This window comes from Dendrobates tinctorius, unplaced genomic scaffold (assembly GCF_039654945.1).
Source record: "Dendrobates tinctorius isolate UK_male_01 unplaced genomic scaffold, ASM3965494v1 ptg000165l, whole genome shotgun sequence".
Taxonomy (NCBI): Eukaryota; Metazoa; Chordata; class Amphibia; order Anura; family Dendrobatidae; genus Dendrobates; species Dendrobates tinctorius.
In genome coordinates this window covers 15,721,178-16,009,535 of record NW_027361832.1, presented here as the reverse complement: position 1 = coordinate 16,009,535, position 288,358 = coordinate 15,721,178, and the positions used below count along the sequence as shown (strand labels likewise).

The 288,358-nt window shown below is 45.9% G+C and overlaps 3 protein-coding genes across 7 annotated transcripts; 2 read left to right on the top strand and 1 right to left on the bottom strand.

Annotated features, from left to right (window-relative positions):
* The first annotated feature begins 37,436 nt into the window (after positions 1 to 37,436).
* On the top strand, positions 37,437 to 55,355 carry OSGIN2 (oxidative stress induced growth inhibitor family member 2). Of its 3 annotated transcripts, none has more exons than XM_073550526.1 (6): positions 37,437 to 37,589; positions 46,387 to 46,523; positions 48,327 to 48,463; positions 48,925 to 49,116; positions 50,442 to 50,533; positions 51,778 to 55,355. In XM_073550526.1, the coding sequence occupies exons 2-6, from the start codon at positions 46,457 to 46,459 to the stop codon at positions 52,814 to 52,816; spliced, it is 1,527 nt and encodes a 508-aa protein (XP_073406627.1). In that variant the 5' UTR covers positions 37,437 to 37,589; positions 46,387 to 46,456; the 3' UTR covers positions 52,817 to 55,355. The 3 variants fall into 3 exon arrangements, with proteins under 3 accessions (XP_073406627.1, XP_073406626.1, XP_073406628.1); XM_073550525.1 differs by having other exon boundaries at positions 37,437 to 37,593; XM_073550527.1 differs by lacking the exon at positions 37,437 to 37,589 and adding an exon at positions 38,002 to 38,253.
* Positions 55,356 to 72,763: 17,408 nt separating this feature from the next.
* On the bottom strand, positions 72,764 to 183,553 carry NBN (nibrin). Of its 2 annotated transcripts, XM_073550521.1 has the most exons (16): positions 183,425 to 183,553; positions 166,152 to 166,285; positions 144,794 to 144,942; positions 142,565 to 142,724; positions 131,356 to 131,459; positions 120,012 to 120,129; positions 118,599 to 118,789; positions 115,232 to 115,341; positions 113,107 to 113,245; positions 112,744 to 113,004; positions 108,995 to 109,430; positions 99,279 to 99,359; positions 95,518 to 95,676; positions 94,938 to 95,051; positions 94,297 to 94,346; positions 72,764 to 72,863 (listed from the first exon to the last, which is right to left on the bottom strand). In XM_073550521.1, the coding sequence occupies exons 1-16, from the start codon at positions 183,453 to 183,455 to the stop codon at positions 72,830 to 72,832; spliced, it is 2,271 nt and encodes a 756-aa protein (XP_073406622.1). In that variant the 5' UTR covers positions 183,456 to 183,553; the 3' UTR covers positions 72,764 to 72,829. The 2 variants fall into 2 exon arrangements, with proteins under 2 accessions (XP_073406622.1, XP_073406623.1); XM_073550522.1 differs by lacking the exon at positions 99,279 to 99,359.
* On the top strand, positions 98,986 to 287,541 carry DECR1 (2,4-dienoyl-CoA reductase 1). 2 transcript variants are annotated; one of them, XM_073550524.1, is made up of 10 exons: positions 98,986 to 99,018; positions 248,581 to 248,786; positions 250,585 to 250,642; positions 251,046 to 251,132; positions 260,818 to 260,965; positions 275,000 to 275,099; positions 277,282 to 277,354; positions 285,414 to 285,560; positions 285,699 to 285,761; positions 286,687 to 287,541. In XM_073550524.1, exons 1-10 carry the CDS (start codon positions 99,001 to 99,003, stop codon positions 286,744 to 286,746), a joined length of 960 nt encoding a protein of 319 aa, XP_073406625.1. In that variant the 5' UTR covers positions 98,986 to 99,000; the 3' UTR covers positions 286,747 to 287,541. The 2 variants fall into 2 exon arrangements, with proteins under 2 accessions (XP_073406625.1, XP_073406624.1); XM_073550523.1 differs by lacking the exon at positions 98,986 to 99,018 and adding an exon at positions 225,354 to 225,507.
* Positions 287,542 to 288,358: the final 817 nt, after the last annotated feature.

The window sequence follows — 288,358 nt, the reverse complement described above, 5'->3', positions numbered from 1 at the left end:
ACTACATCGCGGAGAGTTTAAGTAAAGGGCACATCCGGCCTTCATCCTCACCTGTAGCAGCGGGGTTTTTCTTCATTAAGAAAAAAGATGGGGGGTTATGCCCGTGTCTGGATTTCCGGGAGTTAAACCAGATTACGGTCCGTGATCCTTACCCGATGCCTCTGATCCCTGATTTGTTCAACCAGGTGGCTGGTGCGAAGTGGTTTTCCAAACTTGACCTCAGGGGGGCATATAACCTCATAAGGGTCCGTCAGGGGGATGAGTGGAAGACGGCATTTAATACCCCTGAGGGTCATTTTGAAAGCCTAGTTATGCCATTTGGGTTGACAACCGCGCCTGCTGTGTTCCAACATTTCATGAATGATGTATTCTCTCATGTGCTGGGGAAATTTGTGATTGTGTACCTGGATGATAGCCTCATTTATTCGAGCGACCAGGACACTCATTTAGAGCATGTCAGGCAGGTGTTACGGTTGCTCCGTGAGAATAAGCTCTATGCTAAGCTTGAAAAATGCGTATTTTTTGTTCAGGAGTTGCCTTTTTTTGGGATATATTGTGTCCGCCGCAGGGTTTAAAATGGACGCCGCGAAGGTGCAAGCGGTGCTGCGATGGGAACGGCCTGATAATCTAAAAGCGCTCCAGCGGTTCCTTGGGTTTGCCAACTATTATAGGAAGTTTATTAAGAATTTCTCTACTATAGCCAAACCGCTCACGGACATGATGAAAAAAGGTACCAATCTCGCTATCTGGTCTGAGGATGCGGTGCGTGCATTTGAGCTTCTGAAGAACCGTTTTGCTTCAGCCCCCATTATGGTGCAACCGGACGTATCTAAACCTTTTACGGTGGAGGTCGATGCGTCTGAGGTGGGAGTGGGGGCAGTACTGTCACAGGGCTCGTCCTTGAGCAATATGCGTCCATGCGCCTACTTCTCCAAGAAGCTGTCGCCTGCCGAACGGAATTACGACATTGGCAACAGGGAGTTGTTGGCCATCAAATTGGCTTTTGAGGAATGGCGACACTTCTTGGAGGGGGCAGCCCACCAGGTCACAGTCATCATCGACCATAAAAACCTGCTCTATCTGGAGTCGGCCAAGCGTCTGTCTCCCAGGCAGGCTCGCTGGGCATTGTTTTTTACACATTTTAACTTTCTGGTGACTTACCGTCCTGGGGCTAAAAACACCAAGGCGGATGCCTTGTCCAGGTGTTTTCCGGGGGGAGAACCTCGGGAAGATCCGGTACCCATCCTCCAGGAAGGTGTAGTGGTTTCGGCTCTCACGACTGAGGTAGAGGCAGAGATTGCCGAGGCCCAGGAGGAGGTACCACCAGGACTTCCCGCTAATAAGTCGTTCGTACCCCCTTCATCTTCGTCTTAAAGTGTTGGGGGAACACCACGACTCGGTCCTGGCCAGTCATCCAGGGGTTAGGGGCACCTTGGAACTGGTATCGCGCCGCTTCTGGTGGCCAAAAATCTGGCAGGACGTGGTTTCGTACGTGACAGCTTGCATCACGTGCGCCAGGGCCAAGTCGCCCAGAACCCGTCCTGCTGGCACTCTACAGCATCTGGGGATACCTAGTAGGCCATGGACAGAAATCTCCATGGACTTTATCATGGACTTGCCTACCTCGGCGGGGAACACGGTCATCCTGGTGGTGGTTGATCGATTTTCGAAGATGGCGCATTTTGTGTCATTGCCTTCCTTGCCCAACGCGAAGACGTTGGCTCAGGTCTTTGTGCAGGAGGTGGTCAGACTGCACGGAGTTCCGTCGGACATAGTGTCTGATAGGGGTACCCAGTTTGTGGCGAAGTTTTGGAAAGCTTTATGCTCACGATTGGGGATCAAGTTGTCTCATTCGTCAGCGTTTCATCCGCAGTCAAATGGTCAAACTGAGCGCATGAACCAAAATCTGGAGCAGTATTTGCGATGTTTTGTGTCTGACAACCAAGAGGAGTGGTCGACGTTCCTTCCCTTGGCCGAGTTCGCATTAAATAATCACCGCCAAGAATCATCGGGAGAGTCTCCGTTCTATTGTGTTTATGGGCACCATCCTCAATTTTGTACCTTGCGTCAGGGGGGCTCTGGGGGCGTCCCAGAGGAGGACCGGTTAGGAGTTCAACTATCATCGGTCTGGAGGAGTGTGAAACAGCGATTGCTGAGCATGAGTGCAAGGTACAAACGTGTGGCTGACACTAGACGCGTGCCAGGTCCGGACCTGTGTGTGGGTGATTGGGTGTGGTTAGCTACTAAAAACATAAAACTCAAAATTCCATCATTGAAATTGGGTCCAAGGTTTATTGGCCCTTTTAAGATTGCTGCCATCATTAACCCGGTTGCTTATGCGGTATACAGGATACACAACGTGTTTCACAGGTCTTTATTGAAAAAGGTGGTAGGCTCTGTGGACACGACGCCGATGCCACCTCCAGTCATGGTGGATGGCGATTTAGAGTTTGAAGTCTCCAAGGTGGTGGACTCTCGAGTACTGCACTGTTCTCTTCAGTATTTGGTACACTGGCGGGGGTATGGTCCGGAGGAGAGGTCTTGGGTACCAGCCTCGGACATACATGCGGATCGGCTGGTCAGTTCCTTTCACCGCTGTCATCCGGACAAGCCGGGTCCTATGAGTCTTGAGGGCCCTGGGGTCCCTCGTAGAAGACGGGGTACTGTCATGTCGGACGCTATTCACACCACAGCGTCCGGCAGGCAGCGGTAGTTCCATCTCCGTCCACTATAGCCTCAGTGGCGCCGGCTTGATTTTACTCAGGTTATCTGGGGTTAATCTAGCTGGAAATCAGGTGGGATGTTTGGTCACGCCCACGGTCTTTAAATAGTCGTGCTGGCCTGTGGGCGATGCCGATTATAGCTTGTGTTTTATGCCAAGTGGTTCCGGTCTGGAGAGGAGGTGTTGGAGAGAGAAATTCATATCTGGTGTCGTATGATCCGTTGTTACCTTTTCGCCTTCCTATATTTGTGCTTTGTTTTGCCCTGTTCACATTACAGTATTGTCCTGTGTGTTTGCGGCGCAGTGTGGTTTAAGTTCTCCCTGTCTGTCATTACTGTGTGGGCTTTGGTGGTTTGACAACTCACTGGGTGGAGGGTGGAGGGTTCAGCTTAGGGCTGAGCAGGAGATAAGGAAAGGCTGGAGGCTCAGGCATTTGCACCATTAGCAAAAACCCTGGGTTGAGGGTCAGACAGGGTTTTCCCTAGTTTGAGGGACTCCGCAGGGGCCCCAGGTATGTCAGCCTCCTTTGACCTAAGCCCCGCATAACAGTGCTTCTACCTGAAGTATTTGGGCCGGGGTGAGGCCAGAGAGTTCTGCTTGCATTTTTTCCAGGATGGTTCGGCCCTTCTCTTCAGCCTAGGACCCGGTGGTTTGAAGGGATCGGATGGTTACTGCCCATGGGTCCCCCGCCTGCACTTTTAACTGGAATGCCGGGGTCGGAAGCACCTCCTCTAGAGGTTTCATCAGTTTCGCCATTTCGGCTCACAGTTTTAGGACGACATTCTGATCTTCAAGGTTGGCGCAGCGCACCAGGACGGTCCCTTTCCTCACAGTGCCAAAGGTGCGGCCCACCAGGACTCCAGGGGGCAGGCGCTCCGAGAAGCACGGCTCCACCTGCATCTCCACTCCCTTCAGGGGCACAGGGGCCCGGATAGGCAGGATCACCACCGTCTGCCCAGGCAGCAGCACGAGCTGAGGGGCCGCCGGCGCGATCACTTTCCCCAGCACCTCACCCAACTGGCAGTCCTATTGAAAGACCTGCCCTTGGGGCGTGCGGGAGCCCCACTGGCTCAGGGTCTCTTGTGTAGGCTCACTGAGTAGACTGCCGAACTCCCGCAATATGTTCATACCCAGGGTAACAAGATGTCTTGTCTCCCTGGGTCAGGATCACCCCTCGGCGGCCAAGTTGCTTGCCGCACAGCGAAATTTGCATCCACGCTACTCCGACGACAGGGACTGGTAGCTGGTTAGCGGCTAATAACTTTATTACGGACCCCCACTGGGGCCACACTGCTTCGGGAAAGTGCTGCCGGAAATAAGTCTCTGGCATGGTCGTAAATTGCGACCCTGTATCTACTAGGCAGCGTACTGCACGTCCTTCCACCTCTGCCTATATCACTGGACACTTTGCAATCAGATCTTCGGGACTTCCATCACCCTGCGTCGTGGTTTCTGGCTCCGAGCGGCGTCCCACCCGCTCAGAGCCCTTTAGTTTAATGGCCGCAGGGATGGGTATCTCCCACGCCGTGGACACTCTTGGGCGAGTTGGCCCAGTTCGCCACATTCCAAGCATTCCCAAGGCCACGGGGACCTGGGTTTGCGAGGGCCCCGGGCCCGCACCAGGCCATCCACTTGTGGCCTTGGCCCTTCTCTTCACCTCGGCCAGTTTGCCCCTGATGCTTTTCAGCTACTGTTTCATTTCTTCCACCAATTGGGGCTCTACAATGGCGTTCAAAGAGACTTCAGTGCTCCGGACCTTTCCCACGGGGACTATCAGCCCCTGTTCTTGCTCCCGCGTGCGCGCCTGACTTCCTACCTCGGAGAAAGCCATACGCAGGTCTACCCGGACTTGCTCCCGTAATGCCTGTTTAGTCAGAGGGTCTAGGAGCCCAGTCACTAAAAGGTCGTGTAGGGATATGTTGATGTGTCCCACACCTACGCCATCCTTCCGCTCAATGGCTGTGTATAGTTCTTGAAGAATGTTTATGTATTGGGTGACCGTCTCCCCTTCCCTCTGCATACGACTGAACAAACGGGTTCTCAATTCCCCCACATTCGTCGGGTCCCCATGAGTCTCCTCCAATATCTATAAGACCCTAATAAAGGTGTTTCGCTGTCCTGGGGGGTCTCAACATTACGGAATCCTGGGCCTCCCCATCCAATGCCATAAGGGCTACCTCTGCTTCTAAGTCGGGGGTCATCGGATGCATTCTAAACAGCCCTCGCATGCGTTCCGTCCAGCTCAACAGCATAGTATTGGTGCGGGAGAACCTGGGCAGGTCACTCAGAATAACCCCCAAGGATAAACTGGATCGGGGGCCACCGATGCCCCCCGAGTCCACGGCCCCTCCTTGGTCCGCGGCATCTCCGCTCGCGCTCGGAGACTGCATCCTGCCGACTACGCCAAATTTAGTATTCGCAGGAACGCGGGATGCAGTGACGAGACAGGAGACGGGATGAACTTAAGATGTAACTTTTTATATATATTTGTCCCTATGGGGACTATCTTGAGTAACCAACAAGCTAACAGCAATTATACACGCAGGGATCAAAACAAGAATACACAGGTAACACGAACACGACTACCCGGTCGAGACCGGTAACTATAGGGCCACGGTGTGACCGACTACGGGTCCAGAAAACTATAAGTTATTAACTACAACGTGTCACTTATCCTCCTCTGACGTCCTGCAGAGTGGTGGTCGATGCTGCTTCGGCGTTTCAGCCGCTGGGCCCAGCCGACGAGGATTTGGGGCAGGCTTTGGGCGTTCCTACGCCAAGGCGGAGTGGTGGCATAACAGGCCCCTGTAGAGTTCCTCTGCGTTGCGCCTCCCAGCGGAGGCGGAATGGCATTGACCGGGGCCCGAGGCGTGTAGGCCGCAACCACAGGTTGGGGCTGGGCAGCGGTGGCCGCGGGTGGCGGTGAACAAGCCGCAGTCGCGGGCTGGGATCGCGCTGCGGTGGCCGCAGGTGACTGCAGGTAGGCCGCAGCCACGGTCTGGAGTTGAGCCACAGAGGCCGTGGGCAGCAGCGGGTAGGCCGCAGCCACGGTCTGGAGTGGAGCCGTGGAGGCTGCGGGTGGCAGTGAACAGGCCGCACTCGCGGGCTGGAGTCGAGCCACAGTGGCCGCGGGCGGCAGCGGGTAGGCCGCAGCCGCAGGCTGAAGTTGAGCAGCAGTGGCCACGGGCGGCAGTGGGTAGGCCACAGCCGCAGGCTGAAGTCGGGCTGTGGCGGCCGCGGGGAGCGCGGTCGGGCAGTCGGTGTCTCTGCTGTACGGCTCGGTGCAGTCTCTCTCCTCTCTGCGGTGAGTCTCTCTCCGGTCCCTCCAGTCGCTGCTCTCTTCTTCTAGCTCTCGCTCTGGCTCTCTGGCACCCTCTAGCCTTCCTGCTTCTTCTCTCCCGCTCTGTCAAGTGCCCCCTGCTGGCGTCCTCAGCTCCTTTTATACTTGCTCCACCCCATCCCTTCTAGAACCCTCTCTGGTCCGTCCTCCATTTATGTCCCCCGGAAACAGTCCCCCTAGGAACCTTGGTGATAGTCCCCTTGGTTCCAGTCCGGTTACACAGCGGAGACTCCCCCTCCTACACTGGCAACATGTTTTGGGCCCCCTTGAGACTTCGCACAGGCTCCACCAGCTCCGCCTCCAACCCTCGAACTTTCCACAGTCCCACTGGCCATTCTTGGAAAAGCTCCACTTCTGCACCACGTCTTCACCAATCTCACAGTTCCCATCGAATACAAAATCACATGGATAGACAGGAGCTTTTTTTTGGCCAAAAGCTTTTTTAAGCCGCCACCACAACAAGGTAGACTCTTTTAGCCAAGCCCTATCATACTCTAACCCAGACCTGGACAAAGTGCGACCCACGGGCCACATCTGGCCCTCAGGCTATCTCAGTCCGGCCCTCAGACCAAGACAGTCGGAGGGCTGGAAAACAGAGACCCATGGGGCGCACCCTGCCATCACTTGCTGTCTCCATCTGCGCTGACTTCACTGATGCAACGACGTCATTTCATCTCATCAGCTGTGTACTGCGGAGTCAGCGCAACAAGACAGAAGCAGAGCACTGTGGGATTGGGAGATGAGTATGTGGTGTTCTTGTTTTTTTTCATGTGTATAGGATGTTAAAGTGGGCGTGGGGAGGCTATGGGGGTGTCATGCTTCACATGGAGAGGCTATGGGGGTGTCATTCTGCATATGGAGAGGCTATGGAGGTGACATGCTGCATGTCACGTGCCCCGTCCTGAGTGACACGGCGAGCAGGCCGGTAACTGATACAACAGGACGCGGCACGTGTAATTGTCCTGTGTGACGCGGCCCGCAGGCCGGTAACTAATACAATAAGACAAGGGAAATAGGTTAAATCTGGGTAACAATAACAATGGTGGCCCTGCGATAGGGAAACGGGGAAGTGGAGACCTCCTGCACTCCCCTGAGTCAGTGTCTCTACACTCCTAACGTTCCCTAGGCCGGTTCCGCACCGGGCGCCAATCAGGAACCTCAAAACCCTGACTCGCCTGCACCTAAACCCTCACTAGGGAATTGGTCGGTGCGGAAACTAATCCCACGACTGCACTAACCACACATAAGGAAAAGTGACAAAACAGGGGAACACCACTTAGCTTTGCTCTGTTGCTTACGCTTCCAGCAACAGAGCCCACCACCTGCGTGAATCTTTTCCTCCACCATGTCCGACATCTGGGTGCACTGTCCAGAAACGGACCTTCTCAGCATCATAGTGCAGCCTTGGAGCAAACAGAGTCCACACCTGCGTGCAGCTGTCCAGAAACAGAGTCCCACAAATGAGTCCAGCTTTTCTGCCAAAAAGTCCAGCATGCTTCAGTCCAGCTCTCAGCAACAACGTCCAGCTCTACACCATAGCTGCAACTCCACCAATCCATGCACAAACTCCTTGCTGACACCATAGCTGCGACTCCACCACACCATGCCAGCACTCCTTGCAGACACCATAGTTGACACTCCAGGGATCTCACTGAGCTGCCCGTGACTCTCCTTTAGCTCCATCCTTCACCCAGGCTTGCTTGCAAATGAATACTTTATCACCAACAGTGATTAACACACCTGATACTCTCTTATAGAGCTATCACACCCGATACATAATTACGTGCACAAACTAAGGTAACCAAAGTGCCCTAATGGCCACCGGGGGGATAACTACCTTTGGAACACAGCCAAGGGAAAAAAAAAGGTTACTTTGTGCATCCAACCTGGATCGTGACACTGCACATGAGGAGGCTATGGGGGTATCATGTTGCACATGGGGAGGCTATGGGGGTGTCATTCTGCATATGGGGAGGCTATTGAGGTGACTTGCTGCACATTGGGAAGCTATGAGGGTGTCATGCTGCACAAGGGGAGGTTATGGGGGCCTCATGCAGTATATAGGGAGGCTGTGGGGACCTCATGTAGTTTATGGGAAGGCTGTGGGTGGCTAATGCAGTATATGAGGAGGCTGTGAAGAGCTTATGCTGTGCATGGGGAGGCCGTGTGGGGCTCATGCTGTATATATAGGGAGGCTGTGGGGCTCATACAGTATACATAGGGAGGATGTGTTTGTTTCATGCAGTATATATAGGGAGGCTGTGTGGGGCTCATGCGGTATATATAGGGAGGCTGTCTGGGGCTTATGCTGTATATAGGGAGGCTGTCTGGGGCTTATGCTGTATATAGGGAGGCTGTGTGGGGCTCATGCTGTATATATATGGAGTGTTATGAATGAGTCACCGGAGGAGGTGAAAACAAAAATGCAAGCTAAGTCCAGAAAACCAGAGAGGTTGGTAGCTATCGGATTGCAGACCTCTGATCCTATACACCACAACTAACAGTAGCCGTGGGGGGTTCCTACTGTGCCCTAGACCCCTCATGACAGCCGGAGAAATACATAAGCCTAAAGAATGAAAGGGGAAATCTAAACTGCCCCAGAGCAGACCCCAAAGCAATAGACAGCCCCCAACATGTATTGTCGGTGAAAAACAGATGAAAACACAAACACAGACAGAAAGACAGGCTGAGCAAACGATGGGGCCCAACTAACTAGATAGGACAGGACAGAAAAGATGCTGGTTGCAATCCGCAAAAAACCCTACCCAAAATGTCCCAACCGTCTGATAGGGAAAAAGGCCCTGAAGTCGCTATACTTCAAAATCACTATATCAGCACTCAGGTATATTCTGAAAACAGAGCAAAGAGATCAACTGATCAGAGACAAAAATGGAATTCAGCCAGTCCCAACCAGGACTGGCTGAACACAAACACTAAGGAAACCAGACAAAATCTCATGGAATAATAGCAGGGCAAAAACTTAGCTTTTAGTAGACAGGAACTAAGCTGGATGCAAGAGCTCAGAGCAGAAAGGATCACCAGCATCCCTGCAGGGCGTCGGCTGCCTTATATCCACTCAGAAATTCCAGATGTCCAATCACACTCCGCCTGTTCAGATGACAGGTTCTTCCCATCCCAATCAATTTCACTACCTCTCTTCACCAGCAGAGGGAGTTCATCAGACATCAAAGGTGAAGGGGAGAATGAACTCACAACAGTACCTCCCCCTTGAGGAGGGGTCACCGAACCCTCATCCTCGCCACCAGGGCGATCAGGATGGGCCCGATGAAAAGCACGAACCAATCTTTCAGCATGAATATCGGATGCAGGGACCAAAGAATTATCCTCCTGACCATAACCCTTCCATTTAACCAAATAATGGAGTCTCCGTCTAGCCAGACGAGAATCCAGTATCTTCTCAATCTCATATTCCACATTACCTTCAATCAATACAGGGTCAGGAGGTGCCACCACAGGAACTACTGGCTCAACAAACCTCTTTAACAGAGACTTATGAAACACATTATGGATCTTGAATGTAACAGTAAGAGCCAATCGAAAAGAGACCGGATTAAGAATCTCCAAAATCTTGTAAGGTCCAATAAATCTAGGTTTAAACTTTGGAGAAGCCACCTTCATAGAGATATTCTTTGATGACAACCAAACCATATCACCCACCTTAAACCGGGGACCAATGGTCCTATGCCGGTTGGAAAACCGCTGGGCCTTTTCCTGGGAGAGAGACAACTTATCCACCACTTGGTCCCAAATCTGGTGCATTCTCTCCACCACAGTGTCAACACCTGGGCAGGCAGAAGACTCCACCTGCCCTGAAGAGATTCGAGGATAAAACCCAAAGTTACAAAAAAAAGGTGACATCAAAGTGGCAGAACTAGCTCTATTATTTAAAGCAAATTCGGCCAAGGGCAAAAATGAAACCCAATCATCCTGATCAGCAGAAATAAAACATCTCAAATACGACTCCAAAGTCTGGTTTGTTCTCTCCGTCTGCCCATTGGTCTGAGGGTGAAACGCAGAGGAGAAGGACAACTGAATTCCCAGCTTGGAACAGAAAGTCCTCCAAAATCTAGAAACAAACTGAACTCCTCTGTCAGATACAATGTTCTCAGGAATCCCGTGCAAGCGAACCACCTGTTGCAAAAACAAGGGCACCAACTCTGAGGAAGATGGCAACTTAGGGAGTGGTACAAGATGGACCATCTTAGAGAATCTATCACAAATCACCCAAATAACAGTCATTCTCTGAGAGACAGGCATATCAGAGATAAAATCCATTGAAATATGGGTCCATGGCCTCCTGGGCACCGGCAAATGCATCAACAAATTATTAGAGCGAGAACAAGGTTTAGACCGGGAGCAAGTCCCACAGGACTGCACAAAATTCCTGACATCACGAGACAAGGCGGGCCACCAAAAAGACCGACTCACCAAATCTCTAGTACCAAAAATACCTGGATGACCAGCCAATGCGGAGCAATGAACCTCAGACATCACTCTCTTCCTCCACTGGTCAGGAACATACAATTTTCCAATGGGACAACGCTCAGGTTTGTCCTCCTGAAACTCTTCCAGAACAGGTCTCAAATCGGGCGAAATGGCAGAAAGAACTACCCCCTCACCTAAGATGGTAGCAGGCTTGGTCACAATAGGAGAATCAGCAAAGAAACTCCTACCTTGACATTCTATCTGGATGATATTTTGATCTCAGGACATCCTCCTGCCTTGACATTCTTAGTGCCCGGAAGAAAAGAGACCACAAAATCAAAACGTGTGAAAAACAAGGCCCACCTAGCCTGTCTAGGATTCAAGCGTTTGGCCGACTACAGGTAAATCAAATTCTTGTGGTCAGTAAGGACCACGACTTGATGTTTAGCTCCCTCCAACCAATGTCTCCACTCCTCAAACGCCCATCTCATGGCTAACAGTTCCCGATTCCCCACATCATAGTTACGTTCGGATGGGGAGAACTTTCGGGAAAAGAAAGCACAGGGATTCATTTTAGATGTTACAGGATCTTTTTGGGACAAAACAGCTCCTGCACCAATCTCAGAAGCGTCCACCTCTACCTGAAACGGGAGTGAGACATCAGGTTGCCGCAAAACCAGAGCAGAAGTGAACCTTCGCTTCAGCTCCTGAAAAGAAGAAACAGCCTCCGGAGACCAATTCAGCACATCAGCCCCCTTCTTAGTCAAATCAGTCAATGGTTTGGCAATACCAGAAAAATTAGCTATAAATTTACGATAAAAATTAGCAAAACCCAAAAACTTCTGGAGGGCCTTCAAAGAAGTGGGCTGAACCCAATCATAAATGGCCTGTACCTTGGCCGGGTCCATTTCAATAGTTGACGGAGACAAAATAAATCCCAAAAATGAAATCCTCTGTACACCAAAAAGACATTTTGATCCCTTGACATACAGGGAATTCTCCCTCAAAATCCGGAACACAGTCCGAATATGTTCCACATGAGAGTCCCAATCCTTGGAAAAGCTCAAAATATCATCCAGATAGATGATCAAAAATTTATCCACAAAGTCTCGGAAAATATCATTCATGAAGCCCTGGAAGACAGAAGGGGCATTAGTGAGCCCAAAAGGCATCACCAGGTACTCAAAATGTCCCTCCGGAGTATTAAACGCCATCTTCCATTCATCCCCCTGCTTAATGCGAATAAGATTATACGCCCCCCTGAGGTGAGGTCAAGCTTGGTAAACCAGCAAGCACCTTTAACTCTGGAGAATAGATCAGAAATCAGGGGTAATGGATACTGATATTTAACTGTAATTTTGTTGAGGGAACGATAGTCAATACAAGGCCTTAATGAACCATCTTTCTTGGCCACCAAAAAAAACCCAGCACCTAAGGGTGAAGAGGATGGTCTAATATGACCCTTCTCCAACGACTCCTTAATATAGGATCACATAGCCTCGTGCTCGGGTACAGATAAATTGAAAAGTCGACTCTTGGGAAATTTACACCCAGGGCTCAGCTCAATTGCACAGTCATAACTCCTATGCCAAATAGTCAGGAACAGCATGCGACTGGGGAGAGGTGGAGAAAATAGGAGCGTCACTAAGGGCACACCGACAACCCCAACTCACCACAGACACAGATTTCCAATCCAAAACTGGATTATGGATTTGCAACCAGGGTAACCCCAGAACGATGGTATCATGCAAATTATGCAACACCAAAAATCTGCAATTTTCTTGATGGTCTGGGGCGACCCGCATTACCACCTGGGTCCAAAACTGAGGTTTATTCTTCACCAAAGGAGTAGCATCAATACCCCTCAAAGGGATAGGCGTCCGCAGAGGTGTCATAGGAAACCCACAACGTTTAGCAAAATCCAAGTCCATCAGGTTCAGAGCTGCTCCCGAATCCACAAAAGCCTTAGCGGAAAATGTGGACAGGGAGCAGATCAGAGTAATTGCCAGAAGAAACTTAGGTTGAACACCACCCACAGCAAATGTGTGTGCAAAACTTTCTCTCGTTTAGGGCAGACAGAAATAATATGAGAGGCATCTCCACAGAAAAAACACAGCTTATTTACGCCTTCTGAACTCCTGACGTTGCGCCCTAGACAAAACTCTATCACATTGCATAGGTTCAGACATTTGTTCAACAGATGGCAACAACTCTTGTGCAGTTTTGCATTCACGCAAACGCTGATCAACCTGAAAGGCTAATGACATAGAATCGTCAAGACCAGAGGGAACAGGAAATCCCACCATAGTATCTTTTACGGTTTCTGACAAACCCTTCCGAAAGAGAGCTGCCAAGGCACCATCGTTCCAGGTAGTAAGGACCGCCCACTTTCGGAATTTTTGACAGTACAACTGCAGAATCCTGACCCTGGCTCAATGCCAACAGGGCCTTTTCAGCCTGATCAATAGCATTAGGTTCATCAAACACCAACCCCAAGGCCTGAAAAAATGCGTTCACATCAGTCAGAATAGGATCATCAGGTTTCAAAGAAAACGCCCAATCCTGGGGATCGCCACGCAGCAAAGAGATGACAATTTTAACCTGCTGCGCGGAGCTCCCCGATGAGTTAGGCTTCAAGGCAAAAAATAATTTACAATTATTCTTAAAATTCAGAAATTTAGACCAGTCCCCAAAAAACACATCAGGAGTAGGGATCTTTGGTTCAGCAGCATGTGAATGAGCAAGATAGGCGAAATTCCCCGCACTTCAGCAGTAAGCTGCTCCACACGATCAGACAATTGCTTAATCTCCATTGAGAAAAAATTCCCCCTACGGCCTCAGAGAAATAGAGGAAAAAATATACACCAAAAGAAAAATTCTGACACTTTTTTTTTTTCTTTACAATTCTCTCCTGCTATTGAGCACCCTAGAATCTGCGGTATGGCTGGTGATTCTGTTATGAATGAGTCACCGGAGGAGAAAACAAAAATACAAGCTAAGTCCAGAAAACCGGAGAGGTTGGTAGCTATCGGATTGCAGACCCCTGATCCTATACACCACAACTAACAGTAACTGTGGGGGGTTCCTACTGTGCCCTAGACCCCTCGTCACAGCCGGAGAACTACATAAGCCTAAAGAAGGAAAGGGGAAATCTAAACTGCCCCAGAGCAGACCCCCAAAGCAATAGACAGCCCCCAACATATTGTCGGTGAAAAACAGATGAAAACACAAACACAGACAGAAAGACAGGCTGAGCAAACGATGGGGCCCAACTAACTAGATAGGACAGGACAGAAAAGATGCTGGCTGCAATCCACAAAAAACCCTACCCAAAATGTCCCAACCGTCTGATAGGGAAAAAGGCCCTGAAGTCGCTAGACTTCAAAATCACTATATCAGCACTCAGGTATATTCTGAAAACAGAGCAAAGAGATCAACTGATCAGAGACAAAAATGGAATTCAGCCAGTCCCAAACAGGACTGGCTGAATACAAACACTAAGGAAACCAGACAAAATCTCATGGAATAATAGCAGGGCAAAAACTTAGCTTTTAGTAGACAGGAACTAAGCTGGATGCAAGAGCTCAGAGCAGAAAGGATCACCAGCGGTCCTGCAGGGCGTCGGCTGCCTTATATCCACTCAGAAATTCCAGATGTCCAATCACACTCCGCCTGTTCAGATGACAGGTTCTTCCCATCCCAATCAATTTCACTACCTCTCTTCACCAGCAGAGGGAGTTCATCAGACATCAAAGGTGAAGGGGAGAATGAACTCGCAACAGGGAGGTTGTATGGGTCTCATGCAGTATATATAGGGATGCGGCTGTGTGGGGCTCATGCTGTATGTAGGGAGGCTGTGTGGTCTTATGCAAAATATATAGGGAGGCTGTGTGGGTCTCATGCAGTATATATAGGGAGGGCTGTGTGGGTCTCATGCAAAATATATAGGGAGGCTCTGTGCGTCTCATGCAGTACATATTGGGAGGCTGTGTGGGGCTCATTCTGTATATAGGGAGGCTGTGTGGGGCTCATGCTATATATAGAGAGGCTGTGTGGGGCTCCTGCAGTAAATGGGGAGGCCGTGTGGGGCTCATACTGTATATATAGGGAGGCTGTGTGGAGCCCGTGCAGTATATATAGGAAGGATGTGTGGGGCTCATGCTGTATATAGGGAGGCTGTGTGGGGCTCATGCAGTTTATATTGGAAGGCTGTGTGGGGCTCATGCTGTATATAGGGAGGCTGTGTGTGGCTCATGTGGTGTATATATAGGGAGGCTGTCCGGGGCTCATGCAGTATATATAGGCAGGCTGTGTGGGTCTCATGCTGTATATGTAGGGAGGCTGTGTGGGGCTCATGCTGTATATAGTGAGGCTGTGTGGAGGCTCTTACAGTATGTAAGGGGGGCTCATACGATAAACAGAAGCTGTACTTGGGTTCAAACGATATATAGGGGGATGTCAGCATACTTTATTCTGATCAATATTAAATGATATAATTAATATTATAATTATCCATAATATAATAATTATATTTATATTAATATTGAGTAGAATTAATTTCAGTCTATTGGTTCGACCCTCCACAACAGTCACTAGCAATGGGTAGAGCATCCTCAAGAGCATCTGACGCTTTTTGCTCTATTCGCAGGGGATCTCTAGACACGCAGGGGCGTAACATGTTTTGGTGCACAACACGAGTAGGGGCATCGTCGTCCCCTTCGGACTGGACCTCGTAAACAGGTCCTTCAGAATTGACTCGTCAGGACTCGATGATCTAATTTGTCTCGAGGACGCTTCTCTCTAACTAGTATCCGGTCTCCAGCCTGTAGAGCTGTCCCCCCGTAGAGGAGTCGTCTCTGGATGTTCCAACTCTCGGAAACGGGTCTGCACCAGACGATGAAGAGTCTGTAGTTGATGACGATGTTCTCGGATCCAGGTTGACACCCCCGTCCATGGGTAGTCTTCCTCAGGGTCCAGCTCCAACTCTTGACCTGGCCGGCCGAAAAGTAGAGTATAGGGCATGTATCCGGTGGTGCTATGTACCCAATTATTATGCACCCATACGAGCTCTGTTACATAGTCTGTGTAGTGAAACCTCCACCAGGGGGAGCTGGTGAGGGAACAGAGGTTACACACTAAGAGTAGCAAACACTGAGCAATAGCACCGGTGTGACAGGTGACGAGAGAGAATGGTCAAACGAACCGAGTCAGAAACTAGCAGGCGCAGACGTACCAGAAGGAGCAGTAATACACGTAGTCAAAATACCAAGCCGAGGGTCACAAAGCCAAAACATGAGCACGGGGTCCAAAAACGTGAGGCGAAATACGTGGTCGGGGTACAAGCTGGGAAGTCAAATGCCAGAGAGGAAACGTAGGAGCAGAGACGATTACCAAGAGACGGGTTCAGAGATCAGTCCGGGTCATACTCGTGGATACTAGTCAGAGGCAGGAGGATCACCAAGGTACAAGGGTCAGAGGCTCTAAACTGGAAGCTTGAGCTATCACTAGCACTGGTCAGCAGGCTGTGAGAGACTGAAATAGCCCAGCTAGCTCCAGAACGAGGCTGAGGAGCTTAACCCCCGCATGACCAGTCCAGAGTGAAGACAGCAGAAAATAAACTCCGGACTGGACCATGACAGTCTGGCCAACGGGCCTTACGAATCTCTTCTAGGATTCTCAGCATTTGGATGAAGGGTCGATTGAACCGTTCACATGCTCCATTGTCCTGAGGATGATAAGGGGTTTTCTGAAATTTCTCAATTCCATACAAATGATGTAGTTCTTCCATAACTTGCCCTAAGAAGCAAGTGCACTGGTCTGAGTGAATTCTCTTTGGGCAGCCATACACTTGAATGAAATTTTTGCAGATGGCGTAAGGAACACCCGATTCTTACACTAGGGATGATCCAAACAATAAAAACAATAAAAGCAATTGTTACCATCCACCTTTCGTGTCTCCCCTTTTTCCTTAAAGATTGTAAGCTTGCGAGCAGTGCCCTCATTCCTCTTGGTATCTGTTTTGATCTATGTGTTTATTGCTATGCTGTGCTGTAATGTCTTTTGTCTGTAGAAGTCCCCTCTATAAAGTAAAGTGCTGTGGAATATGTTGGCGCTATAGAAATAAAATTATTATTATTATTATTAGCTGCAGACTCGGCAGTCTGGTCTCCAGTCGGGGTCACTACTGCGAATTTAGTAAAGTGGTCTACCATTACTAAACAATGTTCATATCCTTGATGGGCTAGGCCGATTGTTAGATAATCAATCATTAGTACGTGTAACGGAGCGGAGGTTACGATAGTTATGTGGTGGCCCTTTGCTCCGAAGGTTTGACCAGTTCACAGTTGCTATAGAGTCGACAGACTTCTTCCACCTTTCTTTTCAACAGTGGGTGATATACTAGTTTTTGCAGCCAGTGAAAGTTTTTTCCTGGACCAAAGTGCGCCTCTTTTTCATGCGCCTCTGTGGCCACTTGTAACAGATTTTCAGGAATCACCACTTGCCAGGTGACAGACAGGGCCCGTTGTAACTGTACTTTTCTATACAACAATCCTTCTTTTAGGTTGAGCCTCTCTCATTGCTGGAGAATCTGTTTCATTCCAGGGGACAGGTTTTCTCTCTCCAACTGGGTAAGCAGTTGTTTGAGGGTCACCTATTGCCGAAGTTGAGCGAGTTCTTCGTCTTCTTGCTGAATCCGTACCCACTCATCACGGTGCTGCTTCAACACTTCCCCCCGTGATTCGGAACTTTGGCACTTCATCAGACTCCAGCTCTTCATCCCGATTAGAGCCAGGTTGCCCACACTGGACTCTGGATAATGCATCTGCATGGGTGTTTTCAGCCCCCCGTTTGTAGGCTATTCTTTGCCGGTATTTGGCCATTCTAGCGACCCAGCGTTGTCCCAGGGCCCCTAAATTTGCGTTTTTTAATTGGGCCAGAGGGTTATTATCCGTGCACACCTGTACCTCAGATCCAGATAGGTACTCTGCAAACGTTTCTGTCATGGCCCAGACTAGTGCCAATAATTCTAGTTTGAACGAGCTGTAATTGTCTGGGTTCCATTCAGAATCATGCAGGGAGCGACTCGCATAGGCAATCACCCTTTCTTTCCCATCTTGGATCTGCAACAGCACGGCTCCAAGTCCATGTAAGCTTCCATTTGTATGAAGAATGAAGGGTTGGGAGAAATCGGCATAGGCCAGGACCGAGGCCTCTGTCAGAGCCATCTTCAAGGTTTGGAATGCTTTCTCCTGGCGCTCTCCCCACGGGAGCTTTTGATTTTTTATTCCTGCTGATAGTCCTTTCAACAGTTCTAGTAACAGATTCATAATGTGGGTTAAGTTTTTCATGAACAGTCGATAATATCCAGTTAGTCCTTAGAAGGCTCGAACATCTTTTACGGTTCTCTGGGTCAGCCAGTCTTCCACTGCTGCAATCTTTTTATGAGATGGATGTACACCTTCTGCAGAGACCACATGCCCCAGGTACTTAATCTGGGTGCGGAACAGGTGATATTTGGATGGTTTCACTCGAGCCCATGCTTCTGTAGCCGGCTGAGTACTTGCTCCAGACGCTATAAGTGTTCTTCGAAAGTGGGGGCAAATACAATTATGTCATCCAGGTAAATGAGAGTGGCTTCAAAGTTCAGATCCCCCAAGCACCTCTCCATGAGTTGTTGAAAAGTACCGGGAGCATTAGCCAATCCAAACAGCATTCTGTTGAACTCGTACAGACCCATAGGTAGTATAAAGGCCATCTTTGCGCGATCGTGTTCGGACACTTGCCAGTACCCACTAGCCAGATCTAAGGTGGATACCGGATATACTCGTGTATAAGCCGACCCCCCTAATTTTGCCACAAAAAAACTGGGAAAACGTATTGACTCGTGTATAAGCCGAGGGTGGAATCCATAGACTATGCCCCCATATGCTGCTCCATAGAATATGCCCCCATATGCTGCTCCATAGACTATGCCCCCATATGCTGCTCCATAGTTTATACCTCCCATATGCTGCTACATAGTTTATGCCCCCATATGCTGCTCCATAGACTATGCCCCCATATGCTGCTCCATAGACTATGCCCCCATATGCTGCTCCATAGACTATGCCCCCATATGCTGCTCCATAGTTTATGCCCCCATATGCTGCTCCATAGATTATGCCCCATATGCTGCTCCATAGATTATGCCCCCATATGCTTCTCCATAGTTTATGCCCCCATATGCAGCTCCACAGATTATGCCCCCATATGCTTCTCCATAGTTTATGCCCCCATATGCTGCCCCATAGAATATGCCCCATATGCTGCTCTATAGAATATGCCCCCCATATGCTGCAAAAAAAAAAAAATTGCCATACTCACCTCTCCTGGGTCCATCGCCGCTGTCTGCCGCTTCTTGTGTCAGTGACTGTTCAGCCAGCAGAGGGGTGGCGCGCACTAACCACGTCACCGCGCCCACTGCTGCCTAAACGTCACTGACACAGGATGCAGCAGAGACAGCGGTGAGCAGCGATGGACCGGGGGACAGGTGAATATCGCTATACTCACCCATCCTGCCGCGGTCTCTGCAGCCTCGATTCTCCGCTGTCTCCCTTCCTGTCTTCAGCGGTCACGTGGAACCGCTCATTATACGCATGAATATGCGCATATTCATGAGTGGTAATGAATGGTACCATGTGACCGCTGAAGACAGGAAGGGAGAGACAGTGGAGAAGCGAGGCTGCAGAGACCACGGCAGGACAGGTAAGTATGATCTCTGACACCCCCGCTCCCCCTCCCCACCGACCCCCAGGTATATGACCCGTGTATAACCCGAGAGGGGGACTTTCAGCCCAATTAAATGGGCTGAAAATCTCAGCTTATACACGAGTATATACGGTAAGTATCTGGCGTTTCCCAGAGCGGACAACGATTTTTCAATACAGGGTAGTGGGTATGAATCTCACACCGTACAGGCATTTAATTTGTGATAGTCCACACAGAACCGTGGGGTGCCATCCTTTTTCCGTACGCGGACGATGGGCGCAGCCCACGGGCTCAGACTTTCTCGGATAATACCATTCTGTAACATTTGGGTTAACATTAGAGTTGAGCGATACCATCCGATACTTCAAAGTATCGTATCGGATGGTATCGGCCGATCTTTAAAAAAAGTATCGGTATCGCCGATTCCGATACCGGAAGTCCCATTCAAGTCTATGGGACTTCCGGTATCGGAATAAGAAAAACCCTTTCCTGCCCTTGTACAGCCTCTCTGGGGTCTGTACGGGCCTTTCGGGGGGCTGTGCCGGCCTGCCAGGGGGTCTGTGCAGGCTCCGGTGGTCTGTGCCGGCCTGCCGGTGGTCTGTGCAGGCTCCGGGGGGCTGTGCCGGCCTGCCGGGGGGCTGTGCCGGCCTGCCGGGGGGCTGTGCCGGCCTGCCAGGGGGTCTGTGCAGGCTCCGGTGGTCTGTGCCGGCCTGCCGGTGGTCTGTGCAGGCTCCGGGGGGCTGTGCCGGCCTGCCGGGGGGCTGTGCCGGCCTGCCGGGGGGCTGTGCCGGCCTGCCGGTGGTCTGTGCAGGCTCCGGGGGTCTGTGCAGGCATCGTCCGATGGGACTACAAGTCCCATCGGGCGATGCCTGCTACCATGACAGTGATTGACACATTAGCCAATGATGGGACAGTAGTAGTCCCATCATCCGGCTAATGTGTTAAATGTAAAAAAAAAAAAAAAAAAATTACATGCTACATTCATACTACATACTACATACATGCTACATTCATACTACATACTACATACATACTACATATATACTACATGCATGCTACATATATACTACATGCATGCTACATACATACTACATATATACTACATGCATGCTACATACATACTACATATATACTACATGCATGCTACATACATACTACATGCTACATGCATGCTACATACATACTACATACATGCTACATATATACTACATACATACATATATACTACATGCATGCTACATATATACTACATGCATGCTACATACATACTACATATATACTACATGCATGCTACATACATACTACATGCTACATGCATGCTACATACATACTACATACATGCTACATATATACTACATACATACTACATATATACTACATGCATGCTACATATATACTACATGCATGCTACATACATACTACATATATACTACATGCATGCTACATACATACTACATGCTACATGCATGCTACATACATACTACATACATGCTACATATATACTACATACATACTACATATATACTACATACATACCACATACATACTACATGCATGCTACATATATACTACATGCATGCTACATACATACTACATATATACTACATGCATGCTACATACATACTACATGCTACATGCATGCTACATACATACTACATACATGCTACATATATACTACATACATACTACATATATACTACATGCATGCTACATATATACTACATATATACTACATGCATGCTACATATATACTACATACATACTACATATATACTACATACATGCTACATACATACTACATATATACTACATGCATGCTACATATATACTACATGCTACATACATACCACATACATACTACATACATGCTACATATATACTACATGCATGCTACATACATACTACATATATACTACATGCATGCTACATACATACTACATGCTACATGCATGCTACATACATACTACATACATACTACATGCTACATACATACCACATATATACTACATACATACAATACATTCATACAATACATACATAGACATACAGTACATATAACATAGAGTAACATACTTACCAATACTTGTCACATTGTTCCCCGAAGCCATTGTCGTCTACGGAATAAATATTAACATAACAAACCACAAAAATACTCACCCACGATCCGAAGCAGTCCACGAGTGTGTCCCACGACGATCTTGGGTAGAGAACTGCAGCATCAGCTGATGCTGCCGTTCTCTACGGGCTGCAGGAATCCAATGACGGAAGGTAGGTATCCTTCCGCACTGTATTCCTCCGCCACTTAAAAAAAAAAAAAGTCCCTAGTCTCACTTTATGCCATTGCTGTGTGGGAATTTCCCACACAGCAATGGCATAAAGTGAGACTAGGGACTTTTTTTTTTTTAAGTGGCGGAGGAATACAGTGCGGAAGGATACCTACCTTCCGTCATTGGATTCCTGCAGCCCGTAGAGAACGGCAGCATCATCTGATGCTGCAGTTCTCTACCCAAGATCGTCGTGGGACACACTCGTGGACTGCTTCGGATCGTGGGTGAGTATTTTTGTGGTTTGTTATGTTAATATTTATTCCGGAAAGACAATGGCTTCGGGGAACAATGTGACAAGTATTGGTAAGTATGTTACTCTATGTTATATGTACTGTATGTCTATGTATGTATTGTATGAATGTATTGTATGTATGTAGTATATATGTGGTATGTATGTAGCATGTAGTATGTATGTAGTATGTATGTAGCATGCATGTAGCATGTAGTATGTATGTAGCATGCATGCAGTATATATGTAGTATGTATGTAGCATGCATGTAGTATATATGTAGCATGTATGTAGTATGTATGTGGTATGTATGTAGCATGTAGTATATATGTAGCATGCATGTAGTATATATGTAGTATGTATGTAGTATGTATGTAGCATGTATGTAGTATATATGTAGTATGTATGTAGTATATATGTAGCATGCATGTAGTATATATGTAGTATGTATGTAGTATATATGTAGCATGCATGTAGTATATATGTAGTATGTATGTAGTATATATGTAGCATGTATGTAGTATGTATGTAGCATGCATGTAGCATGTAGTATGTATGTAGCATGCATGTAGTATATATGTAGTATGTATGTAGCATGCATGTAGTATATATGTAGCATGCATGTAGTATGTATGTGGTATGTATGTAGCATGTAGTATATATGTAGCATGCATGTAGTATGTATGTAGTATGTATGTAGTATGTATGTAGCATGCAGTATGTATGTAGTATGTATGTAGTATATATGTAGTATGTATGTAGCATGCATGTAGTATGTATGTAGCATGTATGTAGTATGTATGTAGTATATATGTAGTATGTATGTAGCATGTAGTATGTATGTAGTATTTTTTTTTTTTTTTTTTTTTTTTTAACATTTAACACATTAGCCGGATGATGGGACTACTACTGTCCCATCATTGGCTAATGTGTCAATCACTGTCATGGTAGCAGGCATCGCCCGATGGGACTTGTAGTCCCATCGGACGATGCTTGCACAGACCCCCGGACATCAGCACAGCCCCCCGGCAGGCCGGCACAGCCCCCCGGCAGGCCGGTACAGACCCCCACAGGGTGCACAGCCCCCCGGCAGGCCGGCACAGCCCCCCGGCAGGCCGGCAGAGACCCCGGGCAGTCCACACAGCCCCCCGGCAGGCCGGCACAGCCCCCCGGCAGGCCGGCAGAGACCCCCGGAAGGCCCGAAATGACGGCGCATCATGATGCGCACACACCGCGCATCATGATGACGTCAGGCCGTCAATCAACTGAACTTCCGATTCCGATGCCGAATTCCGATATTGAAAAAATATCGGAAGTCGGTATCGGAATTCCGATACAGCAAGTATCGGCCGATACCCGATACTTGCGGTATCGGAATGCTCAACACTAGTTAACATTCCTTTTACCTCCTGGTACATTTGCGGGGGAATCTCTCTGTAACGTTCTCTCACAGGTGCAGCGTTACCCATCGGAATCTCATGGATGATGGCAGTCGTACAACCGAAATCGAACTCGTGTCGAGTGAACACTTCCTGATAACGCTCCAACACGGTCTTGACTTGTTTCACCTGCTGCGGTGTGAACTCTGCCAACTCAGCCCGAGTTTGTACTAGGATGTGGTGTCCCCTTTTTTGTGATTGAGGTTCGAATACAGGTGTTGTCTCTACAGCTACAGTACAGGGGTTTTCCTTTTTGCCTTTAACTGGACGACCTGTGATGGTATAAGCTCCTCTGGCATGCCTATTATTTTCCCGATTTCACTTCTGGGGGGTAAGCGTCAGAGTGTCTTAACTTAGGTTCACACACTGAACGGGTATTTTACCTTCACACACGGTAGCTAATGTCCTGGCTATTAAGAGCCCTGATGGTAGATTCTCCACAGTCGCTGGTTCCAGTTGATCTTCAACCCCTTCTAACAGGGTACACACTCGGACAGGTAGTGACAGTGCATTTTGACCTGGAGGTAAGTCAAACTTGTTCGTGAGTGATATGATCACCTTCCGTAACACCTTTCCTTCACAGGAGACCTCTTGTGCCTGGGCTCATTTGCTGAAATACTTTCCTTTGTGGAGTATGTGGGCCCCACTGTTTCAGGACTGCGTTTGGAGATTCACTAATCAGTAGACTTCCGAAATCTCTGAGTACATTCATTCCAAGTGTAACGGTATGTCCCTGTATGGGGTCACCCACGGTCAACACCACTCCTTCACGGCCCAGGTCTTTGCCTGCATCCACGCCACCTGTGCAACTGGTATGGATAGTTGATTGGCGGCCGTCAACTTGATCACTGGACCCCACTCCGGCCTCACAACTTCTGGAAAGTGTCTTTTAAAATATGTCTTGGGCATTGTGGTTACTTGAGAGCCCGTATCTACAAGGCAGCATACGGCCCGTCCATCTATTTCTGCCCATACCAATGGACTCACTGACACTAAATAGGTGGGACTATCGGTATTCCTGTTCTGGCTCCAGGCGGCATCCCCCAGGCTCGGAGCCCTTTAGTTTAACAGGGGATGTTTTGGAGGCTGCCCACATTGCGGGTAGAACCCGGGGCATATGACCTAATTCTCCACAAAGATAGCACGTTAGGGGCTCTCTCCGACGAGACCCTCTTTCATCCCGACGTGGCACTGAGGGGGTTTTGTTACTGAGTGTACTTATCGAGCTTACTTTCTTTTTAGTCTCAATCAGATCGTCCCTCATCGATTGGATTTTCTTTTCTTAACTCTTCCACCCATCCTGGTTCAGCAGTTGCTTTCACGGCCGCCTCCCCGCTCCGGACCTTTGCCGCCGGGACTGTCACCCCTTGTTCCTGTTCGCACGCGCATGCCTCACTTCCCACCTCTGCAAAGGTCAAATGTGGATTCACGCGCAAGTGCTCTCGCAGGGCCTGCTTAACCCCTTACCTACAATTGACGTAATATTCCGTCCATGTGACCATGGACCTAATTACCATGGACGGAATATTACGTCATGCCCTTTAATGCGACACCGCGACTTAAGTCGCGGTGATCGCATTAAAATGCCGATGCCATCTTACCTCAGGATAGATGGCCTCGGCATCCCGGGCAGTCTCCGCCCTGGCCCGCCCCTCTCTGAGCTGTGATTGGCTGTTCAATTCAGAACAACCAATCACAGCAACTCTCTTTGTTTCAGCCAATCAGATTGGCTGAAACAACAGGAATCTAGGCTAGGATCGAGTACCGATGTACTCGATCCTAGGACCGGTGCCTGGCAACGCCAGGCACCGGAGAAAAGCCCCCAGATTGGCGCGATCGCCGCTCTAATCGATCGCGCCAATCGCAGCGCACAGCGGCGCAATATCGCCGCTGTGCCCTGCCGGTACCGGCCCGGATCGGTGCTGTAATAGCACCGATCCTAGGCCAGAGCCTAGGACAGGCCCAGTAGGGCCTGCAGGAAGTGGTTGCCGCTCTGTGCCCTGCTGATGACCTGGCCATGACCTGCCTAGGAATCGGAGCTGTGAGCTCCGATCCTAGGCAGTTACCATGGTCACCAGGCAGATCAGGGATTGGTGGGATCGATGTAATCATTCGATCCCACCAATGACAGGTCACAGCAGCGAAGTGACCGCTCTGTGACCTGCCCCCTGACCTGCCTCTGACCTGTCTAACCTGTCTGCAGGGGTCCTCACTCTAGCTGAGGATTCCTGCAGAGAGGTCGGACGCAGCAAGAGCTCCTGTGCTGGGTATTGTGGTGCCACAGCTTGTAGCATCACAATCCCTGCAGAAGAAAGAAGAAGAAGAAAGAAAACTACAACTGTAAGTGCTAATTGATCCCTGATCCCCTGCCCAATCTATCTTCACCCCCCCACCTATCTTCATTCCCCCGTCCCCCCTTTTACCCCCCTCACCCCCCTTTTACCCCCTCCACCCCCCCTTTTGGCCCGCCTCCGTGTGCAGCCGCCAAGCGTTGATCGGTGACGCAGTTCACCGATCAACACTTGTGCTCGCTTTTTTTTACTCCGCACACACATCCCGTTTTTCATTTTTTTCTCCCCCCCTTGTGCCACCTAACTACAACCCTAACTGACCCCTGCCCAATCTTTCTTCATCCACCCCAATCCCCCCATCCCCCTTCCCCCTATTTTTACCCCCCTCCACCCCACTTTTGCGCCACCTCCGTGCGCAGCCACCGAGCGTTGATCGGTGACGCAGTTCACCGATCAACACTCGTGCTCGCCTTTTTTCCTTCGCACACACATCCCGTTTTTCATTTTTTTTCTCCCCCCCTTGTGCCACCTAACAACAACCCTAACTGACCCCTGCCCAATCTCTCTTCATCCACCCCAATCCCCCCATCCCCCACCCCCCTCCACCCCACTTTTGCGCCACCTGCCTGCCGTTTTAAATTTTTTTCTCCCCTTTTTGTGCCACGTAACTACAACCCTAACTGTTGATCCCTGTCCGATCTCTATTCATCCACCCCAATCCCCCCAGCCCCCTCTTTTTACCCCCCTTTGTGCCATTTCCGTGTGCAAATTTAGCAGCCGCTGAATTTTGATAAGTGACGCAATTCACTTATAAAAGTTCGTGCCGGCTGTTTTCCATTTTTCTTTTTCACCTCCCCCCCCCCTTTGAGCCACCCCTGTGCACACATCCAGCAGCCACTGAATTTTGGTAAGTGACGCCGTTCACTTACCATATCTAGGTCCTGCTGTTTTAGACTTTTTTTTCCACATTTCCTTTTAGCTTTTTCTTACAGGATAGTGTGCACCAATCACTAGCCCCCCACCACATACACAGTTATAAATAAAGTACACCCAAGCACCATATTTACACAAAAAAATGTCCCGCCCATCACGTTCCTCCCAACAGCGCTATTCAATGGAGGAGGCATATTCTTACCTTGCCTCCGACACTGATAGCGAGGATGACGATCCGACTTTTCTTTATTTTTCGGATTCTTCATCCTCTTCTTCTTCCTCTTCCCCCTCCTCATCTTCCTCCTCGGGTCCTGCGGAACCGCCACGCAGACGCTCCAGGACAGAAGATGAGGCAGCGCCCACCATGCCCGCAGCTGATTCAGCAGACCCTGTGTGGACCTCGCCCCCCGAAAATTACGAGCCACTGATTCCTGATTTTGTGGCAGAATCAGGAATCAAGTTTGACACCACCGGCCTCACAGAAATTGACTTTTTCAAAGTCTTTTTCTCTGAGGATTTTGTTAACCACATGGTGGAGCAAACTAATTTGTACGCTCGGCAATTTTTGGAGCAAAACCCGCTTTCATCCTATACTAACTGGTCTCCTGTGGACGCAGTTGAAATGACGAAGTTTTGGGGCCTGGTCCTCCACATGGGTATCCTGAAGAAGCCTGAAATTTCGCAATATTGGAGTGTTGATATTTTATACAACACTCCAGTATTCCGAATGGTCATGGCCCGGGCGCGTTTTCAGGCCATCCTCAAGTTTCTGCATTATAACGATAATGCACAGTGTCTCGCACGAGATGACCCCAACTTTGACCGTCTGTTCAAAGTTCGGCCGGTCATCGAACACTTCAACAAAAAGTTTGCTGAAGTGTACGTGCTCCAAAGGAACATCTGCGTGGACGAGTCCTTGGTCCATTTTAAGGGCAGGCTCGGATTCCGTCAATACCTGCCCAGTAAGAGGGCCAGGTACGGAATCAAACTCTATAAGCTGTGTGAGAGTACCTCAGGGTACACCCACAGGTTTAGAGTGTACGAAGGAAAGGACACCAGGATTGAACCCCCTGAGTGTCCTCCTGACCTGGGAGTGAGTGGGAAAATTGTGTGGGATTTGGTGCACCCACTGCTGGATAAAGGTTATCACCTCTACACTGATAACTTTTATACCAGTGTCCCACTCTACAAAGCCCTCTTTGCGCGAGGTACCGCAGCTTGCGGTACTGTCCGCAAAAATCAGAGAGGCCTCCCGAAGACGCTACTTGGGCAGATGCTCCGAAAAGGTGAGAGCAGGGCCCAATGTAGCGACCACCTGCTGGTGGTCAAGTACAAGGACAAGAGGGATGTCTTTCTCTTGACCACCATACACGGTGATGGCAGCGCCCTCAGCACTGTACGGGGTACCTTGGCACAGGTCAGCAAACCTGAATGTGTGCTGGGGTACAATAAAAACATGGGGGGCGTTGATCGCTCCGATCAATACCTCCAACCGTACAATGCTTTGAGAAAGGCCAAGGCGTGGTACAAAAAGCTGGTCGTGCACATCGTCCAATTGGCAATGCTCAACGCATTCCTATTGTCACAATGTGCATGCCCCAGCGATACGTCGTACCTTCAGTTTCAGGAGGTAGTGGTTAAGGCCCTGATGTTTGGCACTCAGGAAGGAGCGGGCCCCAGAACTTCCGGAACTGAAGGTGCTCGTATTGTACCAGGTCAGCATTTCCCGGGGGAGGTCCCGCAAACTGGAAAAAGAGGTAAATCGCAAAAAAGGTGCCGAGTGTGTTACAAAAACGGAATACGCAAGGACACCATTTATCAATGCGACACCTGCCCCGAAAAACCTGGCCTGTGTATGAAGGATTGCTTCAAATTGTACCACACCTCAATGCACTACTAAATTTCGTTACCGGAAACATTAGATTAGTTGGGGCACATCTAGATAAGTTCCTTGGGGGTCTAGTTTCCAAATCAATGTCACTTGTGGGTTTTTTTTACTGTTTAGGCACATCAGGGGCTCTGCAAATGGAAAATGACGCCCACAGACCATTCCATCTAAGTCTGCATTTCAAAACGTCACTCCCTTCCGACCCTGCCGTGTGCCTAAACAGTTTTTTCCCACATATGGGGTACCAGCGTACTCAGGACAAATTGGACAACAACTTTTGGGGTCCAATTTCTCCTCTTACTCTTGGGAAAATTGAAAATTGGGGACTAAACGATCATTTTTGTGGGCACAAAATAGGATTTTTTATTTTCACGCCTGGGCAGTATAAACTTTAGTGAAACACTTGGGGGTTCAAAGTTCTCACCACATATCTAGATAAGTTCCTTAGGGGGTCTAGTTTCCAAAATGGGGTCACTTGTGGGGGGTTTCTACTGTTTAACCACATCAGGGGCTCTGCAAACGGAACATGACGCCCGCAGACCATTCCATCAAAGTCTGCATTCCAAAGCGTCACTTCTTCCCTTCTGAGCCCCGACGTGTGCCCAAACAGTAGTTTTCCCCCACATATGGGGCACCAGCGTACTCAGGACAAATTGGAAAACAACTTTTGGGGTCCAATTTCTCCTCTTACGCTTGGGAAAATTGAAAATTGGGGACTAAACGATCATTTTTGTGGGCACAAAATAGGATTTTTTATTTTCACGCCTGGGCAGTATAAACTTTAGTGAAACACTTGGGGGTTCAAAGTTCTCACCACATATCTAGATAAGTTCCTTAGGGGGTCTAGTTTCCAAAATGGGGTCACTTGTGGGGGGTTTCTACTGTTTAACCACATCAGGGGCTCTGCAAACGGAACATGACGCCCGCAGACCATTCCATCAAAATCTGCATTCCAAAGCGTCACTTCTTCCCTTCTGAGCCCCGACGTGTGCCCAAACAGTAGTTTTCCCCCACATATGGGGCACCAGCGTACTCAGGACAAATTGGAAAACAACTTTTGGGGTCCAATTTCTCCTCTTACGCTTGGGAAAATTGAAAATTGGGGACTAAACGATCATTTTTGTGGGCACAAAATAGGATTTTTTATTTTCACGCCTGGGCAATATAAACTTTAGTGAAACACTTGGGGGTTCAAAGTTCTCACCACATATCTAGATAAGTTCCTTAGGGGGTCTAGTTTCCAAAATGGGGTCACTTGTGGGGGGTTTCTACTGTTTAACCACATCAGGGGCTCTGCAAACGGAACATGACGCCCGCAGACCATTCCATCAAAGTCTGCATTCCAAAGCGTCACTTCTTCCCTTCTGAGCCCCGACGTGTGCCCAAACAGTAGTTTTCCCCCACATATGGGGCACCAGCGTACTCAGGACAAATTGGAAAACAACTTTTGGGGTCCAATTTCTCCTCTTACGCTTGGGAAAATTGAAAATTGGGGACTAAACGATCATTTTTGTGGGCACAAAATAGGATTTTTTATTTTCACGCCTGGGCAGTATAAACTTTAGTGAAACACTTGGGGGTTCAAAGTTCTCACCACATATCTAGATAAGTTCCTTAGGGGGTCTAGTTTCCAAAATGGGGTCACTTGTGGGGGGTTTCTACTGTTTAACCACATCAGGGGCTCTGCAAACGGAACATGACGCCCGCAGACCATTCCATCAAAGTCTGCATTCCAAAGCGTCACTTCTTCCCTTCTGAGCACCGACGTGTGCCCAAACAGTAGTTTTCCCCCACATATGGGGCACCAGCGTACTCAGGACAAATTGGAAAACAACTTTTGGGGTCCAATTTCTCCTGTTACGCTTGGGAAAATTAAAAATTGGGGACTAAACGATCATTTTTGTGGGCACAAAATAGGATTTATTATTTTCACGCCTGGGCAGTATAAACTTTAGTGAAACACTTGGGGGTTCAAAGTTCTCACCACATATCTAGTTAAGTTCCTTAGGGGGTCTAGTTTCCAAAATGGGGTCACTTGTGGGGGGTTTCCACTGTTTGAGCACATTGGGGGCTCGTCAAACGCAACATGGCGTCCAGTCTCAATTCCAGCCAATTTTAGGTTGAAAAAGTCAAGCGGCGCTGCTTCCCTTCCGAGCCCTGCCGTGCGCCCAATCAGTGGTCCCCCCCACATACAGAGTATCAGCGTACTCAGGACAAATTGGACAACAACTTTTGACGTCCAATTTCTCCTTCTACCTTTGGGAAAATAAAAAATTGGGGACTAAACGATCATGTTTGTGGAAAAAATATGATTTTTTATTTTCACGCCCGGGCGTTATAAACTCCTGTAAAGCCCTAGGGGGTTCAAGGTGCTCACCACACATCTAGATAAGTTCCTTAGGGGGTCTAGTTTCCAAAATGGGGTCACTTGTGGGGGGTTTCCACTGTTTGGGCACATTGGGGGCTCGTCAAACGCAACATGGCGTCCAATCTCAATTCCAGCCAATTTTAGGTTGAAAAAGTCAAGCGGCGCTGCTTCCCTTCCGAGCCCTGCCGTGCGCCCAAACAGTGGTCCCCCCCACATATAGAGTATCAGCGTACTCAGGACAAATTGGACAACAACTTTTGGGGTCCAATTTCTCCTGCTACCTTTGGGAAAATAAAAAATTGGGGACTAAACGATCATGTTTGTGGAAAAAATATGATTTTTTATTTTCACGCCCGGGCGTTATAAACTCCTGTGAAGCCCCAGGGGGTTCAAGGTGCTCACCACACATCTAGATAAGTTCCTTAGGGGGTCTAGTTTCCAAAATGGGGTCACTTGTGGGGGGTTTCCACTGTTTGGGCACATTAGGGGCTCGTCAAACGCAACATGGCGTCCAATCTCAATTCCAGCCAATTTTAGGTTGAAAAAGTCAAGCGGCGCTGCTTCCCTTCCGAGCCCTGCCGTGCGCCCAAACAGTGGTCCCCCCCACATATAGAGTATCAGCGTACTCAGGACAAATTGGACAACAACTTTTGGGGTCCAATTTCTCCTGCTACCTTTGGGAAAATAAAAAATTGGGGACTAAACGATCATGTTTGTGGAAAAAATATGATTTTTTATTTTCACGCCCGGGCGTTATAAACTCCTGTGAAGCCTCAGGGGGTTCAAGGTGCTCACCACACATCTAGATAAGTTCCTTAGGGGGTCTAGTTTCCAAAATGGGGTCACTTGTGGGGGGTTTCCACTGTTTGGGCACATTAGGGGCTCGTCAAACGCAACATGGCGTCCAATCTCAATTCCAGCCAATTTTAGGTTGAAAAAGTCAAGCGGCGCTGCTTCCCTTCCGAGCCCTGCCATGCGCCCAAACAGTGGTCCCCCCCACATATAGAGTATCAGCGTACTCAGGACAAATTGGACAACAACTTTTGGGGTCCAATTTCTCCTGCTACCTTTGGGAAAATAAAAAATTGGGGACTAAACGATCATGTTTGTGGAAAAAATATGATTTTCTATTTTCACGCCCGGGCGTTATAAACTCCTGTGAAGCCTCAGGGGGTTCAAGGTGCTCACCACACATCTAGATAAGTTCCTTAGGGGGTATAGTTTCCAAAATGGGGTCACTTGTGGGGGGTTTCCACTGTTTGGGCACATTAGGGGCTCGTCAAACGCAACATGGCGTCCAATCTCAATTCCAGCCAATTTTAGGTTGAAAAAGTCAAGCGGCGCTGCTTCCCTTCCGAGCCCTGCCGTGAGCCCAAACAGTGGTCCCCCCCACATATAGAGTATCAGCGTACTCAGGACAAATTGGACAACAACTTTTGGGGTCCAATTTCTCCTGCTACCTTTGGGAAAATAAAAAATTGGGGACTAAACGATCATGTTTGTGGAAAAAATATGATTTTTTATTTTCACGATCGGGCGTTATAAACTCCTGTGAAGCCCCAGGGGGTTCAAGGTGCTCACCACACATCTAGATAAGTTCCTTAGGGGGTCTAGTTTCCAAAATGGGGTCACTTGTGGGGGGTTTCCACTGTTTGGGCACATTGGGGGCTCGTCAAACGCAACATGGCGTCCAATCTCAATTCCAGCCAATTTTAGGTTGAAAAAGTCAAGCGGCGCTGCTTCCCTTCCGAGCCCTGCCGTGCGCCCAAACAGTGGTCCCCCCCACATATAGAGTATCAGCGTACTCAGGACAAATTGGACAACAACTTTTGGGGTCCAATTTCTCCTGCTACCTTTGGGAAAATAAAAAATTGGGGACTAAACTATCATGTTTGTGGAAAAAATATGATTTTTTATTTTCACGCCCGGGCGTTATAAACTCCTGTGAAGCCCCAGGGGGTTCAAGGTGCTCGCCACACATCTAGATAAGTTCCTTAGGGGGTCTAGTTTCCAAAATGGGGTCACTTGTGGGGGGTTTCCACTGTTTGGGCACATTGGGGGCTCGTCAAATGCAACATGGCGTCCAATCTCAATTCCAACCAATTTTAGGTTGAAAAAGTCAAACGGCGCTGCTTCTCTTCCGAGCCCTGCCGTGCGCCCAAACAGTGGTCCCCCCCCACATATAGGGTATCAGCGTACTCAGGACAAATTGGACAACAACTTTTGGGGTCCAATTTCTCCTGTTACCCTTGGGAAAATTAAAAAATTGTTGCTAACAGATCATTTTTGTGACTAAAAAGTTAAATGTTATTTTTTTTCTTCCATGTTGCTTCTGCTCCTGTGAAGCACTTGAATGGTAAATAATCTTCTAGAATGTAGTTTTGAGTAGCTTGAGGGGTTCAGTTTTTAGAATGGTGTCACTTTTGGGTATTTTCTGCCATATAGACCCCTCAAAGTGACTTCAAATGTGAGGTGGTCCCTAAAAAAAATGGTTTTGTAAATTTTGTTGTAAAAATGAGAAATCGCTGGTCAACTTTTAACCCTTATAACTTCCTAACAAAAAAAAATGTTGTTTCCAAATTTGTGCTGATGTAAAGTAGACATGTGGGAAATGTTATTTATTAACTATTTTCTGTCATGTGACTCTCTGGTTTAAGGTAATAAAAATTCAAACTTTGAAAATCGCAAAATATTCTAAATTTTCGCCATATTTCCGTTTTTTTCATAAATAAACACAAGTTATAGCGAAGAAATTTTATCACTAAAGTGAAGTACAATATGTCACGAGAAAACAATGTCAGAACCGCCTAGATCCGTTGAAGCGTTCCAGAGTTATGACCTCATAAAGGGACAGTGGTCAGAATTGTAAAAATTGGCCCGGTAGTTAACGTGCAAACCACCCTTGGTAGTGAAGGGGTTAAGCAACACGTCTCTCATCGCAGTCACTAATTGGTTGCGCAATACCACATCAGTCGGCCCTGCTCCAAAGCCGTTTTATCTGACTATGGCGGCATGGATTTCTTGCAACACATTCATATGTTGGCTCACTGTCTCCCCCTCTCTTTGACCCCGACGAAACAGCCGCATGCGTAATTCCCCTACGTCTGTGGGGTCCCCATAGGTCTCCTCTAGTATCTGCAGTACTTTGTCAAGGGTGTCTCATTCACGGGAAGGCCGCAACATAACTGAATCGCTTGCCTTCCCATCTAAGGCCATCACGACGACCTCTGCCTCCAAGGCTGGAACCATAAGGTGCATTCTCATCATCCCCTTTATACACTCAGTCGATCTCCATAACATGGTGTTATTCCCATTAAACTTTGGGAGGTTATTCAACATTGTCCCCAAAGAAATGCTAGATCTAGGACTCTCCCCAGACGCTTGGTCTGCCATGTCCATATGTGTGGACTGCATCCTGCCGACTACGCCAAGTGTGAGCAGGTAGCAGGATGCAGTAACGGACAAGAGGCAGACCCAAGGGTTAACAAGGGGTTTAATTAACAGGAAGTTACTCCTCGCAGGGAGATATTTAAATGAGGGGGAGAGTTTGTCCCTAATACAAAGAATACTTCCAAGGGGGTTTTAACTAATAGGGGAAGATAATATAAATTATACACTTATCCCTTTGGATGCCAGTCACAGATGTGCCCCTCACTTTAACTGGGCCCACTTGGAATGAGCCACAATGGGGATATGTTACAGTTCTATGGAAAATGGGGGAAGCTTTCCTGGCGTTGAGAATGTCCTCTTGTGGTCCTGACGGTGTCAATGTCCTCTATAATACTGGCGATGATGGTGTCTTCTTTCGATCCTGACGATGGCAATGATTGCCTGGGTTTCTAGCACTGGCCCCAACAGATGCAGGGAGGATAGACTTTCCTCAGCGGTGAGAATCCTTGTACTATCGGGGCCGGGGACACGGTCCCGACACATTTCAAGGTGGCCTGTTCCGTTTGCTGTGTTGTACTGTTGAGTACCGGTATCCCTTACACAGTCCTTGCATTCCCTGGTCAGTACCATCGGCTGGGGCAGTTGTGTCAGCGTCATCGGTCGAGTTTGCAGTCTCGTTAATGTCCTTGATGTCCCCCTCGCCTCACAGCTGAATTTACCTCACAGGACTGCGTTCCCGCCTCCTCCGTTTGAATTTCTGCGTGCGCAATTTCTGCCTGCTTAGCCACGCAGAGGGAACTTCCAGTTACTCTAAGCGCTCCCCCCTGTAACTTAGGTGACAGACCCGACGGTTTTGGACCCGTTACGGATGAGACAAGCCTGGCTTACTTCTTCTTACAGAAGGACTGTGTATTGGGGCTGTCCTACTGTGCACGGAGGAGTTTGGGGGTCATAATACTGTGTAGGGGTCACTGGGAACCTCATAATACATGTGGGGACCTTATATTATGTGGGAGGACAGTGTAGGAGGCCATCATACTGTGTGTGGGGTACTGTGGGGACATCACATTGTGTTGGTATCACTGGGTACCTCATAATGTGAGTAAATGTAATGACCAGGCCGAACGTTCCCTGCTATTCACCCCCCGCACGGTGTCCGCAGCCGAAGGCATTATGACACACACCGGTCTCGGGGATAACAGTTGCTTTTACTTCAGCAGGAACGGGAATTATAACTTGGAACACATAAGGAACAGTCTCTCATGCGTAGTCCACGGCAATTAGGGTATGTGCAGACGTAAGTGTATTTTTGCGTTTTTTCCAAATAAAACGCTTAAAAAATGCTTAAAAGAAGCATCCCATTTATTTTAATGAATTCCGCACTTTTTGTGCATATTGATGCTTTTTTTTCCGTGGAAAAAACGCATTGCGGTAAAAAACTCAGCATGCTCATTAATTTTATGGAAAATTTCGCATTTCTAGCTATTTTCTATGAGACTGGGGATGCTCCGGAAAAAAGGCATAAAAAACGCGCAGAAAACCCGCACGTTTTCTGGGAAGGAGTCCGGTTTTCAGTCAGGAATTTTCTGCATACGTGTGCACATAGCCTTACAGTTCACTCTTAGATGCCGAGATGTGATTGGGGTCTGGAGCTTTAAGAGCACTGGACAATGTCTTTTGGTATTTTACAGAAGAAGGTAGACGCAGCAATTAGAGATTACAGACCTGTACTCGGGTTAGCTCCACAGCGTGTCACAGCACGTGTACAAGTACTCATAGGTGTAGAAACTGTGGTGAATCCAGTCAGGAAAACTTTAGAATGATTTCTGTACAGGTTAGAGGGAACTCAGGCTTTTAGGCCTGCAGGAAATCTTGAGGTAAAAACCTCCTCCACGTGTGTTCTGTTCTCCCTGAAGGCATCCCTCAGACTAAAGAACATTCTAGACTTGCCTGGAAAACAGCTCCTCCTATTGACCATGTGACTAGGAGCTGGCCAATAGGAGACCGAATTCACATCTCAGATCCTTACAAAACAATAATTCAGTCATTGTACACTTTCACCATTAGATGGCGACAGAACACAGCAAACGAGAAATGCATTGCATCTAAAATGGAGGTGACTAGAAATGGAGAATTACAGCTCACAAATAATGTACAGGGCCAGTTAGAGAGTGACCAGTAGTGTACAGAAGCTACTCACAATTCAGTATTACTTAAAGGGATGGACACACTCTGGACTCGGTCACTACATAAAGAAATTTAGGGCCATCTTTAAAGGGGCTGTCCAGTCTAAATCAATAAGTCTGCGGTCGCTCTGTGTGACTGCAGACGTCTAAATCTCCCAGATCATGCACTGTGAGCTGCGGGGTAAGCATGTGTTATACATACTCCAGGACAGTGGACGCGGCCTGGCGCCATACACTTGCATAGAGTGAGGTCCCAGTCCATGTAGTGCGGCGGTGGTCCAGCGTCACAGTGCGTACACTGGGGGGACGCAGAAATCTACGGTCACACAGAGCGACTGCTGACTTACTGACTTGGACCGGACAACCCCTTTAATGTGTTGGGGGACACTGTGCGGGCATCATACTTTGGCGAGGGGTTGATCTGTAGGGTCATCATAGTGTGTGTGGAGGCTACTGTATAGGAATTCACTGGGGGCAATAATACTGTGTTTGGGGGTCACTTTTGTTGGCGCCATACTTTATGGGGGCCGTGGAATGATTATTTTAGTGAGTGGGAACACTTAGGCCTGTTTCACACTTCAGTTTTTGTCCATCAGTCAAGATCCGCCGTTTTGCAAAAAAAACGGATCCGCCATTTTTCTTGGCAGATCCGTTTTTTTTCCCCATTGAGTTGCATTACCGGCGGATCTTGACGGATGGCCATCCGTTGGATCCGTTTTTTTTGCGGATCCGCCAAAATTTTGACATCCGTCGGAGCATGTAACGTTTTTTCGGGCGGCAGGATCCGCACTTCACACTGCGCATGGCTGAAAGACTTCACTCAGCCTGAAATTTAACCCTAAAGTCTGTTCTGGCGGCTGGAAAAAAAATCAATCTCTCGCTCTCTCTCTCAGTTTAGCAACGGGTCCGCTTTCCGCCATTTTGGCGGATTTTAACTGACACAAAAAACTGAAGTGTGAAGCAGGCCTATGAAGCATCAATAGAAGCAAAAGTAATGTGATCCACAAAATTGGGGCAGCAGAGCGCGTTACATAAGCAGCCGCCAGCTACAGACTGTCACTATAACCCCGCCCCCGACATCTGTCACAATAGCCCCGCCCCCCGAGCGCCCATCTCCCCGCCCCCTGCTGACCACAGACAGGCATTACAGGCGGGCGCGCTGTGTGCTCTGCCTCCTCCTCCCGCAGATCGCTGCTTTAAATCCTCGGCGCTGTCACCGGGGCTGCAGCAGAGGAGGGAGCATGATCCAGTGACTGCACCGCGAGCGGCGTCTCCTCCGCGGGTGGGTGAGTGCGTGGGCAGCGGGCGGGAGGATGCGGCTGCAAGATTGCATCAGCGAGTGAGGGAGAGAGAGGGCGCCGTGCCCCCGGGGCTGATGAATGAGGCAGTGCGCACGTGTGGCGGCCGCAGCCTCTGATGCTCCGGTGCATTTGTGGCGGGGCCGCGATCACACTGTGCGGTTGTGGTGTAGGGGGTGCGGATCAGCCTTTATCATTAATACAGGGCTGTGACCTATAGGGGCTGTGCAGGTGCCTGGCCCCGGAGATGGATGGCTCTCCTCCGCCATCTGTGGTGCAAGTCCAGCTCCTCACTGGCCCCAATGTCATTCACTGTACAGGGATCCTGTCTCCAGCACCTGGATGTCCAGCACCTGGATGTCCAGCACCTGGATGTATAGCACCTGGATGTATAGCACCTGGATGTCCTGCACCTGGATGTCCTGCACCTGGATGTCCAGCACCTGGATGTATAGCACCTGGATGTCCAGCACCTGGATGTCCTGCACCTGGATGTCCAGCACCTGGATGTCCTGCACCTGGATGTCCAGCACCTGGATGTATAGCACCTGGATGTCCAGGTGCTGGTGCTGTATATGCCCCGGCCCCCTGCGAGGCACAGAAAATGGCTCTTGTGTTCCTAGAGGACCAGCGATGCTCACCGGACCTGTGAGTATGATAAATGCTATATTTTGGAGCTTACAGAGCGGATTGGGGCCAGACGTGCATCGTTCTAGACCGCTGTACATGCGGGCTTAAAGGTGCTGGCCCTACTTTATATGGGGCGAAGTGCCCTTTAAAGGGAACCTGTCAGGTCCTGGTTGTCCCCGACTGCTGCCGGGCAGATGACTTTGATAATGTGTCTTCATGTGACTAGTGACACGTCGGAGTTTTCAGGAGGACGTGATCGCCTGCAGCGTGACACCTGCCAGTGAAGCCGGCGGCTCTTCCTGCGCTAGTCTTCTCTCTGATCCCGCACCCCTGGGTGTGAGTGACAGCCTGCGTGCAATAGTCCTTATGGTAGGACCCATGTTCAGGCTGCTGTCAGATATATCAGATAAATGTTTGGCTGCAATACATAGAGGTCGGGGTCCGCAAAGAGTCGTATTTTGCTCATAGAGGAGGGTTATGACTAGGGGAAGTCTCGGGGATGAAGAGCGCCAGTCTTCCATCTGTAACTCAGGACGTCCGGTGTATGTTCTGTATACTCTGCATTTACTATTCATACCTGGTGGAAACTTCTTCTGGTCGCTCAGATGAATGGTAAATCCATGGAGTGGCGCTGACCTGTGAATCGCTTGTGTCCTGTGATGTTTGCATTGGTGGAGCAGTGACGTCTGTGGTTTGTGCCGGTGTGCGCCAAGGCAGCCGGTGAAGAATACGCTACCGTGCCAGTGTTCAGACGAGGGCAAAGCAAACGGCTCAGTATACATGGTGAGAACAGACTGCCGGCTCACCAGTAACGGGGTTACATCGGGGCCCAGGAACCTCGCCACTTTCCGGAAGCAATGAATAATTATCAAACGAATATTGCTCCTACTCATAGGAGCATCCAACATAACGCCAACTCTGCCAACACGTTCCTGATGGGCCAGGGGTACTTATTTATGGCACTGGATATTAATAAAGCTTATGAGCTGGACTGATTTGACAGGTTTCCATAATGCCTATAAACACTGTGTGCCACCGTATGGGTCTGAGGATATGAGAGTGCCTCGTGAACGGACTCTTATAGGATTGTCTAGACTTGCACTATACCAGAAGCCGGAGACTGGACAGAGAGGGCTAATGGGAAGAACCCTTTAAATATTTAGCAATTTATATTTAAAGAAGTTGTGCTCTACTTTAGTTTTGATGATCTATCATTAGGATAGGTCATCAATGTGTGATCATTCGGGGTCCGGCACCCCCACCGGTCAGCTGTTCTCGGTATGGTAGCCAGTCAGGGATGCACCCTTGTGGAGCTGCTCCATCTTCTGATGGTGGCCGAGCGGGGGTACTGCACGTCTGCATCCTTTTCAGATCAATGGGTGACGGGTGTGTAGTGGCTACCGCAGGGTAGGATCAGAAGACTGAGCAGCTCCACAAGGGAGCAAGGATAGTTCGTCAATGCTAAAGTAGTGGACAACCTCTTTACTGCTATATATAACAATTACATAATCTGGAAAATTGGTGAATCCTGCACCAGGAGTATAAATAGCAAATTTGCCTTCTGCTTAGGACCCTCATCTGGGCTAATTTCCCCCCATGGCATATCTACCCTGTAATGTTACTTTTCCCCTGCAGTGGGCAGACATCCGCTGACTGCCGTGCTCTCTTCATTATGAAATGTCTCTTCCAGGACTGAATGGTGCGGTCACCAGTTCATGGAAACATCTGAGCTGTAATATGTGACTCACGACACAATGACACATCTGCCGACTCCTCGTATCATGGCTACAGAAACAAGCTGCAAACCTAGACACGGTGGATGTGAGAGGATGGAGATCTCGATCCACATAATTTACTGATCTTGTAAAGACGAGGTTTTACTGGTATGATTAGTATCTACAGTGGTGCGGAAAGTATTCAGACCCCGTTACATTTTCACTCTTTGTTTCATTGCAGCCATTTAGTAAATTCAAACAAGTTCTGTTTTTTTTTTTTTTCTTATTAATGTACACTCTGCACCCCATCTTGACTGAAAAATTTTTTTTTTTAAATTTGTCAAATTTATTAAAAGAGAAACTGAAATATCACATGGTCATAAGTAGTCAGACCCTTTGCTCAGTACTGAGCACCCTTTGGAGCTAGTACAGCCATGAGTCTTCTTGGGAATGATGCAACAAGTTTTTCACACCTGGATTTGGGGATCCTCTGCCATCCTTCCTTGCAGATCCTCTCCAGTTCCGTCAGGTTGGATGGTGAACGTTGGTGGACAGCTATTTTCAGGTCTCTCCAGAGATGCTCAATTGGGTTTAGGACAGGACTCTGGCTGGGCCAGTCAAGAATGGTCAGAGTTGTTCTGAAGCCACTCCTCTGTTATTTTAGCTGTGTGCTTAGGGTCATTGTCTTGTTGGAAGGTGAATCTTCGTCCAAGTCTGTGGTCCAGAGCACTCTGGAAGAGGTTTTCATCCAGGATGTCTCTGCACTTGGCCGCATTTGTGTTTCCTTCAATGGAAACCAGTTGTCCTGTCCCTGCAGCTGAAAAACACTCCCATAGCTTGATGCTGCCACCACCATGTTTCACTGTTGGGATTGTATTGGGCAGGTGATGAGCAGTGCCTGGTTTTCTCCACACATACCACTTAGAATTATCACCAAAAAGTTCTATCTTCATCTCATCATACCAGAGAATCTTATTTCTCATAGTCTGGGAGTCCTTCATGTGTTTTTCAGCAAACTCTATGTGGGTTTTCATATGTCTGGCACTGAGGAGAGTCTTCCGTCGGGCCACTCTGCCATAAAGGCCCAACTGGTGGAGGGCTGCAGTGATAGTTGACTTTGTGGAACTTTCTCGCATCTGTGGAGCTCAGCCACAGTGATTTTGGGGTTCTTTACCCTTCACCAAGGCTCTTCTCCCACAATTGCTCAGTTTGACTGGACAGCCAGGTCTAGGAAGACACCTGGTGGTCCCAAACATCTTCCATTTAAGGATTATGGAGGCCACTGTACTCTTAGGAACCTTGAGTACTGCAGAAATTCTTTCGTAACCTTGGCCAGATCTGTGCCTTGCCACAATTCTGTCTCTGAGCTCCTTGGCCAGTTCCTTTGACCTCATGATTCTCATTTGGTCTGACATGCACTGTGAGCTGTGAGGTCTTATATAGACAGGTATGCGCCTTTACAAATCCAGTCCTATCAGTTTAATTAAACACAGCTGGACTCCAATAAAGGAGTAAAACCATCTCAAGGAGGATCACAAGGAATTGGACAGCATGTGACTTAAATATGAGTGTCTGAGCAAAGGGTCTGATTACTTATGACTATGTGATATTTCAGTTTTTCTTTTTAATAAATTTGCAAAAAATGTCTACATTTCTGTTTTTTCAATAAAGATGGGGTGCAGAGTGTACATTTATGAGAAAAAAATTAACTTTTTTGAACTTACCAAATGGCTGTAATGAAACAAAAAGTGAAAAATTTAAAGAGGTCGGAATACTTCCCGTACCCACTGTATGCCAAGTTCCAGGAAAAAAGACTAGGAGGGATGTGTAGGTTTTAAGAGCCTTTTGTCTCTGACTAGTTTACATGCAATTTTTGTGGCAGGTATGGTGTGTTTTTTTTTTTTTTTTTTTTTCAGTGAAAGTCTAAAAAACACAAAGCGGCTTTATTTAAAACTTGACATGCGATAAAGTGGGGGGAAAACTGCAGAGTCAATGCAATGAAAGAAACGCAAATTATTTAATTTTACCTAATGGGTACAGAAAGTCTGCAACATCAATACTCCCTAAATGCTCATTGTGGGAACGTGACAGTTTTGTGACTTGAGTGTCCCTCAAAAGATAACAAAGCATCGGATGTTGGAAATTGTCTGCTGATCCGAGGTAAAGCATTCCAGAGGGTAGGTGCAGCTTCAGATAACCTTTACAGATGAGTATAGGGAGCTAACCAGATGAAAGGTTTGATAACCATTATGAGAGCTGTAGGAATGAGCAGCATAGTGAAGTGTTGTAGACTATTTTGCGTTTTATGCCACAGACCTGTAACTTGAAAAGTCATTAGTAAGGACCGTATTGTATCTACCAGTTTACAGCATGGATCTAATCCTGGAAAGGTGCTAGTAAGCCATTTTAGGCACTTGGATGGATACCATTTTTCTTACACCTATGAGGATAGGCTTCTGTTCACACTAGCACCATAGCATCCATTTGTCACAGAAGCTGTGACCTTTTGATGGATCTGTTGTCTGATAGATCCGGACAGAGAGTGTGCAGAGATCGTCAGCTCTCCTGAACGTTTCCGATGGCTTCTGTTCAAGAGATGGTTAACTTCTTTCTTCCTTCTGACTCCCAGCTAGCCGCTCCATTGCCGGATTGTAAAGTCCTAGTGGGGCTGTTCCAAAATGAAAATTCTCTACTAATTAAAATAACAATGCGGGGATTTTGTAGGTCACATCTCGCAGAAGGCTTAGAGGGATTTGTGCAGCCGATGCAGTGCCCCCCTACACCTCCTCGCTGCCGAGGGGCGCTGCTGCAAAATCTCCTGGTTTGTACTTAAATGGGAAAATCTGGGTACTGTTCTTACACGGTTTATCTAGGACTTGTATGTTTAGCCCCCAACCTCTCCAAAAAAAATAAATAAATAAAAGCTATCTACCTTTGTGCTTCCTTCTTCAGCCAGTAATGGTGTAACACAGACTATATAGAAGCCAAAGAATGAAATATCTGTTACGTGGGTTGAGACACCGGTCCATCAAGTTCAGCCTTTCTGTATCGCTAGAATATTCATAACCCACAATATTATACAATGATGCAAAGAATTTTAGCAGAAGATACGAAAATTTAAGAAAAATATAACCCCCAATGTTGTCATTCTCTGTTACAATTTATTAACGAATTTGGTGCCAATCCTGTGTCCATGAACGGGCCGGCACATCTGCTCCTGTGACCGCACCTTGCATATAGTGGCCGGATGATTCCACCCTGTGCCGCGTCTTATCACTGACCGCCTCGCCATCCATTTCCTCTTGCTTGGTCTGGACAGTGACCCCGCAGCAGTCGTCTATGGAGAGATCTGCTGAGGTCTCTGTTGGCCGCCTTTTGCCTGCTGTCGGCACATCGCTGGGCACGTTACTGGGCCATTCTGGGACTACAGAAACTGTAAGTTTCTGGGTGTGGTCCTGCAGTGATCACTAGTGAAGAGGAATCCCGCTGTGACCACTAGCGCGGTGAGGTTGTCCTCTGGGGTTAGACCACTGGGGCAGTGAGGTCCTCTGGGGTTATTCCCATGGTGCTGATGAGGGGTCATGCCTCCAGTGTGTGCGTTGCTTGTCAGACATGTCATGCGCACCCATCCCCAGTGTCCCTTGATGCCCATCTTGTGGACTTCAGTCTTGATTACATCTGTCCAGTGGTGTTCTATACTCAGTCTAATCCTAGCGGCACATGCGTGCTCCCCTCCTCCCGCCCTGTGAAGAGGTAAAATTACAAATCCAGCTCTTCATGAATCGCCTTGGCCTGTTATTAGTTTTACTCCCCAAAGACAGATTTATTTTTATCCTTCATCTTCGCGCTTGTGCATTTGAGTTCTGTTCGAGAAAATATCTTGGCGCTCATCCAGATTCCAAGCTCTCCGCTGAGAGCAGAAACACAAAAACTTACTTTCATTTATTCCTTTACTCATGTGACAAGTCAGTCTTCAAGAGCAATGATGTCTTCATCCAACACTTTCTTCTCCGTATACTGCATTTCACCGGCTCTAGAGCAGGAGTGATAGAGTATACAGGGTGGGCCATTTATATGGATGCACCTAAATAAAATGGGAATGGTTGGTGTTATGAATTTGTCACCGAGGAGGAACCACAAAAAATTCCCAGAAAAACAGAGAGGTTGGTAACTATGCAGATTCCTGATCTTAACCACACAATTAACAGTAGCAGTGGAGCGTTCCTACGATGTTCCTAGACGCCTCGTCACTGCCGGAGGACTACATAAACCTAAAGCAAGAAAAGGGAAAACTAACTGCCCCAGAGCAGACCCCAAATTAATAGACAGCCCCCACACATGTATTGACGGTGAAGCAAGATGAAAACACAAACACAGGCAGGAAAATAGGCCGAGCAAACGATGGGGCCCGACTAACTAGAAAGGAAAGTCACTGTCTGCAATCTGCCAAAAAACCCTACCAAAATAATGTCCAACACGTCTGATAGCAAAATTAACCCTGAAGTCACTAGACTTCTCCCACTATATCAGCACTCTGAAATATTCTGAAACAGAGCAAAAAGAGGCCAATCTAATAAGGGACAAAAATGCAAATTGGCAAATACAGATAAATAGGAGTGGAAGTTCAGCATGGCCCCAGCAGGGGCAAGCTGACCACACAAGAAACTGAATTGACCAACAAGCGCAAGTGTGAACATTAGCAAAAAAACAAACTTAACTTGAGAAGACTGGAAGAGAGCTGAAGTCCAAGACCTGAGAAGCAGACTGAATCACCAGCACTAGGATAGGGTGTGGGCTGTCTTATATCCAGTCTGATACTCCACAGATCCAATCGTTATCCTCCTCATCAGGTGGCAGATCACTACCACTTAAACCAACCTCACTACCTCCTGTCACCACCAGAGGGAGAACGGAAGGAGAACTCTCAACTGGTGGAGCAGAAAATGAGCTCATAACAGGTTGTGATATCAACTTCCTGTTTGTGGCACATTAGTATATGGGAGGGGGAACTTTTCAAGATGGGTGGTGACCATGGCTGCCATTCTGAAGTCGGCCATTTTGGATCCAACTTTATTTTTTCCAATGGGAAGAGGGCCATGTGACACATCATACTTATTGAGAATTTCACAAGAAAAGAAATGGTGTGCTTGGTTTTAACGTAACGTTTTTCTATCATGAGTTATTTGCAAGTTTATGACCACTTATAAAATGTGTTCAAAGTGCTGCCCATTGTGTTGGATCGTCAATGCAACCCTCTTTTCCCACTCTTGACACACATGTATAAGTGTTTATACCCCCCCTCCCCCAAGACTTACATGTCTGCTGTTTTCATCACCTCTCCAAACGTGACATATGGTCATGCACATCTTTGAAATGTATATCCATGGACCCCCTTATATCATCTATCGGTTGCTGCAGTCCCAAGAAATTCCTCCCCCCCCCCCCCCCGAAAAAAAAAAAAAAAAAAGTTTCCCAGCCCCAATTTATTTAGCTTGAATGATTCTCATGGTCTACCGTATGTGAGGTCAGGCACCACACCAGGCAGGGAAGCCAGACAGTGAGCTATTAATCGAGGTAAAGAGGCTGGTGCTGGCCGGTGACACCTCCTTGGGATGCAAAAGATAGTTAAAGGGATATTCTTATCTCCAAGATCCTATCCTAATATGTAGTAGGTGTAGTAAAGCAAATACCTCCAATTAGAAATGTGGTATATTTCCTCGAATTCCATAAGTCTCTTTCATCATGTGCAGGCATTGCAGGACCTTAGGTATCCATGGTGATCCAGTGACAGTTAGCTAGTTGCTAGTGGTCATAACCATGGATACCTAAGGTCCTGCACATGAGGGAAGAGATATAGAGAATCAGAAATACTATACTATATTTCCAATTGTTGGCATTGCAATTATTATTAGATGGTAATACCCCTTTAAATGCTCTGTCATGCCAAGAGTACTTTAAAACCTAACTATCATATGAACAAAAATGCTAATTATTTGAAAAAGCAAAAACGGATGGAAGATATAAAGATGTCAGTGGATTTACATTTCCAAGTCTTGCGTGTCCATTCATGGGGGTTATCCTTCTGACAGATTCCCTGCATACATATATTACTATTTCCCTTTTTCTTTTTTTTTACCTTGTTTCCAAACTGTTAATGAGACAGTGTGTAGCACTCTGCTCCCTATACCTGGCACCCCTCCCTGTCCTGCCAATGACGTCTGCCATTGTCCTCCATAGAGGAGAGCTCCTTTTGTATCTGAGGAGTAAGAAGTGGAATTACATAGTCACTTGGGAACAGTATTAACCCCTCTGTCACCTGGACCACAGCTGAAAGCCTGGAGTTGGAGGGGTGGTGTAAAGTATAATTTTATAAAGTACCATATATGTGATTTTTTTTGTTGGTAAAATAACAATTTATTTATTTTTTCTTCTCCAGCATCGGCCCTGACCGCAGACCATTGCCTGGGTAGTTTGGAACTGCAGCAATAATATTACGCCCTGTAGTGATGCCTTTAGCTGAAGAAAACCCCCTCTCAAGAGACCCTCCGCTAATTCTTCCAGTGGTTGTCATAGGTAGGTGAATGTGCAATCAGAAGTTCTTCTCATCACAGTTTTGCATCCATATTACAGATATGAGATTTGGTAAGTGGAGCAGCCAAGTGGCAAATTCCCAATAATTGCTTCAGCTCCATTATAGCTTCATAGTTTTTAGGGTTGAAGGTAGATCCTATTCCATCAATTTCAAGCTATAACCTACATGTTGAGGTAGGCAAAAAAACCAATGAGGCAGATGCTAATAGGTCCATAATAGCTGAAAAATCTCTTCTTGACTCCAGATACGGCATTAGACTAAAAAGAAATTTTTTTTTTTTTTTTTGAGTTACTCAACCATTACACTATCATGTGGCCGAGAGTTCCATAGTCTCACTGCTCTTACAGTGAAGAATCTCCTTCTGTAATTCTGATTAAAGCATCTTTCCCGTAGAAGATGCTTCCTTGTCGCAGACCTAGGTGTAAAAAGGTCTACTATTTGGGCCTTGTAATAAGATCGCCCCTAAGCCTTAGTTTTGACTGACTAACTTCAAGTTGGATAACCTTTCTTGGTACTGCAGTCCACCCGTTGGCTTAATAACTTTGGTCGCTCTTATACACTGGAGCACAAACTTGTATACAATAATTAAAGTGTGGTTGCACTAGTGACTTGTAAAGAGGCAGAACTGTGTTTTCATGACCATCTATGCCTCTTTTAATGCATGCTTTGATTTTATTATCCTTGGCAGCAGCTGTTTGGCATTGGTCACTAAAGTTGAGTTTGCCATAGATCCCTCTATAACTTTGAATTATCCTCTGTGTTGTTTAGTATCTGTAAATATTGATATTCTATTATGATTGTCTACTACAAGGTATTTAACAAATATTAAACAGAAGATGGCCCAATACTGACCCCTGTGGTAACCCACTGATAATTTTAATCCATAGTGTGATTCTCTAATAAACTCCCTCTGTCTTTCATTACTGAGCCAGCTGTTAACCCACATTCACATTTTCCCTTGTTCCCATTGCTCATTTTACGTGGCATTGTATCAAAGTCCTAATAGAAAACGACCACGTGATTACTCTGGTCCAGTTTTGAACTTGTCTCCTCATTGAAGAATTTTAGATTAGTTTTATAAAACTAGATGCCTCATAACCCAACATTAACATGGGTTTATTTAAACTGAGACACACTCCAGGGTAGCATTTCTTTGAAAACACTTAAAGATTTTGCCCACTGGAGACGCTTCACTTACCAGCCTATAATTCCCAGACTCAGATTTTGTCATCTGCTTAAATATTGGCACCACGTTTGCCCTGCGCCAGTCAGACCCTATTATCATGGGGTCCTTGAATATTAGAAATAATGGTCTATCATTGTACTTAATTCCTACAGTACTCGGGGGATGTACACTATCTGGGCCTGGTGATTTCTCTACTTTAGTGTTTTTGAGTTGACACTGTACGTCTTTCTAGGTTAAGCAGGTGACATGTAATGGATAATTCGTGGTATCCCCGATCATGGGATTTTTCTTGTGTAAATGCTGTAGATTAAACTTGCCAAAATCTGTCTTCATACTAAAGTGATGCCAATGCTTCAACCATCCTGCAAATAGTCCAGGTTTCATAATACTGACTGTGTACTGTAGGTGCCAGCTTACCATCGCCCTTAGCTAGTAGTCTCCATCAGTGGGCCATGTTGCTGTGCCGTGTACATCATACATCCCCACCAGTCACATCGATCAGAGTTTGCTTGGACCTTCTGTCAGGAGCAGCTGGTGTGATGTAGAGTGGAAAAATCTATACAACCGGTACTAACATAACATGCATTTTCCATTGCAGGAAATGGACCATCTGGAATCTGCTTGTCTTACATGTTGTCTGGTTACAGACCATATCTCTCCCCTGAAGCTCTACATCCGAATCCTATACTGCACAGCAAGCTAGAAGAGGCCCGCCATCTCTCTATTCCTGAGCAGGTAGAACCACCTGTGACAGTCACACCTCGGGTCCAAAACTTATAGACTTGTATATTGAAATACTTTTTTTTTATTTTTTTTATTTAAAGGGCATCTGTCAGCACCAATTGACTCTTCAAACTAAGCATACATTTGATGCACCCTTGGTGTGGCCAACTGTTTAGTGCACCCTCTCATCTAATCTATCTTCATTTTTCTTTAACTCCTATAAGGTCAAGAAGGATGGTGGAGACAAATGCAAAATATGTAGGTGGGACGGTCCATTGAAAAGCTTGTGAGCGGCTGTGCTTGGTTTGAACAGTCGTTTTGTGGTGGCAGATGCCTTCTAATATTTGATCTACTTCAATGAAAATTGCCAAATTTGTGGTCTGTTTATATTTTCAGTAACCAAAATCAACCATGCTTTTTGGGGTCTTCATTACTTGCTGCTTATCACCTTATGTTTTTCTGTTCCCTTTCAGGATTTGGAATACTTGTCAGAAGGACTGGAGGGTCGCTCGTCTAACCCTGTGGCCGTGTTGTTTGACACACTCCTGCACCCAAATGCTGATTTTGGGTATGATTACCCATCTGTTCTGCAATGGAAATTGGAACAAGAGCACTATATTCCTCATATAGTGCTCGGGAAGGGGTCCCCAGGTGGAGCCTGGCATGTGAGTAGACGTTATTCCATGTATGGTTCCTGGAGAGTCTGTGATTTTACTATACCTGTTGAGGAGCTAGACATTTCCATATTATGATGCATTTGCTTCTTTACTCTTCACCACTCTCGCCATCTGTTTTTGCCACGTGGGTAGAGCTGCGCACCAAGAGTGGCCTTCTACAGCCCATCATATTCACTCTAATTCATGCCTACAAGTGATGTGAATGATGGAAGTATGTGCCCTCCTGTGGACTGATGTAGATTTAACTTCTGGTGCATGAAAATTAAGAGCTTTTCGCCTTTTTAAGCCAGAGAATGATGTATCAAATGTAGGCAAATGATCGTCAGTCTTAATTAGTTCCCTTGTCCAGGCGTTGGAAGCGGAGATCACATTACATACAGCTCTGGCAAAATAAGAGACCACCACATCAAAACCCTGTCATGGGCAGCCCATTCTCCAGACCTGAACCCCATTGAAAACCTCTGGAATGAAATCAAGAGGATGATGGATAGTCCCAAGTCATTAAAGAAGAACCGCTTACATTTTTGCACCAGAAGCAGTGTGAAAGACTGGTGGAAAGCATGCCAAGATGCATGAAAGCTGTGATTAAAAATCATGGTTATTCCTCAAAATATTGATTTCAGAACTCTTCCTGAGTTAAAACATTAGTATTTTTGTTTCTAAATTATTATGAACTTGTTTTTATTGCATTATTTGAGGTCTCTGAAAGCACTGTGTTTTTCTTTTATTTTGACCATTTCTCCTTTTCAGAAAAAAACCCCCAAAGTTTATTGCTTGGAAATTCTGAGACATGTTGTCAGAAGTTTGTAGAATATAAATAACAATTTACATTTTACTCAAAAATATACCTAGAAAGAGAAAAATCAGACAAACTGAACATTTGGAAGTGGTCACTTATTTTTTTGTCAGAGCAGTAGATGTTTCAGGCAAAACTACCCATCACCTGTCAACTAGATTAGAAGGGGACACCAAGAATTTTCCAGAAAATGGAGGACCTCGCCTACGAGGAGGGGACGAGCATGTGCTCTTCTGCTCAAGTCATTATTTATGGCCCTGATGGAAGAAGCGAAGCGCTCTGTCCACAAAGCATCTAGCCGTTATCACCTCTAAAGAGGATGGCTGGTAGATCCTTCAGCCTTGAATATCACTCTACTCTGAATCTGTCAGTAGGATTAACCCCTTTAAATATTAAGCCATAGGAAGCAAAGTCTTGTAATAGATCAGAGATTACAACAGAGTTTAAACTGTACAATGAAATACTTCCTTTACCAGACAGTCCACTCTTACTATTCTTGCGTATCTCATTCTTTTAGGATATGGAAGGGTCCATTTTGACTCTCAGCCTGGGTGATTGGATGGAGTTACCTGGCCTAAAGTTTAAAGACTGGGCCATGGGTAAGAGAAGGTGAGTACCAGCTCCCGTGTGATGTCATACGGGAGGGGATTTATATAATCTGGTTCAGGGGCCACATGAAGACCACAATGCTATTATGTTCAGTGGCAGCCACACCTGCTTGCCCCATACTTCATACTGTTCATGTGTCGTGCCCCAAAGCAAAAAGTATAGCTGTGGTAGAATGTAGATCTTCATCGTTATCTGATCATGGTGACTTCCTAGCCTTTGCCCATAACTCTCACAACGGAGAATAGAAAGTCTAATTTGGCCCTCTGTCGAGTGTGAAGGGTGTGTGAGGTCCCCCCCCCCCCAAACACTTTTTTTTTTTTTTTTTTTTTTATGTGAATCGGGTTAAAATTGAAGTTTGGGTAGCCCCAAATGACCCTCAAATCTATGACCTATCCCTATGTTAATTCACCAGAATGTGTGTGTGTGATCTCCTGTCAGTATCCTTGAAGTGGCCATACATTTAAGAGCACTCTCCCACTTGCTTGGTTTTCGTCTAACCCAGCCCTTATCTGGCTCTATGAAGCTAGAGCTGTCAATCAAAGATGAGGAGGGTGAAGATGGTGGGATGGTGCACTTAAAGAGAGCTAGTCATGTGGAAAAAGAACCTTGCTATTAACCTGTAGATAAGGGGTTAATAGTGTTCTGACCCTACCCTGTATTGGCACTCAGATCCCCGCTGCCACAAGGAAATTTAACTTTATTCCTACCGGCAGCATTTGTGTTTCGGTCACAGGGGTGGCACCGGTACGGTTTCAGTCACCGCTCTGTGTGTAGTAACCGCGCCCCCGGCCTTGACTGAAAGCCGGCCCTAATAGTGATCCTGCTCTCAGTCAGTGTTGGGGGCATGGTGTAAGTGCGGTCACCGGGCAGCTTCTGAATGCTATTAATCTGCAGGGTAATAGCATTTTTTTTTTTTTTTTTTTTTTTTTTTTTTCACGTGACAGATTCACTTTAAATGTTTGGCCACACCATGATGCACTGAGCGCCTGTCCTTTGTCATCACAGAATAGAGTCTGTCCCTTTAAGCAATTTACAGAGCCCATCAGCGCCACTCACTGTTTAGAGTCCGCTATTGGGTACTACACCTTAGTTCCTGATTGACAATGGTGTAATGGATAAGTACATGACCAATGCTGTTCCCTGCCCCACGATAATGAGGAATGGTTCCCATAGGTGATCATACTGCCATCTTTGTGATTATCTACTATATATTATGTTTTTTTTCTTTTTCTTCCCCCATGTAGAAATCTAAAGAGTGACCGGGCGACACCAGCAGAAGTGGCATCCTACTACAAACATTACGTAAAACTAATGGGAATTCAGAGAAATTTTATAGATCATACTTTTATCACTTCTGTGGCGAGGCCTTACTGGGAAGCAGACGGTTCTGTAAGCCACGATTCCGAAAATGTTCCATGTGAAGAAACTTGCATTAATAAAGAAAATGAAGACCTTCTCAAGAAGAACTGGGAAATTCATGGTTATCGGAAGGCTGCCGATGGTTCTCATCAACCTTTCTGTCTCTTTGCGGAAAGTCTTGTTCTTGCTACTGGAACATTTGATGCCCCTGCTCGTCTGGAAGTCCATGGAGAGAACCTTCCTTATGTTTCACATTCAATTGCTGAATTTGAAGATGCTGTAGGGAAAGGACGGCTGAGTGGAGCGGTGGACCCGGTCCTTGTTGTGGGAGCCGGACTGACAGCAGCTGATGCTGTTTTATGCGCCTACAACAATAAGATTCCAGTAATTCATGCTTTCCGAAGAAGACTCAACGATCCAAATCTGATTTTTAAACAATTGCCAAAAAAACTGTACCCAGAGTACCACAAGGTGTACAATATGATGTGTACACAAGTCTCTTCAGCTGCTTCCAACTTGTACCCCTCTTATACAAGTTATCCTGAGCACTTTGTACTTTCTTTCAAGCCAGACATGAAGTGTGTCCTTCAGAGTAGTGGACTGAAGAAGGTCGTCAAGATATCTATGGCTTTAGTCTTGATTGGATCTCATCCAAACCTCTTTTTCTTAAAAGAACAAGGTCGGAGTTTAGGACACAAACCCAATGAGCCGATCACATGTAAAGGCAACCCTGTGGAAATTGATCCATACACATATGAATCTTGTAAGGAACCAAATCTGTTTGCCCTGGGACCTCTAGTTGGGGACAACTTCATTAGGTTTCTGAAAGGTGGAGCACTTGCCATAACTCGATGTCTAGGAGTGAGACAGAAGAAAACGCGTCATCGAATGGTGGAAGGTGGTAGTGAAGATGGAGTGTCATGAAGTGCTACTTTGTCTTCTAGTGCATTCCCCTATCCCCCCACCCCCTCCTTTCATAATCTGCCACCTTGCAGATGCCATCAGTATGTGTTTTTGCACAGTGCAATGTATTTCATAATCTATGGTGAGACTGAAACAAAGTGCTGCTTTTGTAGAAGATCCAGTCTACCTTAGAGGACAAACCAGATTTTTATAATGTCCTCTGTCTCTTTAGCTTTCGTTCAGTCAGTTATACTTACATACATTTTTTTTTTTTTTGCCCATATTTTCATTTTTTTATGGCATGTCGTAAATTGTCAGCATTCAGTGTTATTGGGCTGTTTGTAGTTGGAAGTATGTGCTTCCTTCATATTCTATGAGATATAGTGTCCCAGACTGCTACCAGTTGGTTCATTGTAGAAAAATGCTGAGGACTCTCAATCCTGAATATTTTTGTAGAAAAATGGGAACCATTGTAACTCCAGATATAGTTTTAGCTTACTGACCAAGGATATGTTATGTATATTGATGTACAGGTCCACACTGCCAAATGGAGGGGTATTGAAGTGCCCTTATCAAAAAGATCCAACTCCACTTTATATAATGCTACTGATGTCAAGTACTGGGGCTGATGTGTCCAGATCTCTGTATAGAATACATACTGGCTAAAAGTCAGCTGGATCTGATGTGTAAGAGGGTCTTCCTGACTTGCCCCTTACTCATGTGGGGGGGGGGGGGGGGACGGAAGTTTTGGGCAGTAAGAATGAGAGAAGATGAGGTGGCCAGCAGTGGCATTCTCCTCCTGCTCCATTGAAAACACATGAATGCTTGGCTGGACTGTGTGCTCATGTGTTGGGGGTACGGGAATGATACCTGTTCGTTTGATGGAAAGCCATCTCAGGTAATGGAAAATTTATCAAAACTAAAGCCGGTCACAACTATAAAACGTTCATATACAATCTCAACCATGTCCCATAATAGATCAAATACCCTAGAAATAAAAGTTGTGACCCTCACATTCCTCAGAGCGGATAATAGTATTTTTTGTTTGAAAAAGTAAGATATAAAGAGGGTAAGTGTCTACAGTATATACTCACTACCTGTCCCTGTAAAAATAAACAAGGATCCCTTTAATTAAAACCTTGTTACTGTACTCTAGGTTTGAAGAATGCATAGGAAATGGGTGAGGGGTGTATTTAAAAGGGTTACCTGTCTCTGGCTCAAGAAAGCTAGAGCTGGCAAAGAAAATTGGGGAAACCAAGTAGGTGGGACGGTGCACAGGACTGGTTTTGTGCAACCTTAGTGAGGCCAGAGCGCCTGTCGTGGGTTGGAATAGTCAGTCTATGTTAACAGACCCCTTTACAAAGTTTGGCCATTATGCCTGTGATATGTGCCAGATCCATACCAGGGATAAATAAAATGGTAGCTTGCATTTGCTAAGCTAGGAAGTACCTCTCGGCCAGGTAAGTGCCCTATTATTGCCAATCCTGATGCATAAGTATGGTGGCCTGTGGCCGCGTATAAATATGTCTGTGTTACCCACCATGATGCTTCTAGCACTGGATAAGAGCTGTATGAGACAAGTTACTGTACAAGTAATGGCGGTACATAAGAGAAGTGATGACCTGCAAAGAGGTGTCGCATGCTGACTACAGACCTTCATCCCCCCCTCCCCCTATTGAGATAATCGACATTATCGGGTCCGACCTGCACTTATTTTTGGTAGAGAAAAATGCCCATTTAGTAATGGGGAAATCGGGAGGATGGCTGTTTGGCTAAACACTCCTAGTATGTGGGGCATTATGAGAACACATCGGGGAAGAGTCTGCTCCCAACCTCCTTTAGACAGTTACAGTGGTTGTGTAAGAGCCCTGGAAACAGCACTTTTTTATATATATATATTGGTCATAGCACTTTTTTATGTTGGTCATGTCTGGTATGACAGATGAACCCCCAAAATTGAAATGTCGCTTATCAGAGTGTCACTGTTGAGGCAGGACACGCCTGATTTCTAATCTCTGGCTATTCACTTTAAAACTGCTGGTGCCTGATGTCAGACTTGTATGTGACTTGTGTCTCTGAACAGATGGACTTTCTGCAGTGTTGAGGTTGCATGTTGTCCTTTTTGCCCCGTAGGGAACCATAGAGGTCGCAAGCGTCGGCCTGGCCTACATGAATGTTTTTCCTGCTGCGGTGTTCAGTAATCTGCCCCCCTATGTACTATGAGTACAGACCCCTGTAACAGTGTGTGGCCTTGCCGTACGATGGTTTACACGCACTCTCCGGTGACCCCGCAGCATATTAGCACTTATACATTCCTATCTGTTTGTATGCAATATTTTAGGATGTGTCATGTTCTGACAGATGACCCTTAGGAGGCCCAAAATGTATACAGTCTGCCGTTGTCATTATGGTTTCTCTGTGAAACATCCGTACACTAAGCACAATGCTGTGTAAGGTGAAATCTATTCAGATGCTGTCTGTAACAATTTGCTGTGCAAAATATGGTTGTTGAAATGCAACTTTATATTATGCAATATAAAAATCATATGATGAAAAACCAGCTCCTGTCTGCTTCCTCTAAGTGGTTGACCCTGTATACAGCGGGGGGGGGGGGGGGGATGAGCTGCCCTCCTACTAGAGGGGATCACTGAAAGCTGCCCCCATTACAGGCTCAGTCCTTTACAACATAGGGGATAAAATGAATTTCTGCAGTTGGGTTTCTTTAGCTTTCTCTAGTATATGTTCCATTGTCTATTGCTGTCTGCAGAATGAGTTAAAGACTCAGTGAGCTTGTCCTGACATTGTAACTGTCATGTACTGTATCTGACTGAGTTCTCATATACCATCACACAAAATTCAACTCTGTTTCTCCCTTCACCATGACCACACGAAAGACAGTATCCGGCCCTAGGAACAGGAAACCTACCAAAATAAAAAGGGGCAGCGCCTCTCCACTTCCCCCAGTGTGGTTTCCTGTTCCTGGAGGATACTTACAGTCTGGGAGAAGGTTACCTGGGGAGATTTCTCCTGGTAGGATGCAGACTGTTGGGGGCACTGATCTTCGGAGGATCGCTTCAACCGGAGCACATGGGGATGTTGGCGGGCCGCTTCCGCATTTGGAAGTCGGGGCTGAGAGGAGCGCAGCATGCTGAAAGTGAGAGTTGAACTTAAAAAAAATGGCGCTGAGTTGCTGATGGTGCATGTGCGAACCAGCTGCTTCTGGGTATGAGGTGAAGCCAGATGTGATGTTGGGGAAGCACCAGCATATGCATCCAGCTGCCACTTCCAGACTCGGAAGATGAGCCGTCGGATTACGTGGCAAAACCCAGGCAGCCATCGCTCCTACACCTGCTCACAAAAAAGGATTGGAGGTGTGGATCCCTGTGCAGGTATCTAAACTTACCTTGTGAAGATGAGCCAAAGCCTGCACCAGCCACGTTAGTTTCGGGGCCTAGGATGGAGTGAGTTTAATATAAAAAAAACACCTACTGATTGCTGTTATTACCTGGTTTAGGATAGGCCCAAGAAAGCAGTGACCAAGACCAAACATAAGGTGTGTGCCTTGTGCAGGGATGCATTGCCAAAATCCTACGCTCAAGAACTTTGTGGTTCAAATAAAGAAAAACGTGTAATGGAGGAATCCCCATTTCAGGAAATCAAAGATGAGGTTAAAAGTACGAAAAAAGGGAAATTCTGCACACCCGAGTCCCTTCCACCGTCTCAAGCTTACAACTTATACCAAGCCATTTCAGCAGCTGATCGGGACCCCTGTCCAGCAGCTGCATGTCCGCCCCTACCAATCAGTATATCTTTGGCATGTGGGAGTAATTCCATGCAAACATGGGGAGAACATAACATTACATCGACACAAATTAACTCCGTGAAAGAGGTGTTACAGAACCCCCCAATAGGAGATGCATGTATGATAGGTGTAATGTGAGATGTATGCCCTTAATGCAGCAACCAACCGGCTACGACCCCCTGGGTAGAGGTAAACGAAATATCCCATTTCTGACCTCCCCCCACCTTTGTAAATCCCACAGCTATTGTAATGTACGTCTGGCGTCTTAATTGGAGCCTGTTATCTACTGGCCTGACACACATTGATTGTCCTGCCCTCTGTATGTATGTATATATATATATATATATATATATATATTCTGAGACCGATGAGTAAAATGTCACACTGGAAATTCGTGGAGAAACAGTGATCTTTTATATGTTACAAAGCCTTTCGAGCCAGCGCCCTTCATTCAGAAGTGAGGAAAAGCAGAGCGGATCTCCTGAAACACGGGGTGGTAATGTAAAGAGGTATTACAGCACAGAAGACTCCGTTACAAGAGGAATCCTGGGAATTGATTGACTCAGAACCATTATTATCTGATGGGGAATTTGGCCAATCATGTTATCCGGTGGAAGAAACTGCTAAAATTTATCATGTCTACTATGGGAATAGAGACCCAGAAAGAGCATAGATCTTTACAAGATTCCATGTTCAGTAACCTGGAGGATGGCAAACATCTAGTATTTCCTGTCCATAAAAATTTACTTTCCTTAATGAAAGAAGAGTGGAAGAAACCGGTTAAACAGAAATATGAATGAGGGCAAATTGACTAATGGTTGGAAAAAAATCCCCGAAGATTGATGTAGCTATTGCCAGGGTTTCTAGGGCCCTTCCCTTTGAGAATTTAGGGTCTCTAAAACTTCTATTATATAGGAAGGCTGACATGTTTCTCAGGGGGACCTAGGAGGCGGCAGCGGGGTCATTTAAACCAAGTATTGCAGCCACAAGAACTCCCAGATTCCTGATTAAATGGCTTCAAGAGCTGGAGTCCCAGATAAGGAGTAAATGCCCTAGAGAACAACTTTTAGGAGCCCGTCCCACTATTCAGAAAGCAGCTGACTTTCTAGCAGATGCATCAATGTATCGTGATAGGTTTGCTGAGATGGTCGGTGGTCTCTCAAACTCAGCACGCAGGGTCGTCTGCCTTAAAAACTGGTCAGCTGACTTCCAGTAGAAAGTGAAACTGCGCCATTCCTTGCCAGGGGGACTATTTGTTTGGTACGGTTCCTGATGAGATATTAAAGAACGAGGCAGATGATAAAAAAGAAAATAAATAAATCCACCCTCCCCTTCAGAGATATAGAAAATCCTTTTGGGGTTCAGCAAACCGAGGTAGGGGGATAAGCCAGAGAGAGGATAGTTGAAGGTGTGAACAAACCTGGAGGAAAGACTGGGGTCAGACTAAGGGGTTCCTCTTTAAGAAAACCATCATCTACAAAGGGGGGACCCAAACATCAATGACGCCAGACTACCAGTGGAGGGGGAGACACAAAATATTTTGTCATCACTGGGCTCTACTGCCCCGATGGGTAGTGGATACTCTTTGCAGAGGCCTAAAACTAAATTTTTCTTATTTTCCCTGACTCTGGATGATAGAACAACTAAGTTACATTAGAAACAGGTCATACAATTAATAAACAAAAGGGTGTTGGAGTGAGAAAAAGAGAAGTTTTTACAACAACCTATTTTTAATAATAAAAAAAAAAATCAGCTTGTTCCTACAGAACCATAATAAATCTAAAAGCCCTAAAGTGTTACATAAATAGAAAAGTTCTAACTGGAAACCATGAGATCAACAGTGAAGCTTCTGTACCCTTTTGTTCATGGCAGAAATAGACTTAACAGATGCGTATTATCACACCCCGATCCACCCAGACCACCAGAAATATCTAATTTCAGTGCCTACCCTTCGGGGTGTCCCTACCACCCAGAATATTTACCAAGAAAGTGGTGGAGACAGGGCCGGACTGGGACAAAAAAGCAGCCCTGCCACACAAACCCCACCAGCCCACATACTATAACACTCCCCCCACACCCGATCAATGGATTTTGCTATACTTTGTCATGCCCTTCAACACTCCTCTTAAAGGAGTTATTTGAAGAGCCATGTGTGAATGCCGCCGCAGTGTGCATGATCGATCTCTTTAGAGCGCCGGTTCTCGGGATCATGGGGTCCCAGCGGTCAGACCGCAGCGACTACATAGGTCTCGGAATAGGGGATTACTTGGCATAATCCATTTAAATGGGTTTTCCAATATATACACCGCATTTTTCGGACTATAATACTCACCTAGGCTTTAGAGGAGGAAATTAGGGGGGAAAAAAATGAAGCAAAAAATGGTTAATTCTGTACTTAATATCCCCAATCCTGGTAAATATGGTCCTCTCATCCCCATCCTGATACACATGGCTGCTTATCCCTATCCTGGTAAATATGGTACCCTTATCCCCATCCTAATACACATGGCCCCTCATCCCTATCCTGGTATGCATGGCTCCAATTTTGAATTGTGACGTGGAGATATTTTCAAAAATATTAGCAATGAGACTGTACCACATTATCCCTTATCTCCCCTGACCAAGTTGGGTTTGTGGCGAGAAGCAAGGCGAAGGATGGGACACATAGAATGATTAATCTGATTAAAGTCGCTGAGCTCTGTGGTTCCCCAGTGCATTCTTGTCACTTGATGCTGAAAAAGCTTTTGATAGGGTGCATTGGGGTTACCTAAGGAGTGTACTAGGTAAACTTGGACTGGCAGGTCCCATCTTTTCGGCTGTGGTAGCAATGTACTCTAACCCCAGTGCAAGAGTGCTATCCTCGGGGTTCCTTTCAGATCCATTTCAAATATCTAATGGTACCCATCAGGGGTGTCCTCTATCCCTCATTATTTCTGTGTATTGAGCCACTGGCTGAAAGGGTTAGAACTTCCTGTGGCACCTCGGGTATTAAGGTAGGGTCGGTGGAACATAAAATTGGCCTATAAGCAGAGGATATTAAATCCTGTACAAATGTAGAATCATCTTTTCAAAATATTCTGTCTGCATTAGGGGAGTATGCCAAAGTATATTATTACAAACTTAACGCTGCTAAATCTTTGGTTCTCCCTATTTTAGTTTCCCCCAATGTGAGAGACCGCCTGAAGCATCAATACCCTTTCGAGTGGGTGGAAGATGGAATCCCATACTTGGGTATTATGCTCACCTCCTCAAGAAGTCTGCTAAACAATAATGTCCCCAAATTATTGAAGTCCATAAAAAAAGGACCAAGACAATCTTCAAACTGTATTTTCATCGTGGATAGCCAGAACAAATGCTTGTAAGATGATGTTACTTCCAAAAATTTTATATTGCTGTAGATGCCTCCTGATTCAGATCCCCTGAGGATGATCAACCAATTCATATGGGCTAATAAGAAGCCCAGAGAGGCCAGTAAAACAATGTACTATCCTTATGATTTGGGGGGGGGAATGGGAGTTTTGAATATTAGCATATCATAGAGCTACCATTCTAGGGGGGATCCGGAGTTGGTGGCTAGTCAACAACCCCAACAAGTTGTTTCAAATAGATTTCTTTGCTAAAAGGGGCTCAACCAGATTGGTATTGTACACAGACAATTAAGCATCGATCCTATATTCCATGCCTCCCGACAATGGAGCTTATCTTAAAATACTGAACACTGGCCCCAAAATTGATAAAAATTCCCCTTACGGATATCTCGCTAAGAGCCCTTGAATGTCACATTCCTTTTCTTAATCTTCAAAAATGGATAGAGACAGGAGTTAAAAATGTACAAGACTTAATGGACAAATAAACATAAAGGGGCTACTAAATCCACACCTCATAGTAGGGTTAGGATGGCCATAACCATAGCCTATTCTGCCTCTGACCATGATCACCCTCAGGGTATTAGAGCACACTCTACAAGGGCCATGGCTACCTCTTGGGCAGAAAGAGCTAATGCCTCAGTTGACCAACTCTGCAAGGCAGCAATCTGGTCTTCTCCTACCACCTTTAAACACTACAGGTTGGATCTAGGACTCTGATCTTTCTTTTTAGAGAAAGGTTCTTTCAGCGGTGGTAGCAACAGAAAAAATGATCCCTAAAACTTCACTTTTAATCAATATTTAAAATCTGGACAATCCCAGTTCATAGGGACTAGGGTAATATTTAAACAGACACCAGACAAAGAATAATAAATACTCCGGGCCACTAAACTCACCCTAATAGGCCCTAGCAGTCCCTGCCTAACCGCAGAGGTTGGCACCCTAATTGTAGACGATAGTGGCGCCTCCGCTCAACGGCGGTGACCCTAATACACCCTAAGAGACCCTAGTCCACAGCGAGGATACACAGAAAAACACAAACACACAAACACCCAAAAAAAACCCTGGTGGAGAGACTGTATAACGTCTCTAAGATATTTGACTTATCTCGTACTAGAATCATGGGCATATAAACCCACCCTGAATAATATCTCGTAGTAAAAAATACTAATATATAGCAGCTTTTGATGACTTATCTCGTAATAAAAAAGGCTTATGCTGCAAAAAATAACAGACCAGATATAGCCCCCAAAAAAAGAAAGAAAAAAACGTTTATACAGTAAAAAGTGCAGCCACAATAATGCACAATCCAAGCACTTCAGGTTAAATAACCACAAAAAATATCCACCAGATGGAAATTAGTGGCATGAAAATAATATACAAAACGCTTATTAAGTCATGACTAGTGGACATAATAGTCCTACAAGTAAACAATGACGGCAATAAAAAACACTCCCTGATTAACAGGTTGCCCTAATACAAAAACATTTTGCCATCCATCAAACAATAGGTCTGTCAGCGTTATGAGATTATTAATACTTATCAGCCATCAGAAGATATGAGGCCCAGCCCGACGCGTTTCCCCCTCCTAAATACTGAGGGTTCATCAGGGGCAAAGAAGAAAAGGGGATTCCATCACCCCGGCCGAAAGATCAGTGCAATGTGCGGCGTCTTTTCCGTGTCTCTGAGGCTCATATTTACCGCGTTCTAGTTGTGACATCACTTCTGGTGACGCGCCGTGATCACGTGTGGTATAAGCGATAATCTCATTGGAGGGGATTTAGAAGCATGGAACACCAGAAACGTCACTTCCGCAATGATTACACATAGTGGGGAAGAGTTTTAATGGACACCATCCTGCCTCCTATCCAACATACACCAGCAGCGTCACTTCCGGACTCATACCCCGGAACTTGCGCTTCCTATACATCGCGTCTTACATCACCAAAATTGTATCAAAGCATAAGGTGGATTCATGTAGCAGTTCATAATTTTAGATAATCGCTACAGAATATAATATAATCATATACCATTACGAGAAATATTAATAATGACTCAGTAAAGAAATTCCAGGACATCTCCAACAAATGTAATAAGGATATCAACTAGAAAGATATATAAGGATATCCCTTATGGGTAGAAGAATGGACTATAGCATTAGTCTTCATGACAAAGCCCTAAGGAGACACCTCTATGTATCCAGAAGAAAAAATAAAATAAATGACAAAATAGCACAATAGGCACAAAAAATAGCATACTAGATTTATCGAGTACCATCCTATAGGAAACTAGTAAAATTCAGCTGCTCATTTAAACCATTAGGGCTTTGTGATTCAAGCCAGAAAATCCAACGCGTCTCACGTTGTAGGATTTTCTTGTCCCAATCCCCCTGTCTTGCCACGGGTTGAACTCTCTCTAACACAGAAACCAATCTGCTTCTCGTCCCCACCATGAACCAGGTTAACATGGCGTGCTAATGGTGTATCTCTCATGTCTGATGTCCCCCAGATGTTCACCAATACGTATGCGGAGCTCACGTTTAGTTTTGCCCACATAGTCTCGGGGACAAGAACACTTGCATAAGTAGACAACCCCTGCAGTTTTGCAGTTCGCAAATGAATTCATCTTGTATATCCTTTTCTTGTAAGCACTAGTAAAGGTTTTCGAGGGTATAACATACTTGCAGAAACTACAATGTCCACATCTAAACGTTCCAACCTGCCTGTTTGTTAGCCATGTTCCCTCCTTCTTATGAGGTTCAAGATGACTCTTTACCAGTATGTCTCTGATAGATTTACCCCTTCTATAAGTCACTGAGGTCTAGAGGGAATTATCTCTCTAATATCCTGATCGGTCCTGAGAATAGCCCCAAAAAAATATTTTTTGGAGGTTTTTTTGCTTGACTAGCATGGCTGTTTTTTTGTCGGGTCCCATTGATACTAAAAGATGGCTAGATGATGCTAAAGAGTTATTCTCAGAATTAGAAACTGATTCCTTGTCTGCTACGGGTCCTTCTCTCAGGACACTGTTTTCTGATCTGCTTGAGGCATTTAAGGATAATATTAAATCCTGGTGGGAAGTACAATCACTAGAAAATTATATTAAACAAAAAATTGTTCCACGGGGGCTGAGGATTCATTTGACACCTGCTCCTAGATGTAGATCCCCAATATTGTTGAACAAGTGGGAGGAGGAATTAACTTCCTCATCCCTACGTTTAATGCAGGTTTTGCTGGATGAAGAGAAAGTCACTCTTGAAAAAACCTCTCTGAAGGTGAAAGAACTGACAGAGAATGTGCTGAAATTTAAAACTACTGACTTTGCTACAAAGGAGGAGAATCTTAAAATTGCGGTTGAGAAATATCAACTGTATATTAAAGAGAGGAAACATAGGAGGTTTATAAGGGATACAACAGAATTTAAAGAAAAGAGGGCATATCCTGCTCTTTCGGATATGAAAAATTGTCCTACAGATATATCATCCTCAGAGGTGGAGTCATCAGACGCTGAGGGAAATCTGGGATATCACAGTAGAAAAACTAACTACAGAAGTAGGGGACGCAGTCGTAGAGGTGGTGGTAGAAGATGGCAGGAAACAGACAGGTTCTATGGAAGAGCACAAATGAATATTACCTCGGGGCATATAAATCAGCCTTCCTCTACGGCTGGTAGGGAACGTACCAAGTAGGGATGAAGAGAGGGTATAACAACCAGATTATTAATCTGTCCTCTTATGTTCTTACAAATGTGGAGATTGATGTCCTGAGTAGAGGACTTTCCTTTGTACCAACTACTAAATTTGATCCATTTGAATGGATAAAAGACATTAATTTGTTTATACGGAAATTGAAATGGAAAAAATTTTTTGCTATGGGTGACAAGGCTAAGTGTCAGCAACTAGGTATAACATTGGATGAATTTCCTGATGTTCTTCTTCTAACCAATATGGTGGAGGAGGGACAACGGGAAATTGGGGCTGGACCATTTTCAGATCTGAAATTAAAGAGTAAAAGGACACCTCCGATAGGGGAGATTGGGTGTATTGACATCTTTTTGCAGCTAGTTTCTGATGAGATTCGGAATATCAATCCTAAAGCTGAACAGACTCAACCCAATCTCTCCTACTGTGAGAGAAAGGCCCTGGAAGGGTTGATGAACAACAAGCAGATCATATTGAAGCCTTCAGATAAGGGAGGCAATACAGTTATCCTGGAAAGGGATAAATACATTGAGATGTGTCTCTCTATTCTGTCCGATCAATCGACTTATGAGACTTTGAAAGTAGATCCAACAAAGGACTTTAGTTTTGGACTGTCTAAGATCCTGAGGAAAGCCCTTGAAACAAAGTTAGTTTCAAAAAATGAATTTGACTTTCTGTTGCCAAAATGGCCAGTCATTGCAACATTTTATGCATTACCAAAGATACATAAGGGTATTGACCCACTAAAAGGGAGACCAATTGTCTTTGGGATTAATGCCCTGTGTCAAAACTCCAGTGTCTATTTGGACAAATTGTTGAGACCATTTGTGTTGGCCCTTCCCTCCTACCTTAGAGACACTATGGATCTCTTAAATAAACTAGAGGGGATCATAGTTGACCCAGGTACTATCCTAGCATCAATTGATGTAGAAGCGCTGTACAGTAGTATTAGACATACTAAAGGCGGTCGACTATTTCCTTAAAGGTAGAGAGGTTCACTTGGGTGCACACAATAAATTTTTGTTACAGCTTCTGGAGTTTGTACTCTGCCATAATTATTTCTTGTTTAATGGCAGATACTTCCACCAGCTCAGGGGCACTGCGATGGTGAGCCCTTGTGCCCCCACGTATGCTAATTTGCTCCTGGGCTGGTGTGAGGACACTGTGGTGTTCAGGGACGAGGATGTCGTCTGGTCCCCTAACATTGTGTTTTGGGGACGTTACATTGACGACATTCTCGTCTTATGGGCAGGAGACCGGGAGTCCTTCAAGTCCTTTGTGGACTATTTGAACAAGAATGAGATGGGCTTGTTCTTTACACGAGATTGGGGGAGACAGCATCACTTTCTTGGATACTACAATATCCATTGAAAGGGATGGATCCTTGAAAACATCCCTGTATCGTAAACCCACATCAACAGTCTTTTAAGATGGGAGAGTCATCATCCTCCCCCCCTGAAACGTGGTATCCCCAGGGGGCAGTTTCTCAGACTTAGGAGGAACTGCTCCGACTGGGGTGATTTTGAGGAACAATCAGGTGATTTATGGGGTAGATTCAGGGATAGGGGTCACCCCATCAATACTATTCAGCCAGCCTATAATCTGGCAAGACGGACAAGGAGATCATCATTATTGGTCCCGAGAGCGAAGAAAAACCCTGACAGCCTAGTTAGGTTGATAGGCACGTTTGATGATCAGTCAGGGAGAGTAATGGAGATTTTGAAGAAACATTGGGCTATTCTCAGGACCGATCAGGATATTAGATAATTCCCTCTAGACCTTCAGTGACATATAGAAGGGGTAAATCTATCAGAGACATAGTGGTAAAGAGTCATCTTGAACCTCATAAGGAGGGAACATGGCTAACAAATAGGCAGGTTGGAACGTTTAGATGTGGACATTGTAGTTTCTGCAAGTATGTTATACCCTCGAAAACCTTTACTAGTGCTTACACGAAAAGGATATACAAGATGAATTCATTTGCGAACTGCAAAACTGCAGGGGTTGTCTACTTATGCAAGTGTTCTTGTCCCCGAGACTATGTGGGCAAAACTAAACGTGAGCTCCGCATACGTATTGGTGAACATCTGGGGGACATCGGACATGAGAGATACACCATTAGCACGCCATGTTAACCTGGTTCATGGTGGGGACGAGAAGCAGATTGGTTTCTGTGTTAGAGAGAGTTCAACCCGTGGCAAGACAGGGGGATTGGGACAAGAAAATCCTACAACGTGAGACGCGTTGGATTTTCTGGCTTGAATCACAAAGCCCTAATGGTTTAAATGAGCAGCTGAATTTTACTAGTTTCCTATAGGATGGTACTCGATAAATCTAGTATGCTATTTTTTGTGCCTATTGTGCTATTTTGTCATTTATTATTTTTTCTTCTGGATACATAGAGGTGTCTCCTTAGGGCTTTGTCATGAAGACTAATGCTATAGTCCGTTCTTCTACCCATAAGGCATATCTTTATATATCTTTCTAGTTGATATCCTTATTATTACATTTGTTGGAGATGTCCTGGAATTTCTTTACTGAGTCATTATTAATATTTCTCGTAATGGTATATGATTATATTATATTCTGTAGCGATTATCTAAAATTATGAACTGCTACATGAATCCACCTTATGCTTCGATATAATTTTGGTGATGTAAGACGCGCTGTATAGGAAGCGCAAGTTCCGGGGTATGAGTCCGGAAGTGATGCCGCTGGTGTATGTTGGATAGGAGGCAGGATGGTGTCCATTAAAACTCTTCCCCACTATGTGTGATTATTGCGGAAGTGACGTTTCTAGTGTTCCATGCTTCTAAATCCCATCCAATGAGATTATCGCTTATACCACACGTGATCACGGCGCGTCACCGGAAGTGATATCACAACTAGAACGCGGTAAATATGAGCCTCAGAGACACGGAAAAGACGCCGCACATTGCACTGATCTTTCGGCCGGGGTGATGGAATCCCCTTTTCTTCTTTGCCCCTGATGAACCCTCAGTATTTAGGAGGGGGAAACGCGTCGGGCTGGGCCTCATATCTTCTGATGGCTGATAAGTATTAATAATCTCATAACGCTGACAGACCTATTGTTTGATGGATGGCAAAATGTTTTTGTATTAGGGCAACATGTTAATCAGGGAGTGTTTTTTATTGCCGTCATTGTTTACATGTAGGACTATTATGTCCACTATTCATGACTTAATAAGCGTTTTGTATATTATTTTCATGCCACTAATTTCCATCTGGTGGATATTTTTTGTGGTTATTTAACCTGAAGTGCTTGGATTGTGCATTATTGTGGCTGCACTTTACTGTATAAACGTTTTTTTCTATTTCTTTTTTTTGGGGGCTATATCTGGTCTGTTATTTTTTGCAGCATAAGCCTTTTTTATTACGAGAAGTCATCAAAAGCTGCTATATATTAGTATTTTTTACTACGAGATATTATTCAGGGTGGGTTTATATGCCCATGATTCTAGTACGAGATAAGTCAAATATCTTAGAGACGTTATAGTCTCTCCACCAGGGTTTTTTTTTGGGTGTTTATTGTGCGTTTGTGTTTTTCTGTGTATCCTCGCTGTGGACTAGGGTCTCTTAGGGTGTATTAGGGTCACCGACGTTGAGCGGGGGCGCCAACCTCCGCGGTTAGGCAGGGACTGCTAGGGCCTATTAGGGTGAGTTTAGTGGCCCGGAGTATTTATTATTCTTTGTCTGGTGTCTGTTTAAATATTACCCTAGTCCCTATGAACTGGGATTGTCCAGATTTTAAATATTGATTAAAAGTGAAGTTTTAGGGATCATTTTTTCTGTTGCTACCTTGGTTTTCTTTTTGTCTTTGATCCTAAAAATATTTTTTGGAGGTTTTTTTTTTTCTTTCAGCGGTGGTCCCTCCCTAGGGATTTTGTCTATTTTAATCTCTCTGTGTGGTGCTGTCATGGAGAAGGGAAAAGATAATTACCTACCGGTAATTTGATTTTCTAGAGCCATGACAACACCGCGCTACTCCCTTATTTTTCTGGTGATAGAAAACTTTCCTCTTTGTTGCAAAAAAAAAAAAAAAGTTTGCATATAATAGTATATGGTAAAGGTTAAGGCTGTGTGCACACGCTGCGGATTTTGCTGCGGTTCCGCAGTGGTTTTGGCCGCTGCGGACCCGCAGCAGTTTTTGCTGCGGTGTACAGTACCATGATTCCCTATGGGAATCAAAAACCGCAATGCAGACGGTGCGGAATTTTCCGCGCGGATTATCTGCGGTTTTCAATCCGCAGAAAGAATTGACATGTCAATTCTTTCTGCGGATTCCCCTGCGGTTTGCCATCTCCTCCATTGAGATGAAAAACCGCAGGGCAAAACCGCAGAGCAATCCGCAGGTAAAACCGCAGGTATTTTGACCTGCGGTTTCACCTGCGGATTTTACAAAATCCGTGCGGATGAATCCGCACCTAATCCGCAGCGTGTGCACACACCCTAATAGTCACTTTGCATACATGCATGCATATACAGCTCTGACAAAAATTAAGAGACCACTGCAAAATTTTCAGTTTGTCTGATTTTTCTCTTTATAGGTATTTTTTTGAGTAAAATGTAAATTGCTTTTATTCTATAAACTACTGACAATATGTCATCGAATTTCCAAGCACTAAATTTTGTGCTTATTTTCAGAAAATGAGAAATGGTCAAAATAACAAAAAAATGCAGTGCTTGCAGACCTCAAATAATGCTAAGAAAACAAGTTCATAATCACTTAGAAACAACAATACTAATGTTTTATCTCAGGAAGAGTTCAGAAAGCAAGATTTTGTGGAATAACCATGATTTTTAGTCACAGCTTCAATACGTCTTGGCATGCTTTCCACAAGTATTTCACACTGCTTTTGGGTGACCTTATGCCACTCCTGGTACAAAAAATTAAGCAGTTCTTCTTTGTTTGATGACTTGTGAATATCCATCTTCCTCTTGATTACATTCCAGAGGGTTGAAATGGGGTTCAGGGCTGGAGATTGGGCTGGCCATGACAGGGTTTTAATGTGGTGGTCCTTCATCCACACATTGATTGACCTAGCTGTGTGGCCTGGCACATTGTCCTGCTGGAAAAACCAGTCCTCAGAGTTGGGGAACATTGCCTGAGCAGAAGGAATCAACTGTTTTTCCAGGATAACCTTGTATGCGGCTTGATTCATACGTTCTTCGCAAAGATTAACCTGCCCAATTCCAGCCTTGCTGAAGCATCCCTAAATCATTACAGATCCGCCATCAAATTTCACAGTGGTGCAAGACACTGTGGCTTGTACGCCTCTCCAGGTCTCCGTCTAACCATTAGACGACTAGGTGTAGGGCAAAGCTTAAAATTAGACTCATCAGATTACCTTACTCTAGCCTTCTATGGTACAATCCTTATGGTCTTTGGCAAACTTCAGCCTGGCTCTCCTTTGCTTCTCATTGATGAAAGTTTTTTTTCTACCTTTACATGACTTGAGCCCTGTCTCTAGGACCCTGTTACAAACGGTTCTTGCCGTGCACTTCACCCCAGCTGCCATTTGCCCTTCCTTTTGTAGGTCACTTAATGTCATCCTGCGGTTGCTGAGTGACATTCAAATACGATGACGGTCATCCCGGTCAGTGGAGAGTAGTTTTTGCCCTCTGCTGGTCTGTAGCCTTGTTGCCCCCAATGTCAGCTTCTTGACCTTGTTGTAATGGACTGCCATCTTAGTAATTTTAAGGATGGAGGCAACATGATGCTCACTGTATCCCTCTGCTAGTATAGCCAGAATTGAGCCCTTCTTTTCCTCACTCAAGACTTTTTTCTTTTCAACTCCTTTGGCATGGTTAAAAGTTATTTTTTAAATCCTATTACTTTTGGGATATTACTAGCACTTGTTTTGCCATCCAGCTTGTCCTATTGCAAGAGGATAGTGAATACCACAGCAGGGTTTTTTATACTTTCCTTTGTTAAATAAGATTTGGTTCAGGTGATCACCAAATCAGAAGCACATTAAGTAGAATGAGGTGTACTCTGGTTGGAATTCAACTGACACTGGAATGGAACGGCTGTCAGACATGTAGAGATGCTGATTTTTATAACTGTGCAGTGGTCTCTTAATTTTTGCCAGAGCTGTATATGCATGCATTTAAGTATGCAAAATTGCTCACAAAATGTATCCATTACGCAGGTTGTCTGGTCTCATGATATAAATCTGCATATTGTCAGGATTCTCTGGTGATGGCGATAAAACGGGGCAATCACATGACTACAAGTATGCAATTTGCATACTTCTAGCCACATTCTGACTAGACATGCATTCTCCATACAAGGGAATTGACAGAAGCAGAGCATGTTTAGTCGGCACATAACTATAGGTTTGTAAATCACATAGTTGCGGTCATGAGACTGCTCGTATCGGCAAAACTGGTGGATCCTGACAGTGTGCAAATCACATGTGGTGAGGACTCAGAATTCTGCAGTCACCACCTGACAGTCTGTGAAAATTGGACCATCACTGGGATAATATCCAAGTACTTTCCGATTCCTCCCCCCCCAGCTCCGCATACCCAAAGACTTAGATTGCCAATTTTGATGTCACACCCCATCCATTATTATAGGTACGATTGCCATCAGTGAAAAACATAAATAACATTTGTACGCTTAAAATAGGTTTGAATGAGCCCTAATCAGAAGAGCGAACAACACCTCTAATTGCCAGGCATTTGCTGATGTTACATCGATGATACCCCAACGTGATGATGAGGCTTGGCCAACTGCACAATAAGCAGTTTCCTAGACCTCAAAAGACAAGTAAGACATGCACTGCTGATTGGAATCTACTGCGAAATAAGGGGATGTACAACTAAAGATGCCTGTAAAGTCTTTGGGGAAGTTCTCACATGTGATATTTGATGCACTTTTCCATCCAGGAGATCTGTAGCATAACACAGTAATAGCTAAGAAGATGAAATTTCAACAAATTGGATTAGGGATATTTTTCTGAGCATAAATTGACCTGAAGTGTAGATTTTTAAATCTGTCACATGTCAATTCCCTGTGCGGATTTACAATGAAATGGGTAAAATCTCCACGCATCACACACAGATTTTGTTACTGATGAGCTGCAGTAAAATCCACACAAAATATGCAACGTGTGAACTCATCTTTTCAGTTTAAACTATTTTATATGCTAGAATAATACATTGGCAAGTGCATGGAAACAAGTGTGACATCAGAGGTACTCCAGTGGCAATGTAATATAGATTCCTAGAGCTCTCAACTATCTCCAAAGAAGACTATGGAAACAGTCCACAGTGAACTTCTCGCCATCAGTGGATGTCCCATGATCATGAATTTAGTACTTACCCTGTGTATAGGTTGTTTCCAAATCCAGAGACCAGGTCAGTAGTCTATGGCAGCCAGACCACAACACTGAACTTCCTACTATCTGATTAGTAAGCATCTTCACTTCACAGGGCAAACTAATCAGAAGAGCCACCCAGGATTCCCGCAGATAGAAGGATCCCAGTGCTCTGGTCTGGCTGCTGGGGACTAGTGATATGGCCACTGGACCAGGGTGCTGCAAACTGTTTTGCTTAAAGTGGTTGTCCTAAGGCAAAGTACATTTTAATCAATAGGTCTTGGAATAATAGCAAGTTCCACAATTGGATGGGTTATACAAATTGTTCCTGTGCCGAGATACTCTTATAAAGGTGCCCCTGCTATATACTGTGTCCAGCCATGCATAGTTGTTCCAGTTCATGGTCGGCACATACCACTGTTCCTGGCCAGGGAGGAGGGAACATAAGGAACTTGTGATAAGTGAGTATACAGACAAAACATCATGGTTTCTCAGTTGCTGTTTTCTTACACATTTCCCTACCTGTTTTATCACAGGGGTGAATGTTTCTGCTGCATTTCCAGTTCTCTGAGTTCATCATAAATCAAGCCTGCGACATTGGATCTCCAGAGGCCGCTGAGCATGGACGTGATTTACGATAAGCTCACATGACTGGCGAGGTTTCAGAAACACTACTGTGATAAAACAGACATGGAAATATGTTACAGCAGAAAGTAGCTGCTGTGATTCACTATTGTTTTGTCTGTGTTCTCACTTATCATAAGTGACTTTTACTATCTCCCCTGGACAGAAGCTATGGTATGTATCGACCATGAACTGGAGCAGCTCTGCATTGTGAGACACAACCACTACACAGTAGATAGCAGGGAAACATGAGATTATCTTAGCACAGGAACCCTTTTTTAATACACCGAATTGTGGAACTCAGTGTTATCCTAAGATATATTAATTCATATATACTTTGTGGGAAAACCTCTTTAACCTGAGCTGTGTGTAGAAAGTATAGGTACAATACTAGAGTTAAGTTTCAATAACAACAAAATCTACAGTATATGTCACTGATCGGTTTTGGAGCTTTGCAATGTAAACAGGTTGAATCCCAAATTGCCATCTGAATGGAACATGCTTGGTGTGTCACAAGCCGACAAATGACCACTGTTTGTTTCGACATAACTGATGAAGTCTGGACAGAAGGTAGGATTCAACTAGGATGTGCCAGAATTTGAGAAGTTTTCTTTAAGGGCAGCAAATTTAGAAAACAAATTCAACTTTAGCTATGTCATAAAAAAGCTACATGCCAAGTCTGCTTTGAACTCCGCGTGGGAGGAGGCACCAGAATCCTTCATTCATCACTCCCCAAAAGTTCTGGTTTTGCTATAGCTGGTGAAAACCAGAAGAAAATTTACCTGGATTTCAATTTCAGACCTTTATATATTCCAGGAGCCAACATGGTGTTTGTCATATCAAGTTTCCATTTCTTTTGCTCATTTATAGCGTTATAAATAGGTTATTTATAGGGTTATACTATATAAAATAACTAAAAACAAGATGCTTAGCACCATCGATGATCCTACTAATTTCACCCATTCTGGTTAATTCAGGGGTGACATCCACATTATGTAGTGCAACTGGGGACCACATGGACTGGTGTGCACTACACGTGTAAGGAAGCCTTATAGACGTATATTGGCTTGTCGCATTGAGCCATCATTTAAGTCTTCTATGAATGTAATGACACAATGATCACTTCACCAGTACAGATCGTTAACATTAGTTTTATTTGTTTTACACGGGACGTCTTCTTCTTCTTCTACAGTTTCCTTAACGTCTCTTTTTAACCATCCTAGGATTATACCTGTAAAATATAAACCAAAAAAAAAAAAAAGAGAAAAACAATTTTCAATATAATACAGAATAATAACCTACTGCTAATATAAGAACGTCAATAAAACACTTGGGCCTCCTCTCTCAGGGGAGTACAACATGCTGTTATCATCAATGAAGGGGCTCGTGACACCATTTTTTTGGGGAACTAGAGACTGAAATCCTTGTGTCAGTCTTACCAAACTTCATCTTCAGGGAAGTTGTGACACTGACTTTTAGTATGGTCCCTGCAATCAGTTGCTTCAGAGTGGTAAATTGCTCAATAAATCATAAAGGTTTTTCTTTTTTAGTTCAGTTTTATAAAATCAAAGATCTTCTTAATATTTATTTTTTTTAAATTAAGTTTTTTTTTCGTTTTCCGCTGTGAAGTTAATATTTCCTTTAAAGCTGCCAAGTGTGTGTTAAACATGCACACAAGCAACTTACCGTACCCACTTTATGCCTTCTTTGTCTCATTTTCTTGATCAGTATAACCATGTCCTCTTATTTGCCCCAGATTCCCTGCCACCTGTTCGGCGTTAGTCCATAATTTGGCTACGGATTGGGGGACGTGTGATGAGAAGCGTCATTCAATCTCCTCCATTGGGGTCTAAGGCCTCTTTCACACTTCCGTTTTTGACCATCAGTCAAAATCCGCCAGGTTTTGAAAAAAACGGATCCGCCATTTTTTTTGCGGATCGTTTTTTTTCCCCATTGAGTTGCATTACTGGCGGATCTTGACGGATGGCCATCCGTTGGATCCGTTTTTGTGAGGATCCGCCAAAAAATTTTCGTCCGCCGGCATGCCTGGACGGACCCTGCAACGTTTTTTTGTTGTTGTTGGATCCGTATTTTCCATTGCGCATGCCCAGAGAAAGGAAGTCAGGGAGAAAATTAACCCTGAAATCTTTTCTACCGGACAAAAAAAAAAATCTCTCTCTCTCTCCCCGCCCAGCGGTTCCTTTAAAATTCTTCATTCTGAGGAGCCGTCACAAAATGGATCCTGTAGCATCCGTTCACATCAGTTAGGATCGGATCCGCTTTTCCGCCTTTTTGCCGGATTTTAACTGACTCAAAAAACTGAAGTGTGAAAGAGGCCTAAGGCGTAATGTTTCTCGTTGTGAAGAGTGACAAGCCAAGCCCGACATGTCAGAGTGAGGAGACTTATACGCCATTCATGCTCCTCTGGGAAATCATATTTCGCCTCTTCCATTAAAAGAACTGCGCCCGTGCTAGATTCTCGCAGATGCAAGTCCAGATGACAAGTGCGATGTTTCAATGAAAGAGGCTGAGTGAGGTTGCTCATCACGTCCCCCCTCATCTCCTCAATAGTGGCCAAGGATGGTGGAAGTACTTTAGTTGTATTCCCTTTTTAAGGTTTGCGTCGGTTTTTATATACTGTATTAGTAAGTTGCTTGTGTGCATATTTAGCAATATATTAACCCCTTCACGACCAATGACGCCACATAGGCGTCATGAAACCTGGTTCAAATCTGACCAGTGACGCCTATGTGGCGTCATGACTTCAAAGCCCCCCTGCGGGTCGGGTGACCGGGGTCACTGAAAGGTCACCCGTCCCGCAGATACAGGGGGCTTTGTAATTCACCACAGGGGGCGTGCCTTCGCCCCCACGTGGCTACGATCGCTCTGATTGGCTGTTAAAAGTGAAACAGCCAATCAGAGCGATAGTAATATTTCATCAATGAAAATTGATGAAATATTACAATCCAGCCATGTCCGATGCTGCTGTAGCATCGGACATGGCTGGAGACACCGATTCCACCCCCCCACCGGCGATCGCCCCCCCCCCCGCAACTGAATGACAGCGGCGATCTGCCGCCGCTGTCATCATCTGCCCCCCTCCCATTCCCTCTGCTCCCCGCCAGCCTCCGATCCCCCCCTCACCCCCCCCGGTACCTCCGGTGTCCCCCCGTCCCTCCCGGTGTCCCTCGGGTCCGGATGATGGGCGCCGCCATCTTTGAAAATGGCGGGCGCATGCGCAGTGCGCCCGCCCGAATCTGCCGGCTGCAGATTCCATTCTTTCATTTTGATCACTCTCACAGTGATCAAAATGAAAGAAAAAGTAAATAAACCCCCCGATTATCACCCCCATAGGTAGGCAGAACTAATAAAATAAAGATAATATTTTTTTTTTTTTTTTTCCCCATTAGGGTTAGGGTTAGGGTTGAAAAGAGGGTTAGGGTTGAAAAGAGGGTTAGGGTTAGGGTTAAAAAGAGGGTTAGGGTTAGGGTTGAAAAGAGGGTTAGGGTTGAAAAGAGGGTTAGGGTTGGAAAGAGGGTCAGGGTTAGGATTGGAAAGAGGGTTAGGGTTGGAAAGAGGGTTAGGGTTGGAAAGAGGGTTAGGGTTGGAAAGAGGGTTAGGGTTGGAAAGAGGGTTAGGGTTGGAAAGAGGGTTAGGGTTGGAAAGAGGGTTAGGGTTGGAAAGAGGGTTAGGGTTGGAATTAGGGTTAGGGTTGGAATTAGGGTTAGGGTTGGAATTAGGGTTAGGGTTGGAATTAGGGTTCGGGGTCTGTTGGGGTTGGAATTAGGGTTAGGGATGTGTTGGGGTTAGGGCTGTGGTTAGGGGTGTGTTGGGGTTAGGGCTGGAGTTAGAATTGAGGGGTTTCCACTGTTTAGGCACATCAGGGGGTCACCAAACGCGACATGGTGCAACCATTGATTCCAGCCAATTTTGCGTTCAAAAAGTTAAACGGTGCTTCCTCCCTTCCAAGCCCCGACGTGTGCCCAAACAGTGGTTTACCCCAACATATGGGGTATCAGCGTACTCAGGAAAAATTGCACAACAACTTTGGGGGTCTAATTTCTCCTGGTACCCTTGGGAAAATAAAAAATTGGGGGCTAAAAAAATATTTTTGTGGAAAATTTTTTTTTTATAATTTTCACGTCTCTGCGTTATAAACTTCTGTGAAGCACTTGGGGGTCCAAAGTGCTCACCAGGCATCTAGATAAGTTACTTGGGAGGTCTAGTTTCCAAAATGGGGTCACTTGTGGGGGGTTTCTATTGTTTAGGCACATCAGGGGCTCTGCAAACGTAATGACGACCGCAGACCATTCCATCAAAGTCTGCATTTCAAAACGCCACTACTTCCATTCCGAGCCCTTACGTGTGTCCAAACAATAGTTCCCCCCCATATATGGGGCACCAGCGTACTCAGGACAAACTGTACAACAACTTTTGGGGTCCAATTTATCCTGCTACCCTTGTGAAAAAAAAAATTGCTGGCTAAAAATCATTTTTTTTGAGGAAAAAAAAATATTTTTTATTTTCACGTCTCTGCGTTCTAAACTTCTGTGAAGCACTTGGGGGTTCAAGGTGCTTACCACACATCTAGATAAGTTCCTTAGGGGGTCTAGTTTCCAAAATGGGGTCACTTGTGGGGGGGTTCCACAGATAAGGTACATCAGGGGTTCTGCAAATGTAACATGATGCCCGCAGACCATTCCATCAAAGTCAGCATTTCATAATGTCACTACTTCCCTTCCGAGCCCCGACGTGTACCCAAACAGTGGTCATCCCCCACATATGGGGTATCAGCGTACTCAGGACAAACTGGACAACAACTTTTGGGGTCCAATTTATCCTGCTACCCTTGTGAAAAAAAAAATTGCTAGCTAAAAATCATTTTTTTTGAGGAAAAAAAAATATTTTTTATTTTCACTGCTCTGCGTTATAAACTTCTGTGAAGCACTTGGGGGTTCAAGGTGCTCACCACACATCTAGATAAGTTCCTTGGGGGGTCTAGTTTCCAAAATGGGGTCACTTGTGGGGGGTTCCACAGTTTAGGTACATCAGGGGTTCTGCAAATGTAACATGATGCCCGCAGACCATTCCATCAAAGTCAGCATTTCATAATGTCACTACTTCCCTTCCGAGCCCCGACGTGTACCCAAACAGTGGTCCCCACCCACATATGAGGTATCAGCGTACTCAGAACAAACTGGACAACAACTTTTGGGGCCAATTTATCCTGCTACCCCTGTGAAAAAAAAATTGCTGGCTAAAAATCATTTTTTTTTTGTGGAAAAAAAAATATTTTTTATTTTCACGGCTCTGCGTTACAAACTTCTGTGAAGCGCTTGGGGGTTCAAGGTGCTCACCACACATCTAGATAAGTTCCTTGGGGGGTCTAGTCTCCAAAATTGGGTCACTTGTGGGGGGGTTCCACAGTTTAGGTACATCAGGGGCTCTGCAAATGTAACATGACACCCGCAGACCATTCCATCAAAGTCAGCATTTCAAAATGTCACTACTTCCCTTCCGAGCCCCGACGTGTGCCCAAACAGTGGTTCCCCCCCACATGTGGGGTACCAGCGTACTCAGGACAAACTGGACAACAAATTTTGGGGTCTAATTTATCCTGGTACCCTTGTGAAAATAAAAAATTGCGCACTAAAAAATAATTTTTTGAGGGAAAAAAAATTTTTTTTTATTTTCACGGCTCTGCGTCATAAACTTTTGTGAAGCACTTGAGGGTTCAAGGTGCTCACTACACATCTAGATAAGTTCCTTAGGGGGTCTAGTTTCCAAAATGGGGTCATTTGTGGGGGAGCTCCAATGTTTAGGCACACAGTGGCTCTCCAAACACAACATGGTGTCCGCTAACGATTGGAAGTAATTTGCATTTTAAAAAGTCAAATGGCGCTCCTTCCCTTCTGAGCCCTGCCGTGTGCCCAAACAGTGGTTCCCCCCCACATATGGGGTACCAGCGTACTCAGGACAAACTGGACAACAAGATTTGTGGTCCAATTTCTCCTGTTAGCCTTGTGAAAATTAAAAATAGTGTGCTAAAAATCATTTTTGAGGAAAAAAAATTATTTTTTATTTTCACTGCTCTGTGTTATAAACTTTTGTGAAGCACTTGGGGGTTCAAAGTGCTCTCTACACGTCTAGATAAGTTCCTTAGGGGGTCTAGTTTCCAAAATGGGGTCACTTGTGGGGGAGCTCCAATGTTTAGGTGCACAGGGGCTCTCCAAATGCGACATGGTGTCCGATAACGATTGGAGCTAATTTTCCATTCAAAAAGTCAAATGGTGCTCCTTGCCTTCCGGGCCATGCCGTGCACCCAAACAGTGGTTTATGACCACATATGAGGTATCTGTGCACTCAGGAGAAATTGCTCAACAAATTTTAGGATCCATTTTATCCTGTTGCCCATGTGAAAATGAAAAACTGAGGCTAAAAGAAAATTTTTGTGAAAAAAAAGTGTTTTGTTTTTTTTTACAGATCAATTTGTGAAGTACCTGGGGGTTCAAAGTGATCACTATGCATCTAGATAAGTTCCTTGGGGGGTCTAGTTTCCAAAATGGGGTCACTTGTGGAGGAGCTCCAATGTTTATGCACACAGGGGCTCTCCAAACACGACATGGCAACCGCTAAATATTCCAGCATATTTTCCATTCAAAAAGTCAAATGGCGCTCCTTCCCTTCTGAGCCGTGCCGTGCGCCCAAACAGTGGTTTATGACCACATATGAGGTATCGTTGTACTCCGGAGAAATTGCCCAACAAATTTTAGCATCCATTTTATCCTGTTTCCCATGTGAAAATGAAAAAATTGATGCTAAAAGAAAATTTTTGTTGGAAAAATTAAAATGTCCATTTTTTCTTTCCACATTGCTTTAGTTCCTGTGAAACACCTGAAGGGTTAATAATCTTCTTGAATGTAGTTTTGAGTAGCTTGAGGGGTGCAGTTTTTAGAATGGTGTAACTTTTGGGTATTTTCTGCCATATAGACCCCTCAAAGTGACTTCAAATGTGAGGTGGTCCCTAAAAAAATGGTTTTGTAAATTTTATTGTAAAAATGAGAAATCGCTGGTCAACTTTTAACCCTTATAACTTCCTAACAAAAAAATATTTTGTTTCCAAAATTGTGCTGATGTAAAGTAGACATATGGGAAATGTTATTTATTAACTATTTTGTGTCACATAACTCTCTGGTTTAACAGAATAAAAATTCAAAATTTGAAAATTGCAAAATTTTCTAAATTTTCACCAAATTTCTGATTTTTTGACAAATAAACGCAAAAATTATCAACCTAAATTTACCACTAACATGAAGCCCAATATGTCACGAAAAAACAAACAAACAATCTCAGAATCGCTAGGATCCATTGAAGCGTTCCTGAGTTATTACCTCATAAAGGGACACTGGTCAGAATTGCAAAAAATGGCCTGGTCATTAAGGTCAAAATAGGCTTGGTCATGAAGGGGTTAAATAGTGGCCAAAAGCCTGGTGGGAAAAAAAAAAATAGAGTGCCTGTAACGTATCTGAAGTGTATCCTGGTGGAATCCGATCAAAACTAGGCAGTGTCCAATCAGAGGGCTGCAAGGAAAAAAAAAACACTTCCAAAAAGCTTCAAAAACTTAAGGAAATTTTTTTTTTATTTTTTAAAAAAATCAAATTTTACAAGTCTTGAAAAACTGCATCTGCCCATAGCCTAATCACCCCGTATGTTGGGACTGCAAATAATGTAGAAGCTGAACTACTGTGGGGAGCAGCTTTTTTTTTTCATAGCTGTATGACGGATCCGATTCGATATGTGCAGTGGTCACTGTGCAGGGAGGGGGGAGGAGGTGAGCTGTAACCATTAGTGTGAATGGTGTCATCCTGTATATTGAGGGGCTGTGATTATCGTGCCTTTGGTGATAAATAGATGATTAATGAAAAGGGTTCTCCACAGAACAAAAAATGTGCAGTATAATAAAAAAGTCAGTCTTAGGATTATTGTTTTTTTTTTTTTTTTAAGTACATTTAAGATATAAATTTGTGTGAAACAAGTCATTTTCTGATTGTATATTTCATTCTAAATGATTTAGGACAGAAAATCACAATTTTTTTCATCAGTATTTTTCAATGGAAAAAATGTTCCATTTCTGTGTTGGCATGTAAGTTATTGATTAATTTATTTTGGAGAGGAATAAAATAAGCCAATTTCATAATATAGTGTTTTTGTCATTTCCTTAATTTCTATTTGTTAAAAAGCTTGGTTTATTTTTCTTTCATTAACCTTAATTTCACCATTGTTTTTTCTTGGGGGGAGGGAGGGGGGATCCTGCTATTGCTTGGTTAGTTATATAATGCTTTACACATGCTTTGGTGTTACAGGCACTCTATTAGGCCAGCAAACGTACAAATGGCAATGCTTAAAGTCTTTGTTTAGCCCCCGACTTCCATGATCTCCCATCGGTGCCCCATGATCATGTTGTCAAATACTAATGAGCCTCCTCCCTTTGTTAAATCCCTAGGAAGCCGCCTGAAAAATGGACCAGTCCAATCTTTTAACCGTGCTGCAGCTTTTGAAGCCTGAGGCCATGTGCACAAGTGGTCTTTTACACGCTAAGTTTTCCCAGGCAAAGCTGCTTCAGGGTCTCTTGCTCTATACTGTCAAGTATCGTGAGTTGGCAGCTTTCTAGCTATACAGTGGCTTATGAAAGTATTCACCCCCTTGGCATTTTTTGTGTTTTGCCAACTCGCACAACCTGGAATTTCCCTGGTTTGCATGTAAATTACATGCCTACTGGGAACATTTTGTTTACTATTTTTGTGAAGCAAAACAAATAGGACAAAATAACTGAAAACTTCAGTGTGCAATAACTATTCCCCCCCTAAAGTCATCACTTTGTAAAGACTCCTTTTGCAACAATTACAGCTGCAAGTCGATTTGGATAAGTCTTTATGAGCTTTCCACATCTTACCTCTAGGATTTTTATCTATTCCTGAAGGCAAAACTGCTCCAGCTCCTTCATGTTAGAGGATTTCCTCTGGAGAACAGCAATCTTCAAGTCTGACCATAGAGTCTCAATTGGATTAAGGTCTGGACTTTGACTAGGCCACTCCAAAACATTTACACATTTCCCCTTAAACCACTCGAGTGCTGGTTTAGCAGTATGCTTTGGGTCATTGTTTTGTTAGAAAGTGAACCTCTGTTCCAGTCTCAAATCACTGACAGACTGAAACCGGTTTTGCTCAAGAATATCCCTGTATTTCACATCATCTGTCTTCCCCTCAACTTGAACCATTTTCCCCCTCCCTGCTGCCGAAAAACATCCCCACAGCATAATGCTGTCACCACTATGTTTCACTATGGGGATGATGTTCCTGGGGTGATGGGCTGTGTTGGTCTGGGGCCAAACATGGGAGTTTACCTTGGTGGCCAAAAAGTTCAATTTTGGTCTCATCTGACCACAGCACCTTACTCCATACATCTGGGGAGTCTCACATGTCTTTGGAAAACTCAAAACAAGCCATACAATTTGTGTGTAATGAAAGGATTTTTTCTGCCGACTCTTCAATAAAACCCACCTCTATGGATTGTACGGCTTATTGTGGTCGTATGGACATATACTCCAGTCTCTGCCTGGGAACTCTGCAACTTCTTCAGGGTTACCTTTGGTTTCTGTGCTGCCTCTCTGAATAATGCCCTCCTTACCCGAGCTGAAAGTTTTTGGTGGGCGTCCCTCTCTTGACAGGTGTGTTGTGATGCCTTGTTCTTTCCATTTGATGATAATGGATTTGATGGGGCTCCGGGAGATCATCAGAGATTGGGATATTTTTTTTTTTGTAACACAACCCTGACTTGTATTTCTCAGCATCTTTGTCCCTGACTTGTTTGGAGATTTCTTTGGCCTTCATAGTGTTTGGTTAGTGTTGCCTCTTGCTTAATGGTCTTGCATCCTCCTTGGTCTTTCAGAAAAGGTAAAGTGTATATACTGACAGACCGTGTGACACTCAGATTACACCCAGGTGGACTTCCTGTCACTAAGCAGGTGACTTATGAAGGTAATTGTTTGCACCAGAAATATTTAGGGGTGTCAAAGGAAAAGGGGTGAATACATATGCACATGCCAATGTTTAGCTATTTCATTGCATACATTTAATTTTTGCCTATATTTTTCTCATGTCACCAACTCAAACTATTTAGTGCTGGTGCATCACAAACAAATTGAATTACAAAATTATTTAGATACAGGTTGTAATGTTACCAAATAGGTAAAAAGCCAAAGGGGGGATACATGTGAATACTTTCGCAAGCCACTGTAAGTCGCCTGAGGAGTTTTATTTTTTTTAACCGATTCAGTATTTCCGAACCATGAAGCAGTTAAAATAAGGGACACAAGACGGAACATGTGCTTTGAAAAATGATGAATGAACTCCTGGAGATCAACATCCAACACTGGGGGAGACACCATCACATGTTTCTCAACGCAGTGATTCTAGAGCAATGCCCCCATCCCTTATGGGAAACAAAAGCCGCGGAGACACCATCACATGTTTCTCAACGCAAGCAATGAGTAGCCAGGTCTTTCCCCGGGAAGGAACAACCACGGGAAGGGCAGTCTCCAGTGAAGGAAACCACCTATGCCAAAACATGGTATCCATCAGCAGACAGCTGTTTCAGGGTATTGCCCCTCATCAGTGTGGAGTAGGAAACTGGCTAGTAGGAGCAATGCCTAGTAAAAGACTGTGAAAAATGAGGATGAATGAACTCATGGAGATCAACATCCAACACTGCGGAGACACCATCACATGTTTCTCAACGCAGTGATTCTAGAGCAATGCCCCCATCCCAGCAAAAGAGCTGGCTAGTCATTGCTTACGTTGAGAAACGTGATGGTGTCTCCGCGGCTTGTGTTTTGCATGTTTTTGCATATTTCCCATAAGGGATGGGGGCATTGCTCTAGAATCACTGCGTTGAGAAACGTGATGGTGTCTCCGCAGTGTTGGATGTTGATCTCCATGAGTTCATTCATCCTCATTTTTCACAGTCTTTTACTAGGCATTGCTCCTACTGGCCAGTTTCCTACTCCACACTGATGAGGGGCAATACCCCGAAACAGCTGTCTGTGGGTGGATACCATGTTTTGGCAGTGGACACCATGTTTTGGCATAGGTGGTTTCCTTCATTGGTGACTGCCCTTCCCGTGGTTGTTCCTTCCCGGGGAAAGACCTGGCTAGTCATTGCTTGCGTTGAAAAACATGTGATGGTGTCTCTGCGGCTTGTGTTTTGCATGTTGGAACATGTGCTTGTGACACTGCTGTGCATGATGTTCATTTTATGGGACGTTTGATTTTTTCAGGCAGATTCCGGGCGGAATCCACCTGCAATAGATGCCTTGGGCATAAAGTCGGAGGCTGTTAAAAGAAGCTCAAAAACACTGAAGTCGTTCTGACATTATAGCACATATCTACGTTCTTTTTAGCATTTTTTAAGGGCTTTTACAAGTAGATTTTGGCGAGGACCGGCCTGAAAAAGAATGCCATGCGCAAATACAGTAAGATGTTAAATGGTTGAGAGCAAAGTCTTTTGAGCCCAAAAGGTGGCAAGGAGATAAATGTTACATACGATGACATGATAAAGAGGGGCTTTTTTTTACCAATTTTGCACTAGGGGCTTAGAGTCTCAAGTTTCACCCCTTAAGATAATGCAACGAGGTCCCCATCTGTTAGTTTTAGGCATTAGGTGCACAAATTTTTTTTTAAAGCACTGGCATCTATTTTGGGATGGAAAGGTCACCTCCTGACCCCCCCCTATCGTTATGACTATAGCGTATACCTGGGCAGGGAACAACCTTTAATGACAATCACCGGCTTTCTGCATAAAGACAACCAGGGAGAAATGTCACAGAGGGGCAGCGTCAGGATTTAGGGCTGCGTCACATACAATAAAGTGATTAAGCATTTTCCCATTTGCTAAGCTCTATTTGCTTAGGCCGGGACTTGCAGCAGCCAAATTGCATCAGCTCTTAAGTGGGAATATAATTGCAGCCGGCTATCGTTTCCAAGCAACTCCTGATTATCCTTCATACGCGACAGGAAGGAAAAAAAGCAAACAAACCACTGAAAATAACCTGCCGTGCAGCTCCGCGGCGGCTACGACAGGAGCCTAATGCAGGGTGCACAGCCGGGGAGCCACAATCAGGGCTTTATTGTCTCACCGCCGCTTCCTTACTTCTGGGATATAATTGCCTTTTGCTATGACGATGACACGCAACCCGGATTATGCTTCACAGATTATCTACTGCCAAAGCGCCATTCACCCTTAATGCCAGGATACAGTGTAGCCCGGTGCCCAGATGCCAGTCACACCAAAGAGCGCAATCCACTACGCGTCTGCCAGGGATTTCTCAACATTTTGCGCCTTGGAAAAAGTTTTGCGCCTTTGATGTGTAGAAATAAAACCTAATTACTAAATAATTAACATTAAACTCCAATATCTAATATAGTTTCTGACAGCACACACCTGATACATTGCAAAAACCTCACTTAGAAATTCATGGACACAAGCAGCTTTATGCAATTTTCTGTCTAAAATTAGCTGAGAAACTGATAATGGTAGCTAAAAGCATAACAAACACATAATTAAAGACACCATACCTCCTTGAATTATTCAGAGTCTATACATACCAACTAGGTCTACATTTTACACAACTTTCCATAGTCCTCAGAACTAAAGAGAACAGATATCTGGTTTTATGCCAGAAAAATAAAATCCGCGATGTGTCCCTCTAAATAGCAATCATTTTAACTTTCCTCGTGGTTCTGAGACTGTTTTTTTTTAATGAAACACTGTAAATTTATATTAATATAAAATTTAGCTCAATATATTTAGAATATGATTAACATTTCCTATATGATTACTTTGTGTTGCGATCATTTGATACACGTACATTCTATATCTGTGTGTGTATATATACATACACATTATATATAGACACATACACTTAGGTACTTAAACATACACTTTCCCATCTCCACTCTATCCCAAAGTCAGCAGCCAGAATCACACTTCTGTACACCGATGCCTCTACCTTGTTCCAGTCATTGCACTGCTTGCCCATCCACTAGAGTCCAATATGAACTTATCACTCTCACCCATGAAGCTCTCCGTAACTCTGCACCACCCTACATCTCCTCCCCCATCTCTGTCTGCTACCCTAGCCCTGCTCTCATACCTAAAACTAACATTCTCTATAAAATGAACCTCCCACTCCTGTCTCCAGAACTTCTCTTGTGCTGTACTGGTTTTCTGGAATGCACTACCCCAGACAATTCGGTTAATACTAAGTATACACAGTTTCAAACATACCCTAAAAAAACAGTTCTATAGATTGTCCTATCATATCACTTAGCTAACCGTCCCCTGTTCTCTCGCCGTGCACTCAGTAGCACTCTGTATCTGTACTGTATACTTACTGGCTGGTGACCGGATCATGCAGCAATAATTCAATGCCCCTATTTATCATACTGACTTCTGGACATTATACAACAAGCGCTGCATTCTTACCTTTTGTGTCTCCCCCATTTCCTCAAATTGTAAGCTTGCGAGCAGGACCCTCACCCGCTCTTGGTGAATGTGGAACTATGTGTCACTCTGCAATGTCTAATATTACCTGTACATGTAAAGTGCTGTGAAATATGTTGGCACTAAAATAAAAATGATTGTTATTCTCTTGAAATTCCAGTTACTTGGCTTTATTTTGCTGCAATATTCACACTTTCACCCTCCTAGTTTACAGCGCACTTCTCAAAATATCTTTCTTTCCTAGCTCGGGCAGGATAATGGCTCCATTGGGGCCTCCTCGAATATGATATCTAGTGATCTTTGCTTTATTGTACACATGTAATTGCAGGCTATGCTGTGCCCGCCTGGATAATGATGTGCTCTGAATCTCATTTTATAGGAATATCCCTGAAGTGGAGCAGGGGGTTAAACACCGATATCTCCCTTGGCCTATCTCCACATCATAACTTGGTCTGCCTGACACAACCCTATACATACCCTATTCTTGCCACCCTGCACCTGTCGATGCCCAGAGTATGCTCCCACCTCCACCATGCCTGTTTTACTTACTAACCTTCCTGCCTTCCCTGTCTTAGGAGACTGCATGACAGTATAAAAAGGCATATTAGAGTATGAAATATTAAAGCGGATCTATCACCGGATTTCACAATGGAAAACTGCACACATTATAAAATATCTTAGACCTGGTGAGGCTGGTGCCCTAACTTTGAAAATCCATGTCAGAATGACTGTATAATTCTTTTTGAAAGTTGAAACTCAGTCTCCGACCATCTAGCCTTTTAGACAGCTCCTCAGTGTCCCACCTCCCTGCTGATATCTCACACTGCTCAGGACAAACTGCAGTGGTCAGAGACTGAATACACTTATGAGCAATAATTTTATAACCGGACTTCAAAGTGATCACCTTAATATCAGGATAATACAGTCATTCTGAAATGATTTTTCAAAGTTATTACACTAATCTCATCAGGTCTGAGATACAGTAAATGATTAATGAAAACGGCATTGTAAAATCTACTGACAGATCCGCTTTAAAAAGGGTTTGTCCAGATTCGAGATGAAAGTCTGCCGTCAGTCTATGTGACGGCAGACTTCAAAATCCTTAAAGCATGCGCACTGCACACTGTCAGGATATTATGGTATGGCTGGTGAGAGCGAGCGGGCGGCCATGTGACTGTATTTAATTTGCATACATGAGCTCACGTGCCGACTAGGCGTGCGCGGCCTTGCTCAATTCACTTCCATTGAGCAAGGTCACACAGGTCTAGTCGGAAGGTAGCCAGAGATAAGGATCGCATTCGGAAGGTAGTCAGAGATAAGGATCGCATACCTGCGGTCACACGGACGCCCGCTGTCGACACTGGAGAATCCTGACAGCGGATGGTGTGCGCACTGTGAGCAATCAGAAGTCTGCAATCACATAGACTGACTACAGACTTTCATCCCAAACCTGGACAGCTCACCCCTTTAATACACTTTTTCACCTTAACCCCTTCACTACCAAGGGTGGTTTGCACGTTAACTCCCGGGCCAATTTTTACAATTCTGTCCACTGTCCCTTTATGAGGTAATAACTCTGGAACGCTTCCATGGATCCCGGTGATTCTGACATTGTTTTCTCGTGACATATTGTACTTCATGTTAGTGGTAAAATTTCATTCATATAAATTGCGCTTATTTGTGAAAAAAAACGGAAATTTGGCGAAAATTTTTAAAATTTCGCAGTTTTCCAACTTTGAATTTTTATGCCCTTAAATCACAGAGATACGGCACACAAAAAAACTTAATAAATAACATTTCCCACATGTTTACTTTACATCAGCACAATTTTGGAACCAAAATTTTTTTGTTAGTAAGCTATAAGGGTTAAAAATTGACCAGCGATTTCTCATTTTTGCAACACCATTTTATTTTTACGGACCACATCACATTTGAAGCCACTTTGAGGGGTCTATATGATAGAAAATACCCAAAAGTGACACCATTCTAAAAACTGCACCCCTTAAGGTGTTCAAAACCACATTCAAGAAGTTTATTACCCCTTCTGGTGCGTCACAGGAATTTTTTTCAATATTTAAAAAAAAAAAAAAAAAAAATGAACATTTAACTTTTTTTCACAAAAAAAATACTTCAGGTTCAATTTTTTTTATTTTACGAAGGGTAACAGGAGAAATTAGACTGGAAAAGTTATTGTGCAATTTGTCCTGAGTACGCTGATACCTGATATGTGGGGGGGAACCACTGTTTCGGCGCATGGCAGAGCTCAGAAGGGAAGGAGCGCCGTTTGACTTTTTCAATGCAAAATTGGCTGGAATTCAGATCGGACGCCATGTCACGTTTGGAGAGCCCCTGATGTACCTAAACAGTGGAAACCCCCCACAAGTGACCCCATTTTGGAGACTAGACCCCCCAAGGAACTTATCTAGATGTGTGGTGAGAACTTTGAACCCACAAGGGCTTCACAGAAGTTTATAACGTACAGCGGTACAATTAAAAAATCATATTTTTTCCACAAAAATGATCTTTTCACCCTCAATTTTTATTTTACCAAGGGTAACAGGACCCTAAAAGTTATTGTGCAATTTGTCCTAAGTACCCTGATACCCCACATGTGGGGGGTAAACCACTATTTGGGCGCATGGCAGAGCTCGGAAGGGAAGCCGCACCATATGACGTTTTTGGCTGGAATTGAGATCGGACACCATGTCGCGTTGGGAAAGCCCCTGATGTACCAAAACAGTGAAAACCCCCCAAAAATGACACCATTTTGGAAACTAGACCCCACAAGGAACTTATCTAGATGTGTGGTGAGCACTTTGAACCCCCAAGGGCTTCACAGAAGTTTATAATGCCCGGGCATGAAAATAAAAAAAATCGTATTTTTTCCACAAACATGATCTTTTACCCCAAAAGTTTGTGTCCAATTTGTCCTGAGTACGCTGATACCCCATATGTGGGAGAAAACTACTGTTCGGGTACACGTCGGGGCTCGGAAGGGAAGTAGTGACGTTTGGGAATGCAGGCTTTGATGGAATGGTCTGCGGGTGTCATGTTGCTTTTGGAGAGCCCCTGATGTACCTAAACAGTGGAAACCCCCCACAAGTGACCCCATTTTGGAAACTAGACCCCCTAAGGAACTTATCTAGATGTGTGGTGAGCACTTTGAACCCCCAAGTGCGTCACAGAAGTTTATAACGCCCGGGCGTGAAAATAAAAAAATCATTTTTTTTCCACAAGAATGATATTTTTGCCCCCAATTTTTTATTTTCCTAAGGGTAACAGGAGAAATTGGACCCCAAAAGTTGTTTTGCAATTTGTCCTGAGAACGCTGATACCCTATATGTGGGGGTAAAACACTGTTTGGGCGCATGGCAGAGCTTGGAAGGAAAGGAGCACCATTTGACTTTTTCAACGCAGAATTGGCTGGAATTGAGATCAGACGCCATGTTGCATTTGGAGAGCACCTGATGTGCCCAAACAGTGGAAACCCCCCAATTATAACTCCAACACTAACCCCAACACCCCCCTAACCCTAATCTCAGCCCTAACCCTAGCCCTAACCCTAGCGGGAAAATTTGAAATAAATACATTTTTTTTAATTTTATTATTTTCCCCTAACTAAGGGGGTGATAACGGGGGGTTTGATTTACTATTTATGGCGGTTTTTATGATTGGCAGCTGTCACACGCTAAAAGACGCTTTTTATTGTAAAAATAGTTTTTGCATCACCACATATTGAGAGCTATAATTTTTCCATATTTTGACCCACCGAGTCATGTGAGGTCTTATTCTTTGCGGGACGAGTTGACGTTTTTATTGGTACCATTTTCGGGCACGTGACATCTTTTGATCGCTTTTTATTCCGATTTTTGGGACGCAGAATGAACAAAAACCAGCGTTTCATGAATTTCCTTTGGGGGGTGCGTTTACACCGTTCCGCGTGCGGTAAAATTGATAAAGCGGTTTTATTCTTCGGGTCAGTACGGTTACAGCGATACCTCATTTAGGTCGTTTTTTTATGTTTTGTCGGTTTTATGCAATGAAAACTATTTTATATAAAAAATAATTATTTTTGCATCGCTTTATTCTGCGAGCTATAACTTTTTTATTTTTCGCTGATGATGCTGTGTGGCGGCTCGTTTTTTGCAGGACAAGATGACGTTTTCAGCGGTACCATGGATATTTATATGCGTCTTTTTGATCTCGCGTTATTTCACTTTTTGTTCGGCGGTATGATAATAAATCATTTTTTGTTTCGTATTTTTATTTTTTAAGGGGTTCACTAAAGGGGTTAACTAATGGGACAGTTTTATAGGGCGGGTCGTTACGGACGCGGCGATACCAAATATGTGTACTTTTATTGTTTTGTTTTTTTTATTTCCAACAAATGAATTAGGGAATTTTTTTTTTTTTTTTTTAATTTATTTAGCGATTTTTTAAAAATTATTTTTACACTTATTTTTTCAATTTTTAACTTTATTACATTATCCCAGGGGGGACATAACTGTCCTGTGACAGATCGCGGATCTGTCACATCACAGATCACTGTGACAGATCAGCGATCTGTCAGGCATAGACGCAGACTTCCTCATTCCTGCGCTTTGCAGGCAGTAAGGAAGTAAGTTCCCTGCAGGCCGCCGAAGGTCCCCGTTGCCATCTTGGATCCGGGGACCTGCAGGGAAAGAGACCCCTGCAGCAGCGCTGCACATTGCGCTGCTGTGGGGGGCTCAGGGAAGCACGGAGGGAGCCCCCTCCCTGCCGATGCTTCCCTTTAACCCCCGGTACACTGCGATCGTGTTTGATCGCGGTGTGCAAGGGGTTAATGTGTCGGGGGCAGTCCGTGACCGCCCCGACACATTGTGCCGGGTGTCAGCTGTGATAATCAGCTGACACCCGGCCGCGATCAGCGGCGCTCACCACATGGGCGCCGCTGATCGCTATGACGTAATATTCCGTCCATGGGACTTAGGGCCCAGGTCACATGGACGGAATATTACGTCCAATGTAGGAAAGGGGTTAAAGCAGAAAGTTACTGTCATTAACCCCTTCCTTTCTTTAGACCACAACGGTGTCTAAATGTGGTGTCATTTTCTAGTCTGGAAAACTTGGCTATGATGGGATAGGATCATGACCGGTATGTAAAGAGAGGAACTGTTTTCCATTAATAACTAAGACAGGAAATCACATCAGCGGGTGGCCGACTGTTCTCCCATCCCTTTCATTATACGATTATTAATCACAATGGCAGCTGCATAGCACACATGACAAGTAACCCTGCGAAAAGTATATTACAAACTTGGTATATACAAATTAGAGAAAAGTGATGTTACACACACAAAAACTAAAACAAAAGAACAAGGAAAAAAAACAAAAAAAAAACTATGTCTGGACAATACATGAAATAAGACACAGACTCAGGGCTCAGGCACACGGTAGATATTAGAGTAATGGTGTACAGCAGCAGGCAAACAGCCACATAAAGGAGAACGCAGAATTAAAGTGGGTTTCTGGTCCAACAGTCGTAGCTTATTTGATGTAAAAAAAAAAAAAAAAAAAAGTCCTGGAGTATCAGTGCTGGCGCCTCCAATTATCATAGCAATGGCGCTGGGTCATCCCGGTCTACTGGCTAAAATTAGCAGATTTTGTGTTACAATAAAGCGACATAATTCCCCAATCCCGCACCTGCCAGCAACTGTCTGCAGCAGCAGCAACAATGTGTCATCCCCGTACTAACTAAGCTAACCACGAGTCTTGCGGTCGTGTGTAAGGAGAGACGGGTCACCCCTGCAGCAATGTTAGAGGGGAGGCCATGGAGGGCGACTCAAAGAAGAAATACATTGTTTTATAGTTAACCATTCACAGCTGATTTGAGCAATTTTAGAGGGAATCCATCAGTAGCTTTTTGCCATGTAATCTGAGAGCATCATGATGTAGGGGAAGAGACCCTCATTCCAGTGATGTGTCACTTACTGGGCTACTTTTATTTTGTGTTTTTATCAGCAGGAGGTTATCCCTACAGGACTACTTGTCTTGTGCCATGTAGTCCTCCTGCTCTGTATAACGCCGCCCCCCATCACAGATTGGCCGCTTTCTGTGTACACTGTGCATAGGCAAAATGTTGCCAATCTGTGGGGTGGGCGGGTTATACACAGCTCAGCATTTAGAGAACTGGGAGATCTGCAGCATAAAAAAAAAAAAAAAAAAGTAATTTTATCACAATCAAGAAGCCCAGTCAGTGACACATCACCGTAATCAGGGTCTCTGCCCCTACATCATGCTGCCTCTCAGAAAACATAACAGGAATCTTTCGCAGATTTTTGCTAAGAGTGGAAAGGAGATTCACATTAATATCTAACAAATATCTCACATGTATAAATCCTAGACATAATTTCCACTTGGGTTTGGATTTTCGGTGAATTTCTTAGAGACAACAATCGGCATGGATTTTGCTGCGGTGTTGAAGGGGCATTTACAGCAGACTACACTCCTTGCAATGCAAATTCGCTGTGAAAATCCACATTCTAATCTGACAAGTTGTGAATGTAAAAACCACTGCACCCCTCAACTTTTGCTCCCAATTTTCACCAAAGCGTGTTGGGAGATCTTGTAAAATGTTATCTACCGTGCTTGAACTTTAATATGCAGTCGATTTTCAGTCTGAAATTCCACACCATAAAAGACTTGTGTAATCAGACCTTTACTACTGACAAATAACTTACTGTTGGGATCCTGCACACATTACAGCTGATCATTGGGGGTCCAAGAGGCGGCCCACCCTGTGACCAGTTCATCTTTGGGGGGGAGGTTGTATCAAAAATTTGTAATAATTGAACAACCCATTTAAAGGGGCTCTCAGGGCATATGATAATGATGAATTATTCTTAAAATAGGTCATCAATATCAGATTGTGGCGGGTCCAACACCCGGCATCTCCACCGACCAGCTGTTAATAGCTCCACTAGGTAGGTTTTAACCGTTAGTGTAGTTACTGTCTCAAATGGGTACACCTTGTCGTGGTGGGACAGCTTTATACTTTTTTGATCAAAATAGTGTTTACTAAGTACCCTATGTTATTTAATGCACTTGCTTTTTTACTTATTTATTTTTATTAGGGTATATGCATACATTGTTTTTTCCTTTGGTTTTGCTTGCTTTTATGGCCAATGTGAACATGCTTTTACATCATGCATGTCATTCAATTCTACTTCAGTTCAGTTTTTTTGTTTTTTTTTCAGCATTTTTGTATTCAGTACAAATAGGGTGTGGCCTCCATTCTACTGAGCTGTGTAGTTTATTTAGTCCCTCTGAAGCTGGCTGTCCGTTTGGGACCCAGAGACTCTGCCACTATTCACACTAGGTAGGTTTTAACCGTTAGTGTAGTTACTGTCTCAAATGGGTACACCTTGTCGTGGTGGGACAGCTTTATACTTTTTTGATCAAAATAGTGTTTACTAAGGACCCTATGTTATTTAATGCACTTGCTTTTTTACTTATTTATTTTTATTAGGGTATATGCATACATTGTTTTTTCCTTTGGTTTTGCTTGCTTTTATGGCCAATGTGAACATGCTTTTACATCATGCATGTCATTCAATTCTACTTCAGTTCAGTTTTTTGTTTTTTTTTTTTGTTTTTTCTTGAACTTTAATATGCAGTCGATTTTCAGTCTGAAATTCCACACCATAAAAGACTTGTGTAATCAGACCTTTACTACTGACAAATAACTTACTGTTGGGATCCTGCACACATTACAGCTGATCATTGGGGGTCCAAGAGGCGGCCCACCCTGTGACCAGTTCATCTTTGGGGGGGAGGTTGTATCAAAAATTTGTAATAATTGAACAACCCATTTAAAGGGGCTCTCAGGGCATATGATAATGATGAATTATTCTTAAAATAGGTCATCAATATCAGATTGTGGCGGGTCCAACACCCGGCATCTCCACCAACCAGCTGTTAATAGCTCCAGCTGGATGTAAACACTGCAAAGCTACATTAACTATGTAGTAGAATCGGCCGGGTATTGCAGATCAGCTACTACTGTCTTGTATGGAGCTGTTCTGCAGAACCCAGCAGCGGCCGCTACACAGTGAACAGAACTGTGCAGTGCGGCTCCATTCAATGTTTACATCCGCCCATCACTAGCGATGCAGGCAGCCGATTGGCTGGAGTACCAATCTGATATGGATGATCTATCCTATGGACAGGTCATTAATATCATATAATCAACAATCAAGAAAAAGTTATAGAAACTCGCCAAATGCTGAAAAACACATTGATACAGGGTGCGGTGCAAGGAGACTCCAGAAACGGCTTCTGGGTGGAAGGGATAGCAGCAAACAGGAAAATCCAACATCTGTAGAAAATGGGGTAAGTTAAAACATTACATTATTGGCAACCATTAAAAAACAAGGAAATAAATAAAAAAAAGAGTCATACAAGAAGCAGGTCTACGTGCTTCGAGCAAAGCCCCTCTTAGTCCTGAGATTCCTTAGTCTTCAGGAGTAAGGGCGGTTATGCTCAAAATGTGTAGATCCGAATCCTATCATTCTGTATGTTTCTTTTTTTATTATTTTTATTCCCTTGTTTTTTAATGGTCACCAATAAAGTAATGTTTTAACCTACTTATCTCACTTTCTGCGGATGCTGGATTTTCCTGTATGCATTAATATCATATGCTACGGAAATAATTCACACAAATGTATGTTGCTAGTGGATGTTCCCAGAACTGGAGATATGATAAAGTATAGATCTGACGGGCAGGGATTTATATGGATTATGTGTCAGTAAAATCAGTGAAGACGGCTACCATCAGTCACTGAGTGACCGCACATTGGAAAATCATTACAACACATGGAAAGGTGACGTACCTTCCTGACATGGATACGGTTCATGCTGCGCGGTCATTTTCCACTCGAAAAATAAAAAGGGTCAGCCAGAATCTGCTTAACGTTGGAATAAGTGTTATAGGACATGATGCATTAGGCTAGGGGGCTTAGTAACACCACCACATAGTCCCTGGTCCACCACTCTTGTGCCAGGAAATAACGGCGTCACTGGACGGGCAGGGGATTGCTACACGGACACACATTTACTGGACTTACCTGAAAAGGTCATCAGCGAGGGACTGTTCTCTGGCTTGTTGAGTTTGCTCCTATAAAGAAAAGTAATCTTTTGTTTTAAATGTAGATTGATAAGACCTGACATTAGGCTGCAGTCACTGCAATTCACGGGTCTCCGGGAAAAAAGGTCAGTGCTGTCACCTGTCCAGCGGCAGGCGCTGTGTTTCCAGCACATAACGGAGGATGGACGCTGCAGATTTTCTGTTTCTGGATATTATTGCTGTAAATTAGTAATGAGTGAACATGCTCCGATAAGGCACTATCCAAACATGCTCGGGCGCTAACCAAGTGTCTTCGGCGTGCTCCAATAATATGTTCGAGTCCCTGCGGCTGCATGTCTCGACAGCCGCAACATATGCAGGGATTACCTGTTTGTTCGGCAATCCCTGAATGTGTTGCGGGGACTCGAACATACTTTTCGAGCACGATGAACACACTCTTATCACCTGGGCGTGCTCAGATAACACCTTATCCAAGAACGTTCGCTAATCACTACCGTAGATCTCACTTTATAAGTTCATTTCTCTGTGTTGAGTAAAACAATAGATATATTTCACAGCTAGACAAAAGTGACTAACAGCTCAGCCTTCCGCTTTTTGCATTTCCCTTTTCAGGCTCCTTACCTCCATTTCCTGCCGTAACCACTGTTCTAATTCAGAATTCTTCTTCCTGTCGTGAGCGATTAAATCAGAGCCTCCGATGATGTGAGGGAAGCTGCCAGCCCCTGGATATGCTACCTGTAACATGGAGAGCAATGCTGCATGAGGGGTCTACACACAGTGTCCTGAATGGAAATATCACATATTATCCACCATTGTCATCGCTGTGTGTGCACTGCGGTCAACTCCTTGCCTGAGAAACGAGGAGCTGAACAAAGCTGGCAACAAGTATGGAATTCTCCTGTAGCGCCATCACAGGGGAAATGAAGTATTACACAATGTCCGTGGCAATCAATGGGCTGTCAGTGTAATGTACAGGACGGCCCGGTCCTCCGGAGACTGAGACGTGCTCTGTGGTCTCTTCGGAAGACACTAGTTGGTGACTTTGGAGCGCGACATCAAATCTCAGACAAATTTGTTGAAGTCGCACAAGAATTACTCTGTAAAGCCAGTGCACCATCAGGTTGTATTAGACTGCATTACCAACAAAAGATCCACACATCATGTCAGCTGTGAAGTATCAGGACAGACGTCATCACATTACCTTCCGGAATTTCTTAAAATTGGCCACATTTTCTTGATGAGCTTTATTCATGGTCTGACTGTTCCTTGATGATCGATTCACAACTAAAGATCGGAACTCTGACACCAGAAGTTTACTTGGAAGACCGTCATCGTTCTCTTGTTTTGTCCGGAAAGGTATCTAAAACAATAAGCATAGTCTAAAATGTAGTGGAACAGTACGCCATGTGTAAGGTCCAAGTGTGCAATCTACGAAGTTCTGATCACAAAGTCTCAATCAAGTATTTGCCCCCAGTTTTCCCCTCTGTCCGCTTCATCTCCAGTTTCACAGTATGGACCGTGATGTCTTTCCGGAGCGCAGGACTCCTGACCTGAACACAGACTCATAGGCTTATACGACACTGCTCATCACAGATCATGAGACCTCCAGCCGGTCCGTACATCACAGACTGTACTCGGACCATGAAACCTGGATGTGTAAACCTGGCCGGTCAGTTATTCCTGAGCTCTGCTTCAGGAATGGCGGTCACAACCTTCTGATGTTCTCTGTCGCTCAGGAGCACTGCGCTCCCTGCCTGCAGGTCTGCGCTGGCTTCTAATCTAATTAGCACAGGGGTCTGATTACAGGGATTTTCTTATTCCTTTCAGTTGGAATTTTTCTTTAAGTCTCCCGCAGTAAACCGCAAACTCACTTTTAGGTCTCATTCAGACGCAAGTGATTTTTCGCGTACACAAAAAAAAAAAAAACAAGCATGGTCCGAATTTCTTCAGTGTTTGGCTGCGCGTCAGCTTATACTATTAGTGATTTTTTATATATATATATATATATATATATATATATATATATATATATATATATATATATATATAGAAAAAAATATTAAATAATTGACAAAGCATCTCCTATCCTCTTCAATGTAAATCACAGACTGTACATACAGTGCCTTGTGAAAGTATTCAGCCCCCTGGAACTTTTCAACCTTTTCCCACATATCATGCTTCAAACATAAAGATACCAAATGTAAATTTTTGGTGATGAATCAACAATAAGCGGGACACAATTGTGAAGTTGAACAAAATATATTGGTTATTTTAAATTTTTGTGGAAAGTCAAAAACTGAAAAGTGTGGCGTGCAATATTATTCGGCCCCTTTACTTTCAGTGCAACAAACTCACTCCAGAAGTTCATTGTGGATCTCTGAATGATCCAATGTTGTCCTAAATGACTAAAGATGATAAATATAATCCACCTGTGTGTAATCAAGTCTCCGTATAAATGCACCTGCTCTGTGATAGTCTCAGGGCTCTGTTTGATGCACAGAGAGCATCATGAAGACCAAGGAACACAACAGACAGGTCCATGATACTGTTGTGGAGAAGTTTAAAGCTGGATTTGGATGCAAAATGATTTCCAAAACTTTAAACATCCCAAGGAGCACTGTGCAAACGATCATATTGAAATGGAAGGAGTATCATACCACTGCAAATCTACCAAGCCCCGGCCGTCCCTCTAAACTTTCATCTCAAACAAGGAGAAGACTGATCAGAGATGCAGCCAAGAGGCCCATGATCACTCTGGAAGAACTGCAGAGATCTACAGCTGAGGTGGGATAGTCTGTCCATAGGACAACAAACAGTCGTACACTGCAAAAATCTGGCCTTTATGGAAGCGTGGCAAGAAGAAAGCCATTTCTCAAAGATATCCATAAAAAGTGTTGCTTACAGTTTGCAACAAGCCACCTGGGAGACACAACAAACATGTGGAAGAAGGTGCTCTGGTCAGATGAAACCAAAATCGAACTTTTTGGCAACAATGCCAAATGTTATGTTTGGCGTAAAGGCAACACAGCTCATCACCCTGAACACACCATCCCCACTGTCAAACATGGTGGTGGCAGCATCATGGTTTGGGCCTGCTTTTCTTGAGCAGGGACAGGGAAGATGGTTAAAACTGATGGGGAGATTGATGGAGCAAAATACAGGACCATCCTTGAAGAAAGCTTGTGGGAGTCTGCAAAAGACCTGAGACTGGGACAGAGATTTGTCTTCCAACAAGACAATGATCCCAAACATAAAGCAAAATCTACAATGGAATGGTTCACAAATAAACATATCCAGGTGTTAGAATGGCCAAGTCAAAGTCCAGACCTGAATCCAATTGAGAATCTGTGGAAAGAGCTGAAAACTGCTGTTCACAAACGATCTCCATCAAACCTCACTCAGCTCAAGCTGTTTGCCATGAAGAATGGCCAAGAATTTCAGTCTCTTGATGTACAAAACTGATAGAGACATACCCCAAGCGACTTGCAGCTGTAATCGCAGCAAAAGGTGGCGCAACAAAGTATTAAGCTAAAGGGGCCGAATAATATTGCACGCCCCATTTTTCAGTTTTTGAATTTCAACAAAAATGTAAAATAACCAATAAATTTCATTCAACTTTACAATTGTGTCCCACTTGTTGTTGATTCTTTTCATGGACCCAAACACTTGTACGCATGATTTTCATTTGTGACGCCAATAAAAAATGGACACGTCTCCTGGATTTCTTCAACTGTAAAAATACATGGACACATGAATAGCCCCATAGACTATAATGGCTACTTGTTCTATCCTGGAAAATCACAGAAGTCGCACATGAAAACCGGACGTCTGATTGAGACCTTAGCTGCAAATCCAGTTTCTTTCTTCGCAGGTTTTTCTTAGCTATAGTGAGTGGACGCATCCGGTTACTTGTGCTGTCCCCACTGGTAGCGATTTGGCTGCCAAGGCTGTGAGCAATTTCATGTCTCCCGCAGCCTAATACATGGGGTATTAAAGTGGTTGTCCACTATTCAGACAGAACCTTCTCAATTGCCAAGATCCGCCTTATAAAATAACAACACTTTATAGCTATCTCCGATGCAGGCGCCATTCCAGCAATGTTGGCACCTGCTCTCCTGGGGCTCACACAACAGTGCTATACCACGTGAGCCCTCCAGGCAATCAGTGGCTGCTTCCGACTGCCTCCAAATGTCAGTTACATCCGAAGCAAGCGAGAGTAAAAGTGGCCACCGATTGGCCTATGTGGCATAACACCACCCGGAGAGCAAGTGCTGACATCACTGGAAAGGCGCCTACAACAGAGGTATAACACCCCAGGAGAGTAAGAGTCGATATCGCTGGAACGGCACCCACAACGGAGGTATAAAACCACCGGGAGAGGAAGTGCAGACATCGCTGGAATGGTGCCCACAAGGGAGGAACAACACCCCGTGAGAGCAAGTGACGACATCGCTGGAATGGCATCCACAACGGAGGTATAACACCCCAGGAAAGCAAGAGCCGACAACTCTGGAACGGCGTACACAACGGAGGTATAACACTCCAGGAGAGCAAGAGCCGACATCGCTTGAATAGTGTCCACAACAGAGGTACAACATCCCAGGAGAGCAAGTGCCGACATCGCTGGAACAGCGTACACAATGGAGGTATAACACACCGGGAGAGCAAGTGCAGACAACGTGAAATGGTGCCCACAACGGAGGTGAGTGATGTGTTCTTTTATAAGGGTGAACTTGGCAATTGAGAAGGGGTTGTCTGAGTAGTGAACAACCCCTTTAAGTGATGCAATTTGAGTTTTCTATTATCTAGAGAAACAGGCTCCGAGCAGCATAGTTATGGCAATGCTGGAATTGCTGCCATAAAGCACTAACCCTTTGCGACCCAGCCATCTGACAAATACTTGTCTGAGGTCCCCCTCCCTTTATTAAATATGTCCGGGACTGTAGAAGAGAAATGGATTACTTTTGTATCTTCATTCTGAGATACGGGTTCCTGTTTGATGTTCGGCTCAGTCTTTACTTTCTGGACGCCCAGCGCTGGCACCTAGAGGAAAAATAAGAAAAAGCTTCATACATCTGTGCGGTGGGACGGTGACTGAACTCCTGCAATCATTACGTGCCCTGCACACGAGAGCACATGTGTGGAATTTTCAATTAAGGGGAAGTAAAATCCACAAAACTAATTGAAAAGGATTAATCCTCTGATGCAATGATACAAATATGGCAGGAATGCAAAGCCGGGCACAAGCTGTATTCTCTATTCATGTGGAGCCTGTGAAAAATGGGCGCAGGGTGAAAATCACGCACTATTGGGGAGCCAAAAATGTGACAGAAATGAAATAACTGTAGGCCGATCTTGTGATAGATTTACCCTTCACTTGCCACAGATTCTTCTTGCCTGCGGTCATATTAATCTGCTGATCCAAATTAGTCTCAACCTTTCACCAACACACATATATGAGAGTGATAATGAGAAAACGACATAACGTTATTATATACATTCCATTTATAAAAGCAATGTGGCTCACATTGTGGCTCACTTAATACACTTGAGCGAGGCAGCACGCGACTAGTCAGAATGTGGCCGGAGAGTATGCATATCACATATTTGTGGTCACAGCTGCAGACTAGTAGTTTTAGACTAGACAACCCCTTTAACTTTGTCTATCTGTATTGCATTTTAAAGTACGGGCAGCGTCCTGGGTTCAAATCCCAAGGACAACATCTGCAAGGAGTTTGTATGTTCTCCCCATGTCTGCATGGGTTTCCTCCGGGTTCTCTGGTTTCCTCCCACACTCCGAAAGACATACTGATAGGGATTCTAGATTGTGAGCCCCAATGGGGACAGTGCAAATAATGTCTATAAAGCGCTGTGGAATTAATGGCGCTATATAAGTGAGAAAAATGAAGACATAAGCAAAACATATATACAATAACCTTGAATAGGTGGTATTCCCAGAAAAATCTCCAACAATAATTGACAAGAGTCAATCAAGCATACTAAATGAAATGTTCTCATCCATCTCTTGTAGGCTTTGGACATCCAGTTGTGATAAACCTTAGGATTTGGTCTTCAGGTGACAAGTGGGTAGGGAGAAGGCGTTCTCTCTTGAGTTAAACAAATCTAAAACAACTATCAATTATCCACCTTGATATGCAAGGAGATATCCAATCCCAACGTGTTGATTAATCAGGGGGATCAATGTATGGGGTAACCTATAGCCAGAGTGCCGGTGACAGACTCTTGAATTGATGTATGTTGCAGCTTATTGTGTGTAATTTAACTGATGTTTGCTAATATGTAGATTACCCATCGTATCAGTCCCTGTAGCTTGTTGACCTGCATACACTTAAGGACAAACTATGCAGATTGATTGAATACTCCAACTAGAGATAACCTCATCCCAACTTCCCCCTCACCTGCGGATGATGGACTGAAACACAGTTGTGAACTAAAAAGGGTATCTGCCTCTGTTACCAGAGAGACTCTTCTTGACAGTAGGCAAGGCACCATGGCTCCAACAAGAGGAAAACAGATTTGAAACTCTACAGGACAACAGCTTAAAGGACTACAGTCCCAGCTGGAGGAATACAGATGTGATTCACTGACCAGGGAAGACAGCGAAAGGGTGAGACTCTGTCATTTGCACTATCTTACGTACTTCCTGGGTCGGAACTACATGTTATTATCGATTGGTGGTTCAATAAAGTATTGCCACACTGTGTTACCCTCACTCTGTGTTGTCTTAGTATTCTGCCCAAGGGAAAGGAGTGAGGACTTTCAGCGGTATGAGTCCTGGTCCATGCGGTCTTTCTAAAGACAGGCAGGCCAGCGGATGAGAGCACCCACTGACCCTCATGTCTCCACACCACCCAGTCAGGGTTATTTTATATACGTTTGTCTATATGAATGGCCTTTTAAAAACATTAGCAAAAGTTAAGCATTAAACTTCTGACAATTTCCTTGTTTCTTTCCTGAGGATACGTAATAACTATATTACTTACAGGAATACCTCCTTCATAAATGTTCTACCTAGAGTAGCATTGCTCTGAGAACTCAAGTAAAGGGGTTAACTCAAGATCTTCTGTGGAAGCGCACAGCTCCCCGGCCTCTGCCTCAAGGACAGATTACATCAGTGGCATCGTTGCAGCGCAGGTCCAAACTGTGAGCTCTCTGATGCGGCAGAAGCAAACCAAACTCATATAGAAGTATGGGAGGAGTACTATGAAGTGAATGAAAGCCGTGAGTGCGCTCCAGCATCACAGCAGCCCTTACAAGCTCTAGTGGAAAGAGCTTGTAAACACTGCGCACGTTCAACCATCACTGGTAGGCTGCTGTGGTGGCCGACAGCCTAAGCACAGAGCATTGAAACAAATCACTCTGTTCTTGAGGATGTTTTAATAACAAGTATAGTGGTTTGTTTCTAGGAGCATTTTGCAATTTTTTAATGCATGTAAGAACTTACGCCTGAATTTAAGCACATTTTTTTTTACATGCATTCCAGCCTATAAAATCACCTCTGCACTAGATAGGCAATAAGTGTCAGATTGGTATGGGTCCCAATGCTGGCACACTCCCGGGTCCCAATGCTGAATCCAAAGGGAGTTTGTAGCTATATTCCTCGCTGCCGCTTTAGACAAATTCCAGGAGAATGCTGTATGATTGCAGTGGTTTTATTCTACGTGTTTCAGGGGTCTCATGCCCCCTTCATCAGGAAATACCACAAATACATACAGGTATCACAGACATAAATAGGTTTGAAAGGATGCTGGATTTCAAAAAAATGAGTGCCAACAAGTCAGATGGTGCAGTGTCAAAGTTCAATGACACCACATGATTAACAGTTAACCTAAGATATATTACAAAAGAATACGTATTTTAAAAGATTTTTTGATTAAATTTTCGTTTAATCGAAGGCTTAGGGGTGATCTTATTACAATGTATAAATATATGTGGGGACAATACAAAGACCTTTCTAATGATCTTTTTACTCTTAGACCTGTGACGGGGACAAGGGGGCATCCTCTACGTCTGGAGGAAAGAAGGTTTAAGCATACTCACAGACGCAGATTCTTTACTGTAAGAGCAGTGAGACTATGGAACTCTCTGCCATATGATGTTGTAATGAGTGATTCCCTACTAAAATTTAAGAAGGGACTGGATGCCTTTCTTGAAAAGTATAATATTACAGGGTATATACACTAGTCTCCTTAATATTGCGTTGATCCAGGGAGCTAGTCTGATTGCCGTATGTGGAGTCGGGAAGGAATTTTTTTCCCCAATGTGAAGCTTACTGTTGCCACATGGGGTTTTTTTTGCCTTCCTCTGGATCAACATGTTAGGGCAAGTTAGGATAGGATATGGGTTGAACTAGATGGACTTAAAGTCTCCCTTCAACCTTAATAACTATGTTACTATGTTTACAAAACAGATAATAAAGTCAAATTTGCAATTTAAACAAAAAAAAAAAAAAAAAAAAAGGGAAGGGGGGAGTTTATTCCTGTTTAGAGGTGGATACCTTACAAGTGGACTATCGTATGGAAACAGCAAACCGCTTTTTTTCATTGAAAGCATTGCAATCTTTATACAAAAAGGGGAAAAAAGTAAAAACATAATTTTAATTCTTTACCAATAAAAAATATATAATTTTAGTTAAATTCTAAAAAATTAAATATAAAGTTATTTTTTAGTATAGAGGAAATGGGTTTAAAAAATAATAAAGGATGCTAAAAGCAGCAACACACGAGAAGCTGCACAGCAGTCAGCGCTGCTCAGAATGAGAACGCAGACAGCATGGATTCATTACTTCACTGATACAAAGATCATGGGCAAATTTTAGATTTAACATGAAGCACATAAAAAAAGGGGGTTAATATCAGATGCAGCAACACACAGGACGCTGTGCAGGAGCCCACTACTGCTCAAAGTAAAAACGCAGGATAAAGCGGCAGAGTGAATGGGTGGCTTCATTGATAGATAAGATGGCAGGCAGTTTTTGTGTTCAACACGTGACACATAAGTCTTTTCACTGTGAAGGAGTGGCAGTAACATTCTTGCACTGTTCACTAATCTCTATGGCTAGGCAATATATGCATGGGAGCTGAGTTAAAGGAGAAATGAGATACTATCATCAGCCGGGTCATTCTTTCATGTCAGACTAGTAGAATTAGTAGCGCTTACCCGGGCTTAATTAAAGAAGAAAAAAAAAAAAAACTCTTCAAAAAATGCAACTAACAGAGATAATGTTTAAGACAGAGGTATGAAAGTGATTGCTCCCAAGGGCAAAAGGAGCTAAACCTGATAGGAGGCTATACAGGATTTTCATATATATAACACTCTTTTAGAGCTAACGCACAAGCAATATTTAAGTAAATACATAAATAATTTTTTTCATTAGACCAAGGAGGCACAGTATTGTAAAATTAATTATAAATATAAAATTGCAATTAGGTATTGCATTAAGTGCAAACAAATCTATAAAAAAATATATAAAAACCACAAGGCGGGGACTACATAACTAGGTTAACATTATCAACAAGGGAAACTGACACAAATAGTGCATATAAAATTTTAAATTTAAATAGAACAAAGAGAAATTATCGCAAAGAACTCAGAAGCCATCTATACACGAGGGTTTTTTTTTTTTTTTTTTTTGTTACAGAGCATGTGAATATGGGTGTGAACAAAAATTCCACTGTCTAGGTAAAAACCTCAGTTATTTCATTTAAACCCTGTGGTTTCAGACTCCCTAATTTGTAGATCCAATAGGCTTCCTTTCTATTTAATTTTGTTGATCTGTTCGGTGCACATTTAGGTATATGATCGATAGGGCTAATTTTTAATAATTTCGAATTCTTATCATGATCCCATTCTGAACAATATCCTTCCTAGGAATCCCGGGGTTACATTCCGTAGAGCCCCCACAATCAATAACCTCCAATAATAGTATCTCATTTCTCCTTTAACTCAGCTCCCATGCATATATTGCCTAGCCATAGAGATTAGTGAACAGTGCAAGAATGTTACTGCCACTCCTTCACAGTGAAAAGACTTATGTGTCACATGTTGAACACAAAAGCTGCCTGCGATCTTATCTATCAATGAAGCCACCCATTCACTCTGCCACTTTATCCTGCGTTTTTTCTTTGAGCAGTAGTGGGCTCCTGCACAGCGTCCTGTGTGTTGCTGCATCTGATATTAAACCCCTTTTTTTATGTGCTTCGTGTTAAATCTAAAATTTGCCCATGATCTTTGTATTAGTGAAGTAATGAATCCATGCTGTCTGCGTTCTCATTCTGAGCAGCGCTGACTGCTGTGCAGCTTCTCGTGTGTTGCTGCTTTTAGCATCCTTTATTATTTTTTAAACCCATTTCCTCTATACTAAAAAATAACTTTATATTTAATTTTTTAGAATTTAACTAAAATTATATATTTTTTATTGGTAAAGAATTAAAATTATGTTTTTACTTTTTTCCCCTTTTTGTATAAAGATTGCAATGCTTTCAATGAAAAAAAAGCGGTTTGCTGTTTCCATACGATAGTCCACTTGTAAGGTATCCACCTCTAAACAGGAATAAACTCCCCCCTTCCCTTTTTTTTTTTTGTTTAAATCGTAAATTTGACTTTATTATCTGTTTTGTAAACGAAAATTTAATCAAAAAATCTTTTAAAATACGTATTCTTTTGTAATATATCTTAGGTTAACTGTTAATCATGTGGTGTCATTGAACTTTGACACTGCATCATCTGACTTGCTGGCACTCATTTTTTTGAAATCCAGCATCCTTTCAAACCTATTTATGTCTGTGATACCTGTATGTATTTGTGGTATTTCCTGATGAAGGGGGCATGAGACCCCTGAAACGCGTAGAATAAAACCACTGCAATCATACAGCTTTCTCCTGGAATTTGTCTAAAGCGGCAGCGCGGAATATAGCTACAAACTCCCTTTGGATTCATGATTTCTTTGGTCGCTGAAGACCTGTGGATCTGCAGCAGCCGCTACCTACACGCTCTTATCTCATCCTAACCAGGTGAGCATATTTCATGATATACTGTCTTTTGTAACGTGGATAAGACCCTATTGCGCTTTTTTGTCTCCCCCTTTTTTTTTTTTTTGCAATGGGTCCCAATGCTGGCACACTCCCTGGGTGCAATGTAGCATCCAGGACTGACGAAAGCTCAGCATAAAAAAATGGAGGCCCACTATCGGCACATACCAGGCAAATGGCCTATGGCAGGCTTACACAAAACAGACCCATAAAGGGACTTCAGGCATCTGCTTTAGCCGGGAAGCATTGTATTAAATATACAAGGCCAAGAAATTATATGACGTGGCCCCAGGATGACGGACCCCCGCTGGCGGCAGCAAACACGTAGCTCAGCGCCAATCTGCTGATGTGGGAATAGCCGACCTCCTGCATTCTTGGCTCTCAGCAGCGGCCATCGCTCTGGTAATGGGCCGGGGACATTTTAAAAGCAGTTCTTTTCATTAGAGAACACATTTAATCATCTTCTTTTTGTGCGTGTGATGGATAAAATGTGACATTGTGACAAAGGCTGAGCACACAGTTAGCAGACAGGGCTCCGTGTGAACACGACGGCAGCGCCGCCTCCGATACCACAAAGATTCATTTAAATTAAAGGCACAAATTCATTTTCTATTAATATCAGTACAAAGAGCAGCAGAAAAATACACAATAGCTGGAAATTCACATAATCTCCTGAAACTGAGCAAAAGTGCAAATTATTCTCTGCCAAAATGTGTAAAGGACAGGTCACCTACGATGAAGAGCAAGAACAGAGCTTTCCATACAAGCCTGGAATAATGGAGCCGGCATTAGAGGTGGGGTCGGTGCCTTATACCAGAGCCAAGCATGAAAACTGAAAGAAATAAGGCACTTTTGCTTTTTCGTCTATTGCCATATGTCCCAGCCTTGAGCACTGAATAGCAATGTTGCCTTCTCAGATGGGAGAGTAGCTGTCGTCTGCTTCCCATCTTGTTGGGTGGGGGGGTAGTACTGAATGACTGGTTGCAATGCTGGCCGGAATAGTGCCCTCTTCCATGATGCTAGCAGAGGCAGCGTTACCTCTGCAGCAATGGAGGAGTGCAGAGCCTGGATGGATACAGTATTTCAGCCAGATTCAGAGCAGCACTTATACAAGCTTTACAACAAAGGACTTGTAAGCGTTGTCTTCCTTGTCTAGGAGACTGGCAACCTCCAATATACTGCAGAGGTGGGTGGTAGTGATGAGCGAATTTGGTCAGATAAGGCGTTATCTGAGCATGCTCGGGTGCTAACCCAGTGTCTTTGGCGTTCTCGAATAATATGGTGAAGTCCCTGTGTCTGCATGTCTCATGGCTGTTAGGGTACCGTTACACCTAGCGACTCACCAGCGATCCCGACCAGCGATATGACGCGGTCAGGATCGCTGGTGAATCGCTAGGTGGTCGCTAGTGAGCTGCCACACAGGCAGATCTCACCAGCGACATCGCTGGGGACGGGGATCGCTACTTACCTGTCAGACGAGGCGATCCTGCGTCCTCCCGCCCGGCTCCACGCCTCGCTCGTCGTCACAGCAGGAAGCGCCGCAGGAAGTGGCCGACGAGAAATGATCCAGCAGCTTCTCGCGCGATCAGCGATAACCAGCGGGGGAGCCGGTCGTAGGTAAGTATCACATGCAGCGATATCGCTAGTAATATCGCTGTAACGTCACAAAATCGGTGACTTTACAGCGATATTGCTAGCGATATCGCAGTGTGTAACGGGGACTTTAGACAGCTGCAACATGCAGGGATTTCCTGTTTTTAGACAATCCCTGCATGTGTTGTGTCTATCGAACAGCCGCGACACATGCAGACACAGGGACTCGAGCATGCCGAAGACACTTGTAACCACCCGAGCATGCGCCGATAACACCTTATCCGAGCACGTTCTATAACCCTAGTGGCTGCTAATCTTTGCAGTGAGGAGTAAGACAAGAAAAAACCCTTTGAAATTTTACCCACTTTCTATGACAAGACATTTAAGGTTAACACCATACTCCACTGATCCCGATTTTACATGGGACCTGGGAAATATTGCGCAGAAGCCCTACTGAACCCCCTCACATGCTACACTCCTAACATTAGAACAAATGGCACACTGATCATAAAGGGGTAGTCCAGTTAAAAAAGCTTCAATCATCATTGATACCCCAATCTCCAGACCGCCCTTGCTGTCCCAGGTTGGGCATCATCACTTGTAGCCAGGTAATTAGCACAGGAGAGCGGGTCAGTGCATCCGCAGGGCCCCATAGACTGAGATGGAACCTTTTTCTCCAAGACCTGATACAGATGGCCCGATTGCAGATTTCATGACCCGCAGTAGCAGAGTTATTGGCATCTATGAGTTGCAGTCAGCAGAAACGCAATTATGCCAGACCTTATAGCACATACAGTATGTGCCCGTATTATGCCCGTCTGCATGAGACACAATGTGTATAGTTAGCCTCAGTGTTCAATAAAATCCTTGTGCTCTGACCACCAACGCTATCAATCAGCCCCCTCAATGACATCTATATGCATGATTGGGAATGTGTCATCAGAACATGATTTAATGTTGAAATAAGGTTTTGTTTTAAAAATGTTTTTTTTCCTAAAAAAAATTATTTTTATTCACTTTTCCACATCATTACATTTATTTAAAACAAAAAAAATGGAAACTTGTAATTTATCACACTGGCGACTAAGCCCAATACCTGACTTTTCAGCAGTTTCATTACCATGCCAGAGAGGATAACAATGAAAGTTAAACCTCTAGATAGATCCAATTTATATTTATTTGCTCTACCAGTCACAATAAGTCAAAGCTCACCTCCTCCCCTTCCCTTCCCTGTGATCTTTGTGAAGCTTAGAGCAAGCTCAGATAACGTTTCATTGAAGTATATTGCTGCTTACGCACATGTGGCTCCTGAAAACAACTGGAAGCAGGAGTCTGCTTAGCGGTCAGTGTGAAAACTGACCATTTATTTTTTAAGGATTGTAATAGGTAATTTATTAAAACAAACACATTAAAAATGCACTTAAAGAGAGACTGTAGGGGGCGTAATGAGCACTGAAAAATCATTTTCTTTGCCAACTAAACCACTAAAAGCTATACTACAACCAGGATTTTTACAAGGGCTAAGTCACCTATGTATCGGTATAAGTGGTTCAGTTAGTGTTTTGTGGGCAACAGACTCACTTTAACATAATTATCTGATTTTATCATTAAAGAGGTGTTCCCATCTCATGTAATAAGAATAATATTAGCAAATACCTCCAATTAGAAATGTAGTAGAGTTCTTCTGATTCGCTAGGTCGCTTCCCTTGTGTGCAGGGCATTGCAATAGCTTAGGTATCCATGGTTACAACCACTCATATAATGACAGTTAGCTGGTTGCTAGTGGGCGCAACCATGGATACCCAAGCCACTCTAATGCCCTGCACATGAGGAAAGAGACATAGCGAATCAGAATAACTAGACTACATACATTGGATTATATTATGCAAATATTATTACAACTACAACATATTGGGATATGGTCTTGGAGATGGCAATACCCTTTTAAGTCACTTTCTGATGACACATTCTCATCTCAGAGGGACACAAACTAGTGTTATCCTGATAAGCAACTCGATCAATGGTGAAACTTACTGCGGCTCGTTCTCCTCTGTCCTGGGAGTTTATACTAAAACCTTCTCCAAAGTCCTCAGTGGTTGCCACCCGAGGCCTCTTCATCTGGCTGCCATTACTTTTAGTGTTCTTGCCATCCTCACAGTCTTCATTTTCTACATCAGACTCCTCCACCACATCCTCGGTCTCCTTCCTCTTCCTCATGAAGGAGTCCTTCGGTTGACTGGTCATGAAAGTGTCCATCTTATCCCGACCATACGAGTTGCCAAGTCTATCAGTGGAAGGCGCCGTCGGTTCTGTGTGTAGCTCAGTATCCGGAGCATTACTGCGGGCACCATGTGCATTTTTATGATTTGGAGGTACAATCTCCTTTGTCGATTGTGAAGACTGAGAAGTGACGTTCTCCGTTCTGCATAATTTGGTTGCGGACGTCTCACCATTTTCTTCTTCTCTTTCACTTTAAAATAACAAAAGGAATCTTATGAAAAAAAAACGAGCGGCTGCATCTAGAAATCTTTTATGTGCAAGTAAAAATCATGAAATGTCATTTTCCGACCCAATATTCCAGGATTGTGTAAATATTGGCATAAACTCTCCTTATGACTAATACATCACAGGTTCACAGCACGATCACAACGTGAGGACTGTGTAAACACGGCGTTAATTACAGGGTTATTCTAGGGTCGAGATATGTCTATTTCTTTTGTTTTCCAATACAGTAAGGGACATTTATCAACCCTGGCGTGACAGAAATGGTAAGAAGCGGCCAATGGCAAGCAATCAGGTTACAGATTTTGCTTTCCAAAAAGTCCTGAAAAATGAAAGGTTAAATCAGAATCAGTCAGTAGGATCAGCCGTCTGTATGAGCATGTAGGTCAAACAAAGTTGAATAAAACACTACATTAACATCAGAGATCCAATTTCTAAAGGTACTGTCACACTTAGCGATGTACCAGCGATCCCCACCAGCGATATGACGCGGTCAGGATCGCTGGTACATCGCTACGTGGTCGCTAGTGAGCTGCCACACAGGCAGATCTCACCAGCGACATCGCTGGGGACGGGGGTCGCTACATACCTGTCACACCAGGCGATCCTGCGTCCTCCCGCCCGGCTCCACGCGTCGCTCGTCGTCACAGCAGGAAGTGCCGCAGGAAGCTGACGACGAGAAACAGTCCAGGACGTTCTCGCGTGATCAGCGACGGACAGCGGGGGAGCGGGTCGGAGGTAAGTATCAGACACAGCGATATCGCTAGCAATATCGCTATAACGTCACAAGTTATAGCGATATTGCTAACGATATCGCAAAGGCTGGTTTCACATTAGCGCTTTTTAAGCGCACGCACGGCCGGGGGTAGCTCCGCCCCCGAGCCGGCTCTCTGCCCGGCGTGCCCGCCCCTTGCTTGTAGCGCCGCCTGCGATCGGCGCACCCTATCTTTAGCATAGGGTGCGCAGATCGTGCGAGGCCGTGCGCTAGTTGCGCTTTGACCTGCGCTGCGCACTTTTGACGGTGCGCCGTGCGCGCCAAAATCAAACTTTTCGGATTTTGGCGCGCACGGCGCACCGTCAAAAGTGCGCAGCGCAGGTCAAAGCGCAACTAGCGCACGGCCTGCGCACGATCTGCGCACCCTATGCTAAAGATAGGGTGCGCCGATCGCAGGCGCCGCTGTCCGCTAGGAGGCGGCGCTACAAGCAAGGGGCGGGCACGCCGGGCAGAGAGCCGGCTCGGGGGCGGAGCTACCCCCGGCCGTGCGTGCGCTTAAAAAGCGCTAATGTGAAACCAGCCTTAGTGTGACATGCCCTTTAGTCCAGAGAAATCCACATTTTTCTTAATATGTAAATGTAAATGAGCTGTTAAGATCTATGGGCCAGACATAGATCTCCCTGAGGATCTGCCTCCAGAGATTATTGTAAATGAAAGAGGGTGATACCAGTGTAAGACAGCTAATAAACTGTCAATCTGCTCTCCTGAGCTACATGTCTCACACTGGTAAAAAAAAAAAACAAAACAAAAAAAAAAACACTTTCATTTACATTAAAGGGGTTGTCCGGACTTTTCACATAATCACAGTACATATCTGGGCTGCAGAATTATGACAATAAGTAATTTACTTTCTGTCACTGGGAGGGGGGAAGCAGGTGAATAAGCCCCGTCCCTGGGAATTAAGTCCCAGGGCACATGGACGGGATAGTACGTCATATGGGATTAAGGGGTTAATGCTTTTTTTTTTATTGATAGGTCGGGCGATTCTGAACGCGGCGATACCTAATATGTGTATGTGTGATTTTTTTATTGTTCTATTTTGATTGGGGCAAAAGGGGGCTGATTTGAACTTTTAGGGTTTTTTATTTATTTATTTATTTTTTTAAACTTTTTTTTTTCCCACTTTTGGTATGCTTCAAAAGCCTCCATGGGAGGCTAGAAGCATGCACAACTCGATCGGCTCTGCTACATAGAGGCGATGGAGCATATCACCCATATGTAGCAGATTTACTGCATTGCTATGAGCACCAACCAATGGGCGGCGCTCACAGCAATGTGCCTGCAACAACCATAGAGGTCTCTATGAGACCTCTGGTTGTCCAGGCAACGCGTCGTCGACCCCCGATCACGTGACGGGGTCGGCGATACGCTCACTTCCGGCCCGGTGGCTGGAAGCGCTAGTTAAATGCCCGCTGTCAGCTTTGACAGCGGGATTTAACTAGTTAATAGGCGCGGGCGGATGGCGATTCCGCTCTCGCCTATTGCGGGCACATGTCAGGGCAGGGGATCCTTACGATGATGTACTATTCCGTCATCGGTAAGGAAGGGGTTAAGCAGCATATACAAGGCACAAGTAGACACTACATATCAAATTCCACAAGAATCCAATACAGATAAATGGATTATCATTGACTAGTGTTAGGGCCCGTCACACATAGCGATCTCGCTAGCGAGATCGCTGCTGAGTCACAAGTTTTGTGACACAACAGCGATCTCACCAGCGAGATCGCTGTGTGTGACAGCGATCAGAGACCGGCCCCCCTGCCGGTATCACTGATCGCTGTATGAAAGCCCAGGACTTTTCTTTGGTCGCTGGTCTCCCGCTGGCCAGCACGCATCGCTGCGTGTGACAGGCGGGAGACCAGCGATCAGCTGGTAACTAACGTACACATCGGGTATCTAAGGGACGCACGTCCCTTGGATACCCAATGTGTACGTTAGTTACCAGCTCCCTGCATCAGCGCACTGGTAACTAACGAACACAGCGACTCCGCGCGCTCGGCGTCGCTGTGCTTATCGCTGGTGAAGCTGTCTGTTTGACAGCTCACCAGCGATCACATAGCGACTTACCAGCGATCCTGACACGTTGATATCGTTGTCGGGATCGCTGGTGAGTCGTTATGTGTGACGGGGTCTTTACTCTGGTGTATAGTCCATTCAGTGGTCAATGTAACTAGTCCATTGTATATCCTGTATAGTTAATAAACCATGGTATGATCAGTATAGCTATACAGTAGTCTCCGTATCACAGATTAACAAGACCGAATGAAATATAACATACATAATAATATAATAAAGGTATAATTACCAGAACGAGGTGTGTTGCCAGTACGGAAGAAGGCTTGCGCGGCGAAACGCGCGTAGGGGTACCTGCCACCACACCACATTCTGGCAATAATACCTTGATTATATTATTATGTATGTTATATAAAGTCCTTCTAAAGAGCTGGATAGAAAAAGGGACAGGTTAGGTTTTATTTTTTTGTCTCAGTATTTTACTACCTACCGTTTCTTGGACACGGGCTGGAAATAATCCTGTATTTTGTTTGAGGACTCAATTTTCTGGGATACTCTGTGTCTGTCGGAGGCAGGTGTTCCAGCTTGTGATGCTGCTCGAGGCCTTTCTTGAAGTTGTTCCTGAAACAGAGCAATTCTGCAATCACTGCGATCGCTTTCCACATCCAGATTCTTCCTCGGGTCGGTTTTACTGCTCCTTCGATGACTCTTGGGCGTCTCTTTAACTTCACGATCCCCACTGATCTCCATCCTAAGTCGTGAGATGACAAATCATCACTTGTCTTGTCCTGTGCACTTTCTTGTACTCACAGATCTCCACCGTGTAATTATACCCATCTACACGATTACCCACCAGTTTTCTGTTTGGTCTTGTGGCTCCGTATTGGCCACGTAAGCTGTGGTGTTAAACGTGGCTGGCGGTAACACAGTCTCATCAACGGCCATACTGGAAGACTGTGTAGACACCATAATATTATGTCTGCCATTCTTTTCTGAAAGGACAAATGTAAGTAAGTGTTACTACCACTAGCCCTCAATGAAAGTGCATCATGACCCCTGCTATAAGGCTTTTCATCGCTTCTGTGGGCTCAGATACTAGTGCGAGGGATAACTAAGCAACGTAGGGCAACAAATAGTAAGGTTGCTCCAAAATATACAAATAAGGATTACTCTACAACAATGAAACTGCATTGCTGCCATAGGAAAAAGAAAAAAAAATGGAAAAAAGTGCTATATAATGTACACATGAAATATTTATCTGCAAAAATTGCTATGATAAAAGGAAGGTACTTCGCGCATAGATTGGCCAATATATGTGAGCCCAATTGGCGTCCTTCATAAATTGGGTCCCTGTGCCGATATGTCACCTCTCCTGGGCAAATGCCTGCAATTTATGGGGCAGGAATGGACCAGCTAATCTGCTTAAAATCACCTCTGGCTAATGGGTGTGGGAGTGCACATGTCCAAAAGGCTATGATTCAATAGAAAAAAAGGACCAGCACATCTAAACTAGTGTGAACAGGCGCTAACCTGGGCTTTTTTTTTTGCCTAGGAGAGGTGACATATCAGGACAGGGTTCCAATTTAGGAAGAACGTCTTGACATGCCAATTGAGCTCACATATATCGGCCAATATATACACAAAGTTCCTTCCTTTTTAAATAGCAATTTTTGCAGATAAATATTTCATGTGTACATTATATATCACTTTTTTACATTATTTCCTATGGCAGCAATGCAGCTTCAATGTTCTAGAATCTAGAGTAATCCTTTGTATATTATGATGCAACCTTACTATTTGTTGCTTATATACTTTTTTGGTTAGCATTTTTATGCACGATGTTTGGCACAAGTAATAATCATCTCCTACAAGTAATACTCAGCTCCCACAGCCCACTGGTGGCCAGACATGCCCAGTCACCCTAAAATCTACCATCATACACCCCAGCACAGATCCTGAAGAAAGCAGTTTCACCCCATAGAACAAAGGTGTAGGATTCCCGCTGTTTAAAATGACAGGCCTCTGTCCAGTGATAAGTTCCTGTTCGTGGGGGCTGCAGGTTAAGGGCACAGGTATGGTGAGGGGCTTACTGTTCATGCAACTCTATGGCTGTCCTCTACGGCTGTCTTTCCTGGAGGTAGGTCTGGCAGATGTGTCCAGCTTGTGGAACATCTACTGTTTGTAGGGGAGGAGAAGTAGTGCATTTTTTCTTAAAGGGGTTGTCCAGTTAAAACTAGTTATCACTTATCCATAAAGTAGGTGTCAACTTACTGACCCGTTGTGGTCTAAGAGCTGGGACCTGCACCAATCAGTAGAAGAGATTTTTTATTTTTTATTTTTTAAACTCCAGTTGTGCAATATCATCTCTTTACAAAGTGGAGTAGCAGGTCGGACGCCTGAACCCGGCTCCATTCATTCTCTATGGGGCTACAGGAAAGATCTGGGAGCAGCGCTCAGCAGCTCCATAGAGAATGAATAAAGCGGCGGTCAATCACCTGCACTGCCGCTCCATCCTAATGGGAATACAAGTCTCTTAGTCTGCAGATCAGTACGGGTCCCGGCAGTCAGTCACCCACTCATCAACAAGTTATCAAAGCTCCTAAGCTGTCCTGTTCATATCCAAAACTACACAGCACCGTATGGATGATGGTGCATCAGAGCAGGGGAGCAGAGTCGTCCTGACATGCTGTAAGGGGAAAGGACAGCGGAAGAGACCTATACAGAGAAGGAAGGGGAAGCACAGAGACCAGGGCGCATTTGCACTTACCCTTTTCACTGCCATATGAGGACGTAACTAAGGACGAGTGAAACATAACTTGGGATGCAACTTTTTTCCAATAAATAATTATATTTCCAAACACCAATATTTTACGGTGTTTTCCATTAATCCTTAGATAGTGGATCCCTGAACGTTGTACGATTTATAGGCCGGACAGGTTATCTACTTTTTGCAGAGAATACCTGGAGTGCTACCTTACCGGCCTCGTCTTTGTTCGCTGAGCCTTGCCGAGGATTGCAATATTTCTCTGTTGACATGTAGATCACGGCTAAACCAATTTCAGCTTCGGGAACAGTTCTCAGGCCCTTACTGACAAGCAAGATTCAGGATTAGTACACCTTGTAACACAATAGCGGTTATACACAGGGGTCGGATACATCAGATCAAGGAGTCTGGGGAATCGGGAGCAAAATCTGATCACAGTCAGTGTGATAAAAAGAAAAAAGGAGGAAAAAGGATACACATTGGGAAAGTACTGATTCTAATAGTAACATAAGACCCTGAACCAGGTGCGCAGGAAACTAATAGGCAGGTTGTATCAAATGCCATTTCCAATACTGTCTCTGGGCAGCATAAAGCGGTGTAACTACAGCCAAGACACAGAGGAAACAGGAGAGTGCAGCATCCTCCTCCCACAGTGATACTTACACTCAATTAAAAGGGGGTCTCCCCTTTGATAACCCCGATTTCTTAGAAGACAATCAGCTGATTGCAATGCATCTCCTTGCTGACAGTCCCAGTGATCGGATCTAAAGAGTTGAGAAACTGATCTCGAAGTCTTCAGTTTCCCTACAGCGCCACCACAATGGAAACTAAGCATTACAGCGTCTTCAAAGCAATGATTTGTCTATGTAATGTAGGATAGGATAGGTCCTCCAAAGTCAGAGACCCCCTAAGTAACTGCTCTTCATTTTGTTGGAGATGAGGCTCTTGAACCCTACACTCTCCTTTATTAACACAACTGTTTCCAAAAGTGTATGGGCCTCTCTGACCTTTCCCTGCACACTGCAGTACTTTGCTCTACCCTCAACAGGGCAAATCAGTACTCCTGCGCAGGAGCGCGGCACGAAGCAAGCAGGATGACGACATCGCACTAAGATGGGAGGCGCCGGACGCGGACTTGTGACACCCATCGAGCTGGACCGCCCCCGGGTGAGTATAATAAAACTTATTTTTCTTCTCTTTCAGGTCAGACCAGGGGCTTATCTACAGAATTATAGAATGCTGCAGATAAGCAAAAAAACGCAGTGGCCGCATATAGCGGCAAAACGAGGTGACAGGTTCCCATGTTCCCTTTAAAGGGGTCTGAATACTTTCCATACGCACTGTATATTTTTACAGTCGTGGTCAGAGTTGAGCGACTTTGGTTGGATCGGGTTTCATGAAACAAAATTTGAGTCAGATGAAACTGGTCCGACTAGGGAAAAAAAGTCGGAATTTCGTCCGAAACCCGACCCCAATGCAAGTCAATGGGGAATAAAAGTCGGCATTGAGTGGATGAATGAAAATGAAGTATTTTTCCCAGAAAATTACTTACACATACTTTGTTATGCATATCTTTATTTCCCTTATGTAAGTTTTTCTTTAAAGAAAGGCATGAGGGATGAAGTGTGAAAGGTGGGGAAGAGGATGGAAAAGCAGAACATACAAATGTAGCGCTTACATTGCTACCATGACAAAATGCGTAGATCATATTGTTAAAAAAATCAATTGAACAGGAAAATTACATTGAGTAAAATGACAAGAAACCCAATAACATTCTTAAAATAGTTAATGGTATTCCAAAATCAAATACTGAACTGGTGTTCCACAATTTTTTTTGAGTGTTTTGCAATAGTGTTATTCGCTAAGGCATGTGAATATTCATAAGATCTGTGGAGTGTAATTTTCTGGATAATGTCTGAAACTTTGGGTACATTTGGTTTCTTCCAAATGGATGCAATGGAATTCTTCCACACCAAAAATAGATTAATTAAAATTGGTTTGTGCAAAGGGTCATTGGCCTCCATATTAAATGACAAAAGGGCCATTTGAGGAGTGAGACTTTTTTCCTCAGAATTTTCTTATTTCGGGACATTTCCAGAAAATGAGCAAAATCTCACTGTCCTGCCCACAGTTCGTCCAACGTTGGGAAGAGGAGTTTGACAATGCTTTAGCTAATCTTATCGGAGAGAAATACCATTTGGTAAGCGATTTATAGTAGGACTCGTGAAGTGACATGCCTTAGGGTACCGTTACACTTCGTGATGTACCAGCGATCCCGACAACGATCTGGATCGCTGGTGCATCGCTAAGTGGTCGCTTGTGAGCCGCCACACAGGCATATCTCACCAGCGAGATCGCAGGGGTCGGGGGTCGCTACTTACCTGTCAGACGAGGCGATCCTGACGTCCTCCCGCCCGCGTCCACGCGTCGCTCGTCGGCGCCACAGGAAGCGCCCGAGAAACGGTCCAGAACGTTCTCGCGCGACCAGCGATGAGCAGCGGGGGAGAAGGTCGGAGGTAAGTGTCACACATAGCGATAACGCTAGCAATAACAAAATCGGTGACGTTATAGCGATATTGCTAGCGATATCGCTATGTGTAACGGGGGCTTTAGTTACAGGAGTAGGTAAGGTGCAAGAGTATGTCTGGATCCCAGAAACTCACACAGCTTTTATGCACACACACCGATTACAAGCAAACAGGTCACAGGTGAGGATGTTACCTTTAGTAGCCATTCAAACCCATTTGTGGCCACTTCTGTGCATGTTATCAGGCCAAAATCACCAGGGTATGTGAACTTATGTAAAACTATTCACTCGCACAACACCCTGGAATTAAAAGGTGCTTCAAAAATAAATAATAATATATGGTATATACACTTACAATATCCTCATGTGTATGGGACATGCCCCTTTACAGTGGCCATCTCTCCCCCACTCCAAGCTTTAGGAATATTTGCACCCTCAGCATCTACAGTGAATGTGACACCAGCTTTTTGTGGACATGGGGCCATTTCTGATTGCAACAGTGCGAACCTTATGGCATATATGCCAGGGAAGACCCAGTGCATCATTTTAATTTGTTTACCAGCCTCCATTCATCAAAAAGAGGCCAAAACAGTGTCCTCTTGGCCTCCAATGACTGATACAGTATACAGCACACTACAGTACATAGGCATCCAGTAGAAAAATGGACATGGGAGCTTATGGGTGATGGGATCCACTAAGCAGCATCAGTAAAATCTATATGTTGCAGGTTTACAGCCAGATTTCCTCCCAATGTACAGAGTCGCCACACACAGCAATGGTTATTCCTTATACAGTAAATAAGACAATTTACTTTTTGAATCAATATCTCAGACCTCTGCCTGCTGCTATTATACAGAAACCTCCCAATGTTTATAAGCTATTTGTGTGGTGTCAGTGTAGAATAGATATATCATTGAACACTGCCCAGGTTACACATGGAGGGTCTCTGAGTGAGGACGTGCTCCTTGCAGCGGTATTGGCCTCCTACCCCGAGAACTCATTATGAATGCACAATAAGTGTCAGTATTAATGGGTACAAAGCAGTAATGAATACCTGTGCAGTATTTCCACAATGGATGTGATCCAGGGGGGGAAATCCTGTGACTCCGATGACTGTGACTCCGAGAATCCCACATCTATCACACAAACATTGGGGTTTTCTAGGAAGGACGTGTCATCCACCTCTCCTGTCAGTAGCTCTGTCTTGCCCCCTCCTAAGTGAATTGCTGCACTTAGTTTCTTGTGCTGAAAAGGAAAAAAAATACAACTAAAAAACACTGCCATATTTAGCAGAAAAATGCAGGTGTAGAGGGCAGGCACTCAATTCTGACCGGAGGTGGGGAGAAACCGTAAGAGATCAGGACCCTTCCATGTCATCACCTGACCCATAAGGATACTGATCAGTTAAAAGGTCATGTGACTGATGGGACGGTGCAGCATCAGTGACATCCTGCCTGTCAGTCACCTAACCCTGCAGCCAATCAGTGACCTCAGAGGTAAACTAACTGAAAGGACGAGACTTCATGACTTCCAGTCCCGTCCTGAAAAGGCGATGCTGGCATTCCCTTTTCTGAACACTTAAAAATAGGTGGATAATTCCTTTGATACAGTGGTAGCAGAATAGTTTACTTGATCTTTGGCAGTCACTTGGTAAAACAGAAGTTGCTAAGAAATCAGGTAAAATTCAGAGTTTTGCAAGCTTGAGAACAGATGCCACTGCTCCATAGGCACAATATAGCCTGGTCTGAATGGTGGCTTGTATTGTGCTCTGGGACCACCCCGTCAACAGGCCCACGGGCCGCACCCCGCCAACGGGTCGCTGACCGCACCCCGCCAACAGGCCGTGGACCGCACCTCGCCAACAGGCCGCACCCCGGTATCAGGCCGCTGACCGCACCCCGCCAACAGGCCGCACCCCGGTAACAGGTCGCAGACCGCACCCGGTCAACAGGCCGCGGCCTGTATTCTGCTCCTGGACAGTGGCCTGTATTCTGCTAATGGACACATAGGGAAAGTGATTTCACAAATATCTGATCTCACAAACATTTCCCAGTTGTATGATTACTTCCCCATAGTTCTGAAAGAATATGTTCCATTAATAGAATAAGTATACTGGGGAAGCACTGTGCATACACCGCAGGATGGCAGGTGTAAGAGCCTTACAGCATTGTGGCTTCCGCCCCAGTAACAAGACATGTTAGGCCTCTTTCACACTTCAGTCTTTTGACGTCAGTACCAAACCGTCAAAGCGTGAAAAAACGGATCCGTTGCAGATTTGCAAAAAACTGATGCAGCGGATCCGAAACGGCGGATATCGACTGACGTAAAAAAAACCTGAAGTGTGAAAGAGACATTAGTCATCCTGTATAGTTTGCTAATGTTATTCAGATATTATCACACAGGAAACACTAATGTTTTGGGTCAGGAAATATAGAGGAAATGTCTCGGGTTTAGGTACAGTAGATACCTGCTTTGCTGTTACAAACACTACTGTCTTGTCTATGAAGACTGTTCTCCGCTTTTTGTTTTCTGAGAAATCCAATGACTCGGACTGCAAGGACGGTTCATCAATTATAGGGAAAAAACTGGAAAATGAAACATGTATGAAATAGCAGCAATTAAACTAAAGAAACAAGAAAACAATGTCCAGAATGTTAAGAAACTAGACATTAAGGTAGCCACAGGCGGCTTTATTTCTCTGACTTTAACCCCTTTGTGACTATATAACAAATGTATTGGAGTTGAGTGTTTTTGGAGCAAGCTCAGATCGTGAAAGCACCCCATACCCAGGCTGTGTTACACAGCCATCATCTGCTGTAACTGTAGAGACTGAAGCTGGATCCAATCGCGGCTTTTTCACCATTTAGATGCCAGTGTCAATCACTGACAATGGTATATATGTGGCTGGGTGCCGATGCGTGCATGTACCTTAGCAATGAAAAAAAAACATTATGTCGATATGAATAAGGTCACCTATTACTGAAAACAAACTGAAAAAAAACCTTACAAATAACTTTTAATGTAAATGTTTCCCTACCTGCCTGTGGAGGTTGGCACCCTAGGAATCCGACATGGTGTCCCCGATCAACGTTGGCTGTCCCCGATAACCCTGGTGTCCCCCTAAAGTAAACGTGTCCAGATTTGTCCGTTTCTGCCTGGACACAGATTTGGGAATAACGGAGCTGGAAATCACTGGGCCCTCTGACCTATTAAGGGCTCTTCAAGAATTAGTGCCCTGATGAATCCCAAAATTGAGAGGGGAAACGCGTCGGGACAAAGCGATAACGGCATCCATCTGATAGACAATCATTGAGAACTAGATAAGTGATCTCCTTGACTTATAGTTATCTAATTTGGGGAATTTGGTAAGGCTATTGTAAATATATGCATATTGAATCGCTGCATACTATTTATCTAATATCTGTTATGGATTTACTTGCTTAGAGTCCCAGGAGCACAGATCTAGCAATTTAGCTCTTTGTGTGTATAAGTGGACCGAGGGGATAATAGGGATCTAATCGACAAACATTAAGAGTCAAAGGATATCCTAAAATCATACAGTCATATGTAAAAGTTTGGGCACCCCTATTAATGTTAACCTTTTTTCTTTATAACAATTTTGGTTTTTGCAACAGGTATTTCAGTTTCATATATCTAATAACTGATGGACTCAGTTATATTTCTGGATTCAAATGAGGTTTATTGTACTAACAGAAAATGTGCAATCTGCATTTAAACAAAATTTGACCGATGCAAAAGTATGGGCACCCTTATCATTTTCTTGATTTGAACACTCCTAACTACTTTTTACTGACTTCCTGAAGCACTAAGTTGGTTTTGTAACCTCATTGAGCTTTGAACTTCATAGCCAGGTGTATCAAATCATGAGAAAAGGTATTTAAAGTGGCCACTTGCAAGTAGCTCTCCTATTTGATTCTCCTATGAAGAGTGGCATCATGGGCTCCTCAAAACAACTCTCAAATGATCTGAAAACAAAGATTATTCAACATAGCTTTTCAGGGGAAGGATACAAAAAGTTGTCTCAGAGATTTAACCTGTCAGTTTCCACTGTGAGGAACATAGTAAGGAAATGGAAGAACACAGGTACAGTTCTTGTTAAGCCAAGAAGTGGCAGGCCAAGAAAAATATCAGAAAGGCAGAGAAGAAGAATGGTGAGAACAGTCAAGGACAATCCACAGACCACCTCCAAAGACCTGCAGCATCATCTTGCAGCAGATGGTGTCACTGTGCATCGGTCAACAATACAGCGCACTTTGCACAAGGAGAAGCTGTATGGGAGAGTGATGCGAAAGAAGCCGTTTCTGCAAGCACGCCACAAACAGAGTCGCCTGAGGTATGCAAAAGCACATTTGGACAAGCCAGTTACATTTTGGAAGAAGGTCCTGTGGACTGATGAAACAAAGATTGAGTTGTTTGGTCATACAAAAAGGCGTTATGCATGCGCTGTATTGTTGACCGATGCACAGTGACACCATCTGCAGCATTCTTCTTCTCTGCCTTTCTGATATTTTTCTTGGCCTGCCACTTCTGGGCTTAACAAGAACTGTACCTGTGTTCTTCCATTTCCTTACTATGTTCCTCACAGTGGAAACTGACAGGATAAATCTCTGAGACAACTTTTTGTATCCTTCCCCTGAAAAGCTATGTTGAATAATCTTTGTTTTCAGATCATTTGAGAGTTGTTTTGAGGAGCCCATGATGCCACTCTTCATAGGAAAATCAAATAGGAGAACTACTTGCAAGTGGCCACCTTAAATACCTTTTCTCATGATTTGATACACCTGGCTATGAAGTTCAAAGCTCAATGAGGTTACAAAACCAATTTAGTGCTTCAGGAAGTCAGTAAAAAGTAGTTAGGAGTGTTCAAATCAAGAAAACGATAAGGGTGCCCATACTTTTGCACCGGTCAAATTTTGTTTAAATGCAGATTGCACATTTTCTGTTAGTACAATAAACCTCATTTGAATCCAGAAATATAACTGAGTCCATCAGTTATTAGATATATGAAACTGAAATAGCTGTTGCAAAAACCAAAATTGTTATAAAGAAAAAAGGTTAACATTAATAGGGGTGCCCAAACTTTTACATATGACTGTATATAGTGTTGGAAAGCCACTGAAAAAGTACTGGAGGGGAGATATGCATCACTGACGATGTTGGCTTCAGTGATATAAACCCAGAAAAATGATCCAGCATACTCATTCATGAGAGGGGTTAATCGGCCATGTTAAGGGCTAGATTTATTGAACAGCTGTAGAGTGGATGGGAAGCTGTTCACCATATCTCCACCCCAGAGTGTGGTTTAGGAGGTAAACAGTCAGCCTTCTGAGTCATTCGGTGTTGGGTGTACCTGAAGATGAGAGATCCAGAGCTGTGTGTGAAGATAGAGGAAAGTTGGTTCTTTTTTTTTTTTTTTTTTTTCTTTACCTAGGTTTGTTTGTTTCCTGAGCGGGCAATGTATTATTTATCCACAAAAATGTTCAAATATATTCACCAAGAATTCTAGGCGCACTAGTCTAGCAATCCAGTTTTTTGTGTGCATTTGTCATTGTAATTATGTGTCTATTTATTTAGTGGACACCACGCTATGTTGAATGCTTAGGGTGCCCACCTCCGCAGGCAGGTAGAGTAACAGTTCTATAGGGCCTACCTGGGACTGATAGTATGTGTATACTATGTTTTTTCCTCCTGATATACAGTTCATTTTTAATGGATTTCTTATAACTAATATAATGTAAATTACTAAAAAGCATATAAGTTATTTTTAAAAGTTTTTTTTTAGTTGGTTTTCAAAGTACCTTGGCAATGCCATAGCAGGGTGGTGATGGACTACCATGACAGCTGCCATCGCTGCAGTGTTTGGCCTCCAAAAAACGTCCACCCTGCGGCTTCATTTTCATTATATACTTTAATACTGCAGTATATATAATTGCAGGTTGGACTTCTCTCAAGACATTAAAAATGAAAAAAGTTTAAAAAAAAACAATCTAAAAATTTTAACTCACCCCCTTCTTTTAAGACTGAAATTAAATTAAAAAAACAGACTGCATCATCACATCGAAAATCTGTTCAATCAAAATAGAATGTATATCTAAACTAAACAATAAAAATAAATAAGAAAAGCCCATACTTGCATTTAAAGGGAGTCCGTCACCCCAAAGTTAATTTTTAATGGGCTTTACAGTGTTGTAAGGAACTTATCCTCAGAGCCCGATGTTGCCCGAGCACAGTAACTACTTGTGGGTCCTGCTCTCTTCCTTAACAGCTCCGCTCTCCACCTGCCATCACGCTCTCTCCATCCACAACCCCGCTCTCCACCCGCTGTCCCGCTCTCCACCCGCTGTCCCGCTCTCTTCCCTCTGTAGTCCCGCTCTCCATGCGCCGTCGCGCTCTAACCCTCCGCAGCCCCTCTATCCCTCTGCAGCCCCGCACTTTCCCTCTGCAATCCCTCTCTCCAGCCATCAGTGGGCGTGGCTTCATACATACACACAAACATACATAATATAAATAGATAGAGATATATATATATATATATATATGTAGATGTCAACCATACTAGATCTCAACTAACTCATATGAAACAGAGGAGTCCTTGGTGCACCTTTGGTGTGGCCAAGTGTTTGGTGCACTGTTAGGCTACTTTCACACATCCGGTGTGTGGGGTCCGGCGGCGTGCGGCGAAAAGCCGGATCCGGCCTGCAGCCGTGACACCGGATGTGTGTGCGGCGAGACGATACGGCTCGGACATTATTAAAGGAGCCGCAGGACAGAGGCAGCCAATGAGACAGCTGCTGAAAGGGAGGTGAGGGGAAGAGAGGATAGGAGAGGGGAGGGGAGGGGGGTGGAGAGAGAGACACATGGGGGGTTAACAGTGTCCAGGCAAGAGAATCTCTCTCTCTTGCTGGGCACTTGTGGGGTTAACCCCACAGAGAGATCTCTCTCTCTCACCCAGACACTGTGAGTGTTAACCCCACAAGTGCCCGGCGAGAGAGATCTCTCATAAGTGTCCGGGTGACAGAGAGAGATCTCTCTCTCGCCGGGCACTTGTGGGGTTAACATTCACAGAGTCCGGGCATGCGCTGTGGAAAAAGCCGGTCCGGCGCTGACAAAAAACGTTGCAGGGAACGTTTTTTGCAGATGCCGGACGGCTAATTTTTGCCGTGTCCGGCAACAACCGGACACGACGCATAACCATCCGGCACAATGCGTCGCCCATGAAAGCTTATGGGACAAAACCGGATCCGGTGCTGGATCCGGTTATTAAAAATTTCGCCGCATCGTGCCGGATGACAAAAACCGGATGTGTGAAAGAGGCCTTACGCCTCCTCATTTGCACATTTGTGCCCTTCCCCTGTTTCTGATGGACAGTGCTCACTTCCCAGTGCGATCGCTGTCTGAATGCTGCTAGCGTGTGTGTGGACCCTCGCTACGCCAATACATCTGGAAGTGCAATGATCAACATCAGAAGAAAGGAGACAAGGAGAACGTGACCGGCCACTGTGCATGCGCACATACGCCGGTAGCATGCATACACATCATTCTTGGAAAGCAAGCACTGTCAATCAGAAGCATATGAAAGCATCCAACGTGCAAAAGAGGATGAATAGCACCAGCTCTTGGCCACGCCAAGGGTGCACTGAAGCCCCCTCATTTGCATATGAATTAAAAGTTAATTTTTCAGGCATGTACTAGTAACAGGTACAGTGCTAATATGGTTATTATAGTGGCTAAATCCCCCACAACACCACAGAACCCATTTAAAATGCATTTTGGGACTGACGGACTCCCTTTAATGGTTGCTTATCCACACATCTGATTTTTTTGGATACACCACAATTCTTTAACATCGTGAACAGTATTTGATCCTGTGAAGTATAATAACTGATACTGTATAAAAACAAATGATGATATAGATGAGATTGTCTGTTTTTTCTGGATGAAAATCGGACTTTTACTTACACTTGTGTGACCTTAGCCTCGTGCTGGTTTCTTCTTGGACCACTTTTGAAAGCGACTACTTCACAATATAAAACTTTTATACTGCTTTTTCTACTACTTTTACACTAGCATCTACATTCCCAGCATTCCTCTGTATTCCAGGAAGCAGTGGTCACTTTTTAGGTCCACTCTTTTTATTACCGTATATACTTGTGAATAAGCCGAGATTTTCAGCCCATTTTTTGGGGCTGAAAGTCCCCCTCTCGGCTTATAAACGAGTCATATACCTGGGGGGATCGGCGGGAGCGGGGGTGTCAGAGATCACATTTACCCCCCGACGCGGTTTCTGCAGTCCCCCCGCTTCTCCACTGTCTCCAGCGGTCACGTGGTACCGCTCATTACACTCATGAATATGCGCATATTCATGAGTGTAATGAGCGGTAACATGTGACCGCTGAAGGCAGGAAGGGAGACCGTGGAGAAGCGGGGATGTAGAGACCGCGCCAGGAGGGGGTAAGTATATTCGATATTCATCTGTTCCCGTTCCCACGCTGCTCACCGCTGTCTGCTGTGTCCTGTGTCAGTGACGTTTAGCCAGAAGAGGGCGTGGTGACATGGTTAGTGCGCGCTGCGCCCTCTGCTGGCTGAACAGTCACTGACAAAGGAAGCAGCAGACAGCGGTGAGCAGCGATGGACCCCGGACAGGTGAATATCTCAGGTGCTGGGTCCTGAGCAGGAGATGAGAGTATGGCATTTTTTTTTTTTTTTTTGCAGCAGCATATTCCATGGATCAGCATATGGGGGCATATTCTATGGGGCAGCATATGGGGGCATAGTCTATGGGGCAGCATATGGGGGCATAGTCTATGGGGCAGAATATGGTGGCATATTCTATGGAGCAGCATATGGGGACATATTCTATGGGGCAGCATATGGGGGCATAGTCTATGGAGCAGCATATGGGGGCATATTCTATGGGGCAGCATATGGGGGCATAATCTATGGAGCAGCATATGGGGGCATAACCTTTATGAAGCATTATATGGGGCATATTATTCTATGGAGCATCTTATGTGGGCATTATTAACCTTTGTGCAGCATTATATGGGGTGTATTTTGTATGGAGCATCTGATGGGGCCCATCATGAACTGTGTGGAGCATTATATGGGGTTCCTGATTCAATATGTATATTCAAAAACATTTAACCTACTGATGTCTCAATTAATTTTACTTTTATTTGGTATCTATTTTTATTTTTGAAATTTACTGCAGTTTGATGTTGTAATGAGTGATTCACTACTAAAATTTAAGAAGGGACTGGATGCCTTTCTTGAAAAGTATAATATTACAGGGTATATACACTAGTCTCCTTAATATTGCGTTGATCCAGGGAGCTAGTCTGATTGCCGTATGTGGAGTCGGGAAGGAATTTTTTTCCCCAATGTGAAGCTTACTGTTGCCACATGGGTTTTTTTTGCCTTCCTCTGGATCAACATGTTAGGGCAAGTTAGGATAGGATATGGGTTGAACTAGATGGACTTAAAGTCTCCCTTCAACCTTAATAACTATGTTACTATGTTACTATGTGTCTGCAGTGTGATTCCTATAAGTGTGTTCTAGAAGTGTGAAGATTAATTTAAGAATTAAAACCAGAAGGATGTATACAGACTGTGCCCTGCTACCTGCCACCATCGCACTCTAACAAGCATCTCTATTCTTCCGACAGGTATGTTCATCCACCCAGCTCTCCTGCTGTCTGTCTATGAAGGGCACGCAGTGCATCACCCAGCTTTGCACATAGACTTGCCTCTGCACCTAGCATTCACATGGTATGCCTTTCAGCTAACCCCAGCTTACCCCAGTGGTATTTATGACCTTGTTTACTCTGGCTTGATTGTATGCATCTGGTCCACCCTTAATTCTCTGACCAAGATGAGCAGAGACCACTCCTCTCTGCTTCACACCTGACTGCACTTAGTTGTACATATATTGCAGAGCACAAGTCTGCATATAGACTTCAGTCTGCAGTGTGATTCCTATAAGTGTGTTCTAGAGGTGTGAAGATTAATTTAAGAATTAAAACCAGAAGTGAACCAGAAGGGAACTGAAGGTAATTGTACACAGTCACTGTAAACAATGTTTGTTTTCACTTTCACCCCTATAATCCTTCACTTTCTGCTAATTCCCCTAATCCCTACTCCTAGTAAGGAACTGTTTATCTCTTCTTCAATCCTCCCCATCCACCTCACCTCAGCCTCAAAACTGTTCCTTAACATACAATCCTCTGTCTCCAAACACAGACAGCCCCCTCATGCCCTCTCCTGCTCCCACCTGCTAACACTTTCTCTGTTCCTTCTCACTGCTGGTGATATCTCTCCAAATCCTGGTCCTCCTCACCACCTTCCCACAGTCATTTCTACCTCCCATCCACGCTCTATCACAACCTTCCGTAAACTCTCCAACCTTATACCCATTCACCCAGCCCCCGCTTCCCCAGTCCCACTAACAGGAGCTCTGTGGAACGCCCGCTCTGTCTGCAACAAGCTTTCCTACATCCATGATCTGTTTGTTACTACCAAGCTTTCCTTCCTCGCCATCACCGAAACCTGGCTCACCCCTTCTAACACAGCCTCTCCTGCTGCACTTTCGTATGGTGGCTTCCACCCTTCTCACACCCCCCGCCCCAGCAGCAAACATGGCGGAGGAGTTGGTTTTCTCCTGTCAAATACCTGCTCCTTCACCCCAATCCCACTGCCACCCTCTGTTACCCTCCCTTCCTTTGAGGTGCACTCTGTGCGCATCTACTCCCCCTCCAACCTGCTGTCATCTACCGCCCCCCAGGGCCAGCCACCACCTTCTTTGACCACGTCACCACCTGGTTACTTCATTTCCTTTCCGCGGACATCCCTACTATCATCATGGGCGACTTCAACATCCTCATTGACACTTCCCTCTCAGCTGCCACTAAACTTCTCTCACTTCCTCCTTCGGCCTCACTCAATGGTCTTCTACAGCCACCCACAAAGATGGCCACACACTGGACCTCATCTTCACCCGCCTCTGCTCCCTATCTAACCTCTCTAACTCACCTCTTCCTCTCTGACCACAACCTTTTCACATTCTCTTCCCTCTTCACTCCATGTCTACAATCCCCACCCCACAAACTTTCACACCCTTGCAGAAATCTTAAACACCTTGACCTACACTCATTCTCTGAATCCCTCCTCCCTCTTACAGATATAAGTTCCTTACACAATGCGGATGACGCTGCCGCTCTATATAACACCACAATAGCTGTAGCTTTGGAATCCGCTGCCCCACTTACACATACCAAAACTCGCAAAATCAACAGACAGCCCTGGCACACCAGCCTGACCAAAGAGCTGAGGCGAGCTTCCAGGGCTGCTGAGCACAGATGGAAAAGATCCCACTCCAACGAGCACTTCATCGCATTCAAACAGTCCCTCACTACTTTCAAGACCACACTCGCCACAGCTAAACAAACCTACTTCTCATCTCTCATATACTCCCTGTCTCACAACCCTAAACAGTTATTCAACACCTTCAATTCTCTCCTCCGCCCCCCAGCACCTCCTCCCTCCCCACTCATCTCAGCTGAAGACTTTGCCTCATTTTTCAAGCAGAAGATTGATAACATCAGAGACAGTTTTGGTCAACAACCCCCGGAGCCCTTCCTCCCAATTTCCCAGCCCTCCACCTTCAAAACCAACTTCTCCACCATTACAGAAGATCGACTCTCCACTCTACTCTCAAGATCACAGCTCACCACCTGTGCACCTGACCCGATCCCATCTCACTTCATCCCAAACCTCACCACAGTCTTCATCCCAACCCTAACCCATCTCTTCAACCTATCACTAACAACTGGTGTTTTCCCCTCAAGCTTTAAACATGCCTCCATCACACCTATCCTCAAAAAGCCCTCTCTTGACCCATCCTCTGTATCTAGCTATCGCCCTATATCACTTCTCCCCTACGCCTCCAAGCTCCTGGAACACCACGTCTACCTTGAACTGTCCTCCCATCTCTCTTCTTGCTCCCTCTTCGACCGCTTACAATCTGGCTTCTGGTCACACCACTCCACTGAAACTGCCCTTACTAAGGTCACCAATGACCTCTTAACCACCAAGAGCAAGCGACACTACTCTGTCCTCCTCCTCCTGGACCTGTCGGCTGCCTTTGACACAGTGGACCATTCCCTATTATTACTGACTCTCTCATCCCTCGGCATCACAGACTCGGCCCTATCCTGGATCTCATCATACCTAACAGACCGGACATTCAGCGTCTCCCACTCACACACCACCTCCTCACCTCGCCCCCTATCTGTCGGAGTCCAACAAGGTTCAGTCCTTGGGCCCCTGCTGTTCTCCATTTACACCTTTGGCCTGGGACAGCTCATAGAATCTCATGGCTTTCATTATCATCTCTATGCTGATGACACACAGATCTACATCTCTGGACCAGATATCACCTCCCTACTAACCAGAATCCCTCAATGTCTGTCCACTATTTCATCCTTCTTCTCCGCTAGATTTCGGAAACTCAACATGGACAAAACAGAATTCATCATCTTTCCCCCATCTCACGTGACCCCCCCTACGAACCTATCAATTACAGTAAATGACTGCCCACTCTCCCCAGTCCCACAAGCTCGCTGCCTCGGAGTAATCCTTGACACTGATCTCTCCTTCAAACCACATATCCAAGCCCTTTCCACTTCCTGCCGACTTCAACTCAAAAATATTTCATGAATCCGTTCATTCCTCACCCAAGAATCTGCAAAAACCTTGGTCCATGCCCTCATCATCTCTCGCCTTGACTACTGCAACCTCCTGCTCTGTGGCCTCCCCTCAAACACTCTCGCACCCCTCCAATCTATTCTTAACTCTGCTGCCCGACTAATCCACCTGTCCCCACGCTATTCCCCAGCTTCTCCCCTCTGTCAATCCCTTCACTGGCTCCCCATTGCCCAGAGACTCCATTACAAAACCCTAACCATGACATACAAAGCCATCCACAACCTGTCTCCTCCATACATCTGTGACCTCGTCTCCCGGTACTTTCCCGCACACAACCTCCAATCCTCTCAAGATCTCCTTCTCTACTCCCCTCTTATCTCCTCTTCCCACAATCGCATAAAAGATTTCTCTCGCGCATCACCCCTACTCTGGAACTCTCTACCACAACATATCAGACTCTCACTTACCATCGAAACCTTCAAAAAGAGCCTGAAGACCCACCTCTTCCGACAAGCATATAAACTGCAGTAACCACCGATCGACCAAACCGCTGCACGACCAGCTCTACCCTCGCCTACTGTATTATCACCCATCCCTTGTAGATTGTGAGCCCTCGCGGGCAGGGTCCTCTCTCCTCCTGTACCAGTTATGACTGGTATTGTTTAAGATTATTGTACTTGTTTTTATTATGTATACCCCTCCTTACATGTAAAGCGCCATGGAATAAATGGTGCTATAACAATAAATAATAATAAATTTACCAGTAGCTGCTGCATTTTCCACCCTAGGCTTATACGCTAGTCAATAAGTTTTCCCAGTTTTTTGTGGCAAAATTAGGGGGGGTCGGTTTATACACGGGTCGGCTTATACACGAGTATATACGGTAATTAACTTTCACCATCACCAATTCATGGCTCAGATGGTGCGGTATAATTTTCTATTGACAAAATATATTGAGGTCCAGATTCGGACCTTTACACCCTGTTAGGGGGCCACAGATACGAATAAAGTCATGATTCATACAGTAAAATATAAGTACAGACTAGAGGTAGACTACGGGGGGTCCCGGGTGCCCCTGACGTCAATACCTTGCAGGTGTCGGCAGCGGCGTCTTCTGCTTGATGGCTTTTATCAACTCTGTGAAGTATTCAGGCTTTATGATGGATCTGCCGCAGACCAATGCACATAATGTCTAAGACAAGAAGTGGAGAAAAAAGAAACAGGTGGGTAGATTATTGGCTTGAAAAGATGTTAGCTATAACATTTAACACAATTTTTAGATTAAAAATAGACCGTAAAATAATTAAACAAAAAAAAAAACCTGCAAAACTAAACTGTGCACATAACAGTCATGATCCAAAATTTGCAATATATTGCAACATAAAAGTCATTAAATTTCTCTCGAAATGACTGCAGAACAATCACCAGGACAGAACAACATCACCTTTGTACTAAGAAATCTGGCTTGGAAAGTTGCAGAACGTGTTTCAATCTCTCGCCATTTTCAGGATAATGGTCAGTGAGGAGAACTCGTTATACACAGAGTTTTGTACAGATCTAATCCTAATTTCAAACATCTGACGTTTTGTCACAGTGTATCACTTTAAGGGGACTTTCACACTGCATTTAGGCGCCTGTTCCGTAGCTCTGTCAGGGATAACGCCCGAACTGGACATGGCCATAGGCAATAATGCTGATGACAGAGCAGACGTGCGCTCTGCCCTGCATCATTTTCGGGCATCTACTGAAGCACAGCTACTTATAGCACAATTGATCGGACGATCGTAGCCTCAAGTCTCCTACGGGAACTATTAAATAAAGTAAAAAGTGAAGAAAAAAAAAAAGTTTTTAAAAGTATGAAAAAAATAAAGGTAATACAAAAGTTCAAATAACACTCTTTTGCCCCATTAAAAATTAAACCAAAAAAATAAATAAATAAAAGTACACATATTTGGTATTGTTGCATTCGTAAATGTCTGGTCTATCAAAACAAACTAAATCCGATCGGTACACTGCCTAACAATAAAAAAAAAAAACAAAAAAAAAAAAACACACCAGTATTGTTTTTTTGGGCCGCCGCAACAATGCAATAAAACACAATAAGGGGGAAGCAGAACATTGTATCTACTCCAAAATGGAATAAAAATATCAAATGAGGGTGCAAAAAATAAATCCTCACCTAGACGCACTTCCCGAAAAATTAAAACATTACGAGTCTTGTCAAATGGCTACATGAGCAAAATATTTTTTTCATAGAAATTTCTTTTAAAAAATTTTTTCCACCACTTAAATAAAAAAAATAACCTTTACATGTTTGGTATCTGCGTACTCGTACTGACCTGGGGAATCATATTATGAGGTCAGTTTTACCATATAGTGAACATGGTAAATAAAGAAAAAAAAAAAACTATCGTGGAATTGCATTTTTTTTTTTTTTTGGCATTTTCAACACACTTGAAAAAATTTTTTTCCCACTTTCCAGTGCATTACATGATAAAATGAATGATGTCAATAAAAAGTACAACTTGTCCTGCAGAAAACATAATAAATTATTTCTATAGCGCCAACATATTCCGCAGCACTTTACATTACAGAGGGGATTTGTACAGACAATAGACATTACAGCATAACAATAATCACATAGATCATAACAGATAAAAAGAGGAATGAGGGCCCTGCTCGCAAGCTTACAGTCTATGAGGATAGAGGTAGACACGAAAGGTGGGTGATAACAATTGCTCTGATTGTATGGACCAGCCATAATGTTAAGTGTGTAACAGTACAGACGCAGAGGGCTAATGGATGCATAAAGCATGTGGGAACATGATGCGGGGAACCTGGTTATGGTAAAACTTTTGGCTGTGCCACACAGGGATAGATTAGGTTAATGTGTTGAGGCGATAGGCCAGTCTGAAAAAATGCGTTTTCAGGTACGGCTATGGAGACAGAAAAATAAAAATAAAAAGTTATGGCTCTTGGGAGAAGAGGAGGAAAAAAATAAAAGAGCAAAAACGGCAAATGAAAAGGTCATGCTAACGAAAAGTCAAGTGTCCGGTGGGTGTTTATCATCTAGAGACGTCGTCCCCTCTGCTCCTGATTGATGTTTCTTGCTGTCTTCAGCACCATATGACGATACCTAGATCCAGCACATGCACATTGCAGAACGAAGTGACAAGTCCCTAATATAAGGCTGGACAGACTTCAATCCAGAACAGAGGGAGGTGCCGGAGGAAGGTTTACAGCCAGCAGTCCAGGACACTTCACTGGTTGGGTTATCGATATGGTGGAAAACGAGGGGGTATTTATCGGATGACGTGCTCTTCTAGTCACCAGACCGCTCCAGCGGTGTTGTGACTTTTGGAAGGTGTGGACGCCACATCCGGAACCAGTGCAGACCTCCATGCTGGATCCGCAGAGCTGTTGGAATGACACTTGCCCTCTGTTTATTATCTTTAATCAATCTATAACTTACAAAAAAAACTGTTGGACAATCTCTTTAATGGCAGCTGAACCTTAGGAGCTCCTAAGTCCATCCAGACTAGTTCTAGATTGCAGGAATGGGACTGTATAACACAAACCTTGCATTACTGTTCCATGTCATCATACGGCCTAAGGGAAGGCTTTCACCTTTTAAGTAAGATTTCTAAACTAAATGACAAAAGCCACATATATTCCAGCGATTACTTGTATTTGTGCTGCCCTCATTTACAGCGAGGCCAGAATATCAGAAGCAGATAAGAACCCATGGTCGATGGTGTGAAATCTTCTACATCAGGCCGGGAAGGGAAATGTCAGAGGAAATGCCTAATTTACAAACACAGGGACGTGGATCCGGTTAGGAAAAGAATATGTGGCTGCTGCATGAGACTTCTCTGTGTTTATATGAACAAACACTTCACTTTGGTTTAACCCCGACTATATTAAAGGGGTTATCTGGGACTTTAGTAATTTTTTTCTTCAGGTGCTAATAACCAAGTACCTGCCTGTTGTACTCAACCTCTGCTGGTTCCGTGTGATCACAGACTGCTCCTGCCAGCGATTTTCCTGCTTCCCGTGATGTCAACAATGCATGGTCAAGTCGCCATATTACAGAATATTTCATGTTGTCATCTGGGGGTCTCTACCGATGTCATGATCATTGACAGCCGGCTCCCCGCTGCCTAACTGCGGGGAGCTCACTGTGGATCAACGTGACATCGGCAGTGAAGCCCAGGTAAAAACATGAAATATGCTGTAATATGGCGACTTGACGGTGCATTATCGACATACAATTTGATTTGGGGAATTATAGTAGTAACTAAAGTCAACGGGAAGAAAATGGGAAAATGCTGATTGATTTAGGCACCAGCTTGAACCCAAAGACATTAATCTGTAAGTAAAGTCAATAATTTTTACATACATGGAAAACAATGTATCAAATTGCTGGAATGAGATGTACTGCCATATCAATGCGATGCAGATAGAATAGAAAAAGACATCAGTTCACCACTGAACATGAAGAAACGCTTGCAAATTGTCAGTATGGAGGTGACCAGATGATTCCTCAAGGCCGGTATCCTCAAGTGAGGCAATAGAACAACATGTGAAGGATTGTGATCCAGGACCAAAAGAATAGGTTAAAATTCAAAATTTATTCAAAACGTTCCATTAATGAGTCCATACGATAAAACGGGAATCCAATAATGGGTATACAATAGCATTTTGAAACCTAAAAAGCGTTTTAGCCTGCTATGTGAGCGGACGCACAGGAGTGAGCTCCTGCCGAAGCTTCCTAAATTATCCTGCACAGCCACTGCTAAAAATACTATTTTTAGCCGCTGATAGCAGCGGAAGAGCCCAGGCACCAGAGGACAGCACCTGGAGGGTGCAGAGTGAGAGAGATGACACGGAGGAGACAGCGGGACGCTGGCTCGGGAGAAGGAGGCAGCGTCCAAGATGGCGGGCAATTAAGGAATGTCAGAGGCGCATGGAGGCGGCTGCAAAGCTGAAGAAATTTGCACGGGAGGAAGGAGCGGGAGAGGCAGCCATGATCCCAGGAGCGGTATCTGATCCAGAAGATGAGGAGGAGGAGGACATACTCTCTGGAGGAGAGTCTGAGGTACAGAGTGGGGCAGGAGATGAGAAGATGGCAGCTGCAGCTAGGGGCCAGAAGGAGACAGAACATGGGGCTGAGCCGACCCTAAAAGACGTTTTCATTTTAGTCTCATGTAAGCAGACTTTAACCACCTTGACACAGCAACTGCAGGATGTACGGGGGGACATGGCAAACATAAATGCGGCCATGCAAAAAGCAGATAAAAGGATGGGTGCAGTGGAGGAGAGGGTGAGCACCGCAGAAGACCATGTACAGTCATGGCCAAAAGTTTTGAGAATGACACAAATATTATATTTTCACATGATCTGCTGCCCTCTGGTTTTTATGTGTGATTGCCAGATGTTTTTATCACATATAGAAATAGAATTGCAATCATATTATGAGTAACAAAAGGTTATATTGACCGTTAGAATGAGTTAATGCAGCAAGTCAATATTTGCAGTGTTGACCCTTCTTCTTCAGGACCTCAGCAATTCTCCCTGGCATGCTCTCAATCAACTTCTGGATCAAATCCTGACTGATAGCTGTCCATTCTTGCAAAATCAATGCTTTTATTTTGTCTGAATTTGAAGGTTTTTGTTTGTCCACCCGTCTCTTGATGATTGACCACAAGTTCTCAATGGGATTAAGATCTGAGGAGTTTCCAGGCCATGGTCCCAAAATCTCTATGTTTTGTTCCCTGAGCCATTTAGTTATCACCTTTTCTTTATGGCAAGGTGCTCCATCATGTTGAAAAAGGCATTGTTGATCGCCAAACTGCTCTTGGACGGTTGGGAGAAGTTGCTCTTGGAGGACATTCTGGTACCATTTTTTATTCATGGCTGTGTTTTTAGGCAAGACTGAGAGAGAGCCCATTCCCTTGGCTGAGAAGCAACCCCACACATGAATGGTTTCAGGATGCTTGACAGTTGGCATGAGACAAGACTGGTGGCAGCGCTCACCTGGTCTTCTCCGAATAAGCCGTTTTCCAGATGCCCCAAACAATCGAAAAGGGGATTCATCAGAGAAAATGACTTTACCCCAGTCCTCAGCAGTCCACTCCCTGTACCTCTTGCAGAATATCAGTCTGTCCATGATGTTTTTCCAGGAGAGAAGTGGCTTCTTTGCTGCCCTCCTTGAGACCAGGCCTTGCTCCAAGAGTCTCCGCCTCACAGTGCGTGCAGATGCACTCACACCTGCCTGCTGCCATTCCTGAGCAAGCTCTGCACTGCTGGTAGCCCGATCCCGCAGCTGAAACACTTTTAAGAGACGGTCCTAGCGCTTGCTGGTCTTTCTTGGGCGCCCTGGAGCCTTTTTGGCAACAAGGGAACCTCTCTCCTTGAAGTTCTTGATGATGCGATAGATTGTTGACTGAGGTGCAATCTTTCTAGCTGCGATACTCTTCCCTGTTAGGCCATTTTTGTGCAGTGCAATGATGACTGCACGTGTTTCTTTAGAGATAACCATGGTTAACAGAAGAGAAACAATGATGCCAAGCACCAGCCTCCTTTTAAAGTGTCCAGTGGTGTCATTCTTACTTAATCATGACAGATTGATCTCCAGCCCTGTCCTCATCAACACCCACACTTGTGTTAATGGAGCAATCACTGAAACGATGTTAGCTGGTCCTTTTAAGGCAGGGCTGCAATGATGTTGAAATGCGTTTTGGGGTATAAAGTTCATTTTCTAGGCAAATATTGACTTTGCAAGTAATTGCTGTTAAGCTGATCACTCTTTATAACATTCTGGAGTATATGCAAATTGCCATTAGTAAAAATGAAGCAGTAGACTTTGTAAAAATTAATATTTGTGTCATTCTCAAAACTTTTGGCCATGACTGTAGTTAAACTGCAAAAAGCGGAGAAAAAACTCTCACAAGTGTCAGAATTGGCTGCTAAAAATGAGGATCTTGAAAACAGATCCAGACGAAACAACCTCCGGATAGTGGGGATGCCGGAGAAAGCAGAGGGGAGAAATCCTACTGAGTTTATTGAAAACTGGCTGAGGGAGAAAATTGGGGACGCTACAGTGACAAAAATTTTTGCAGTTGAAAGAGCTCACAGGGTCATAGTGCTAAAGCTAATAGACATACATCCTCCTGCTCTCAATGCTATTTGCATGTGCAATATAGGATTAGCAGTGGACTGCCCTTGTAAGGGCAGGAGTCAGGAGTCATAGCATTTGGCCATGGCATTGTGTGCTAACTGTTAACTTATGCTGTATCCTTTACGTAGATTGTTGCTTGATTTGCTATATTAGCAGCATTCTTCCTATGTGATGCGTTTGGGTGTTTTCAATTATCCTCTGTGGATTACCCATTGAATCGGCATCGCTTTTAACTACTGTTTGGTGCCAAAAGAATGTAGATAAAATCTTCTTGGATCGAGCCGAAAGGAGAAAAAAAGCCAGCTGCTGGAATTCCCATCAGGACGGGGAGAGTGTGGGACACATGTTGTCGCTGGTGGCTTCGGCCTAGAGGGGTACCTCACACGCGCATTCTATGTACTCAAGGGATGGCACCAGGGTGTCGGAAAGTGTGGACATTTTGAATGTTTTCACTGAATTTTATACAGATCTGTACTCCTCTCGGACGGAAGCGTCGGTTGAGGACACTGTGGCATTTTTAGAAGGGATTAAACTTCCCAGACTGGAGAATGATAGGGAATGTTTGGAGGCTCCCATCACTGATGAGGAGCTGAGTAGGGCCCTGGGGTCAATGACGAAAGGAAAAGCACCTGGGACGGACGGGCTTCCAGTGGAGATTTTTAAAGGAATGGAAGAGGTGTTAATACCAAGACTTAGGGCTGTGTTGGAGGATGCTAAAAGTAAGGAGATCTTGCCTTTGTCTATGAGAGAAGCTATAATAGTTGTAATCCCAAAGGAAGATAAGGATCTTTAGATGCCAGAATCATACAGACCAATTTCACTGCTTACAACGGATGTGAAGCTCCTGGCAAAGGTTTGACGGTTAGGCTGTCGGGTGTTATTTCTAAGTTAATACACCCAGACCAGTCTGGATTTATGCCCGACAGGTCTACGACTGTCAACCTAAGGCTTTTATGAATAAGCAGTTGCAAGCTGACAACTCTGGCCAGTGGGTGGTTGCGTCGCTTGACGCTCATAAGGCATTTGACAGTGTGGAATGGAACTATTTATGGCAGGTCTTGCTTCGTTTGGGATTTGGCCCACAATTCATATATTGGGTTCAGTTATTATATACGCAGCCACTGGCTAGGATAAGAGTGAATGGAAAGTTATCACACACGGTAGAACTTCACAGAGTGATGAGGCAGGGGTGTCCGCTCTCCCCTCTTGTTTGCGCTGGCAGTGGAACCATTGGCCGCCAAAATTCGACAATCAAGGGAGGTTTCTGGGTTTAGGTATGGCCTGTTAGAGGAAAAAATGCACTTGTCGGTAGTGGGCCGGGTTAACTTAATTAAAATGATTCTGATGCCTAAAATATTGTATATCCTGCATAATGCACCTGTCTGGATATCTCTGGGGAAATTTAGACAAACGCCTTGTTCAGGGGCTTGGTGTGGGGGAAGCAACACCCTCGTATTAGGTTGGAGACCCTTCAGCGCCCTAAAGATGGTGGGGATCTGGCCTTGCCTAATCCTGAAATATACTTCCTTGCGGCCCAGTGCCAGCACTTGAGGGGGTGGGCGCTTGAGGCAACGTCTAGCGGGATACAACACATTTTGGAAAAACTGACAAATCGGTGTCCAGTGGTACAATGCTTGGAGGATGGCTCACTGGGGGTGTTTGGGAAACTATTCCCCACATTATCTCTGATACATAAACTATGGAGGAGGGTTAAACAAATTCAGGGGGTTACTGGCCTGGTTACTGGGTTCTCAACGATTTGGGATAACAATAACTTACCAGAATTCAGGTCCATGGGAGGACTGGGGGAATGGCAGGCTAAAGGGATTTGTTTTTCAGATTGTGGACCCACAGGGACTGAAATCCTTTTCTCAGCTACAATCAGAATTTGGGCTCAGAGACTCGGGTGGGTTCCATTATGCACGGATGAAGAACGCATTCATAGCTCAGAATAAGAGTGGCCATCTTGAAATCCAGGGGGATATTGTGTTGGAGTATGTATGTGGGAATGGGTCTACAAGTGGGGTTATATCCTCCCTGTATGGAGATCTGTTACATACTTTCCTATTGAAATTCCCAATTGGCGCCAGAGCTAAGTTGGGGGGGGGGGGGGAGTTGGGCCCCTTGGAGGATGAGAGCTGGGAATCCGCTCTGGAGTGGATAGCAAAATTGTCATTAAGTGAATCGTATAGACTGTCTCAGCTTTATATAATACACAGTGTACAAGTCCCCGGATGTCCTGTTCAAGGCTGGACTAAAACGCATGTCCTCGGTGCCGAAATGAAGGTGCAGGTATATTCCACATGATGTGGATGTGTCCGAGGCTGTACTCGGACAGTGGTCCTGAGTCGGGTGGAGGGAGCGTACAGATGTGTGATTCCAAAGGACCAGGTGGTATGCTTGTTGGGTGATGTGGAAGAGATAAGAGTGGATAATATTATTGAAGACAGCGATAGCCAGACTACGCTATATGGCTCGGAAAGTGATATAAGGAGACACTGGATATAAGGAGCGGAATTGTCCATTTGTTCCATAGTCGCCTGAAGACAATAATAAACGCAGTTCAGGTTTGTATATTCCTTTTTGTTTTGCATGGATCTGCATGTGTTGCCACACCAAACAGCAAGAATCTCCTGATTGAGGACGAGGAAAACAATTTTCCTCTTATGTCCAATTCGACTTGATAGATGGATCTCCCTTCACTCATGCGGTAGGAAGGGACTGACACTTCCCCTGAGCCGATCGCTATTCATGTCCACTCTGAAACACAGCAGAGTATAACAGAACTCACTGTCTTGCGGAGCCAATGGTAAATCTGCTTGATCTTCTATGTGGCGGTGTTGGTGCACTGCCGGCATCATTATGGAGCAGTATTACGCGCATTAGCTTAGAACTACAACATGTAGTGCATTCTCCATACAAACCTCTTGTGCTGCCATATAAGAGCCTTTCAATTGAAATCCAAGTATTAAGGATGCCGGAATTATCAGAAGACCATGGCATAGATTACACTGCGGTAACAAGAGGTTATTAAAGACGACATATTTCAGAATCCGTCCTCATTTTGTATGCAAAATGATGTGTTAGTGCATTAAAATACTTACTCACCATCTTACCTGGTTCCCATCGCCGGCCCTGCCCGCTTCTGGTTATATTACCTGAAAAAAGACTACCCGGCTCATACTGCAGTCTTCGTGTGAACTGGAAGTCACTTTCTCAATGTATAGTGGCATATAAAAATTTGGGCACTCATGGTCAAAATTACTGTTAAGCAAGCTGAAGAGGCCATGATCTGTAAAAGGGCTGAACATAAAGAAGACACAATTCCTTTGTATTTTAGGCAAAAAAAATATATTGTCATTTTATACATTTTTAAAATTACAAAAAGGAAAATGCAAAAGTTTGGGCACCCTGCCTGGTGAGGAACTAGTAGCACCCCCTTTTGAAAGTATCACAGCGTGTAAACGCTTTTTGTGTCCAGACCATTTTCACAGTGCTAGGCAGCAGTTTTTTGGCTCAAGATTAGAGGAGGCTGGGTTTTTATAAAGCTGAGAAATTTTCATCATTTCCTGGTCTTTCCTAATGATGACAGCGAACAAGCTAAAACCCTAACAGGCTAAGGCTGGTTTCACACTTGCGCAGGGCAGAGCTGCGGAGGGCTGCGTAGTTCCTCCGTTAAGCCCTGCCCACTGCCGCACCTCTTCCATTCAGCTCCGCCTATGTCTGCCTGCGTCCCTATCTTTAACATTGGGTACGCAGGACATGCGAATGCATGCGGATGCCTCCACATGCGTCGTTTTGACACTGCGCCGAATTGCATAGAACGTAGCATGTTGCATTTTGTTGTGGTCGGCGCAGCGCCAAAACGACGCATGCGGACGTAGGCGGAGCTGAATGAAGAGGTGTGGCAGTGGGCGGGTCTTAACGGAGGAACTACGCAGCCCTCCGCAGCTCTGCCCAACACAAGTGTGAAAGCAGCCTAATTAAGGTCTGAAACTTTGGTCAAAGTTATCTGAGCACACAAACCTCCAAGGGTGCCCAAACTTTTGCATCAACTCATTTTTCTTTTTGTAATTTTTAAAATGTAAAAAATGACAATATATTTATTTTTTTGCATAATATGCTAAGGAAATGCGTCATCTTTAACGTTAGGCCTTTTAGAGATCAATTTATCTTCAACTTGCTTAACTGTTCACAATAATAGTGATTTTCACCAGGGGTGCCACTGTACACCTATGGAGACTCATTCTGAAGCTCCCTACACTCACACTGATGGAAGCAGCACCAACTCGCATAGCAGCGAACAGGCAAAGCTGAAGTGCCGCCTCATGGGGCCCAAGCGGCTCTGGAAACTGGAAAAGACGGCGATTGCTAAGTATTTTAATGCACCATTAAATTGAAATTAGGAGAGATCATAAAATAAAAAAATTACAGAGACCTTTTTTAAAAAAAAAAAAATCAGCCAATATCTCCATTGGGATACAGCAAACGTCAGATCCAAGCCTCTCAATTCTTAACGTGTAGTCCCATCTTAGACATTCATTGCATGTGCATGGGATGCGTTAAATGCTTTTTTTTTTTTTTTTTTTAAGGTTTTTAGAAGACAAAGTCGCCCTCATGCACAATGACAAAAAAAAAAAAAATAGATGCATAATGGGCAGCAGGGTGGCTCAGTGGTTAGCACTGTTTCGTTGCAGCATTGGGGTCCTGGGTTCAAATTCCACCAAATACAAAATCCTTGAAGAGTTTGTATGTTCTCCGTGTGTTTGCCTCTGGGTTCTCCGGTTTCCTCCCACACTCCAAAAACTTACTGATCGAGGAAGTAGATTGTGAGTCCCAATGGGGACAGTGATGATGTCTCCAAAGTGCTGCAGAATTAATAGCGCTATATAAACAAATAAATGTTCTGCATTTGAGGAAGATTTATCAACCGTGAAAAATGATCGTGAAAAATGGAAGTAAACCTATTCCAGCCATCATCATGTGGCTTGGAAACTTATATACATATATGTTTTAGAAAGAAAACATTTTTGAGTCTATACTTTATTTTTTCTATTCATTTCCATTAAACTTCTGACTTATTTTTCGGCGTAAATCTCTCTACTGGATTAATTTACCTTGATAGTCACTTTCACAGATGTCATAACCAGATGTGTGCAGAGTGGAGTCCAGTTATTCACAATGTGGCCTCCTAACAACAGCACGTCCTGGGTTAGAGAACTCTTCTCTGCGCCATTTAGACATGAGGAACAAGCCACTAGGGGCTCATAGATCACCCTGGAGGAAAGCACAGGAGAACATCATACAAGCATAACCTATGTACCTCATGCCTAAAAAAGACTTACATCCCGTCAGGAAAAAGCTGAGAAACTTTTTCTACAGTTAGGTCCATATATATTTGGACAGACAACATTTTTCTAATTTTGGTCCTAGACATTACCACAATGTATTTTAAACAAAACAATTCAGATGCAGTTGAAGTTCAGACTTTCAGCTTTCATTTGAGGATATCCACATTAAAATTGGATGAAGGGTTTAGGAGTTTCAGCTCCTTAACATGTGCCACCCTGTTTTTAAAGGGACCAAAAGTAATTGGACAGATTAAATAATTGTAAATACAATGTTCATTTCTAGTACTTGGTTGAAAACCCTTTGTTGGCAATGACTGCCTGAAGTCTTGAACTCATGGACATCACCAGACGCTGTGTTTCCTCCTTTTTGATGCCCTGCCAGGCCTTCACTGCGGTGGTTTTCAGTTGCTGTTTGTTTGTGGGCCTTTCTGTCTGAAGTTTAGTCTTTAACAAGTGAAATGCATGCTCAATTGGGTTGAGATCAGGTGACTGACTTGGCCATTCAAGAATATTCCACTTCTTTGCTTTAATAAACTCCTGGGTTGCTTTGGCTTTATGTTTTGGGTCATTGTCCATCTGTAGTATGAAAAGATGACCAATCAGTTTGGCTGCATTTGGCTGGATCTGAGCACACAGTATGGCTGTGAATACCTCAGAATTCATTCGGCTGCTTCTGTCCTGTGCCACATCATCAATAAACATTAGTGACCCAGTGCCACTGGCAGCCATGCATGCCCAAGCCATCACACTGCCTCCGCCGTGTCTTACAGATGATGTGGTATGCTTTGGATCATGAGCTGTACCACGCCTTCGCCATACTTATCTCTTTCCATCATTCTGGTAGAGGTTGATCTTGGTTTCACCTGTCCAAAGAATGTTCTTCCAGAACTGTGCTGGCTTGTTTAGATGTTTTTTTTGCATAGTCCAGTCTAGTCTTCTGATGCTTATGAGTGTCTTGCACCGTGCAGTGAACCTTCTGTATTTACTTTCATGCAGTCTTCTCTTTATGGTAGATTTGGATATTGATACGCCTACCTCCTGGAGAGGGTTGTTCACTTGGTTGGCTGTTGTGAAGGGGTTTCTCTTCACCATGGAGATTATTCTGTGATCATCCACCACTGTTGTCTTCTGTGGGCGCCCAAGTCTTTTTGCATTGATGAGTTCACCAGTGCTTTCTTTCTTTCTCAGGATGTACCAACCTGTAGATTTTGCCACTCCTAATGTTGTAACATTATTTCTCGGATGGGTTTTTTCTGTTTTGCAGCTTAAGGATGGCTTGTTTCACCTGCATGGAGAGCTCCTTTGACCACATGTTTCCTTCACAGCAAAACCTTCCAAATGCAAGCACCACACCTCAAATCAACTCCAGGCCTTTTATCTGCTTAATTGAGAATGATATAACGAAGGGATTGCCCACACCTGTCCATCAAAGAGCCTTGGGGTCAATTGTCCAATTACTTTTGGTCCCTTTAAAAACAGGGTGGCACATGTTAAGGAGCTGAATCTCCTAAACCCTTCATCCAATTTCAATGTGGATACCCTGAAATGAAAGCTGAAAGTCTGAACTTCAACTGCATCTGAATTGTTTTGTTTAAAATTCATTGTGGTAATGTTTAGAACCAAAATTAGAAAAATGTTTTCTTTGTCCAAATATATATGGACCTAACTGTATACAAAACCTTGTGCCCTACATTATTCTGATGGGATCCTGTTCCATTTTTTTTTTTACTACATTGAGTGCCAAGTGAAACATACGTATTATAACTAGAAATGCTGGACACGTAAAAATACGGAAAATAGATATTTATTTTTTTTATAAAACACATAAATATTACCAGCTTCATGTAATTACACTGGTCTTATACATGGGACTATGCAAGTAGAATAACTAACCCTATAATACATTTATTCAGTTTGGACTCCTGAAATTTCATCTAATTACACCAAAAAGAAAAGAGAAAAAAAAAAAAGCCTCAGTAATAAAGATGCTCTTACCTGAAGGTGCTGTTATAGACACCAAATGTGATCTTGTCTCCAGATTTCAGGGGCCTGGAGCTGCCGATCTCCATCTTTTCTTCATTGATAAAAGTGCCATACTTCGAGGAGTCCTTAATTGTTAGAGTAGGGATTATGTCTGGTTGACCCTAAAAGAAAAGCACAAGACAGGATGATACCGCGTGACTATTCACCCCCTCGTCTGATGGGCCCTGCTGTCATTAATGTTCTACAATGAACACACAAAGTGCATTCATACTAAGCTCGCTGAGCAATTTTTTGCAGATTTCCTATCCACAAATTCAATGATGTTATCACATCCATCATTAATTACATCACAACTATTTTTCCCCATAGAAGAGTTTCAGCTTTTTCCTGCCACCTCTTGAACTGAGGTTCACATCATGTTACATTGCTATAATGATTGAATAAGATTAATGCCGCTGCTGACAATAAGTCCAGAACTGTTCACCATGCACTTAGATGAGCGAATGTGCTCAGATGAGGTGTTATCCAAGCATGCTTCGGTGCTAACTGAGTGTCCTCGGCGTGCTTGAAAAATATGTTCGAGTCCCCGGCTGCATGTCTCGCGGCTGTTCGACAGCCGCAACACATGGAGGGAAAGCCTGTTTTTTTAGGTTGAACAACCGCGAGACATGCAACTGCGGGGACTCGAACATATTTTTCGAGCTCGCCAAAGACACTTGGGTAAGCACCCGATAATGCTCGGAAAACACCCTAAGGGTATGTGCACACGTTGCAGAAAATTCCTGCACAAAAACCTGAATCCCTTCCCAGAAACCGCAGCTATTTTTCCGCGGCGGTTTTTGTGCGTTTTTTTGCGCGGTTTGGATGCGTTTTTTACCGCAGCGGTTTCTAAAAGCATGGGAGAAGCCTAAACCGCGGAAAAAAACGCAAAATTAATGTGCATGCTGCGGTTTTTACCGCGATGCGTTTTTTTTCGCGGTAAAAAACGCATCAATGTGCACAAAAAGTGCAAAATGCATAGAAATGACTGTGCACCTTATTTTTAGCGGTTTTATAGCAGTTTTATAGTGAAAACTGCGGTAAAAACCACTAAAAAAACGCTGTGTGTGAACACAGCCTAAACATTCATAACTACTCAGATCTACCGGATGTTTGAAAGTGTGGATGATGGTACAGGAGCGGCTACGGGGGTCTCATTCAATATTTGCTTTGCCCACTATGGTTTAATCCTTACTTGGCACGTTTACATTTTCTACTATAAGTGGTATTTTGGGCGAGATTGGGTATCAGGTTTGTTGTTCAGATTCTACGAAGTAATCCAGCAGAGTTTGTGTAAACGGATTCGCACGTTCCAGTCTATCGGCCACTGCAGTGGGACAGTCGCCTCTTACTAGATGGGAGAGAGTGGGACACCAAGAGCAAGAGGGACATAACCAAGGAAGGAAACTGGTGAAAACAGGAAACTGCTCACGTATTTGGGTAGTATTATCCCACAATGGAGGAATCAAGATGAATCCGCAACTGCGGCACCATGTTAACCATAATAACTAAGATCCTTCCTCCGGTGGCTCCACGTCTTTCATCTTAGCCAACATGTTAGAATCCTTCCCGACTCACTCCGGTTTACAGGATTATTTAAGAAGGTATTTTCTACTAAATTTCCACCCTTTACGTTTTATTGTTCCTTTTATTAATTTTGACTAAAAGAATTTGTTCCAATAATCATTCCAGTACTTAGACATCTCTCCTTTCATCAACCACAGAGACAATTATCTTTGTCCCTTGTTTTTCTTTTTACCCTCAAATATACTGTCTCTTTTTACACATTGATTACATTTTGTTTTTAAATCCACACTTCATCAATAAGGAAAGATATATATCTTTGTACCATGTTAGCCAGTGCATAGAAGAATATTCAGAATTGAGAGTCCTCAGTGGTTGATACCTTTTAATGGCTAACTGAAAAGATGGTGACACATTGCAAGCTTTCCAGACTACTCAGGTCTCTTCAACAGGTATATAGACTAATACAACATCTGAAGAATCACATATTTATGCACAAAACAGCACAGAAATAACGCAATAGATAAGACAAGTGACGTGAAGCAGAATTGTCATTATGGGAGAGGGATAAACATTAATATTGGAACAGTTCATAGATAAGGAGTCTGGATGTTTTATTGTCCTCAGAGAGACAGGTGGGTTTGGGAGTATAAATTTATGATTTCTGACGACCTTTGACACACTCAATGTAGGAATAAATGTGTTGCATGGATTTATGTCTTTTTACATCAATTAAGGAATTTGCTCTTCAGACCTTCTGGGGGCATCACAACACAGAACCGGACCCCAGCGGACAATAAAACTATCACACTCCTTATCTATGAACTGTTCCAATATTAATGTTTATCCCTCTCCCATAATGACAATTCTGCTTCACATCACTTGTCTTATCTATTGACAAGTATTTCTGTCTGCTTTAAGCATAAATATGTGATTCTTCAGATGTTGTATTAGTCTAGCCTGATGAAGAGACCTGAGTAGTCTCGAAATATTGCAATCTGTTACCATCTTTTCAGTTAGCCATTAAATGGTATCAACCACTGAGGACTCTCAATTCTAAACACTTTATCAATAGAAATACATTAATTCTTTATTACATATATTGTACATTATGGTTGTATGAAATGGTTAAAAGGATGTACTAATATTTTAGCCTTTTGTTTTTCATGCAACTTTCTTCTTGTAACTTTATTTAAATTGTACTGGCATTCAGTCACATGTGATGACGCGCCAGACCTGCTAATCAACAGCAGAGCCACAGATGCCGTCAGTTAAGAGGCGGTACGCCCGATCTCGTCTGGTAGCCACAGACCAATGTTATGCCCACTGGACTGGGATGTGCTAACCGATTTGCACTAACTCGACTACCGGAAAGCGCTAATTTTCTATATCTCAAGCTCCGCCATGCAGCATGTGCTCAGTTTGGGAATATACAGGCATCTACTAGGTTCTCAAAATTGGAGATGACCTTGGTGACCACAAGTGTACCCGACTCAGGCAAGACACATTACTACAGTCCTTTTCTACCAAACCACTTAATAAGTTAAATGGATGTTGAACATGCCTGACTTAACATAGTTTTGAAGGCTGAAGGAAGACCTTATGTCCATCTAGTTCAGCCTATTTTTAGTGCAGCTGCTCTGCATTGTTGATCCTGGGGAAGGCAAAAAACCCACAGAGTAGAAGCCAATTTTCTCCATAGGGAAAAAAATTCCTTCCCCTAAGCCGGGTCAACCATCTACCTATAATATTCTGTTATTCGAAACCTTCTATACTGTTACTCACAAGAAAAGCATCCATTCCTTTCTTAAATTCATTCAGTGAGCTGGCCATCAAAACTTCCTCAGGAAGAGAATTCCAGAGCCTCACTGCTCTTACCGTGAAGAACCCTCTTCTATGCTGGTGCAGAAATGGTCTTTCCTCCAAACGAAGAAAATGCCCCCTTGTTCTTGTCACAGTCCTTGGTACAAACAGTTCATTGGAGAGATCTCTGTATTGCCCTCTGATATACTTGTACATATATATTAGGTCTCCCCTAAGTCTTCTCTTTTCTAGAGTAAATAGACCTCATTTTGATAACCTTTCAGGGTATTGTAGTGAACCAACTCCATTTATCATTTTAGTAGCCCGCCTTTGAACCCTTTCAAGTTCAGTAATGTCTTTCTTGAGCACCGGAGTCCAAAATTGCACACAATACTCCAAGTGTGGTCTGACGAGTGATTTGAACAGAGGGAGAATTATGTTTTGATCTCGTGTCCCCAGACCTCTTCTAATGCATCCCATGACCCTATTTGCTTTGGTGGCAGCTGCCTGACACTGGGCACTCCAATTTAGCTTCTTACTGACTAAGATGCCTAAGTCTTTTTCCATGTCTGATTTAATAATAATCTTTATTATCTAACATTTATTAACATTATGATATTCCATAATGGTATCCCTTAGAAACCCTTCAAAAATTTTACCCACAACAGATGTTAAGCTTACCGGCCTATAGTTTCCAGGTTCCCTTTTACACCCCTGCAGCAGGTTGCGTTTGGCGCAGGTTGGCGCACCGTCAAAAGGACGCATGCGCCGCCAAACGCATACTGCGCACGGCCTGCGCCCCCCAGTGATAAAGATAGGGGACGCAGGATGCATGCAGCGTCATGCGCCGGTAGGCGGAGCTACCGGCGGAGGCGCGGCAGGGGGCGGGGCTTAGCGGCGGCCGTGCGCAGGCCGTCGCTGCGCTTAAAAGCGCTAATGTGAAACTAGCCTAAGGCGGATCTGCACTTCTTCCTGGGTTAGGCAGGTAATACTTAATGGGGAGTTTACATTATCACTCTGCATTTCCCCTGGCAAATCCTTTTCCTGTGTGAACACAGTTGAGAAAAAAGTAATTAAAACATTTGCTTTTCCCACATCGCTCTTATGATTTCACCCTCAGGGCCGACACCATCAATTTTAATCTTTTTACTGTTTATGTAATTAAAGAATAGTTTGGGGTTTGTTTTACTTTCCTTAGCAATGAGTCTCTCAGTTTCCACTTTTGCTAAGTGTATTTGTTTTTTTTTTACACATTTTATTTTTTTCTCTATAACTTATTAATGCTTCTTCATTGCCTTCTTGTTTTAGCTTCCTAAATGCCTTGTTCTTGTTATTTATTGCCCTTTTTACATCCTTATTTAGCCACATTGGTGTTCTCCTGTTCCTAGCCCTTTTATTTCTGTACGGTATGACTAGCTTGCAGTGGGTGTGTAAAACTGATTTAAATATTTCCCATTTATTTTCTGTGCTTCTATTTTTTAGGACATTGTCCCAATCAATTCGGCGAAGGTCCTCTCTAAGCTGATCAAACTTTGCTTTCCTGAATTCAGCGTTTTCGTAACCCCCTTCCAGGGCACCTTACTGAAGGACACGTGGAATTGTATGATATTGTGGTCACTGTTCCCTAGGTGCCCATCGACTCGTACTTCTGTTATTCTATCTGGCCTGTTGCTTAAAATTAAGTCCAGAAGGGCTGTCCCTCTAGTTGGGCCCTGCACAAGTGGTGACAGATAATTATCCTTGGTCACTGACAGAAATTGGTTTCCTTTCTGAGATACGCAGGTTTCAGTTTCCCAGTCTATGTCGGGGTAGTTGAAGTCCCCCATAATAATCACCTCGTTGTGATTTGCCGCTTTGTCTATTTGTTTCAATAATAGACAAATTGACAGAGGAGGATTGGCAGAAGGTTGGGGGCGATTACTACACTTCAGTTGTGAGCACCAGAGTTATTCTGATTCAGTCCAAATTCCTAGGTATTGTGTATTACATGCCTGAAAGTCTTACGAAAATAAGTGCGGGTCCATGTGATTTGTGTGTCAGATGTATGGCAGACAGTGGCATATTCTGTATGGTCAAGTTCTAAAATTACAGAAATACTTCTCTTTATGCCTGAACAATTAGATTTTCTTACGATCCGGTCTCCTCGGGTTTACTTGGTATAATGGTCGAGGTAATAACGGGACCCTACGAAAATATCTTTTTTAATTTTACACTTTTTTTCTACAAGTAACCAATCATTATGGCCTGGCAGTCGTCTGATACACAATTAGTTACTCACTGGGTGCAACTGGTCAATAACTATGTTCTGCCGTATAAGATCTTGTACACCAACACAAAATATGAAAACTAATTTGATAAAGTACGGTGGAGGTGGTTGGAAATGACAGATAAAGCTCTGTAAGTCCATGTAAGATCATATAGAAGGAGCAATTTGCTCCACAGTGATCCAGTAACCTCCCAAGTTCACGATGACAGTGGGTTTGGAGGGTCTGAATGGCGGTGTCGGTGTGCATGTTATCATTAGTTGTCTGCACTGAACTCATCATATGTTTTTGTATTGTACTCATGCACGTTCTTAGAAAAAAATGTTCCATATATTTATTCTGGTCCTTAAAAGGCAAACATCACGCCGATATTGTCTTATATCTAGGCATGTTACAGAGGGCTATAAAGGATAAGCAGGCATTACTGTGGTGGGATGAACCTCAGAACAGTTTGTGATGTATTATTATGTGTATCATTGTGTTATATGAAAAACGTATTAACAAAAAAACGAAAAAAAAAAAAAAAAAAAAGAGATCTAGACTGTATAGCTACGCGGACGACATTCCGTCTGCCACAGAGTCCTCCTCACTCCTGACATCTCCTATTTTTCTGCCACTTCTCCAGTAGTTATTTGCCGTGCTGTGGAGTCAGAGTTGAGGAGTTGGAGTCCATTTTAGTGGAGTCGGTATAAAATAGACAGACTCAGCGTCGGACTGGAACACATTGGGCCCACCAGAGAAAATCATTCTTGGGGCCCACTATGTAGCTGCATAGAGTTAAATACCAGACCACCAATTATGCGGTAAAACACGCTAATATCCGGGTATAATATAAGGTTGTACATGTCTTAATTATGTAGCAGGAGTTGGGGTAGCCCCCTCATAGCATATAAAGCAGCCCCCTAACATAGTATAATGCAGCCATCTCATAGAATATAATGCAGCCATCTCATAAAATATAATATTGCCCCCCTCATAGGGTATAATACTGCCCCCCTCATAGGGAATAATGCACCCCCTCATAGGGTATAATGCACCCCCTCATAGGGTATAATACTGCCCCCCTCATAGGGTATAATGCTGCCTCCTCAAAGGGTATAATGCTGCCTCCTCATAGGGAATAATGCTGCCCCCCTCATAGGGAATAATGCTGCCCCCCTCATAGGGAATAATGCTGCCCCCTCATAGGGAATAATGCTGCCCCCCTCATAGGGAATAATGCTGCCCCCCTCATAGGGTATAATGCTGCCCCCCTCATAGGGTATAATGCTGCCCCCCTCATAGGGTATAATGCTGCCTCCTCAAAGGGTATAATGCTGCCTCCTCATAGGGAATAATGCTGCCCCCCTCATAGGGAATAATGCTGCCCCCCTCATAGGGTATAATGCTGCCCCCCTCATAGGGTATAATGCTGCCCCCCTCATAGGGTATAATGCTGCCTCCTCATAGGGTATAATGCTGCCTCCTCATATTGTATAATGCTGCCTCCTCATAGGGTATAATGCTGCCCCCCTCATAGGGAATAATGCTGCCCCCCTCATAGGGAATAATGCTGCCCCCTCATAGGGTATAATGCTATATAGATATATAGATATAGAGTTAGATAGATATAGATAAAAAAGATAGATGTAGAAATAGATAGATATAGAGATAGATAGTAGATAATGGATAGAAAGTAGATAATGGATAGATATATATATAGAAAGATTCATAGAGATAGATAGAGATAGATAGAGATAGATATAAAGATAGATATAGAAAGAAAGATAGATAGATAGATACTGTAGATAGATCGATCGATAGGTAGATAGATATAGAGATAGATAGAAAATAGATAATGGATAGATATAGAGATAGATAGCTATAGATAGAAAGATATAGAGATAGATATATAGATAGAGATAGATAATAGATAGAGATATACAGATATAATAATAACAATAATACTAATATAGACATATATAGATAGATATAGAGATAAATATATATAGATAGATGGCTATAAATAAAAATAGACAGAGATATATATAGAGATAGATAGATAGATATAGAGATAATAGATATAGAGATAGATAGATATAGAGATAGATATAGAGACAGATAGATATAGAAAGATAGATATAGAGATATAGAGATAATAGCTAGATATAGAGATATGTATAGAGATAGATAGATATAGAGTTAGAAAGATAGATAGATATAGAGAGAGATATAGAGATAGCTAGATAGATGGATAGATAGATATAGATAATAGAGATAATAGATAGATATAATAGATAGATATAGAGATAGAGATAGATGGATAGATCAATAGATAGATAAAGAGAGAGATAGAGATATAGAGATAGATAGATAATGAGATATAGAGATAGATATAGAGATATAGTGTTAGATAGAAAGATAGATATAGAGATAGATAGATATAGAGATAGATATGGATATAGAGATGATAGATAGATAGATAGATATAGATAGATATAGAGATAATATATAGATAGATAGATATAGAGATAATATATAGATAGCTATAGAGAGAGAGATATAGAGATAGATATAGAGAGAAACAGATATAGATATAGAGATAGATATAGAGATAGATAGGTAGATAGATATAGAGATAGATAGATAGATATAGATATAAAGATAGATAGAGATAGAGAGAGCGGTAGATAGATATAGAGAGAGATAGATACAGAGATCGATAAATAGATAGATATAGATAATAGATAGAGATAGATAAAGATAGATAATAAATATAGAGATAACAGATAGATATAGAGATAGAGTAAGATAGAAAGATGTAGAGATAGGTAGATATAGATAATAGAGATAGCTAGATAGATAGACATAATAGATAGATATAGATATAGAGATAGATAGAAAGATAGATATAGAGATAGATGTAGAGATAGAAAGATAGATATAGAGATAGAGCGATAGATAGATAGAGATAGATATAGATAATAGATAGCGATAGATAGATAGATAGATAGATAGATAGAGAAAGATAGATAGATATAGAGATAGATATAGAGATAGAAAGATAGATAGATATACAGAGAGATAGATATAGAGAGATAAATAGATAGATAGATATAGAGAGAGATATAGAGAGAAATAGATATAGATATAGAGATGATATATATATAGATAGATATAGATATAGATATAGAGAGAGATAGATACAGAGAAAAGATATAGAGATAAATAGATAGATATATAGATATAGAGATATAGAGATAGATATAGAGATAGAGCGATAGATAGATATACAGAGAGATAGATATAGAGATAGATAGAGATATATAGATAGATAGCTATAGAGAGATATAGATATAGAGAGAAATAGATATAGATATAGAGATAGATATAGAGATAGATAGAGATAGATATATAGATATAAAGATAGATATAGAGATAGAGATAGAGCGATAGATAGCGAGAGATATAGATATAGAGATAGATAGATACAGAGAAAAGATATAGAGATAGATAACGGATAGATAAATAGATAGATAGGTATAGAGATAGATAGATATAGATATTAGATAGAGATATATATAGATAAAGATAGATAGATATAGATGGTAGCTAGATAGATAATAAATATAGAGATAATAGATATAGAGATAGATAGAGTAAGATAGATAGATATAGAGAAAGATAGATAGACATAATAGATAGATATAGAGATATATATAGAAAGATATAGAGATAGATAGATAGATATAGATGTAGAGATAGAAAGATAGATATAAAGATAGAGCGATAGATAAAGATAGATATAGAAATAGACAGATATAGATAATAGATAGAGATGGATATAGAGATAGATAGATATAGATAATAGATAGAGATAGAAAGATAGATGGATAGATATAAGAGAGATAGAGAGATATATAGAGATAGATAGATAGATAGATAGATAGATAGATAGATAGATAGAGACAGATAGAGAGAGCGAGAGAGATATAAAAAAAACCAAAAAAAAACACTCACCTCTCCTCCTCGCTCCCACGCTGATCCCGGCTTCAGTGTCAGGAGCTGCCCCCTCTGCCAGACACACAGCGGGTGCGCGATGTAGTGACGTCATCGCGCACTGGCTGTGAGCCAGGAGCAGAGAGGACTGAGGGCGGCGCCGGCCCTGATTTACAGCTGTAGTCTGCAGAGCGGCTTACTGGGCTGGGGGCGGGGCCTCTGGGGGGTGGAGACCTGAAATGATATTCACTGCTTCGCAGTGAATATTCATTTCTCTTTAGCAGCGGGGACAGGAGCTCCTGCCTCCTGACACCCGCTGCTGCTCCGCTGGCAGGGGCCCCCATAGCAGCTGCATGGTGTGCGACACACCACTGGCTGGGGGCCCCCGGAGCAGCGGGGGCCCTAGGCAACTGCTGGCCCTGTATGCCAGCAGGTGCCAGGGCCCACCAGATGCCAGGGCCCACCGGAGAATCCTCCGGTTCTCCGGTGGGCCAGTCCGACGCTGGACAGACTCCTAAAATATATAATAAATTGGAGTCAGTAGTACAGTGCAGGATGTGCTGTAAATGTTTTCAGAATAATTTGTGAAAGTTATGAAATGTCCTATAAATGTCTGTTCTGTTCCTGATCTAATGATCTTGGCTTTTAGTTGAGACGAATCTGCGCAACACTTTATATGTACATGCTCAGTAGTGAGGCAGGGCTGTGGAGTCGGGATAAGTACATGCTCAGTAGTGAGGCAGGGCTGTGGAGTCCGGGATATGTACATGCTCAGTAGTGAGGCACCGCTGTGGAGTCGGGTATGTACATGCTCAGTAGTGAGGCAGGGCTGTGGAGTCGGGGTACGTACATGCTCAGTAGTGAGGCAGGGCTGTGGAGTCGGGTTTTGTACATGCTCAGTAGTGAGGCAGCGCTGTGGAGTTGGGGTATGTACATGCTCAGTAGTGAGGCAGCGCTGTAGAGTCCGGGGTATGTACATGCTCAGTAGTGAGGCAGCGCTGTAGAGTCCGGTGTATGTACATGCTCAGTAGTGAGGCAGCGCTGTAGAGTCCGGGGTATGTACATGCTCAGTAGTGAGGCAGCGCTGTAGAGTCCGGGGTATGTACATGCTCAGTAGTGAGGCAGCGCTGTGGAGTCGGGATATGTACATGCTCAGTAGTGAGGCAGCGCTGTGGAGTCGGGGTATGTACATGCTCAGTAGTGAGGCAGCGCTGTGGAGTCGGGGTATGTACATGCTCAGTAGTGAGGCAGGGCTGTAGAGTCCGGGGTATGTACATACTCAGTAGTGAGGCAGGGCTGTGGAGTCGGGATAAGTACATGCTCAGTAGTGAGGCAGCGCTGTGGAGTTAGGGTATGTACATGCTCAGTAGTGAGGCAGGGCTGTAGAGTCCGGGGTATGTACATGCTCAGTAGTGAGGCAGGGCAGTGGAGTCCGGGGTATGTACATGCTCAGTAGTGAGGCAGGGCTGTAGAGTCCGGGGTATGTACATACTCAGTAGTGAGGCAGGGCTGTGGAGTCGGGATATGTACATGCTCAGTAGTGAGGCAGCGCTGTGGAGTCGGGGTATGTATATGCTCAGTAGTGAGGCATTGCTGTAGAGTCAGGGTATGTACATGCTCAGTAGTGAGGCAGGGCTGTGGAGTCCGGGGTATGTACATGCTCAGTAGTGAGGCAGGGCTGTGGAGTCGGGATAAGTACATGCTCAGTAGTGAGGCAGGGCTGTGGAGTCCGGGATATGTACATGCTCAGTAGTGAGGCAGGGCTGTGGAGTCGGGTATGTACATGCTCAGTAGTGAGGCAGGGCTGTGGAGTCGGGTATGTACATGCTCAGTAGTGAGGCAGCGCTGTGGAGTCGGGGTATGTACATGCTCAGTAGTGAGGCAGGGCTGTGGAGTCGGGTATGTACATGCTCAGTAGTGAGGCAGGGCTGTGGAGTCGGGTATGTACATGCTCAGTAGTGAGGCAGTGCTGTAGAGTCCGGGATATGTACATGCTCAGTAGTGAGGCAGTGCTGTGGGGTTGGGATATGTACATGCTCAGTAGTGAGGCAGCGCTGTGGAGTCAGGGTATGTACATGCTCAGTAGTGAGGCAGGGCTGTGGAGTCGGGATATGTACATGCTCAGTAGTGAGGCAGGGCTGTGGAGTCGGGATATGTACATGCTCAGTAGTGAGGCAGCGCTGTGGAGTCGGGATATGTACAGTCATGGCCAAAAGTTTTGAGAATGACACAAATATTATATTTTCACATGATCTGCTGGCCTCTGGTTTTTATGTGTGTTTGTCAGATGTTTTTATCACATACAGAAATCTAATTGCAATCATATTATGAGTAGCAAAAGGTTATATTGACAGTTAGAATTAGTTAATGCAGAAAGTCAATATTTGCAGTGTTGACCCTTCTTCTTCAGGACCTCAGCAATTCTCCCTGGCATGCTCTCAATCAACTTCTGGATCAAATCCTGACTGATAGCAGTCCATTCTTGCAAAATCAATGCTTTTATTTTCTCTGAATTTGAAGGTTTTTGTTTGTCCACCCGTCTCTTGATGATTGACCACAAGATCTCAATGGGATTAAGATCTGGGGAGTTTCCAGGCCATGGTCCCAAAATCTCTATGTTTTGTTCCCTGAGCCATTTAGTTATCACCTTTGCTTTATGGCAAGGTGCTCCATCATGTTGAAAAAGGCATTGTTGATCGCCAAACTGCTCTTGGACGGTTGGGAGAAGTTGCTCTTGGAGGACATTCTGGTACCATTCTTTATTCATGGCTGTGTTTTTAGGCAAGACTGAGAGAGAGCCCAATCCCTTGGCTGAGAAGCCACCCCACACATGAATGGTTTCAGGATGCTTGACAGTTGGCATAAGACAAGACTGGTGGTAGCGCTCACCTGGTCTTCTCCGAATAAGCCGTTTTCCAGATGTCCCAAACAATCGAAAAGGGGATTCATCAGAAAAAATGACTTTACCCCAGTCCTCAGCAGTCCACTCCCTGTACCTCTTGCAGAATATCAGTCTGTCCATGATGTTTTTCCTGGAGAGAAGTGGCTTCTTTGCTGCCCTCCTTGAGACCAGGCCTTGCTCCAAGAGTCTCCGCCTCACAGTGCGTGCAGATGCACTCACACCTGCCTGCTGCCATTCCTGAGCAAGCTCTGCACTGCTGGTGGCTGATCCCGCAGCTGAAACACTTTTAAGAGACGGTCCTGGCGCTTGCTGGTCTTTTTGGGCGCCCTGGAGCCTTTTTGGCAACAAGGGAACCTCTCTCCTTGAAGTTCTTGATGATGCGATAGATTGTTGACTGAGGTGCAATCTTTCTAGCTGCGATACTCTTCCCTGTTAGGCCATTTTTGTGCAGTGCAATGATGACTGCACGTGTTTCTTTAGAGATAACCATGGTTAACAGAAGAGAAACAATGATGCCAAGCACCAGCCTCCTTTTAAAGTGTCCAGTGGTGTCATTCTTACTTAATCATGACAGATTGATCTCCAGCCCTGTCCTCATCAACACCCACACCTGTGTTAATGGAGCAATCACTGAAACGATGTTAGCTGGTCTTTTTAAGGCAGGGCTGCAATGATGTTGAAATGTGTTTTGGGGGATAAAGTTCATTTTCTAGGCAAATATTGACTTTGCAAGTAATTGCTGTTAAGCTGATCACTCTTTATAACATTCTGGAGTATATGCAAATTGCCATTAGAAAAAATGAAGCAGTAGACTTTGTAAAAATTAATATTTGTGTCATTCTCAAAACTTTTGGCCATGACTGTACATGCTCAGTAGTGAGGCGGCGCTGTGGAGTCGGGATATGTACATGCTCAGTAGTGAGGCAGCGCTGTGGAGTCGGGATATGTACATGCTCAGTAGTGAGGCAGCGCTGTGGAGTCGGGATATGTACATGCTCAGTAGTGAGGCAGCGCTGTGGAGTCGGGATATGTACATGCTCAGTAGTGAGGCGGCGCTGTGGAGTCGGGATATGTACATGCTCAGTAGTGAGGCGGCGCTGTGGAGTCGGGGTATGTACATGCTCAGTAGTGAGGCGGCGCTGTAGAGTCGGGGTATGTACATGCTCAGTAGTGAGGCGGCGCTGTAGAGTCGGGGTATGTACATGCTCAGTAGTGAGGCACCGCTGTAGAGTTGGGGTATGTACATGCTCAGTAGTGAGGCAGTGCCGTGGAGTCAGGGTAGGTACATGCTCAGTAGTGAGGCAGCGCTGTGGAGTCAGGGTATGTACATGCTCAGTAGTGAGGCAGGACTGTGGAGTCAGGGTACGTACATGCTCAGTAGTGAGGCAGCGCTGTGGAGTCGGGGTATGTACATGCTCAGGAGTGAGGCAGCGCTATGTAGTCAGGGTATGTACATGCTCAGTACTGAGGCAGGACTGTGGAGTCTAAGTCAGGGAAATTGAGGGGTCGGAGGTTTGGCTTAGGCCGGTTTCACATTTGCGCTTCAGGGCGCAGCGACGGCCTGCGCACGGCCGCCGCTAAGCCCCGCCTCTGCCGGTAGCTCCGCCTCCGGGCGCATGACGCATCATGCGTCGCCTATCTTTATCACTGAGGACGCAGGCCGTGCTCAGTATGCGTTTGGCGGCGCCTGCGTCCTTTTGACGGTGCGCCGACCAACGCCAAATGCAACCTGTTGCAATTTGGTTACGCTCGGCGCACCGTCAAAAGCACGCAGGCACCGCCAAACGCATACTGCGCACGGCCTGCGTCCTCAGTGATAAAGATAGGGGACGCATAACGCATGCAGCATCATGCACCCGGAGGCGGAGCTACCGGCGGAGACGCGGCTTAGCAGCAGCCGTGCGCAGGCCGTCGCTGCGCCCTGAAGCGCAAATGTGAAACCGGCCTTACTGATTCCACAGCCCTGGTTATTTGTACGCTTACTCTTTGATTATGGCCCATGACAATATTACATACCTTTTGTCCATGACTTTAGTGTTATTTGGGAAGTTACTGCAACTTTTTTCTGGTTGCACTGTACTAAAGGCTGCCATATGTAAAAGGTCAAAAGTTTATCAATATTGATGAATTCAACTATAAAGAACGATCACTATAGCCAACTGCTGACAGAGTGTCATCATCTGGAAATAAGTCGGCAGAGTTTAATAATTTCTCCCAATTCATGAAACCAGGGGAAGAGTCTTGAGGAGATCATTTGCATATTCCCAGTGCCTTCTGGGATAAGTGAAGAGTCTCCGCGAGCTCAACGATCACTGGGTTTTGGCCGTTGCAGCTGAAAAGAGGAAATCGGAAAAACAGGGGAAGAGTCTTGAGGAGATCATTTGCATATTCCCAGTGCCTTCTGGGATAAGTGAAGAGTCTCCGAGAGCTCAACGATCACTGGGTTTTGGCCGTTGCAGCTGAAAAGAGGAAATCGGAAAAACCGCGCACCTATCGGCGTGCGAATTTTGGCTCATCTTTCATTGTTTTTAAATAATCTCAAGATGGAAGAGGCCAGGAGCCATTTCGTGAGCTGCATTTCTTGCTACATGTTCACAGATTTACCAGTGGAAAAGCCAAACTTCACATGCCACAAATGCAAGCTTGTGTCCCTGTTGGAGGAAAAGTTGCAAAATCTCGAAGAGAGGTTAGCTACGTTGAAGATCATTAAGGAAGGTGAAGAGTTCTTGGACAGAGCAGAATTATCTCTTCATGTTACAGAAAGAGAAGAAATTCGAAGTGCACCTGAAGAAACAGAGGAATGGAGACATGTGACCCAGAGAAGCAGGAGGATCAGGAGGCAGTCAGCACCCATACTGCTCAGAAACCAGTACCAGGCTCTCACGCAGGAAAACAATGAAGAAATACATCAGGATAAGACTTTGCCAACAAACAGCAACCTTGTACGCCTTCAGAGTCCTCCTGGATGGAGAAAGAAAAATGTTGTGAAGAAGAAACGGAGAGTGGTGGTCATGGGGGATTCCCTGTTGAGAGGAACAGAGGCCGCTATCTGCAGACCAGATATAACTTCAAGAGAAATGTGCTGTCTTCCAGGTGCAAAAATTAATGATGTGTCTGACAGGATATCAGGACTCTTCAGACCTACAGATGACTACCCATTCCTGCTACTACATGTGGGGACAAATGACACCGCAAGAAACGACCTGGAAACCATCTGCAGAGATTTTGAAGACTTAGGCAAGAAAGTGAAAGAACTGGGAGCGCAGGTGGTCTCTTCCATCCTCCCAGTGGATGGCCATGGAACAAGGAGGTGGAATAAGATTCTGCAGGTGAACAACTGGCTACGTCGATGGTGCCGTCAGCAACAATTTGGATTTCTGGATCACGGAGTGAACTACTTATACGATGGACTACTTGCTAGAGATGGGGTGCACCTTACGAAGACTGGAAAGCATGTATTTGGAAGTCGCCTTGCTACACTTGTAAGCAGAGCTTTAAACTAGAACAACATGGGAAGGGAAGCAAAAGACCAGAAAAAGCCATACACCTGACAAATGCTATTGAGAACTCTGCTATTAGAAGTGGAAAGGAAGAACAAAGGCGAAAGAATCTAAATAATAAAAATATTGGAGAAAGAGAAACCAATCACAAACTAAAATGTTTCTATACTAATGCACAAAGCATGGGCAACAAACAAGGAGAATTGGAACTACTAACACAGGAAAAGAAATATGATGTCATTGGAATCACTGAAACTTGGTGGGACAATACACATGATTGGAATACAAGACTAGAAGGATACAACTTATTTGCAAGAAACAGACTTGATAAACAAGGAGGAGGTGTCGCATTGTATGTTAGAAACGTGTATATCTGCACAGAGATTGAAGCTTCAGAGACTGGGAGTTCTGTGGAAACTGTTTGGGTAAGAAAACAAGGACAGAACAATGGAAAGGACACCATTGTAGGCATTTACTACAGGCCGCCTGTGCAAGCTGAAGATATGGATGAACTCTTTATGCATCAAATGGCCAAGTTCTCCAAAAAATATGACATAGTTGTCATGGGAGTTTTCAACTATCCAGACATTTGTTGGGAATCTCTCTCAGGCAAAACTAACAGGTCAAGGAAATTCTTATCCTCTCTTGCTGACAACTTTATCTTCCAAAAGGTAGGGGAGAAAACAAGGGGAACTGCTACCTTGGATCTAATCCTTATAAACAGGGAGGAAATGGTTGAGGAGGTAAAAGTGGCTGGGACCCTAGGAGGTAGCGACCATGCTATTTTAGAATTTTGGATAACTAGAGGCGGAAGACCTGTGAAGACTCAGACGTCAAGGTTAGATTTCAGAAAGGCAGATTTTAAGGGATTCAGAAAGAGAATTGGAGGGATCCAATGGCTGGATATCCTTGAAGACAAAAATGTCCAGGAAGGATGGGAAATCTTGAAAAATGAAATTCTCAAAGCACACTTGTTAACAATTCCGAAAAGAGGGAAGAATAGGAAGCATTTAAGGAAACCAGGATGGATGAACACAGAACTTAAGCACATGCTAAAAAGGAAGAAAAAAATGTTTATAAAATGGAAAGAGGGAGGCATATCTAAAGAAGAATATAATGCTGTCTGCAGAACCTGCAGGGCACTAATCAGATTATCTAAAGCTGAAAATGAATTGAGGCTTGCAAGAGATGTCAAAAGGAATAATAAGGATTTTGGGGATATGTCAAAAGTAAAAGAAAAGTCAAAGATGCTATAGGATTTTTACAGGATGAAAATGATGAAATGGTAAGACAGGATGTTGAGAAGGCTGAACTTTTAAATTCCTATTTTGCATCTGTTTTCTCTCAGAAAGGAAATGTAACATCAACTGTTATTCACTGTCCTATTAAGGGAATAGAAGAATCCAGGATATCTATAAACAGAAAGATAGTGAGGAAACACTTAGCTAACCTAAATGAATTCAAGTCTCCAGGTCCAGATGAATTACACCCCAGAGTACTGAAAGAGATAGCAGAAGAAATTTTTGAACCCCTCTCCACAATCTTTGAAAATTCTTGGAGAACAGGAGAAGTGCCAGAAGACTGGAGAAGAGCAAATGTTGTTCCTATCTTCAAAAAGGGGAAGAAGGTGGACCCAGGCAACTATAGGCCGGTGAGTCTGACTTCTATACCAGGAAAGATCTTTGAACAAATTCTTAAACAACATGTATGTCAATACCTGGATAAGAATGAAGTGATTAAACAGAGTCAGCATGGGTTTGTAACTAATAAGTCATGTCAGACTAACTTAATTTCCTTCTATGACGGTATCACTGATTGGGTGGATCAAGGAAATGCTGTAGATATAGTATATCTTGACTTCAGCAAAGCATTTGACAAAGTCTCTCATACAATCCTTATTGAAAAAATGACTTAGTATGGAATGGACAAGGCAACTGTTAGGTGGATTCATAACTGGCTTAGTGATCGGACCCAAAGAGTGGTCGTAAATGGCTGCATATCCAGTTGGAAGAATGTCTCAAGTGGGGTACCACAGGGTTCTGTCCTGGGCCCTGTATTGTTCAACATCTTTATCAACGATTTAGATGAAGGAATTGAGGGTAAACTGATTAAATTTGCTGATGACACAAAGCTAGGAGGGATAGCTAATACTAGAGAAGAGAGAGAGAGGATTCAAAAAGATTTAAATAAACTGGAGAAGTGGGCAGCAACTAACAGAATGGTTTTTAACAGGGAGAAATGCAAAGTACTACATCTGGGCAATAAAAATGAAAAAAGCATATATAGAATGGGAGGAATAGGGCTAAGTGACAGCACATGTGAAAAAGACTTGGGTATACTAATAGATCACAGACTGAATATGAGTCAACAGTGTAATGCAGCAGCAAAAAAGGCAAATGCAATTCTAGGATGTATTAACAGAAGCATAAAGTCTAGATCACGTGAAGTCATTATTTCCCTCTACTCCTCTTTGGTCAGACCTCATCTGGAATATTGTGTCCAGTTTTGGGCACCACATTTTAAAAAAGACATCAACAAACTGGAGCAAGTTCAGAAAAGAGCGACCAGAATGGTGACCGGTCTGCAAAACCTGTCTTATGAGGAAAGGTTGCAGGATTTGGGAATGTTTAGTTTGCAAAAGAGAAGACTGAGAGGAGACTTAATAGCTGTCTACAAATATCTAAAGGGCTGTCACATTGTAGAAGGATCAACTTTATTCTCATTTGCACAAGGAAAGACTAGAAGCAATGGGATGAAACTGAATGGGAGGAGACACAGATTAGATATTTGAAAAAACTTTTTGACAGTTAGAGTGATCAATGAGTGGAACAGGCTGCCACGAGAAGTGGTGAGTTCTCCTTCAATGGAAGTCTTCAAACAGAGGCTGGACAGACATCTGACTGGGATGATTTAGCGAATCCTGCTTTGAGCAGGGGGTTGGACCAGATGGCCCAGGAGGTTGGACCAGATGGCCCAGGAGGTCCCTTCCAACTCTACGATTCTATGATTCTATGAATGATCTTCCTGTAAAGAATATTCTCAGAAGATCAATCAACCAGTCACTAAACGTGCATGCAGGGCTGTGGGGTTGGAGCCCATTTTGGTTGAGTCAGAGTCGGTGTCATCGAAATTGAGGAGTCGGAGGAGTCCACAGTCCAGCGTGCATGGCCATGATTAAAGACTCTTACGTCCAAAAAAGACCAAGATGTGAATGAGCACATCCGCGCAACGATCATTCACCAGTTGACTGTTCGTTCCAAGACTCTTCTGCCTTTAACTCCAACCTCTTATGTATTGGAGACTCGTCACTGAAGATCACCCGCTTACATCAAATCTACATTACGATTTCAAAGGTAAAACATGGACACCAATAGAGACTGCACAAAACTGGAAAGTGTAACAACCACATAAGGAGTAGAAAGCGTGGGAATATTCGGTTAATTAGAGGGTGTTATCAGTGTAGTATGGAGAAGTCAGAGTACATAAAAACAGAGCGACACAGCTGCAAACTTCTGTGTTCTCTAACAAGAATGTATTATCATCAGCAAATGATGAACTGTTGATTAAAATTAGAAATCTTGCAAACTGCCTTCTGGTAACTAGGCCTAATACTAGAATCACACTTCCTGTTCTGTGAAGACTTTTCAGCAGTCTCATTATCATTACAGGCGGGATTACAGTGAAAGGTAACACCTGTATTCACAGCTGATAACACAGGATCCACCATTCACAATAAGTGGTTTCCCAGCTGACCTTCTCCTCCTTTACAATGACCCATAACACTGCCATATATAATAGAATAGATAACTCATGACCCATCAATCAGGTGATGTCACAGTTCACCCCCCCCCCGGCCCACTCCCGCAACACTGACATTTACCCTGATAAAATGATGCTTATTAAATACTTCAAAACAATTCAGTAGGGTCTGAATCAGCCCACTGCTGAAAAATTAAAAAAAAAAAAATCATTTATCGACATTTTTTCAAAAGTTTAAATGAATCTGTTAAGTCCGATATATATTATCCTGCAGATATAGGGTTAATCGGCAGGTTAATATTGTTATGGCGGTGCTCGGCTGCTGTACTGAAAGTGCGGTACTCAGGAGAACATGAACATTTTTTCTCCAGGGAACCGCCGGCTTTCAATCATTACTACCCTAGCCAAATTATCAATAGTAATGCTCACCACAAATTAAGTACAAAAATCCAAGATCACCTCCAATTGGAGTACAGATCAACACCAGAGCATTTCAAATGGTAAAATATAATTACTTTTATTAATACAAATATCAAAACATTAAAAGACATACAAGTTTCCAAGATCAGTGCAAAAAGAGAGGGACCTGCAACTCCCATTACATGTATTTTTCTGCTGCATGGTATAGAACCTCATAGCTACTAAGCAATCAGTTGATGTATGCTCCTGGAAAGCTATACTATAAATGTCTGCTGTTTACTTAAACATGCAGAGTATAATGACTACACAGCACAAGCTCATCGGCTCAGATAAACCAAAGTTATATAATAACATCCATGGTATACCTATGTAAACTAGTTAGCATTAAAGCTACTGAGGCCATTACCTGAATCCTGGCAGCGTTAATAGAAGTCCCCTGGGAGAATAATCCCTCCACCCCGACATGCACGTTTCGCTCCCAGCTTCCTCGGGGGGCCCTCATTATACTCTGCATGTTTGAGTAAACAGCAGACATTTATAGTATAGCTTTCCAGGAGCATACATCAACTGATTGCTTATTAGCTATGAGGTTCTATACCATGCAGCAGAAAAATACATGTAATGGGAGTTGCAGGTCCCTCTCTTTTTGCACTGATCTTGGAAACTTGTATGTCTTTTAATGTTTTGATATTTGTATTAATAAAAGTAATTATATTTTACCATTTGAAATGCTCTGGTGTTGATCTGTACTCCAATTGGAGGTGATCTTGGATTTTCGGCTTTCAATCATGCAGACATGGCCGAAGCAATTACAGTCAATGCTCCCAGCATGGAGAGAGGCAGCCGACGACACGTCCCAGCACTGACTGATAGCCACGCAAAGCAGTGTATCAATACAGTTTCGGCTGTCAGTCAGTGTTGAGGTGTGCTTACAGCCGCTGATATCACTGTTGTGAGCGGCGACTGTAATTGCTCTGGACACGCCTGCATGACTGAAAGCCAGCAGCTTCATGGAATAAAAAAAGTTTAATATTTGCCAGGTGTCACACTTTCAGAACAGCGCCTGGGCACCTTCATAACGCTATTAACCTGCAGATTAACCCCATATGTGTAGGTTTAATAGTGTTATTGAGCCTGACAGGTTCCCTTTAAGTTTACAATAAAACAATAGATCAACTTACCAGGCTGGAGAGCGGGCGGCTAACAGAAAATGTAGCATGAGCTCTGCTAATGGACTGATCATCTCCAATCAATATTGCACAGTTTTTCCGCCCCACAATGTAGTCTGTGCCAGTCAGAAAGTGATAGGTCAGTGCTGGTAAAGAAAAAAGAACAAGACAATGAAGCAGTAATGACGGCAGAAAGCAGCAAGAAACACACAGTGTTACTACCTCCTTAAAAAGAATCTGTCAGCAGGATTTCACCCTCCAAACTACAAGTCTGTAGGTGTGCATATCTTTTAAAAAAGAAGTCCAGCAATACACGGCCAGTCTATTCCTGCATTACTGAGGAATCAGTGTTTAATCTGTTATGTAAATGAGGCTGAAGGGCTACTGTAGATCTGAAGCCTCTGTCATTCCAGCTCTAGTCACTGCCTGGCAACACCTCCTCCTCCTTCTTGACTAATGACTCCTTTGCCTGAAGTCACATAGCATAGAGGCCATCAGTCAGGCAGGAGAAGGTGCTGGATGGGGAATAGAGCTGGAGTAACAGAGGCTTCAGATCTACCATAGTTATTCAGCCTCATTTGCATAGTAATTAAAACGCTGATTTCTCAGTAACGGAGGCATGGATTGACCATATAAAGATAATGCTGGACTTATCTTTGAAGGCGCTACATACGCATATAAAATAGCTCTGGGGGGTGAAATCCTGCTGACTGATCCCTTTAAACTACCAGTTAATTACTCTGAATGATAACAGGATTTTGGTTGCTTACCATAAAATCTGTTTCTCAGAGTCTTCATTGGGGGACACAGGAACCGTGGGTGTGTGCTGCTGTCACTAGAAGGTTGACACTATGCATGAAAAAAATGTTAACTCCGCCTCCACAGTATACACCCCTCCGACCGGCTGTAGGACAATCAGTTAGTGAAAAAGCAGTAGGAGGAGACATTAACAGGTAAGTCATCATATATTCATTACACGTAATAAAATCATGGGAGGGCACTGTGTCCCCCAATGAAGACTCTGAGAAACAGATTTTAAGGTAAGCAACCAAAATCCTGTTTTCTCTTTCGTCTCATTGGGGGACACAGGAACCGTGGGACATCCAAAAGCAGTCCCTGGGGTGGGAAAAGACAAACTTCCTTCAGGTCGGAGAAATCACCACTACCGCCTGCAAGATTCTTCTGCCTAGGCTGGCGTCCGCTGAAGCATAGGTATGGACCTTATAGAACCTTGAAAAGGTTTGCACGGACAACCATGTGGCGGCCTTGCACAACTGCATGGCTGATGCCCTGTTGTGTAACACCCAGGAGGCGCCCACCGCCCGGGTTGAATAGGCCTTGACCCCAGCAGGGGACACCCTTGTCCTTTACCCGGTAGGCTTCCAGAATTGCCATTCTGATTCAGCGGGGAATTGTTGCCTTAGAGGCCGGCAGGCCTCTTCTCACCCCATTGGGGATAACAAACAGCGAGTCTGCCTTCCTGAAGGGAGCGGTCCTGGCCAGATAGATCTTTATCGCCCTGACCAGGTCTAGCTTATTCAAAGAACGCTCCAGAGGATGGGTTGGAGCAGGACAAAATGACGGAAGGATTATATCCTCGTTCAGGTGGAAGGCCGATACCACCTTGGGAAGAAAGTTAGGAGGCCGCAAAACAACCTTGGCCTGGTGCATAATTAGGAATGGAGGGCAACAGGCCAATGCCGCTAATTCTGAATCCCGCCTAATAGAGGTGATGGCTACGAGATATACCACCTTCCAGGACAACATAGACATGGGAGCTTCCTGTAGGGGTTCAAAGGGTGAACCTGTCAAGGCTTCCAAGACCTAGTTAAAATCCCATGGAGCCACAGGGGATCTGTAAGGAGGGGCCGCATGTGCCACTCCTTGCAGAAAGGTCTTAACCTGCAAGCGGGAGGCCACATTTTTTTGAAAAAGAATGGAGAGAGCAGATACCTGGCCTTTCAAGGAACTTAGGGCCAGACCGCCATCTAACCCTGCCTGGAGAAAAGCTAGGACAGATGGCAGGGAACAGGGCATAGGTGTGACATTAGACTCACACCAGCCAAAATAAGCCTTCCAGGCTTTGATAATAGACCCTGGAAGAGGAAGGCTTCCTAGCCTGGATCATTGTATTAATGACTCGGTCTGAAAAACCTGCTGCTCTCAGTATTGTGGTTTCAACGGCCATGCCGTCAAATTGGGCAACCGAGAATTCGGGTTGTAAAACGGCCCTTGAGCCAGGAGATCTGGTCTGTCGGGAGTCTCCAGGGGGTGCCTGTGAGAAGACTGATAATTTCTGCGAACCAGGCCCTCCTGGGCCAGTATGGGGCGATCAATATGACCGGCACCCCTTCCGCCTTGATCTTCTTTAGCAGTCTGGGCAGGAGAGGAAGGGGAGGGAACAGGTAAGGGAGTCTGAACTGTGTCAAGGTAATGACCAGCGCGTCGACCCCTATTGCTAGAGGATCGCGGTATCTTGAGACAAACTGTTGGACCCTTCTGTTCTGTCGCGATGCCAGGAGGTCCACATCTGGAGTCCCCCATAGCTGGCATATCTGACGGAACACTTACTGGTGTAAGGACCATTCCCATGCCGCGAGCCCCTCCCGACTGAGGAAGCAGGCGGCCGTGTTGTCTGTCCCGGGAATGTAAACTGCCGAAATTGCGGTTTCTGCCCAGTTGAAGATTCTGGATACCTCGGCCAGTGCCCGGGGACTTCTGGTTCTCCCTTGGTGATTGATGTATGCCACCGCCGTGGTGTTGTCCGTTTGAATCCGGACTGGCTGGTTGTTGAGGTATCTTTCCCAATGTAGAAGTGCTAGAAAGAGACCTCAGTTCTAGAATGTTGATTGATAGTGAGGCTTCTTGCCTCAACGATTGCCCCTGGACAGTCAGGTGGCGGAATACCGCACCCCAGCCCAGAAGACTGGCATCTGTAGTTACTACCTGCCAGTGGACAGGGGGAAAAGGCTGTCCCAGATGAACAAGGGGGGAGGTCAGCCACCACTTGAGTGACTCCCTGGTCTGAATGGAAGGGAGGAAGGGACAATCCAGTGAAGAGATGAACCAGTCCCACTGAAGGAGGATGTTCCTCTGCAGTATCCTGGAATGGAACAGGGCAAAGGGTATTGCCTCGGAAGCTGCCACCATTCTTCCTGATCATGGCAGCATGAAAGGATAGAAGCCGGAATTTCAACAGAGAGCAAATTGCCTGCTGGAGGGTAATCCACTTTCTTTCTGGGAGAGCGGCGGGTGTCGATTACCATTCCTAAGAATTCTAGGCGTTGTTTTGGCGTTAAGTGGGATTTCTACCTGTTTATGATCCAACCAAACCGGGACAGCGTGTTTAAAACTACCGCTAGATTTTCCTGGGCCTGAGCGAAGGAGGGCACCTTGACGAGAATATCGTTGAGATATGGTACCAATATTATGCCTCTGACCCTTAATATAGCTACCATCGCTGCCATAATTTTTTTTAAAATTCTGGGGGCTGTTGCCAGCCCAAATGGCAGGGCCACAAACTGGAAATGCTGCTTTTGGACAGCAAAACGCAGAAATCTCTGATGTCCCTGAAACATGGGGACGTGTAGGTAGGCGTCACGGATATCTATGGAACATAGGAATACCTGAACCTCCATAGACGTAATTACAGTCTGAATCGATTCCATCCTGAAATGGCGTAAGCGGACCCATCTGTTTAGCCTTTTGAGGTCTAGTATGGGACGAACTGAGCCATCCTTTTTTATCACAAACAGGTTTGAGTAAAAGCCGGTAAAACGTTCCTGCTCGGGAACGGGGATGATTACTCCTGCGTCGAGGAGAGAGTCGATTGCCGCAAAAAAACCTAGAGCCATAGCAGGGTCTTTTGGTGGCTGTGATAGAAAGAAGCGATCTCGCGGAAGCGCTTTGAAGTCTATCTTGCATCCTGTTGATACTGCCTCCTTTACCCAGATATCCTCTACTGAATTCTGCCAGACATCTCTGAAGTGGAGAAGGCGGCCTCCTAGTCTGGGAGAGGTACTGGTAAGGGAGCTGGACTCCCTGCTGGCATCAGGCTGAAGTGGTTCTGTCCGGCCCTGACATGGTAAGCTCCGCTGTTGGAACTGCGGGAATGCCATGACGGGGTGGCCCAAAATAATACCTTCCTCCTATCTCTCGGTGCTTGCGACCTCTGCGGACCCTGAGCATAAGTGCCTGTCGCTGGGGTATGGCGAAAGGGCTGAGCCCTACGTTTGAAAACATATCGACGAGGTTTGGCCTGAGGGAGAAGGGAGCTTGTACCCCCCGTTGCATCCTTAATGATTTGATCTAACATTGACCCAAAGAGCCGAGTGCCCTGAAACGGCAGATTGGTCCGTGATTTCTTTGAGGACAAATCAGCCTGCCAAGCCTTTAGCCAGACCGTCCACCGGAAGGCTACCATGTTACTGGATGCTTGAGCGGCGCAAGACATGCATCCAGGGCTGCTAATACCATATACCTCCCAGCATGAGAGATTTGATCTGCGAACTCTGCCAGTTCCGCTGGTGGTGCCCCGGCCAATATGCCCTAAGCCTTTTGGCCCATTCTGTAACAGACTTAGCTACCCAGGCTGAGGCGAAGGCTGGACACAATGTAGCGGCTGCTGCCTCAAAGGCGGATTTTGCCAGGGATTCTATCCTCCTATCATTGGGATCTTTTAGGGCTGCCCCACTGGCGAGTGGGAGGACTGTATTGGTAGCGAGTCTGGACACTGGTGGGTCCACCGAAGGTGAGGCGGTCCAGTTGGCGGTGAGATCTGGAGGGAAGGGATATAGAATCCCAAAACGATTCCCTCTCTGAAACTGCCTGGTTGGGTTTTCCCTTTCCCTGGCCAACACTTTCTCAAAATCCATGTGGGAGGCGAAGACCCTAGAGGTGGACTTATGACGCTTAAATGAAAAAACCTGATCATTAGGTTTTGATGTGGTGTCTCCAATGTTAAAAGTCTAATCGACTGCGGCAATGAGGCCTGTGATAAAACACTCCGGGATCGCCTTTGCTGGGGTCAAAGGTCACGTGCATTCAGCATGAAACTCAGGCGCAGAGCTGGAATTCGGGTATAACTGACACTGGGTCAGGTTTATTAATGGTGAAAGCAATGCATAAAGAAATAAAACATAAAACAAATCCTTGCCTGTCCGGCACTAACTAAACAAAGTACAACCTAACTACCAACTGGCGGGATTCTCTCGTCCAGCCAAACCACAGTTGCAGTGGGCACTGCTTCCACTCACGTGTGTCTCTCACACAGACAGGCTCTCTGTGTTCCCAGGCTGAGACACTCACACAACCACCTGGCATCCTTTTATATCCACCTCCCATTATTCATTAGCAAGCAGGTGCGATACTGACCAGACTAGGCCACATAGGAAAGGAATCTGGGCGAGATATACCTGCCCTCATCCACTATTCCCACATGATTCTCACATATCCCCCCCCTCTGCTCAGACCTCTCCGGTCGAGCAATGACACCCGCCAAACAGTGCACTCGGGACAGGGCATCTGCATTTCCCATCTGTACCCCTGGGCGGTGCTCCACCGTAAAAGTGTAGGCCTGCAGGGCAAGGAACCACCAGGTCACCCGGCTATTCCGTTCCTTGTTCAAGTGCATCCACTTGAGAGGGGCATGGTCCGTGATCAGCCTGAACTTTCGGCCCACCAGGTAATATTTGAGGGCCTCTAGAGCCCACTTAATGGCGAGGCACTCTTTTTCTACGACTGCATACCTTTGCTCGTGTTTATTCAGCTTCCTGCTGAGATAGAGGACTGGGTGTTCCACTCCGTCCCTCACTTGTGAGAGTACGGCCCCGATACCGGTATCAGAGGCATCCGTTAGCACCACAAACTCGCTGCGGAAGTCCGGAGTCACCAGTACGGGCTGAGAGCAAAGTGCCCGTTTTAGGCTATGGAAGGCTTTTTCAGCCGCTAAACTCCATTTAATCATGACGGAGTCTTTCCCTTTTGTAAGAACTGTCAGGGGGGTAGCGATGGCTGCAAAATTGGGTATGAACCGGCGATAATAGCCGGCGATCCCCAGGAAGGCTTGCACCTGCTTCTTGTTGACAGGTTGTGGCCAGTCCTGAACCGCCTGAATCTTATCAACCTGGGGTTTAACAACACCCCTCCCAATTACATACCCCAAATACCGGGCTTCTTCTAGCCCAATGTGACATTTCTTGGGGTTCGCGGTTAGACCTGCCTCCCACAGGTCGTCAATCACAGCTTGTACTTTCTGGAGATGAGTCTCCCAGTCCAAGCTGTAAATGACAATGTCGTCCAAATAGGCCGAAGCGTACTGCCTATTTGGCCTCAGGACTCGATCCATCAGTCTCTGGAAGGTCGCCGGTGCTCCGTGCAGTCCAAACGGCATATACACATACTGAAATAGACCTTCTGGGGTAGCAAATGCCGTCTTTTCTCTGGCAGCCTCCGCCAGAGGGATCTGCCAATACCCCTTTGTTAAGTCTAGGGTCGTAATATACCGGGCTTTTCCTAACCGATCTATTAACTCGTCGACCCGGGGCATAGGGTAGGCATCAAATTTTGAGACCGCATTCAGTTTCCTGAAGTCATTGCAGAACCGGATGGTGCCGTCCGGTTTAGGAATTAGCACAATCGGGCTGGACCAAGCACTGTGCGATTCCTCAATGACACCTAACTCTAACATTGCCTTCACTTCTCGGGAAACGGCTTCACGGCGCGCTTCCGGGATTCGGTAGGGCTTTACGTGAACTGTGACACCAGGTTCCGTTACGATGTCATGTTTTATTAGCGTAGTCTGCCCGGGTTTTTCTGAGAAAAACTTTTGGTTGTGAAGTAGAAACTGCCTGACCTCAGTCTTTTGCCGCTCCGAGAGAGTCTCTGCAACCCGTACCTCCGGTACGGTATGCGAGCAGACGGGACGGGCCAGCTCCGCTGACAAGGCAGACCGATCTTTCCAGGGTTTTATCAGATTTACATGATAAATCTGTTCAGGTTTCCGTTTACCTGCCTGGTATACTTTATAGTTTACATCACCAACTCTTTCCTTAATCTCAAAGGGGCCCTGCCACTTTGCCAGGAACTTACTGTCCACCGTGGGGACCAGGATCAACACCCTATCTCCGGGTGCAAACGTACGGATCTTGGCGCCCCTATCATAGATTCTTTTTTGGGCTCCTTGAGCCTGCATCATGTGTTCTTTGACTATAGGCATAACAGCCGCAATACGGTCCTGCATTTGTGTGACGTGATCTATCACCGTTTTAAACGGAGTGACCTGACCCTCCCAGGTTTCTTTTGCAACGTCTAACAGTCCGCGAGGACGTCGGGCGTACAATAACTCGAAAGGCGAGAATCCCGTGGAAGACTGGGGTACTTCCCTGATGGCAAAAAGCAAGTACGGAAGTAAATAGTCCCAGTTCTTCCCATCCTTGTCTATCACCTTTCTCAGCATCTGCTTCAGAGTTTTATTGAACCGTTCGACCAACCCGTCTGTTTGAGGATGATACACGGATGTGCGTAACGGTTCGATTTGTAACAATCGGCAGAGCTCCTTCATTACCCTGGACATAAAGGGGGTCCCCCTGGTCGGTGAGTATCTGTTTTGGTATACTGATCCGACTAAACACATGCACCAGTTCCTTGGCAATCGTCTTGGTGGCCGTGTTACGCAAAGGGATGGCCTCCGGGTAACGAGTGGCATAATCCAAGATGACCAGGATATGTTGGTGTCCACGTGCAGACTGTGGAAGGGGTCCAACTAAATCCATCCCAATCCTCTCAAACGGGACTTCAATAATAGGTAGGGGTACCAAAGGGCTACAGAACCGGGGCTTAGGTGCAGAGGCTTGGCAGTCAGGACAAGACTCACAATATACACGAATATCGTGATGCATGCCTGGCCAAACAAAACAGTGTAATATCCTTTCGGTGGTTTTCTGGACTCCCAGGTGACCTCCCATCACATGTCCGTGGGCCAGGTCCAGCACCTGCCGCCGGTAGGGTTTTGGCACGACTAATAGTTGCACCGTATCTTCCCCCTTTTTCTCTATCTGATAGAGTAAATCATTCTCCAGAACCATGTAAGGATATGCCAGCCTAGAGCCAGGTTCTACGGGTACCCCATTTATCACTTTTACATTTGTCCTAGCCTGAGAAAGGGTAGGATCCTTTATTTGCTCGCTTTGGAAGTCATCTTTCTGAACTTCTAAATCCGGCAAACGGGGAGGTGGACGGCTGTCGGCCTCCTCCTCTTCCCCGGTCTCCTCCGTATCACCCGCCATGACTGAAAACGGGAACTGCAGGTCATTTCCCGCAGACTCTTCCCCCGAGTCTTCCGGGGAGACCTCTTCCCAGGGTTCGGGACCCACACGCGCCCTGGGAGAAGAATCATGTACACTATTACCCGAGGGCATCAACTGATTCTCCCACAATTGCCAGAAGTGGGGAAAATCCCGGCCCAAGATAACATCATGCAATAACGCCGGTACGAGTCCCACTTTATGTTGCACAGACCCATAGGAAGTTGTAATGCATATGACCGTGGTGAGGTACGAACAGGTGTCTCCATGCACACACGTTACAGAAAATTTGTCTGATGGTCCAGTCGGGGCTGACACCAGACTGGCCTTCACCAGAGTCACCACACTTCCCGAGTCTAACAATGCCACCACATTTTTGCCATCAACAGTTAAATCACACAAGTGTTTTTCCACATCCTTTTGACCGGCATTCACACTCACTACCCGTGCAACCATAGACATGCGGTTTTTAGAGTCTGTGACGTCGCGCTGCATGGGTTCAGTAGTGACCGGACAGTTCGCAGCAATATGTCCCATCTCTTGGCAGCGGAAACACCTAACGGGCCCCTTGCTTAGACCATAGTTCGTTACTCTCGGCCTAGCAGTGCGGGCAGTCCCGTTTTCCTCCCCCACTGTCTTAGGGATTTTTCCATCTCCCCTACTCCCTGGAACAGTATTACCGGTTCCACGTGGAGATGATTTAGAACGAGGTGGGGTAGCGTCGTCTCGGAGTCCTTCCGCCACGGAGTAACGTTCAACCAGATCCACCAGTTGATCTGCCGTCGTAGGATTTCCATGGCTTACCCACTTCCTCAGGGCTGGCGGTAGAGCTCTCAGGTACTTGTCCATGACGACTCTCTGGATTATCTCTGGCGCTGTCAGCACCTCGGGTTGTAGCCACTTCTTCGTCACGTGGATCAGGTCGAACATCTGTGACCGCGGTGGTTTATCCAGCTGATAAGTCCATTGATGCACTCTCTGTGCACGGACAGCGGTCGACACTCCCAGCCGGGCCAAGATCTCGGCTTTCAGTTTGTCAAAGTCCTGCGCAGCTTCAGGCTCTAAGTCATAATAAGCCTTTTGGGCCTCACCGGAAAGAAACGGGGCAATCAGGCCGGCCCATCTTGCCTTCGGCCATTTTTCTCGCAACGCCGTCCGTTCAAACGTGGTCAGGTATGCCTCGACGTCATCTTCGGTCGTCATCTTCTGCCAGTACCGACTCACGTGAATCACTCTCGACTCGGCTTCCAGGTTAACCTCAGGTAAGCTTGCCAAGCGCTGCGCCACCTGCTGGAGAAGCGAACGATCGGTAACTGTCATGTCCACCAACTCCTTCAGCTGGGCCATCATCACCCGATTAGCTTCTTGCTGGACGGCGGTGGACTGTACCAGCGCTTTCACCACGTCCTCCATGCTCATGCTTGCAACGTGATGCCCGCGTTCTCCACCACAATGTGATAAAACACTCCGGGATCGCCTTTGCTGGGGTCAAAGGTCACGTGCATTCAGCATGAAACTCAGGCGCAGAGCTGGGATTCAGGTATAACTGACACTGGGTCAGGTTTATTAATGGTGAAAGCAATGCATAAAGAAATAAAACATAAAACAAATCCTTGCCTGTCCGGCACTAACTAAACAAAGTACAACCTAGCTACCAACTGGCGGGCTTCTCCCGTCCAGCCAAACCACAGTTGCAGTGGGCACTGCTTCCACTCACGTGTGTCTCTCACACAGACAGGCTCTCTGTGTTCCCAGGCTGAGACACTCACACAACCACCTGGCATCCTTTTATATCCACCTCTCATTATTCATTAGCAAGCAGGTGCGATACTGACCAGACTAGGCCACATAGGAAAGGAATCTGGGCGAGATATACCTGCCCTCATCCACTACTCCCACATGATTCTCACAGGCCCTGAACCATATCCTTGACCTGGGACTGTTCTGGCCCATACTCAGAACCCTCCTCTGAGTGTGTCTCTGATAATGCCTCGCCTGATTCCGGGGATGAGGACCGGGAGGAGGCAGACGGCCAGAGGAATTCCAGCGGGGAGATGGAGTGAGAAGGGGACCTGGGTTGGTGGTCCTGTCTAAACCTTTTACGGCCTCTAGAAGGCCCAAAAGGAGGCTCCTTTGATGCTCCTATGTCCACTGGAGTCTGAAGTGGTGATCTGTTAAGCACTGTTACCAAGGTCTGTGATAACTTGGTAAGGTCGACCACAGACTTAGATAAGGAAGAGGCCCATCCTGGTCACTCGCTGTCTCCCATGGCGATGGATGGCCCCTGGGCGGTAGGCAAGGTGGCTTCCTCCTGCTCCAGGAGTAATGTGGGAGCTCTGACAGGCAAAGCGGGGGGCTGCACCTGCTCTCTAGCGTAGGCGACACCGTAGGTCTGCTGCAATCTGAGCAGAGTGGCGAGGACTGACCTGAAGGAAGCCTGACATTGCATTTGGTACATACAAATATTTGACCAAGGTCACTGAAGCGGATGAGGAGCGGGACTGCTCTCCCTTGGGCATACTGACAGGTTTTACCTGGTGCCGACTGTCGGGGGTAGAGCGGAGTGAGGGAGCAACCTGTAGTGCAGTACTCACATACCCACGACCTGTGTCCCCACCGCAGCTGCCGCCCGAAGGCTGATGAGAGAGCGAGGTGAAAAGCCCTGCCACTGCCTAGAAGCCTTATGAAATCCCCACCTGGAAGTGGTGGGCGGGGCCTTGCTCTGGCCTCCTGGAGCACCAAGATGGCGCTGGTACAGGAAGAAGAAGCCGGGGGCGGAGCCTGCCGGGAGCTGGAATCTGGCATCGGCTGTGCTGGACTCCTGCTGGAGCCCAGGGCCATAACGCTGCCACGGGAGGAGGCTGGAACCGCGCTGCACCGCGTGCTTGAAAGTAAGTGTTGGCTCTTAAACTAAGTATAGAGCCATGGGCTGCAAGCCCGAGTGCTGATTACAGCGGTCACATTCAGCCAGAGCGGCTGGTGAGCAGATCATACAACGCTGCAGCCTCTTACCTCCGGTTCACCCCGTAACAGGGGTCCGATTACCTGCATGAAAAGACTGCTGTCCCAAACCTTTTCTGCAGGGCGTCTCTCTCGATCATCAGGCTCTGGTGGGCGAGTGATGGGAGACGAAGGTCAAGACCAGGAGCTGCCACCTGAACACGAGTCCTGTGTTAGGGGATAGGGTCCTGCCCGCGGGATTCATGAGGATACGGGGTGGCAGTACACGCTGTACTCATAATCCCGGTGTGGGAATACAGATGTAGCATATCTACTCTGTATCCCTCCATGGTTACCTGAAAAGGAACGACGCACATTGAGGTAGGCATGGGTCTGCGAGAGACCTCTGTCCACCTCCTGCTGACACTAAGCAAAACTGATTGTCCTACAGCCGGTCGGAGGGGTGTATACTGCGGAGGCGGCGTTAACATTTTTTTCATGCATAGTGTCAACCTCCTAGTGACAGCAGCACACACCCATGGTTCCTGTGTCCCCCAATGAGACGAAAGAGAAATACATATAACTCTGTAGTATGGAAACCCTGGAGAGTTTTCTGCCAATTCCTTAATGTGAGCTGTAATTGTCACTTCTACGCTAGGAGATTTGCCGTAACACTCACAAGACCTAACAAGGAGAGACTGTCCAAGATGCGCACACAGCAGAATAGGGATCAGTAGGGATTTGACACCTCTCCGGACAGATCTGTTATAGAAAATGCATGGATCACCTGTGGAATAATTCTAGAGCATCTTGTCTTCTTAGAAATGTATTAATAAATTGACAAGTGTCATCCGCTCATGGTGTGTAACTATTGTGGGTCTTGGAGCTTAGCTGGAACCTAAAAGGTTCCTTCTGACAGATATCAGAAGACCAATACTTTTTAATGCCCATGATAGTTGGGGTCCGTGCACTTCAGGTAATGTCATTAGTCCTTACACAATCTAAGGGCATATTGGACATTTTTTTTTTCTTAAATGAAGAAACGATCTCCTGAGAAACTGTTACAATTACTGTCAGTAAGTATCAGGCTGCCACTCATGACAGTGGAAGTGGATTTTTATGCAGATATGAAAACCACTTCAATAAATAAGGCACTTCAGGGTAAATACGCAACAAGCGACACAACATGGATTTATCCCATTAAATGGAGCTAATCTGGGTGCGGACAAGCGGCAGGTTAATCTGCACATCCACGCAGCCACGGTTCTGCACATCCACGCAGCCACGGTTCTGCACATCCACGCAGCCACGGTTCTGCACATCCACGTAGCCACGGTTCTGCACATCCACGTAGCCACGGTTCTGCACATCCACGTAGCCACGGTTCTGCACATCCACGTAGCCACGGTTCTGCACATCCACGTAGCCACGGTTCTGCACATCCACGCAGCCATGGTTCTGCACATCCACGGTTCTGTACATCCATGCAGCCACGGTACGGCAGATCCATGCAGCCACAATTCTGCAGATCAGCTCCTATTTCTATCATACAGCGCTTATATCTGGCCACTAGTGAAACTAGTAACAGCTGATCAGTGGGGTACCGGGTGATAGACCCCCAAATAATGTGATATTAGTGACCTTTCTTAAGGATAAGTCATCAATATATTATATGTGGAAAACCCTATTAAGTGCAACAGCCTAATACTATCAAGTAGCATTATAGTTTCAGTAATTGCATTACAAGGGATTTCTAGTCCAGCATGCCTTATCTGCCAAATACCAAGAGACCTACACAAGGGGCGCACGGAAGAACCAAACCTTGGGTCATGATATAATGCTAATAAAAATACAGATTCTTAAAGGGATCCCGACAACCGATACCTGCTTCCCAATCCGTGTGATCTCAAACTTTCGAAACCAGCCCGCTGTGCAGGAGTGACAGGTGTCTGCCTATATGGGCACATAAGCAGACACCTGTTAATCCAGGGCAGCGTGCAGGAAAATCTGTTAAAGTATGTTTTCTGCTGAAACATGCTATCAGTAGGATAATCTATATCTTGCTGACTGGTGGAGGGGGACCTGTATGAGACAAGTGGCCGGGCCTGCGCACCACCACTCCATTCATGCTCTGTGGGATTGACAGAGCTCGCAGAGTACAAGACTTGGCTTTTTCATCAATACATCTAAAGAAATACAGAAGATTGCACACTTAAAAGTAGTTTTCCAGGAATAAGATATGATACCGATGACCTATGAATCAATCAGGTTGGATGTAACAGTGAGTGGAGCTGAACAGCACTGCTATGCACAGTGCAGTGACCGTGTACTGCAGACCTGCCTTTATCCACTTCATTACAAGCTGAGCTGCAGGACCTGAGAACGGCCACAACCTAGGTAATGGAGCAGCGCTGTAGGGCTCTGTTCACATTACATCCAACCACCAACAGCTGATGAATGGGAGAGGCAGGAGCCAAAACACCCCAATCTGATACCAATGACCTAGGCAGCATGTCAATTTATCCTGTGGATACACACGTCACCCTTACAATTGGAAAGGTTGTAATGGTTAGTATAACTGTAAGTTTACTGAAGTCGAATATGCAAGTAACCTAAAAATATCCTTAAATTGGTACTTTACTTTTACTACTCTACTCAACCCTTGGCTGTGATAAGACAAAAGTGGCACAATTGTCAAGGTAACTATATAAAACCCGTGCAGTACCATGCATAGGTCAGATTCTACTCAATATGACATACGAACGAAATTCCTGCACTACCTAGTATGACACCACCTCCACAACAGCAGAGGGAATGTACATTGATGATTTCAGGTGTGCTTTAAAAGTGTCCGAAATTAGGAATATATATATATATATATATATATATATATAAAATTATATATAAAAATCCACAGGTCAGGTCTGGTGTTGCAGATCATCCTCATTTGCTTAACTAAAGAAAAAAAGCCTTTTACTTCCCTCTATATTTACGGCGGTTTATCAGGGTTTTTAAAAACTTAGTGATAGCGCATTGCATATTGTAAAGCATCATGTATCAACAGCTGAAACAAGAAATAAAAATGTCCCAGTCATAAGTCACATGACCACTGCTGACAATCTCTGGCCTCAGTGATCATGTGTTAGGGTAGGTGCCCACGATCAGTACTTGGCAGAGCTTTGGACGCAGCATGTCGTCTGCATCCAAAGCACTGCCAGCTATTGAACGCAGGTGAATCTGTATGTGTTCACTGAACTGTGCGGGTGAAATTTATTGAAATCCCATCCACTATGCTGTAACAACTGGACGATGCACAAGTGCACAGCATCCATTACTGATCGTGTGCACCTACCCTTAGACATACAAGTCACCTATGAGATCAGTGACTGTTTGCAGGTGTCTGCAATACAGGACGTCATCACTGATGGTATCCGTGCAGAGTGAGGAGACGAGTACACATTGAAATCTTCATGTGTCCACTGTGCACGTGCCAGGAATTTTGATGCGTTAAAAACAGTTAAAGCTGCAGGGAAAATCCACATGCTGTGAAACAAAAATTTGCACTGCAGGTCAATTATTTTATTTTTTGCAGTACGTGGATTCCCAAAATCCAGCGTGTTTCCAGCTCGTGTGCATGTCCTCGTGGTCTCCTGTTATACCTTATGCACACACATGTATGACCAGCCACATACACAGGAAAGACGCTCACATAGGATGCTATCAACGTACTTAAAGGGAACCTGTCAGCAGGATTGTGCACAGTAACCTAAAGGCAGTGTCAGGTCGGAGCCGTTATACTGATTACAGAGATACCTGATGATGAAATCCGTCTTGTGGTTGTTCTTTAATCTTTATTTTCAGTTTGTAGTTAATAATATGCTCGTGCCCTATGGCAGGGTCTGGAGGGGGCTTCATATGGTGCTCTGATTAGGTATTCATAATGCAGACTGCTGACAGGTCACCGATCCCTCAGTGACCTGCTCCCTAGTTTACATAATGAATATCTGTACATACTTTAAAAAAAAAAAACCTTCTGCGGGCAGGTACCAGCCGTGGCACCTACTCTGCAGCATGATTGCATGTTTAGTGTGCCAAGAATACATTTTTTTCATGTTATTCAGCTTGGAGAAAAAAGGAAAAAAAATCAGTTTGAAAATGGCGCCCGTCCAGTAGCTGCTATTGTTGTCTATAGTTGTGGTCTGATAGCTGATGCTGCGTGTGCGCCGGCAGCACCATCTTACTGGAGAAGGAAAAGATATTCCTCCTCCAAGATGATGCCGCCCACACCTGCGCAGTAGCAGCTCGGAGATAGACGAGAGGGATCAGTGACCTGTCAGCAGTCTGCATTATGAATACCTAATCAGAGCGCCACATGAAGACACCCCACCAGACCCCGCCGTAGGGCACGGGCATATCATTAGCACAAAACTGAAAATATAGATTAAAGAACAACCACAAGACGGATTTCATCACCCAGGTATCGTTTTAATAACTTCGCCGACCTGACACTGTCTGTAGGTTACTGAGCACAATCCTGCTGACAGGTTCCCTTAAAAGCACGGCTCCAGTGTTATTTTATTTCAGTGCTGCCACTAATGTAAGATCCCTCAGCCTAGTATTATACTTACCAGCCGCCGTCTTCAGCTTCTCCCGGCGGTCGCTCCAGTCCTGCGCCACCATCTCGTGACTACAACCTCTGACGGAAATCCTATGTAACGGTCACAAGCTCTCAGTGTAAGGCGGAGTTCACACGTGGCGTTTTTTTCGCGCTTCCACGGCGGTTTTTACCGCGCGATTTTGCTGCGAAAACGTGAAAAATAAGCATCCCATGCATTCCTATGGGATTCCACAATGCTGTGGTTTTTACTGCTGCGGAATTGCTTTGCGGTAAAAAACGCAGCATGCTCATTAATGTGCGGAATCCCGGCGATCCCGCACCCATAGGAATGCATTGTTCCGCTTACTTCCCGCATGTGGCTGTGCACACCATGCGAAAAGTAAGCAGAACATTTGCGGATGGTACCCACGGCCCGGAGGAGAGGAGACTGTCCTCCGGGCTTTGGGTACCATATCCCTGTAAAAAAAAAAAAATTTAAAATTAAAAATATTGTTATTCTCACCTTCCGACGTCCCGCGCAGCCTTCCCGCCTCTCTCCACGCTCCCAGTAATCCTTTGTAGCGATGACGTCCGTTCTCGCAGGATCGCGAAGTCTCACGGTCATTCGCGCAACGTCATCGCGGTAATTGTCGCAAAGGATTACTGGGACCAGGAGCGTGGAGAGAGGCGGGAAGGCTGCGCGGGACGTCGGAAGGTGAGAATAACAATATTTTTTATTTTTATTATTTACATTCTTTTACTATTGATGCCGCATAGGCGGCCTCAATAGTAAAAAGTTGGTCACACTCGTCAAACACTATGTTTGACGAGTGTGACCAACCTGTCAATTAGTTCTCCAAGCGATGCTAAAGATCGCTTGGAAAACGCTAGTTTTTCAGCGGGAAAATCGCGGGAATTTAAAATGCGATTTTCCCGCGGAATGGAATTCCGGAATTCTCACGGTAATTTCCGCGAGAATTCCGCTACGTGTGAACCCAGCCTTAGTCTATGAGCCTTGTTCTGACTCTCATAGACTTACATTGAGTAGTGACCTCCAGCTCGCCCCGCAGACACTGGAGAGATCCGTCAGGTCACAACCTGCAGAAAACGATCGGACCGACGCCGGTAAAGGAAGAAGACGGCGGTTGGTGAGTATAACACAAGGGCCAGGGAACTTAGATTAATGGCACTCTAGCAATAATTTAAAAAAAGTGCTATAAAGTTCAGAGAAAGAAATAGAAAGGTAATACACATCACATATGTGCTCCACTGCCTCATGTGCACAAGGTCCAATCTCAGGGACCCTCACTGGTCACTACAGGACCTCCATACTCCTCCAGGACATCTCAGCCCCTGCAGCTCACACTGTCCCCCACTCTGCACATCACCCGCTGGCAGTGACATAACGCTGTGGCTCGGCAGTGCCGCCGCCCTGCACTCATTACCTCCCGCACTCTCTCTCTCCAGCCTCCACATTGCTCCTCTGTGTATAAGGTCGCACAGTCATGACGTCACGCAATCCCGCTCTGTCTACTGTACAGATAACATAGAGAGTGGTACGTGGGCGCCACCTGGTGGTCATACATCCGTATAACAACGAGGCATAATGGCATATTGTGCTAGTTAGTGAGATCTCTCATAATGCCCCTTTGCCGGCAGAGCCCACAACCTCACACACACACACATTCTTTTCAGACGCTTATTAATAAACTTTTCAACGTCTAATCAATGAACTAACACCTGACACTTTCCCTGTAAGGCTATGTCCAGATGATGAGCGTTTGGTGTTGCATACTTTCTGCACCAAGTGTGTAAATTAGATTATCTGCGTTTTTCTTTTCGTGGTGTTTTTGTACAATTGTTTTTCTGCGGTTTTTGGCGCTGCAGATTTTGTCGTGTTTTCAATAAAGCTGCTTTGTTTTTGATACTTCCTGGTATTTGGTTTTGACAAAACTTTATTGCTACAGTTGTGTGGGGAGTGTATGAGTAGTCTCCGCAGATAAGGCCCTGTGCACACCCTGCACTCACACCCCACTCAGTGGTCCCGTCGGGGCTTATGTCTGAACCCACCACCAAGCAGGACTCGGGCATCAGATTACAGTGTGACACGTATCTTGTAGTGATAATAATGACCTAAATATTCAGGCGGTCGTCTGCCCCCTCAGCCAGGTATACACGTCCCGGCCGCTGACGTCCTGCAGCAGTGGAGGGAGAAGACACCGGAAACGTTCCCACTGGTCACATCACACTGCGCCAATGACTGCAATGTGACCAGGGGCTAAGGCTGGCAGAAAAACTGTAGGGTTAGTGTACATAAGACAAACATGAGGGGGCGCTCTCCAGGTGGTGCTGTATATAGGGGCGCTCTCCAGGTGGTGCTGTATATAGGGGCGCTCTCCATGTGGTGCTGTATATAGGGGCGCTCTCCATGTGGTGCTGTATATAGGGGCACTCTCCATGTGGTGCTGTATATAGGGGCGCTCTCCAGGTGGTGCTGTATATAGGGGCGCTCTCCATGTGGTGCTGTATATAGGGGCGCTCTCCATGTGGTGCTGTATATAAGGGCGCTCTCCAGGTGATGCTGTATATAGGGGCGCTCTCCATGTGGTGCTGTATATAGGGGCACTCTCCATGTGGTGCTGTATATAGGGGCGCTCTCCATGTGGTGCTGTATATAGGGGCGCTCTCCAGGTGGTGCTGTATATAGGGGCACTCTCCAGGTGGTGCTGTATATAGGGGCGCTCTCCAGGTGGTGCTGTATATAGGGGCGCTCTCCATGTGGTGCTGTATATAGGGGCGCTCTCCATGTGGTGCTGTATATAGGGGCACTCTCCATGTGGTGCTGTATATAGGGGCGCTCTCCAGGTGGTGCTGTATATAGGGGCGCTCTCCATGTGGTGCTGTATATAGGGGCGCTCTCCATGTGGTGCTGTATATAAGGGCGCTCTCCAGGTGATGCTGTATATAGGGGCGCTCTCCATGTGGTGCTGTATATAGGGGCACTCTCCATGTGGTGCTGTATATAGGGGCGCTCTCCATGTGGTGCTGTATATAGGGGCGCTCTCCAGGTGGTGCTGTATATAGGGGCACTCTCCAGGTGGTGCTGTATATAGGGGCGCTCTCCAGGTGGTGCTGTATATAGGGGCGCTCTCCAGGTGGTGCTGTATATTGGGGCGCTCTCCATGTGGTGCTGTATATAGGGGCGCTCTCCAGGTGGTGCTGTATATAAGGGAGCTCTCCAGGTGGTGCTGTATATTGGGGCGCTCTCCATGTGGTGCTGTATATAGGGGCGCTCTCCAGGTGGTGCTGTATATAGAGGCGCTCTCCAGGTGGTGCTGTATATAGGGGCACTCTCCATGTGGTGCTGTATATAGGGGCGCTCTCCAGGTGGTGCTGTATATAAGGGCGCTCTCCAGGTGGTGCTGTATATAGGGGCGCTCTCCAGGTGGTGTTGTATATAGGGGCGCTCTCCATGTGGTGCTGTATATAGGGGCGCTCTCCAGGTGGTGCTGTATATAGGGGCGCTCTCTATGTGGTGCTGTATATAGGGGCACTCTCCATGTGGTGCTGTATATAGGGGCGCTCTCCATGTGGTGCTGTGTATAGGGGCGCTCTCCATGTGGTGCTGTATATAGGGGTGCTCTCCAGGTGGTGCTGTATATAGGGGCGCTCTCCATGTGGTGCTGTATATAGGGGCGCTCTCCATGTGGTGCTGTATATGGGGGCACTCTGCAGGTGGTGCTGTATATAGGGGCCCTCTCCATGTGGTGCTGTATATAGGGGCGCTCTCCATGTGGTGCTGTATATGGGGGCACTCTCCAGGTGGTGCTGTATATAGGGGCGCTCTCCATGTGGTGCTGTATATAGGGGCGCTCTCCATGTGGTGCTGTATATGGGGGCACTCTCCAGGTGGTGCTGTATATAGGGGCGCTCTCCATGTGGTGCTGTATATAGGGGCGCTCTCCATGTGGTGCTGTATATGGGGGCGCTCTCCAGGTGGTGCTGTATATAGGGGCCCTCTCCATGTGCTGCTGTATATGGGGGCACTCTCCAGGTGGTGCTGTATATAGGGGCGCTCTCCAGGTGGTGCTGTATATAGGGGCGCTCTCCATGTGGTGTTGTATATAGGGGCGCTCTCCAGGTGGTGCTGTATATAGGGGGGCTCTCCAGGTGGTGCTGTATATAAGGGCGCTCTCCAGGTGGTGCTGTATATAAGGGCGCTCTCCAGGTGGTGTTGTATATAGGGGCGCTCTCCATGTGGTGCTGTATATAGGGGCGCTCTCCAGGTGGTGCTGTATATAGGGGCGCTCTCTATGTGGTGCTGTATATAGGGGCACTCTCCATGTGGTGCTGTATATAGGGGGGCTCTCCATGTGGTGCTGTGTATAGGGGCGCTCTCCATGTGGTGCTGTATATAGGGGTGCTCTCCAGGTGGTGCTGTATATAGGGGTGCTCTCCAGGTGGTGCTGTATATAGGGGCCCTCTCCATGTGGTGCTGTATATAGGGGCGCTCTCCATGTGGTGCTGTATATGGGGGCACTCTCCAGGTGGTGCTGTATATAGGGGCGCTCTCCATGTGGTGCTGTATATAGGGGCGCTCTCCATGTGGTGCTGTATATGGGGGCGCTCTCCAGGTGGTGCTGTATATAGGGGCGCTCTCCAGGTGGTGCTGTATATAAGGGCGCTCTCTATGTGGTGCTGTATATAGGGGCGCTCTCCATGTGGTGCTGTGTATAGGGGCGCTCTCCATGTGGTGCTGTATATAGGGGTGCTCTCCAGGTGGTGCTGTATATAGGGGCGCTCTCCATGTGGTACTGTATATAGGGGCGCTCTCCATGTGGTGCTGTACATAGAGGCGCTCTCCAGGTGATGCTGTATATAGAGGCGCTCTCTATGTGGTGCTGTATATAGGGGCGCTCTCCAGGTGGTGCTGTATCGGGGCGCTCTCCAGGTGATGCTGTATATAGGGGCGCTCTCCAGGTGATGCTGTATATAGAGGCGCTCTCTATGTGGTGCTGTATATAGAGGCGCTCTCTATGTGGTGCTGTATATAGGGGCGCCCCAGGTGGTGCTGTATCGGGGCGCTCTCCAGGTGATGCTGTATATAGGGGCGCCCTCCAGGTGATGCTGTATATAGAGGCGCTCTCTATGTGGTGCTGTATATAGGGGCGCTCTCCATGTGGTGCTGTATATAGGGGCGCTCTCTATGTGGTGCTGTATATAGGGGTGCTCTCTATGTGGTGCTGTGTATAGGGGCGCTCTCCAGGTGATGCTGTATATAGAGGCGCTCTCCAGGTGGTGCTGTATATAGGGGCACTCTCCATGTGGTGCTGTATATAGGGGCGCTCTCTATGTGGTGCTTTATATAGGGGCACTCTGTATGTGGTGCTGTATATAGGGGCACTCTCCATGTGATGCTGTATATAGGGACGCTCTCCATGTGGTGCTGTATATAGAGGTTCTCTCGAGGTGATGCTGTATATAGAGGCGCTCTCCAGGTGATGCTGTATATAGAGGCGCTCTCCAGGTGGTGCTGTATATAGGGGCGCTCTCCATGTGGTGCTGTATATAGAGGCGCTCTCCAGGTGATGCTGTATATAGGGGTGCTCTCCAGGTGATGCTGTATATAGGGGTGCTCTCCAGGTGATTCTGTATATAGGGGCGCTCTCCATGTGGTGCTGTATATAGGGGCGCTCTCCAGGTGATGCTGTATATAGGGGCACTCTCCAGGTGTTGCTGTATATAGAGGCACTCTCCATGTGGTGCTGTACATAGAGGCGCTCTCCATGTGGTACTGTATATAGGGGCACTCTCCAGGTGGTGCTGTATATAGGGGTGCTCTCCATGTGGTGCTGTATATAGGGGCGCTCTCCAGGTGATGCTGTATATAGGGGAGCTCTCCAGGTGATGCTGTATATAGGGGCGCTCTCCAGGTGGTGCTGTATATAGAGGCACTCTCCATGTGGTGCTGTATATAGAGGCGCTCTCCAGGTGGTGCTGTATATAGAGGCGCTCTCCAGGTGGTGCTGTATATAGGGGTGCTCTCCATGTGATGCTGTATATAGGGGCACTCTCCATGTGGTGCTGTATATAGGGGCACTCTCCATGTGGTGCTGTATATAGGGGCGCTCTCCAGGTGGTGCTGTATATAGAGGCACTCTCCATGTGGTGCTGTATATAGAGGCGCTCTCCAGGTGGTGCTGTATATAGAGGCGCTCTCCAGGTGGTGCTGTATATAGGGGTGCTCTCCATGTGATGCTGTATATAGGGGCACTCTCCATGTGGTGCTGTATATAGGGGCGCTCTCCAGGTGGTGCTGTATATAGAGGCGCTCTCCAGTTGTTGCTGTATATAGAGGCACTCTCTATGTCGTGCTGTATATAGAGGTGCTCTCCAGGTGGTGCTGTATATAGAGGCGCTCTCCAGGTGTTGCTGTATATAGAGGCGGTCTCCATGTGATGCTGTATATAGGGGCGCTCTCCAGGTGGTGCTGTATATAGGGGTGGTCTCCATGTGGTGCTGTATGTAGGGGCCCTCTCCATGTGATGCTGTATATAGGGGCACTCTCCATGTGGTGTTGAATATAGGGGCGGTCTCCATGTGGTGCTGTATATAGGGACGCTCTCCAGGTGTTGCTGTATATAGAGGCGCTCTCCATGTGATGCTGTATATAGGGGTGCTCTCCAGGTGATGCTGTATATACAGGCGCTCTCCAGGTGTTGCTGTATATAGAGGCGCTCTCCATGTGATGCTGTATATAGGGGCGCTCTCCAGGTGATGCTGTATATAGGGGCACTCTCCATGTGGTGCTGTATGTAGGGGCACTCTCCATGTGGTGCTGTAAATAGGGGCACTCTCCAGGTGGTGCTGTATATAGAGGCGCTCTCCATGTGGTGCTGTATATAGAGGCGCTCTCCAGGAGGTGCTGTATATAGGGGCACTCTCCAGGTGGTGCTGTATATAGGGGTGCTCTCCATGTGGTGCTGTATATAGGGGCACTCTCCATGTGGTGCTGTATATAGGGGGACTCTCCAGGTGGTGCTGTATATAGAGGCAATCTCCATGTGGTGCTGTATATAGAGGCGTTCTCCATGTGGTGCTGTATATAGAGGCGCTCTCCAGGTGGTGCTGTATATAGGGGCACTCTCCAGGTGGTGCTGTATATAGGGGGGCTCTCCATGTGATGCTGTATATAGAGGCGCTCTCCATGTGATGCTGTATATTGGGGCACTCTCCATGTGGTGCTGCATATAGGGGCGCTCTCCAGGTGTTGCTGTATATAGAGGCACTCTCCATGTGATGCTGTATATAGGGGCGCTCTCCAGGTGTTGCTGTATATAGAGCCGCTCTCCATGTGATGCTGTATATAGGGGCGCTCTCCAGGTGATGCTGTATATAGGGGCACTCTCCATGTGGTGCTGTATATAGGGGTGCTCTCCAGGTGATGCTGTATATAGGGACGCTCTCCAGATGATGCTGTATAAAGGGGCGCTCTCCATGTGGTGCTGTATATAGGGGCACTCTCCATGTGGTACTGTATATAGGGGCGCGCTCCAGGTGATGCTGTATATAGGGGCGCTCTCCATGTGGTGCTGTATATAGGGGCGCTCTCCAGATGATGCTGTATATAGGGGTGCTCTCCATGTGGTGCTGTATATAGGGGTGCTCTCCAGGTGATGCTGTATATCGGGCGCTATCCAGGTGATGCTGTATATAGGGGAGCTCTCCATGTGGTGCTGTATATAGGGGCGCTCTCCAGGTGATACTGTATATAGAGGCGCTCTCCATGTGATGCTGTATATAGGGGCGCTCTCCAGGTGGTGCTGTATATAGGGGCACTCTCCAGGTGGTGCTGCATATAGAGGCGCTCTCCAGGTGATGCTGTATATAGGGGCGCTCTCCATGTGGTGCTGTATATAGGGGCACTCTCCAGGTGGTGCTGTATATAGGGGCACTCTCCAGGTGATGCTGTATATAGGGGCGCTCTCCAGGTGATGCTGTATTTAGGGGCACTCTCCATGTGGTGCTGTATATAGGGGCACTCTCCAGGTGGTGCTGTATATAGGGGCACTCTTCAGGTGATGCTGCATATAGAGGCGCTCTCCAGGTGATGCTGTATGTAGGGGTGCTCTCCAGGTGGTGCTGTATATAGGGGCGCTCTCCATGTAGTGCTGTACATAGAGGCGCTCTCCATGTGATGCTGTATATAGGGGCGCTCTCCAGGTGATGCTGTATATAGGGGCACTCTCCATGTGGTGCTGTATATAGGGGCGCTCTCCATGTGGTACTGTATATAGGGGCACTCTCCATGTGGTGCTGTATATAGGGGCGCTCTCCAGGTGGTGCTGTATATAGGGGCGCTCTCCATGTGGTAATGTATATAGGGGCACTCTCCATGTGGTGCTGTATATAGTGGCGCTCTCCATGTGGTACTGTATATAGGGGCACTCTCCATGTGGTGCTGTATATAGGGGCGCTCTCCATGTGGTACTGTATATAGGGGCGCTCTCTAGGTGATGCTGTATATAGGGGCGCTCTCCATGTGGTGCTGTATATAGGTTCGCTCTCCAAGTGGTGCTGTATTTAGGGGCGCTCTCCAGGTGATGCTGTATATCTGGCGCTCTCCAGGTGATGCTGTATATAGGGGAGCTCTCCATGTGGTGCTGTATATAGGAGCGCTCTCCATTTGGTGCTGTATATAGGGGCACTCTCCAGGTGTTGCTGTATATAGGGGCGCTCTCCAGGTGATGCTGTATATAGGGGCGCTCTCCATGTGGTGCTGTATATAGGGACGCTCTCCATGTGGTGCTGTATATAGGGGCGCTCTCCATGTGGTGCTGTATATAGAGGTGCTCTCTATGTGTTGCTGTATATAGGGGCGCTCTCCATGTGGTGCTGTATATAGGGGCACTCTCCAGGTGATGCTGTATATAGAGGCGCTCTCCAGGTAATGCTGTATATAGGGGTGCTCTCCAGGAGATGCTGTATATAGGGGCGCTCTCCATGTGGTGCTGCATATAGAGGCGGTCTCCATGTGGTGCTGTATATAGAGGCGCTCTCCAGGTGATGCTGCATATAGGGGCGCTCTCCATGTGGTGCTGTATATAGGGGACCTCTACATGTGGTGCTGTATATAGGGGCGCACTCCATGTGGTGCTGTATATAGGGGCCCTCACCATGTGATGCTGTATATAGGGGCGCTCTCCATGTGGTGCTGTATATAGAGTCGCTCTCCATGTGGTGCTGTATATAGGGGTGCTCTCTAGGTGATGCTGTATATAGGGGCGCTCTCCATGTGGTGCTGTATATAGGTTCGCTCTCCAAGTGGTGCTGTATTTAGGGGCGCTCTCCAGGTGGTGCTGTATATAGAGGCGCTCTCCATGTGATGCTGTATATAGAGGCGCTCTCCATGTGGTGCTGTATATTGGGGCGCTCTCCATGTGGTGCTGTATATAGGGGCGCACTCCATGTGGTGCTGTATATAGTGGCCCTCTCCATGTAATGCTGTATATAGGGGCACTCTCCAGGTGATGCTGTATATACAGGCCCTCTCCATGTGATGCTGTATATAGGGGCACTCTCCAGGTGATGCTGTATATAGGGGCGCACTCCATGTGGTGCTGTATATACGGGCCCTCTCCATGTGATGCTGTATATAGGGGCACTCTCCAGGTGATGCTGTATATAGGGGCGCTCCAGGTGATGCTGTATATAGAGGCGCTCTCCAGGTGATGCTGTATATAGGGGCGCTCTCCAGGAGATGCTGTATATAGGGGCGCTCGCCAGGTGATGCTGTATATAGGGGCGCTCTCCAGGTGATGCTGTATATAGGGGCGCTCTCCATGTGGTGCTGTATATAGAGGCGGTCTCCATGTGGTGCTGCATATAGGGGCGCTCTTCATGTGGTGCTGTATATAGAGGCGCTCTCCATTTGGTGCAGCATATAGGGGCGCTCTCCATGTGGTGCTGTATATAGGGGCACTCTCCATGTGGTGCTTCATATAGGGGCGCTCTCCATGTGGTGCTGTATATAGAGGCGCTCTCCATGTGGTGCTGCATATAGGGGCGCTCTCCATGTGATGCTGCATATAGGGGCGCTCTTCATGTGGTGCTGTATATAGGGGAGCTCTCCATGTGGTGCTGTATATAGGGGCGCTTTCCATGTGGTGTTGCATGTAGGGGCGCTCTCCAGGTGGTGCTGTATATAGAGGCGCTCTCCATGTGATGCTGTATATAGAGGCGCTCTCCATGTGGTGCTATATATAGGGGCGCTCTCCATGTGGTGCTGTATATAGGGGCGCACTCCATGTGGTGCTGTATATAGGGGCCCTCTCCATGTGATGCTGTATATAGGGCCGCTCTCCAGGTGATGCTGTATATAGGCGCGCTCTCCATGTGGTGCTGTATATAGAGTCGCTCTCCATGTGGTGCTGTATATAGGGGAGCTCTCCAGGTGAAGCTGTAAATAGGGGCACTCTCCATGTGATGCTGTATATAGGGGCAATCTCCATGTGGTGCTGTATATAGGGCCGCTCTCCAGGTGATGCTGTATATAGGGGCGCTCTCCATGTGGTGCTGTATATAGGGGCGCTCTCCATGTGGTGCTGTATTTAGGGGCACTCTCCATATGGTGCTGTATATAGGGGCACTCTCCATGTGATGCTGTATATAGGGGCGCTCTCCAGGTGATGCTGTATATAGGGACGCTCTCCATGTGGTGCTGTATATAGGGGCGCTCTCCATGTGGTGCTGTATATAGGGGCACTCTCCATGTGGTGCTGTATATAGGGGCACTCTCCATGTGGTGCTGTATATAGGGGTGCTCTCCAGGTGATGCTGTATATAGGGGCGCTCTCCATTTGGTGCTGTATATAGGGGCGCTCTCCATGTGGTGCTGTATATAGGGGGGCTCTCCATGTGTTGCTGCATATAGGGGCGCTCTCCATGTGGTGCTGCATATAGGGGCGCTCTCCATGTGGTGCTGCATATAGGGGCGCTCTCCATGTGGTGCTGTATATAGGGGCGCTCTCCATGTGGTGCTGTATATAGGGGCGCTCTCCATGTGGTGCTGTATATATGGGCGCTCTCCATGTGGTGTTGCATATTGGGGCGCTCTCCATGTGGTGCTGTATATATGGGCGCTCTCCATGTGGTGCTGTATATAGCGGCGCTCTCTATGTGGTGCTGTATATAGAGGCGCTTTCCATGTGGTGCTGTATATAGGGGCGCTCTCCATGTGGTGCTGTATATAGGGGCGCTCTCCATGTGGTGCTTTATATAGAGGCGCTCTCCATGTGGTGCTGCATATAGGGGCGCTCTCCATGTGGTGCTGTATATAGAGGCGCTCTCCATGTGGTGCTGTATATAGAGGCGCTCTCCATGTGGTGCTCTATATAGGGGCGCTCTCCATGTGGTGCTGTATATAGGGGCACTCTCCATGTGGTGCTGTATATAGAGGCGCTCTCCAGGTGGTGCTGTATCGGGGCGCTCTCCAGGTGATGCTGTATATAGAGGCGCTCTCCAGGTGGTGCTGTATCGGGGCGCTCTCCAGGTGATGCTGTATATAGAGGCGCTCTCCAGGTGATGCTGTATATAGAGGCGCTCTCTATGTGGTGCTGTATATAGGGGCGCTCTCCAGGTGGTGCTGTATCGGGGCGCTCTCCAGGTGATGCTGTATATAGGGGCGCTCTCCAGGTGATGCTGTAAGTAGAGGCGCTCTCTATGTGGTGCTGTATATAGGGGCGCCCCAGGTGGTGCTCTATCGGGGCGCTCTCCAGGTGATGCTGTGTATAGGGGCGCCCTCCAGGTGATGCTGTATATAGAGGCGCTCTCTATGTGGTGCTGTATATAGTGGCGCTCTCCATGTAGTGCTGTATATAGGGGCGCTCTCTATGTGGTGCTGTATATAGGGGTGCTCTCTATGTGGTGCAGTATATAGGGGTGCTCTCTATGTGGTGCTGTGTATAGGGGCGCTCTCCAGGTGATGCTGTATATAGAGGCGCTCTCTATGTGGTGCTGTATATAGGGGCACTCTCCATGTGGTGCTGTATATAGAGGCGCTCTCTATGTGGTGCTGTATATAGAGGCGCTCTCTATGTGGTGCTGTATATAGAGGCACTCTCTATGTGGTGCTGTATATAGGGGCACTCTCCATGTGGTGCTGTATATAGGGGTGCTCTCTATGTGGTGCTGCATATAGGGGCACTCTCCATGTGGTGCTGTATATAGGGGCACTCTCCATGTGGTGCTGTATATAGGGGCACTCTCCATGTGGTGCTGTGTATAGGGGCATTCTCTATGTGGTGCTGTGTATAGGGGTGCTCTCTATGTGGTGCTGTATATAGGGGCACTCTCTATGTGGTGCTGTATATAGGGGCACTCTCCATGTGGTGCTGTATATAGGGGTACTCTCTATTTGGTGCTGTATATAGGGGCACTCTCCATGTGGTGCTGTATATAGGGGCACTCTCCATGTGGTGCTGTATATAGAGGCGCTCTCCATGTGGTGCTGTGTATAGGGGTGCTCTCTATGTGGTGCTGTATATCGGGGTACTCTCTATGTGGTGCTGTAAATAGGGGCACTCTCTATGTGGTGCTGTATATAGGGGCACTCTCTATGTGGTGCAGTATATAGGGGCACTCTCCATGTGGTGCTGTATATAGGGGCACTCTCTATTTGGTGCTGTATATATGGGCGCTCTCTATGTGGTGCTGTATATAGGGGTACTCTCTATGTGGTGCTGTATATAGGGGCACTCTCTATGTGGTGCTGTATATAGGGGCACTCTCTATGTGGTGCTGTATATAGGGGCGCTCTCTATGTGGTGCTGTATATAGGGGCGCTCTCTATGTGGTGCTGTATATAGGGGCACTCTCCATGTGGTGCTGTATATAGGGGCGCTCTCTATGTGGTGCTGTATATAGGAGCACTCTCTATGTGGTGCTGTATATAGGGGCGCTCTCCATGTGGTGCTGTATATAGGGGAGCTCTCTATGTGGTGTTGTATATAGGGGCGCTCTCCATGTGGTGCTGTATATAGGGGCGCTCTCTATGTGGTGCTGTATATAGAGGTGCTCTCTATGTGGTGCTGTATATAGGGGCACTCTCTATGTGGTGCTGTATATAGGGGCACTCTCTATGTGGTGCTGTATATAGGGGCGCTCTCTATGTGGTGCTGTATATAGAGGCGCTCTCTATGTGGTGCTGTATATAGGGACACTCTCTATGTGGTGCTGTATATAGGGGCACTCTCTATGTGGTGCTGTATATAGGGGCACTCTCTATGTGGTGCTGTATATAGGGGCACTCTCCATGTGATGCTGTGTATAGGGGTGCTCTCCAGGTGATGCTGTATATAGAGGCGCTCTCCAGGTGTTGCTGTATATAGAGGCGCTCTCCATGTGATGCTGTATATAGGGGCGCTCTCCAGGTGATGCTGTATATAGGGGCGCTCTCCATGTGGTGCTGTATATAGGGGCACTCTCCATGTGGTGCTGTAAATAGGGGCACTCTCCAGGTGGTGCTGTATATAGAGGCGCTCTCCATGTGGTGCTGTATATAGAGGCGCTCTCCAGGAGGTGCTGTATATAGGGGCACTCTCCAGGTGGTGCTGTATATAGGGGTGCTCTCCATGTGGTGCTGTATATAGGGGCACTCTCCATGTGGTGCTGTATATAGGGGAACTCTCCAGGTGGTGCTGTATATAGAGGCGCTCTCCATGTGGTGCTGTATATAGAGGCGTTCTCCATGTGGTGCTGTATATAGAGGCGCTCTCCAGGTGGTGCTGTATATAGGGGCACTCTCCAGGTGGTGCTGTATATAGGGGGGCTCTCCATGTGATGCTGTATATAGAGGCGCTCTCCATGTGATGCTGTATATTGGGGCACTCTCCATGTGGTGCTGCATATAGGGGCGCTCTCCAGGTGTTGCTGTATATAGAGGCGCTCTCCATGTGATGCTGTATATAGGGGCACTCTCCAGGTGTTGCTGTATATAGAGCCGCTCTCCATGTGGTGCTGTATATAGGGACGCTCTCCATGTGGTGCTGTTTATAGGGGCGCTCTCCATGTGGTGCTATATATAGAGGTGCTCTCTATGTGTTGCTGTATATAGGGGCGCTCTCCATGTGGTGCTGTATATAGGGGCACTCTCCAGGTGATGCTGTATATAGAGGCGCTCTCCAGGTGATACTGTATATAGGGGCGCTCTCCATGTGGTGCTGTATATAGAGTCGCTCTCCATGTGGTGCTGTATATAGGGGCGCTCTCCATGTGGTACTGTATATAGGGGCGCTCTCTAGGTGATGCTGTATATAGGGGCGCTCTCCATGTGGTGCTGTATATAGGTTCGCTCTCCAAGTGGTGCTGTATTTAGGGGCGCTCTCCAGGTGGTGCTGTATATAGAGGCGCTCTCCATGTGATGCTGTATATAGAGGCGCTCTCCATGTGGTGCTGTATATTGGGGCGCTCTCCATGTGGTGCTGTATATAGGGGCGCACTCCATGTGGTGCTGTATATAGGGGCCCTCTCCATGTAATGCTGTATATAGGGGCACTCTCCAGGTGATGCTGTATATACGGGCCCTCTCCATGTGATGCTGTATATAGGGGCACTCTCCAGGTGATGCTGTATATAGGGGCGCACTCCATGTGGTGCTGTATATACGGGCCCTCTCCATGTGATGCTGTATATAGGGGCACTCTCCAGGTGATGCTGTATATAGGGGCGCTCCAGGTGATGCTGTATATAGAGGCGCTCTCCAGGTGATGCTGTATATAGGGGCGCTCTCCAGGAGATGCTGTATATAGGGGCGCTCGCCAGGTGATGCTGTATATAGGGGCGCTCTCCAGGCGATGCTGTATATAGGGGCGCTCTCCATGTGGTGCTGTATATAGAGGCGGTCTCCATGTGGTGCTGCATATAGGGGCGCTCTCCATGTGGTGCTGTATATAGAGGCGCTCTCCATTTGGTGCTGCATATAGGGGCGCTCTCCATGTGGTGCTGTATATAGGGGCGCTCTCCATGTGGTGCTTCATATAGGGGCGCTCTCCATGTGGTGCTGTATATAGGTTCGCTCTCCAAGTGGTGCTGTATTTAGGGGCGCTCTCCAGGTGGTGCTGTATATAGAGGCGCTCTCCATGTGATGCTGTATATAGAGGCGCTCTCCATGTGGTGCTGTATATTGGGGCGCTCTCCATGTGGTGCTGTATATAGGGGCGCACTCCATGTGGTGCTGTATATAGGGGCCCTCTCCATGTAATGCTGTATATAGGGGCACTCTCCAGGTGATGCTGTATATACGGGCCCTCTCCATGTGATGCTGTATATAGGGGCACTCTCCAGGTGATGCTGTATATAGGGGCGCACTCCATGTGGTGCTGTATATACGGGCCCTCTCCATGTGATGCTGTATATAGGGGCACTCTCCAGGTGATGCTGTATATAGGGGCGCTCCAGGTGATGCTGTATATAGAGGCGCTCTCCAGGTGATGCTGTATATAGGGGCGCTCTCCAGGAGATGCTGTATATAGGGGCGCTCTCCAGGTGATGCTGTATATAGGGGCGCTCTCCATGTGGTGCTGTATATAGAGGCGGTCTCCATGTGGTGCTGCATATAGGGGCGCTCTCCATGTGGTGCTGTATATAGAGGCGCTCTCCATTTGGTGCTGCATATAGGGGCGCTCTCCATGTGGTGCTGTGTATAGGGGTGCTCTCTATGTGGTGCTGTATATCGGGGTACTCTCTATGTGGTGCTGTATATAGGGGCACTCTCTATGTGGTGCTGTATATAGGGGCACTCTCTATGTGGTGCAGTATATAGGGGCACTCTCCATGTGGTGCTGTATATAGGGGCACTCTCTATTTGGTGCTGTATATATGGGCGCTCTCTATGTGGTGCTGTATATAGGGGTACTCTCTATGTGGTGCTGTATATAGGGGCACTCTCTATGTGGTGCTGTATATAGGGGCACTCTCTATGTGGTGCTGTATATAGGGGCGCTCTCTATGTGGTGCTGTATATAGGGGCGCTCTCTATGTGGTGCTGTATATAGGGGCACTCTCCATGTGGTGCTGTATATAGGGGCACTCTCCATGTGGTGCTGTATATAGGGGCGGTCTCCATGTGGTGCTGCATATAGGGGCGCTCTCCATGTGGTGCTGTATATAGAGGCGCTCTCCATTTGGTGCTGCATATAGGGGCGCTCTCCATGTGGTGCTGTGTATAGGGGTGCTCTCTATGTGGTGCTGTATATCGGGGTACTCTCTATGTGGTGCTGTATATAGGGGCACTCTCTATGTGGTGCTGTATATAGGGGCACTCTCTATGTGGTGCAGTATATAGGGGCACTCTCCATGTGGTGCTGTATATAGGGGCACTCTCTATTTGGTGCTGTATATAGGGGCGCTCTCCATGTGGTGCTGCATATAGGGGCGCTCTCCATGTGATGCTGCATATAGGGGCGCTCTCCATGTGGTGCTGTATATAGGGGACCTCTACATGTGGTGCTGTATATAGAGGCGCTCTCCATGTGGTGTTGCTTATAGGGGCGCTCTCCAGGTGGTGCTGTATATAGAGGCGCTCTCCATGTGATGCTGTATATAGAGGCGCTCTCCATGTGGTGCTGTATATAGGGGCGCTCTCCATGTGGTGCTGTATATAGGGGCGCACTCCATGTGGTGCTGTATATAGAAGCCCTCTCCATGTGATGCTGTATATAGGGGCACTCTCCAGGTGATGCTGTAAATAGGGGCGCTCTCCATGTGGTGCTGTATATAGGGGAGCTCTCCATGTGGTGCTGTATATAGGGGAGCTCTCCATGTGGTGCTGTATATAGGGGAGCTCTCCATGTGATGCTGTTTATAGAGGCGCTCTCCATGTGGTGTTGCATATAGGGGCGTTCTCCAGGTGGTGCTGTATATAGAGGCGCTCTCCATGTGATGCTGTATATAGAGGCGCTCTCCATGTGGTGCTGTATATTGGGGCCCTCTCCATGTGATGCTGTATATAGGGGCACTCTCCAGGTGATGCTGTATATACGGGCCCTCTCCATGTGATGCTGTTTATAGGGGCACTCTCCAAGTGATGCTGTATATAGGGGCGCACTCCATGTGGTGCTGTATATACGGGCCCTCTCCATGTGATGCTGTATATAGGGGCACTCTCCAGGTGATGCTGTATATACGGGCGCTCTCCATGTGGTGCTGTATATAGAGTCGCTCTCCATGTGGTGCTGTATATAGGGGTGCTCTCCATGTGGTGCTGTATATAGGGGAGCTCTCCATGTGATGCTGTATATAGAGGCGCTCTCCATGTGGTGTTGCATATAGGGGAGCTCTCCAGGTGGTGCTGTATATAGAGGCGCTATCCATATGATGCTGTATATAGAGGCGCTCTCCATGTGGTGCTGTATATAGGGGCGCTCTCCATGTGGTGCTCTATATAGGGGTGCACTCCATGTGGTGCTGTATATAGGGGCCCTCTCCATGTGATGCTGTATATAGGGGCACTCTCCAGGTGATGCTTTATATAGGGGCGCTCTCCATGTGGTGCTGTATATAGAGTCGCTCTTCATGTGGTGCTGTATATAGGGGAGCTCTCCATGTTGTGCTGTATATAGGGGCGCTTTCCATGTGGTGTTGCATGTAGGGGCGCTCTCCAGGTGGTGCTGTATATAGAGGCGCTCTCCATGTGATGCTGTATATAGAGGCGCTCTCCATGTGGTGCTGTATATAGGGGCGCACTCCATGTGGTGCTGTATATAGGGGCCCTCTCCATGTGATGCTGTATATAGGGCCGCTCTCCAGGTGATGCTGTATATAGGCGCGCTCTCCATGTGGTGCTGTATATAGAGTCGCTCTCCATGTGGTGCTGTATATAGGGGAGCTCTCCAGGTGATGCTGTAAATAGGGGCACTCTCCATGTGATGCTGTATATAGGGGCAATCTCCATGTGGTGCTGTATATAGGGCCGCTCTCCAGGTGATGCTGTATATAGGGGCGCTCTCCATGTGGTGCTGTATATAGGGGCGCTCTCCATGTGGTGCTGTATATAGGGGCACTCTCCATATGGTGCTGTATATAGGGGCACTCTCCATGTGATGCTGTATATAGGGGCGCTCTCCAGGTGATGCTGTATGTAGGGGAGCTCTCCATGTGGTGCTGTATATAGGGGCGCTCTCCATGTGGTGCTGTATATAGGGGCACTCTCCATGTGGTGCTGTATATAGGGGCACTCTCCATGTGGTGCTGCATATAGGGGCGCTCTCCATGTGGTGCTGCATATAGGGGCGCTCTCCATGTGGTGCTGTATATAGAGGCGCTCTCCATGTGGTGCTGTATATATGGGCGCTCTCCATGTGGTGCTGTATATAGAGGCGCTCTCCATGTGGTGCTGCATATAGGGGCGCTCTCCATGTGGTGCTGTATATAGGGGCGCTCTCCATGTGGTGCTGTATATATGGGCGCTCTCCATGTGGTGTTGCATATTGGGGCGCTCTCCATGTGGTGCTGTATATATGGGCGCTCTCCATGTGGTGCTGTATATAGGGGCGCTCTCTATGTGGTGCTGTATATAGAGGCGCTTTCCATGTGGTGCTGTATATAGGGGCGCTCTCCATGTGGTGCTGTATATAGGGGAGCTCTCCATGTGGTGCTTTATATAGAGGCGCTCTCCATGTGGTGCTGCATATAGGGGCGCTCTCCATGTGGTGCTGTATATAGAGGCGCTCTCCATGTGGTGCTGTATATAGGGGCGCTCTCCAGGTGGTGCTGTATCGGGGCGCTCTCCAGGTGATGCTGTATATAGAGGCGCTCTCCAGGTAATGCTGTATATAGAGGCGCTCTCTATGTGGTGCTGTATATAGGGGCGCTCTCCAGGTGGTGCTGTATCGGGGCGCTCTCCAGGTGATGCTGTATATAGGGTCGCTCTCCAGGTGATGCTGTATATAGAGGCGCTCTCTATGTGGTGCTGTATATAGGGGCGCAATCCACGTGGTGCTGTATATAGAGGCGCTCTCCAGGTGATGCTGTATATAGAGGCGCTCTCTATGTGGTGCTGTATATAGGGGCGCTCTCTATGTGGTGCTGTATATAGGGGTGCTCTCTATGTGGTGCTGTATATAGGGCCGCTCTCCAGGTGATGCTGTATATAGGGGCGCTCTCCATGTGGTGCTGTATATAGGGGCACTCTCCATGTGGTGCTGTATATAGGGGCACTCTCCAGGTGATGCTAAATATAGGGGCGCTCTCCAGGTGATGCTGTATATAGGGGCACTCTCCATGTGGTGCTGTATATAGGGGTGCTCTCCATGTGATGCTGTATATAGGGGCACTTTCCATTTGGTGCTGTATATAGGGGCGCTCTCCATGTGGTGCTGTATATAGGGGCGCTCTCCATGTGGTGCTGCATATAGGGGCGCTCTCCATGTGGTGCTGCATATAGGGGCGCTCTCCATGTGGTGCTGCATATAGGGGCGCTCTCCATGTGGTGCTGCATATAGGGGCGCTCTCCATGTGGTGCTGTATATAGGGGCGCTCTCCATGTGGTGCTGTATATAGGGGCGCTCTCCATGTGGTGCTGTATATAGAGGCGCTCTCCATGTGGTGCTGTATATAGGGGCGCTCTCCATGTGGTGCTGTATATAGGGGCGCTCTCCATGTGGTGCTGCATATAGGGGCGCTCTCCATGTGGTTCTGCATATAGGGGCGCTCTCCATGTGGTGCTGCATATAGGGGCGCTCTCCATGTGGTGCTGCATATAGGGGTTCTCTCCATGTGGTGCTGTATATAGGGGCGCTCTCCATGTGGTGCTGTATATAGGGGCGCTCTCCATTTGGTGCTGTATATAGGGGCGCTCTCCATGTGGTGCTGCATATAGAGGCGCTTTCCATGTGGTGCTGTATATAGGGGCGCTCTCCATGTGGTGCTGTATATAGGGGCGCTCTCCATGTGGTGCTGTATATAGGGGCGCTCTCCATGTGGTGCTGTATATAGGGGCGCTCTCCATGTGGTGCTTTATATAGAGGCGCTCTCCATGTGGTGCTGCATATAGGGGCGCTCTCCATGTGGTGCTGTATATAGGGGCGCTCTCCATGTGGTGCTGTATATAGGGGCGCTCTCCATGTGGTGCTGTATATAGGGGCGCTCTCCATGTGGTGCTTTATATAGAGGCGCTCTCCATGTGGTGCTGCATATAGGGGCGCTCTCCATGTGGTGCTGTATATAGAGGCGCTCTCCATGTGGTGCTGTATATAGAGGCGCTCTCCATGTGGTGCTGTATATAGGGGCGCTCTCCATGTGGTGCTGTATATAGAGGCGCTCTCCAGGTGGTGCTGTATCGGGGCGCTCTCCAGGTGATGCTGTATATAGGGTCGCTCTCCAGGTGATGCTGTATATAGAGGCGCTCTCTATGTGGTGCTGTATATAGGGGAGCAATCCATGTGGTGCTGCATATAGGGGTGCTCTCTATGTGGTGCTGTATATAGGGGCGCTCTCCATGTGGTGCTGCATATAGGGGCGCTCTCCATGTGGTGCTGTGTATAGGGGCACTCTCCATGTGGTGCTGTATATAGGGGCGCTCTCCATGTGGTGCTGTATATAGAGGCGCTCTCCATGTGGTGCTGTATATAGGGGCGCTCTCCATGTGGTGCTGTATATAGAGGCGCTCTACATGTGGTGCTGTATATAGGGGCGCTCTCCATGTGGTGCTGTATATAGAGGCGCTCTCCATGTGGTGTTGCATATAGGGGCGCTCTCCATGTGGTGCTGTATATATGGGCGCTCTCCATGTGGTGCTGTATATAGGGGCGCTCTCTATGTGGTGCTGTATATAGAGGCGCTCTCCATGTGGTGCTGTATATAGGGGCGCTCTCCATGTGGTGCTGTATATCGAGGCGCTCTCCATGTGGTGCTGTATATAGGGGCGCTCTCCATGTGGTGCTGTATATAGGGGCGCTCTCCATGTGGTGCTGTATATAGAGGCGCTCTCCAGGTGGTGCTGTATCGGGGCGCTCTCCAGGTGATGCTGTATATAGAGGCGCTCTCCAGGTGATGCTGTATATAGAGGCGCTCTCTATGTGGTGCTGTATATAGGGGCGCTCTCCAGGTGGTGCTGTATCGGGGCGCTCTCCAGGTGATGCTGTATATAGGGGCGCTCTCCAGGTGATGCTGTATATAGAGGCGCTCTCTATGTGGTGCTGTATATAGGGGCGCCCCAGGTGGTGTTCTATCGGGGCGCTCTCCAGGTGATGCTGTATATAGGGGCGCCCTCCAGGTGATGCTGTATATAGAGGCGCTCTCTATGTGGTGCTGTATATAGTGGCGCTCTCCATGTAGTGCTGTATATAGGGGCGCTCTCTATGTGGTGCTGTATATAGGGGTGCTCTCTATGTGGTGCAGTATATAGGGGTGCTCTCTATGTGGTGCTGTGTATAGGGGCGCTCTCCAGGTGATGCTGTATATAGAGGCGCTCTCTAAGTGGTGCTGTATATAGGGGCACTCTCCATGTGGTGCTGTATATAGAGGCGCTCTCTATGTGGTGCTGTATATAGAGGCGCTCTCTATGTGGTGCTGTATATAGAGGCACTCTCTATGTGGTGCTGTATATAGGGGCACTCTCCATGTGGTGCTGTATATAGGGGTGCTCTCTATGTGGTGCTGTATATAGGGGCACTCTCCATGTGGTGCTGTATATAGGGGCACTCTCCATGTGGTGCTGTATATAGGGGCACTCTCCATGTGGTGCTGTGTATAGGGGCACTCTCTATGTGGTGCTGTGTATAGGGGTGCTCTCTATGTGGTGCTGTATATAGGGGCGCTCTCTATGTGGTGCTGTATATAGGGGCACTCTATATGTGGTGCTGTATATAGGGGCACTCTCCATGTGGTGCTGTATATAGGGGCACTCTCTATTTGGTGCTGTATATAGGGGCACTCTCCATGTGGTGCTGTATATAGGGGCACTCTCCATGTGGTGCTGTATATAGGGGCACTCTCCATGTGGTGCTGTGTATAGGGGCGCTCTCTATGTGGTGCTGTGTATAGGGGTGCTCTCTATGTGGTGCTGTATATCGGGGTACTCTCTATGTGGTGCTGTATATAGGGGCACTCTCTATGTGGTGCTGTATATAGGGGCACTCTCTATGTGGTGCTGTATATAGGGGCACTCTCCATGTGGTGCTGTATATAGGGGCACTCTCTATTTGGTGCTGTATATAGGGGCGCTCTCTATGTGGTGCTGAATATAGGGGCACTCTCTATGTGGTGCTATATATAGGGGCACTCTCTATGTGGTGCTGTATATAGGGGCACTCTCTATGTGGTGCTGTATATAGGGGCGCTCTCTATGTGGTGCTGTATATAGGGGCGCTCTCTATGTGGTGCTGTATATAGGGGCACTCTCCATGTGATGCTGTATATAGGGGTGCTCTCCAGGTGATGCTGTATATAGAGGCGCTCTCCAGGTGTTGCTGTATATAGAGGCGCTCTCCAGGAGGTGCTGTATATAGGGGCACTCTCCAGGTGGTGCTGTATATAGGGGTGCTCTCCATGTGGTGCTGTATATAGGGGCACTCTCCATGTGGTGCTGTATATAGGGGGACTCTCCAGGTGGTGCTGTATATAGAGGCGCTCTCCATGTGGTGCTGTATATAGAGGCGTTCTCCATGTGGTGCTGTATATAGAGGCGCTCTCCAGGTGGTGCTGTATATAGGGGCACTCTCCAGGTGGTGCTGTATATAGGGGGCTCTCCATGTGATGCTGTATATAGAGGCGCTCTCCATGTGATGCTGTATATTGAGGCACTCTCCATGTGGTGCTGCATATAGGGGCGCTCTCCAGGTGTTGCTGTATATAGAGGCGCTCTCCATGTGATGCTGTATATAGGGGCACTCTCCAGGTGTTGCTGTATATAGAGCCGCTCTCCATGTGATGCTGTATATAGGGGCGCTCTCCAGGTGATGCTGTATATAGGGGCACTCTCCATGTGGTGCTGTATATAGGGGTGCTCTCCAGGTGATGCTGTATATAGGGACGCTCTCCAGATGATGCTGTATAAAGGGGCGCTCTCCAAGTGGTGCTGTATATAGGGGCACTCTCCATGTGGTACTGTATATAGGGGCGCGCTCCAGGTGATGCTGTATATAGGGGCACTCTCCATGTGGTACTGTATATAGGGGCGCGCTCCAGGTGATGCTGTATATAGGGGTGCTCTCCATGTGGTGCTGTATATAGGGGTGCTCTCCAGGTGATGCTGTATATCGGGCGCTATCCAGGTGATGCTGTATGTAGGGGAGCTCTCCATGTGGTGCTGTATATAGGGGCGCTCTCCAGGTGATACTGTATATAGAGGCGCTCTCCATGTGATGCTGTATATATGGGCGCTCTCCAGGTGGTGCTGTATATAGGGGCACTCTCCAGGTGGTGCTGCATATAGAGGCGCTCTCCAGGTGATGCTGTATATAGGGCCGCTCTCCATGTGGTGCTGTATATAGGGGCACTCTCCAGGTGGTGCTGTATATAGGGGCACTCTCCAGGTTATGCTGTATATACGGGCGCTCTCCATGTGGTGCTGTATATAGAGTCGCTCTCCATGTGGTGCTGTATATAGGGGTGCTCTCCATGTGGTGCTGTATATAGGGGAGCTCTCCATGTGATGCTGTATATAGAGGCGCTCTCCATGTGGTGTTGCATATAGGGGAGCTCTCCAGGTGGTGCTGTATATAGAGGCGCTATCCATATGATGCTGTATATAGAGGCGCTCTCCATGTGGTGCTGTATATAGGGGCGCTCTCCATGTGGTGCTCTATATAGGGGTGCACTCCATGTGGTGCTGTATATAGGGGCCCTCTCCATGTGATGCTGTATATAGGGGCACTCTCCAGGTGATGCTTTATATAGGGGCGCTCTCCATGTGGTGCTGTATATAGAGTCGCTCTTCATGTGGTGCTGTATATAGGGGAGCTCTCCATGTTGTGCTGTATATAGGGGCGCTTTCCATGTGGTGTTGCATGTAGGGGCGCTCTCCAGGTGGTGCTGTATATAGAGGCGCTCTCCATGTGATGCTGTATATAGAGGCGCTCTCCATGTGGTGCTGTATATAGGGGCGCACTCCATGTGGTGCTGTATATAGGGGCCCTCTCCATGTGATGCTGTATATAGGGCCGCTCTCCAGGTGATGCTGTATATAGGCGCGCTCTCCATGTGGTGCTGTATATAGGGCCGCTCTCCAGGTGATGCTGTATATAGGGGCGCTCTCCATGTGGTGCTGTATATAGGGGCGCTCTCCATGTGGTGCTGTATATAGGGGCACTCTCCATATGGTGCTGTATATAGGGGCACTCTCCATGTGATGCTGTATATAGGGGAGCTCTCCATGTGGTGCTGTATATAGGGGCGCTCTCCATGTGGTGCTGTATATAGGGGCACTCTCCATGTGGTGCTGTATATAGGGGCACTCTCCATGTGGTGCTGTATATAGGGGTGCTCTCCAGGTGATGCTGTATATAGGGGCGCTCTCCATTTGGTGCTGTATATAGGGGCGCTCTCCATGTGGTGCTGTATATAGGGGCGCTCTCCATGTGTTGCTGCATATAGGGGTGCTCTCCATGTGGTGCTGCATATAGGGGCGCTCTCCATGTGGTGCTGCATATAGGGGCGCTCTCCATGTGGTGCTGTATATAGAGGCGCTCTCCATGTGGTGCTGCATATAGGGGCGCTCTCCATGTGGTGCTGTATATAGGGGCGCTCTCCATGTGGTGCTGTATATATGGGCGCTCTCCATGTGGTGTTGCATATTGGGGCGCTCTCCATGTGGTGCTGTATATATGGGCGCTCTCCATGTGGTGCTGTATATAGGGGCGCTCTCTATGTGGTGCTATATATAGAGGCGCTTTCCATGTGGTGCTGTATATAGGGGCGCTCTCCATGTGGTGCTGTATATAGGGGCGCTCTCCATGTGGTGCTTTATATAGAGGCGCTCTCCATGTGGTGCTGCATATAGGGGCGCTCTCCATGTGGTGCTGTATATAGAGGCGCTCTCCATGTGGTGCTGTATATAGAGGCGCTCTCCATGTGGTGCTGTATATAGGGGCGCTCTCCATGTGGTGCTGTATATAGAGGCGCTCTCCATGTGGTGCTGTATATAGGGGCGCTCTCCAGGTGGTGCTGTATCGGGGCGCTCTCCAGGTGATGCTGTATATAGAGGCGCTCTCCAGGTAATGCTGTATATAGAGGCGCTCTCTATGCGGTGCTGTATATAGGGGCGCTCTCCAGGTGGTGCTGTATCGGGGCGCTCTCCAGGTGATGCTGTATATAGGGTCGCTCTCCAGGTGATGCTGTATATAGAGGCGCTCTCTATGTGGTGCTGTATATAGGGGCGCAATCCAGGTGGTGCTGTATATAGAGGCGCTCTCCAGGTGATGCTGTATATAGAGGCGCTCTCTATGTGGTGCTGTATATAGGGGCGCTCTCTATGTGGTGCTGTATATAGGGGTGCTCTCTATGTGGTGCTGTATATTGGGCCGCTCTCCAGGTGATGCTGTATATAGGGGCGCTCTCCATGTGGTGCTGTATATAGGGGCACTCTCCATGTGGTGCTGTATATAGGGGCACTCTCCAGGTGATGCTAAATATAGGGGCGCTCTCCAGGTGATGCTGTATATAGGGGCACTCTCCATGTGGTGCTGTATATAGGGGTGCTCTCCATGTGATGCTGTATATAGGGGCACTTTCCATTTGGTGCTGTATATAGGGGCGCTCTCCATGTGGTGCTGTATATAGGGGCGCTCTCCATGTGGTGCTGCATATAGGGGCGCTCTCCATGTGGTGCTGCATATAGGGGCGCTCTCCATGTGGTGCTGCATATAGGGGCGCTCTCCATGTGGTGCTGCATATAGGGGCGCTCTCCATGTGGTGCTGTATATAGGGGCGCTCTCCATGTGGTGCTGTATATAGGGGCGCTCTCCATGTGGTGCTGTATATAGAGGCGCTCTCCATGTGGTGCTGTATATAGGGGCGCTCTCCATGTGGTGCTGTATATAGGGGCGCTCTCCATGTGGTGCTGCATATAGGGGCGCTCTCCATGTGGTGCTGCATATAGGGGCGCTCTCCATGTGGTGCTGCATATAGGGGCGCTCTCCATGTGGTGCTGCATATAGGGGCGCTCTCCATGTGGTGCTGTATATAGGGGCGCTCTCCATGTGGTGCTGTATATAGGGGCGCTTTCCATTTGGTGCTGTATATAGGGGCGCTCTCCATGTGGTGCTGTATATAGGGGCGCTCTCCATGTGGTGCTTCATATAGAGGCGCTTTCCATGTGGTGCTGTATATAGGGGCGCTCTCCATGTGGTGCTGTATATAGGGGCGCTCTCCATGTGGTGCTTTATATAGAGGCGCTCTCCATGTGGTGCTGCATATAGGGGCGCTCTCCATGTGGTTCTGTATATAGGGGCGCTCTCCATGTGGTGCTGTATATAGGGGCGCTCTCCATGTGGTGCTGCATATAGGGGCGCTCTCCATGTGGTGCTGCATATAGAGGCGCTTTCCATGTGGTGCTGTATATAGGGGCGCTCTCCATGTGGTGCTGTATATAGGGGCGCTCTCCATGTGGTGCTTTATATAGAGGCGCTCTCCATGTGGTGCTGCATATAGGGGCGCTCTCCATGTGGTGCTGTATATAGAGGCGCTCTCCATGTGGTGCTGTATATAGAGGCGCTCTCCATGTGGTGCTGTATATAGGGGCGCTCTCCATGTGGTGCTGTATATAGAGGCGCTCTCCAGGTGGTGCTGTATCGGGGCGCTCTCCAGGTGATGCTGTATATAGGGTCGCTCTCCAGGTGATGCTGTATATAGAGGCGCTCTCTATGTGGTGCTGTATATAGGGGCGCAATCCAGGTGGTGCTGTATATAGAGGCGCTCTCCAGGTGATGCTGTATATAGAGGCGCTCTCTATGTGGTGCTGTATATAGGGACGCTCTCTATGTGGTGCTGTATATAGGGGTGCTCTCTATGTGGTGCTGTATATAGGGCCGCTCTCCAGGTGATGCTGTATATAGGGGCGCTCTCCATGTGGTGCTGTGTATAGGGGCACTCTCCATGTGGTGCTGTATATAGGGGCACTCTCCAGGTGATGCTAAATATAGGGGCGCTCTCCAGGTGATGCTGTATATAGGGGCACTCTCCATGTGGTGCTGTATATAGGGGTGCTCTCCATGTGATGCTGTATATAGGGGCACTTTCCATTTGGTGCTGTATATAGGGGCGCTCTCCATGTGGTGCTGTAAATAGGGGCGCTCTCCATGTGGTGCTGCATATAGGGGCGCTCTCCATGTGGTGCTGCATATAGGGGCGCTCTCCATGTGGTGCTGCATATAGGGGCGCTCTCCATGTGGTGCTGCATATAGGGGCGCTCTCCATGTGGTGCTGTATATAGGGGCGCTCTCCATGTGGTGCTGTATATAGGGGCGCTCTCCATGTGGTGCTGTATATAGAGGCGCTCTCCATGTGGTGCTGTATATAGGGGCGCTCTCCATGTGGTGCTGTATATAGGGGCGCTCTCCATGTGGTGCTGCATATAGGGGCGCTCTCCATGTGGTGCTGCATATAGGGGCGCTCTCCATGTGGTGCTGCATAAAGCGGCGCTCTCCATGTGGTGCTGTATATAGGGGCGCTCTCCATGTGGTGCTGCATATAGGGGCGCTCTCCATGTGGTGCTGCATATAGGGGCGCTCTCCATGTGGTGCTGCATATAGGGGCGCTCTCCATGTGGTGCTGCATATAGGGGCGCTCTCCATGTGGTGCTGTATATAGGGGCGCTCTCCATGTGGTGCTGTATATAGGGGCGCTCTCCATGTGGTGCTGTATATAGAGGCGCTCTCCATGTGGTGCTGTATATAGGGGCGCTCTCCATGTGGTGCTGTATATAGAGGCGCTCTCCATGTGGTGCTGCATATAGGGGCACTCTCCTTGTGGAGCTGTATATAGGGGCGCTCTCCATGTGGTGCTGTATATAGGGGCGCTCTCCATGTGGTGCTGTATATAGGGGCGCTCTCCATGTGGTGCTGTATATAGAGGCGCTCTCCATGTGGTGCTGTATATAGGGGCGCTCTCCATGTGGTGTTGCATATAGGGGCGCTCTCCATGTGGTGCTGTATATATGGGGGCTCTCCATGTGGTGCTGTATATAGGGGCGCTCTCTATGTGGTGCTGTATATAGAGGCGCTCTCCATGTGGTGCTGTATATAGGGGCGCTCTCCATGTGGTGCTGTATATCGAGGCGCTCTCCATGTGGTGCTGTATATAGGGGCGCTCTCCATGTGGTGCTGTATATAGGGGCGCTCTCCATGTGGTGCTGTATATAGAGGCGCTCTCCAGGTGGTGCTGTATCGGGGCGCTCTCCAGGTGATGCTGTATATAGAGGCGCTCTCCAGGTGATGCTGTATATAGAGGCGCTCTCTATGTGGTGCTGTATATAGGGGCGCTCTCCAGGTGGTGCTGTATCGGGGCGCTCTCCAGGTGATGCTGTATATAGGGGCGCTCTCCAGGTGATGCTGTATATAGAGGCGCTCTCTATGTGGTGCTGTATATAGGGGCGCCCCAGGTGGTGCTCTATCGGGGCGCTCTCCAGGTGATGCTGTATATAGGGGCGCCCTCCAGGTGATGCTGTATATAGAGGCGCTCTCTATGTGGTGCTGTATATAGTGGCGCTCTCCATGTAGTGCTGTATATAGGGGCGCTCTCTATGTGGTGCTGTATATAGGGGTGCTCTCTATGTGGTGCAGTATATAGGGGTGCTCTCTATGTGGTGCTGTGTATAGGGGCGCTCTCCAGGTGATGCTGTATATAGAGGCGCTCTCTAAGTGGTGCTGTATATAGGGGCACTCTCCATGTGGTGCTGTATATAGAGGCGCTCTCTATGTGGTGCTGTATATAGAGGCGCTCTCTATGTGGTGCTGTATATAGAGGCACTCTCTATGTGGTGCTGTATATAGGGGCACTCTCCATGTGGTGCTGTATATAGGGGTGCTCTCTATGTGGTGCTGTATATAGGGGCACTCTCCATGTGGTGCTGTATATAGGGGCACTCTCCATGTGGTGCTGTATATAGGGGCACTCTCCATGTGGTGCTGTGTATAGGGGCACTCTCTATGTGGTGCTGTGTATAGGGGTGCTCTCTATGTGGTGCTGTATATAGGGGCGCTCTCTATGTGGTGCTGTATATAGGGGCACTCTATATGTGGTGCTGTATATAGGGGCACTCTCCATGTGGTGCTGTATATGGGGGCACTCTCTATTTGGTGCTGTATATAGGGGCACTCTCCATGTGGTGCTGTATATAGGGGCACTCTCCATGTGGTGCTGTATATAGGGGCACTCTCCATGTGGTGCTGTGTATAGGGGCGCTCTCTATGTGGTGCTGTGTATAGGGGTGCTCTCTATGTGGTGCTGTATATCGGGGTACTCTCTATGTGGTGCTGTATATAGGGGCACTCTCTATGTGGTGCTGTATATAGGGGCACTCTCTATGTGGTGCTGTATATAGGGGCACTCTCCATATGGTGCTGTATATAGGGGCACTCTCTATTTGGTGCTGTATATAGGGGCGCTCTCTATGTGGTGCTGTATATAGGGGCACTCTCTATGTGGTGCTATATATAGGGGCACTCTCTATGTTGTGCTGTATATAGGGGCACTCTCTATGTGGTGCTGTATATAGGGGCGCTCTCTATGTGGTGCTGTATATAGGGGCGCTCTCTATGTGGTGCTGTATATAGGGGCACTCTCCATGTGATGCTGTATATAGGGGTGCTCTCCAGGTGATGCTGTATATAGAGGCGCTCTCCAGGTGTTGCTGTATATAGAGGCGCTCTCCAGGAGGTGCTGTATATATGGGCACTCTCCAGGTGGTGCTGTATATAGGGGTGCTCTCCATGTGGTGCTGTATATAGGGGCACTCTCCATGTGGTACTGTATATAGGGGGACTCTCCAGGTGGTGCTGTATATAGAGGCGCTCTCCATGTGGTGCTGTATATAGAGGCGTTCTCCATGTGGTGCTGTATATAGAGGCGCTCTCCAGGTGGTGCTGTATATAGGGGCACTCTCCAGGTGGTGCTGTATATAGGGGGCTCTCCATGTGATGCTGTATATAGAGGCGCTCTCCATGTGATGCTGTATATTGGGGCACTCTCCATGTGGTGCTGCATATAGGGGCGCTCTCCAGGTGTTGCTGTATATAGAGGCGCTCTCCATGTGATGCTGTATATAGGGGCACTCTCCAGGTGTTGCTGTATATAGAGCCGCTCTCCATGTGATGCTGTATATAGGGGCGCTCTCCAGGTGATGCTGTATATAGGGGCACTCTCCATGTGGTGCTGTATATAGGGGTGCTCTCCAGGTGATGCTGTATATAGGGACGCTCTCCAGATGATGCTGTATAAAGGGGCGCTCTCCATGTGGTGCTGTATATAGGGGCACTCTCCATGTGGTACTGTATATAGGGGCGCGCTCCAGGTGATGCTGTATATAGGGGCACTCTCCATGTGGTACTGTATATAGGGGCGCGCTCCAGGTGATGCTGTATATAGGGGTGCTCTCCATGTGGTGCTGTATATAGGGGTGCTCTCCAGGTGATGCTGTATATCGGGCGCTATCCAGGTGATGCTGTATATAGGGGAGCTCTCCATGTGGTGCTGTATATAGGGGCGCTCTCCAGGTGATACTGTATATAGAGGCGCTCTCCATGTGATGCTGTATATAGGGGCGCTCTCCAGGTGGTGCTGTATATAGGGGCACTCTCCAGGTGGTGCTGCATATAGAGGCGCTCTCCAGGTGATGCTGTATATAGGGCCGCTCTCCATGTGGTGCTGTATATAGGGGCACTCTCCAGGTGGTGCTGTATATAGGGGCACTCTCCAGGTGATGCTGCATATAGAGGCGCTCTCCAGGTGTTGCTGTATATAAAGGCGCTCTCCATGTAATGCTGTATATAGGGGCGCTCTCCAGGTGATGCTGTATTTAGGGGCACTCTCCATGTGGTGCTGTATATAGGGGCGCTCTCCATGTGGTGCTGTATATAGGGGCATTCTCCATGTGGTGCTGTATATAGGGGCACTCTCCATGTGTTGCTGTATATAGGGACGCTCTCCAGATGATACTGTATATAGGGGCGCTCTCCATGTGGTGCTGTATATAGGGGCACTCTCCAGGTGGTGCTGTATATAGGGGCACTCTCCATGTGGTGCTGTATATAGGGGCGCTCTCCATGTGGTACTGTATATAGGGGCGCTCTCTAGGTGATGCTGTATATAGGGGCACTCTCCATGTGGTAAAGTATATGGGGGCACTCTCCGTGTGGTGCTGTATATAGGGGCGCTCTCCATGTGGTACTGTATATAGGGGCACTCTCTATGTGGTGCTGTATATAGGGGCACTCTCTATGTGGTGCTGTATATAGGGGCGCTCTCTATGTGGTGCTGTATATAGAGGCGCTCTCTATGTGGTGCTGTATATAGGGGCACTCTCTATGTGGTGCTGTATATAGGGGCACTCTCTATGTGGTGCTGTATATAGGGGCACTCTCCATGTGATGCTGTATATAGGGGTGCTCTCCAGGTGATGCTGTATATAGAGGCGCTCTCCAGGTGTTGCTGTATATAGAGGCGCTCTCCATGTGATGCTGTATATAGGGGAGCTCTCCAGGTGATGCTGTATATAGGGGCGCTCTCCATGTGGTGCTGTATATAGGGGCACTCTCCATGTGGTGCTGTAAATAGGGGTACTCTCCAGGTGGTGCTGTATATAGAGACGCTTTCCATGTGGTGCTGTATATAGAGGCGCTCTCCAGGAGGTGCTGTATATAGGGGCACTCTCCAGGTGGTGCTGTATATAGGGGTGCTCTCCATGTGGTGCTGTATATAGGGGCACTCTCCATGTGGTGCTGTATATAGGGGGACTCTCCAGGTGGTGCTGTATATAGAGGCGCTCTCCATGTGGTGCTGTATATAGAGGCGTTCTCCATGTGGTGCTGTATATAGAGGCACTCTCCAGGTGGTGCTGTATATAGGGGCACTCTCCAGGTGGTGCTGTATATAGGGGGCTCTCCATGTGATGCTGTATATAGAGGCACTCTCCATGTGATGCTGTATATTGGGGCACTCTCCATGTGGTGCTGCATATAGGGGCGCTCTCCAGGTGTTGCTGTATATAGAGGCGCTCTCCATGTGATGCTGTATATAGGGGCACTCTCCAGGTTTTGCTGTATATAGAGCCGCTCTCCATGTGATGCTGTATATAGGGGAGCTCTCCATGTGGTGCTGTATATAGGGGCGCTCTCCAGGTGATACTGTATATAGAGGCGCTCTCCATGTGATGCTGTATATAGGGGCGCTCTCCAGGTGGTGCTGTATATAGGGGCACTCTCCAGGTGGTGCTGCATATAGAGGCGCTCTCCATGTGGTACTGTATATAGGGGCGCTCTCTAGGTGATGCTGTATATAGGGGCACTCTCCATGTGGTAAAGTATATAGGGGCACTCTCCGTGTGGTGCTGTATATAGGGGCGCTCTCCATGTGGTACTGTATATAGGGGCACTCTCTATGTGGTGCTGTATATAGGGGCACTCTCTATGTGGTGCTGTATATAGGGGCGCTCTCTATGTGGTGCTGTATATAGAGGCGCTCTCTATGTGGTGCTGTATATAGGGGCACTCTCTATGTGGTGCTGTATATAGGGGCACTCTCTATGTGGTGCTGTATATAGGGGCACTCTCCATGTGATGCTGTATATAGGGGTGCTCTCCAGGTGATGCTGTATATAGAGGCGCTCTCCAGGTGTTGCTGTATATAGAGGCGCTCTCCATGTGATGCTGTATATAGGGGCGCTCTCCAGGTGATGCTGTATATAGGGGCGCTCTCCATGTGGTGCTGTATATAGGGGCACTCTCCATGTGGTGCTGTAAATAGGGGTACTCTCCAGGTGGTGCTGTATATAGAGGCGCTTTCCATGTGGTGCTGTATATAGAGGCGCTCTCCAGGAGGTGCTGTATATAGGGGCACTCTCCAGGTGGTGCTGTATATAGGGGTGCTCTCCATGTGGTGCTGTATATAGGGGCACTCTCCATGTGGTGCTGTATATAGGGGGACTCTCCAGGTGGTGCTGTATATAGAGGCGCTCTCCATGTGGTGCTGTATATAGAGGCGTTCTCCATGTGGTGCTGTATATAGAGGCACTCTCCAGGTGGTGCTGTATATAGGGGCACTCTCCAGGTGGTGCTGTATATAGGGGGCTCTCCATGTGATGCTGTATATAGAGGCGCTCTCCATGTGATGCTGTATATTGGGGCACTCTCCATGTGGTGCTGCATATAGGGCCGCTCTCCATGTGGTGCTGTATATAGGGGCACTCTCCAGGTGGTGCTGTATATAGGGGCACTCTCCAGGTGATGCTGCATATAGAGGCGCTCTCCAGGTGTTGCTGTATATAGAGGCGCTCTCCATGTAATGCTGTATATAGGGGCGCTCTCCAGGTGATGCTGTATTTAGGGGCACTCTCCATGTGGTGCTGTATATAGGGGCGCTCTCCATGTGGTGCTGTATATAGGGGCATTCTCCATGTGGTGCTGTATATAGGGGCACTCTCCATGTGTTGCTGTATATAGGGACGCTCTCCAGATGATACTGTATATAGGGGCGCTCTCCATGTGGTGCTGTATATAGGGGCACTCTCCAGGTGGTGCTGTATATAGGGGCACTCTCCAGGTGATGCTGCATATAGAGGCGCTCTCCAGGTGATGCTGTATGTAGGGGCGCTCTCCAGGTGGTGCTGTATATAGGGGCGCTCTCCATGTAGTGCTGTACATAGAGGCGCTCTCCATGTGATGCTGTATATAGGGGCGCTCTCCAGGTGATGCTGTATATAGGGGCACTCTCCATGTGGTGCTGTATATAGGGGCGCTCTCCATGTGGTATTGTATATAGGGGCGCTCTCTAGGTGATGCTGTATATAGGGGCACTCTCCATGTGGTAAAGTATATAGGGGCACTCTCCGTGTGGTGCTGTATATAGGGGCGCTCTCCATGTGGTACTGTATATAGGGGCACTCTGCATGTGGTGCTGTATATAGGGGCGCTCTCCATGTGGTACTGTATATAGGGGCGCTCTCTAGGTGATGCTGTATATAGGGGCGCTCTCCATGCGGTGCTGTATATAGGTTCGCTCTCCAAGTGGTGCTGTATTTAGGGGCGCTCTCCAGGTGATGATGTATATCTAGCGCTCTCCAGGTGATGCTGTATATAGGGGAGCTCTCCATGTGGTGCTGTATATAGGAGCGCTCTCCATTTGGTGCTGTATATAGGGGCACTCTCCAGGTGTTGCTGTATATAGGGGCGCTCTCCAGGTGATGCTGTATATAGGGGCGCTCTCCATGTGGTGCTGTATATAGGGGCACTCTCCAGGTGATGCTGTATATAGAGGCGCTCTCCAGGTGATGCTGTATATAGGGGCGCTCTCCAGGAGATGCTGTATATAGGGGCGCTCGCCAGGTGATGCTGTATATAGGGGCACTCTCCATGTGGTGCTGTATATAGGGGCGCTCTCCATGTGGTGCTGTATATTGAGGCGGTCTCCATGTGGTGCTGCATATAGGGGCGCTCTCCATGTGGTGCTGTATATAGGGGCACTCTCCATGTGGTGCTGTATATAGGGACGCTCTCCAGATGATACTGTATATAGGGGCGCTCTCCATGTGGTGCTGTATATAGGGGCACTCTCCAGGTGGTGCTGTATATAGGGGCACTCTCCAGGTGATGCTGCATATAGAGGCGCTCTCCAGGTGATGCTGCATATAGGGGCGCTCTCCATGTGGTGCTGTATATAGGGGACCTCTACATGTGGTGCTGTATATAGAGGCGCTCTCCAAGTGATGCTGCATATAGGGGCGCTCTCCATGTGGTGCTGTATATAGGGGACCTCTACATGTGGTGCTGTATATAGGGGCCCTCTCCATGTGATGCTGTATATAGGGGCACTCTCCAGGTGATGCTGTATATACGGGCCCTCTCCATGTGATGCTGTATATAGGGGCACTCTCCAGGTGATGCTGTATATAGGGGCGCACTCCATGTGGTGCTGTATATACGGGCCCTCTCCATGTGATGCTGTATATAGGGGCACTCTCCAGGTGATGCTGTATATAGGGGCGCTCCAGGTGATGCTGTATATAGAGGCGCTCTCCAGGTGATGCTGTATATAGGGGCGCTCTCCAGGAGATGCTGTATATAGGGGCGCTCGCCAGGTGATGCTGTATATAGGGGCGCTCACCAGGTGATGCTGTATATAGGGGCGCTCTTCATGTGGTGCTGTATATAGAGGCGGTCTCCATGTGGTGCTGCATATAGGGGCGCTCTCCATGTGGTGCTGTATATAGAGGCGCTCTCCATTTGGTGCTGCATATAGGGGCGCTCTCCATGTGGTGCTGTATATAGGGGCGCTCTCCATGTGGTGCTTCATATAGGGGCGCTCTCCATGTGGTGCTGTATATAGAGGCGCTCTCCATGTGGTGCTGCATATAGGGGCGCTCTCCATGTGATGCTGCATATAGGGGCACTCTCCATGTGGTGCTGTATATAGGGGACCTCTACATGTGGTGCTGTATATAGAGGCGCTCTCCATGTGGTGTTGCATATAGGGGCGCTCTCCAGGTTGTGCTGTATATAGAGGCGCTCTCCATGTGATGCTGTATATAGAGGCGCTCTCCATGTGGTGCTGTATATAGGGGCGCTCTCCATGTGGTGCTGTATATAGGGGCGCACTCCATGTGGTGCTGTATATAGGGGCCCTCTCCATGTGATGCTGTATATAGGGGCACTCTCCAGGTGATGCTGTATATAGGGGCGCTCTCCATGTGGTGCTGTATATAGAGTCGCTCTCCATGTGGTGCTGTATATAGGGGAGCTCTCCATGTGGTGCTGTATATAGGGGAGCTCTCCATGTGGTGCTGTATATAGGGGAGCTCTCCATGTGATGCTGTTTATAGAGGCGCTCTCCATGTGGTGTTGCATATAGGGGCGCTCTCCAGGTGGTGCTGTATATAGAGGCGCTCTCCATGTGGTGCTGTATATTGGGGCCCTCTCCATGTGATGCTGTATATAGGGGCACTCTCCAGGTGATGCTGTATATAAGGGCCCTCTCCATGTGATGCTGTATATAGGGGCACTCTCCAGGTGATGCTGTATATAGGGGAGCACTCCATGTGGTGCTGTATATACGGGCCCTCTCCATGTGATGCTGTATATAGGGGCACTCTCCAGGTGATGCTGTATATAGGGGCGCTCTCCATGTGGTGCTGTATATAGAGTCGCTCTCCACGTGGTGCTGTATATAGGGGTGCTCTCCATGTGGTGCTGTATATAGGGGAGCTCTCCATGTGATGCTGTATATAGAGGCGCTCTCCATGTGGTGTTGCATATAGGGGAGCTCTCCAGGTGGTGCTGTATATAGAGGCGCTATCTATGTGATGATGTATATAGAGGCGCTCTCCATGTGGTGCTGTATATAGGGCCGCTCACCAGGTGATGCTGTATATAGGGGCGCTCTCCAGGTGGTGCTGTATATAGAGGCGCTCTCCATGTGATGCTGTATATAGAGGCGCTCTCCATGTGGTGCTGTATATAGGGGGGCTCTCCATGTGGTGCTGTATATAGGGGCGCACTCCATGTGGTGCTGTATATAGGGGCCCTCTCCATGTGATGCTGTATATAGGGCCGCTCTCCAGGTGATGCTGTATATAGGCGCGCTCTCCATGTGGTGCTGTATATAGAGTCGCTCTCCATGTGGTGCTGTATATAGGGGAGCTCTCCAGGTGATGCTGTAAATAGGGGCACTCTCCATGTGATGCTGTATATAGGGGCGATCTCCATGTGGTGCTGTATATAGGGCCGCTCACCAGGTGATGCTGTATATAGGGGCGCTCTCCATGTGGTGCTGTATATAGGGGCGCTCTCCATGTGGTGCTGTATATAGGGGCACTCTCCATGTGGTGCTGTATATAGGGGCACTCTCCATGTGATGCTGTATATAGGGGCGCTCTCCAGGTGATGCTGTATATAGGGGCACTCTCCATGTGGTGCTGTATATAGGGGTGCTCTCCAGGTGATGCTGTATATAGGGGCGCTCTCCATTTGGTGCTGTATATAGGGGCGCTCTCCATGTGGTGCTGCATATAGGGGCGCTCTCCATGTGGTGCTGTACATAGGGGCGCTCTCCATGTGGTGCTGCATATAGGGGCGCTCTCCATGTGGTGCTGTATATAGAGGCGCTCTCCATGTGGTGCTGCATATAGGGGCGCTCTCCATGTGGTGCTGTATATAGGGGTGCTCTCCAGGTGATGCTGTATATAGGGGCGCTCTCCATTTGGTGCTGTATATAGAGGCGCTCTCCATGTGGTGCTGTATATATGGGCGCTCTCCATGTGGTGCTGTATATAGAGGCGCTCTCCATGTGGTGCTGCATATAGGGGCGCTCTCCATGTGGTGCTGTATATAGGGGCGCTCTCCATGTGGTGCTGTATATATGGGCGCTCTCCATGTGGTGTTGCATATTGGGGCGCTCTCCATGTGGTGCTGTATATATGGGCGCTCTCCATGTGGTGCTGTATATAGGGGCGCTCTCTATGTGGTGCTGTATATAGAGGCGCTTTCCATGTGGTGCTGTATATAGGGGCGCTCTCCATGTGGTGCTGTATATAGGGGCGCTCTCAATGTGGTGCTTTATATAGAGGCGCTCTCCATGTGGTGCTGCATATAGGGGCGCTCTCCATGTGGTGCTGTATATAGAGGCGCTCTCCATGTGGTGCTGTATATAGGGGCGCTCTCCAGGTGGTGCTGTATCGGGGCGCTCTCCAGGTGATGCTGTATATAGAGGCGCTCTCCAGGTGATGCTGTATATAGAGGCGCTCTCTATGTGGTGCTGTATATAGGGGCGCTCTCCAGGTGGTGCTGTATCGGGGCGCTCTCCAGGTGATGCTGTATATAGGGGCGCTCTCCAGGTGATGCTGTATATAGAGGCGCTCTCTATGTGGTGCTGTATATAGGGCGCTCTCCATGTGGTGCTGTATATAGGGGCGCTCTCTATGTGGTGCTGTATATAGGGGTGCTCTCTATGTGGTGCTGTATATAGGGGTGCTCTCTGTGTGGTGCTGTGTATAGGGGCGCTCTCCAGGTGATGCTGTATATAGAGGCGCTCTCTATGTGGTGCTGTATATAGGGGCACTCCCCATGTGGTGCTGTATATAGGGGCGCTCTCTATGTGGTGCTGTATATAGGGGTGCTCTCTATGTGGTGCTGTATATAGGGCCGCTCTCCAGGTGATGCTGTATATAGGGGCGCTCTCCATGTGGTGCTGTATATAGGGGCGCTCTCCATGTGGTGCTGTATATAGGGGCACTCTCCATGTGGTGCTGTATATAGGGGCACTCTCCAGGTGATGCTGAATATAGGGGCGCTCTCCAGGTGATGCTGTATATAGAGGCACTCTCCATGTGGTGCTGTATATAGGGGTGCTCTCCAGGTGATGCTGTATATAGGGGCACTTTCCATTTGGTGCTGTATATAGGGGCGCTCTCCATGTGGTGCTGTATATAGGGGCGCTCTCCATGTGGTGCTGAATATAGGGGCGCTCTCCATGTGGTGCTGCATATAGGGGCGCTCTCCATGTGGTGCTGCATATAGGGGCGCTCTCCATGTGGTGCTGCATATAGGGGCGCTCTCCATGTGGTGCTGTATATAGGGGCGCTCTCCATGTGGTGCTGTATATAGGGGCGCTCTCCATGTGGTGCTGTATATAGAGGCGCTCTCCATGTGGTGCTGTATATAGGGGCGCTCTCCATGTGGTGCTGTATATAGGGGCGCTCTCCATGTGGTGCTGCATATAGGGGCGCTCTCCAAGTGGTGCAGCATATAGGGGCGCTCTCCATGTGGTGCTGCATATAGGGGCGCTCTCCATGTGGTGCTGCATATAGGGGCGCTCTCCATGTGGTGCTGTATATAGGGGTGCTCTCCATGTGGTGCTGTATATAGGGGCGCTCTCCATGTGGTGCTGTATATAGAGGCGCTCTCCATGTGGTGCTGTATATAGGGGCGCTCTCCATGTGGTGCTGTATATAGAGGCGCTCTCCATGTGGTGCTGCATATAGGGGCACTCTCCATGTGGTGCTGTATATAGGGGCGCTCTCCATGTGGTGCTGTATATAGGGGCGCTCTCCATGTGGTGCTGTATATAGGGGCGCTCTCCATGTGGTGCTGTATATAGAGGCGCTCTCCATGTGGTGCTGTATATAGGGGCGCTCTCCATGTGGTGTTGCATATAGGGGCGCTCTCCATGTGGTGCTGTATATATGGGCGCTTTCCATGTGGTGCTGTATATAGGGGCGCTCTCTATGTGGTGCTGTATATAGAGGCGCTCTCCATGTGGTGCTGTATATAGGGGCGCTCTCCATGTGGTGCTGTATATAGGGGCGCTCTCCATGTGGTGCTGTATATAGAGGCGCTCTCCATGCGGTGCTGTATATAGGGGCGCTCTCCATGTTGTGCTGTATATAGGGGCGCTCTCCATGTGGTGCTGTATTTAGAGGCGCTCTCCAGGTGGTGCTGTATCGGGGCGCTCTCCAGGTGATGCTGTATATAGAGGCGCTCTCCAGGTGATGCTGTATATAGAGGCGCTCTCTATGTGGTGCTGTGTATAGGGGCGCTCTCCAGGTGGTGCTGTATCGGGGCGCTCTCCAGGTGATGCTGTATATAGGGGCGCTCTCCAGGTGATGCTGTATATAGAGGCGCTCTCTATGTGGTGCTGTATATAGGGGCGCTCTCCAGGTGATGCTGTATATAGGGGCGCTCTCCAGGTGATGCTGTATATAGAGGCGCTCTCTATGTGGTGCTGTATATAGGGGCGCCCCAAGTGGTGCTGTATCGGGGCGCTCTCCAGGTGATGCTGTATATAGGGGCGCCCTCCAGGTGATGCTGTATATAGAGGCGCTCTCTATGTGGTGCTGTATATAGTGGCGCTCTCCATGTAGTGCTGTATATAGGGGCGCTCTCTATGTGGTGCTGTATATAGGGGTGCTCTCTATGTGGTGCTGTATATAGGGGTGCTCTCTATGTGGTGCTGTGTATAGGGGCGCTCTCCAGGTGATGCTGTATATAGAGGTGCTCTCTATGTGGTGCTGTATATAGGGGCACTCTCCATGTGGTGCTGTATATCGGGGTGCTCTCTATGTGGTGCTGTATATAGGGGTGCTCTGTATGTGGTGCTGTATATAGGGGCGCTCTCTATGTGGTGCTGTATATAGAGGCACTCTCTATGTGGTGCTGTATATAGGGGCACTCTCTATGTGGTGCTGTATATAGGGGCACTCTCTATGTGGTGCTGTATATAGGGGCGCTCTCTATGTGGTGCTGTATATAGGGGCGCTCTCCAGGTGGTGCTGTATATAGGGGCACTCTCTATGTGGTGCTGTATATAGGGGCGCTCTCTATGTGGTGCTGTATAAAGGGGTGCTCTGTATGTGGTGCTGTATATAGGGGCACTCTCTATGTGGTGCTGTATATAGGGGCACTCTCTATGTGGTGCTGTATATAGGGGCACTCTCTATGTGGTGCTGTATATAGGGGCGCTCTCCAGGTGGTGCTGTATATAGGGGCGCTCTCTATGTGATGCTGTATATAGAGGCGCTCTCTATGTGGTGCTGTATATAGGGGCACTATCCATGTGGTGCTGTATATAGGGGTGCTCTCTATGTGGTGCTGTATATAGGGGCACTCTCCATGTGGTGCTGTATATAGGGGCACTCTCTATGTGGTGCTGTATATAGGGGCGCTCTCTATGTGGTGCTGTATATAGAGGCGCTCTCTATGTGGTGCTGTATATAGGGGCACTCTCCATGTGGTGCTGTATATCGGGGTGCTCTCTATGTGGTGCTGTATATAGGGGCACTCTCTATGTGGTGCTGTATATAGGGACACTCTCTATGTGGTGCTGTATATAGAGGCGCTCTCTATGTGGTGCTGTATATCGGGGTGCTCTCTATGTGGTGCTGTATATAGGGGTGCTCTCTATGTGGTGCTGTATATAGGGGTGCTCTCTATGTGGTGCTGTATATAGGGGCGCTCTCCATGTGGTGCTGTATATAGGGGCACTCTCCATGTGGTGCTGTATATAGAGGCGCTCTCTATGTGGTGCTGTATATGGGGGCACTATCCATGTGGTGCTGTATATAGGGGCACTCTCTATGTGGTGCTGTATATAGAGGCGCTCTCCATGTGGTGTTGTATATCGGGGTGCTCTCTATGTGGTGCTGTATATAGGGGCGCTCTCTATGTGGTGCTGTATATAGGGGTGCTCTCTATGTGGTGCTGTATATAGGGGCACTCTCCATGTGGTGCTGTATATAGGGGCACTCTCCATGTGGTGCTGTATATAGAGGCGCTCTCTATGTGGTGCTGTATATGGGGGCACTATCCATGTGGTGCTGTATATAGGGGCGCTCTCCATGTGGTGCTGTATATAGGGGCACTCTCCATGTGGTGCTGTATATAGAGGCGCTCTCTATGTGGTGCTGTATATGGGGGCACTATCCATGTGGTGCTGTATATAGGGGCACTCTCTATGTGGTGCTGTATATAGAGGCGCTCTCCATGTGGTGTTGTATATCGGGGTGCTCTCTATGTGGTGCTGTATATAGGGGCGCTCTCTATGTGATGCTGTATATAGGGGCGCTCTCTATGTGGTGCTTTATATCGGGGTGCTCTCTATGTGGTGCTGTATATAGGGGCACTCTCTATGTGGTGCTGTATATAGGGGCACTCTCTATGTGGTGCTGTATATAGAGGCGCTCTCCATGTGGTGCTGTATATCGGGGTGCTCTCTATGTGGTGCTGTATATAGGGGCGCTCTCTATGTGGTGCTGTATATAGGGGCGCTCTCTATGTGGTGCTGTATATAGGGGCGCTCTCTATGTGGTGCTGTATATAGAGGCGCTCTCCATGTGGTGCTGTATATCGGGGTGCTCTCTATGTGGTGCTGTATATCGGGGTGCTCTCTATGTGGTGCTGTATATAGGGGCGCTCTCTATGTGGTGCTGTATATAGGGGCGCTCTCTATGTGGTGCTGTATATAGGGGCGCTCTCTATGTGGTGCTGTATATAGAGGCGCTCTCCATGTGGTGCTGTATATCGGGGTGCTCTCTATGTGGTGCTGTATATAGGGGTGCTCTGTATGTGGTGCTGTGTATAGGGGTGCTGTGTATGTGGTGCTGTATATAGGGGTGCTCTGTATGTGGTGCTGTGTATAGGGGCGCTCTCTATGTGGTGCTGTATATAGGGGCGCTCTCTATGTGGTGCTGTATATAGGGGCGCTCTCTATGTGGTGCTGTATATAGGGGTGCTCTGTATGTGGTGCTGTGTATAGGGGCGCTCTCTATGTGGTGCTGTATATAGGGGTGCTCTCCATGTGGTGCTGTATATAGGGGCGCTCTCTATGTGGTGCTGTATATAGGGGCGCTCTCTATGTGGTGCTGTATATAGGGGCGCTCTCTATGTGGTGCTGTATATAGGGGCGCTCTCTATGTGGTGCTGTATATAGAGGCGCTCTCCATGTGGTGCTGTATATCGGGGTGCTCTCTATGTGGTGCTGTATATCGGGGTGCTCTCTATGTGGTGCTGTATATAGGGGTGCTCTGTATGTGGTGCTGTGTATAGGGGCGCTCTCTATGTGGTGCTGTATATAGGGGTGCTCTCCATGTGGTGCTGTATATAGGGGCGCTCTCTATGTGGTGCTGTATATAGGGGCGCTCTCTATGTGGTGCTGTATATAGGGGCGCTCTCTATGTGGTGCTGTATATAGGGGCGCTCTCTATGTGGTGCTGTATATAGAGGCGCTCTCCATGTGGTGCTGTATATCGGGGTGCTCTCTATGTGGTGCTGTATATCGGGGTGCTCTCTATGTGGTGCTGTATATAGGGGCGCTCTCTATGTGGTGCTGTATATAGGGGCGCTCTCTATGTGGTGCTGTATATAGGGGCGCTCTCTATGTGGTGCTGTATATAGAGGCGCTCTCCATGTGGTGCTGTATATCGGGGTGCTCTCTATGTGGTGCTGTATATCGGGGTGCTCTCTATGTGGTGCTGTATATAGGGGTGCTCTGTATGTGGTGCTGTGTATAGGGGTGCTCTGTATGTGGTGCTGTGTATAGGGGCACCTTCTGTCGCATCTGCACTTAGCAGGCTAAGCAGCAGGACCTTACACTCTATGTGTAGCCTATCAGGAATGACAATGGGCGGGGTTTGGGCAGAGCTGATACTGGCAGCTCATAGTCCAGGGACAGGCGAGAACAGCTCAGATGGGTCACGTGGTTAGTTTGCATGGCCATGCTGTGTGAATAAAGTTGCACGATTTTGAATATTATTATCGACAACATGGCGGCCTTCATGTCGGTTGCGGGGCGGCGAGCCGTGCTGAGTGTGAGGGCTGCTCCTGGTGCCATCCGGGTAAGTGCGGAGTCTGGTGTCGCTTTTGCCCTGTGACACTTTTGTCAGTCAGCGCGCCTCTGCAAAAGGTGGCAAAAAAAAGTTTGCGAAGGCTTCACAATGCGCGTCAGGCTTTTCACGTGACCGAACATTAGCCAATTAGCGCCTGCGTACTATTGTATTAGTTTGCGGCCATTTTTGATGTGGGCAAGGTTTGATTTTTGTGACCGTGAACTTACATTGCGAAAAAGGGCAAAATGTTTTTTAGCGCCGAGCTGAGGAGTTCGAGGCCGTAACTGCTCTGTGCAGCGGCAGCCAGGGAACTAGAAAATGGCCTCCTGATGCAACTTTGCCCTCTGTGGAGAGAAGTTGAGGCGAAGTTATGAGGCCATACAAGAGCTCTCCCATTTGCAGCCATATGGGGACTTGTGTGTTTGTTGTGGGACGAGTCGTGTTTTTGCGTGACATCACTCATATTTTTATAACTCATTTTATAAAGGATTTTAAAGGTGGAGGGTGAGTGACTGACTGCAGACTGATCGATTTGGACCGAACAACCAACCCCCTTTCACCCCTTTACTCCCAAGGGTGGTTTGCACGTTCATGACCGGGCCAACTTTACATTTCTGACCACTGTCCCTTTATGAGGTCATAACTCTGGAACGCTTCCATGGATCCCGGTGATTCTGACACTGTTTCTCGTGACATATTGTACTTCATGTTAGTGGTAAAATTTCATTCATATAACTTGCGTTTATTTGTAAAAAAAACCGAAATTTGGTGAAAATTTTGAAAATTTCACAATTTTCCAACTTTGAATTTTTATGCCCTTAAATCACAGCGATACGGCACACAAAAAACTTAAGTAACATTTCCCACATGTTTACTTTACATCAGCACAATTTTGGAACCAAAATTTTTTTTTTTTTTGTTAGGGAGTTATAAGGGTTAAAAGTTGACCAGCGATTTCTCATTTTTACACCACCATTTTATTTTTAGGACCACATCACATTTGAAGCCACTTTGAGGGGTCTATATGATACCATTCAAAAACCTGCACCCCCTCAAGGTGCTCAAAACCACATTCAAGAAGTTTATTAACCCTTCAGGTGCTTCACAGGAATTTTTTCAATGTTTAAAAAAAATGAACATTTCCTTTTTTTTTTTTTTTTTTTTTTTTGTCACAAAAAAAAAAAATACTTCAGGTTCATATATTTTTTTTTTTATTTTACCAAGGGTAACAGGAGAAATTGGACTGCAAAAGTTGCGCAATTTTGTCCTGAGTATGCCGATACCTGATATGTGGGGGGGACGACTGTTTCGGCACATGGCAGAGCTCAGAAGGGAAGGAGTGCAGTTTGACTTTTACAATGCAAAATTGGCTGGAATTCAGATCGTTCGCCATGTCACGTTTGGAGAGCCCCTAATGTACCTAAACAGTGGAAACCCCCCCCCCCCCCCCCCCCCAAGGAACTTATCTAGATATGTGGTGAGAACTTTGAACCCCCTAGTGCTTCACAGAAGTTTATAATGCCCGGGCGTGAAAATAAAAAAATTGTATTTTTTTTTTCCACAAACATGATCAATTAGTTCCCAGTTTTTTTTTATTTTCCCAAGGGTAACAGGAGAAATTGGACCCCAAAAGTTGTTGTCCAATTTGTCCTGAGTACGCTGATACCCCATATGTGGGAGAAAACTACTGTATGGGCACACGTCAGGGCTCGGAAGGGAAGTAGTGACGTTTTGGAATACAGACTTTGATGGAATGGTCTGCAGGTGTCATGTGCGTTTGGCGAGACCCTGATGTACCTAAACTATTGAAACCCCCCCCCACAGGTGACCCCATTTTGGAAACTAGACCCCCCCCCCACGGAACTTATCTAGATGTGTGGTGAGCACTTTGAACCCCCAAGTGATTCACAGAAGTTTATAACGCCTGGGCGTGAAAATAAAAAAATCATTTTTTTCCACAAAAATATTTTTGCCCCCAACTTTTTATTTTCCTAAGGGTAAGAGGAGAAATTGGACCCCCGAAAGTTGTTTTGCAATTTGTCCTGAGTAGGCTGATGCCCCGTATGTGGGGGTAAAACACTGTTTGGGCGCATGGCAGAGCTTGGAAGGGAAGAAGCCCCATTTGACATTTTCAACGCAGAATTGGCTGGAATTGAGATCCGACGCCATGTTGCATTTGGAGAGCCCCTGATGTGCCCAAACAGTGGAAACCCCCAATTCTAACTCCAACCCTAACCCCAACACACCCCTAACCCTAATCTGAGCCCTAACCCTAATGGGAAAATGGAAATAAATACATTTTCTTTTAATTTTTATTATTTTTCCCTTACTAAGGGGTTGATAACGGGGGGTTTGATTTACTATTTATGGCGGTTTTTATGTTTGGCAGCTGTCGCACGCTAAAAGACGCTTTTTATTGTAAAAATAGTTTTTGCATCACCACATATTGAGAGCTATAATTTTTCCATATTTTGACCCACCGAGTCATGTGAGGTCTTATTTTTTGCGGGACGAGTTGACGTTTTTATTGGTACCATTTTCGGGCACGTGACATCTTTTGATCGCTTTTTATTCCGATTTTTTTTTTTTTTTTTGGGATGCAGAATGAACAAAAACCAGCGTTTCATTTATTTTTTTTGTGGGGTGCGTTTACACCGTTCCGTGTGCGGTAAAATTGATAAAGCTGTTTTATTCTTCGGGTCAGTACGGTTACGGCGATGCCTCGTTTAGGTCGTTTTTTTGTTTTGGTGGTTTTATGCAATAAAAAGTGTTTTATATAAAAAATAATTATTTTTGTATCACTTTATTCTGCGAGCTATAACTTTTTTTTATTTTTTCACTGATGCTGTATAGCGGCTTGTTTTTTGCGGGACAAGATGACGTTTTCAGCGGTACCATGGATATTTATATGCGTCTTTTTGATTGCGCGTTATTGCACTTTTTGTTCGGCGGTATGATAATAAATCATTTTTTGCTTTTGTTTTTTGATTTTTTTTTTTTTTTAAGGGGTTCGCTAAAGGACTAATGGGACAGTTTTATAGGGCAGGTCGTTACCGAAGGCGGTACCAAATATGTGTACTTTTATTGTTTTGTTTTTTGTTTTTTTTTTCTTTTTTTATTTCCAAAAAATGAATTTATTGGGGAATTTTTTTTATTTTCTTTTTCTAATTTATTTAACGATTATTTGTACGCCCTTTTTTTTTTTTTTTTTTCTCTGTTTTTGTTTTTTTGACTTTATTAGGTTGTCCCGGGGGGACATCACTGTCCTGTGACAGATCGCTGATCTGTCACATCACCGATCACTGTGACAGATCAGCGATCTGTCACAGGCATAGACGCAGACTTCCTCATGCCTGCGCTTTGCAGGCACTGAGGAAGTCAGCTCCCTACAGGCCCCCCGAAGGTCCCCGTCGCCATCTTGGATCCAAGGACCTGTAGGGAAAGAGACCCCCGCAGCAGCGCTGCACATTGCGCTGCTGTGGGGGGCTCAGGGAAGCACGGAGGGAGCCCCCTCCATGCCGCTGCTTCCCTTTAACCCCCGGTACACCGCGATCGTGTTTGAGCGCGGTGTGCAAGGGGTTAACGTGTCGGCGGTCCGTGACCGCCCCTGACACATTGTGCCGGGTGTCATCAGTGATAATTAGCTGACACCCGGCCGCGATCAGCGGCGCTCACCACGTTGGCGCCACTGATCGCTGTGACGTTCTATCCCGTCCCAGGGCACATGGACGGGATAGTACGTCACATGGGATTAAGGGGTTAATGATACCATTTTGGTGCAGATACTTTTTTTTTTTTTTTTCATCGCCCGTTATTGCATTTTAGTGCAATGTCGTTTCGACCAAAAAACCACAATTCTGGCGTTTTGACTACACCGTTTAGCGATCAGGTTAATCTTTATTTTATTTATTTTTTTTTTTTTTAAGGATCAGATCGCCTCTATGTAGCAGAATTACAGACTCGCTATGAGCACCGACCACCGGGTGATGCTCGTAGCAATCCAGCATCAACAACCATAGAGGTCTCAAGGAGACCTCTGGTTGTCATGCTGGCACCGGTGACGCGGGTCACCGGTGAGCGTATTTCCGTTCGGAAGCGCTTGTTAAATGCCACTGTCAGGGTTTGACAGCGGCATTTAACTAGTTAATAACCACGGGAGGATCGCGATTCCGCTCGTGGCTATTGCGGGCACATGTCAGCTGTTCAAAACAGCTGATATGTCCCGGCTTTAAGGTGGGCTCACCGCCGGAGCTCACATCAAAGTGGGGGGTACTGCCATCGGACGTACTAAACCGTCCGATGGCAGTAAGGGGTTAAAGTGCACATAATTTATATTAAGTTGATGTATAAAAGTTACATTTTAATAATTAGACCCCAAATAAAATATGTGCTATTTGCCTTATGGCAATCTGTAGATAAGTAAAAAAAAAAAAAAAAAAAAATACCCTACTCCGATTCCTTCTGAACAGTAGAGGTGTAATCAGTAGTGATGATTGAGCATAGACATGCTCCGTACTCGAGCAGGTCAGATGGGCTCAACTTGAGTAGCCAGCATAATGGAAGTGAATGTGAAACGCAAGCCTTTTTCCAGAGGATGGTCTCTCCTGTGGAGAATCGAGCAGTGCCACGGATGATCGTCCATCACTAGTCATCAATGTAAGATTAGGAGGGTCCGGCACCCCCAAATAGCTCCAGCCAGAATTAAGCAAAATATGGAGCCGAAACACCACAGCTCAGTACGGTGCTGACATGCAGCTGGAGTATATACTTGCAACTAAGTGGTAGTACCAGACCCTCGAAAATCAAATATTGATGATCTCTCAAGGCTAGGTGATCAGTATATTCGTTCTGGACAACCCCTCTAACAAATGCCAAACCGGGTGTCGCGGTAGCCTCTTCCAAGAAGAGCTGATTTGGACTGAGATACAAACTGTCATGATCCATGCTGGATCATGACAGATAAAATGCACTAGTAACCTTTTTTTCTTTTTTTTTTTCCTTAAGCTGTGGTGCTTAAAGATAGTTTTGCCCCCGGTGGCCATTAGGGTCATTGCACTGTGGTGGTTTCCGTTCTAGTTTTGCCCCCGGTGGCTGTTAGGGTCATTGCACTCTGGTTTCTTTAGTGTATGTGATTTATAAAGCAGGTGTGTTGGCTCTGCTTAAGAGTGTCAGGTGTTGCAATCACTGTTGGTGATAGTGGTCATTTCCAACCATCCTTGGAGGAGGAAGGAGCTAGAGAGAGTTCCTTGCAGCACAGTCAGAATCCTGGTGTGGAAGGAGTCACAGATGGGATTTCCTTTCAGCTCTGACAGAGCTTGGTGGCAGCTATTCAGGAGGAAAGCTGCATTCTGGTGGTGGACTCTGTTGCTGGGAGCAAGAGCAACAGAGCAAAGCTAAGTGGTGTTCCCCTGTTTGTATTTTTCCCTGGTGTGTATTAGTACAGTGGTGGGGCCAGTGCCTGCACCACCCAGCTCCCTAGCAAGGGATAGGAGTAGGGTGTGCTAGGGTGACAGGTTCCGGCTCGGTGACAGGTGACGTCTTAGTTACCGGCCTGCGGGTCGTGTCACACAGTTTGTGTCACGTGGACCAGTCCTATCTCCAGATCTGCCATTATTTGTCCAAATTAAATACGATACATTGGATATAAGAAAATAACACAGCCAGTGTCTGTCAGTGTACAGTTCTTGTGTCTGGGCATCTGAGATTCAGACAAATTACAACCACAAAGATAAGGAAAGTGGGAATGGCTTAATACATCTTCTAAGAGAGAAAATATTGGGAATAACTGTCGTAAATTATGGATTCTGCCAAACTCCTTTCACACTGGCTCTGTCCATCATACTATACTTCCAGAAACAAAGGAAAGTTTAACACAGGCAACTCTATATCAGAAACACCCTGTGTTCTTAGCTTTATAAGTGTTATTCATAAAAATAATACGAAATTATCAAAGGTATAGAATTGTCTAAATAATAGAGTATGCACATAACACAGGTAAAGGAGCCTGTGAAAAAACCATGCAGTATTGTGACCACTAAGACTAGCGTATTATTGATATATGCTGTGTATATGTAATAAAATTGTATTACCGTATATACTCGAATATAAGTCGAGATTTTCAGCCCAAAAAATTGGGCTGAAAGTCCCCCTCTCGTCTTATATTCGAGTCATATACAAAGGGGGTCGGAGGGGGCGGAGGTGTCAGGTCATACTTACCCGTCCTGACGCTGTGTCTTGAGCCCCCAGCTTCTCCGTGCTCTCTCTTCCTGCCTTCAGGGTCACGTGGTGCCGCTCATTAAAACTCATGAATATGCGCATATTCATGAGTTTTAATGAGCGGTACAACATGACCGCTGAAGGCAGGAAGAGAGAGCGCGGAGAAGCTGGGGGCTCAAGACACAGCGTCAGGACGGGTAAGTACAGCGATACTCACCTGTCCTGCGTCCATGGCTGCTTGCTGCTGTCTGTCATCGGTCAGTGACTTCAGACAGCAGAGGGTGCGGTGACGTGGTTAGTGTGCGCCGCGCCCCCTGCAGTCTGAACGTCACTGACTGACGTGCAGATAGCGGTGAGCAGCCATGGACGCAGCACAGGTGAGAATCTGACACCCAGCGACGGAGAGGTGAGTATGTCATTTTTTTTATTTTTACATGCAGCAGCATATGGGGGAACAATCTATGGAGCTTCTTGTGGGGACAGCATATGGGGGAATAATCTATGGAGCTAATTATGGGGGCAGCATATGGGGGAATAATCTATGGAGCTTCTTATGGGGGCAGCATATGGGGGAATAATATATGGAGCATTTCCCACCCTAGACTTATACTCGAGTCAATAAGTTCTCCCAGTTTTTTGGGGCAAAATTAGGGGGGTCGACTTATACTCGGATCGACTTATACTCGAGTATATACAACACTTAATTTCTGCAGCATGACCTCAGTCCATATGGATTACCATACGGATTTCGACATATATATTACTTGGTTTAAGGATGAGACAATTTTATTTATATATATTTCCCCCCCCCCCCCCCCCCCCCCCCCCCCTCAAACCCATACTTTTCAAGAGAACTAACCATCCCATTGCTTTTTTTTTTTTTTTGTGCTGGTTTAGTGGCCCTGTCAATGGTTTTTGTATTTTATTTACCATGAAAATCCACTAGATGGCAGCACGCCATCACTTAGACCTTGTGTAGAATATAGTAGTGGAGCCAAAATATCCAGTACACCTGTACTACAGAGCGGAAATTGACTCTTCCTTATTATTCTTTAACATTATGAATATGACTGATCTTAAGTTCTGCATCTACCAGAATATTTTAGAGCACTTCATGCTTCCCTCTGCCTACAAGCTTTTGGGAGATGGAAATTTCATTCTCCAGCAGGACTTGGCACCTGTCCACACTGCCAAAAGTACCAATACCTGGTTTACAAACAGTATCACTGTGCTTGATTGGCCAGCAAACTGGCCTGACCTTAACCCCATAGAGAATCTATAGGGTATTGTCCAAGAGGAAGGAGAGACACCAGACCCAACAATGCAGACGAGCTGAAGGCTGCTATCAAAGCAACCTGGGCTTCCATAACCCCTCAGCAATGCCACAGACTGATCGCCTCCATGCCATGCTGCATTGATGCAGTAATTGATGCAAAAGGAGCCCCGACCAAGTATTGAGCGCATTTACTGGACATACATTTCAGTAGGCCAACATTGCAGATTTAAAATAATTTTTCAAGCTGGTGTTATAAAGCATTGTAATTTACTGAGATAATGACTTTTGGGTTTTCATTGGCTGTAAGCCATAATCATCAACATTAACAGAAACAAACATGTGAAATAGATCACTCTGTGTGTAATGACTCTATATAATATATGAAATTCACTTTTTGTATTGAAGAACTGAAATAAATTAACTCTTTGAGATTCTAATTTTGTGAGATGCACCTGTGGATGTCCTGAAGGCAGTAGTGTAGCTACCAGGGGGGCAGAGGGTGCGGTCGCCCCGAGCCCCTTGTTCTGAGGGGGCCCACCCAGAGCTACTGCCACTGGGTTCGCCACCTGAGTTGTAATCAGAGTTGCAGGTTAGGGGCCCACTCAGATTTTTCGCCCCCCCAGATGTAACTGTATCCCAGAATTCCAAGTGGAGGAAGTTCACTAACCGCCATATTGGGACACCCAAGTAATGGGTATCTCAATATGGAAACTGCTGCTGGTACCAACCTCTTGCGCGGTACCACCAACGGACCACCGTCACACTGAGGATCCATTTTGTGAGGTAAAATATTTCACTGACTGTTTTTAAACAATATTTTACCTCACAAAATGTATCCTCTGTAATCTCCTGCTGTAATGTCACTATTGTCTTTTGCTTCCTCCCCTGCCCAGGAGATGTGGTATGTTCTGTACATGGTTAGACACAGACAATTTTTAAAATTCGTTTCGTTTGTGGGAAAACCCATTTAAATAGAAATTCAGGACAGGGGGAGACAGCTCAAACGGGACAGCACATGAGGGGAGAACACAGCACAGGAAGGAGAGAGACAGCAGACAAGGGGGATAGCACATGGGGTAGACAGGTCAAGGAAGAGAGCACAGACGGGAGAAGTCAGCACATGGGGAAAGAGAGAGTGGATAGGTGGGGTGAGCACATGGGGGGGGGGGGGGGGGGGGGGGGGAGAGATTCTTAATGCTGCAAAGCCTGCCCCTATCACTGATTGTGAATCAATTTCTCCTGCTGTTGTGCAAATGGAACAGACAAGAGGTAGAAATGATAGGCAACTAGCAAGTCAACCCTATAAAGGAGTGGTTCTGCAGGGGGTGACCACAGACCATTTCTCTGTTCTCATCCTTTTTGGCTGTTTGGTTACTTTTGCATTTTGTCATTGCTCTCACCCCTAGAGGTAGGGTAGCATGAGGCGATGTCTACAACACACAGAAGTCGCTCAGGTAGTGCAACCCATCCAATATGGCACGTCAATGCAAGCTGTTGCAAGAACGATGGCTGTGTCTGTCAGCACAGTGTCATGGAGCAGATACTAGGAGGCTAACAACTCGACAACAGGCCTGCTACCTCTCCTTTGTGCAAGGAGGGACAAGGGAGCAGTGCCAGAGCCTTACAAAATGACCTCCAGCAGGCCACTAACATCCATGCGTCTGCTCAATCTGTCAGAAACAGACTCCATGAGGGTGGAAGAGGGCTCGACGTCCACAAGTGGGTGTTGTGCTTACAGCCCAACACTGTGCAGGGCGATTGGCATTTGCCAGAGAACGCCAAGATAGACACATTTGCACCGTGTGCTCTTCAAAGTTGAGAGTAGGTTTGCACTGAGCGTATATGAAGTCTGGAGACGCTGTGGAGAATGTTCTGCTGCCTGCAACTTTTTCCAGCATGACCAGTTTGGTAGTGGCTCAGCAATGGCATTGGGAGGCATTTCTTTGTAAGGCCGCACAGCCCTCCATTTGCTAGCCAGAGGTACCCTGACTGCCACTGTGTACCGGGATGATGTCCTCCGACCCATTGTGAGACCAGATGCAGCGGGCCCTGGGTTCCTTCTTGTGCTTGACAATGCTAGGCCTCTTGTGGTTGAAGTGTGTCATCAGTTCCTGCATGATGAAGGCAGTGAGACTATGGACTGGCCTGCCCGTTCCCCAGACCTGAATCCAATCAAGCACATCTCGGACATCATGACTCGTTCCAGCGACACACACACACACACACACACACACACACACACACGAGCTTCATGTCCGTGGTTTGAGTCACTTCACCTGAAGTTGACTCAGCCTGTAATTTGATTTTTCCACTTTGATTTTTAGTATCATTCCAAATCCAGACCTCCATGGGATATTAATTCTGACTTGCATTCATCATTTTTATGTTTTATTGTTCATTCAGTGATCTCTAGCATGTGGTATTTTAGTGTTCCATATATAATAATTTTTTTTTTTTTTTTCTCTTTTGTAGCAGTGTTTCTAACATCTATATAATTTTGTATTCTCCACATCTGGGAAAATCAGATTGTGATTAGCATAATCGGGCCAATTTTCTCGGGTGAAGGAAAACAACCCTGTGACCCTAGCCTTAGTGTGCATGATCGCCTCGCCTCTCCATTGTCTGTCAGCATCAGCCGTGTGATCCTATGTGCAGAGATTGGCTGCCACACAAAGGAGAGGGTTAAGAATGCACTCTGACACACTGACACTGCTCTGGGCTGCTGCAGTATCGTTATGTGCAGGACTGGGGGGGTTACACCAGCTAGCGCTGCAAATTGAATGCTGTCAATCACATTAAGGGGCATGACTGATGATGGTAAATGAGTGGGTGCACTAAGCACTTGGCCACATCAAGCCCTGAAGGCCCCAAGTGACATCCACAGAAGATCTGTGGTTAGTTTTCCAGGATGTTTGGAACAACCTCCCTGCTGACTTCCCTCAAAAACTGTGTGCAAGTAAAAGTGAACCTAGAATAACTGATAGTTTTGACGACAAAAGGCTCACACCAAATATTGATCTGATTTAGATTTCTCCTTTTGTTTATTCACTTGATTGTACCGTATTTAATTGATTAAAAAAAAACACTTACGGTATTTTCTACATGTGCCTAAAGTATTTGCATAGGTGTGCATTTGCATATATTTGTCTAGTAATATGTAGATTGGTAAAGAATAAGATTCAATGTTTGCTCATAGCAAGTCTGTAATTCTTCTACATAGAGGCAACCTAAGCATCGCCTCTATGTAGCAGAGCTGATAAAGTTGTTGCAGCTTCTAGCCTCCCATGGCGGCTATTGAAGCATGCCAAAAGTCAAAGAAAAATAGTTTTAAAAATATATAAAAGTTTAAATCACCCCCCCCCCCCCTTTCGCCCCATTAAAAATAAAACAATAAAAAAAAAAATCGAACCTACACAAACTTGGTATCCCCCACGCTCAGAATCGCCCAATCTATCAATAAAAAAAAAAAGTATTAACCCGATCGCTAAATGACGTAGCGAGAAAAAAACGCCAGAAATTTTTTTTTTTTTTTTTTTTTGGTCGTCACGACATTGCATTTAAATGCAATAACGGGCGATCAAAAGATCGTATCTGCACCATAATGGTATGATTAAAAATTTCAGGTCAGCACGCCTAAAAATAAACCATCACCCAGCCCGACATAATGAAAAATGGAGACACTATGGGTCTCGGAAAGTGGCATTTTTTTTTTTTTTTTTTTTTGCAAATGTTGGCATTTTTTTTTCACCACTTACCGTAGATAAAAGACCCTAGACATGTTTGGTGTCTATGAACTTGTAATTACAGGTCAGTTTTAGCATTCAATGAACCTAGCTAAAAAAGCCAAACAAAAATCAAGTGTGGGGTTGCACTTTTTTTGCAATTTCACCGCATTTGGAATTTTTTTTTGTTCCCATTTTCTAGTACCCAATATGTTAAAAACAATGGTGTCGTTCAAAAGTACAACTCGTCCGGCAAAAAATAAGCCCTCACATGGCCATATTGCCGGAAAAATAAAAAAAAAATAATGGCTATGGGAAGGAGGGGAGCGAGAAACGAAAATGCAAAACTGAAAAAAGCTCCAGTCATGAAGGGGTTAAAACTGTACTTCCATGTAACTGGTGATTTTGCATTGTTGGTAAATGAGGCTGTGGGTGCTGGTTCATCTCGTGCGCTGCTCGACTATGCAGCGGGCTGATGCCTCCGCGTTATTTCACTGTGCACTTACCACAAGGACATCACATTGCTAACAAACATGTCCTTAAGGTACAAGTCAGATTTAATAATAATAATCTAATAATAATCTTTATTTATATAGCGCCAACATATTCCGCAGCGCTTTACAGTTGAACAGTTTCAAACACAACAGTCATAAGTAACAACGTTAACAATACAATAATTAAAGCGAAATAAGACGACCCTGCTCGTGGAGCTTACAATCTACAATGAGGTGGGGGGGATACAAAGCACAGGTTTGTATTTACAATGATGTATTTACAATGACGGTCCAGCCATCTTCAGGGGGTGGGGGTTAGATGGAGATAGTGAATGGGCTACACACACACAAACATGACTTTGATTACTGAATGTGATAGGCCGCTCTGAGCAAATGTGTTTTGAGCGAGCGCCTAAAACTATGCAAATTGTGGATGGTCCTAATATTTTGGGGTAGAGCATTCCAGAGGATTGGCGCAGCACGGGAGAAGTCTTGGAGTCGGGAGTGGGAGGTACGGATTAGGGCAGAGGTTAGTCGAAAGTCATTTGCAGAGCGCAGCGGTCGGTTAGGCCGATAGACAGAAATGAGGGAGGAGATGTAAGGGGGTGCCGCACTGTGGAGAGCTTTGTGGGTGAGAACAAGTACTTTGAATTGTACCCTGTAATGAATTGGCAGCCAGTGTAACGACTGGCGAAGAGCGGACGCGTCTGAGAAACGATTAGCCAGATGGACAACCCTGGCTGCTGCATTAAGGATAGACTGGAGAGGGGAGAGTCGAGTGAGAGGGAGGCCAATTAATAGAGCATTACAGTAGTCTAGGCGGGAGTGGATCAGGGCGACAGTGAGAGTTTTTGTTGTTTCCATGGTGAGAAAAGGGCGGATTCTAGAGATGTTCTTTAGGTGTAAGCGGCATGAGCGGGCAAGAGATTGTATATGGGAGGTGAAGGAGAGATCGGAGTCGAACATAACACCCAGACAGCGCACCTGCTGTCGGGGTGTTATTATGGTGCCACCCACAGAGAGGGAAATATCAGATTTAGGGAGGTTAGTAGATGGTGGGAGCAGAAGAAGTTCAGTTTTGGAGAGGTTGAGTTTCAGATAGAGAGCAGACATGATGTTGGAGACTGCAGACAGACAGTGGCGTTCTGTAGTACAGCGGAGGTAAGGTCAGGGGATGGTGTACAGTTGTGTGTCATCAGCATAAAGATGGTACTGAAAGCCAAATCTGCTGATGGTCTGTCCAATTGGGGCTGTATAGAGAGAGAAGAGAAGGGGGCCAAGGACTGAGCCCTGAGGTACCCCAACAGTGAGAGGAAGAGGAGATGAAGTGGAGCCAGAAAACAGAACACTGAAGGAGCGGTCGGAAAGATAGGAGGAGAACCAGGAAAGAGCAGTGTCCTTAATGCCTAGTGACTGGAGCCTAGAGAGTAGGAGAGGATGGTCAACAGTGTCGAAAGCTGCAGAAAGGTCGAGAAGAATGAGCAGAGAATGGTCACCATTACGTTTTGCTGTCAGAAGGTCATTGGTCACTTTGAGTGCAGTTTCTGTCGAATGTAGGGGGCGGAAACCGGACTGTGAAGGGTCTAGGAGGGAGTGAGTGGAGAGGTAACGGGTAAGGCGTGAGTATATCAGGCGCTCCAAGAGTTTAGAGATGAAGGGGAGATTGGAGACTGGTCTGTAGTTGTTTGTGCAGGATGGGTCAAGGGTGGGTTTCTTTAGTAATGGAGTAATGATAGAGTGTTTGAAGGAGGAGGGGAAAATGCCAGAGGAGAGGGAGAGATTAAAGATTGTAGTTAGGTGAGTTGTGACGACTGGGGAGAGAGACTGGAGGAGATGTGAGGGAATGGGGTCGGTTGTGCATGTAGTTGGACGAGAAGAGGAGAGGAGCCTGGAGACTTCTTCTTCTGTGATGGGAGCAAATGTGGAGAGTGAGCCAGGGGAAATGCAGGGAGGGATGGGAGTCACTGAACTTGGTGATTGGGAGCGGATTTCCTGACGGATATTGTCTATTTTCTCTATAAAGTGGGAGGCCAGGTCATCAGCGCAAATGTCTGTGATAGGGGCTTGTGCTTTTGGCCTGAGGAGGGAGTGAAAGGTGTCAAAAAGTTTCTTGGGGTTGTTGGATAGTGAGGAGATCAGGGTGGTGAAGTAGGTCTGTTTGGCGAGGTGAAGGGCAGAGTTATATGTCCTTAACATAAATTTGAAGTGTATGAAGTCTTCTGGTGTGTGTGTTTTCCTCCATAAGCGTTCAGCACACCTAGAGCATCGCTGGAGAAATCGGGTTTGCGATGTGAGCCAGGGCTGTTTCACTCTGTGTTTGGAGGTTCTGAGGGTGAGGGGAGCTACTTGGTCAAGGGTGCTTCTAAGAGTGTCATTGAAGTGATGTACAGATTTTAATTAAACGCTTCATCGCCTCTGTTCAGAAACTCGCCTTGCAGTGACGCCTTGTGTCCACGGTTGGCATCCGGTGCGCGGTTGGTGGGATTTTGCTCCTTTTCTGTGCTCTGATCCATATCGTGCTGTCGTCCTCATAGTCTATAGACTTTGGCTGTTCAGCTGGTGCACTTGATCCCATGAGAGAAGCGCCAGTAAGACTTCATCAGACGTCTGTTCTTCACATACAGTAATATTGCAAACATGGTGGCAGCAGGTAAAGCAGTAAGGGTATGTGCACACGCTGCGGATTCTGCTGCGTTTCCGCAGCGTTTTTGGCTCTGCAGAAACGCAGCAGATTCTGCTGCGTTGTACAGTACCTTTATTTATCGGTCGTCCATGACAGCACCACCTGAAAGAGGGGATCTGCCCTTCAGGAACAGGAAACCTACAGATACAAAAGGGCGGCACCTCTCCCACGCATCAGTTGGTTTCCTGTTCCTATAGGACGGGACTTCCTACAGATGGTCCATCATGGAGTCGTCGAGGGATTCCCAGGCCGGCTGACCGACCCAGGTAGCGGGGGGGTCTCCTACCTCGGTCAAGCTCGGGTCCCTGGATGCGCCACGGTGGGGCCGGGTAGGTCACCACGACAGTGGTTGGAGCAGGCGGAGCAGAGGGTCCGGTGGACAGCCGTCTCCATAGGGCCGGCACAAGGTAAGTATGACCCCTGGAACCCCTCCTGTTGCATTCACCCGGTCTCCGCTTGCTTCTCTCCCTCTCCCTCTCCCGCCGGGGGCTGGTGGTCGCGCCTGTTCGGCGGGGGCGGCGGGCATTCCGGAGCCGGGGGCGCCGTGCCGGCTCCTTTCCGCGCGCTCCCGCGGCCTTGATCGCGCGGCGGAAGTGACACAGCGGAAGGGGCGGGGCCGGGAACGCCGAAACCGGAAGTCGGGTGCCGGCCGGCTTTCCAGGATGCGTCGCCGGTGCTCGGCGGTCTGGGGCGGCCCGCGGCCCCGGGGGGGGGGAGACGGAGCATGTGGGGGGGGGGGGGGGGGGGGAGGAGCCGCGCCAGAGCCCTGCTAACCCGGACACTGTGGGAGGCTTTAAAAGCAGGAGGTGACGCTGCTGGGGTGCTTCTGAAGGCCCAGCAATGGATTCGACAGAAGCCCCCACAGAGCAGCAGGACGAGGCGCAGGAGCGCCCAGAGAAACAGGCCACAGCGAATTTACATGCGAGTGGCCAGCAGAAGAAGAAACGGACGGGCGAACAAAGCCACAGAAGTTCCTCCAGGCTAAAGGACCCTCCTGCCTCCCTCCGTGACCCGGTACCTGCCTCGTCTGCATGGGTAAGAGATCTCCGTGAATGTACCCTGATGCAGTGTTTTATTTCGTTCTTTCGCAGGCAAGGAAAGCTACGGGGAAGCAGAAGCACAGGGAATGTGCCCTCTGTAATTGTCCTTTGCCAGACGGCCACCCTAAAAAGTTGTCAGCCTTGCGTGCGACAAACGGTAGGGGTTGGATGGGGACGGTACCCTAGGGGTAGATTGACAGGCCCTTACACTCTTCCCCGTCCATACAGGTGGCGGAAGAAACACCAGACTTCACCACAAGCCTGAGGGAGATAATCAGGACAGAAATGAAGGCCCTATCTAAAAAAGACTCCTCTAAGGGAAGAGATGTTAACCTCTCGGGTTCAGAGTCTTCGGCCGCATCTGGAATCGATATCTCCTCAGATTCCTCGGCCTCCACTTCATCATCTTCAGAGGAAGACTCGAGCCGTTTCTGCTTTCCCTTAGACCAGATGGATAAGTTAGTTAAAGCAGTAAGGTCCACCATGGGGGTAGCAGACACAAAGGAACTTTCGGCACAGGACGTGATGTTCGGAGGCCTAGATCCCAGAAAGCGCAGATCCTTTCCGCTGAATGATAAAGTCCAGAACCTAATAGATAGAGAATGGAAAAAGCCAGAAAAAAGAGGTTCTTTGCCACCCGCCTTCAAACGAAGGTACCCGTTTGATGACCCAGTGGTAACCAAATGGGACAAGGCCCCTAAGCTGGACGCGGCAGTGGCCAAAGCCTCCAAAAAGTCCTCCATACCTTTCGATGACATGGCCTCCTTAAAAGACCCGCTAGATAAAAAAGCGGATTCTTTTCTGAAAGGAACATGGGAGATGTCAGCGGGTGCCTTGAGACCAGCGGTAGCGGCCACATGTACGGCCAGATCCTTGATGGTCTGGCTGGATCAGCTGGATTCCCAATTGAAGGATGGAACCTCAAGAGCATACATTCGAAAAGCTTTACCAGTTATCCAAAGTGCTGCTGCTTTTCTGGCTGATGCGTCAGCAGATTCTGCGAGGATGGCGGCTAGAACCGCAGGTTTATCCAACGCAGCTCGAAGGGCTCTCTGGTTAAAATGCTGGCCAGGAGACATCCAGGCCAGATCTCGACTCTATTACATTCCTTGTGAGGGCGAATACCTGTTTGGGCCCGTCCTGGATGAACTTTTAGAGAAGGCCGGGGACGATAAAAAGAAGTTCCCCAGTCTGCCGAACCCCTCTTTTAGACGCCCCTTTACCAGGAAAGGATATTTCCGTAGGAGGCCGTCCAGGGATCAGGGCAGATGGGATGACAAAAGGAGAGGTACTGGATTCATGTTTGGAGGAGGGGGGCGCCAGGAAGGTCCAGCACGGGACACTAAAAAGCCGCCCCAATGACTAGTTGCTCCGGTAGGGGGGAGACTAGCTGCCTTCTACCCGGCCTGGACATTAATCTCTAATAGCAACTGGATACTGGGGGTGGTAGCTGCGGGCCTACGACTAGAATTCTCCCGGGTTCCCCAAGATCGTTTAAGGTCACTCCTCTTAGGTCATCCTCTTCAGAACAGTCTGCCCTGGAAGCTGAAGTTCGGGATCTTTGTCATAAAAAGGTCCTAACTAAAGTTCCAGAGGAAGAAAGGGGGAAAGGTTTCTACTCCCCTTTGTTCCTGGTCCGCAAGCCAGACAGTTCCTTTAGGACCATAATAAATCTTAAATCCCTCAATGAATTCCTGGTCACACGGCCATTTAAGATGGAAACAATTAATTCAACAATAAAATTACTGTTTCAAAACTGCTTCATGGTGGTGTTAGATTTGAAAGATGCCTACTACCATATACCCATTCATGCAGATCATCAGAGTTTTCTCAGAGTGGCAGTGCAGTTAGATGGGTCAGTTCAACATTTCCAGTATGCGGCCCTTCCCTTTGGGGTGGCAGTCGCTCCCCGTGTGTTTACTAAAGTAGTAGCGGAAGTTATGGCCCATCTACGTGAATTAGACATTTTAGTAGTTCCCTACTTAGATGACTTCTTGATTGTAGGGAAAACGGCTAACCATTGTTTGCAACAGCTACAAAGGGCAAGGTCTGCCCTAGAACGGTTAGGATGGCTGCTTAACATTAAAAAATCTCGGTTACAGCGATGAGAATCCAACAATTCTTGGGCCTCATCCTAGATTCCGTAAAACAGGAATGCCGTCTGCCCCCAGAGAAGCTGGTTCGCCTACACTATCAGGTCCTGAACGCTTCCAATAACCCGACCATGTCCCTCAGGAAAGCCATGTCCCTTCTAGGTTCACTTTCCTCCTGTATCCCGGCGGTCCAGTGGGCCCAGTTTCATTCAAGAACTCTACAGGGCGAGGTCTTAAGGCATCAAAAAATGCTTGGGGGTTACTTAGAGGGCCAGCTAACCTTGTCCCGAAACACAAGGGAGTCCCTAGAATGGTGGCTAGATGAGAATAATTTATCCAGAGGGGTTCCCTGGGAATATGACATATCCCGCATAATCACCACGGATGCTAGCCCTTCCGGTTGGGGGGCTCATATGGGGGAAATTCTGGTCCAGGGCCTATGGGAGCATCATCAGATAGAGATGTCATCCAACTTGAAAGAATTGACAGCAGTAGAGCTGGCGGCTAAAGAACTGCTTGTGTATCTACAGGGCCATCATGTGCGAGTGTTCTCCGACAATCTGGTCACCGTAGCGTATATCAACCACCAAGGCGGGACCCGTTCCAAATCCCTGATGAATGTAGCAGAACGGCTGTTCCAGCTAGCAGAGCAGCATTTCCTATCATTAACAGCTCTACATATAAAGGGGAAAGAAAACACCACGGCAGATTTCCTGAGCCGCAATCTCTTAAGGCAAGGAGAATGGTCCCTAAAAAAACTCTATCTTCGACCTGATTGTACAGAAGTGGGGACTGCCAGAGATAGATCTCTTCGCCACCAAAGAAAACAGGAAAGTAAGACAGTTTTGCTCACTAAATCCCAGAGAAGACCCCCTGGCGGTAGACTCCTTGCTGATAAAGTGGGATTTCGGGCTATCCTATGCCTTCCCTCCCCTATCGCTATTACCTCTAGTGGTGAGGAAAATCAGGAGAGACAGAGCGAAAGTTATAGTGATCGCTCCGTTTTGGCCCAGGAGGGCTTGGTTCTCATGCCTCAGGACCATGTCAGTGTCCGATCCTTGGGTCCTGCCGGAGATCCCGGATCTCCTATCCCAGGGCCCAGTCTTTCATCCTCAGGTGGCTGGCCTACATCTGACGGCGTGGAGTTTGAACGGGCACTGCTGAAAGATAAAGGCTTCTCCCCAGACCTGGTTGACACTCTACTTAAAAGTAGAAAGATCACTACTACCAAGATCTATGTCAGAATTTGGAAGAGATTCCTAAAGAACTCTAGAGTAGTCGCTGGGGGTTCGGCTCCTATAAATCAAATCTTAGAATTTCTTCAGAAAGGTCTAGAAATGGGGCTCTCCACTAGTACCCTCAAAGTACAAGTTTCAGCCTTGGGGGCCCTCTTTAGCTGCAACATCGCGGGTAATTACTGGATCAGTAGATTCATCAAGGCAGCAGGTAGATCCAGGCCAGTGGTGAAGGATAGATTCATGCCATGGGACCTGAACCTAGTCCTTACAGCCATGACAGAAGCTCCATTCGAACCCATCTCATCAGCCTCTATAAAAAACCTGTCCCTCAAGGTAGCCTTCCTGGTAGCTCTAACCTCAGCTCGAAGAGTAAGCGACATCCAGGCATTATCTAGGCGTCCTCCTTATTTACAGTTTAAGGACGATAGGGTAATACTCAGACCTGACCCGGCGTACTTACCGAAGGTAGTTTCTAGCTTTCATAGAACACAGGAAATGGTCCTTCCATCCTTCCTCCCTAATCCAGCTAATGAGAAGGAAGAGAAATTACACACCTTAGATGTTAGAGAATGCCTTAAAGAATATCTAGCGGTTACTGACCCCTGGAAAAAAGAGAATGCCCTATTTATCTCCCATCAAGGTCCCAGGAAAGGCTGTAGAGTGTCAAAAAATACACTAGCTAGGTGGATTAGAGAGGCTATTTCAATTGCATACACCTCAAAGGGCAGACCGGCACCTGCAAAAGTGAGGGAGCATTCCACCAGAGCCATGGCGTCCTCGTGGGCCGAGAGATCAGAAGTCTCCATTGACCAGATATGTAAGGCGGCTACTTGGTCCTCTCCGAGCACCTTTTATAATCATTATAGGCTAGTCTTGGGTGCTTCCACAGACCTCTCTTTTGGTATAAGGGTACTGCAGGCTGTAGTCCCTCCCTAAATAGTTTTACTCTCTGTAATTCTCTCAGGTGGTGCTGTCATGGACGACCGATAAAGTCTTAGTTACTCACCGGTTAACGGTGTTTTTCGGAGTCCATGACAGCACCCGTATATTCCCTCCCTTTAGTTTAAATTTGGGTGTGCACTTCTTCCTCTTGTATGTACACTGGTAAGGAATAGTTGTGTAAAAGTACTGTATATAAATTTTGCCATTAACCATTGTGGTCCTCTTGTGCTCTGTAATCCAACTGATGCGTGGGAGAGGTGCCGCCCTTTTGTATCTGTAGGTTTCCTGTTCCTGAAGGGCGGATCCCCTCTCTCAGGTGGTGCTGTCATGGACTCCGAAAAATACCGTTAACCGGTGAGTAACTAAGACTTTCCTATGGAAATAAAAAAAAGCTGTGCACATGCTGCGTTTTTTTTCCGTGCGGTTTTGCTGCGGTTTACAATCCGCAGCATGTCAATTGTTTGGTGCAGAAACGCTGCGGTTTTACACCTCATCCATTATGAGGTGTAAAACCGCAGGGCAAAACCGCAGAAAGAACGCAGATAAACCGCAGCACTTTGTCCTGCGGTTTTCTCTACAAAATCCGCAGAGACTAAAAACTACGTGTGCACATACCCTAACATGTCTGTAACCCCCCCCCCCCCTCAATGTAGGAAAATAATCACACTTGCTAAAGATTGACACCTACTTTCTGCTCTTAATGACACGGATTTCAATGAATAAATATTTTTCTTTTATTACGGTAATTAGATTTTTGACTTTTAATTAACCTGATATCACTTGAAATGGCTCTACTACATAACACTGGTGACCTTTTCTTCTGAATGTCTTCTATGGTTTTTAATTTCTGTAATGTCTTCTACTTACAAGATGACATCTGTGCTTCTATCTCGCTCCGGCCTTGATGTTGTGTCCTTATTTTGGAGAAAGAACATGTAATGGCTTTTAATTGTCAAGCTCCGAGGACACCGCTCTTGTAAAGGACACGGCAGATCTTTGACTGGTCACTTATGTCAGCCGGAGGTGATGCCATATGAGCTATTGCGCCTTAATCTGGCTCTGGTATATATGTGCCATGATGGCCTAATATTAACATCTGCTCTTGGCTTTCCATTCTCTCTTTATGTGCCTTTTGCTATGGTGTCTTTTCTGAGCAGATAAACTTTCAAAAGACATTTGTCTGGTCAGACGGTTTCTGTAAAAGGGTTCGGGGATCGGAGACTCTGGGTAAGGCTGTGTTCACACATCTGTGTTCTGTCTGTTTTTCTGTGTCCGCACACAGATCCATACAATTTCATTGATCCACACTTACATCCGTTTTAAAATTGAGCTGTCTATCCACTCCATGAGAGTCGGGGCACTTCCTATTCCCACCTGTTTTGTGGCTCTGCCACGATATTCTATGGGGATCTATATATAATGACTGTAACGCAGAAGACCTGCTTTGTACACCTAGAATGGATGACACCTGAGAAAGCCGGTCCGATGGTACAATTTGCATGGATGTGTGAATGCAGCTGAAGACAGATGATTAGAAGTCTACAGAAGCCAGTCCTCAAACAGCCCCATCTACACAAGGACAGAAACGTCTGGCAGATGGGGTCTCGCTGATCTAAACTTTTTACCTTTCCTTCTTTTTAAAAATGCCCTCTTTCCATGGGCTGTGTTGTGTATGCTCCTTCCTCAGGCTGATGAACAGGCATGGTAGCCAACAACAAAGCCCCATTCCTTGTATAGTAAGCCTCCTACATTGGCCTGCATGTGTGGACATTCGAAACATCCAAAATTACAGCAGAAAATGCCTAGATTTGCAGTAGAGACAATTTGGGAAGGTCACACTATAACACGCCCCTGTACTGTTGGTGTAAAGAAGAATTGCAGTGGTAAAATATTGGACTGAACAAGTAAAAACCATGTATAGACATAAGGTTATGTGCACACGCTGCAGATTCACCTGCGGCTCTTTCCGCAGGTAAAGTGACCTGCGGTTTTGCTCTGCGGTTTCACACCTCTACTATGTTAAAGGTGTGAAACCACTGCGGAATCCGCCCAAACAACTGACATGCTGCGGTTTGTAAACCGCAGCAAAACCGCACGGAAAAAAACGCAGCGTGAGCACTGCAGTTTTGAAATGCCATTGGATAACATGGTACTGTACATGGTCAGCGGAACTGCTGCGGATCCGCAGGGCCAAAACCGCTGTGGAAACGCAGCAGAATCCGCAAAGTGTGCACACAGCCTTAGGCTTCATTCAGACATCAGTGATTTTACTCATGCACAAAACAACTGACTTTTCATCAGTGACTGAGTCTTTATCTTCAGTGCAGAGCTTCCATCATAACGTTAGAAACGGCCCGAACGTGGATTGTGCACTGATGGTATGTATCTCTGTGCTGTCTATAACTATCCCGGACCCAAGGATCAGGAATGGGGAGTATGGTCTGTGACCCCCGATGTGAAATCAACAACCCAGACCTGCCTATAGACCATGTACCCATTATAGGCTATCTGTGAAGAATATGGATAGAACGCGTATGTGAAAAATGGAGGTCTAAATGAGGTAGACCGCGTGGGGTCATAAAGTGGCATTGGAAATTATGCAACTAGAATACCCCCTTTCCCAGGACTGTGGAGTCAGTAATCCGAAGTCCCCACTACTGTTTTCGAGGCTCCGAATCCGCGGCTTCAATGATAACAGATTTTCCAACACCACTAGAACGAACACCTGATTGTCAGTGCCTTTGCCTTTTTTTTTTTTTTCTCATTGAACACCTTCTGAATCATGGAGCTGATTTCTTCAAAAAGTCTCTGTTTGTGGTTATATCCTAAGAGGCTGCATTTTATATTTTGCTCTTATTTCTGCCAGAAGAATTGTTTCTGATCTGAACTGATAAACCTGTTTCGGCATCAGCACATGATTTGCAATATTGGAAAGGTTTTACTTGGAAATGCAGGCTCTGGCTCCAGAGGGCATTCTCCTTGGTTGTTCATGTAAAACTTTATATATAATTTTTTTTTTTTTTTTTGTTTATGTATCATCTGTTTTGCATTTTCAGATAAACCAAAAAGTGACTTTTGAATTAAAGTCTGAAGTTCTTAGCATTCAGGTGGAACAGCAGACTAGAAGTGCTATGATGAAGTCTATTGTGGTATCAAATATACCGCTCTCTTGCAGATCAGTGCACTTCATGCTGCAAAATGGCAAAAAAAAAACCATGATAAAAATAATCTAAATTCCCCTGGAGTAACAACGAGCTGGCACACGCTCAGTCCTGGCTTTATACAAACACTCGGACACGGGAATCCATTTATGGTAGAAAGTGTTCAGTTTCCTATGTACGTCCTGTACTAATCACTTGATGGATTTTGTGCTGTCAGGTGTTCAGCCATGGATCACCCGTCTTATCAAGCGATGGCAAAGAAGACCCTCAAGCCAAATTCTATCCCCCACTTCAGAATGTGATGTTACCTCCGGATACATTCAAAGGGAAAGTGGCCTTGATTACAGGAGGTGGCACAGGCCTGGGGAAGGGGATGACGACTGCCCTGTCCAGACTGGGCGCAGAGTGCGTGATTTCCAGCAGGTGAGCTTTTCCATATATGTCAGCAAACGTACGATAAGGCTGTGTGCACACGGTGCGGATTCTGCTGTGGAATCTTCCGCGGGTCTCTGACTCCAAACGGCCGTCGTCCGTCTTTGTTCCCCGCATGCCTCTGTTCACCTGCCCTAAAAACCGCTGTCCATGCCGAATATGGTAAAATAAAGGACTTTGGTTACACTGTAATCTGGTGATTGACGCGTTTTTGTTTTTTTTTTTTTTTTCTTTGCTGCTGGTTTTCCATATATGTAGCTGGTGTTACAACTGTTTTCACCCTTTTTATATCACGTCACTACAGCACCATTTGTTCTGAAACCATACCCTTGGTGCTTGTGGTGACGACCGTAGTTTTCGTCTCGGTACGATCTATCAAAACATCAGATCGTACTCGAACCAACGTTATTCAATTAAGCCATGCACTTGTCCAATTTTATTTTTGTATCTTTTTCCGTGATAAAAATCTCAGCCTGAATGATTTGCCTCCAATAATTGGATCGCACTCAGCTATTCAAGTCTAAGGGACCACGAAAAAATTTTTGGCGGGCTCGGATGACATCCACGCATGGTCCAATTTTTCACAGGCTGACTGTGTTGTTAGCATAATCGTAACTTTTTTTCTCGGATGGAGAACATACGGTCGTGGGACCTTTTATCCTTTATAGTTAGCCATGGTCTAAAAGGTTTTAAATGTATTTTTACGAAACTGCGGTGATGTTTCCGACAGGGCTGTGGAGTCGGAGTCGGTGCTCATTTTGGTGGAGTCGGAGTTGGAGTCGGTATAAAATGGAGCGACTCCGACTCCTCCTAAAATATATAATAAATTGGGTACAGTAATTCAATGCAGAATGTGCTGAATATTTTTTCATAGGAGTTTGGGAAAGTTATGAAATGTCCTATAAATGGCTGTTCTATTCCTGATCTAAGGCTACATTCACACACAGCGTTTTTCCTGTGTTTTTTGAGGATACGTTTTTCAGCTGCAAAAGCTGATCATCTTTTTAAAAAACCGCATCACCTGAAAGGTTTTTGAGCTCATAGATAATGTTTTCAATAGCAAAAGCAGATTAGAAATCTGCTCTATCTATCCATTTATCCATATCTGTCTATCCATATCGTATCTGTACCAAAAAGAATGAAAACCGGGTAGTACACCAATATATATTCTGTTCTATCTAAATGTCTTGATTATTGTATCATAGAAATGATTAAATGTCTGAGGTTCACATTGTACTACAATAAATTTTTCACTTAAATATAAGCAATATGTGTGGGAGTCGGAGTCGTGGAGTCAGAGTCGGTGTAAGGGAAATTGAGGAGTCGGAGTCGCAGGTTTGGCTTACCGACTCCACAGCCCTGGTTTCCGAGAAAATATAGTTAGATCTCGCTGGCGATTGAAACTTTTCTGGGGCCGCCCCTGTCCAGCTCCTCCTCGCACCACTCCGGTTAATTGACGTGTCCCCCCTTACATATAATAATTTTTCCTGTATTCTGATGTCTCTTTGGAAAGCATGAAGCAGCAGACAGGTTCCCTTTAAATAGTTATTAGGTTGCTTATTGTGTGGGCACATGAAGTTTTGCCCTAAGTGGTGTTATGAATATTAACAGTATTGGAAATAAGAACACTTACTGTATATGAAACCATATAAGGACTTGTACCAAACCCGTATATCCTTTTATTTTACACCAGCGCCGTCACTTCACTGCTTTGGCCAAAATCGTTTTCTTTGACTTAAATTGATCATTTTGCCACTTTATTTTTATTTTTTTTTAATTTTGTCTTTAGGAAATTGGATGTTTTGAAAGCAACTGCGGCTGAGATCACATCGGAAACGGGAAATAAGGTAATTCTTCTTTTTTTTTTTTTTTTTTTTTTTTTTTTTTTTTTTGCCATTCAATTATTTTCTGAAAATAAAGTCTAATGCGCCTAATTGACACCCCTTCCCACCACTCCTGCTGTCGTTGTGTGAGCAGGGTCCAAGATGTTGGGCCAGTGAGGACTTCAGGAAAGTCAGAATGTAAGCGGGAGAGGAGTACTGAGGTGTGACTTTGTCATTCTCTGGTAACCTTTTTGGAAAAAATGTTATCAGCTGGAAGACCCCCTTTAAATCCGTTGCACTTGCATGTTTACATGTCCGTCCAGCTACATCTGAGCCTGATATTACATCACCAAGTTTCACATTGGGTAAAATTTGGGTTAACAATGCAAGGAAAGACAAAGTTACAATTTTCCATCATCTTCTATAGGTCCATGCCATTCAGTGCGATGTCAGAGATCCCGATTCTGTGAAGAAAGCAGTAGCCGAAGTAATTAAAGTGGCGGGACATCCAAGTGTGAGTATAACTTCTAAGGCTTGGCTCACACCGGTCAGAGTGTGGTCTCCATTCTGTCAGTCAGTTTGTGAAAACTGGATGTCATCCGAGTGCAGTCTGTTTTGCACGGACTCAACGAGTTGCATGCTGAGTGACTTGAACATCGGATCCTACTCCGGCATGGCGCTATAGACTAACATTGGTTTGAGTCCAATCCAATGTTTTGTTGAATCGCATTCAAACTCAAAATGTAGCCATGTGTATGGGACCTGAGTGGACCATTTAGGCCTGTTTTTGTCCTTACAATGCTGTGTCTCCAGGAGTATCTTAATGAACCAGACTAATATTGTTAACAGTCTACTCTTGGCTTGCTATCTGTAGGTTGTCTCTTGGATTTATTTGGTCAAGAAAACAGACTTTTGCTTGTGTAAAGGTACTGTCACACTTAGCGATGTACCAGCGATCCCGACCAGCGATATGACGCGATCAGGATCGCTGGTACATCGCTAAGTGGTCGCTAGTGAGCTGCCACACAGGCAGATCTCACCAGTGACATTGCAGGGGACGGGGGTCGCTACTTGTCAGACGAGGCGATCCTGACATCCTCCCGCCTGCGTCCACGCTCGTTGCCCGTCTCTCCACAGGAAGCGCCGCAGGAAGATGTAATCTAATGTCCGCTGGTCCATGGAGTTGTTCCATAAGTTTATTCTTTATTACTACCCTATAATATACATAACCTGGGGTCTTGCTTCTGCCCAGATGGGATGGGACCACCACACTCCATATTCTAGAGCAGGGGTGGGGAACCTTTTTTTTTCTGCCGAAGGCCATTTGGAGTTTTATAATAGCGTTCGGGGGCCGCATAAAATTATTAATAATGATAAGCGAGTATACTCGTTACTCGGGTTTTTCCGAGCATGCTCAGGTGTCCTCTCAGTATTTTGGCGTGCTCGGAGATTTAGTTACTGTCGACGCATTTGCATGATTTATGGCTGCTGGACAGCCTGAATACATGTGAGGAATGGCTGTTTGTTAAGGAATCCCCACATGTATTCAGGCTGTCCAGCAGCCATAAATCATGCAGCTGAGGCGATGAAAACTACATCTCTGAGGTCATCAATAGGCAGGTAAATGTCACCAATAGGCAGGTAACTGTCCCCAATAGACAGGAAAATGTCCCCAATAGGCAGTACAGGTCCCCATTAGGCAGCATAGGTCCCCAATAGGCAGGCAAATGTCACCATTAGGCAGCACAGGTCTCCATTATAGAGCACAGGTGCCCAATAGGCAGTATAGGTCCCCAATAGGCAGTATAGGTCCACAGGTCCCCCATTAGGCAGGCAAATGTCTCCAATAGGCAGGCAAATGTCCCCAGTTGTGAGCTCATTTTCGGGTTTGCTTCTGGTGAGGGTTATGGAGCTGGCTGTGCTGACAGAGGAGTAGTGAGTTCTCTATCTGGACTCCCTCTGTTGGTGAAGGGAGGTAATGAAGCTGATCTAAATGGCAGAGACCGGCCACCTGAGGAAGAGGACTGTGATTGGACATCAGGAATTTCTGATTGGATTTAAGGCAGCCAACTCCCTAGTTTCTTGCTGGTGATTTCTCCTGACTGTGGCTTCTGGTTTCCAGTTTGGTTCCTGCCTTCTTAAAGCTAAGTTTTCTCTGCTATTGTTTGAGTTTTCGTCTGATTTACTTAGTTTTTGTGTTCAGCTAGCCCTGGCTGGGACGGAGCTGAATCCCCATTTTGTCTCTGATCAGTTGATCTCTTTTGCTCTGTCTTCAGAATATACATGAGTGCTGATATAGGGAATTGAAGTCTAGCGACTTCAGGGCCTTTTTCTATCAGACGTGTTGGACATTTTTTGGCAGAGTTTTTTGCGTGATTGCAGACAGCAGCTTTTCTTTCCTGTCCTTTCTAGTTATTGAGGGCCCCATCGTTTGCTCAGCCTATCTTTCTATCTGTGTTTGTGTTTTCATCTTGTTTCACCGACAATACATGTTGGGGGCTGTCTATTGTTTTGGGGTCTGCTTTGGGGTAGTTTAGATTTTCCCTCTCTCTCTTTAGGCTTATTTAGTTCTCCGGCCGTGACGAGGCGTCTATGACCACCGTAGTCACGCTCAACGGCTACTGCTAGTTGTGCGGATAGGATCAGGGGTCTGCAATCCGCTAGTTACCAACCTCTCTGGTTTCCTGGGCTTGGCTTGCTTTTTGTTTTTTCCTCCTCGGTGACTCATTCATAACAGTCCCCATTAGGCAGCACAGGTCCCCATTAGAAAACGCAGAATGACAGATTTGCAAAAATACTCTGCAATAAAAAATGGTGTGTTTTTAATCCATTTTTTTTTTTCCTTGCTTAGCATGGTTTGGGAGACCCCCCCCCCACCCCTCTCGTGTGACGTGCACACAAGAGCTGTCTCAGACCACAAGCCCATACTAGGGAGCAGCCTTTCTGAATCCTGTTCATATTAGACACTGTTCACATGTTCAGGTTTTTAATACATTAGATAGGGACTGCTTCGATAGGGGTTACCTTGACGTGGTGGAGCAGCTTGGTGTACATTTTTTTTGCGCAAAAAAAGTATCGACTAAATACCCTGTATTTGTTAACCAGCACTTGCTGATTACTGCCATTTTTTTATTGCAGAGTATTTTTGCAAATCTGTCATTCTGTGTTTTCTTGTTGTATCTCAGTTAGTGGGTGGTGTGAGGATTGTCTGATCGACGTGTTCACACTTGTGCATGTCACATGTGTGTGTTTTTAACAGGTCCCCATTAAGCAGCACAGGTCCCCATTAGGCAGCACATACTGACCTGGTGTTGAACACAGTGACTCCTGGATGGCCCCGCACCGCACACACAGCAGCACACGGTCACCACTGCATCGGTGACCGGGGTGATGAAGATGGCAGGCCGGGGAGGCAGACCAGTACAGCGCAGCTCACACTCTGGCGCGCGGTTACTCGTCCTCTTCATTAGTATCAGTGCGTGGGGGCCGCTGGGGTCCAGCGGGCTATGCTCAGTCCCCGTCAGTTCGTGCACGTATCAGGGCCGTATACGGCCCGAGGGCCGGCAGTTCCCCACCTCTGTTCTAGAGGTTTTGGCTGCTGTGACCTTCGGTTGCTCTGACCACTACGTTAAGGCAGAGTTGGATTCGTCACTGGCAAGGCAGATGTACATCTACACACACCACATTACTTGGGCTTTCTGGAGTTAGTACTTATAAAATCTTTAAATGACCTGACAATGATGTCTCCTCTCCCTCTGCTGTCACGTTGGTCGTCCCTCGGAGCGCACACAGTCACATTCTCACCCGTGGAGCTGAATTGATGGCAGATCTTTGTCCTCACTCCCCGCTTCCCTCTCTGCTTCTGTCTTCCTGACGCAGCCTCTCGGGTTAATATATCCCGGTATGACAGCACCGTCCGCATTTACTTTGCTCTCTTAGTGACTCGCCTGGGTGACTGATGAAAGCGAGTGGAAAACTGTCATTGGGGGGAAAGGAAAAGTCTTAGTCTGTTTGAAGTGCAATGAGCGCTAGAGGAAGCCTGGCTGAATGGCTCCAGTCTATGTCTGATCACTGCTCCCTCCTGCTTAGCATGGCGCCCTATGACCGCTCTGGTGATCTAGCTCCGTGTCATTTGCGTTAAATATGATGTTTATAGATAAATATTTCACTGAAATATAATAATGTGTTGACACATTGCTGCAGCAGTCATGGTGGAGCGTATCTATTAAAGCCGTCACTACAGAGAGTGAAGTGACTATAAAGGACCCCATTTTAAATGTAAAAGTAAAAAATGAAGTGCCCAAACTACTGTTTGTGGGTTTTTGTTTTTTTTTTTCTTTTTTTTTTAGTTTTTACTGACATGACAATAAAAACACAACTTGAATAAATGGCTGATTTGATTAAAGAGATGCCATTCTATATAGAATCTTTAGGATAGAAGTCAATGAAGTAATATAAATTATTGTGCCATAGGTTAATGAACTACACGGTAAACTTTAACAGTGGCGTCAAATGAGCACCAATAACCACAATTGCCCATGTTTCCTCCTCCCTCCCAACAAGGAGAATTCTAGTGATTTCCAGAGGAAATAGTAGCAGGGCAGAATAGTTGAGAGATATATATGTCATGGCTTGTAGATAGCTGAAGAATGCAATTGAAATTTTGGCGCATTTAGAATTAAGCTCTGAAATGGTATACGTCAATGCAGTAGTGTTGGTGGGGGGTGCTCTGCACAGCGCGCCCATACAGTTACTCTGCGACAGAGCAGGGAGACTCTATCTCCCTGTGCTGCCACTCGGCCGCTATGGCGCCCTTGAGCAGGAGGAGGGGGGAGCCCACTGCCTGCACCGGGGGCCCCCTCTCTGGAAGTTCAACTGCATTTGCTGAATGTGGATACAGATGAAAACGCTGATGAGAGAGGATGTGTCACACTCCCACTCTGAGCATTTGACGTCCCTGATGCAGACACTGACAGGAGGCACAATGACGTTATTACTTAATGCGCGGGTGCTCAGAGCAGCAGGGAAATGAGGAGGAGAGGTGAGTATTTTATGCGTGTGTGTGTTATATATATATATATATATATATATATATATATATATATATATATTTTTTTTTTTTATGGGGAGTGCATTATACTATAGAGTGTCTATGGGGAGTGCATTGTACTGTATAGAGTCTGCCTATGGGGGTGCATTATACTGTAGCGGCCTATGGGGAGTGAATTATTCTATACAGAGTATGCCAAGGGGAGTGCACTATACAATATAGAGGCCTATGGGGAGCTCTCAGAAGTTTTGTCCCCCCATGAACCAAAACTCTACCTATGCCTCTGCTGCCATGTGAATGACTTAATAATAAAGCCATGTTCCATTTTACACCAAAGGTAAAAAGTATGATGAGATTGTCCACGTTGGAAGTTGTGGCTTTGAATTTGGGTATAATGACAACAGTTGTCTGTTCTTCTGCAGGGCTGTGGAATCGGAGTCGGTACATTTTAGTGAAGTCGGTATAAAATGGACCAACTCCTAAAATATATAATACATTGGGCACAGCAGTTCAGTGCAGGACGTCCTGAATATTAGTTTCATTAAAAAAATTGGGATATTTATGAGAAGTTCTATCCCTTATCTCAGGATCTGGGCTTTTAGCTGAATCTGTGCTGCATGTCATGTACATGCTCAGTAGTGAGGCATGTATGAGGGAGTCTAAGTCGGGTTCTCCTGGTTGATATTAATAAAGGACTAATTCGGAAGTTATCAGGCAGTTGGGAAAATGTCAGGTGAAGTGCCGATATGAGAGACGAACTGTTGATCAATGGAAGAATCTGGAATACAGATGTAACGTGCAGCCAATCACTCTGAGGAGAGAGGCCAAATTCTATAGTTTTATCTTGGGTAAATTCATGCCACCATTTAGCCTGGGTTGAGATGTCATCTGAAAAGGGATTTGAGGACGCCCACCCCCAAATAAAGGATCAATACAAATAACTGATTTGTTCTAATTCTTAGGGCTTTAGGTATATGGGAAGGAGTTGGAGCAGGGAAAGCAAATTGAGAAATGTTACTATTTCAAGTAAATCTTGATCTACCTAAATAAAAAGGGGTATAATAGCACGATAGCCTTAGGATGGATTCTAGTGACTGAATGTAGGGATTTATATTAGCTGAATATAACTGTACGGGGAGACCTAGTGATTGTCACCCCCTAATTAGGGAAGAGGGTTTGATTTCTGAGTTATTGGTATATTTGTTGACTTGGAACTTTTTGTCCATGTTTAAGGTATATCCAGTTGAGGCTCCCACCCTCTTAAGATCATCCAGCAGATACATTAAGAATGTTTAGGGTTTGAAATCATTAGCATGGTGTCATCTGGTGGGTTCCTCTAAACATGTCGGCGTATGGAGTACTAAGGCCATTCACTTTTATCTGCGTCACTGTCTGTGGTTTTTTTTTTTTTTTTTTTTTTAGCAGCGTGTCTACATCTAGGGAAGCCTTGCTAAGCTGGATTCAAGAGATCTGGTAGGCAGCTTTTGAAGCAGAGTTGTAAGAATTTTTTTTTTGTTTTAGCCAGAAATGCATAATCTTGAAGTAAGAGAATAATGTGGTGGTGAGATTGAGGTGGAGTATAATCTTTACTTGGTTTTGGAAGTAATATTAGTCTTGATAAATTCAGCTATAGTGTATGAGTTATTTCACTATAATGGTACTCTCAGGGAAATCAGAGTATAGATAGGAGAGTCTCCCTTCTTATGAAAATATAACTTTTAATACAACACTAAAATCATGGGCAAAAAAAAGTGACACAAAAAACCACATGTATAAAGTGCTCGTGCATACCAGTGCTCAAGTTGAAAACTGGTTTGATCTCCCCAATGTCCCAATGCAGGTCTTTCCCCTCTGAGAATCGCCTCGCATTCATCACTCATTTCGTATTTGGCGCCGCCTCCTCAGTGTTCTTTTGAAATGCGGCGCCTGCGCTCTACTATATCTTCTTGGGCATGCGCAGTCAGCGCTGCCCGTGCTCTCAGATCACATCCCGGCCTTCATATCGCGCGGCCACAGATCCCGCCCCACAGTCGCTTATGATTTATTCACTCTGCGGGGCTGGGAATCTCGGGCATGCGCAGTAGTTCTCTGCGGCTTTGCGCTAATCCTGTAACTATCCTGTGCCATTCAGAGCTGCTGGGCCTGCACTACTTCTTGGAGCTCCAGTAACCTAGACTATAGGGTTCTGGTGGTGCCTAGGTGACTCCTATTATTTTGCACAGTTTTTTTTACTCTTCAATTTATTAGGAAAAAAACTATAGAGATAGTGTGGCTAGGTGCATACTTGGAGAAGCCACCTCCATATACAATATACAAAAAAAGTTGCACTTTACCGTGCTAAAACCTGTCAATGTGAAATATATTAAATATGAAAAGCAATATGGCTTCTGAATACTAGGAAAAAATTAGATGCTTTGCACATAATTTGGCCAATTCATGCCTGCCCATCAACCAACGTCAAGGTGGTCTCAAAACTGATGGGTCCCTACATATCTAATATGAATACCTCGCTCGGGCTGAAATCTGAATTTCTGGGTGAATGGGACACCTGTCTCACTAAAGCCTGTGTTTATGGGTAGGTAGGATCCTGCTGCAATTAAAACCACCACATGTTGCAGGGCACAGGGCTCAGTCAGCGAGTGCAATTTTTTTTTTTTTTTTCTATATTGTATCTGAAGGTGGCTTCTCCTAGTAAGTACCTATTCACACTATCTTGGATGTGCCAGTCAGTCTTTTATTTGTTTGCTCTCTGACTGATCACTCTGCCCTTCAACATGTGGTTTTAATTGTCCACCTTCGCCCAGAAATTCAGACTTCAACCTGAGAGAGGTATTCATATTAGATATGTAGGGACCCATCAGTTTTGAGACCACCTTGACGTTGGTTGATGGGCAGGCATGAGTTGGCCAAATTATGTGCAAAGTGTCTCACTTTTTTCCTAGTATTCAGAAGCCGTATTGCGATTCACATCTCGTATGTCACATTGACCGGCTTTAGCACCATAGAATGCAACTTTTTTTGTAAATTGAACTATGCAGAATAGTTGAGAGCTTTGCTGCCTCATTCTGCTCATTACCTATTACTGTGGCTCCAACCACCGAAACAGAGAAAAATAACTTTCTTTATTTTCTTTGCAAATGTGAGATTTGCATGAGGATTGGGCAGCACCTGCCCTGTGCCATTATGTAAAGGCTGTATTCTAGGAATGCTCTAGAGTCCCTTCAGGTAGGAATATCCTAGTATTCTGCAAATTATACACTTCATGCCCATCAAGTACATGATAAATCCCCATGAAATGGTATAATGGTGAGAGGAAGTGGACAAACTACTAGTCACTACAACAAAGGATCCAAAAAGGCTTCTATCCAGCTTTCCTAAAGTCCTGAATGACCGTTTAGCAAAGCACTGCACGTGTGGTGTTCAGTTGAATGCAGAAAAAAGAAAAAGGGAAATGGTTTTCAGAATGTGGACAAGGTTAAGAAAAAATAGCTGGAGGCAAAAAAAAAACTGGAAAAGCACATATCATCTAATAGACAGTGTTTTGAAGGGGAATAATGTTTTAAGTAAATTTTTTTTTTTTTTTTTTGGGGGGGGGGGGGTTACTGTCTCGAATTTTAATTGAAGTCACACTAAGTCCTAATTGGTAAAATTGCCTTTTTCAGACATTTGAACTTAAGCCACTAAAGTCATAAGACGGTGTAATTCATGGACTGCTGACCTAGGATGATCCAAGCCCTGTTCATTAACGCCATATTCCCAATGCTAAAGTGTGCCTTTAAGTCCATCTAGTAGCAGACAGCTCGGTGGCTCAGTGGTTAGCACTGTTTCTTGGCAGCGCTGGAGTCCTGTGATCACATCTAATGACAACATTTACAAGGAGTCTGTGTGTTCTCCCCGTGTTTGTGTGGGTTTCCTCTGGGTTCTCTGGTTTCCTCCCTCATTTCAAAGTTATACTGATAGAGAATGTAGATTGTGACCTCCAATGGGGACAGCGATGATGTGTGTGGAATTAATGGCGCTATATGAGAGGGTAAAATAAATAGCGTCCATTCTGTGATTATGAAACACAAACAGTGACACGTATAGCCGTGCTTCTAATTGTTGTGACATGGTGCAGCTTTGTAAAAATGTCATTAAGTTCTGTAAATGGGTCACAACACACAGTGGACTACATCGGGCAGACAATCTAGTGGAGATCCACCCCCCTTCAGGCTTCTCCGCAGATTATTAGAATTAAGAAGCCCGTCCAACCACTGGGATCTTTAAACTCCATTGTAGGCACATTTCATTATGGCATGTGAGATTGTAACTACCGTACTTGCTGGATGTGTCCGAATACTACTTAATATTGATCATAAAGAGAATCAATCCCTTTTATCAAGAAGAGTCAGGCCTCTCGCTGTATGACACCACCGGCTGTGTCTCAATGTTCACTTTAAACACGAGTGACGGTTTTCCTTCCAACATAAAATCGGAACATCTGAGATTCTCCCTTCTATAATTGATTATTGAGGACGTTTGCTATGTATGTGATGGGGGAGATAGAGAGAGATTATATATATCTCATTTTATACATTTTTTACTTATCTGAAATGTTCTGTTTTGTGTTGTAAGCCGTGGACTATATAACTATACGAAATGATTTTATTCCTAACTGTTGAAAGAAAACCTCTGAGCTAAAAATATGGTCCAGTAAGTAAATGCCCGAGGCACATAAAAATCAAGTGCAATAAAGATCTAAAATGTTAAAAAGCCTTAAAATATCACTGCTCAAAGGATGCGTAAGAGTAGAATACCCAAAAGGATTTTTGATTGGAACAATAGATTTAATGTGACTCTGTCATGTAAAACAGACTATAAAGGGAATAGTTAAAGATAGATTCCAGTGCCGTGTTTTTGTTTATTTGACAACTATTAATATATCATGTTACATAATGATAGTAAAGCTGCTCCTATATCGCATACCCAGATTATTACTGTACAGATCACGTGCATTGTTGCTGGGAATACATTGCTAACCACGGCATATGCTGCTTTTTATTCTACACTTCATTCAATGAAGCACAGCTCGTGATATATTCTTTTTAATTTGAAGTTTGGTTTAGACTTTATTTTATCTGGGGTTCAGCTTTATGTTCTCTCTTATTAGGTGGTGATAAACAATGCAGCCGGAAACTTCATTTCTCCTTCCGAAAGACTTTCTCCCAATGCCTGGAGAACCATCACAGACATCGTTCTTAATGGCACAGCTTACGTAACGCTTGAGGTTGGGAAAGAGCTAATTAAAGCAGGAAAAGGTAAGCCGCATATCGACCTTGATTTGACTTGACCTTTACCTGCTGTGAAAGATCTCCGCCGTTTTAGCCCCAACAGGTTATCATGTGCTCTTAGCTGTACATTGCAGATGTCATATTGCTGCCATTACATCGCCAGTGCTCTGGGAAATTATTTTTTTTTTTCCTTCTTGCCCATCAGAAATTAAATGGGTGTAAAATCTTTCATATCATTTCTAGGATAATGGCCGTAGTTGTTTTTGCATGACAAACAATTCGTCAGTCGCAGGCGATGCTCCTTTGAGTGTATAACGAGACGGAGTGTCCCAATGATTGGACTTGATCTGATGTATAAATATAAAAAATTTGCCAAAATGTGCATAGTTTCTGCTCCACATGCGGTCTCTTTTTCAGGTACATTATGCAGAAGCACAACCTGGCATAATAAAGTGAAGAAACCAGGATGTAAGGGGGCGAGGGAACAGTATGGGATCGGGTGCCAGACACATTGTAAAAAACATATGATTGAAATCTTTTTTTACGATGCGATGTATATACGGTCCTGCAATACCTGCACATGAGGAAAAAGACATCGTGACATATAGTATAGTTTTTCTGATTCGCTGTTTCTCTTTCCTCGGAGGCAGGCATTGCAGGGTCTTGTGTATCCATGGTTACGACCACCGATATAGTGACCAGGGCTGTGGTAAGTCAAACCTCCGACTCCTCAATTTCCATGACACCGACTCCTACTCCACCAAAAGGGACACAGACTCCACAGCCCTGATAGTGACTTGTAGTATAGTTTTTCTGATTTGGTATATCAGTTGTCGTAACCATGGATATCGAAGATCCTGCAATGCCTGCCTATGGGGAAAGACACAGCAAATCAGAAAAACTATATTACATTTCCAATTGGAGGTATTTGCTATTAATAATAATAATAATAATAATAATATAATATTATATATTGGGATAAGATCTTGGAGATTGAATACCCATTTAACAATACTGGGCTTCTGGAAAATGGGGGGGGGGGGGGGGAGCAATATAATCACACTTAAAAAAATGTAGTATAAAACCTGTTTGGTTTTGGTTGTTTTTTTTAAATAGTGATTTAACTTTTCAGGGCCCAGAACACCTTGAAATTGTAGTTATTTGTGGCAGATGTTATGTGTAAGTGCTGACACCTCGGTGTGCTGTACTCATCCGCTCCCGTGAGCTTGCAGTCTAATCTGCTCATGTACCCACACAAGATTAGCTTTTCAGCAAATATCTGCTACAACATAATGTATCCGGGTCCTTAAATCCTGATCATTTATTTTAGATGACAATGCAATAACCGCGAGAAGATTCATAACTTTTACACCGTGAAACGCGTTGATTTGATAACTTTCTCCGCAGCTCACCGGCCATAATGAAATCCTTACTAGCGCAAAGAACTGTACTGAAGATGAATGAATAGTTCTGGGTAACAGAGCCGCCTATCAGTATAGATCCATGTTACAGGAATTGATCAAATCAGATGTGAATAAACACAGATATACGGAGAAAATGCCAGCCGGCAACAGGCAATTCATTGATTAAAGTCTTGGGTGACAGATGCCGCATTCAGGAGCTGCACGGAAATCGACAAATCCTGTAAAAGGGCAATCGGATTACGGTGCAAAGATCTGGCCCGTAATCTGCTGAGAACATCTCCTATTATAACTGAGAGATGAGGGGGAAAGGAGCCGCATCCTGTACGTTACATCCATCACAGCTCCTCTCATGTCTAGGGATAGAACGCTGCAGCTTGGACAGGGATTTCTTTCTTTCATACTTTTTTTTTTTTTTTTTTTTTTTTTTCTTAATTTATCCTAGGTGACCCACTAGTGGACGTTCCACAAAATCCACAGTACTTCACAGTACCAGCTCTATGGATTACAGGTTACGAAATCAGCTGTGTCCATTTATACCGTGGGTTCTCAATGTAGTGGGTGAAATCTGCAAAATATCCATTTGATTTTCTGCAACAAAATCATTAAAAAATACAGTTTCACACTTTTATTCGCATTCCTTTTTTTTTTTTTTTTTTTTAATTTTGTTTCACGTAGGTCATCAATTTTAGATTGGTCGTGGTCAGACACCCAGCGTGCCCAGACATGTTATACTCTGGCAGCAAACAGAGGCAATGTATCGGTGATTTGAATGGTAGATGAGGGCTTGTACCCTGCTGCAGTCAATAAACCATGTATTCAGCTGTTGTATTTTATCCGTATGTTGCTTTTATTTGGAGATGATTGGATCAGCTAGGAGCTGACCGGTAGGGGTTCCGGGTGCTGAACCCCCACCAATTTGATATTGATGCCTTCTACTGGGGATAGATTACCAATATGTCAGTCTTGGACTGCCTCTGTAATTTACCATGTGGTACAACTGCTGCAGGGGAAAATGAGCCCTTTCTATCTTGTTTCCCCGCAGATCATAGCTAGTTGCTGACGGTCATTTCATAGTTTAATTTTTTTTTTCTGGGCAGAATTGTCCCAGCAGACAGTCCCTTTTAACGTGGTTCTCCAAATTGCTCCCCAGATGAATGCAGTCATACAAGATAAAAAATGCCAGATAACACTAAGCACTGCTTCGACCTCTCGTTTGGCCACAGCGATGGCATTCTGACTATAACACACATTACTGCTGCAGCTAATCGCTGCGCTCAGCAGCTTGTGCTCACTGTATCTGCAGAACCGCTAAGCTCTCTGGGTGTAGAGGTGATGTACACTGGCTTGCAAAACTATTCACACCCTTGACATTTTTCACAGATTCTCAATTGGAATAAGGTTTGGGCTTTGACTCGGCCACTCCAAATCATTTACACGTTTCCCCTTAAACCACTCGGGTGTTGCTTTAGCAGTATGCTTCGGGTCGTTGCCTTGTTAGAAGGTGAACTTTCATTCCAGTCTGATCGCTGACACAGGTTTTGCTTAAGAATATCCCAGTCTTTCATGCCATCCATCTTCTCCTTGACTCGGACCATTTTCCCTGTCCCTGCTGCTCAAAAAACATCCCTGCAGTATAATGCTGCCACCACCATGTTTCACTGTGGGGATGGTGTTCTTGGGATGATGAGTGATGTTGATTTGACACTAGACAATGTTTACTTTTATGGCTAAAATGTTCAATTTTGGTCTCATCTGACCAAAGCACCTTCCTCCATACATTTGGGGAGTCTCTCATATGTCTTCACATCTCAACACGAGCCATACATTTTTTGTGTGTAAGTAAATGATTTTTTTTCTGCCTACTGATCAATAAAGGCCACCTCTATGTAGTGTACGGATTATTGTGGTCATATGGACATATACTCAAGTCTCTGATTGGGAACTAAGCAGCTCCTTCAAGATTACCTTATGGTGTCTGTGCTGCCTGATTAATGCCCTCCTTGCCCGGGCTGAGAGTTTTGGTGGGCGATCTTCTCTTGTCAGGTTTGTTGTGGTACCATGTTCTTCCCATTTAGGCTATGTGCACACGTATGCAGAAAATTTCTGCATGAAAACCGGACTCCTTCCCAGAAAACGCACATTTTTTTTTTCTGCGAGTTTTCCGCGCTTTTTTTCCGCAAAAAAACGCATGTTTTTAATGCATTTTTTTCCGGAGCGGTCCCAGCCTCATGGAAAATAGCTAGAAATGTGGAATTTTCTACGAAATTAATGAGCATGCTGCGTTTTTTTTCCGCGATGCGGTTCTTTCGCGGAAGAAAACGCATCAATATGCACGAAGTGTGGAATTCACTAAAATGAATGGGATGCTGCTTTTAAGCGTTTTATTTGGTAAAAACGCGAAAAAAACGCATACGTGTGCACATCCCTTAATGATAATGGATTTGATGGCGCTCCAATGGATCATCAGAGATTGGGATATTAGTTGTGGGATTCCTAGCAAAAGGGGTGAATACATATGCACATGTTAATATTTAATTATTTGATCCTATGGTTTTTCTCACTTCACCAACTTAGGCCTGTTTCACACTTAAGTTTTTCCTGTGCGTTGGCAGCCGCTAAAATGGCGGATAACTGATCTGTGGGCGATGAAACACCAACGGGAGCCACCGGACCGTTGGTGCGCCAGGATCCGCCGATTTCGGAATTTTAAAGGAACCGCGGCTGAAAAGAAAAAATGACTACCGGCGATGTAGCGGTCAGATGTGGCGAGATCTCGGGGTGATGAGGCGAGATCGAGGCGGTGAGTGGAGGATATATATATATATATATATATATATATATATATATATATATATATATATATATATATATATTTATTTTTTTATCCAGCAGCCAGTTTGGATTTAAGGTTAAACATGTAGCAAAAGAGGAAAATACGGATCCGGACAACAAAAAAAGTTGCATTGTCAAAATTTTGGAGGATCCGCAGAAATACGGATGCAGCGGACGATCCTCAGTTAAAATCCACCGATAATGAAAGTCAATGGGGGAAAAAAAACGGATCCGCCAAGATAAATGGCAGATCCGGTGGGTTTTTTTTTTTTTTTTTTTTTTTTTTTCACGTCGGCGGATTTTGACTGACCGGTGACAAACGGATGTGTGAAACAGGCCTTAGACTATTTAGTGCTGATGCATCACACACAAATCGGATTGCAAAATTATTTAAACACGGGTTATAATGTAACAAAACGGGTAAAAAGCCACTGTAGTTGTGACATCACTTTGTTCACGATGAAAAACCCCTTTAATGACCTATTTTTTTTAGGCTCGGTTATTAATAAACTGTGTTCCAAATTATTATGCAAAAAGAGTTTCGGAGTGATAAGGTTAGAATTTTTTTGTTTGTCATTTAAACTCATTGATGGTGATGTGTGTCAGGGCTCTTTATATCACTGAAAGCAATTGCAGATACCTGTGCAAATTAGTTTGGCAGGTGTGTCCAAATAAAGGCAAGACTACTTAAGAAGGCTGTTCCACATTATTAAGCAGCCTACATTTTTTGCCAAAATGGGAAAGAAAAAGGATGTGTCGGCTGCTGAGAAGCAACAAATTGTGGAGTATTTAGGTCAAGGCATGACTACAATCAACATTGCCAAGACACGTCATCGTGATCATCGCACAATCAAGAAGTATGTAGCTGATTCCCAGCACACAACAGGCAAATTGCGTCAGGTTAAAAGAGCAGCTGCAAAAATGCCTTGTCATAGCAGCAGACAAGTTTTTGAAGCTGCTGGTGCCTCCAATGTCCCCCGAACAACAAGATGCAGGGTCCTTCAGAGTTTTGCAGCTGTGCGTAAGCCATCCTGTCGACCACCTCTATCCACTGTACACAAGCAGAAACGGCTCCAGTGGGCCAAACGATACATGAAGACTGACTTCCAAACTGTTCTGTTCACCGATGAGTGCCGTGCAACGCTCGATGGTCCAGATGGATGGAGTGGAGGATGGCTGGTTGATGGACACCCCATGAAAACACAGCCAAGGCACCAACAAGGAGGAGGTGGAGTAATGTTTTAGGCTGGAATCATGGGGAGAGAGATTGTCGGCCCCTTTAGGATCCCTGAAGGGGTAAAGATGAACTCCATAATCTATGTGGAGTTTCTAAAACAGCACTTCCTGCCATGGTTCAAGAGGAAGAACCGTGCTTTCCGCAGCAAGATCATTTTCATGCATGATAATGCACCGTCTCATGCTGCAAATAACACATCTGCATCTCTGGCTGCTATGGGCATAAAAGACGACAAACTTATGGGGTGGCCACCATCTTCCCCTGACCTCAACCCCATTGAGAACTTCTGGAGCATCATCAAAAGGAGTGTCTATGATGGCGGGAGGCAGTTCACATCTAAGCGACAGCACTGGGAGGGTATTCTGTCCACATGCAAAACAATTGAAGCACAAACCATCCAAAAACTGACAAATTCAATGGACGAGAGAGTTCAGAAGCTTCTTTCGAACAAGGGGTCCTATGTGCAAATGTAACATCACCTAGAATAAAGTTTTGACTTGAAAACTGTTTGATTTCATTTTGTAATAAGCTGATAATGCTTATAACTTCACAATTCACCATTGTTTTGTTCAAAATAAAAAGGTTGAAAACTCTGCTGTACATAATTTGGAACTTGCATTTTGAGAGTTTCTTATTTTTAAAAATATACTGTTTTCATAGGCAGTTTGTTCAAAAAACATTGCAATTTATACTAGAATATTAGATGACTGGAAAATAACAATGACTGCAATTCATATAGGTAATTTAGAGAAAATATGAGGAAATATTTTTTGCATAATAATTTGTAACACCGTGTATTAAATCAATGAGGGGGTTCAAATACCAAGACCGCTTACACAGGTCACAGTTTAGATAAGCGCGGTGCCCGACACGTAGTTGCGCTTGTAGCGAGAGTGCAGTTCAGTTTCTTTTTGATTGTATTGGGGGGTTTCATGGGCCCTTATTCTGCTAATTGGCTGGGAGCTGGACCGCCACCAGTCAAATATGGATGGCCTATGTTTATATCACAAAACCTTTTATTCCATTTTTTTTTTTTTTTTTTTTTTTATTTGAAGACACCAGATTAGATTGTAAGGATTCTTTTTAGATCTATCTTTGGGGTGTGATGTGTGGTGTTTTTTTTTTTTTTTTTATGAGTTTTAACCATTTAAGTGAGCCTGTCTGTGTTTGCTGCCCCCTGATGGACATGGCATACACTTCCATATCTGCTGTATGAAACTTTTGTTGGGAAGTAGCTTTTAGTGTTTGGCTCAAACAGCTGATAAATCAAAACGTTCCGCCGATGTGAAAAATCTCTTGTATACGATCTGAAACTCATTTTAGTCCCGGTGATGCCCCCAGGCATGCCTGGTAAATGTGTACATAGTTCATGACTCAATTTATTGTTCTCCGATTGAAGCATCATTCCTCTCTATAAAATTTGATTAGCTGAGTCAGATTTCCCGTCTCCACAGCGGTATTAAATTTTGTATGGATGTCCTTTAGGCAGTAATGGTTTAATTAGAATTGTTTTGATAACTTTTCCTTTTATTATTAAGCCATTAATAATTTAACACTACGTTGGATGCAGAATACAAATGTGCCTGTCTTGTTTACCTCTTCTGCGCAGGACTCTGACTGTTGGCTTATAAATGACAGGTAATTCTGACACTGCCGCCTCTTGTACCATGCGATCCTAAACATGGGATGGATTGACTGGCATCACTAGAACTAAGGACTTTGATTAGGTGTGAAATGCGTGTTTTCTATGCATTTCAGTAGGTTTCTTAATATTTTTTTCCAGGTCACCACCTGACAGCACATTGGAGCACGTCCTTCTGATCCACAGTGGGACAGGAAACCACGAGTTTAAAAGGACCCTTCCCCTACCACCCTTCAGTGTTTTTCCTGTCCCACTGCGGGTAGGAACAGCGAGAGATCCGACCGTTCCGGGCAGATGGTGAGGATCGGGGGCCCAGCCTTTCCCTTCCCACCTCAAGACTTCTGCAGCTGACACCCACCAGAGCGTCCCTCAGCAGACCTTGTGTAGCATTGCTCCTGGGGAATGGGGTCGCTTCCTCCTGACGGGGGCTCTCGACTCCAGGCGACGCCCCTGATGTCCCTGATCCAGGGCAGCCTCTATGGAGACTGCTGTTCCAGTACTCTGGTCCCTGGAACAGACTACCACCGCAGGGCATCCCTGCACGCTGGGTGCGCCACGTCACTTCCGGGTCGCGGCCACGTCACTTCCAGGTCGCGGCAGGGTGGCGCATCACTTTCGGATCACGGCCAGGAGGCGGGGTGGCGTATCCTCCATAGCAACGGAGGAGTATTTCCGGGACATGTCGGACAGCGAAGCATGGCCAGAAAACAGGTACGCGGTCAGCGGGTGGTACAGCAGCCCCGGGGCAGTTCTCCAACTTCGGAGAACTTCATGCAGTTTGGAAGGTTCTATCTTCCAACCCAGTCCTTGGTGAGAAACAAACACATGAAGGTACTGTCAGACAGTATCACGACGGTAGCCTTCCTTCGTCACCAGGGTGGTCCACGATACCCAGCACTACAACGTCTAGCTAGACAAATCTTCAGGTGGGCAGAGAGGGAGATTCTCTCAAGCTCAGCGGTACACCTGGAGGGTACCAGAAACCAGGTCACGGACTTCCTCAGCAGAAGAAGGGTAGCCGCAACAGAATGGGAGCTGAACAACGAGGTATTCAACGGGCTATGCCAGCGGTGGAGAAAACCGGAGGTAGACCTATTCACGGTCAGACAGAACGCAAAGGTCAAGACCTTCTACTCTTTGAACCCTCTGGGAGGTCCAGCAGGGATCGACGCCCTGTCACAGTCATGGAGCAGAGGCCTGCTATACGGTTTCCCGCCTCTCGCACTGATCCCGAGGACTCTCAGGAAAATTTGCGAGGACAGAGCCAGAGTCATACTAGTGGTGCCTTTCTGGCCGAAGAGGAGTTGGTTCCCCTTGCTGAAGAAAATGTCAGAAGAGGAACCCATTCTCCTACCAAGAAGAGGAGACCTCCTTCATCAGGGTCCGGTCTTGCACCAGAAGCCCTCCAGTTATCAGCCTGGATCCTGAGCGTCAGGTCCTAACATATAGGGGTCTGTTAGAAGATGTTATCTCTACCCTCCAAGCGAGTAGAAAACCGGTGACTTCCGCAATTTATAACAAAATCTGGAAGAAATTCTGCAGCTTCTGTGGAGAGACGACAGTTGATACTACCCCGACATCCCCAGGGTCCTTGACTTTTTACAGGCAGGGTTCGGGAGAGGTCTTAGGCCCAGTACTCTAAGAGTACAGATTGCAGCCCTAAGCGTATTCTATGACTCTTCCCTATCGTCACACCCTTAGCCCGATTCTCCAGGGCTGTTCAGAGGTTGAGACCCTTAATAAGGAAAACTCTCCCTCCTTGGGACCTTAATTTGGTCTTGAACGCATTATGCAGACACCCATACGAGTTGACGGCAGAGATGGAGATTAGTAATCTCTCACTCAAGACTACGTTCCTAGTAGCCATCACGTCGGCGAAAAGGCTAGGAGAGCTTCAGGCCCTATCTATCCGAAATCCTTACCTACAGGTGTTTGACGATCGATTAGTCTTGAGACTTGACCCAGCTTTTCTCCCCAAGGTTATCTCTGATTCAAATATGAATCAGGAGGTGGTGCTCCCTTTATGTCAGGTTCCTAAAAATAAGAAAGTACCTACCATAACCTGGATGTCAGGGAAACAGTACTCGGGTACCTGGACGCAACCAGGCCCTGGAGGCAGGATGATAATCTTTTTGTTCAATACAGTGGTCCGAATAAGGGGGGAAGCATCAAAATCCATAATCGCAAGGTGGATCAGATCCACAATTGGCATAAGGTACTGTCACACTTAGACTAGTTTCACACTAGCGTATTTTATATGCAGCGCACGGCGCCGTTAAGCCCCGCCCGCTGCCCGCCCCATCCGGTCATCTCCTACTATCACACACGGCTGCATGCGATCTGCGCACCCTATCTTTAGCATAGGGTGCGCTGGCCGTGCGCTAGTAGGATTTTTGCATGCGCTGCGCACTTTTGAAGGTGCACCGGTGTGCGCCGAACGCACCATGTTGCATTTTGGCGCGCTTGGCGCACCTTCAAAAGTGCGCAGCGCACGCAAAAATCCTACTAGCGCATGGTGTGCGCACCCTATGCTAAAGATAGGGTGCACAGATCGCATGCAGCCGTGTGCGATAGTAGGAGGAGACGACCGGATGGGGCGGGGCTTAGCGGCGCCGTGCGCTGCATGTAAAATACGCTAGTGTGAAACTAGCCTTGGGATCGCTGGTGCATCGCTGACAACGATATGACCCGGTCAGGATCGCTGGTGCAACGCTAAGTGGTCGCTAGTGAGCTGCCAAACAGGCAGATCTCACCAGCGACATGTCAGCGGTCGCTACTTACCTGTCAGACGAGGCGATGAAGACGTCCACGCGTCGCTCGTTGCCACAGCAGGAAGCTGACGACGAGAAACGGCCTAGGCCGTTCTCGCGCGATCAGCGATAACCAGCGGGGGAGCTGGTCGGAGGTAAGTATCACACATAGCAATATCGCTTCTACGTCACAAAACCAGTGACGTTATAACGATATGTCTTAGTGTGACGGGCCCTTTAGCCTACAGAGCACAGGGACAAAGTCCCCCAGCGAGCCTTAGAGCCCGATCAACTATGGCCATGGCCGCTTCATGGGCAGAGAGGGGGGGAACTTCAGAAGAACAGATCTTCAGGGCCGCATCCTGGTCCAGTCTCAGTACCTTCTCTAAGCATTACAAATTAGATGTTGGCATTCGGCAGAAAAGTGCTCCATGCAGTAGTCTCACCCTAGGACCAATTTCCTTTGGGTACTACTCCAGCGTGCTGTCAGGTGGTGACCTGGAAAACGGTAATTAGACCTACCAGTAATTGTGTTTCCAGGAATCCAACCTGACAGCACTGTTAGTTCCCTCCCTATGACAGTCTCCATACTACTGTGATGTAACATGTGTATGATGAATTTTGGTTTAAATAAAAAAAATCTTTTTTACATCCATCCAGATGTGTTACTTTGGAAAATCACTGAAAGGTGGTAGGGGGAGGGTCCTTTTAAACTCTCGTAGCTTCCTCTCCCACTGTGGATAAGAACGATGTCCTCCAGCGTGCTGTCAGGATGGATTCCTGGAAACTCAACTACCAGTAGGTCTAATTACTATATATTATTATTTATTTATTTATTTTTTTTTTTTTTATCCCAGTTCTGGATTTTTCCAATCAATCTGCATGGCCGCTGGTGGATCAGTGTTACTATCATTTTTATATGAAGGTGGATGGGGGGGGTGGGGAGTCTTTAACATCTCTTGTCTTAAATTCTTGTCATTTCAAAGGTGTTAATGATCCAATGTACTATGATCCAACATTTACTTTAAATGCCCACTCATCAAAAACAGCCAGTAAAAAATAAAAATATACAGCTATCCAGACCTTAGGGCAGACATGGCGAAACCTGCGGCTTGGGATGTCCCTTTTCTCTGGCCCCTGGGCAGATTCCCGGGGCCCACAGCACTTTGGCTAGTGGAAGTGTTTTGCTGAATACTGGCCCTTTGATTCCTTCTTTCACTACGAGCATGCATGCAGTATTCACTACTGAATGCTGCTGCTCATGCATTGTAGGATTACATGCTGACACTAGCCAGTGCCAGCGTCTGGACCTAATTTGTGGATTGTTTAGGCGCACAATGCACACCTGCCCCACAGATTAAGACCACAGCATCCCTTTTGTCTCCTGTGTAATGTACGTGCACCAGCCCCAGTGTCTCCTGTGTGATGTACGTGCACCAGCCCCAGTGTCTCCTGTGTGATGTATATAGAGTAGACCGCCCACTGCTTGAGTTCTATAACTGCAATGTGAACAGTGAATTTCCCATTGTGAGGAGAAATACAGAGGTGGGAGCTGCCCATATGCAGCATAACTAAAACCTGCAACCACGAGCCGCAGATAGAGCAGAAGTCCTGAAGCTGATGGTCATTGTCATCTTCCTCATTAGTGAGTTTAAAGGGACCACCGCCAATTCCTGCAGACAGTCAGTGACAGGAGTAAGATTTGTGGCGAGATGCATGGAGGCGTGCGCCACACATCAGATGCACCGGATTCCTGTTTTGTCAGGTTCATTTCACAGCTGTTTTTTGTTTTTTGTTTTTTTTTTTTTTTTTGTTTTCCCCCCACCTTTTTGCAGTTATTTTATATTTTTTATATTGCGCTCATTGTGTTTGTCATGGACTAGACACAGGTGGCATACATGTAAGAGTGTATGCTGTCCATTTTTAAAGGGAACTTGACAACTGAAAACAAAAAAATGCTATTAAGCAGCTGCCAGGAGAAAAAGGCACCTATGTGGGTTCAGTCACCGCTCTGTGTATAGATGGCTTTGGCTGTAAGCTCACACAGCCGGCCCTAAAACTGATCCTGCTGTCAGTCAGTGCCGGGGGTGCGGCTATAGCCAACGCTCTCTATACGCAGAGCCATGACAGTGCCGCCCCCTGTGACTGATACTAGAACGCTGTCGGGAAGAATAAAGTTCATTTGCTCTTGACAACAGAGCTCTAAGTGCCGGCACCGGACAGGTTCCCAACGCTATTAACCTATATATTACCCCATATCTGCAGGATAATAGCGGTTTTTTTCAGGTGACCGGTTCCCTCTAACACTGCAGAGAATACTAGAAGCTTTGTAATTTTATCCATCCACTAATGACACACGCATCCAAAAGCCCTGGTGACATGGTACCATTTTTTTCCATGTATGTGTTTAAACACAGATGTGTGACTGAGGCTTATGCTCCTAACATCACAATTCCGGTTTTATAAAAGCAGACTTCTGTATTGCAGTGCTGTTTTTGCGTTATTAGTAAGACTTGTCGAGGTCCTAGTTGCTCCCTTGCAGAGACTGTTTGTTTTGTTTTTCTTCTTTATATAGTGCTATCTACTTACTTTTTTTTGTTTTGTTTAAGCTTCTGAAAAGATATTGGAAATTTCTACTAGAAAACCTTTCTTGATAAAATTGACTTTGAAGTGGAAAATGAGGACGGATGAACGGTTTCTGTGACGCGGATGAGCTGTCACAAATCGATCAGGTCTTGGCCGCCTGCTGACTCTTGGCTTTGTACTGAGAGCCCAGAGGAGATTGGATAGAAGCATGGCTCAATTATTACTAGTGATGAGCGAGTATACTCGTTACTCGGGTTTTTTGAGCATGCTCAGGTGATCTCAGAGTATTTGGATGTGCTCGGAGATTTAGTTTGTCGCCGTAGCTGCATGATTTGTGGCTTCTGGACAGGCTGAATACATGTGTGAAATGCCTGTTTGTTAGGGAATTCCTACAGGTATTCAGGCTGTCTAGCAGCCACAAATCATGCAGCTCCGGGGACAAAAACTAAGTCTCCAATCCCGCCAAAATTCTCGGAGAACACCTGAGCATGCTCGGGAAAACCCGAGCAACGAGTATACTGGATCATTACTAATTATTACTATTATCTATAACCATAGAAATGACCATTGTAGTCATCAATCATCAAGCCGTGCAGGACTACTGAAGAAGATATGGGACTGTTTCCATTAGATGGATTCTTCTCCAAGTAATTTAACCCATTGGATATTGTTGCTGTTCAGCTCAAGTGCGTGGGGGGGGGGGGCTGAATTTTCTTAAGTTTCATTGGGGAAAAAAAAATAATTTCCTCTATCAGTAAAGTGAGGGATAACTATCTGATCGCTTTGGGTCTGAACGCTTGGACCTCCCCACGCAATTCCAACTTTGGTGAAAGTCTGCAGCACCCGTCTTGGATGGAGCAGAAAAGTGTGTGCTTGGTCTCCGCTCCATTCATTGTCAATGTCACTGCCGGAAATAGCTGAGTACAGTATTCGGCTTTCTTCGTCAGTCCTAAAGACTATGAATAGAGCAGCGGTTCAGCATGCACCATTCAAGATAGCGCTGTGGAGTCTCTCATTCTAGGGGTTCCAGAGCCCCGATCTTGGCTCAGACCCCGATCAAACAGCTAGATATCCCTTATCTTATGTGTATGGAGTCCTTTTGGGAATTCTCTATTAGATAAGTGTGTGCAAATTGGCTCTTTTCCTCCCCCAAAAAAAGAGAGCCACAATACCACTAGCTCAGGTTGTAAAAAGTTAGAACCACGCAAAACTTTCTGCCATTTAATAAGAACAAAGAAAGCGAAATGTCTGAAAGCCTAAATAGGTCACTTTTTAGCAATAGATGTAAATAAGGGGCATCGGAGCTGTTTTTGGCTGTCGAAAAATAAAAATTGCTATGTATCGTGCCTAGATTTGTTGAAATTGTTTTCTTGTTTTGTGCCTTTTTATGACTGTTCTCAAGCGTGGATAATCAGAAAACAGATGATCGGTTCTAAGTATTCCAAAAAGTTTAGGGCACCGTGACCCGCCGACTGAAACCACTCACCCTCCAGGATGACTTTTTTTGTTCCATCTGTTTGGCTTGTGTGACTCACCATTTTCATGGCAGTACGAGCACTTCATTAGATGTCGTGTTTTGTCTATTTCTAGGTGCTGCGTTTCTGGCTATTACCACAATATATGCAGAGAGTGGATCTGGATTTGTCGTTCCCAGCGCTTCTGCTAAAGCCGGCGTGGAAGCAATGTGCACGTGAGTGCGTCTAAATGTAAAACGCCAACTAAATGCGTACGTTCGCCAAATAAGACATGCCAGTCAGCATGTGTCGTGCCATGGTGTGGAGCGCCTGCCAACTCGGGTCTCATTCACACTACGTTCTTTAAAGAGGTTTTCCCCAAAACAAAAGTTCATTTTATTCAATGGATCTTGGAATAATACGTTCCGCTATTGGATGTGTTTAAATAAAATGTTCCTGTGCTGAGATAATCTTATAAATGTGTCCCTGCTGTGTACTGTGCAATGGCCATGTCTGACCATACAGGAACATGGTCTGATCATACCACAGCTCCTGGGCAGGGGAGGAAGCAAGAGTATATAGGTATCACAGCACAGGATCACATCCAATACCTTCTTTGATGTAAAACATTGCTTAAAAACAGGCGGGGAAATGTTTTACCTTACAAAAAGACTCTGTGATTGGCTGCAGTGGTCAGATGACTGGAATGGAAGGTTCCCAGAGAGGGAAGGATCCATATGGGATAGTCTTGTCACACTTGTAGATCCATGTTATCTCCCCAGGGCAGTTTTGGCTGGGAGTTTTCCCACAAAGAATAGTTTGGCTTCTGGAGTCTTTTGGTTGTTGGGTAGGGTCGGTTCAGGATTGTGACTACAGGTGATTAAGGAACTGTTTGGCAAAAGCAGCCTCATGGGTACAAGCAAATATACATGGTCTGCCAGAGAAACACTGGGTCATTGGGTGAAAAATAAATAAAAATCCCATGTGACCCACTGTATTAAAGACCACATACAGGGGATTTAGGCTCACCAAACATGCCTGCTCGCAAAACTGTTTCCTTGACTCCCCTCCCTCCATGATGTTGGTGTGTCTATATTGGTTTTTTCTCAGCTTCTTTATTAGGCCGGGGTCACACTTGTGAGAAACTTCTGCATAGAAAAATACATGCAGCTGCACGCACTGGTCTCGAGTGCCGGGTATTGAGACTCGTGTGAGTTTCTTGCAAGTCTGACCCCGGCCTTAGAAGGGGGTAAGCCACTCACAAATAAAAATGGTAAAGTCTTTATGAAGATATTTATCTTTAAAACGAAACGGTCAGCAGACTTTTGCTATTTAATCTGTTGTCAGCATGATGTGGGGGCACAAAGCCTCATTCCAGGGATGTCACTTGCTCAGCAGCTTCCTGTAGTTTCAATACAATCTGTGTTTTATCAGCAGGAGATGATCACTGCAGCACTAGGTTTTGTGTGTCAGGCAGTGTAGATAATCTGGTGTTCCCCCTTCCTTCCACCACTGATTGTCAGCCCTCTGGTTATGCACAGTGTAAACAGGAAGTTGCCAATCAGTGGTGTGGGCGGGGTTATACACAGCTCGGCATTCGTAGCACTGCTACTTCTACAGCACAGAAAATAAGGATTTTATTAAAATTGCACCAGGCAGTCCAGTAAGTGACACATCGTTAGAATCAGGAGCTCTGCCCCCTACATTATGCTGCTTTCAAATTACATGGCAATTCCTGGAGACAGATTCCATTTTTAAAGTTGTGTATTGCTAATAAAATGTTTTTATAAAGATGGCTGTGGCCAATGTCCTCAACTTTTATAGTGGTTTTCATGTGTGTTTACTTTTAGTTATTTAGTATTTTGGTTATCAGAAGGTTATAATCCCTGAAGAATGTCATGAAATGCATAAACGCTGCAGCCAGTCGCAATTCTCATTGGTCAAGTGACTGAAGAGTAGTACATCCTTATAACTGGCCTTGGCATATAGCACCACAGTGGCTTGTGCTGGAGCAAGGGGGGCTCAGCTTTGTGAGTCTGGTGTCCTTTTATTATTTGACACCTTTGAAACCATTAACTGCCTGTGGAGGAATTTTTTTATTTACCTTGAACCACCCCTTAATGTAATCACTTAAATGGAACCGTCCTTATTTTCAATATATCAGTTATCTCTAATCGACAGCCAGTGCTCTAGACTGTGTCCGGTAAAATGGGAGCAGTCGGACCGGCACACAATGGGTTACACACGGTCGGTCATCCAAGAACAAGGTATTTCAGATGGGGTTAATGTCACAATATCGACTGAAATATTCCAGCCGCCATCAGAAGATGGATATACCCGTTTCATTGCATCTTTCTCCTGCTCACATTTTGATTAAGATAAGATATTTAATCATTTGTATAATTATTTGTATTGTAGATCTCTTGCTGCTGAATGGGGAAGATACGGACTGAGGTTTAATGTTATTCAGCCGGGACCAATAAAAACAAAGGTTCGCTGACGCTTTATCAATGCATTTCAGTTTGTGTCTAAAAGTGTACATCTTAAAGAAAAAAAAAAAATACTGTAAATGCTTTTGTATCTTCCAGTACAGTAGCGTTCTTGGAGGTCAGCCTTTTGTGCTGCAAAGCTGTACTTCCTAACCCACGAACATGAAGTTAGCACTGTCTCCAATACTGACATAAAGTATGGATCTATTTGGCCCCAATATCCCTGCTTCTGTTACCTCTGGCAGTGAGGAAGTAAAGGGCTGAAACAAGTCATGTCTTCTTCTACTGTCTAAATAAATGAAGATGTTAAATAATTTAGCTGGGTAAATGGGCCACACATAAAATACATTTGAAGTTGACGGGCCACGTTCCTTACTGGATGAGATGACTTATGCAGTGATATAATAATAATAAATATAGCTTTCTCATTATACTGGCACACAAACACAATAAATAGAATAAAAAGTGATCCAAAAGTCATACACCAAAAAAAATTACAATAATATTATTATTTTTTTTTTTTTTTTTCTCGTGTCTTTTTGATCTGTCTTGGGCCCTGTATTGTTCAACATCTTTAGCAATGATTTAGATGAAGGAATTGAGGGTAAACTGATTAAATTTGCTGATGACCCAAAGCTAGGAGGGATAGCTAATACTGGAGAAGAGAGAGAGAGGATTCAAAAAGGTATAAATAAACTGGAGGAGTGGGCAGCAACTAACAGAATGGTTTTTAACAGGGAAAAATGCAAAGTACTACATCTGGGCAATAAAAATGAAAAAAGCATAAACACAATGGGAGGAATAGGGTTAAGCAACAGCACATGTGAAAAAGACTTGGGTATACTAATAGATCACAGACTGAATATGAGTCAACAGTGTGATGCAGCAGCAAAAAAGGCAAATGCAATTCTCGGATGTATTAACAGAAGCATACAGTCTAGATCACTTGAAGTCATTATTTCCCTCTACTCCTCTTTGGTCAGACCTCATCTGGAATACTGTGTCCAGTTTTGGGCGCCACATTTTAAAAAAGACCTCAACAAACTGGAGCAAGTTCAGAAAAGAGCGACCAGAATGGTGACCGGTCTGCAAACCCTGTCTTATAAGGAAAGGTTGCAGGATTTGGGAATGTTTAACCTGCAAAAGAGAAGACTGAGAGGAGACTTAATAGCTGTCTACAAAATCTCAAGGGCTGTCACATTGTAGAAGGAATATCTTTATTCTCATTTGCACAAGGAAAGACTAGAAGCAATGGGATGAAACTGAATGGGAGGAGACACAGATTAGATATTAGAAAAAACTTTTTGACAGTTAGGGTGATCAATGAGTGGAACAGGCTGCCAAGAGAGGTGGTGAGTTCTCCTTCAATAGAAGTCTTCAAACAGAGGCTGGACAGACATTTGTCTGGGATGATTTAGCGAATCCTGCTTTGAGCAGGGGGGTTGGACCAGATGGCCCAGGAGGTCCCTTCCAACTCTGATTCTATGATCACTTTTTATTCTCTTTATTTTGTTTGTGCGCCAGTTCAATGAAAAAGCTGCATTTTTGGCATGTTTTTTATTTTTATGGTGTTCATTGTATGGGTTATGGTACAATTTTATAGCTTGGGTTGTTTAGGTGTGGCGATAGCAAAGATATTTTTGTTTTTACATAAAGCAGCGTTTTAAGGGTTTAAATATTTTTCCATTTTTTTTTAGGTAATATGCGCTTCGCTTTTTTTTTTTTTTTTTTTTTAAGGGAACTTGTCACCACAAAAAACACTAATAACTTTGCAGATATGGGTCTGCAGGTTAATAGCATTACTAACCTGTCTGTACGTGAAGAAAATTAACTTAAATTATCCCCCCTCCTCGGCAGCGTTTCAGTGACCGGGGCGGCACGGACACTGGTTCAGTCACCGCTCTCAGTATACAGAGCAGCCGCTGTAACTGCCCACCCGGCAATGACTGGCAGCCGTCCACAATGCAGATCAAGTGTCAGTCACCACGTGACTGAAACCGGAATGCTGCTGGGGAGAATAAAGTTAATTTTCTCCCTGCAGCGTTCGGCTAAGTGCAGGTGCTGGGCAGCTTAGTCGCGCTATTAACCCCATATCTGCAGGTTAATAGTGGTTTTTGTTGTGACAGGTTCCCTTTAACTTGCCTGATCACTGATTAATACCTGTAATACTTCTGTACTGTAGGACATTGGATGTTTCAGTTTTGCACTGACACTTAGGTTGTGTTTATCATGCTTATTGCAGGATTTTACGGGCCACCGTAGCTGGCTCACCCTAAGACCATTACTTGGCCTCAGATTGCCATGGTAACTACCATCACCCGGCGATCATGGGATGCAATAAACTTGCAGGATGCCCCCTCCCTCAAATAACCATCTAGATTCCACTGTCACTATTCATAGAAGCACCGTAAGGGTTTCAGCTGCGATTGGTGCCGCTCTATGGTACGCAGCTGACCTCTCACTGCCGATGGTGCAGGCTGTGATTATCGCGGTTTGCAGGATATCTCCTATTGTGTCGTACATGTGCGGTAGATGTCGGGAAGGAGTTGAGAAGAATCCTCCCCTTTTTCTCCTTCCCCCTATGATGGCACCACGGAGAGAGGTGTTCTGCCCATCAGTGACAAGAAACCTACAGATAAAAAGGCGGTACCTCTCTCCCGCATCAGTTGGTTTCCTGTCCCTGATGGGGGAACCTACAGTCGATGATCGACATACTTGAGGATCGTCGTGGGATGCTGGGGCCGACCAGACTGATCCTGGCAGTGGGGGTTCCCTGCCTCGGTTGGGGCGGTAGCCTGAGGCGCCATCGCTGGGGTCATCGGACCTTGTGGGTATGCGAGGAGAGGCGGCGGAAGAAAGTGGACTGAGACCGCCTCTCACGGAGCGTGTTCCGGGCTTCTCCATGGCCACGCCGGGAGTCAGGCGCTGGGCGGCGCGCACTTATGACGTGCGCGAGCATTACTGGGTGAACTAGTAGGGCGCACGCTTGGTGACGGAAAGGGCGGCATTGCATGACTGGGTAATCCACTCTCCGGGCGCGTGGCATTCCCTTACGGATGGGAGGTCCCGGGCACAGATATTTAAGCTGGAGAGAGGCCGGAAACAGTGCTTCCAAGGAGCTCGGCTTGTTTCTACCTGAATGAGTGACCAGGAGCATCCAGAGGAGCAGGCTTTGCAGGGCCAGTCATCTCATATCATAGGCGGCAACAGCAGCAGAAAATACGGACAGAAGGGGGGACCCTTCTCATCACCATAATCGGGGTGGTAGCAGCCATTCGGGCTTTCAGCACAGCAGGGGACTCCAGCATGGCAACCGGCGCAAGAGAGAATCCATCTTTGGGAATGTTTTCGCCTCCTAATCCGGTATCCTTCCTTCTGTCAGGATGGTAAGTGAGCTTTGTGAAAGTCCACTTTATAAATAGGGTCCTGTTTTCTTCTTTTCTTTTTAGGGAAAGAAATGTACGAGCAAATCTAAACATAAGATATGTTTACTCTGTACAGAAGAGTTACCCACTACATGAGAAAAGAGACTCTGGCTCCTGTATAGAGCAGACAATTTGTGAGGAGATCAAGATGGTTCACCTCAGATGTTAGATCTTTTGATTAAGAGTCAGGTTGAAGACTCCTTTTAGATCCTTTCATGGATCGGGGAAGAAACGGCGTAAAACCAGACATAGGTCCCCTGAGCCAGGGGGTAGTAGTATGGACATCGAAGGAAGAGACTGATTCATCCAGTGCATCATCGTCATCAACCTCCGCTGAGGGTAGAAATCATCGCAGCTGTATTCCGGTACAGGATACAGACAGCCTTGTTAAGGCGGTCAGAGCCACCATGGTCTGGTGGACCCTCGGTCCAGGAGAACGGTTCAGAACATTATGTTCAGTGGGCTAGAGCAGAAAAAGAGGAGGTCCTTTCCATTGAATGGAAAAAGCCAGATAGGGCCTTTTTACCCCAAAAAGAAAATACACATTTGAGGACTCTGTTTGCTCATTTTGGGAAAAGGCGCCAAAGCCTCAAAAAAAAAAAAAAAAAAATTTGCTCTTCACTTTTAGGATATTGGGGTGTTAAAAGACCCCATGGATAAAAAAGCAGATTTGTTCTTGAAGGGTTCATGAGAGGCCGCTGGGGGAGGGCTAAAACCAGCGGTAGCCGCCACCTATACGGCTAGGTCGCTGATGGTCTGGCTGGATCAGCTGGAATCGCAGCTAAGACAAAACACCTAGGTACACAATACTAAATTCCATGTCCCCTAACGAAGGGGGCTGCTGCCATTCTAGTGGACGCATCAGCGGACTCGGTCAGGTTAGCTGCCAGATCGGCATCCTTCTCTAACGCAGCCAGGTGGGCTCTCTGGCTTAAGTGTAGACTGTAAGCTTGCGAGCAGGGCCCTCATTCCTCTTGGTATTTGTTATAATCTGTGTGATTGTTATGCTGTAATGTCTATTGTCTGTACAAATCCCCTCCGAAATGTAAAGTGCTGCGGAATATGTCGGCGCTATAGAAGTAAAATTTATTATATTAATTGTTGGCCGGGGATCTCCAGACAATGTCGAAATTGTGTTCCATTCCCTGCGAGAGCGAGTTTTAGTTCGGTCCCACGTTGCATGATATTCTGGACAAAGCAGGGGCTAAAAAGAAACTCTTCCCTATCCTCTCCAGTCAGTCTTATAAACGGCCCTTTCAGAGTAGGAGATTTGTCCAGAGGAAACCAAAAAAGATCCCCAGGATAAGAGGGAAGAAAGGAGGGGTAGAGGAAAGGGGTTCATGTTCAACAGGGGGCCCTTTGACAATAAAACGCCAGGCCTAAAACTGGTTTCCTTTCCCCTTCCCACCCATTCTTCATAGTGACTCCTTGGAGATCCTCAAAGAAGGAACAGCTAGCCTTAGAACAGGAGACTCTGGGTCTAGTAGAGAAAGCTGTTCTTCAGGAAATCCCGCACCAAGAAAGAGGCGAAGGGTTTTACTCCCCCTTTTCCTAAGGCGAAAGCCAGATGTTGCATTCATAAGAATTCTAAACTTAAAGCTGAACAGACATCTGAAAGTGCAATCATTCAAGATGGAAACAATAAAGTCTTTGTTGAAAATGCTATTTTCTTCCTGTTTCATGACTGTTCTAGATCTGAAGGATGCATACTATCACGTCCCTATCCACAAGGACTATCACAAATTCCTCAGAGTGCAGTCACCATGCGGGGGGGATAAGACCTTACCAATTCAAAGCCCTTCCATTTGGTCTGGCCGTCGCTCCAAGGGTATTCACCAAAGTAGAGGCAGAGGTGATGGCACACTTAAAGGAGGAAGATATCCTGATCGTCCCGTACCTAGATGACTTCTTAATAATAGGCAATTCACCCCCGACACTGCAAAGACCAGTTAGAGAGGGTTATGAATTCTTTAAGTAACTTTAGGCTGGCTTCTAAACCTATGGAAATCCAGAATCGTGCAGAGTCTGGTGCAAGAATACCTAGGCATCATACTTGACTCACAGGAATGTCGCTTCCCGGTAGAGAATGTTCAAAAGATGATAAACTTGCACATGACAGCTTGGAACTTGAAAGGTTGTTCCTGAGCAATAGGGGGTTTTCACCAAATCTAGTCACCCTTTGCTACAGAGTAGAAAGCCTGTGACCACCAAACTATACAGGAAAACCTGAAATAGGTTCCCTTCAGTTTCAGGCGCCAAGTTAGACAAGGGGGTTCCACTAACTGCCATTTTATAGTTTCTGCAGAAAGAGTTGGAACAGGGGCTGGCCACAAGCACTTTGAAAGTCCAAATTGCAGTTTTAGGGGCCCTGTACAATTATGACCTAGCCGGGAGTCGCTGGATACTAAGTTGATCAAAGCATCCGACAGGTCTAGACCTATCCCCTCTCGGTGTACTCCTCCTTGGGACCTAAACTTGGTCCTTACAGCCTGAACTAAGGCCCCTTTTGAACCACTGTCAGAAGCCCCACTAAGGCTGTGTGCCCACGATGCGATTTTTTTTTTTAAGCGTTTTTGCCGCGATTTTCGGCGCGAAAACGTTTAAAAACTGTGTACAGAACACCCCCCATGCATTCCTATGGCATTCCGCACATGCTGTGCTAATGCTGCGCTTTTTTCCGCGGCGGAAAAAATCGCAGCATGATCATTCTTTTGTGCGGAATCGCAAAGAATTGCTGCGATTCCGCACCCATAGGAATGCATGAGAATCGCTTACTTCCTGCATGTGGCTATGCCCACCATGCGGGAAGTTAAGCGTCTCGTGCGGTTGGTACCCACGGTGTGGAGGAGAGGAGACTGTCCTGGGTACCATACCCCTGTAAAAAAAAAAATAAAAAATAAAAAATCGGGGTATATTTACCTTCCGACGTCCCGCGCTGCATTCCCGGCCTAAGCGTTCCGAGTAATGCCTTGCGGCAAGGTCCTGTGATGACGTAGTCTCGCGTGACTCTGGCGGTCTCGCGAGATCGCTATAGTAACGCGAGACTAACGTCATCACAGGTCTCGCAAGGCATTACTGGGAACGCTGAGGCCCAGGATGGCAGCGCGGGACGTCGGAAGGTAAATATACCCCGTGTTTTGGTTTTTTTTTTTTGTTTTTTTTTTTTTTTTTTTATCATTTTTAACATTTTATCTTTTACTATTAAGGCCGCATAGGCGGCCTCAATAGTAAAAAGCTGCTCACACTTGTCAAACACTATGTTTGACGAGTGTGGCCAACCTGTCAATCACTTTCCAAGCGATGCTTCAAATCGCTTGGAAAGTGCTTGAGAAAATCGCGAACAGAATCGCGGTAAAACCGCGCGATTTTTGGGAAGGAGTCCGGTTTTCAGTGTGCGTTTTAACACGCAACGTGGACACATAGCCTAAAAGTCTTGTCACTTCTTGTAGCTCTCACATCAGCTCGTAGGGTCAGTGACATCTAGGCTCTATCTTCCAAAAGTAGCATCACGATTTCGCAAATCTCAAGAGATGACCCTCCCTCCTTTTTTGCCCCAATCCCAGAAATGGGGGCGAGGAAATCTTACATACTCTAGACGTCAGGAAGTGCCTAAACCAGTATCTAGCGTGTAGAAGGATAGGTCCCTCTTTGTATTCTTCCAGGGTCCTCTGAAGGGCCAGAAAGCATCCAAGGGCACGCTAGCAAGATGTATAAGATGCCATCACCCTGTCATACTTAATGCATGGGGCAGCCATCCCGGAGAAAATAAAAGCCCACTCAACAAGAGCGGTGGCAACCTCCTGGGCAGAAAGAGCCGGCGCCTCGATAAAAACAGACATGTATAGCCTCAACTTGGTCTTCCACCTCTACATTCTTTAATCATTATCGGCTGTACCTAGCCTCTTCAGACCTTACCTATGGGAGAAGGGTCCTGGAAGCAGTGGTCCCTTCCTAACGTACAAATCTCTGCAATTCTCTCTGTGGTGCCGTCATGGAGGAAGGAGAAAAACGTAGTTACTTACCGATAACGGTATTTCTATGGCCCATGACGGCACCCGTACATTCCCTCCCTTCACATGTGGGTGTGCACACTTAGTTTAGTTACCGCGTGGCCACCACAAATTATAACGTTATATCTGTTTAAGCTTCATAGTAATGTTAAATATTTTCTGTTATTAATCTAAAGGTTCCTCTCGTGCTCTGTAAACAAATGATGCGGGGGAGAGGTACTGCCATTATATCTGTAGGTTTCCTGTCCCTGATGGGTGGATCCCCTCTCTTCGTGGTGCCGTCATGGGCTCAGAGAAATACCGTTATCGGTAAGTAACTATGTTTTTGTACCTACCTCCAGCGATCCGGAAGCGCAGGACAGAAGCCACTTCTCTGACACACTGCGCTTCGGCATGATGTGTTTGTGGACGCCGGCGCTCTGATGTCCTGAGGATTTCTCGGGAGCTCCGGTGGCCTACAGATACCGGCCTCATGTTTGAGACTTCTGATATTATAAAACATTCATTATTTTTTTTTTTTATTAAAAACTAGACCGGATATTGAAGGACATATTCTAAGTGGATCACTGGAAGTAGTCTATCACGCATTACTAAACCATTTTTTTTTTTTTTTTTTCATTTTCAAGGGTGCCTTTAGCCGTTTAGACCCAACAGGAGCTTTTGAAGGTGACATGATAAAGAGGATCCCGTGTGGTCGCCTGGGCACACCAGGTGAAATAGCAAATCTAGCTATGTATCTCTGCAGTGACTATGCAAGCTGGGTGTCTGGCGCGGTAAGTGTGTAAGACTTGTCTTGACTTGTTTTATACCTTTGGCTTACATGCTGTTCTTTTCTGCCTTTAAGGTAAAATCTGTTTTGAGATTTAAGCTAATAATGTGTTTTTTTGATTTTTTTTATTTTTTTGCTTTAGATCATCCGAATGGATGGCGGTGAATATGTTTCAATGGCCGGAGAATTTAACAGCTTACAAAAGGTGAAGGAAACTTGACAGTATTAATATTTCCTTTCCTGTACACGTCCTCAGGTTGTTAGAGCACAAATCTCTTGTTTTGGACTTTTTCATCCTGCACACAATATAGATTTTCTGCAGATAATTCCGTACCAGCAATGTAGATGACTACATTTACCGAATCTTAGCTACACGTTTCAGCCTTTTCTGCATGTAAATTAACACACAGATTCTTTAATCCCCAACATGTCCTTTCTTTTTAAGAAATATTTGCTGCGCGGTTTCCAGCAAATTAACATAAACCAGTTGGACCCTATTAATTATCAGGGGTCTTGGCTGCTGTTGCTTCCTACATATAGCAGATTTGTCTTCTACGTTAATTCCGTTCCTCTCATTCTAGAATGGAAGTGATAAAAGGATTTGCCAAGAACCCCACCATCAATTAATGATGAATTCCCTCCTACCTTATTCTGTATCTGCTATGTACAGTTATACATAGAAGCTGTAGATGGTAATCTGTTTAACAGCAAAAATAATTTTTTGGCAAATATGAATGCAAAAATAACTTTCAGGCTGTGTGCCCACGTAAGCGTTTGTCCCGGTCAAAACGCATAAAAGAAGCATCCCATTCATTTTAAATGAATTCCGCACTTTTTGTGCACATTGATACGTTTTTTTCCTCTCAAAAAACGCTTAGCGGTCAAAAACGCATCATGCTCATTAATTTTGCGGAAAAGTCTGCGTTTTTGCTATCTTCTAAGAGTCAGAAAACGCGTGGAAAAAAGCATCAAAAAACGTGCATTTTCTGGGAAGGTGTCTGGTTTTGAAGCAGAAATTTTCTGCATACATGGGCACATAGCCTTAGGGAATATATGATTACAATAAAATGCCCGTGAATATGTCTATCTATTCACATTACAGCATATAACATGTCATATTTCTTGTGCAGGTGACTAATGAGCAGTGGGATCTCATGGAAAAACTAATCCGGAACACAAAAGGCTCCTAACTGAAGATGCAAACACATAGAGGAGAATGGAAGAATAATGGAGGATTTGTGCCCTTCCAATTACTAAAGCAGCGTCACTGTGTCAAATATCAGTTCCACTTAGCCACTACTACTATTCTCCACATCATTGGGACTAATATTGACTAATCTGTTTTGGTCCATGTAAGGTTATGTTCACACAGAGGTTTTTTTTGTTGTTTTTTTAGCAGGACTTTGAGTTGGTTGATCCAAAATCTACAGAAAAAAGCTTCAAATACACTTTGTTTGAATACTCTTCCTATTCAGCTCAATGGAAAATCTATTTTCCTGTTCAGATAGGGAGTTTTTTTTAGCTTTTTTTTTTTTTTTTTTTTTTTTTTTTTTTTTTTTTTTTTTTTTTCCCCACAAGGTTTTGAAAACCTCACAGGAAAAAAAAAGGTGATCATTACTTTGTTTTGAGGTGGATCCCTTTTGAAATCCGCTGCAGTATGTGGAGAAACATGCTTGAGTAACCTGTTCGGGAAAAGAAAAAGCAGAGTTTCCTGACTTAGACTCCTCTTGGGGTGGTGGAAATAACTCAGATTATTCTGCCTCTGTGTGAACATGGCCTTAAGCAAATCTATTACTTAATTGTGAAAAATTTATTTAACCTGAAGAAAATGTGAATGTACTATGAACTCGTTGTGATTTTCTGATATTTACCAATTCAGCTAAAAACTGAGAATCTGACGATTTGCAATGAATGACACCATGTTCTGTATGTCTTTAGATCACCTTATGGCTTAATGCATTGCAATAAATACTGTAGGTACCCACTGCTGTGCTTGGTTTATACAGAACTATAGATGTGACATATTTCAGCCATAACCGGAGGTTACTTGGTGTGAGTAACTGGTTTATATCCACATGGTGGGATTTTACTTAATGCGTGTGTGATTTTTGCACCGGAAGTGCAGTGGTAGATTTCATATCCAATCCTGTACCTGACCATTCAATAAACTGCGGCACTTTTAGCTGGGGAAAACTATCCATGTGGGTAAAAAGCACCTTTTAGATTTATTAGTAGAAAAATACAAGGTGTCGCAAAACAGAAGATCGACATATATTTTTTGAACAAGAAAACACCAGTTTAGATGCCATAAGAAAAGAAAAAACAAAACATGTTTTTACCCTCTTTAAAGGGAACAGTTTTGCAGAGTGGGGTAGGGGACATCCGCCTTGTTCTGACATTAAGGGCTCATGCAGATGACCGTAGGAAGGGGAGGTCTGAAAAAAAAATTGCAGCATGTACTACTTTCTTCCAAGTCTTGGTTTAGACTCAGACATTTAAGTCTGAGTGTGAGAAATAAAATTGAATTTCCATGTGAAAATAGATTTTTCCCGTCTCCCATGACGGCAAACATGAGAGAGGGGATCCGCAGAGTCAGGACAGGAACTCTACTGAAGATAAAAGTGGCGGTACCTCTCCCTTGCTTCAGTTGGGTTTCCTGTCCTGACAGGGACCCGTGCACTGAAGATCACGTACCTGCCCCTCTCTCGTGCCGGCGTGGAAGATAAGGCTGGTTCCTGAGCGCTGTGTGTCGGGAGGGGGAAGCGCCGTCCGCTGGTCCCCCGGGGGCTCAGCGTCCGAGCG

What these genes read in the sequence shown, in the direction of transcription:
- OSGIN2 (XM_073550526.1), top strand. Translation starts at nt 46,457, where the DNA reads ATGCCTTTAGCTGAAGAAAACCCCCTCTCAAGAGACCCTCCGCTAATT. An exon ending in ATCTCTCTATTCCTGAGCAG is followed by an intron (nt 48,464 to 48,924) that starts GTAGAACCACCT and finishes GTTCCCTTTCAG; the next exon opens with GATTTGGAATACTTGTCAGA. An exon ending in TGGGCCATGGGTAAGAGAAG is followed by an intron (nt 50,534 to 51,777) that starts GTGAGTACCAGC and finishes TCCCCCATGTAG; the next exon opens with AAATCTAAAGAGTGACCGGG.
- NBN (XM_073550521.1), bottom strand. Translation starts at nt 183,455, where the DNA reads ATGTGGAGGCTGGAGAGAGAGAGTGCGGGAG. An exon ending in AGCGAACAAAGACGAGGCCG is followed by an intron (nt 113,246 to 115,231) that starts GTAAGGTAGCAC and finishes TTGTCCTTTCAG; the next exon opens with AAAAGAATGGCAGACATAAT. An exon ending in ACAGAGGAGAACGAGCCGCA is followed by an intron (nt 99,360 to 108,994) that starts GTAAGTTTCACC and finishes TTTTTCCTCTAG; the next exon opens with GTGCCAGCGCTGGGCGTCCA.
- DECR1 (XM_073550523.1), top strand. Translation starts at nt 225,436, where the DNA reads ATGGCGGCCTTCATGTCGGTTGCGGGGCGGCGAGCCGTGCTGAGTGTG. An exon ending in CATCGGAAACGGGAAATAAG is followed by an intron (nt 250,643 to 251,045) that starts GTAATTCTTCTT and finishes CATCTTCTATAG; the next exon opens with GTCCATGCCATTCAGTGCGA. An exon ending in AAGTGGCGGGACATCCAAGT is followed by an intron (nt 251,133 to 260,817) that starts GTGAGTATAACT and finishes CTCTCTTATTAG; the next exon opens with GTGGTGATAAACAATGCAGC.